Raw genomic sequence first — 288,358 nt, forward strand, 5'->3', positions numbered from 1 at the left:
CAATCAGTCCACCCTAAAAGAGATCAGTCCTGGGTGTTCATTGGAAGGACTGATACTGAAGCTGAAACTCCAATACTTTGGCCACCTCATGCGAAGAGTTGACTCATTAGAAAAGACCCTCATGCTGGGAGGGATTGCGGGCAGGAGAAGGGGACGACAGAGGATGAGATGGCTGGATGGCATCACCAACTCGATGGACATGAGTTTGGATGAACTCCGGGAGTTGGTGACGGACAGGGAGGCCTGGTGTGCTGTGATTCATGGGGTCGCAAAGAGTTGGACACGACTGAGCGACTGAACTGAACTGAAAGAATAGAAATTTCCTAAGGAAAAACCTAAGGAAGGAAGCAAGTTTATACCTTCCATGTGTCTTCCCACTTTAAAAACAACACAGGAGCAGTAAATAGGAGAAATAAAAGAGTAGAAGTGGCTTTTAACAAAAACAAGAATAGCCCATTATTATACTCATGAACACATCAGGTTAAATGTAATAAATTCCAAGAAAAGATAATTTAGAAAAATGTATTTAATTATAAAAAAAATTTTTAAATAAAAAAGCAATGGCACAAATCATCACAAAGGTATTTAAGTGATCATATCCACAGGCTGCTCTTAATTAAAAATTTCTGACTGTTCTCATTAGCAGCATTTTCCCCTCCTAATTAGAGTGACATCAAGAGCTTCTGAGAATGTGCAATGTTTCCTATCCTAAAGTCCTACTGAAAAGTATCATAAACACAGTTTGTGCAACATTCATGTACATCACTTTTATTCACTACACTCTAAACGTATAAAATATGGAACATTTCTCTCTCACTTCATTCCTCTTGTTTACAGTATGGAGGCTCATCTCTTATTATAATGGTTTGTGCATGAAAATTTCTGGGAATGGTCTTTCCACAGCATTTTAGTAAATTTGCTCTGATTAAAATAAGTACACAAACAAAAGCTTGTTCATATGATGGTGTCATACTCAGAAGAATAATTCTTCCTGCGACTCATTTATAAGTAAAAAAAAAAAAAAGAAGATCCCTCTTTCAGCAGAATACATTCTCAATGACTGGATCACACTATTGCACGTATTTGTACTGCTAATATGACAACAGGTAAAGCCAGTTACAGTATTTGTACTGCTAATACGACAATAGGTAAAGCCAGCTATATGACTTTTTAAATTTCATTTAGGAGACTACAGCTTACACGAAGTGATCTTCCACTCTCTCATTATCCATAATCCAGTTATTCCACATGGATATATTTTATTTATTCTGAATACGTAAGTCTTAAACAGTGCAGTAAGAATTGGCAGTTTCTGACAGGTCTGTTTTCTTGATAGTAGATACAGTTCTGAGCACATACGTGAGCTGAACTGAAACAAAATGCAAGTCTCTTCGTGTGATACAGCACTAAGAAGTGGGAGGCCACTGTCTGAACAAATGACTCAAAGAGATGAATATTAATGTACGACAGAGACAGAAATATTGCTGAACTCAGTCTATTTCCAGAGGTACTGTCTTCACATCTTGCCATACCTGATCCTGGTTACCTTTCCAGCTGAAAAACAAACCCATCTGGGGGAAGGCAGGTGTCAGGAGGAGAGAAAGGTGAAAATGCACATTATTACTGTATACATCATTTTAGAACAGAAAAAGAGGGGGAAGAGAGTATATTTTCATATTAAAAAGGGATGTCGCATCTGGACACATTCCACGGAGTGGATGAAAATAGCCTACAAGCTAATTTAGCTCCTTTCTTCTCACTCCAGAGATGTTTTCTAATATGAATAATAATAATTAACATAATCTGGCAGCAGCACAAATCTAGAACTTTTTAAGGCTCAGTGTGTCACTATTCAAGAATAGGGTATATGTGAATAATAAGAGTCCCACCATTTATTTTATTTACACTCTTGACCCAGCAAGTATGATTAAGGGAGTCCTTATGGCTGGCTATCTTCAGCATAAATCTTCTATGATGGCTTTGACTTTATAACCCACTCAGCATTGGGGTTGAGTTGATATAAGTCCTTCATGTAAGTGTTGTCATCGAGGCAGCGTTCCCCTAGGAAAGAGATGTTACATCAGTGTGATACAGTGACTGGGGAGATAGAGAGGCAATTTTAAATTTAAGCTTCGTGGTTTAACTCTGGAGTCTTACACTTTGAAATAGGTATCATTTTTTCCCACCTCCCATAATATTATAAGGCTTGGGCCAATAATGGAAAAATTAATTGAGTAGTCCTTCTCCAAATGCACAGGTTTTCAAATGAAGTTAGGAAGTTGAAAATACTGTCTGTGATGGGCTTTTAAATGGTTCCTTAAAAGTTTATTTGCCTTTATTAAGTAAGAAACCATGCTTAATTCCCAATATCTAATAGCAAAATGCACAATAAAATAAATATACCAATACTTGATTAACAGAGTTAACAATCCAGATTTCTAGTGGAATTGTGACTTACTTAAATTTTTGAAGGAAACTTGATATTCTTAAATTCAGGTTTCAATATTTACTAAAATTTTTAAGTCCTAGAAAAGAATTCTACAAAACTTATCATAAGGTATTTTCAATGACTATTTTGAATTTATTTGTTGACAATTTTACTCTTACCATTTTAAGGATCAAAAAAAGAAGGAAGGTTTACTTTAAATTTTAATAAGAAGATGAGTACAACCCATTGATAGTTATAAGTGGGCAAATAAAATATGAGACATGGTCAAAACTAATCCATTTATCCTATTTCTATTTTATAAGGTACCAATGTATGTATGTATACATATGTGTTTTATGTAGCAGGCAATCAACAATGGCAAAATAACTTCTGCATTCACTAAAAAATACCCAATACTATACCATAATAAAAGTATCAACTCGGTCTTAAATAAGCTCACTCCCTTTATTAAGATGTGCTTTCAGCATATAAAAGGGCTTCCCTCATAGCTCAGTTGGTAAAGAACCTGCCTGCAATGCAGGAGACTTGGGTTCGATTCCTGGGTCAGGAAGATCCCCTGGAGAAGGAAATGGCAACCCACTCCAGTGTTCTTGCCTGGAGAATTCCATGGAGAGAGGAACGTGGCGGGCTACAGTCCATGGGGTCATAAGAGTTGGACATGACTGAGTGACTTTCACTACTACTACCTATCAGCATATAAAAAAGAAAGAGGTTTTGAAAAAATTCATTAACCATTTTAGAAGTTATTTCTATTTTAGGGAACTTGCCTTTGGCTCAAGGTCCACATAGAAGGAGCTCTAAAAGAGCCAGAACAGAAAGGCCAGACCCATTAAAAAAAAAAAAAAAAAAAATCTCATCAACTATAGTACTCATCAACTGTCTACAGAGTGTTATATTTTACTTCAAATTTCCTTTTCTCTCCCAAAGATATAAAAAACCACCACTGGCAATGTCAAATAAGCCTATGGAATAAAAGATTAAAAAAAAAACGTGCTTACCAATATTTCCTCCAATTTCATACAAAAAAACTTCCCCATTCTTGAGAGTCTGGGCAACTCCACTAGCAGGGAGAAAACAAACTGATTAGTTGCATCATCAGACAGCTTGCAAGTAAATCACTTTAATGTGCTTGGGGAATTCTAGCTTGTATGGAAAATTCATAACTTAGACATACTGTAATTATCTACACGTTTGTATTTTCCCATCTGTTAAATGTGTTGAACAGTAATAAAAATGTCACACCTGTAAATTAAAATAAACAAATGGAATCGTACATCCAAAGGTGAAATAATAAATCAGTACCTAAATTTGTAAAGTTAAAAAGAAAAGTAACATTTTAGCTGTCCATAAAATTATTAATATGGTCATCTATTTTGCATAGGGGCCAAAAAGGTCCTCATGAAACTCTAAGAAGAAATGTTTGCACATTGCATTTATTCAATAGTATTTCTCACAGGTTTGCTGTGCTGATCACTCTAATAGTGTACAAGATGAATATAAAGAATATAGCGCAGTTCATAAGCCTCCCTGTGCTAACTGTCCCAATATGGGAGGTAAATGCTCTCAAAATAGAACCAAACACTCATTACGATGACTTTACAAGTAGAATGCATCTACAGGTTTACTCTCTTCGAAGAGTAAAGTCTCCAGAACATTAGGTTTAACAGTGGCAAAATAAAGTGCTTTACAAACATCTCTATTATCTGGAAAACTTGCCAAAAATCTGATTTAATATGCCTAGGTCAAGCCCTAGAATCTGGTTTTTAAGTACTCTCTGGTAGACTCTGATGCACAGAAGGGTTTGCGAACCACTGACAGAGGACCTGAGGACAAACTCCCCGGAACTGACAAGAGAAAACCAAGGCTGACTTTTACCCAAACCAGCAGAAAGATGTGATACAGCAGAAGCTCTCCTAATCAACCATTCAGTGGCCCCTCGAGTTACCCAGCTCCATCTACTCTGCTGTCCACAGCACCCTGACCACTCAGGGCTATGGGAGTTCTCGCGCTTACCATCCTCCCTGTTGAGCCATATCCTGACCAAGAGACAACTCACTTTGCTTCCAAACTGGGGTATGCTTATTTTTGAAATTAAATAATTTAATAATTACATTTTCATTTTTAATACAGCATATAACCTGATAAACTATAATGAGAGCCATTATTTTTACGAAAACCAAATGGAATGTTTTGGGAGACGGAAAAAAATCTAATCAGGTTATTGTTCTCAGATTGCCTCTCCAATATTTATATTCTTATTTTACTTTAAAGAAACCTAAACTAGATTTTCTGGTATACATTACCTTTCACTTAACACTAATCAACAAATCCATAACTAAAGAAAAGGCAACAGCTATTACCAAAGACTGGCGAATGAATGTATAATTTATTGCACATTTATTTTATGTCATTTGTGTGTTCTTGGCTTCAGTAGAGAAAGCAGGGGAGGAAAAGGATGGAGGGAAGTGGGGTTTCCCACTGTCTCTGTACAAGTGGAAGGCAAAGAAGGAGAGCAAAGTCACGGAAGAAAAGATACATATAAGTATTTATTGAAAACATCACTTATTAGATGGCCCAGACAGATAATACTATGTACTTCCTGGTCATTTTCCTATTTAATTATCACACGGCTATAACGTGGGTCCACTTTTACAATGAAGAGCCTGAGACTTACAGAGATGATAAAAACTAGCCTAACATAAAACAGGAAAATCTAGTATTTGGATCCGTATTATCTGGTTCCAGCATCCCCAAGCATAAAAGAAAGGGCTGAGCACTGGGAGGAGAAAAGGCAAATGGACTATGAAGTTTGCTAGACCTCTCTTTGGGTGGAGCAGGAGGGGAGAGAAGGGGTGGTAGAAGAAAGGATTCTGCTTTAGTGGGTAGCACATGTTTGCTTAATAAAAGCACCACAAGCAGTAAATCCAAATAGACAAAGGGCAATTGTCACAAAACTGGTACTTTCTTATAAGAATATGTCTACCATTATCCTACTCTACCCTAACTATAAAAGTCACAGTGGAGTGTATCATACAACTTCAGTCACACCTTATATTACCTACAAGCAGAGGAGCACAACTGCAGATTAAATTGAGCATCTGGGTCCTGCAACTAAACACTGCATAAATTAAACTATGTCTAGCCTGGAAGAGCTGCTTATATCTGAAGTCTGGCCAGATCTTCAGGTACACACTTTGGGAGAGGATGGGAAGCCATTCCCAATGGGAAGAATGGCATCTACTTGGTCAGCTCAGGGAATAGAGAGGAAGTGGATTGATTTCCTCGAGGCAGAGAGACCTTTTAGGGAGCAAAGACATCCAAGAAACTCCAACTGCTCCCAGAACCTAATTCCCCCCGCCCCCCCCCCCCAATTCCAACTGGTCCAGGAATTAATCCCCTCAAAGTCCATCTACTCCCAGACTCTACATCAGTGGTCCCCAGATCCATGATGATCTCTTGGTCCCCGAGTCAATAAAGAGAGGGGTTAAAGGACTTCCTTTGCGGACAAACCCCAGATTTAGAATTCAGCTCCACCACCCAGGTGACAAGTGACCTTGAAAGTCTCAAGTTTCCTTATCAGTAAAATGGAGGTAATGATAGTACTTCCCTCAGAGTGTGGTTGAGAGGGAAGTTTAAGCCCAGAATTACCAATAAGCCTCTCTTTTATTTCATCACCATCTGTTAACTACACAGGCTCATGTCTTCTTCCAATTTACAAACCACAAGGGAAGACACTTTAAGATATTTTTTATACCCTTTTCAACATCTAGCAGAGGGCCATAGACAGAGCAGAGACATATTAAATACATGCAGTTCTGTATTAAAACTGGAGAAATTTTGACAGAAAACTTGAATGAAAGAATGAAGAGATTAAATTCTATCAGAGATGAAATCAGTATAAAGAAGCTAAACAGCTAATGCCTCTGAGGTCTCTGACTTTAAAAAAAAAAGTTAGATTTATTTATTTCAATAAGTGGAAATGAGAAAGGAAAGCATTAAAATATAATTTTAGCTAAAAATAAGAATTTGAACACTGAAATATCCATACCCTGTTTGAACCTCCAAAATTCAAGAAAAGATATCTCAAACATGTCTCAAAAAGTGTGTATTGGGAAGGTGTGAGGGAGGTTCAAGAGGGAGGGGACATATGTATACTTACGGCTGATTCACATTGTTTGTTGTATGGAAGAAACCAATACAACATTGTAAAGCAATTATTCTCCAGCTTAAAAGGGATGCCAATGGCTTTCAAAAGACTCCTCCTGCCTCATCAGCCCCATAACAGAGGGGAAGACGTGGTGGTCTCTACTGAGGAGGGTGTGCTTTGACCTGTGACTTCAGAACTCCTTTGGCCATCTGTTCCCTCTGAATTCTTTATACCTTCTGTCTTAAAATTTAAGCGTTTCTTTGTATTCATTATATTTCATTGAAAAAGTTGTATCTTTTGTTTTAATCCCACTGTATCCTAATTAGTGATTTTCCTAACAGACTACACATAGTAATTAACCTCCAATCACCATATTCTGGAAAGAATACTGAGTAGTGTCATGTGCCAAGTCCACTGCAGACAGAGCGAAGGAATGCTCAGACCGCCTGCCTGCAACAGGCTCAACTTGAACACAAACTACACGCAATGAACTCGACTCATTCCAACAGTATTATTTTTAAGTCTCCTTTTCTCTTCTGCTAACATTTTAAGTCCTTCACACCAGCCATCATTTAGAAAAAAAAGAAAAAAAGCAGGGAGGCAGAGAGAGCAAGTGAGTGATACCATGCAATAATTAAAACAAAACAGGCCTCTACCTTTCTTGGCTGAGAAATCTGGCAAGTACATCACTGGCTTTGAGTTCTTCAGTTAGCTGTATTGCCATGGAAACTTTCGAAAGATGGGGAGCTTGTACTCGAATCACTCCCTGAGGAACGTCAGCCTGCAAAGCAATCATGACACTGGAACAAAGCTGGCAGCAGCTGGAACGTGTAACTCTGTACAATGCATTATACGGTAAGTGTGCTTAACTACTATGCATTTTACTTCACTACATAAAAACCTTAACTACTGTATAATGTAATTTACTAAATTACATCAAACCTCAAATATCCTCTTAATGGTGATAGGGGAACTTTATAATGCCTGTGCAGTAATGCTTAATTATTTTTAAAGATGTAAAGAATGACAGCAATAACCATTACTGCCATATTAAGTGCTGATTTCTGAGTATTATCTACTGGAGGGTGCTTCTTCATGTAGCAATTTATGAAATTGAATCAGAATGAAGTTACTTTGCGGGCTATTGCAATGTATGCATTAAAAAAAAAAAAATCTTCCTGCACATTCACAAAACTTCACAAAAATTTTGTCCCTGAGAGTATTAAAATAAATGAAGCATACTTTTCCAATACATTTGTATTGTGTCAGTACCTCACTCGGTTGATAAGCACACACTGGGACTGCACACTTTGAACCTGAGATGACTCATTCTAAATCCTGTGCCCACAGATGTTAAGAACATTTTATGTATTTGGGAGGCTATCAAAGAAAGATTTTGAGGATTATAATATCAAAACATCAACTATGGCATTCAAAATATTAGACTTAATTAAGTCCTAATGGTTCTGCTAAAATAAATACTAACTTATTATTTATAACCATATGCTCTTGAACAGACCTTAGACCAGACAGCATGCACAAATTATGTTTAAACATAACACTTTAAACACTACAAATAACCTGTTTAATTCAACCAGAATGTACTAAGCATCTACTGAGTACCGCACTGTACTACTGATGTTTAGCAAATTTATTTACTTAGCCAGTAAAGAAATAAGACACAAGTCCTTTGGTGCATAATAATTTTGTGCTCACAGCATCATTTTTTAATGTATATGGTGTTGAATTTTTTTTAATAAAGTATAAATATACCATACATGGAATTAATGTGATGCTTTTCAACATGTAACAAAAATAAGATCATTTTTAGATCAGGTTGCATAAAAAAAATAGGTGTCCTCAAAAGATATAAGATTGCTTCTCAGTGACATCTGAAATGTAGTATGGGAAAAGCAAAGAAAAGTGATACTGCACAGGACTATCAAAGGAGCAAAGGGCTGTGTATGACGACAATGGTATTGTTCCCCCAGACGAATCCCAAACACCTACTTCACCTGTAGAGACAGCCTGCGCCCTCATCTGACTGCTCAGTGAAGCCCTATAGGGGGCATGCCCCTCCAAGCCACACAAAGACAAATCACGTGGGGCTGCCCACTGGCCATCCAGCTGGGGATGGACTGCATTCCTAGCACCCTGGCCTGAGTCCTCTCCCTGGGGATACTGTGCTCAATGCATCCCTGATCCTAGCCTGTGCCCTGACCCCTCAACTCCTGCTCAATTTCTCCCATCCAGCCTGGACCTTTGCCTTGGTCTCTTGACTTCCAGCTTCTGAGGCTTGTAGTTTAGCCTAGTCTCTGACCTCCACCTCACCTCTAACTTACAAGGCTAATTTGCCGTTTTCCTTGATTCTAAGACACATTTTCATCTGTAATATTTTGGAAAATGAGCAGGTTCTTACAATGACTGGGGCATTTCATGTGCTACTGTTGTCATCCTTTTCCAAAGCAGTTATTCAATCAATGAAGCACCTTGTAACTCAAGGATTATGCTATATGCACTTCGCCCTTGGGGTTCATCTCTAGCTTCTATCCTGCTATGGTGATTCTGCCTGCTGGCCTGGCCTCAGCTGTTTCCTCATAGGACGTGACAAACAATAAGCTTGGCCTGATAACTTGAATGTTGGAGTGATAATTGTAATAGCAACAGTACTGAGTCTGTGTTCATAAAATCCAATCTACCTTGTCTACTCAGTGAAAAAAATATTGGTATTTTGGTTTCTGTTAGTCTATTATTACCATACTATAGGAGGGTCCTAAATAGCAGGTTCGGGTTTGCAGATCAACATCCAGTTTACCCTGATTTAAAAGTTAGGAAATTCTGCTAAAGTCATAGTGCCAACTATCCTGACAAAGAGGGTTTCTTTGGTGAAAGTCATAGTCATAGAAATTATTTCCATAATTATATCTTCTACAATCCTAGATTATCAAAAAGGGCAGGAAAACCTATACTGACATTTAAAGTGAAGTAAGATGATATGATTAAGTTTTTAAATATAGAAGGTCCTACAATAAATGAGTTATAAAATCAAAATGACCCAGAAAAATAATAAATCTGCTATAGAGAGTTCAGGCATATAGTAACCTTCCTCTGCTCCCTGCCTCTCCCCACTATTCCTTGTGGCACATTCCATTCTTTGGATAAAAAAAATGACAGTCAAAATTTGCTGAAAATACCCACGTTTTCCTGTATTTATGTACATTTTCCTCCCCTTCTGAAATATTCCCTGGTATCCATCCATTTTTCAAGGCCAAGCTCACGTACCTCAAACCCCGTGGAACACTCCATAGATGGTTTCTGACTTAACAGAATCAAAAGGAAATTCCTCTTTCCATTGAAATTCCCACTCTTTTATAATGGAGATCCTAATTTATGACACTTGCATTCTAGTAACATGCCACATATCTGAGTCACATCTGTAGCCATCTTTCAATGTTTATTGATTAAATGAGTCACTCAAAAATATTTTTCACTAGGGACTTCCCTTGTGGGGCCAGTGCTTAAAACTCTATGCTCTCAATTCAGGGAGCATGGGTTTGATCCCATGTCAGGGAACTAAGATCCTACATGCACATAGTATAGAAAAAGTCTCACTCAAAATCATATGCTAATAAAAGTAAAATTTCTCCAGAATAAAACTATAGCAATGAGCACTTTCCTTAATAGCAAAACATAGTCTTAGGAATATTGTCTAAAATAAAAAAGTTAAGTTGCCTCTATCTACCATATGATATTACTATTCCCCTTGCTACTGAGAAAAGACAGGGAGGGAAAGAGAACAGAGGATGCAGTCACTTTCCCCCCAAGGCATCTCATGAACAGCTGAAGACCCCTAATAATAGGACCATGGCTACACTTCCCAAATGAGTTCGGGGATCATACTGTGGAGAGTATGGCCAAGCTTTCTTGCAAAACACAACAGTGAGATCAGGATGGTGTGAGGAGTTGTACCCGACAGACAGCACCACACCTCTCATGGGCATCCAGACTCTCTTTGATTGTTAGTTTATAAGGAAGAGGCCCAGGTACCAGCATCTGAAGGCACTTGAGAGTTCTCAAGTGTATGTGAAAAGTCAGGTAATTGCTGTATTTTGGCTTTTGCCAGTATATGGGGAGCAGCTTGTGTATAGGTTGCTTACGGCTATGAAATTAAACATTTCCTACACTTTCCCTGTGTGTGTGTGTGTGTGTATGTGTGTGTGTTCATGGGAGGGAGGAAGAGAAAAGAGTATTTATTTCCATGGTAATACATCTCATCCAAATTCTCACTACACTACAATAAAAAGACTGTGAGCCTCACTCAATTTGAATCTATTCTGCTCTTTACTGTTGGAGGAAAAATTAGCTTAACCGATACATGTCATAGTTAAAGATGAAGCATTTGAAAGTTGTTTCTGGAAAGTTTTCCCTGGTATCTTGACAAGGATAGAAAAATGGTATTTACTAAAGATGACAAACAGTAAACGATGTCAAAGTTCTCATTTAAATAGTGTATGACAATTACTATCAAGCTCCAAAATCATGGTGTATCAAATACTAATGATGTTAGTACACTAATTACACTGAGCTGCCAAGCTTTGAATAGACACAACATGCCTGTTGATTGGAGAAGGCAATGGCAACCCACTCCAGTACTCTTGCCTAGAGAATCCCATGGACAGAGGAGCCTGGTAGGCTGCAGTCCACTGGGTCTCGAAGAGTCCGACAAGACTGATCGACTTCACTTTCACTTTTCACTTTCCTGCATTGGAGAAGGAAATGGCAACCCACTCCAGTGTTATTGCCTGAAGAATCCCAGGGACAGGGGAGCTTGGTGGGCTGCTGTCTCTGGGGTCGCACAGAGTTGGACATGACTGAAGCGACTTAGCAGCAGCAGCAGCTGACTCTGTCTCTTACTTCTTAGAATTCTTTTGGTGTGCTTGTGAGCTGAAGTTTTATAATGTACAAAAAGACTGGGAAAGAGCATTATTTGACTAACGTGATTAAAAATTAGTCACAAAGGATTTCACAACTTACAAAATGCTAGTTAATTTCTTACGTATGCAAAGACTGTTAAAATAGAGAAAATAATCTCATATGGTCCTCACATGTTCTACATATTGAAGTCAAGTATATTTTTAAAAACAGGATCTTATTTCTTACTATTTGATAAAATAAACAATGATTTTATCATTTTTTTCAAAAGGTGCAAATACTCTGCTGCTTATATTTTTATACCCTAGAGATTAGAAATTTAATGTCAGACCCTTAGAAGAAACTTTGATTTCCTTTTTAAAATTAAAAGATAACTTAAATGTAAAGCTGACATCTTTTAATACTACCCCCCACCCAAAACAAACAAACAAACAAACAAACAAAAAACCACACCTCTGTCTTCAAAGGGGCAAACTGGAAATACAGCTTTCTCAAAAAAAAAGCCAAATATAATACGTATTTTGGAAAATTTAACAAGGACATTTTAGCAGGGTATCTTCAACTAAAATGGCATGTTCATCACTTTAGTTTGTTTGGAGGTGGAGATACAAAAATCATTCTCTGTTATCTTGAACTGTTTGATTTTAATTGTGCTTTTGTAACCCAAATGCTTAAACTTTTATCCACCTTACAGACACAGAGAATTTTAAAGGTCTGAAATAAGTTTTATCATTAATAAGCACTTAATTGACAATGAAATAAATTCTGATATTTTTTACTTTTAATATGGTATTTTTTAGGCACTATAAAAAATTAGAGAACATCTGAAAGAAATAAGATTTTATGCTTGATATTGTGATTTGATTTTCCATATGTGTCCCCAAGTAGAGTCAGACACTATTTCTAGACCCAAAGCAGATGCTTGAAACAATACCTGTGACAATGCTCTGGGTCTGAGCTGTTACAAGAAACCACAGATGGGATTCTAAACAGAGTTGTGACTAGACACACAACCTCAGCCACAAATGACCCAGAGTCTACACCACACTGCTGCCAACTCCAGGATTCTTCTGAAATGGCAGAAGATGAGAGTACCAGATTTCTTTTTCATGTCCAAAACCCCAAAAATGTCACAAGATCATTTTGGAACTTTTAGCAAGTCATGTAAACTCTCTAAAGCTCAAGTTCCTCAACTGTTAATTAAGGGTGTGACCAGCAGATCATCCTGAGTTAACACTGAAATTCAACCTCAGGGAAGAAAATGTTTGTTTCCTCTATAATGATGGCAGATGGAATGAGCAGCTTGCCTTATTTCACAGAACCTCACAGAGCCCTGCTCTCTGCTCATGCTCTCTCATAAATGCAGTTTCCTTTTACTTTTAGAGGTATACTGGACTGATAGAAGAAAAATCACACAGATCTAAGTCCACAATGGACTTGAAGCCTGTGTGATTCAGCAGTTCATAACCAAATGCTCATCAAAGCTGCCCAAGATCCTTTTTAAACAGAGATGCAAAATGAGGTAATTATAGGTGAAATGATGAAAGCTCTATGATTTCCCTAAAAATACTAAAAGGAAAAATGGTGTGGAAGACAAGATGAAACAAGATATAAAAATGTGTTTGATGGTTGGTAATAGGTTTATGGAAGTTCACATACTATTCTATTTTTGTGTACGTTAGAGAAATTCCATAATAAAATTAAATTTATATGCACACAAACACATGTACACCAAATGGGGGGAAATTACCCTGACAGTTTTTAATACAAGACACATGTGTATGCCCTGTGCTGAGAGATTCTGATTCACAGGGTCCAGGAAGTGGCCTAGTCATTATTTTTTGCTATTTACTTAAAAAAAAAATAATCCTACAGAGGCCCCTACTGCATACTTCTGGCTAAGCACCATTAAGCTGTTCTTACTCTCATTTTATAGAAGAAATTGAGACCCAGAGAGAGAGAGAAAGTGATTTGCCATTAACATCTCATTAATGGCAAAGCTAGGGCTATATCAAGACATATGACCTCTGGTGTTTGATGCAGCGTGTTTATATATATATGTGCGTGTGTGTGTCTCTGTGTGTGTGTGTATGATATCAATCCTAACTCAAGTTGAAGGTAATCAGAAAATGGTTCTTTTCAAGTGGTTGATAATTACGTTATTTTTCACCAAGTGTTTCCTCCTGTTGTAATTAATAGATAAGTCTCATTAGTACTTGGAAATTCACATTTGTATCAAACAATTACTATGCTGCAGCCATTATAAACATTGCTTGTTAAATAGATTGAGTGTGTCCCTTACATTCTGGTTTAAACTATTAATCCACCTAGTCCAGCATGTCTTAATAACAGGAATACCTTGTTATATACAGTTAGCATTCAGAGAGCGTTAAAAAAAAATATTAGCTTGATGAATTCTCATTGGGGAAAAGTCACAACTAACCTTTCAAATGCAAAATCCAGAGGATCTCTTATCCAACTTTACTCAACCTCTCTGTAGCATTTGGTACTAGGACCAAACTCCATTACCCTACTCTTCTCCCCAGGGCAGCTACAACACAATCTTCAACTTTCTGTTCCTTCCTATTACTTCCTGGCCTCTTCTACCAGTTCCTTTTCCACGGCCCACTATTTAAATATTTGCATTTTTGCTTTTTTTTTTTTCTTTTTCATTTCTTACCCCATGTACCCACTTGTGTAAAAAGAATCACTCTATGGCTTCAAGTACAGTCTCTGTGTTGGTCCCAAATGCATGCCTCCAGCTCTGTCCACCCCCCTGAGCTTCAGGCCCATGTAGACAACTTTTACATAGGCATGTCAACCCCAAATGCCAAAAACGGACTACCCCGAAATCTTTTCCTTTTGTCGGATGTTTTATCTTGATGACAAAGTCTCCCAAGGTAAAATCAGCAAGTCATTCTAGATTCCTTCTTCTTCTACATTCCTCACATCCAATCAGTTTTACCATCTCACTGATAAGGGTCTTACAGGCTCACAGTCAACACTCTTTTCATTCCCAAAGCTGGGGCTTAGCTCAGCCCAAGCCTGTTTTTAAAGCTATATATTAAACATATGTAATAATGGCAGTAAAACGTGTTCATTTTATTACTACACCTAAGCCCAGGATTTGGGATACATACATATATACATACATACATATATATATATCCTTCTCAGAATTTTTCTGTGCTCTGTGGGTGAGACAGGCTAACAGTAAAGAGACCTGGATTTAAAGTCCTATAGACTTGGTTTCAAATTCCAGCTCCACAACTTCCTATCTAGATAACCTTAAGTAAATTATTTACGATTGCTAAGCCTCACTTTCCTGATCTGTAAAAAAAAAAAAAAAAAAAAAAACACGAGACTATTTTAAGAGTAAACTCCAACTAAACAGCAGTAGCAAACTGCAAGAAATACTAAACAAAATGTGGGTAACATGTTTAGCAGCATACCTGACCTCTGATAAGCATTCAAAATAAGGATAATTATTATCCCTTACAAATATAGCAATAAACAACTCACTGATTTGTAATTTCTTCCTTCAACATATTACAAATATCTTCCAATGTCATATACACACTTTTCCACTTTCATGGTATTTCATTAGATAGATATGCCATAACATATTTAACTGACCACCTGTCTCCTTTTGGATTATTTCTAATTTTGACCCATACAAAGAAAACGGCAATGAACTTAAGCATAATTATTTGCATGATTTTGAGGATTTTGACACATGCTCTCCAGAGAGATTTGACCAATTTATTTATATATACTCCAATTAACAATGAACTTAGCTGACATCTCCTACCTAACTTTTTCTCACAATATCCTTCACCTGCCAAGCATAACAACTGCTCTAAAATGCAAATACAATCATGTTACCTCCTGGGGGGGTGGTCACAACTTTCAGCAGTTCCCCACCATATACACAATAGAAGCCTGGTTCCCCCTGGAGCCCCATTTCCGCCTTCTTTCTGTCCCTGCCCTCCATGCACCTTACTGGCCAGGATGACTTAATTTTCCCTCCAAACACCTTCAGTCATCCTCACTTAGATATCCAACACGCACCTTCTACTCAACAGACCCTAAATTGAAATTGTGATCTTCCCTAAGTGTCAATCCCATTCTTCAATTTCTTAGGCCAAAAACTTCTGAATCATTCTGGACTTTTTTCTTTCTTTTTTTTTTTTTTTACAACTCATTTCAGCATCAAGAGATCCCAATGGCAGGACTCCCTGGCAGTCAGTGGTTAGGACTCTGCGCTTCTACGGCAAGGCACATAGGTTTGATCTTTGATTAAGGAACTAAGGTCCTGCATGATGTATGGTGTGGCCAAAAAAAGGAAAAAAAAAAATTAAATAAAAATCCCAATGGTCTAACTTCAAAAAATATCCAGAATTTTACCACCCCTCAATCTCCTGGTCTGTCACTCAGATTATGACATGAACCTCTTAGAAGGTCTCCCTATTCTATCTTCACCCTCCTAGAGTCTGTTTTCAAAACAACAGACCAAGGGATCATTTTAAAATATAGATTTTCAAGCCTTTCTTCAAAAGCCTGAAATGATCGTGCTTCACCCAGGGCAAACCCAGATTCCTAACAATGGCCTACAAGGCCCTGCATAATCTGGTCCCACTGTCCCACTGACTTCATTACATACATTGTCCTCCTTGCTGGCTCCACTCCAATCACAATCACTTCTTGCCAGTCCCCAAGTGCCTTAAGGCTTTCGTGCAATCTATTCCCTCCACCTGGAAAGTGCTGCCTAAAATACAGACCCAGCTTAGTTCCCTGCCCTCCTGCACATCATCCCCAGACCACCCAACTTAACACTGCAAGACACTCCCCTCTCCCGATTCCTCTTTTTCTGCCCTACTATTTTTATTATTATTTTAGGTGCATTTAACCACATACTCGGAGAAGGCAATGGCACCCCACTCCAGTACTCTTGCCTGGAAAATCCCATGGACGGAGGAGTCTGGTAGGCTGCAGTCCATGGGGTCGCGAAGAGTCAGACACCACTGAGCGACTTCGATTTCACTTTTCACTTTCATGCATTGGAGAAGGAAATGGCAACCCACTCCAGTGTTCTTGCCTGGAGAATCCCAGGGACGGGGGAGCCTGGTGGGCTGCTGTCTATGGAGTCACACAGAGTTGGACACAACTGAAGTGACTTAGCAGCAGCAGCAACCACATACTAACATACTATATAATGTATTAATTTTATTTTAATTTTAAAATTTAAGCTGTATAAGAGCAGCAAGCTTTATCTGTTTTGTTCATAGAATGTATTTTGAGTGCCTAGAACAGTGTCTGGCACATAACAGGCACGCATCCAAGAACTGTTTAACAAATAAAACATCTCAGGCAGTTTCATTCAAATGATTTGGGTGGAGAGTCAAGAAACACAAACCAACACGAAAAATCTGGAGTGGGCAAGGGGGGATAGTTTATGGAAACATAGATGGCCTGTGTTCCTGGTGTCTCAGATGGTAAAGAATCTGCCTGCAATACATAAGACCCAGGTTAGGTCCCTGGGTTGGGAAGATCCCCTGGAGAAGAGAATGGCTATTCACTCCAGTATTCTTGCCCGGAGAATTCCATGGACAGAGGAGCCTGGCAGGCTCCAGTCCATGGGGTTTTAAAGAGTCGAACATGACTGAGTGACCAACACACACATGTTCCACCCAAGTGAATAGCTGCTACTCAGATCCAGGCAATTGCTACTCTGCCGGAAACAGATTCCCCCTAGGGCAAGGAAACGTGAGGGTACTCCCACTTCCAATATGTCCAGTTAAGATGGATGTCCAGACTTTAGGGTTAAAATGTTTTAAAATGCTGGCAACTGATGGGACTTAGGTAGAAAACTAATTGGTGACTCACCACATAACCACAGTACTTGACATTATCTTGTACTTTGTTGTTCTGTAATTGTTGCCCAATATTTTTTCTCCTTAATAAAATGATAGTAGCTTGAAAAAAAAATTCTGGCAATTGATGAAATTGTTTCAACTAAAATGACAAGCTAAATGACCTCCACTGTGGGCCATGATCACCCATGGATGACCACTCTGCCTCTCTGATGTCCACTTCCTGCTTGTGGCCCAGAGTCCTCTGGTCAGGCTCCATCACACAGTTCTAGCGTCTCTGAGCTCCACCCTCCTGCATCCTTGCTTTCTGTGGGAGAGCACCAGCCACATCTCCCCATGAAGACCTAACAGGGAGTGGGGACTTGGCACCAAGGAAGCATTTACTAGTATTTTGTCAGAAGAACTGCTGAATCTCAAAAGAGAAAATCAAAATCAAAACTCAAAGATTAAGTGACAGCTAATGCATGATTTAACTGAGAGTTAAATCCAGGCTTAATCCCATGCCTTAAACTGACAATATAGCTTTTAACTAGTACAGACACAATTCCCAGACCAGCTCTTATCTATTTAACCCAAAGGTGTTCCCTGGTGGCTCAGCCAGAAAAGAATCCGCCTACAATGCAGGAGACCCAGGTTCGATCCCTGGGTTGGGAAGATCTCCTGGAGAAGGAACGGTTACCCACTCCAGTATTCTTGCCTGGAGAATTCCATGGACAGAGGAGCCTGGCAGGCTATAATCCATGGGATCTCAAAGAGTTGGACATGACTGAGTGACTAACACTTTCACACTTCACACTAAAAGAAATCCAATGCTATTTTTCTATAAATGACCAAATCATTTAAATATTTCATCTCCAAAAAATTAACATTTTAATTTCTGTCTAAAAGACTTATTAAAAAGGTGCAGCACAACAGTTTTCTTAAACTGTTCCTCAGAGTATGACATTGTAACTGTCTCATTAAATATTAGTAAAACAAGAGTATAAAGTCACCTAAATTAATGTGAATAAGCAAGACCACAAAAAAAAAAAAAATTCACGTAGTCATGACGTCCTTAGAAGTAACAAAGCATTCTAAGTTAAATAAGAATGATATCTTAAAAATCCTTTCTAACCTGTATCATTTCTCAAAAAATACCACACTATGTACAACTCCCATTTATTAAATTTTACATTTTTAAGATACTACAAATTTACCCAAAAAAGTTTAATGTCAATAAAATGCTATTTTTTAAGAATGAGAGCTATAAATCAATAAAGGAGAAAAAACATTTTTTTGTGTGATTACTGGATCCCTAAGTAGGCCAAAGCAGGAAAATCAGACAAAGGCTGATAAGTGCATTTCCATATTATTCCACAAGATGTCAGCATGTAACTGAGGAACCTCAATGGTGGGGCTGGTGGTGGAAGGGTGTCTTCACCATAAATAGAACAATAGAAACCCTTGCTTTTCATGTTCTTAAGTTAGAGCTTTCATAACTCACTTCTAAATGTGTTTTCATGTACATTTCATTATTTTAGCCCAGTTCTTAAGATATTCTTACAGAAGTTTATGATTACTAATATTTAGATATCCCTTTTAAAAATATTTTAATTTTATGTGTTCCAACATAACTCTTTCCAAATTCTTATGACCCCATTAAGACCCTTTGAAGACTCACTGAAGTCCAGGGAGGATTTTAGGCACAACACTAATACTTACCTATTTGTTTTTCAGGGTTAGTTATTTTTCCCCATTTTACAGATAAGAAAAGTGAAGAAAAGATCAGTGGTTCACACAAGAGACTCTTTAGCCACTAAACATTACAACTGGTGGACAACTGCTATCTCCATGTCATCTGTGTGTGTACACGTGGGTGAGTGAGGGTGAGTGTGTGATGAGACATTCCTTTCTTGTTATTTTCCTTTGTTCTTTATCAACAAACTCACAGGCTGAGCAACCAAGACCTGTGTAACTATCCCTACTTATTATTAATACTAATGAGCATAGTTACCCTTATTAACGCTTTTAACGTATAAACAGTACCAGAGCTTAGCAAGTGTGTAGAAAGTCATACTATAAAACATTTTAAACTCTTTGATGTATACATGATATTAAAAACAGTACTGCAATCTGCATAAATACATATATCTTCAAATTGTTTCTTACATCATTTGCACTCTTATCTTGCTTTTCATATTTTTCTCGATCATAAGCCATTTTCTTCAGCAATTTCTTCATGGCTTTTTTATCTTTCCTTTGATTTTCAGTGTTTTGCTTCCTCACTTGGTTGACAATAAACTTGGGAATCTATGGAGAAATGAAATCAAGTTTGGGGAGGAAAAAGAAGTAGCAACATTTTCAACTATTGAAATAATTATCTTTATTTCTTATATTTGGAGAGAAGTAAAAGTTTTATCTATTTGATAAGACTATGCAATTCATTAAATCTGTGGGGAAAAAATGGATCATATTACTCACCATGTGTTCAGAGGCTTCAGGTGATACAAGTTACCACCCACTGTGTAAGGTTCAAAGAGAGGCTCGGTGAAGTTCAAGGACATAGTGGCCATTTCCTATGCCAAGACTGGAGACTGCCTGAGGTAACTGACCTCAACAGTTGGCCCCTTTGTGTGGGGGCTTCCCTGCTGGCTCAGATGGTAAAGAATCTACCTGCAATGCAGGAGACCGGGGTTTGGTCCCTGGGTTGGGGAGACCCATGGAGAAGGGAATGCCTGAGGTAACTGGCATTAGGGGTCACCACCTCAATGGCTGGCCCCTTTAGGGTTTCCCTATCTATAACCTTGCCTCTTTAACCTATAGACCTCTTCTAAAAGCTAACCAGCTAGCCTCTCCTGTCAGAAGAGAAAGAAAAACTCCCCAAGAGCTGATAGATGCCTAACAATAATCCAGGAAAAAATAATCCTCAGAAATTCCATTAGCAAAAATAATATATTTTAGAAGTTACCAAATTGAAACAATAAAATCATGTTGGCATTTTAAGAAATGAGATTTAAAATATTAGTTTTTTTTAACTGCATTTGAAATCACCTATATTGGTTACTTTTTTGCAGAGACTATAACAATATAAAAATAATAAAGACTTCAAGATCTAGATATTATCACATTAACAGAGCTTGAAAATATATACTTACTGTCCACAGGAGTTTTTGATACCTAATCAGTAAGTGCATGATATTAGCTATCCCGGCTGCCATTACAAATTCTCGCTGTTCACCAGACTTCAAACCCAATGTGTGATACATGAAGAGATTTGGGGCCATGACCATTGCGACATTCATGACTGTCATCTTATTTTTCTCTTTATTGTCTACGACTCTTTGGAGAAATTCAAGCAGGGCCTGAAACAGAAATGGCTCTTTGAGATCTGTGTCTTACATGAAGATAAGAGATTAAAGCACTGTAGCACATGAGATTTTTATTTACTTAAAAGAAAATAACTAAGTTGAACATAACCACAGCCAGCTGGCCACATCCAGCGGGCCCTGTCCTCAAAGCTGCTCCATTGGTTAACACCCTGAGGTGGAGCTGGGTGTCTGCTAAGGACTATGGCCCTGGGGAATGATGCAAGAGACACACATCTGAGCTGCCAGTGGAGAGAGGAATGGAGAAGCATCAGACTGCATGCCTACCAAGCCATGGAGCACTGAAAAATAGTTAAAATATCAAACAGATATTCACTTTGCAGGAAGTGCTATACTTTAGGAATTAAAATTTTAAAAAAAGAAAAGAAAAACCTTAAAAGGATTCATTCAATCTCAGTTGCATTTGTTTTAAGGGATTCAGTAGCTGGCTGACATGAAATCTACTCTGATGGGGAGGAAGGGGAATAGCTAGAGACAAAAAGAGAATTAAAAAAAAAAAAAATGAAAAGAAGCTTTTCACTAGACCAAGCTAGTTTATGCTCAGTTTGATGCCACCCACTTCCCATCTCTATCGCCAATACTTAAGTCTCCTCTAAGCCCCTCCTACACAACAACCACAGGCAGCTTAGACCACCCTTCTGCCAGGACAGAAAGCTTCCAGTTCTTCTTCTGCACATCAGTTTTGGTCTAAACCATTAACAACAATAACTGCACAGATAGTCAATGATATCTATGAGCAAGGCATTGTTTCAAGAACTTCGTAGACATCATTTCACTTAATCCTGATTGGAAATCGAAGCTGTAACGACTTCCATCATACAGATGAGAAAACAGAATCTAAGAGAATGGATGTAATTTACGCGATGTCATAGAGTGAGCAAATGGGGGCGAAGTAACTTAATTACCTATCTATTGGCTTTGTTTCTGAACTCTTAACTATTAAAAGAAGCATGTTTTCATATTTAGCCTAAAATTCCTACGTAAAAAAGGCCAAATAAACTATGCCAAAATGGAAAAACAACAACAACAACAAAAAAAAAACTGTTCTTCTCTCACAAAATTTTGAGGGAAAAAAAATTCCTATAAGCTCTAAAAGCTTGATCTTGAATCCAGTTTAGCTGTTATATAGACCCTCAAAGTTTGAAACAAACTAAAGTCATAGCCTTACTATCTAACAATGAGATTCATGTATCTAATTTTTGATCCAGTGCTCAGAAAGTTAAACTGTAATCCAAGAATAAGCTTATGTAGAAACAATACCATCTCAAATGAGGACAAAAGATTAATTGGTAAGGTTTGGAAAAAGTATTTAATTTTGTTCCAGAGACCAGAATAATTATTCAGGGAACAGTGTCTTACTTTACAAGCATAAATTACAGAGTTTAGGTAATAAACCACTTAAAGGTAGTGTGCATAATGCAATAAAGTTAATCAAAATACTACTATCAGGATATTAGAATGTTATGTGTATAGACATAAAATTAATAAAATGTTAGCCTAGGCTTTGCTGAAAGAACGTCATCTTCGGATGTATTGTCACTATATCTGATCTATAAGAGCTCCCTTTTCTTAAAAGTATCTATCACCAGGACTTCCCTGGGTCCAGTGTTTAAGACTCCACACTTCCAATGCAGGGGGTATAGGTTCGATCCCTAGTCAGAGAACTAAGATCCCACATGTGGCAGAGTACGGCCGAAAAAAAAAAGTATCTATCACCAGTCTGGTGTTATATAAATGTCACTGGGCCCACTCTCTGAAAACTCAGTTTGAGTCTCATTACAGTTAGTTACTAATCAGCTCTGTGTGATCTTAGGGTAAACCTTTTGACATCCCGTTCCTTAAAGTCTTCTTATTCATAAAATGGGAATACTAATTTCCTAGCCTGCCAAGATTAAGCAACAAAATATATACAATGAATTTGCTGAAACTACAAAAAAGATAAATGCTTGTCAATAATAACATTAACATGGATTCCCCACTGTTAACATTAGTCTTTGTTATTCCTCCAAGTCAAAGGTAGGTTTGATCACTAGTCCAAATGCACATAATCCAAGGTTAAAAAAAAAATCCTGGTCAACAAGTTCCCTAAAGACATCTGTTGTCTTAGATTTAAACTAGGATATAGGGTTTAATATGGTCCCTCCAAACCCTTAGATGTGCTGTACAAATTGGCTATACAAGTCATGTATATGATCCTATCCCTCCAAATGGCAACAGAAAGAGTGGCAAAATTGGAAAAATTGAGGAAGTTTGCATTAAGCTTCCTGAAGTCATCTTGTGATGACGTTTCCCTTCTCTTTTAGAGAACTACATTTAAATGGTTTATTCTCTTGTATGCATGCTATACTTGTTTCAGCATTTCTGGTATTAGACATGTTGGTGAAACCTTTATCAGATCTGGCTAATTAAACTACTAAAGCTTAAGTAAATTAGTAAAACTGTTTGGCAATTTCCAATTTTTTACCCCAAGAAAGTATTTCCAACTTACTTATACAATTGTACTCCAGTAACTTTATGTCCTAAAAGTAAAACTAAAATTGAAAACAAAAAAACAAAAAAAACACTCTTAAACAGATTTTGTCTTAAAAGAATGTGCCTGGGGTTTAAAGGCAAAATCCAAGAATGAGTTCTGGGCCAACCTTGCCCAATAGTAACCATATTGGAATAAGTGTTTCCTCCACTGCTAGTTGAACTCTTTTGAAAGTAGGCATATTTTAAGTACCTCATGTGTCTTTCTATTTCCATTTTATACTGGCCGTTCACAGGGCCATCACACAGATAGGCACCTTTATGTGAATGAGAAAAAAAATGGACTAAATTCCTCTTTCTGGGTAGTTGATGAACTATGACAAGGCATGGCTGACAAGCAGAGCACAGACTGAAAATCAGTCCCCACCTCGTCCTGGACCCGACGTCCCCATTTTAGCCACAGTCTACCCACCCATACACAGCAGCCTTGGTCACATGATGCTTGAATACAACCCTTCCTGGAGCTGGCCTCTGTCTCCAAAACCAAACCAAACCTATTCTCAGCTACTCACAAAGTTAATCAGTGAAGCGAAAGATTATTTTCTGACTTAGTAAAGGGAACAACTCATTGGAAGTTCTCTTGCAGCGATGTAACGTTTTATTCCAGCAATCCTCATCAACTGCTTCAGGCAGAAAAGTTGAGTATTGACATTTATTCCAAGGGCAGGGAATTTGCTCACCTGGTTTCAGTTCAAGGAGTCTTAATGAGGTACAGAAAAACATTTCCAAGGTTTACCAACTGGTGGTTTTGTTTTCTCGACAGGAAATTTTTTGACGTGATTCTTTCTCATTTTAAATATAAGGAACTATAGGGGGTAAATGGGCAAGGGCTGCACCCTTACTTGTATAAAAAAAACTTTTACTTGTATAAAAAAACTGTTACTTTTTAAGGTAACAGTAAAACATAAGGTAGATGTGCTTTCTAAATTATATTAAAAAATTTTTTTCTAAGAGTTTATAATTAAACCTTTTTTTTTTAAATTAAACCTTTTTTAACTACTCTAAAATTTTTTGCCATTAAGGAAAACTAATCAATGTGGAACAATCCACTGATTATTATGAAAGCCTCTGATGATACATAATAAATGGTATTTAATCATATGACTATCAGACCAAATCATTGTGAAATGATGATATAGATCAGAAACTCAGGGTAAGCCCTTAGAGAAATGACTAGAACTTGAGTTGGTGTATCTTTTGACTAATCAAATATTTCAAGTTCATCATTATGACTTATTTCAAACTCTACTGCTTGGAACTACAAACATATGTAACATCTTTAGGCAGCAATGGGCTATATTTGGTGAACTTTAGGAGTTCCTTTTTAAACATTCAATTTTTACCTTACTAGTACATGCTCACTAAATAAAACTGGAAAATACAGGAATAATAGAAAAAAAAATACATTCATGTTTTTATTAACAAATGAACCTCAATCACCTGTAGAAGAAATGTTACAGTTGAAAAAAAGACCAAAAAAATTTTAAAAACCTAATGATACTATTAACATGACTAACCTGGGTAATAAATTAATAAAGAGTTAACGACTTTCATCATCTCTCCTTAAAAATAGGTCTTCACTTTATAGACAACTACTAACATTTCCACAATAACATTATTTTGTTTTGCCACAAATAATGAAAAATGACTCGTAGTTCTGAGGGATATTTAGCGTAAATGAAACCAGCTGACCTTGAGTGTGTCTCTGTTTGCATCAGGCAGGAGGATGACAAGAAGGTTCAAAGCCTGTAGTTGTTGCTTTCTGGTTGGAAGATCTGCAGACAGATTAAATACATCTGAATGCTTGCCTTTACCAAATACTTCTCTTTACTTTCTTTGTCTGTTTTGCAAGAAAAAAGTTATTTGGCATAAACATCACTGTGAAATGTGAGACACAATGAGTGAGCAGTAAGCCTTGTTGAGAGTGTGTGTGGGGGAGATCAGGAGAAGCAGCTGTTAAAGTAGAGCTTTCTCTTTCTCGGAATGCTCACTTCCAACTGTGAGCGTATGACGGCAGCCTTATGTTTGCAGACACACAACAGTGCTTTGGAAATAATTTTAACTTCTGCATGATAATTATTCCCCAATTAAAAAGCAGAGGAGATTGGACCTTTTATAATACAGTGTCAGAGTGCACCTGTAACGGTGAAGCTTCTTTTCATGGTGAGTGAACAAATTATGTGATGTCCATAGTTAAAAGCCTATCAATTCCAACAGGAATATGTAAAACAAAGCCTGGAACACAAAAAGTGCTCGATAAATATTTGTGGAAAGAATAAGAAAACCAATCAGCAATGAGAGAGTTGAAGAGGTACATTATTATTATTGATATTTCCTATTTTCAGTTCCCCCACCCCAATAAGTAATACTCGTGGATATCTGGAATCATTCTTGCTTTTACTTCTTGGGGATAAATTTGGTCCTTCAATCCATATCTAAGGACTATATATGCAAAATAGCACAACTTAACCATTAAAAAAATATTTTAAATGACAATTTCAATACTTCCCTAAAAATTCTGAATAAATGATATGATGATATCATTTATGATATCCCTATCCTTAAATGAGATAAGCCATGGGAAACATCTCAATACGACATGCTTTAAGAATAGCTTGGAACATAATGGAATAATATTCAGTCATAAAAAAAATCTGGCCATTTTCAACAACATGGATGAACCTTGACTGCATTATGCTAAGTGAAATAAGATGGAGAAAGACAAATATCTTATGATCTCACTTATATATAGAATCTAAAACAAAAACAGCTCACATATATACAGAGAACAGGTTAGTGGAACAATGTGAACCACCATAGGTATCGGGGTCAGGAGGGGAAATGGCTAAAGGCAGACAAAAAGTACAAACTTCCAATTACAAAATAAGTCAGTCTCAGGGAAATAATGCAAGCATGGCAGCTACGGCTTTCCAGGTGGCTCAGTGGTAAAAGCATTCACCTGCCGATGCAGGGGCCGCAGGAGACACGGGTTTGTTCCCTGGGTCAGAAAGAGCCCCTGGAGGAGGGCATGGCAATCCACTCCTTGTTGCCTGGAGAATCCCTTGGACAGAGGAGTCTGGTGGACCACAGTCCATAGCGTAGCAAAGAGTAAGACACAACTGAGTGACTATGCATCAGACTATGTGTGGCAACTATAGTTACTACTACTCTATTACATACTTTAAAGTTACTAAGAGTAGATCTTTAAAGTTCTCATTACAAGAAAACATTTTTCTATAATTATGAACGGTTACAGATGTTAAGTAGACATTATGATGATCACTTTGCAATGCATGCAAATAACAAATATTGTACATGTGAAACTACTATAATATTATATGCCAATATACTTCAATTAAAAAAAAGAACAGCCTGGAAAAGTTCTGGTTGACACTGCAGTCAGTGCAGCATAATCATTAACAGTGCTTCTCTTTCACTCTCAAAAGTGTCCCAATTTGGAACTTAAAGTCTGGCTTGGTCACTAGAATGTGGTGACAGCATTTTCCCTTTTTTGATGGTCTCTATGACTAAAAGGGATAATTATGCCAGTACATGAACCTCATCAGATCTCTCTGTTCACTGGAAAGGAATTGAGAACTATTCAAGACGTTAATTTGGAGCCTGCCCAAGACCACAAAATGGAAAGACATAAGAAATCTGTTGCCCCCCGACCAATGAAGCAGTCAAATGATTTGCTCCATGTTTCTGCATGACAATTTCAGAAGCTAATTTTTCAGGAAATAATCACAGACTCTGTCACATCTCCTTGTGCTTTTATGATAACTGTTAATCCACAGCTTCTCCAGTAAGTGTTGCTTTTAACACTTGGCAAGAAAAATGTATCAGAGAGCTTACGTGATTCATTCTATTAAAAAATAAATGTGACGTTTCCAGCTTTTAATATAAAATACATACACTGTATTGCTTAAAGGGCACGTAATTAATCCACACCTGAAGAGATACAGATAGATCTGTTATCTATTTACTCCTAGATGTATATTTATAAAGGAAAAGAAAACGAGTGGCATTTTTTTACTCACTGACATCAATGAGTCAGTGTGTCTACCCAAATATATCTGGTTATATTCTTCACAAAGCAAAATGTCATTAAAGCAATTAATATGGATGGCACTGACTCAACGATTGCTTCAAAGAGGGGTGGCACTTACTCTGGACAGCCTGGAAAGCTTTGAGATATTCTACACTGAGCAGTGGCTGGGGCAGCTCCCGGATAAAGAGCTTCAGCAGGCTGGCGGCATCATGCTGCTTGACACTTTCCCAATTAAAAGTCCCTTCATAGAACTTTGCTTCTAGTTCTTGGCAAAGATTCTGAAAGGCAGAAGAGAGAAAGGGGGAAAAAAAAAAAGCTACCAGTAAGTTGATTTATTTTTCCTTGCTGAGACTGATATACTTCCCACTTCAGAAGAGATACTACCCTTTTGTGGCTTTTTATTATTTGTTTTAATATTTATTTATTAATTTGGTTGCATAGGGTCTTTCGTTGCGGTGTGGAGGCTCTCTAGCTGTGGCTGGCAAGCTTAGCTGCCCACGACATGGGGGATCTTAGTTCCCCAACCTGCGTCCTCTGCACTGCAAGGCTGGTTCTTAACCACCAGGCCACCAGGGAAGTCTCAAGATGTTACTTTTTTGAAAAGACATCTGAAACTACTAAAGGCCAACACTTCTCTATTACTCAGAAAAATATTCCTTCTCCTACCTCAAGCGTAATTCATCAATGAAAATGATAGATAAGGTCTAGAATTCCAAGACTTTACACATTTTCCAGGATAGGCAAAAAACCTTAAGCAGTAGAGGCTGAAATAAAAGAACAGTTAAAACAGACTTTACACTTGGGGGCTTTACTTAGATACTATAATTTTTCACCAACTTTTAAAAAATTATTTAAAGAAAAAGTCTGTGCTTTATTTAGAAGTGTACATTATGTAACAAAATACTTAATCAATCTATGGACCTAAAGCAAAAGGCCACCTCTGATTAGTCACCTCTGGAAAATGGAAAACCAAATTCCAAAGCAAATGAGGTACGAAAAATACCCCATCTTAAACGTGTAGGCTGTCAGTGACCCAGCCATCCTGCTGCCAGCTGCAAAAAACAGCTGGAGTCCTTGTGGAATTAGAAGTACCTAATTCATTTACCTCAAGGACTCCACAAAATCTGCCAGGCAAATTATTAATAATAAATCAGTTTTGTTTCATAATTACTATTTTCTATATGCTTTTTTACTGTGGCATAAATCCGATTATGTTAGAAACCCTTCCAAGTTTCTGTCACTCCCTTCTAATATTTGAAACTGTTCTCCCAAGAAATGTTGTTTTTCCTATAAGGTAAATTTATTACACTTTCTCTTCCCAACACAATTCCATCCTCTACCCTACTTATTTTTTGTAATTGGTGAAATACACAAAGGCAAACCTAGAAATGGGGGGAAAGAAAGGTGAGAGGAGAGAGGGATGAAAGAAAGGAGAGGGGAAGGAGATGGGGAGGAAGGGAGGGAAGGAAAGAAGGCCTGCGGAAGAGGGATAAAGGGTGCGAGAGAACGAAGAAGAGGGAAAAGAGAGGAGGAGGAGAAAGGGATGGAATGGGAGGGAGAGTCCAAGAAATTTGGTGGGGAAGGGATGACAACCCTAAATTTTGCATGTCATCTTTACATTATGTACAAAACAGAGACCAGGTGCCGTATCATTCAGTCTGTGATAAAAGGCTGTGTTGAGCCAGCTGAATCTACTTCATTGACTTCTAAGAAGTTACATATAGTTGAATATACTCCTCTGCCAGCGATCTGGCCAAAATGTGAAATCCACATTACATCCATCTTTGTGAACTAAGGCTTCCCTGGTGGCTCAGAGGTTAAAGCATCTGCCTGCAAGGTGGGAGACCTGGGTTCGATCCCTGGGTCGGGAAGATCCCCTGGAGAAGGAAATGGCAACCCACTCCAGTATTCTTGCCTGGAGAATCCCATGGATGGAGAAGCCTGGTGGGCTACAGTCCACGGGGTAGCAAAGAGTCAGACACGACTGAGCGACTTAACTTTGTGTACTAAAGTAAACATGTTTATGACTCTCCTGAGTTGGCCATCACCTTTTGCTAATGTGGGACATGAACAGTGATGTGGAAACCAGTGTTCTTGCTAAGATGGGTAGAATGGAGTCATGTAACTGGCTTCTGAGGGACCCTTTCTCTGTTAGAGAATGTATTTCTCGACAGGACTCATCTCCCAATCACACACACTGTCCCTGACTGACTGGTGGTGAAACTGCCACTGCTACTGCTGCTACTGCTAAGTCGCTTCAGTCGTGTCCGACTCTGTGCGACCCCATAGACGGCAGCCCACTAGGCTCCCCATCCCTGGGATTCTCCAGGCAAGAACACTGGAGTGGGTTGCCATTTCCTTCTCCGATGCATGAAAGTGAAAAGTGAAAGTGAAGTCTCTCAGTTGTGCCCGACTCTTAGCGACCCCATGGACTGCAGCCTACCAGGCTCCTCCATTCATGGGATTTTCCAGGCAAGAGTACTGGAGTGGGGTGCCATTGCCTTCTCTGGAAACTGCCACAAGTGTTAACAAATGAAGTGAGTCGCTTAATCGTGTCCAACTCTTTGCAGCTCCCTGGACTGCAGCATGCCAGGCCTCCCTGTCCATCACCAACTCCCGGAGTTTATCCAAACTCATCCCCATTGAGTCGGTGATGCTATCCAACCATCTCATCCTATGCCGTCCCCTTCTTCTCCCACCTTCAATCTTTCCCAGCATCAGGGTCTTTTCAAATGGGTCAGCTTTTCGCATCAGGTGGCCACAGTATCGGAATTTTAGCTTCACCATCAGTCCTTCCAATGAACACTCAGGACTGATCTCCTTTAGGATGGACTGGTTGGATCTGCTTGCAGTCCAAGGAACTCTCAAGAGTCTTCTCCAACACCACAGTTCAAAAGCATCAATTCTTCGGCGCTCAGCTTTCTTCAGAGTCCAACTCTCACATCCATATATGACCACAGGAAAAACCATAGCCTTGACTAGACGGACCTATGCTGTCTAGGTTGCCATAAATGGAGTCACACACAGTCGGACATGACTGAAGCGACTTAGCAGCAGCAGCAGCAGCAGGTTGGTCATAACTTTCCTTCCAAGGAGTGTGTCTTTTAATTTCATGGCTGCAGTCACCATCGGCAGTGATTTTGGAGCCCCCAAAAATAAAGTCTGACATTGTTTCCACCGTTTCCCCATCTATTTGCCATGAAGTGATGGGACCAGATGCCATGATCTTAGTTTTCTGAATGTTGAGCTTTAAGCCAATTTTTTCACTCTCCTCTTTCACTTTCATCAAGAGGCTCTTTAGTTCCTCTTCACTTTCTGCCATAAGGGTGGTGTCATCTGAATATCTGAGGTTATTGATATTTCTACTGGTAATCTTGATTCCAGACTGTGCTTCATCCAGCCGAGCGTTTCTCATGATTTATCAGGTTACTCAAATCCGATTAAACTGAGATCACAATGTGGTAAGAGCCATGTAAGCCGAAACTAGTGCTTTAAACTGAAGAAGCTTATCAAAATCAGCAAGTGATGCAAACTGTGGAATCTTTGCACAGACCTGGCATTGCCAAGGCCACAACTGGCTAGGAGAGTGTACACCAACCAAGAGTCATTTCTTCCTGATCTAGCTCTAAAGAGCTCATACAGAATACATCTTTAGGAGATGAACAGGGAATATCTCTTCCCTTTATCCTATTTTTTCTTGGATTTACAAATTCAGGAAGACAAACTATTGGATGTGGCCAGTGACTTGTGTTATCTTTTTAGAGCTAGAGCTGAATTTGGAGGATAAGGGTTAAGGAGGTTTTTAATGACTGATAATCAAAAAATTCCCTAGATAAGTTTTCCAGATAGAACTACAATTCCAAGTATGAAGTCCCCATTAAATGCAAATCCCTGGAGAGGCACATTCCATCTACATCATCTGCAGGGTAATTCTACTTAGACCAAGCATTCATTGGATACTGGATTCCCCAAAGCAGGAGTCAGGAACAGAGAAAGGAGGAGGACACACAGTATCCTAGGAAAGTGGGAAGGAAATATCATCTTGAGAAAAAAGAAAGAAGGGGAGTGAGAAAGGGGGTTCCAACTGGAAAGCCTGGGAATCCCCTTGACTCTTTCACAAGCCAGACTCAGGCTACCCTTGGATCCAGTGAGCCAAGGAACTGGGACAGCCAGGAGCGGTTAAGACAATCTCATTTTGCCAGCTCACTACGACTGATAATGTACGGAGACTAATGTCAAGTCCCCTACTCTGCCCACCTGGTGGAGTTTACCATCCTGCCCTTTAAAAAAGAAAAAGAAATAAATCTCACGCTGTTACTCATGCAGACTGTCAGCAGTCCCTTCTTAGTATTTTGACTCATCATGTTCTCTTTCCATCAGCAGGACAGAACTGCTCTTGTCTTCTGCTTGTTTACTTTTGTTCCTATTTTATATCTGCACAGTTGGAGAGTAAAATCATTTGCCTCTTTACTTATTACAGTATTGTTACTGGTAATAGGGTGATTTTGAAAAAAAAAGTCAAAATTTACAATCATAAGAGACTGTAGAGAAGCTAATATAAACTGAATGTTAAGATGTTTTTGTGTTTTTTCATCTTCTAAAATGGGAAGAAAGAGTGGGGAGGACAACTGAGCTTTGCAGATACAAAAAGTTTAATTAAACAAAGTTATTTACATGAGTAGAACCAAGAAATCACCTTGATTCGAACAGCAACTCCAGGGATTCTTAAGAGACCTTCGGTTTCCAAACCTCCCTCTTCAATGCGAGAAATCAGCTGTGTATAAACAGAAGGACATTCTGATTTTGGCATTTTAATAGGTACAGTCTCAAAGTTAACATCTCCTTCATACATAAATAAATAAAAATTGAATATAGTGACATGTTAACTGGATTTCACTAAGTTTTGAAAGCTGTGGCACAATCACTACTCATCTTTAAGCCAATATATCCCAAAACTTTGGTTGTAATTTGGAAAAAGTTGGGTCCTTTGGAACAAAAGTATATAGCTTCACAGAGCACCTGCAATATCCCGGATAAAGACTGACCCATGTTCACTGTTTAAAAGTAACTAAGATGATCCATTTCTTCTGCTTTTTCACAAACATACATTCTGCAATCAAATACATCTTATGAAATTACAGTATTTGCATATTTACACCTCCTTTTCAGTTTGTTCAAAGAAAAAATTGTTTATGATACGAAGGAAAAAAAAAAAAACTGCTTCCAAATATTCATTTTTAGGCTTTAAGCTTTTGGTGATAAACTTAAATTAAAAAACAGTTTTGGTACGGGGTTTCTAAATCATACCTGATGAATACACACAGATCTCTAAGTTTTTTTGTTTGTTTTAATAAGACAGAAACCCACAAGAATAAGAAAATGGAGAAATTTCAATGACATAACACTGGAAGCTAGGAAGTGGTCAGTTTCTTGGCAGAGACTTTCAATTGGAATATGCATTCCCTGGGCAGTACACAAAGGGTTTTTAGAGGGGTACTTGACTATTTTAGCTTCCCTGTGACTCAGCTGGTAAAGAATCCACCTGCAATGTGGGAGACCTGGGTTCACTCCCTAGGTTGGGAAGATCCCCTGGAGAAGGGAAAGGCTACCCACTCCAGTATTCTGGCCTGGAGAATTCCACGGACTGTATAGTCCATGAGGTCGCAAAGAGTCAGACACAACTGAGCAACTTTCACACTTGATTATTTTAAGGGCTTCCCTGGTGGCTCAGATGGTAAAAAATCCATCTGCATTGTGGGAGACCTGGGTTTGATCCCTGGATTGGGAAGATGCCCTGGAAAAGGGACTGACAACCCACTCCAGTATTCTTGCCTGGAAAATTCCATGGACCGAGGAGCGTGGCGGACTACAGTCCATGGGGTTGCATTACTGAGCGACTTTCACTTTTCACTGACTATTTCAAAAAATCAATTTCCTTGTTCTCAATTTAAATATAAGGAATTGCTAGCATCATATAGGCTTTCCTTACCATCCATTCCCCTCCTTTCACAATAGCCTTCTTCTAAAAGACAAACCTACTTTTCTCTCAGCCCCAAACTTACTATAATACCCTCTGCATACCCTGAGGCACAACATCTTCCAGACTGCCAAAACAGTATAAAATTTTAATTTTTTTTTTTCAGAGAAACCTCCTTAATGATTTACCAAGGCTTTATAAATAACATAAAGCTTACTATTTTCCCCATGCTTATAAAAATGTCTATTAGGAGCAAAGCATTGCATCATGAATGACGTCTTTTGACCTTTATCTAGATGTTCTCAAGTACGATTTATTATAGCACATAGACACTGGAAGAGGGCACAAATATCCTCCATGACCCCACCTCTTATATCCCTGGATTATGGCCAAAGTCTGTACTAATTTTGACTTAGTCAGGTAAGAACAAAGCAAAGAATAGTCTCCCAAGTAGTTATTATTGACTGAAAATAGAAGCACTGAATTTCAAAAATTCAACTGGAATGATTTTTGAGACATTTTTCAAGTTACACTGGATAAAAACTCATGGGGAAAAAAATCTTTAAATGAATTATTTTAGATTAGATGAACATTATTCAATAAAGTATTTAAAATTAAATATATCAAATAATACCATGTAACATTTATTCAACATACAAGCAATTTGTTTTATTTCATCTTATAAAATGTTTAAAATATTCTATTAACAAAAAATAAAATTGCATGCCAGTAGCTGGATCAAATTAATTTTTAGCAGTAAGACGAATTTTGCTTTTATTGAATACACAGGCAATACTGATGATTTCTAAATAACTGAACAAGAATAATTTTTGCATTTTTATGTTTTAATGTTTTTTATTATTCTCTAATGCTGAATACTAGCATTCAACAGAGAATGTATATATACACTGTCATTATTCTCACTATTTCTCACTTTGAGAATAACATATTTTAGCTACATTCTATTGTCATTGTTAAAATACAAATAATACTTTATTATGAAAATATGATTTACTAATTTGCCAGAATTTTGCCATAGATAAAAGTTAAGAATATTTCTATTTCTCCAGTGCTTTTGGGAATATGGTTTCAACAGTGTGTTTCTAAGGTGTGGGGTGGCGGGGGGGTGGAGTGGCATGGGGAACCAGATACAATTTATAGATATTAGATAAGCTTTGTTAAAGTCTCTTTAAGGTATATTTCTCAATAACTGAGAAAATATAATCTGTTAAGACTGATAATAAAAATTTTTGCAAATCAGTGGTTTTCAATTCTTTCATTTCAATAAAATTAAGGGAATACCTAATTGCATTGTCAGCTGATAAAAAAATACTTTTCGGAATAGATCACGGTGGTTTTTTTTGCTTATCATTCAGAGGGGATACAAACAGATGAGTGTTATCTAACAGAAAGCTCTATATATTCTCTTTTATTTAATATATGAACCCCAAATCTTTAAGGCTCTTATCCAAAGATTTCAAACTGGTGGGTAGTCTGAGTCTCTAAAAAGTCTGAAGAGACCAAAAATGTAAACTAACTAAATACGAAAACAATGTCAAGAGAAAATGATAGGGTACTGGATGCAATCCTGAGTCTGACCAGGAGGCAACACTGACTTCTGTTGGGACCAACGCTTGCTCTTAGCTGATGTGATAGTGAATCTGATGTGTCAACTGGGCTGGGCTAGAGTACCCAGCTATTTAGTCAAACACCAGTCTAGATGTTGCTGTGAAGGTGTTTTTTAGATGCGATTAACATGTAACCTGTAGACTTTGAGTAAAGCACTACTTTCCATAATGTGAGTGGGCCTCATCCAGTCAGCTGAAGGCTGTAAGAACCCAGACTGAGGTTCCCCAAAGCAGCACAATTCTGCCTCAAGACTGCAACACAGAAACCCCACAGGAGTTTCCGCCTGCAGAATTTGGACTCGACCCTGAAATGTTAACCCTTGCCTGTGTTTCCAGCTTGCTGTACATAATTCAGACTTGACAGGCCCCACAATTGCAGAAGCTAATTCTTTAACATATAATAAATCTCTCTCTCCCCCTGACCCCGAGAGAGAGACAGATGCTCAATAAATATTATTGAATAAGTGAATGAAGGAAAGCGTGTGTGTGTGTTTGTGTGTGTGTGTGTGTGTGTGTGGCTGCATGTATCTCTTTCTCTCTCCTCCTCCCCAACACACAGTCATTCCTTCATTTACTTAATAATATTTATTGAGCATCTCTCTCCCAAAGAGAGAGAGAAAGAGAAATCTCCTATTGGTGCTGTTTCTCTGAATAGCCCCAATATACTGGGAAAGGGTTCTACTGAGATCCATGCTTTGTCCATCCGCATAAGTAACTCACACCATTTACTGCCATTAAAAGAACTTGAATCTATGGTCTCCATTCATAAGCATCTCTCTGGTTATCACAGACATCACGAACTATCCACACAGACACAGGTTCTGCAGGCAATGACGAGAGGAAGCTGGTGAGTAGAACAAGCTGTCTACAACACAGTCCACCAGGAGAAAGAAACACTGAGACACAGGTTTGGATGTAATGGTGATTATGAGGAATGAAGAAATCAGAGCTTAGTATTAATAGGTAAGATAGTAAATGACTGGCTTAGAATAATGGAAGAATTGGTGCAAAGTAGATTAAGCTTAAGTATTAAATGGCTTTGTTGAGCCAAACAACTGAGAACATTACTACTGCCATTCTTGCTACCCATGAATTTTCAGAAACTGAGATGCCTGAGCTGTTGCAAAATCTGCGTCTTGGGTAGCCCACAACTGATGTGACTAGCCTTCCTCGGGGGTATTCCCTGTCTTTTATCCAATGTAATCTGTGTTTCTGAACAATGATGGCTCAGAGGTTAGACTGAAACTTTTATATTGTCATAGATAATCCCCTTATGAATAATTGAGTGTTGGCTACACAAGTGACTTTATAGTTTAGCAATCATTTTCTAATTCTACTTTATGGTTTCTTTGCCTACTTTGGGAGAAGGCACTAGTAAATTAAATTGGACATCCTCACTGTAAATAGGAAAGCTTGGAAAATACATACAGGCATAAAATATTCATGAGGATTCAATTCCCTAGAAATTTACCAGCAGTCCCCACTCTTATGTATTATAGAATTGAAATCTCAATTATACAAAGCCAGCTAATATAAGACAGGAAAATGATGCCAGGTAATCACAGTTACAAGAAATAACACTGAAAGCATCACCATGAAATAAAAATTATGAGTCCTTGAAACAAATCTGTTTTCTGAATAGAAAAACCAAAGCATAAAATAAAAGAGCATATCAATTGGAAAACTATATTATAATAGTATGAATGCAAAAACAAAAACAAAACACCATTATCTCAAGTATGCTGTCTCCATGCTGACCCATTTGAGCCTACTTACTTTTTGAAATATCAAGGGTATTCGAGTTCCTGGTACTTTCTTCTGATCTTGTTCTAACAATACTGTCAATGGGACACAAAAAAGGCCAGAATCTGCAAAAACAACAACGAAATCTCTTCACTTTCATCAACCTATGAAATATCAATGCAAAAATGTTAAGGCACCAGATTCCCGATATTGTCATTCAATCAGACAACTATATCAAGCATCTAAGTGGGTGACATTGCCTACCAATTAGGTAAACACAACTTAATTGGAAAATTCTGGCTCCACCTTATAGAGCAATCTAGCAAGCAAAGACAACTGAACTAATGATTACAGATCATCACCAAAATAATTAGAAAAGTATAACTGTTACAAAAGAGAAATAGAGTGCTAGGGGAATAGGCAAAATATGCAAATAATTTACTAAATGTAATCAAATTAAAAGTTCTCACTTAAAGCAAATATCACTCATCTCTTTCATATTTAACTGACATGCAACATTCTATAATATAGCAAAGTGTAAATATTTGCTTTTTGGAAAATCAGCCAAGATTATGAGCTTGCTCTACAAATGTTCTTCTTTAGAGAACACAGTAGATACTTGGTCTTTGTGAATTTAAATTTGTTTTTTTATATATTTGGGAACAACTCCAGAAGACATGACAGGTAATAATTTATAATTTTTCTAAATTAAAATTATATGCTTTCAGTCTGATGTAAGTATAGCTTCTATCCAGCACCTCCTACCCCACACCCATCACTGAGTGAACAGTTACAACAAAAAAGTGTAACACACATCATCAGGGAGATATAAATCATCTGTGAACAAGAAAAGGGGGATTATCCCGTGATATGAAAACAGACATTGGAAACTGTGACATTCAGAATAATGTCAGTAACCTAGTAAATAACTTTTAGTTTAGGAATTAAGAAAAGCATAATCTTTAAGCATATCAAATTCTACTTTATAACATAAATATCTTAGATAAGATACAAAAATATAAAAAAGGTGGAAAGAAAATCTATTTTATTAATAGTGTTACTTTTAATGAGAATGGCTTAATATTTCTCTGTCTGGTAGGAGGCAATTCTGAGATAAAATTAAAAAGGCCTCTCTAAGTCACTCTGAAAGTCTTTAACAGTGAGTCACAACTTTTTTTTTTCACAATTATTTAAATTAAAATTTTATTTTTTATCTGGAGAAGACTTTGTGATGAGCTTTTGAAAAAGCATCTGAAGTCTTTATCCATAATGGACCTGTGGAAAACCAGAACTGTTTGACTCAGAAATTCACCATCACAAGCCTTAAGCTAAAATACTCACTCAAAGGAACTAAACACAGAACGGGGTCTTCTGGGGCCCAGCATGGCAGAGAGGACTTGAGGGAAGGTACACTTCAGTCCTACAGAGAAATTGCCTCTAAAACTTACATCAGGTGAATACTTGTCTTTGCTAACGTTACCATAGCAACTCAATAATCCCTATTCTTGGTTTTTCTTTAAGAGATATCTTTAAAGTTAAATGAGATGTCAGAGATTCCTAAATAGTATAGCTTTATCAACAGAAAATTAACTGGATTTTCAGATGAATAAAATCTTGGAAAAAAACAAGAACTGAGGAGGTGTTTGTTTTCTATCATATTATTAAAAAAAAAACAAAACAGCCTATTCATATAATGGGGAAAGCAAGCTGATTACAAAGAAAAAAAAAAACTATGCATACACAAGAGATGCACAATTTAGAGATATTATATGCCAAAATCACGTTATTGTCTTCAAAGAAGGAAGAATATTTTTTGCAAAACAGTTAAAAGTAGATTGTAAATGAACAAAGGGACATACTACTAACTGCCTGTGCATTTGCTATCAAATAAATAAAGCAAAAATAATCGATGAGAATTAACCATATTAATGTCAGTTGTCAAGATCCAGTCTTAGAAATAAGTATATGTACCAAATGTTGTTTTAAATACAGCTTTCAAAGGAGAGAGCATTTAAGAATCCTTGATAAGAATTTCCTTTTTTTTTCCATGGCAATTAAATATTTGATTATGCCTTTATCTTCTATAATATAGGAGACAGATTTATCAAATTACAAAGATTTTAGAATCCTAACTTTAGATGTATTCATGTGCGGATTATAGGCAATTTGTTATGTATGCATTTCCCACACCCCACAAAGGATACTTCTAAAAAGCCAAGCTCATTCTTACTAGCTCAGGAGTAAATCCAACTGGTTTTTGTTTCAAAATTACCTCTTGTTTTGATTTTCACAGCTTTCTGTTGTTTCAGTTCGATACCCAAGACATCATAGAGGGCAGTCAGCTCAATTAGGGCTAAATGGCAAACTTTCTTCATGTCCTGGGGCGCTAGGTCACCAATCCTGGTGGTGCCTGTTTTGTCTTTTGGCACTCTGTAAGTCTAAAATAAACATCATTAATGCAGTAAAGGTTTACAAGACCTAACCCCTTTTTAATGAAAGATGACAAAATTATAACTGTGAAAAGAATTCATTCTCAGAGTGGTGACAATGAAAGCCATGGAAGAATTTCTCCAGCCAGAATGAAGAGCAATCCTGTCTTAATGATGATCCCAAACCTGCAGGGAGTTAATATGTGAAGTATGACAGACAGCAGAACCAGACCATGTACTAGGAGTGTGAACATCAGCGGCCAAGAGGACAAAAGAGACAGTGAAACAAAAGGAGAAAACAAACAAACAAGTTAACTGACCTTTAAGAACCAAGAAAAAGTACAAGTCAAGACAAACTGTGAGGAGGAAGACACAGGAGGTGAGAGAAGAGTAGGAGTAACCACTAGTGCGTGCCAGGAACATTTTATCTACACTATTATTAATTGTCATATATATATATATAGTATGGCATTGTATTGATATAGATAATATTATATATTCAGATATATGATACCCAAATAAGGCAGGTACAAAAGGACTGTGCAGCACTGGAGAGAAGGGGAGAGCAGAGGGGAAACCAAAAGCAGGGACTTTAGAGCCACCATGTATCAGTCATCTAACTGCTAATTCGCTGTGTATGACTTCTGGCAATTCTTTAACCAATGCTTTTTATAAAATGGACATGCAAAAACCATATCCTAAAATAGCAGTTTTCAAAGTGAGGTCCAGGGAGCCATATAGGTACCCAATACTCTTTTCAAGGAATCTAAAGAGGTCAACTTCCACCTCCAGATGTTCAAGCTGGATTTAGAAAAGGCAGAGGAACCAGAGATCAAATTGCCAATATCTGTTGGATCATTGAAAAAGCAAGAGAATACTAGAAAACATCTACTTTTGCTTCATTGATTATGCCAAAGCCTTTGACTGTGTAGATCACAACAAACTGGAAAATTCTTCAAGAGATGGGAATACCAGACCACCTGACCTGCCTCCGGACAAATCTATATGCAGTTCAAGAAACAACAGTTAGAACCAGACATGGAAAAACAGACTGGTTCCAAATCAGGAAAGGAGTAGGTCAGGGCTGTATATTGTCACTCTGCTTATTTAACTTATAAGCAGAGTACATCAGGGGAAATGCAGGGCTGGACGAAGCACAAGCTGGAATCAAGATTGCCGGGAGAAATACCAATAACCTCAGATACGTAGATGACAGTACCCTTATGGCAGAAAGCAAAGGAGAACTAAAGAGCCTCTTGATGAAAGTGAAAGAGGAGAGTGAAAAAGTGGGCTTAAAATTCAACATTCAGAAAACAAAGATCATGGCATCCAGTCCCATCCCTTCATGGCAAGTAGATGGGGAAACAATGGAAAGAGTGAGAGACTTTATTTTCTTGGACTCCAAAATCACTGCAGATGGTGATTGCAGCCATGAAATTAAAAGACGCTTGCTCCTTGGAAGAAAAGCTATGACCAACCTAGACAGCATAGTAAAAAGCAGAGACATTACTTTGCCAACAAAGGTCCATCTAGTCAAAGTTATGGTTTTTCCAGTAGTCATGTATAGATGTGAGAGTTGGACTATAAAGAAAGCTGAGTGCAGAAGAACTGATGCTTTTGAACTCTGGTGTTGGAGAAGACTCTTGAGAGTCCCTTGGACTGCAAGGAAATCAAATTGGTCAGTCCCAAAGGAAATCAGCCCTTAATATTCATTGGAAGGACTGATGCTGAAGCTGAAACTCCAATACTTTGGCCACCCGATGTGAAGAACTGACTCATTGGAAAAGACCCTGATGCTGGGAAAGATTGAAGGCGGGAGGAGAAGGGGATGACAGAGGATGAGATGGTTGGATGGCATCACCGACTCAATGGACATGAGTTTGAGTAAACTCCGGGCATTGGTGATGGACAGCGAGGCCTGGTGTGCTGCAGTCCATGGGGTGGCAAAGAGTTGGACACGACTGAGCAACTGAACTGACTGAAGAGGTCAACACTATTTTAATAACACTAAGACATTATCTGCCTTTTTCACTCTTATTCTCTTATGGTGTACAGTGGAGTTTTTCAGAGTTTTTATAAGAAATGTGGTATTGCCAACAGACTGAACACAGAAGCAAATATGAGAATCCAAATGACATCAACTCAAGCCAGACATCAGAGAGTTGTGAAAACGTAAAACACCAATACAGTATATTAACGCATATATATGGAATTTAGAAAGATGGTAACGATGACCCTATAGGCAAGACAGCAAAAGTGACACAGATATAAAGAACAGACTTTTGGAGTCTGTGGGAGAAGCAAGGGTGAGATGATTTGAGAGAACAACATTGAAACGTGTGTATTACCATATGTGAAACAGATCACCAGTCCAAGTCTGAGGCGTGAAACAGGGCATGCAAAGTCAGTGCACTGGGACAACTCTGAGGGATGGGAAGGGGAGGGAGGTGGGAGGGGGGTTCAGGACGAGGGACACATGTACACCCATGGCTGGTTCATGTTAATGTATGGCAAAAACCACTACAATATTGTAAAGTAATTAGCCTCCAATTAAATTAAATAAATAAATAAAAACAAACAAAAATTTGCTTTGGAAAAATGACTATTTTTAATGAAGATATTATTTATGTTCCCCATAATATTATATTTTAAATGGATTAATGGTTTAAATTTTTTTCAATTTTCATTTATAATATGGGCTTCCTTGGTGGCTCAGATGGTAAAGAATCTGACTGCAATTTGTTTTAGAAAATACAACTTTTTCATAAAAATGTTATTTATGCTTACCATAATAATAAATTTTAAATGGATTAATAGTTTAAATTTTTCTATTTTAATTTATATCATGGTAAATATCCATAGATATAACTGCCATAAAGAAAAGCACCCCATGCTCCTCCCCACTACACAGACAGTACTTTTAATTAATCATCAAGAGAAACTATTCCTTAGACTACTTATTTATATTTCAGAGCTCAAGAGCACAGTCAGTGACCAACTTCCACAGAACTCAATCCAAAGAAATTCTTTACATTCCAAAATCACTTTGTACCAGCCTTCTTCATCTCCTCAGAGTCTTCCAAGGAATCATAGCTTCCGTAGAAATCTGTTTATGCCTTCTTTCTTAGGCCAGCCAGAGCAAACAGAGCTGCAACCTACAGGGAGACAGTGAATGCTCCAACAATACGAATCACAATTCCTGGCCAGAAGGCCATGCATCTGAGCTTTCACCAAAGCACTGCAAGGTGTGGCAGTTATTCTCCTCAACACCAATATCTGTCCTGACTGATTAGACAAAAGCTTTGTGAAGTCCTCAATAATTTTTTCAAGAGTCTGTAGGGGTTACAGGACCAAAATGTTTGAGAGTTACCATCCTAGAACATTTCCTAAAACCTACAACTTTTGGCAATTTAGCAGCTAATTCCTTTCAAGCAAACTCAACTCCAAGAGAGAATCTTCTATAGTTCATTGTAGAACCTTTGACAGAACCTTTAGAATCTGCTATATTCTCAAGAGAGTCCACTATAGGAGAAAAGAGATAATTCTTCTATTTTTGTGATACAGTTTCCCCATAAAAACATTAAAAGAACAACAGTATCCTTTTCATATTATTATGAAAAGATATTATTCATATTCAGCCTTAGTGAATTTTCAGCATAATTTCCAAGGTCAACAGTACAGTGCATAGGAGCTGAGAACATGCAGACAGGTATCAGTTTTTCTTTTAACTATTACTGCAAGGTAAGACAAAAATGGTAATACTCATTCTGATAAATAGTTTTTCGTTTTATCCTGCAAAAGTTCCAATAAGACAAGTATTATTACAGCATATTCTACATGGGGAAACTGAGGCTCATTAAGAGACTAAAGTGAAGTCAAAGTGTTAGTTGCTTAGTTGTTCTGACTCTGTTAAACCCCATAGTCTGCAGCCCTCCAGGCTCCTCTGTCCATGGGATTTCCCAGGCAAGAATACTGGAGTGGGTTGCTATTCTCTTCCCCAGGAGGTCTTCCTAAGCCAGGGATCAAACCCAGGTCTTCAGCACTGCAGGCAGATTCTTTACTGTCTGAGCCAATGTCCACATAGCCAGTGACATAAGGAGTCAAATTCAGATCTTTTAAATCCTAAATTCAGTAGTCATTCTGTTCTGCTCCACTTTCCTCATGCCCCGCAATAGGCAGGGAAGAATCTAGGTTGATCAGTATTGATGTATGATGTAGGACATGAAACCCTCAAGGACAGAAACCATGTCTTAATCACCTCTGTATGCCCACTGCCCCACAGCCCTGACACACTGCAGGTGTTCTGTCTCAGTGTATACAATGAATGAAGACACACACCCAACAGGGAGAAAAGCACAGAATCAAGCTCAGTGAGGGGTGGGGTCACTGGCTTGATGCTCCCCCAATTTCCTGTGATTTGTACTGAGCTTCATTTTCAAATCACACAAAACTATCCTCATTTTCTTCTCGCCTGGTCCAGAGTTCTGCTAATTGCTTTGTTTTCTGAAGGACTGAACCAATACTATTTACCAATCATTTATTTTAAAAAAGAAAAAAAAAAGTCCTACATGCTTCATTAAAATCAGTTGCATCTGGTCTAATAAGCCAAATACATGTAATATAATTATTTAAAGCATTACCCAAGGTAAATGTTTAAAGAAACCTGAAATATTATTCGTTCAAACATTTGATTTACCAAGCAATATGTCATGAGCTTTATTTATTTATTTATTTAACAATGTACTTAATGAAAGGAGTTAGTTCTTTATCCCAATGTTTAATTCATAGCAGGAGTTTTAAATATTTATGAAGTTTCATGTCATTTTTGTTTAGTTAATAGACTGGATGGTTCAGTTCGTTGGCTAAGAGAAGGCAGTGCAATTTCAGCAAAAGGAAAGCTCTTTACCTTTTGAAAAATGTGCTTTTAAAAGGGGAGTGAAATAAAATTTTTCAAAACATATAAGGTCATTGGCTCCCACGTGTCACCATAAATTAATCAGGCAACTCTCCCTGGGTGCACCCTCTTCTGTAAGCTTTGAAATATGAGGGGCCCGTTAGAAACCTTACCAGTAATGACATACTTGACTTTTTCACTCATCAAGTCACTCTAGCCTCAACTCTGAAAGCAAGAGAATCTACTCTTACTTGGTCAATTTCCACAGATGACTTCTTATCACCTGCTAGGAAATTCATTTCTTACCTAAGATTTTTCCATGTGTAAAATGTGATTTTATTAAAGTATTTCACTCACTGTCAACCTAGAGAACCTAGAACGTTTCTAGATAAATTAAATTTTAGGAAACTTTCAAATTTACAGTTTTTAAAAAGAGTTTTTAATGGCAAGGAATAATAATTTAAACTTTTCTTGACAATTCAAGATCATGATCCTACAGCTATCTCACACATTTGTACACAAACGTGTGTCTGTCTTAGGTTCTCATTCTCCTTACTCTATCCCAAACTAACATTTCTTTTACTGTCCTTCTGCTTCCTCCAAAGTTTCATTTTCTAGCAAACTCCCAACTTGGGCCTCCACGCAAGCCTGTGGCCTCCAGTATGCATAAAGCTTGGTTACAAGACAAGCAAAGTTGCCATAAAACATGAATTTACTTGAATTAAACATAATTCAGTAAGAATCCAAAATACACTGAATAAAGACAAGAACTAATACAGGCTTCACCATAGTTATCATTTCAATACTATGATCTTAAAAATTTCTAAATAAACTCTTATTGTTTTTAGTCTGCGAAGATAGGATAAAGGAGTGCTATTTCTCCTTTACTTATTTCTACAGTAGAGATGAACTCAACATACCAGAATCTTATTCATGTAACCTCCCAAGCTATCCTGAAGTTGTCAGTAGCATCAAAACAAGGACACGTCTAAGTTAAATGAACATATACCTTTAGGGCACATGTCATCAGGATCTTCCAGAAAAAATTCCAGCTTCAAAAGATTAGGCAGTGAAGCCAAGACTTACCATGCACCTCCTAATCTCTCTAACTATGAAAGGAGAATCATAATATCTATTTCATAGAGATCACTTGATAAATGAGCAAAGTAATTATACAGCATACTTTCTAAGATATTATGGGTACACAAAACACAATATGTAATAAGCTAAATTTTCATCCTAACACACATTAAAGTTATAAAACCTGATCTCCAAATTTAAGAGGAGAAATTTGAATCTGCTGAGAGATCATAAAGAATTAACAAAGACTGCTCAATGCCGTAAAAAAAAAGAAGCAAATACAAAATGAGGTCAACGAAGAACAACGTATTACATAAAACACACTGCTTATTCACAGAAGCAGAAGACCATGGAGTAGAAATGGAAATTAAGGTTTTATCTGCTTAGACTCTCACCTCAGAGTGAGGAATATAAATATTTACCTCACCAACCATGTTTATGACTTGTAGAAAGCTTACAGTATGCTTTCCAGAAGATATACAAATAAGTAAATGGTTGTATATATAAACTGATGCATATATACATAAATAAATTCATGGGTACACTGACAATAATTATCAAAAGCATGGCATCTTAACAGTTTAAAAAACGATTTTATACATTTTATTACTGTAAGTTTGAAAACAGGATAGCGCTAACAGTAAAGCTAGATATGAGCTAGACCCCAAAGGATGGGTTAAGGATGATAAACAGAGAACAACAGAGGGGTAGAAATGGGAAGGTCACTTTAAGCTTGAGGCAAAACATGAATAAAATCTAGAAAGTAGGTGAGCAAAAATCAGTTTGTTAGGCAGAGAATAAAGTGAGAGAGGAAGTTTTGTCTTTAAGTTTCTGAAGTAGAAATGAATTCCTTTTATATTCCACTGTTTGAATCAACAACTTAAAAGTTAACAGTGTCTTCATCTTGTTTAATTAGACTACTTTCACTTAACCTCCCTTCCATCTGTTGAGATATAGAAGACCATCACTGTCATTTACTTATCTGTCACACAGTGTGGCATGTGGGAACTTAGTTCCCAGATCAGTGATCAAACTCACGCCCCCTGCAATGGAGAAGACTATTACTTGTAAAAGATACTTTTGCTAAGGATGGGCTGGGAGCCTGATTTATCTCTTTAGGCCACATGACGCATACTCCTTTACTTTTCCCACTAGGCATGAAAATAGATCCTTAAAAATTTTTGATAAAGCCTGGAAACAACCTAGAAGCCCATTGTCAGATGACTGGTTGAATAAATTGTGATAGAGCTTCATAACATGGCACAACATATAAATAAAAAAGAATGAAAGATATTTTTCTATGCTACTATGGAGTGAACTCCAGGACATACTGCCAAGTCTAAGTAAATAATCAAGAGTGTATCTATCTAAGAATGGAAGGATAAACCATAAAATTAAAATAAAAAGAAATTGACCTGTAATGTAAATTAACCTGTAAAGGGGAGGGAGAGAAGAGGGTGATGCCTCAAGAATGGAAGTGAGACTTCTAATACACCTTGTTTTTAATTATGACCTTTGGACCACTTAGATAATTCACATGTTTACAAAACACAATTAAGTTTCAACAAAGCAATCCCTAAACATTCAATAGAAAATGAAATTAACCAACTGGGTATGCAGTGAGTGGCATAACCATATGGAGAATAACTATCCTAAACAACCTGAAGCAGACTAATTTGATTATTACAGTCCTTTTGGGATAAAACCCTAAGGATACAGCCAACTGAGGAAAAGAAAACAAGTTTAAACTATTTTTTGGTTATCATATTGTTGATAGCAGTGTTACTATTTCTATTCTGAGAATTCTGTGCAGTAATAAAGGATAAACACACAAGTAATTATGTGATATTCTAATTATATTATCTGCTGTATCCTCAGAACCACTATTCTCAGCATGGAAGAAAGAAGACACAGATGTACTTCTGTCTTTTGTAAAGGCTTTAACAATAATCAACTCAGAGAAGGGAACGTTCCTAGTATCCTGAATACAGTAACAAAAGTATATTTCTACTAAGTAGAATCAGTGTTTCTTGAGGAAATAGATAATTCTAGGTTTGGATCTATGAAGTGACGGGACTAGATGCCATGATCTTAGGTTTTTGAATGTTGAGTTTCAAGCAAGCTTTTTCTCTCTCCTCTTTTCACCCCCGCCCCCTCCCCGCATCAAGAGGCTCATTAGTTCCTCTTCACTTTCTGCCATTAGAGTGGTATCATCTGCATATCTGAGGTTGTTGATCTTCCTCCCAGCAATCTTGATGCTACCTTTTGATTCATCCAGCCTGGCATTTCACATGTTGAACTCTGCATAGATGCTAAATAAGCAGGATGATAATATACAGCCTTGTCATCCTCTTTTCCCAATTTGGAACCAGTCAGTTGTTCCATGTTCAATTCTAATTGTTGCCTCTTGACCCGCATACAGGTTTTTCAGGAGACAGGTAAGGTGTTCTGGTATTCCCATCTCTTAGTCAATGAAACAGAAGTAGACGCTTTTCTAGAATATTCTTGTTTTTTCTATGATTCAACAAATGTTGGCAATTTGATCTCTGATTCCTCTACCTGTTCCTAGCTTGTATATCTAGGAGTTCTCAGTTCACATGCTGCTAAAGCCAAGCTAGAAGGAATTTGAGCATTACTTTTCTAGCATGCGAAATGAGTACAATTGTATGATAGTTAGAACATTCTTTGGCATTGCCCTTCTTTGGGATTGGAATGAAAACTGCCTTTTTCCAGTACTGTTATGACACATTTGTTAACATATTGAGTATAGCACTTTAACAGCATCATCTTTTAAAATTTTAAATAGCTCAGCTGGAATTCTGTCACCTCCACTAATTCTGTCCATAATAATGCTTCCTAAGGCTTACCTGACTTCAACTCCAGGATGTCTGGCTCTAGGTAAGTGATGGCATCATCATGGTTATCAAGGTCATTAAGACATTTCTTATATAGTTCCTCTTCTGCTAGCCCCTTATCATTGCTGTTTTTTATCATGCCCATCCTTGCATGAAATGTTCCCTTTATATCTCCAATTTTCTTGAAGAGATCTCTAGTCTTGTCCATTCTACTGTTTTCTTCTATTTCTTTGCATTGTTCATTAAAGAAGGCCTTTTTATTTCTCCTTGCTATTCTCTGGAACTCTGCATTCAGTTGGGTAGATCTTTCCCTTTATCCTGTGCCTTTCGCTTGTCTTCTTTCCTCAGCTATTTGTTAAGCCCCCTCAGACAACCACATTAAAAACAAAACAAAACTAAGATCATGGCATCCAGCCCCACCACTTCATGGCAAAATAGATGCGGAAAAAGTGGAAGCAATAACAGATTTTCTTTCCTTGGCTCCAAAATCACTGTGGACAGTGACTGCAGCCATGAAATTAAAAGGCACTTGCTCCTTAGAAGGAAAGCTAGGAAAAGCCCTACATAGCACATTAAAAAGCAGAGACAACACTTTGCCAACAAAGATCCATATAGTCAAAGCTATGGGTTTTGTCATGTACGGATGTGAGAGTTGGACTATAAAGAAGGCTGAGCACCGAAGAGTCGGTGCTTTCAAACTGCGGTGCAAGAGAAGATTCCTGAGTCCCTTGGACTGCAAGGAGTTCAAACCAGTCAGTCCTAAAAGAAATCAACCCTGAATATTCATTGGAAGGACTGATAAACTTCAATACTTTAACCACCTCATGTGAAGAGCTGACTCACTGGAAAAGACCCTGACATGCCAGTAAAGATTGAAGATGAAAGAAGGGGAAGCACAGGAGGAGATGGTTAGATGGTATCACCGACTCAGTGCACATGAATTTGAGCTAACAGAGGAGGACAGAGGAGCCTGGTGTGCTACAGTCCACGAGGTCACAAAGAGCTGGACACAATTTTGCAACTGAACAACAAGAACAACAACATGTCTGGAACAAAAAACATGCTAAAACACATGAGAAATTATCTCTAGAGTCATGTCATACATGAGTTAAGGTATTATTTTTACAAGAAAATTAAAACAACACTAGTTGGTCATTAATGAAAGGTACTAGGGAATCTAAGAAAAGAAGAAAAAAAGAAAACTGGTAAATGAAAGTAAGAAGTAACCCTTGAGAAAGTTTTTAAGAGAGATATTCAAATTAATAAATGAATTTATTAGAACATGATTTTATAACCATTAATAAATGGATATAAGTACTGATCAGCAGCTGCTGCTAATTTCACAAACAAGAAAGACAGAATTTTGTATCTCTTGCTACATGATCACAAGAAGTAATCTTGACCAAAAAAAAAAAAAGAGCATGAATCTGATAAATCTAGAGTTAACCAATCTACAAAAAAGAGAAGGACATGGGAACAGAATTAGAAACTTAATAAGCAGGCTTCTTCAACAAACAAATTCTGAGAGAAGGAGAATGGGAGGAAAGAAGTAAAAAAGGATAGGGGAAAAGAACTTAATGAAGAGACAGAGGGAGGCAGAGACAGAGACACACTGCCAGGAGGAGGAAGGAAGGGAGGGATTAAAGCCGCTTGAAAAGCACTTTCAACCAACTCAACCAACTGCAACGCATGAACCTTATCTGGATTCTGATTCAAACAAACTGTAAAAAAAAAAATCATGAAATTTGCAATACAATATGAAATTTAATATTTAGATATTTGAAATTAATAATCATTAGCATTTTAAATAGGTACAATAATAGCAATATGAATTTAAAAATAACCTTTTATCTTGTAGGGAACTGCTTGGGGGTGTGCATAGGACAGAACTAGTCATGGGTTAACGAATGTTGGGGCTTGGTGGGGGGTTCATTATACTATCCCTATTAGCTTTTATGTATGTGAAATCTTACAAAATAAGTAAGTGTATTTTTAAAAAATATAAGACATTTGGTATCAATGAAAACAGTACACAGAGGTTGGTCTCTAAATACAATATGCTTCTGAAAAAACAAGGGTTCCTTGAAGAAATAGATTCTTCCTAATCTGAGGGGAGAAAAGTACAAGGTGAGCCTAGAACATCTTGTACCAGAAAGCAAAGGAGTGAAACAAGGAGTACATGTTCAAATGGCATAGGAACCAGCTTGAAGGGCTGCCTTTTGTCAAACTTGGGTAAACTTAAACGTCAAAGAAAAACAGTAATGATTTATAAAACACTGAATGAAAAATGGAAGCTTCTGCACAGTGACATTCAAAAATAAAAAGAGAAAAGGGAGGAAAAGCAACTATCGCAGAAGATTGCCAGCTAGTCAATATAGAAGGAATAATAAAATTAGAAAAATCACCACTTCTCTAACACTAGTCTATTTTTTCAGGTAAGGATCACAAATGCACGGTAAAGCCGCTGGATGATAGGTTTTACTGGCAGATAGGCTATGCGTTCGGTTTCAAGGATCACAAATTAGCATCAGTTACCAATAGGAAAAGGTATTTTTATAATGAGGACAGAAATAAGAGGGCTATCTGACATCACACACCTCTTCTGATGATGCGATGGGAGGCATAAACAATCTAGGCATCTAGGTTTGCCAAAACTATTCAACTTGAATTCAGTCATCAAAAACAGACAAAATCAGAAATTTGATTTGGAGTCTTTAAAATATACAGAAAAATCAGAGGCTCTAATCTAAATTTAAGAAACCAAAAAGATATGACATAAAACCCAACACATAACCCTTGTTTGAATCCCAGGTAGAGCGAGGGAGAGACCATTAGGACAATATTATGACAACTGGGAAATTTCTAATATGGTCATATATTAAAATATAATTGTTTTAATGTTCAAGTTCTTAAGCATTATACCTGTTTTGTTTAATATGGCCTTGTTAGGCTTTAAAAAAAAAAAGTGAGTGTATACGGCACAACCTATACATAGACAGATACAGAAAGAAAGTAATGAAAAGTGAAAGTGTTAGTTGCTCAGTCATGTCTGACTCTTTGCAACCCCATGGACTGGAGCCTGCCAGGCTCCTCTGTCCATGGAATTCTCCAGGCAAGAATACTGGAGTGGGTTGTCATCCCCTTCTCCAGGGGATCTTCCTGACCCAGGGATCGAACCCAGGTCTCCCGCAATGCAGGCAGATTCTTTACCGTTTGAGCTACCTGGGAAGCCCAAGAAAGAGTAAAAGCTGTATAATGTTACAACTGGTGAATGGGTTCTACAGGGAGGCTCTAGGGATGTATTCTATACTATTCTTTCAACTTTTCTAGGGACTTAAATTTTTCAAAATAAACAGCTGATGAAAAATGTAATCTGATAGTGGCATCTGAATAGTGTACTACGTACCAGTAACGTGGCATCATCACCTCTGCTCCTCTGGATCTTCTCTCTGGAGCTCTCTTTCTGACTGACAGCTTGCTCTGCAAATGATACCTCCAGGTTGATGTCTGTTTCAGAGGCAGGTGCCTCCTCAGGCACCAGTGGGGTCAGCTCCTTTCCACCAACACCTAGGTGAGATGCCTGGTCTGGGAACAAAATAGAAGACTTAATTCCTGGGCTTTGGTTACTTCTTTTAAAAAAAAAAAAAAAACTTCTAACACATCAACTATATAAACCTTTAGGAAAAGTACTACTTACTGTAAGCAATAAAATAATTAACCCTTCTTTTCATAGTAAAACATATACTCAAGGAATCCTAACAATGGCACATGGGGGACAGAGGAGGCAAGGTGGTAACCAGAAAGCCAGAGCTGAATTGTGGAATCTTTCTCTGAGGTCACAGTTCTTAGATTGAATCCAATTCTAAAACATTCCTGGATGATCTCAAGCTCTGAATGAAAAACTCATAACAACTTACTAAAACTTAATTGTTGTTTTATATTATACTGGGAGATTAAAATTTAGTACACTTAATGATTGTTTTACTTTATACTCAGAAATGAGAAGAGAAGGAGGTTGGTTTTACTCTCTTACAACCCTGGTGGCTCAGACGCTAAAGAATCTACCTGACAATGCAGGAGACCTAGATTCAAGTCCTGGGTTGGGAAGATGCCCTGGAGAAGGAGATGGCAACCCACTCCAGTATTCTTGCCTGGAGAATCCCATGGACAGAGGAGCCTGGCAGGGTAGAGTCCACAGGGTCACACAGAGTTGGAGATGACTGAACAAAGGTTTTTAAAACTATGATATACCATTTAATTTCCTCACAGCGGAACAGATTCCTGAATAAGATTTCTTTCATGCCCTGCATGTCCTTTCTGGAATGCTATCTACCAATCAAAGCAAAAATTCCAGCACCAAGAATGTTCACCGTGGGAGTCAGTTCTGGAGGTACCTGGTTCAGGAATCAGATTATTACAGGGATTATAACAGTTCTTACAACTATAAATCTAGTCAAATGAGTTCCAGGTATTTACATCAACAGTTTATAATAAATTTAACATTTTTTTCTTGCTTTATTTGCTGTTAATCCTCTGGGGGAGGGGGGGATTAACATTTGAAAATTTCCTTGCTGAAAAACATCAGGTTTAAGCTTGGAAGAAAATACTTTTAAATTTGGCTATTTGATAAATTTTTGGTTTTAACACAACTCACACTAGAAAAACATCTGGCATCAACGACAGGATTATTGTCATTTTCTCACTGTGACCTTTAATTCATGGTGAGTGGCTCTAGATTACATCAGTAAGCTTATGCGCTACAATCAAATGCATATATACTAACACAACAAGGTGATGGAAGGTAATTTTTTAATTTAATAAATATGTTATATATACACATTTACTATTAAAAGTCTGATGCCTTCAGAAAACATATCTGTATTACCTTCTATATATTTTCTATATTTGTAGTCATTTAAATAAAAAACAAACACAAAAATTATTTTACTCAAAAGAAAATAAGAATAAATCTAAATCTAGCCTTTTTCACTCCCACTCAATAAGCAGGGCAGGCTTCATGGGTGTAGGACTTTCGAAGTGCTTGGTACGGGCCCCACACTGGGCTTAATGCTCTGCTGTTGCCTTCTTGAAATCTGAATGAGAAGCTCTACATTTTCAGTTTGCACTGAGCCTCGCAAATTATATAGCTGGCCCTGGTCACATCTCACAGTTAAGAAAGAAAGAAAGAACTGACCTATGTCAAATCTAAAAATAAGAGTAAATTTGGAGCTCTGATTGTATTTATCTGTTCCTAACTATGCTACATTATGCTTTTTCAACAGCCTCTGACAATTTTGTTTAAAACTAAGGATAACTAGACCTCTGATTAATTTTTAAAGTATTAAATTAAATATCAAAGCACAATTTGAGTTTTATTTTCCCACTGGTTTACACTACTTTATGTTTTACTGTGAATATGTATGTTGGTTTCCTAGGAAACCATTCTGAGAGGAAAAAACTGATTAGCCATTTTCTTAAATTAGAAGCTACCTTTCCCAAACCTGAGTGTTTACGAACAAGCATTTTAAATGGACTCCCTGTTCTTAACAGCCCCACATCAGAGCTACAATAAACACAACCTCCCCCACCACACACAAATAAATGTTCTGTGCTGAACTCAAAACTGAGGAGAAAAATTATAATTAAGTTAGAATACATTTAAAACATATGAATTTCCTCCAAATATTAGGAAAAACAAAAAGCACAATATAGAGAAGGATTAAGGATTAAATGATAACTCCAGTTAAGGCAGATAGCAAGAAAAAGAGTTTCAGGATGATCTAAGAAATGGATGGTTAATTCGCTAATAAAAGTATTTATGAATTAATCATTTACTCTCCCTGGTGGCTCAGAGGGTAAAGCATCTATCTGCAGTGTGGGAGACCTGGGTTTGATCCCTGGGTCGGGAAGATCCCCTGGAGAAGGAAATGGCAACCCACTCCAGTATTCTTGCCTGCAGAATCCCATGGACGGAGGAGCCTGGTAGGCTACAGTCCACGGGGTTGCAAAGAGTCGGACACGACTGAGTGACTTCACTTTCACTTTCTCAAGGAGAAACATTAATAGAGAAAGCTGAGATAAACCTTTTGGCTCTTTAAGCCCTGAAGTGTAAATAATACAGTTTTAATCTATTTTTTCCTTTGGTTTTTAAAGTGGACAATAGCACCAAGTTACAAATATTTTCAAAAACTCAAAGTTTTTCAACTGTCCAAAATAATCCACGTCTTTATTTAAAAAAATAATCTTGCTTCCTCCATGGAACGCAAAAAAAGAAAATATATATTACATGAAAGTTTTAACTTTCATGGGCATTATTAACACTTCTAAATGTATGTATTGAACATTGGTCTTTCAAATACATACTGTACAATTTGGTGAGAAGATTGATACTTAGCAGTAGATTAATGAATTTGAAATGCAACAACCCTGGCAACATTAAAATGTTATAATTTTCATTTAGAATAAGTAACTTTATAGAACATGCATAAAAGCCCAAGTGTAGAGAAAACATTTAAAATAGACTATGTAGCTCAGGCTTTCATATTTCAAGTGGAAAGAGCTCCACTTTTGAACTCCAGACAATATTTTCCGAGCATTTCATTCAGAACCTTTCAACGTTTGCATAACACTGGGGAATTCACTGGCTAGCAAAAGAGCACGGTATTGCCCAGAACAGGTGCAGTAGTAAATCCTCAGTGACTTGGATGGCGTCATACACATTATCTTATTATTCTCACTGGAGGCTCTCTGCCCACTTCATAGTATTCCAGCAAAAGCAGATGTAAATCAGGCAGCAAGCTTGTCACATTCCACTTGGCTGCCGCAAGCTAGGCTGGAAAAAGCTGCTACAATGAGCCTGCCTTCCAGAACTTCTGTTTACATAGGCTATATCAGCATCTCCAGCAAAGGAGGAAAACACCAAGAAAGGACAATGTTTTCCTCAGTATTCATTTAGCAATTGCCAGTTGCTCTTCTCCAAAGCCCAAAACATATTGACACTGGCACAAAAGGTTCATCTGTCTCTCTTGACAACCCAGTTCTCTACCCAGCCAGCAAGGGCTATTCCAATGCCTGCCATTCCAGTGTCAGCAGGCACACAGGCCTGGGGAAACACCCAATCATTTTAATCTGATATACTTATGTAACTGAAGAAATTTCCACAGAATAGTAAAAAGCAGGTGCTTTTATGAATACAAATATAAATATATAGACTCATGTGTCTATACACACACATGCACACACATATATACATATGAACATACATACACACACACACACACACATATTATGTGTATGTATCTATTTGAAGGCAGGGGTACAGGAGAGAAGTTTTGAGATAAAAGCATGGAAGGAAAGATAAAGATATTAGATGCTCCAAGACTCCAAAATGTCCCAAAGTGACAAATTTTCTTTTCTTGGCCTCCAAAGTCACTGCAAATGGTGACTTTGTAGCCATGAAAAATTAAAAGATGCTTGCTCTTTGGAAGGAGAGCTATGACAAACCTAGACAGTGTATTAAAAAGCAGAGACATCACTTTGCCAACAAAGGTCCATCTAGTCAAAGCTATGGTTTTTCCGGTAGTCATGAGCACATGTGAGAGTTGGATCATAGAGAAGGCTGCGTGCCGAAGAACTGATGCTTTCAAACTATGGTGCTGGAGAAGACTCTTGAGAGTCCCTTGGACTGCAAGGAGATCAAACCAGTCAATCCTAAAGAAAATCAACCCTGAATATTCTTTGGAAGGGCTGATGCTGAAGCTCCAATACTCTGGCCACCTGATGTAAAGAGCCAATTTATGGGAAAAGACCCTGATGCTGGCAAAGATTGAAGGCAGGAGGAGAAGGAGGCAACAGAGGACAAGATGATTAGATAGCATCACTGACTCAATGGGTAAAAATCTGAGCTAACTCTGGGAGATAATGAAGGACAGAGGAGCGTGGGGTGCTGCAGTCCATGGGGCCACAAAGAGTTGGACATGACTTAGCAAATGAACAACAACAGTAATTTTGGACAAAACTCTGATTTTTATAGAAAGGTTGGGAACACTTCCCAGGCCTCCGCAGTCTACCTGACACTCTTCCTTCACTACTTCCAATCCAAACATGACACTGATAATGCCATGAACACCCCAGGTGCTGGGTATTAAGAACATAAACAAAAGCAAAGTCCCAACTGGGACGCAGGCAGCCACTGACCATCTTTGTTATATTATCTAAGTAGCAACACATTAAGGATTAACCTATGACCTTAATTTAGAACATTTTTCCTTTTTGTAAATCCATGAAATAGCCTTAAATTCTTTCTTGGTAAGTACTAATAAATCCTTACTATTTGTTTTCATCCATGCTTTGAATTTCTAATTCATTTCTGAAATAACAGATACAGAAAAAGGAATGAAATGGAGAATTAGAATCAACTTCCGCCCCCTACCCCAGATCTTAATTCAAAATGTCTTTTTAAGCTTTCTTAAAAGCAATCCATTTATGAGCTAAGAACTTAAGATTTGAAAACCAAGTTCCAAATTCACTGGCTCCCCTTACTAGCTGTATGGCCTTGGGGAAGTGACTTTATATCTCAAAACCTTACTTCTCTGATCTGTCGAATGGGTTAAGAATAATATTTACTACAGAGCATTCATGAGTATATTAAATTAGGTAAATGTCTCTGCATAGCACCTGGCACATGGTAAGCATTCAAGAAAACTATGTATAGAGATGTTAGAATAGATATAGACAAGTATTTTTAAAAACTCAAAAGCCAACTATATGCTCAGACTTATGTAATTATCTACTTGGATATGAGAGTATTTTAATTGAATTTGCTTACTAGAATTGAAGATGAATGTTTTAAATGGTCTTATCTATTTGTTATACTAATAATGAGAAAATACAAGAGAACAGGTCCAACTTACCATCTTTTCCTCGGTATTTGTTTTCATCTGTTCCGACTGATTGTGATTCTGTGCCATCTGGAGCCTAAAGATAGAAAATGGGCCATTTAGTCATTTCCCACTCACAACCAGAGAAATGGTATTGTAAATAACTCTATTACTAACCTGTAGAGCACAAGAAATGTATTCAGACTTACACCGCGGAAATAAAAGGACTACGGTTATAATTAACAAGCAACCAGCCAACAAATACATGATCACCCACAACATACAAGACATACTACTAAGCTCTGTGGAAATACAGGCCATATCAAGTATCCCTACCATCAGGAACACCATTAAGATAACATCTCAATAAGTTAATATCCATTAACAAATGAGTAGATAAATAAAATGTGAGCCATCCACACAATGGAATGTTATTTGACAATGAAAAGAAACAAAAGTAAAGAAAGTACAGATACATGGGACAACATGGATGAACCTTGTAAACATGATATGAAGTGAAAGTCACAAGGACCACATACTGTGTGATTCCACGTCTACGAAATCTTCAGAACAGGCAAGTCACAGAGACAAAGATTAGTGGCTGCCTAGGGGTAAGGAGGGGAAAACAAGGAATGACTGCTCTGGGTATGGGGTTTCTTTTGGAGATGATGAACACGTGCTAAGATGACTGTGGTGATGGTTGCATATACATGACTACACTAAAAACCTCTGTATTTTAAACTTTAAATGGGTTAACTAGATAGTATGTGAATTCTCTCTCAATGACATGTTTATAAAATAAAATTATATATAGGTAGAAAACCGAATACTTCTTTTTTTAAAAGCTAGTAATAAATGTGAGAGAAATTAAAACTAATTTGCCAAGCAGGTAATAAGAGCTTAGGTAGTCAAAGGAACTCCTCTTTCAAGGGGTTGGGACAGTGACACCCAAAGAAATGAAGCCCTCCAAGGGTTTATGGACACAGTAAAATGCAGCTGGCTCCTCTCACCAGTAAGTGTGTCCAGGCAGTACCCCCTCCTTTCCAAGTAAGGCTCCAGGAGGAATCCGGAAGGGGAGCCTCGGTCAATCATACAGAAAGGTCTACCTGAATGAATTGTTTTTAAAATACTCATTCTAGTGGACTTTCATTTCAATACAAAAGAATGGAGCCTCTGTCCTCCCCTCCCCACACGTCAGGGCTCAAGTGTTAGCAGAGAAGGACTCCCCTCTCCACCTGCAATCTAAGAACAGCGGGGAGAGCAGCAGGGCAGGCACTGGAGGTGCTCTCCTTCGATTATGCAGGGTAGCACACAGTGAGCACCAGTCACAAAGGGGTACTAAGTCCCCCCAGGCAGAGCAATACCACCTTCCTCCCTCCACCCCCAGCCTGCAGAAGGCTGTGCCTCCATGGCACAGCGAGCATAGTAACTCTAATCTTACATATGAACACATATTTGGAGCATGTGGTTGAAACTGTTTTCCTAAGCAATTGAAGATGACAGTGCAGATGGTATTCATTGCTGTATTTTATTTCCTAGTGTCAGCAAGGGCTTCGTGAGGAAGCATTTAACATGGAAGAGCTGAATATGGACAGTCATCGCTCAGTATCTGTGGGAGACTGGTTAAAGGACACCCCCACCCCATGAATACCAACACTGGAGATGCTCCGGTCCCTTATAAAGAATGGCAGAGCACAGTCAGCCCTCCCTATCCACAGGTGCAGAAGCCAGGGATATGGAGGGCATACTGCATTTACTAGAGAATAGAAGAAATGCATGTAAAGATGGCTGGCCCCTGTTTACTTGAGGGTTGGAAGACATATTTCTAACGGGTGGTCATATTTCAATTAAAGGCAGAAAGCGTAAGTTAACACTATTTTAATTTACTTGTGCTGTTTCTCGCTTATTGACTCCATCAGCCGATACAATCCACCAATTACCTTGAATTCAAACCATGTGATTCAGACAGTAGCAAGGATTCGCTGAAAAATGTTGCTTCTAGCACTGAGAAGCAACATCCTCTTCAAGACTGGCAGGAATCCCACAGAATATGGTTTGCTGAGGCTCAGTTCTCTGTCCCCTCCCGCTTTTGGCTTCCTCTTAACTCCCTCAGGGAGGGCTCTTTAATTGGGAAGGAAATGCCAATAATACTGGATTTCCTTATTATTCATTTTCTACTGCTGTAAAAAAGCAGTCTAGTCCTTCCAAATAACGAATGGGTGGCACGCAAGTGTGTAACTGCCTCACAGCAGCAACAGATCTGTCTGGAGCAATCCTGTGACCCCAAAACTCCCATAAAATGGACTGGATTTGATCTACAATTGACCATACAAACAGAGTAGCAATCTGCAACTATGCAGGATTTCTTAGAAGAATGAAATGTTTACAAAAAGCCAAAAAACTTCTGTATGACAGAAAGATACCTTAAATATGTCTTCTTATTCCCAAATTTTTAAAAAAGATTTTTGTTACCCTTTATTATAGTGTAAATACAATCTCATGTATTTACTGGGATTACTTAATATCAGAATTATAGATGCAAACCCAAATGTAGTAGGATGTACAGTGGTTAAAAGCACATATTTAGAGTCTGACAAATTTGGGTTTACTATCTATGGGACCATTGAGCAAGTTACTTAAAGTCTATGAGCCTCGGCAGTAGAACAGAAATGATGAAACCTCACTCATAGGACAAGCTCTAAGGATGAAATGAAATAAGGCATGGAAAGTAGTCAGCACAGTGTTCAGTGGTGGTGGCTACTGCTATAATAATTGCTATCATCGTCATTACAATCCTCATTTAAGATCTGTTCTATTTGCTCTTACTTCATCCACCCAACTGGATCTTCTAGACCAGAGCTATGCTAACTGTCATCTGAGAACAGTTCAATGTGTCAACCAACTTTGACCCTAAGAACATCATTAAGTTCAGCTGACCTTTTTTTCTCTTGGTAGCATGACTGTTTCTTGCTGGGAGCAGATATTAATTTTCATTTTGGGCAAGCTCTTTAGGTCCTCATGGGCACTCCATAAACAACCTGCCAAATGGCTATCCTGAGTAGCACTGTTCTAGGCCATTCAGGTCTCTGACTGGTACCATTCTATCTTAAATAGCCATCAGCCCGAGTCTCCACCAGACTCCAATAGCTTCCACTAATAAATTCATCATCGTGGCAAATATCTATTCCAATCCTCTGCATGCTAGGCACCAGACACAAAGGGGAAGTTATTTCATGTTCAGGGTTCCTGTTTTATAATTCAACTGCAATTAGGTTCCTTGCATTCCACTTCCATTCATCCCCACGTGAGTCTTAAAAAAAAAGCAAATTTTCCTACAAGAGTAAATGTGGAAAAAAGAACCTCCTGCCTCTGACTATAACAACTAGCAGTCACATTGTCCAGGGGGTTGGGGCACTCCCAAAGCTCCAAGGACACTGAGTGCAGGGACTGTCACAGAGAATTTTAGCTTGTTTCATTTTCTGCCCCATCAGCAGGTAACTTCTAGAAGGACAGGGATTGAATCCCTCTTGATCATGGCCAGCATGGAGCTTCAGTGCCTTACATATGAAAAGTGAAAGTCGCTCTGCTGCTGCTGCTAAGTCGCTTCAGTCGTGTCCGACTCTGTGCAACCCCATAGACGGCAGCCCACCAGGCTCCCCTGTCCCTGGGATTCTCCAGGCAAGAACACTGGAGTGGGTTGCCATTTCCTTCTCCAATGCATGAAAGTGAAAAGTGAAAGGGAAGTCGCTCAGTCGAGTCCCATTCTTCGGGACCCCATGGACTGCAGCCCACCAGGCTCCTCCGTCCATGGGATTTTCCAGGCAAGAGTACTGGAGTGGGGTGCCATTGCCTTCTCCACTCAGTCGTGTCCAACTCTGTGTGACCTCCACCAACTATATAGTCCATGGAATTCTCCGGGCCAGAATACTGGAGTGGGTAGCCTTTCCCTTCTCCAGGGGATCTTCCCAACCCAGGGATCAAACCCAGGTCTCCAGCATTGAAGGCAGATTCTTTACCAGCTGAGTCACCAGGGAAGCCCAAGAATACTGGAGTGGGTATCCTATCCTTTCTCCAGAGGACCTTCTCGACCCAGGAATTGAAGCAGGGTCTCCTGCATTGAAGGAGGATTCTTTACCAAGTAGGCTATGGTGGCCTTACATATACATGCCCATTAAGTTTTTAATGATATGAATTTAACTGGACGGGTTCAGCTAAGTCTAAGCCATTATTCCTCTACGTTACTGAAAAAGAAAACCTACCTCCTTTTCTTTTGACCCTGTCTGTTGAGCAAATATGTCTCTGACGTCAGGAACCTGGTACTGTTTGTTTTTTTTCCTCAAGGTCTGGGAGACAGTCTCTACTCGTTTCTGAACAGCTGCCGCCTGCGTCCGGGTCAGTGTTGATAAAAACACCATGCTCTCTTGGGGATCTCCAGCAGTCTCTCCAAAGAGATTAGACAAACCGGCCTCCTTAAGCCACTCTTCTTCCAATTCTCCTTCTGAGACAGTAGAGAAAAAATGGTATTTAAATCACAAAATATGAGAACTTCCACATTTTTAAAAACTGTTTTAAAAACTCTTACTAAAACTCTTGTACCATAACCCAACCACAGTGCTAAGAATCATTATCTGAAACTTGGAGCACTGCCATAAACTCCAGCCATAAAGATATCAAATTTTAGATCCATTTCATATATACTCAATTAAAATTTTTAAATGACTTCACATGTGATTAACCTCTATAACTTCCCTGCAGATTAACTAGGGGAAGATAATACTGTTCCCTTTCCAGAGATGAGCAAGCAATGAAAAGATAACTTACTTCCATCAAGTTACAGAAGGAAGTCAATGCTGGGGATGGCCATTAAAGCCCTGTTTCTTGGCTTACATTCAGCACTATCCCAGAGTCCAACCCTAATTGATGGAAAGGCTTATTTTCTCTGCTCTCTGTAGCTGACAGTGTGGCAAAGAAGTAAAAAGCATCTGGACATCAGGAACTAATCAATTTCAAATTAATTTTTTAACCCCCTAGTCAGCATACCAGAGTCCTGTTTTTCTTTCTTTACAATTTTTTTTTAAAAAGCAAACTGTTTTCAGAAAAAAACCAAGTAGATTATAGGAAACTAATTACACAACTGAATCAACTCAAAACACTGTAAGGGAGTAAATAGTAAAGCAAATATTGTGTTAGATCTGTTGACAATTCAAGACTTTCCCGATAGTCTAGGCTCCTACTGCAGAGGGTGAGGGTTCAGTTCCTGGTCAGGGAACTAAGATCCCACTTGCTGTGAGGCATGGCCAAAAAAAAATTTATTGATGATTGTAGAAAAACTGAATGACAACTAGAACAGATTTACTCCAAGCTCCACATTTATAGTGGACATCAGAAAACCAAGGACTTGGGACACAAAAGATCTGTCCATACTCCATTCCTGCACCTTGATGGCCATGTCACTTTGGTCAAATCACTTAGCCTCAAGCTGACTCTGTTTTCTCATCTGTAAACTAAAGCACAGCTGCCGTGGTTGCCTCATAACCAAATGTGAGCATGTCACATGCAAAGAACTTTGCAGAGCTCCATTATAGCCTGCAGCACAAGACGGAGCACTGACCAGTGTGCTTGTCTATAGCTTCTCTACTATCTAGACTCCATGAGGGCAGAAATAAAGTATCAATAACCTTGACTTCAAGAAACATAAGGCAGTGCAGGGCATTCTGCCTGCCAGGCAACAAAAACTGTTCACTGAAATAAAAACTCACCATGATTATTAAAGATATTAAAGTAGAATTCAGTATAAATGGTCAGAAAAAGCTGATACTGCCATAAGGGAAGTAAACAAGATTACAGTACAGAGCAGCTTGTTCCAGTAAAAAGTAGAGGTAAAATTCAAACTATTTAAAGTCAAAGAAAAGGGATGGGTGTGTAGAAACACTCCCAATTCTTGATAATCACATCATGAGCAACATTTCATGAATCCACTTTAGCCTTGAAGAGTTATGACATAGCTGACACATGGCTATGTACCAGGCTTGAGTGCTTCTTTCCACAGAATGCTTTCTCCTTACTCAGCAGGCCACCAGTATGCTGCTGCCATCTTGAAACATTGATCAGAAAGGTTGAAAGATACTATTATTCCAAATAAGCTCAACTGGATTGGTAAAGTGAGAAAGTATGAGAGTAAAATGAAAGAGAACCCAAATAAAAGGATGAGCTGGCTATCATTTTCTTTTACAAATCAATGTTAAATTAAGGAAAATCTCCAACTTTCCTCTTTCAAGTGTTCAGTTCAGATCAGCCGCTCAGTCGTGTCTGACTCTTTCTGACCCCATGAAGAGCAGCACGCCAGGCCTCCCTGTCCATCACCAACTCCCGGAGTTCACTCAAACTAACATCCATCAAGTCGGTGACGCCATCCAGCCATCTTAACCTCTGTTGCCCCCTTCTCCTCCTGCCCCCAATCCCTCCCAGAATCAGAGTCTTTTCCAATGAGTCAACTCTTCGCATGAGGTGGCCAAAGTACTGGAGTTTCAGCTTTAGCATCATTCCTTCCAATGAACACCCAGGACTGATCTCCTTTAGAATGGACTGGTTGGATCTCCTTGCAGTCCAAGGGACTCTCAAGAGTCTTCTCCAATACCACAGTTCAAAAGTATCAATTCTTTGGCGCTCAGCTTTCTTTACAGTCCAACTCTCACATCCATACATGACTACTGGAAAAACCATAGCCTTGACTAGACGGACCTTTGTTGGCAAAGTAATGTCTCTGCTTTTGAATATGCTATCTAGGTTGGTCATAACTTTCCTTCCAAGGAGTAAGTGTCTTTTAATTTCATGTCTGCAATCACCATCTGCAGTGATTCTGGAGCCCAGAAAAATAAAGTCTGACACTGTTTCCACTGTTTTCCCATCTATTTCCCATGAAGTGATGGGACCAGATGCCATGATCTTCGTTTTCTGAATATTGAGTTTTAAGCCAACTTTTTCACTCTCCACTTTCACTTTCATCAAGAGGCCTTTTAGTTCCTCTTCACTTTCTGCCATAAGGGTGGTGTCATCTCCATATCTGAAGTATTAATGGTTGCTTTTTTTTTTTTTCCAAGCAATGTTATAGCAAAGGAGAAAAACCTATGCAGATTTTAGTACTAAACAACTTGATGCTAAGTCATTTAGCATCATTAAGAAGTCTTCTGTTGAAAAACAGGTCACTGCTAGCTGTGGTACCCAAGGTACTGACCGCGGCTCTTTTTTGGAATCTGTATCAGCCTGTACACCAAAGATATACTTACAAACTTATGGTCAGCACAAGGCATGGAAAGCAAGCTAATATAATAGATACCAGAGTTATACACGAGAAACCTAGTGTCTACTTGAACTTAATGTTGATTGTTTTTTAAAAAGCATGAAATTTAAGAGGAGGGAAAAAAGTAAATTTTTCCATGCTTCTTCCAGAATATCAAGTACAATAATGGGCCAGAATATCAAGTACAATAATGGGGACTGTGGGAAACGCAGATAGAGATGACAGCAATTATGAACCAAATATGAGAAGTAAATAGGGAGGCTAAAAATGCTAATACCATCTTCCACTTTCACTGTCAAAATCTCCACCCTAAGCTTAGCTGGCACTGTTGCCAATCTAAAAGACAACAGTTTGAAAGATAAGATAACCAAGACTAGGATAGGTCTGCAATCCACCACCAAGGACTGATTTATGTGAATCTTTTTCCTTCTAGAAAAAAGTTATTTGTCTAGTAACAAGATAACTATCCTCAATCATTTGAAAAGCTGTCATACAAACAACAGAGCAGATTTGTTCTACTCTTCCAGAAAGTAGACTGACAATAGTGAGTCAAAGGTAGTGTGGAACAGATTGTAAATCAATAAAATAAAGAACATCAAAACAGCTCAAGCTGAACAATGGAAAAACACCAACATCATTAGCATCTCTACTCACTTGAGGCCAAACAACCACGGGGCTAGGATACCACAGATGGAATTTAAAGAGATGTTAGATGATTTCAAAGATCCAGCCCTAAGAGTCTATGATACAGCTTAGCCAATAAGAGTCTAGCCATATCCAAAACTCAGTGAATTTACTTATATCATTTATATTTGGCGGCTGCATCTATAATCTGCCACAATTAAGTCATTTTTAAGTTGAAAGGCAACTACCATTTTTTTTTCTGGTTTTCCTCATTTTAATTTCTTTCTTCCTATGTATTCATTTCCCATCAATACATACAAAATAAACTAAGAAAAAGTTTTATTAATTTCATCATTACCATCAGGCTCTTTGACAACCACCACCTCTTGATCATCTTGTCTGTTTTCATGAGATTTCTTGATATTTTCTAGTTCAGTCCAATAAGCTTCCATAGATAGTTCATCCAAAGAATCCTGGGAACCTGATCGATCAAATGGAGGTCTTTCTGTAACTTTGGTGACTTCCTGGTTCATAGTATACTGGCCATATCTTCTACTGTAAAGTCAAAAGAAAACATGGTTCATTTTAGTACATGAGGAAGTAGTATTATTTCTACAATATCATAATACTAAGCTGGAGAACTTGGAAACTCAAGTTCTCCTTAACAAAACCAAAGAGATGTTTGCTTTGAAACTGTTTGCCTTGAGAGGCTACTGATTATAACATGTTTGTAGAATGAAAAGTTTTATCCTCTACAGAAAACTTTGACAATGAACAAATAGCTATGTGATAAATATTTTTACATTTCCATTTCACTTAAATTATGTTAAAGCTCCTTTAAACCTGAAAATTTGTTCTTAGAAAGCAACTGATTAAAGGTTAATAAAATTGGGATTGAATTTTACACAGTATTTCATATTTATCATTGATAATTATAAATTAAACTCAGTCAACCTTTACATAGCAAATATCTGCAAACAATGAATGAGGTACCACTTGAATTTTCATTTTTTGGAACCAAAACATAAATAGAAGGATAATATATTAAGTTTACTGTTACATCCTATTTTAGAAAGCAACATTTAATCTTTACATTTATAAATGTACCTATTACTTACATATATTTTAAAACGTGGTAAAATGCATTTATTGGCAATTTTGAATACGTTGAGAATTACCTCTTAAACCATTTAGCTTATAATTTATGATAAAAGGATACATGAATAGGGTGGGTTTTTTTAATAACTTCAACTATATTTTTTATTTATAAATCATATCCTACCTACTACGAAAATTGAATTAAAAGGCCTAATAATAAAAACCCATATAGAAGAGAAATACTGAATTGTTTCAAGATTGTTTATATTGAGATAGAAGAGGAAAAGCCTTATTACTTCAAGGAGGAAATTTTTTAGCTATGTTTTTCCCCTTTATATTCAATAATTTTTTAGAATTATAATTTGAGTAGAGATAATAATTGGTGAATGAGTATTTTGTTATTCTAATTTCAAATCGCTTTTTTAATCTCCCAAGAGGACATTAGGAAGTGATACACTCTTGCTAGACTGGTTTACTTACTGCACATAGAGAAAATAAAAAGAAATGCAATAAAACAAAATTCTTTAATTGTCTTTGAACATTTTCACATTGAAACTGGCCTCTCCTATAATTATTTAAAATAGTAGGATTTAATATGGCATAAGGAAGAAGGTCACTAAACTCTGGTGGAATCTACCCCGTAGTTTAATTCCAACTGACTTCTCAGAAAAAGTCAAAGAAGTTAATTACCTATTGCTGCAAATAAACGCAATATAACTGACTTAACTGTAATATGCTAATTGGCCAGTTTTATCCCTGTAAAAATGGTTCTCTCTGTCTTGATTACACATTTTATTAATGCAACAATTCCTATCATCTCGCTCCAGTAGCAGTCCTGGGGTGGTGATGGGGGGTCAGTGTTAGATGAGGGCCAACAGGAGGACGTCTAGACGTGTTTGTGCGAATCTCTTTCCTCTAGTCTCCATTGTGCACTGTTTGCCTCCCCAGCCCTTAATTCAGAGACAGTTTCTCCCTCCCCGCCCCAGCTCCTGTTTACATCCTTATATCCCACTCTGGTCCCTTCTCTAACCCAGTGGCCATGATACCATCAGTGTCCTCCATTTAGGGTTTACACTTCTGATTCTTAAATTAAAATGCAAATGAAAATGCTCTCTTTCTCTTAGAAATGAAAAGTAAACTATACTTTTTATTTCTGTGATCACCAGCTCAACTGATCTTTGGTTCATAATCCTTAATCCTGCTTTATCAGGACTAGCTCAAACTAATTTTATAGAGTATCTGCCAAATTCACTTTTGATTTCATGTCAGATATATGGATACCCTTCCTTGCTTTTGTTTTACCTCTCATTTTAAGGTTGTCTACTATATTGCTATTTTCTACAACCTTAGCCCCACGATGAGAACTGTGGAATGTGTGAAGTATAATGACTAATGCCAAATAATATGTTTTATCTGCTCACAGGAAAGAGGTGCCGTTGAACGAAAAGTACATTAAGCCTTTTGCTCCTGAAAGAATGTGTTTATTCTGGCAAGAATTTTCCAGTAAATTTCCATTAAGATAGCATGTGCAGAAAAATGCAAGGGCATTGAGCAATAGCACTGTTACGTAAATAAACCTTCTATATCAAGGCCTGCTTTTAAAACATGCATAAAGCAAAAATCTAATCATTTAGTGCTGATGAACCAACTCAATATTTTGACTCTATTAAGATTCAAAAGCTGAAAAGGTTTGTTGTAATAACCTGAAGATACTGAGTCATGGAAAGGGAAGATTTTATTTTATTTTATTTTATTTTGGATCACTGGCAAATTTTGCAAGAAAACAATTTCTTTTTTAAATATTAGAGGATGGAGTATAGGAAGAAGGCAACCATCCAGTGTAAGTCCCCTCCTTAATTAGCTGCTGAATATTTTACATTTTTTTCTAAAAATGTGACCGAACATTCTTTATTTACAGTTTACATCAATAAACATGTCATGTCACTGGTTTTCTTCTTAGATTATTCTCACTTTTGTAGTTCAGACAGGCCACAGCTAAAAGCCTGTCCCTTCTTAAAACTGTCCTGGTAACAGGCCAGTTAACTGGTTTCCTCTCTTCTGTTTTTAGGAGTATGCTTTTATGACACCATGTTCATTCTGCAAATTGAACTCAAACACATAAAAGCAACATCTGCTAGACATAATGAAGTATGGAGCAGAGATATTCTGTATTTCCCAAAGATCCCAGCCAACACATGGTGCTCAAATCAGAGAAACACACAGTTTGCCCCACCACAGGCAACTACCAATTACCTCCACCTGACTCACTGCCAATGCTAATTCTCTTTGCATTCTTCCTCACTCCCACCCAGAATCCCAAGTGCTAAATAGCCCATGAACACTCTTCCCCAACTCCCCCACTTCTCACCTTTTTACAACTAGAACTACAGAACTAGCCACTCCTGTAAAAGAAGCTGCTTCTTAGTCTGCTGGACAAGGCATTACATCACAGTATTATCACTTGGGCTCTTTTTCCCTGGGCAATAACATACTAGCAAATACTCAACTTTACAGGCCCCCTCTGTCCCCCGGGCCTTCATGGTGTGTTATCTTCTTGCAGCATGTCCTCATGCTGTGTTGATAAAAATAGGGGATCTGTTTCCTTGTATTTTCCCTAGGTGTATTTTCTCCCATTTTTCTGTAATTTCTTATTTTTTTCTACTCGGTGAGTGAATTTCAAATGTACTGACATCATTCAGGGTATTAGCGATACCTGTTATTTATTTTGTAGTAGAAATCTTAAACTGATTTGACAGAAGTTGTCCTCCAGAAGGAGGCAGACTTTACCATGCACTTCGCTGTGGTCCGCTAGAAGAACACTCATGATTCATCCTGGTACCACTGCAGTCAGTGAACTGACGGGGAAACATACAGGACTGGGAGTCCTAAGCACCAAATGATTCCAGCTTTACTTAACTTTCTTTCATGATCCCTGGAGGAAATCACTCCTCTGATTCTAACTTGCTGCTATCTATAAAATGGAAAGAATGCCAATAGCCTTGACGACTTTGTTGGAAGTCATCCAATAAGAGCTTCCCTGGTGGCTCAGCAGTAAAGAATCCGCCTGCCAATGCAGGCAATGTGGGTTCGCTTCCTGGATGGGAAAGATCCCCTGGAGAAGGAAATGGCAATCCATTCCAGCCTTCTTGCCTGGAAAATCCCATGGACAGAGGAGCCTGGCAGGCTACAGTCCACGGGGTCACAAATGCGTTGGATATGACCTAGCAACTAAACAAAACAACATCAAATAAGAATTTCTACTGAGGAACGACCTTAGAGGTAACCAAGGAGAAGGCACTCAAGTTAGTATCATTGCTAACATTGGTGTAACTGCTAACTACAGATAACTGCCTCTCCCACAGTTTAATAAAGTCACCTTTGCCCCCTTCTAAGGTTCAGAGAAATTGCTTATCCTCTAAGGACGGTCATTCTTTAACCTCTGGTCTCAGGATTCTTTTACACACTTCCTAATTTTCAAGGGCTTCCAAAGAGTTTTTGAGATATATTATATTCATTGATATGTACACTATTAGATCTTAAAACTTAAAAAAACTTTAAATACTAATTTAATAAGAAATAATATTTAAGATGTTATTTAAGAAAACATCATAAATAACATTGGGGGAGAGGTAGGGAGAAGCCCTATATTTTTTCTAAAAAAATAGATAAGTAGCACTGTTTTACATTTTTGAAACTGTTTTAATGTTTAGTTTAATAGAAGACATATGGATTCTCCCATCTCCCTCTGCATCTACTCTTTTGCGATACTCTAAGTCATGTAGTTTCTGGGAAACACCACTGTATTCTCAGGAGAGCATCAGAATGAACAAGGCCAGTTAACAGCTTAGGTTATTATGAAAACAGTTCTGATCTCCTAGACCCTTTGAAGGGTCTCAAGAGCCTCGGGTTCCATGGCCACACTTTGAAAACCGCTGCTCCAGGATTTCTCAAAAACACCTAATGGATCTGAGAAAGCACTTTTCAATTCTGTGGGCAATGTTCCAGAAAGCCTTACTGAAAGAAATAGACATGCTTTCCTAGTGACTCCTGACCTACTTCTTTGTTTATTTTAGTTTAGTTTTACGGCCTTTCATCAAAACTGGGACTTATTCCAATGATATATCCATATTTAATTCATACTACAATGACAAAAAATTAAAGCATATTTAAAAACCCCTGCCTCACCAGTGTCTTCCATCATCCACTTTTATCCATCATGCACAATGGGTAGAAACTCTAAGCTTCCCCTTTTGGCCAGTGTATTTGAAATATGGGTATTTTCTTTAATGCTCCTTCGCCATCTGTACCTCTTCCTATAATCATCTCAAGGCATTTATTTAGAACTAGGACACTTCTTTGCACTCATATTTAACTACATGATCCAATCTCTACTTTGTACACTCCACCCCATCAACAGTCATACTGCTAAACTTCACATCCAGTCTGTCTCTCAATCCTGCTCCTTCTAGAAGTATTTTTATGGCTCAAAGTCTGCTTTCTTGAAGTCCTTTGATGCTATGATTTGGTTTTATATTCTTACAAGATCCTTTCTAAAAGAAGTATACTCTCTTGTATGCTTCTTATTCTACTTTCACTTCCAACAGGAAAAGAAGGGACTGGATTGAGAGATATGAGGATAAGGCTATTTTTGTTTTGTTTTGTTTTTGTTCTGTTTTTAAGGTGCCAAAAAAAAAGTTCTTATTGAGATCACGACTTATCAACCATAACGACCAAGTATATTTTAGATAAAGCCATATTTATTGAAGTGTACCTATCCCATCATTTTCTAGATGAGGTAATGAGTTGCCAGGGCTAAATCTTCTTCAAAATCTCAGCAAAGTGATGGTGGAACCAAAACTGGTGTCCTCATTTCTTCTGCAGTCATTATACCAAATAGACTGGAAAGGGTAGAATTTACTTTTTTTCACATCCAACGTTCCAGTCTTTGTGAGTTTTGCACATAGCAAAACCAAAAGTGATCTTGTTGACACAGCCTATAATTAATGTTTTTGAATGACCACTATACTTATCTAGAGAAAAATACATTTAACAATCAAATCATACCATCATAACATCAAATGCATGAGAAACCTTTTCCAATGCATTTTCTAAAATGTGATTTATGCCATGCTAGGACACGACTTCAAATATATATCTATTTTTTTAAACTTTGTTTCAAAGATGTTTAAAATGTTTTAAACATTCACTCTGGATCTACATTACCTCTAGGCTGGGTCGGGGGGCGGGGGCAGGGAAAGTGCTTCTGATGTGTAGATTTTTCTCTTTCATTTTATCAGTGATTTTAAAGTAATCACTGCCATCTGAGATAGTAAAGCTATTAATACTCCATAATGGCCTTGTCCATCAGACTACATTGAATTTGAGTGACTAGGAAGAACTGCAGCCTATGAATGACCCATGTCATTTCTTTTTCCCTGTGAACTGAATGCCTACTATTGTTTAGTTGAAAGCAGTAATTATTATTAGTGGCTCTGACACCAGGAAGAAAGAACACTGACAATGCCTTAAGGCAGGAAGAAGTTGATTAGGAAGCAATCCCTCTCTGGCCTTTCTTTCCCCACTCCCAGGCAGCCTTCAGAGCGCAGGAGAAAAGTTGCTTACATCTTCTTCCCAACCCAACTGCTACAGTTTTAGAAACACACTAATTTTCACAATCCAAGTAAGCTTACTTTTATCCTTTGCACATTTTAACCCTTTCATTTGGGGGAGTGGGGGGAGGGAAGCAGTAGTAGTTGTGTTAATCCTAGTGTTAATCACTCAGTTGAGTCCAACTCTTTGTGACACCATGGACTGTAGGACCCACTCTGTCCATGGGGTTCTCCGGCAAGAATACTGGAGTGGGTTGCCATTCCCTTCTCCAGGGGATCTTCCTGACCCAGGGATTGAATCCAGGTCTTTTGCATTGCAGGCAGATTTTTAACCATCAGGCAAGCCCATGGGGTGGAGGGGTGGAGATAAAATTTACTCATTATTTCTTTCAGCTTTTTCTTAAAAAATAAAAATCACTTAACATCTGCATAGCACACTGCTATAGTCATCACAGAGCGTCCACCCAACTTTGACACACAGCAAAACAATGCACAAATGAACTGATGACGCACCATTTACCCAACACTGCCCAAGTCAAGCTGGGAAGAGAAGCACATTAGTAAGGTTGCTGTGAGAAAGCTTTGAAAACTTGGCTTTATCACTTTTACAAAAACACTGTGGTAGAACCAACCCATATGTGAATATCACTAACAGAATAAAGGCTATAGGCGGCAGCCACAACCACCAGGTCTAGTAGAAAGAAAGGAGGAAAGGTACAACACAGAAAGGCATGTGGAAGCATCATGAGGCAACCAGAGTAAGCTGGAAAAACTCCCTTCCCTTTTAAGTAGAGGCACAGGTTATGTAAAAGGGAAATCACAGGATAACACCAACCACCAGGCAAAGGACTTTCCTATTTTCGAGGGCTTCTTCTCAGTAGATGTGAGATCCTCTTTGTTCTGAGCTCCCCCAATCTCTCTCAAGAGGCAGTTTTTCCTTCCTCAACTGGAGACACGACTCAAAAAGTAGCCAAATGGGAGCCAAGGATCTTAAAATCAAAGTCATTTTCCAAGACGAGGTTAGAGAGATCTGAAGTGGGACTTTAACGTGAAATGTCAAGATCTTAGAAGACTGGTTCAAAGCACACGGGACTGAGTTTGCATATGCACTCCCCTCAATCTCAATTCTCCATCACCAGGATGTGTCTCTACTGGACACTGGGACGCACCTGACACAGCTTGAATCCAGAACTCTGGCCTTTCCTTGTTCTGGTTAGTTGTGAAACATCTGGAGGTGCAACACCAGCAGCCACTCAGCATTTGGTGGCCCTCCAGTTGGATCTGTTTTCCAGCTGTCATATCTTGGCACCTTTCTCCATGGGGGTTGGAATAAAGAAAGAGCAAAGATTTCCTTGCTCCTTCAGTCTCCCCCCAGCCCTGACCACAACTCAGACTGTGTTACCCACACTTGTATTTCTACCACTACACTGTGTGTTCCTTGGGGCAAGTATCTACAAAGTTCTGTTTTTTTTTTTTTTTTTTTTGCTGCTGTTGTTTTTTCATCTGGGTGTCCCTGGGTTTAGCCATCCATTTACCATAGCAGATGCTTGGGAATTGTTTGATTATTAATTACTGAATTATCGTTGCCTATGAAACAACATCCTCCTTTTAATTTCTAAGGTGTTTCTTATTTAATTGCACAAAACTACAAAGGAATAAAACAGGTACATGAAAAGTAGACAATAAAAAAAATTAGTCATCAGGAAACCCTAAAAGGTAATTAATAGGTGATTGTTCTATGCCTCTATAACTCTTGAGTGCTTAATTTGAAATTAGGCTTCTTTATATGGAACATACAAAACAGCTATTTTCCTATCAGACTGTACTTAATATTAAGTCACAAACAAGCACTGGCATACTGTTTTTTAAGCACACATTCCCTGGTTCCATCCTGTCAACTTAATTGCTAAAACAAATAAAATATTTGTTGAATGCCTGCAATGTGTTGGGCACCTTATCAGAGATGTCTGTTCAACCAGCCTGCTCAAGTCTGCATTGTCAGAGAGATTAGCAATGATACTGATGCTAGGCAAAGGTGGCGTTTTCCAGTTCCTCACCGAACCAGCAGCCCAGACAGCTCTCAGAAAGGACCTCTGGTTCATGACCTCTGCTTCAGCATTGTCCCTAACACGCTCCAGGCCCTGCTGCGGTTCCCCTTTCCTGCCTCAGAATTTCACTTCCTCTCTAACTGCCACTATGCGCTCACCTCCACTTCAACCTCTGCCCAAATAACCATTTCTGCAAATCAGATCAACAATTTAGGGTACCTCCACAGCCCATCCTGGGACCCCTCCCTCTCCCCAGCACCGTTCGCCACAGTCCTCCTAGATTTGCCTGAAGCCCACTCACACAGGACCCTAGGCTCCATAGGCTACTCTTTCCTGAGCCGGAGTCTGGTTTTCTCACAACTGTCTAATGCCTGATTCTTTTCTCACAAAAGTTATGAGGCTTCAAATCAGCACCCAAAACTGTCATCAAGCTTATACCTATTTTTTATTGCTCTTGAAAAATCAAATTTTTGCCTTTTGGGTTTCAAAGCTGTGCTTATTTCTTTCTGAGGAGTCTATCAAGTTCTCAACATGTTTTCAGAGGTAAAAGGCCAAAAGTCTTCCCATCTTCTCTAATATGCTTGAACTCCTCATTCAAAAGTCCCCTGTCATGCCCTCCATTACCTTAGGATCTCAACATTACAGTTAACCACATGCCTTAAAAATACATTAATGCAAATGGATAAATTTTCACCAATGTGCAACTCTCTCACATATAAAACTTAATATACTTCAAGATCTAGGATACAGGATAGATGTTTAACTATTGGCCAGGACACTCATTCTGGGCATTGACTGACTACAGACTGACAAATTACAATTTTCTGATCTCTCTTTCCAATTCATAAAGTAAGCTGCTATTGATTCATAAAGCCTACCATCATACAGTGTTGCCGTTTTACTCACCTAGTTACGTTTGACTCTTTTGTGACCCCATCGACTGTAGCCCGCCAGGCTCTTCTGCCCATGGTATTTTCCAAGAATACCTGAGTGGGTTGCTATTTCCTTCTCCAGGGGGTCTTCCTGACCCTGGGATCAAACCTGCATCTCCTTCACTGGCAGGTGGATTCTTTACCATGAGCCACCTGGGAAGCCCGCACCATCACATAGGTGCTAAAAAAATATTTGTTGATGTAACACGAAACTATGAACACTAATACTTTAGAATACTATTGGACGATGGTTTCACTTACTTCTATGGGCCACTCTCTCGCCTTTCTTTAAGACTTTATATACGTATTAACATCAATTTTCCTATGCCAATGGACATAAGGCAAGATTTGATTAAAAAAAAAAAAAACCCTTTTGATAATAATCAAAGCCAAATGCACAGGCATATACTGTGGAAAAGATGGGGGCACTATTATTAAACTCTTTTCAGTCCTTTGGGATTGTTTGTTACAATACGGTTGGGAAATCATTTATCTCAGTGGGGCCACAGTGGCATAAAACCAAGCTTCCATCAGTCAGCATAAGGACTGCTATAGACAAACACTGAAAAAAATGTTCAAAGTGGAAGGATGTCTGTGTTTATGTTTCACAATAAAAAGGGAGAAGACACATATTTCTACATCATTTCAAAGTAATGCTGGTGAGTAGTAATAGCAGAACAATTTAAAACAGCAGTAACTGTGTGGCAAATACCTGGGTAGGAAAAAGAAAGCTGCTTCACTTAGCCTGCAAAGTGTAATTTTATGGATAGCTCCAAATGACCTTCGAAGACTATAATGTTCCACCGGTAAGTTCTGAAGGCCAGGAAGTATTTTCATAAGCCAGGTACTAAAAGTCAGCTGTACCGAGGAGATGGAAGGGGGTGGTGAAGAAATAATTTCCAGCTCTTAAAATAATTTAGCCAAGCTTAGAAATAATTCATCTGTAACATTTTCCACTATATGTTTTCAGAAGTCAGTTACAAAGTAGACTATTTGAATATTACAGGATTTTTTTTTCCTTTTTCAATGAGATTGTCTGAGACCACTTTTTTCTTAGTATGCTTCAGAATCTGAGCTGAGTCAATATAAGACAGATATGAACGCAAGTAGCCTCAAAAAGACATGAAATATAAAATAAAACATGGAAACTAAAGGCAATTTCTAATAGTAAAATGCTGCCTGGGGGTGGGGGCTTTAAACCTAATTTTTGAAGGAAAAAACAGAACAAACCAAAAATCTCACAAAAACAAATGTTTTTAGTCAACGTCGCTGAGCTCTGTTTAGAGGACAGGAACAAGGTCCAAAAGACAGAGAGACCTAAGCTGACCCTGAGGAATGGGCAAGGGATTTATGGGAAAAATTATGGGAACCAGTCCATTCTGAAGGAGATCAGCCCTGGGATTTCTTTGGAAGGAATGATGCTAAAGCTGAAACTCCAGTACTTTGGCCACCTCATGTGAAGAGCTGACTCATTGGAAAAGACTCTGATGCTGGGAGGGATTGGGGGCAGGAGGAGAAGGGGACGACAGAGGATGAGATGGCTGGATAGCATCACTGACTCGATGGACATGAGTCTGAGTGAACTCCGGGAGTTGGTGATGGACAGGGAGGCCTGGCATGCTGCGATTCATGGGGTCGCAAAGAGTCGGACACGACTGAGCGACTGAATTGAACTGAACTGAAGAAGGGAAAGAAAAACTACAAATAAGAAAGCATAACTAGGACTTCCCTGGTGGTCCACTGGTTAAGAATCCACGTACCAATGCAGAGGACGCGGATTCAACCCCTGATCAGGGAGATTCCACATGGCGCTGGGTAATGAAGCCCGTGTACCACAACCACTGAGCCCATGCCCTAGAGCCTGGGTCTGCAACAAGAGAAACCACAGCATGAGAGGCCCATGCACCACAACCAGAGAGCAGCCCCTGCTCACGGCAACTAGGGAAAACCCACACGCAGCAACAAAGACCCAGCACAGCCAAAAATAAATGAATAAATTAAAAAAAGAAAACGAAAACCTAACTAATGTAATTCCCATATCATCCAGCACAGTTATGGGCACACAGAGCTCTGGTAAAATCAAATTCTGGGAAAACTAAATCAAATCAAATTCTGCCACATCAAATTCTGGGAGGATTAAATCCTCCAAGCTGGATTTAAGTTTATGCACCTGTCCTGGTTGAATTCCTCTCCTGGTCCTCTTAGGAAGTCTGAGTGTCTCCAGCTCATCATCATGCTTATGCAAGCCTACTGTCAACCTGTTACTTACATGGGGCAGCAATATTCCCACTTCATCAAAAGTAATATGGCATCTGGTTCCAAAATGCCATTTCTTGTGGGACTTTGAAACTAGCTAAGAAATTCACAAGAGTTCCCTCCCTAGCTATGGCCAAGGCTGCTGGCATTCTATAAAAAGTGAAAGTGAAGTCGCTCAGTCATGTCCGACTCTTTGTGACCCCATGGACTGTAGCCTACCAGGCTCCTCTATCCATGGGGTTTTCCAGGCAATAGTACTGGAGTGGATTGACATTTCCTTCTCCAGGGGATCTTCCCAACCCAGGGATTGAACCCAGATCTCCCCCATTGTAGACAGACGCTTTACCATCTGAGCCACCAGGGAAGTCCTATTCTATAAAAAGCTGATGATAAATCAAGGTCCAGCTCAAGGACTCCAGTCTCCCACTGCCATTCCTCTTGCTCTCTACTGCTGACCCCACTACTCCATACATGGATTCTCCTTTCTGCCCAGTCCCTACAAAGAAATAATCCAGACTGAGTGATATCTCTTTCCCAAAGGTCATCTGCTGAGTTGCCCTCTCGAATGAATCCCACATTCTGCACAGGCCAAGGCTCCCAGGAATTCACGTCCTAGCCAGATGTGCCACCCATGCCCTTTCTTGCCAGGAAAGAGAGGTGGAAGAAAGAACTGTCATTTCAGGAAGCCAACACTGCTGAAGAGATTAGCAAGAGGGTGACTGACTAGAGAATGAGCCTCTTGAGACAGAACAGAATCTGAATAAGTCCTACAAGGAAAAGATAAAAGGATGTCGTGCCCCTAAGGCAGAAGGTGGTATTTATGCAGGGCACCAAGGTCATGGTAGCCAGGGATCAAAGATAAACTTCCTTTACTATCTTGTCAGAGTAAGTTAGAAAGATCTAGGCCATCAGACACTGCACAGTAAACATCCAAGACTCAGAATTTTTCTAGTTCTTTTTCAACTTAGATGTTTGAGGGCCAACTATTAAGTGTCCTCACCTCATAAAGGACTTAAGTTATTTGCTGAAGATGCTTCTATAAACTAAATACACAGCTCTTACTAGAAATACTTGTGAAACTCTAAGCATATGCCAACCAATCTAATACAGGAGTGTAAATTTCTTAATCCAATAGATTTGTGAATAGAAAATTTCACTGAAGAATGCCTATATTCAATCTTTGGTCTTCATTATGCTATTGCGTGCCTGCTAAGTTACTTTAGCTGGGTCCAATTCCGTGCAACCTCGTGAATTGTAGCCTGCCATGCTCCTCTATCCATGGAATTTTCCAGGCAAGAATACTAGAGTGGGTTGCCATTTCCTCCTTCAGGGAATCTTCCCCACCCAGGGATCGAACCCGAGTCTCTAATGTCTCCTATATTGGCAGGCGGGTTCTTTAACACTGTGCCACCAGAGAAGCCTACTTAATCTACATAATTAACTATATTTTCCATTCAGTAATGAAGTGGACACTGGAAAGAACAGTGGAATTGGAATTAGGTTAACACTTCAATGTTTTGGTGGAATGATGCTATAGCACTTGAGTTCTCACTTGATACCAACAAATAACCAACTTGTGATTATTCACACATTCATTCAACAAACACTGGCTCCTCATTAGCTGCAAGGTACTATACAAGTTGAGGGTTTCCCAGGTGGTGCTAGTGGTAAAGAACCCACCTACCAATGTAGGAGACATAAGAGACATGGGCTCAATCCCTGGGTCAGGAAGATCCCCTGGAGAAGGATATGGCAACCCATTCCAGTATTCTTGCACAGAGAACCCCACAAGAACCCCTCCTCCACAGAGGAGCCTGGGGGGCTATAGTCCATAGGGTCACAAAGAGTTGGACACGACTGAAGCAATTTGGCATGCATATATACAAGTTGAAGTCCAAAGTAGTACAGGACCTCACCTCTGATCCCTAAGAGTTTACATGATATTAGAATAGATAAAACACATAGGAAAATAATAGTCCAGGGAACACTGACTCCATGCAAATGAGCAGTGCAGACAGCAGGTGCTGCAGAGCTCAGTCCAGTTAGAGGCAGACACAGATGCAGGGGAGTATACAAAATGCTTGTATCCCAACAAGAGGCAATAAGAAGGGAGATTCCAGGCTCTTGCTCTACCTCATTCTAATTTTATAAAGCTCTCCCCAGAGCCAACAGTGTCTTCCTGTTATTTGATTCAACTTTACTTCCCTCCAATTTAAGCCCATTTCCTCCAAGCAAATAAAGAATTAATCAGTGTCCTCTTTATATTAACCCCTTTGCTGGGAATAGTTTTAAGACCGTCTTTTACTATACCTTGAATTGTTCAATGCATAACGTTCATTTACCTTTTCCTCCCATATTTTAAAAAGCAATCTCTTAGATATCACATTCTTAGTGGTATCTGAATCATGATACAGATACCAGCATATAACCTTTGTACCTGCATATAACCTTTGGGCCTTTTCCCAACTGATTCTTGATCTGCAAGCGAAACCTCCAAGGTGTTGCTGATTTTAGAAGCAAGTACCAAAAAAGGCCCAGTTGGGTGGTCCTTGGCACAGATACCAAAGTAAGAAATGTAGTCATAAATGTTTCTCCTTCCTAACTGAGGACATAAACACTGCTTTGAATTGCTTTCCATGGATGGTTCTGCTTTCCTTCTTAAAAAGCCCTTGCTAATGATTTGCATTAATATTATGCTAATAAAAGTAAGGAGATGCTAACTAATTCAGTCTCTTCAGTAGTAACTAAAGATCAGAAAAAGATGTAATTTGCATATCTTCATGAATTGGCATTTAAATACTTGTCGCCATTTCTGAAGAAAAATAATAATGTTGGGCCAGCCGGGCAGAAGTAATTCCTCCAGTAGAACCATCTCAAATCCAAGCATTTCAAGAGATGTTTGGCTTGAATCTTAGATGACATGGATGAGCATTCAAACACAGGGCAACCATCTGCATATAAATACATTTCAGTTCCTCTCTGCAGAAGGAACTCATTTACTGTTGAAGGCCATTCACTTCCACTTCTGAGTGCTTATTCCTCAAAAAGCTTCCAAGTGTTGTGGGAACAATGATTAAAAGAGGACCTTTCCATCTGTGCATTAGGCTGCAAGACAGCTCCTGCTGCAGAAATAGCTTTTGCATAATTCATTGTGCCATTTTCAACCCTAATCAGTGAATTGCAAGAAGCTATGGAGTGAGTACAGAGGGAAGAGAGACTGACATTTTACTGACTACCTCCTAAGCAGTCACCCCATCCTCACTTTGGGCTAGTACTCTATAAGTCATGGTATAAATGTCCTCACTTTATCTCCAACAGCTTACTACCCCATCCTCCCATCTCAAGTACTGTCATCATTGTTTGTCCATACTAATGTCCCAGGAAAGAATACTTTTAAGGCTATTAGTACAGGAAAGTGTATGGGGAAAAAAGATTCTACTGGAAGTCAGAAGAAATCAGCCTTTCTCCAGCCCTTACCGTTCACTGTATAAGCAAGCATGACATAAAATTCACCCTACAACAAGAATACCTCAATTCTATCCTTCAATTAACAAGAAATAAATTTAAAAAAAAAAAGAAAAATAAAGAATACCTCAAGTCTTTTCTAAATCTAAAAATTATATAAGTCTAATCTGTTCACATTGATGTTTTCATGTATAAAGTCTGAACCAGTCACTTTGCCTTACAGTTGCTCCCCCCACCCCACAACCCATCTACCCACACTGAGCAATTTGTGAGATCTCAATTCCCTGACCAGGGATTGAACCTAAGTGAAAGCACCAAAGCCTAACCACTAGGTCACCAGGGAACTCCCAGAGTTGCATTTTTTAAGGAAGGAGAAAATAAGGTGATGGAAATGAACCTCTCTGTGTTCCCCACTTATTCCTCCCCCTCAACTACAGAAACTTTGATAAATAAGTTCCCTGGCAATCTATTTAAGAATGTACTGGAAAAGGATCCTATGGCTATAGAAAATTAGAAAAACAAGTGCTTTAGACATCTCAAGGTAAATAGAAAAAAATCTTTTATAGAATCCTTAAGGTTTAAACACTGAATAATGAAGCAGAAGATTTTTATGATGGTAAGGAATGTATGTGATTTTAAACCAGCAAAATAGGTTAAAGATGTGGATTTTAATTTAAAATTTAAAATTTACAGCACAAATTTTATAGTAAACTTTCTAATTTTCTATTTCTTACTACTCCATATATCATGGTAAATAAAGAAATAAACATTCTGAGTTTTTCTTGATAGCTGACGTATAGTAAAGTTACTGAGATTTAGTTTGGTAGTTCATTAAGAATTGAAAAGACACTTTTCAATTCAATTCAAAAAAAATGTGAAAAGACACATCTCAAAAGACACTACAAATGGGAAAACTGAATTCAGTGGTAGTATTTTCATATAAATGATTTAATTTTTTTAAATCAACTCATAATTGAAAACTTAACCCTAAACATTAAATACCTGACAGAATATTAAAAAGCACAATTAGAGGGAGGGAGTGGCAGGAAACCTGAGTTGTTCTGAATGTGACAATAAGTTGTTATTTTATAGTAGTGCTGTCTAATTGAAATAAAAGGCAAGCCACAGTAGTAATTTAAAAAATTTTAGTGGTCACATTAAAAAACAAAAAACAAATAGATAAAATTAATTTTGATGGTGTACTTTAGCCCAATATACCCAAAGTATTACTGCAATGTGTAATTAACATAAACATTGTTAATGAAATCTTTTGCTTTTATTTTCTCATTTTGAATCTTCAAAATCCTGTAACTTATGCCTGTATCCCAGCACAGTTTGGACCAACCACATTTCATGTGCTCAGTCACCACAGATAGCTGGTGGCTATTGTATGGACAGCGCAGCTGCAGAAAGGATGAGGCGGTAGGCAGGTTTTCCTCATACACCTGAATATATACAAGTGAAATAATTTTCTTCTGTTCCTAACATGCAAAATTTCATGTCTGTCTGACTACAGAATATTTGCTTTTTCAATGACTCAGCAAACACTTAGGGAAAACCTACTTTATTCCACACTATGCTAACTGATGGGATGTAGGTGTATTTCAGACAAGGCAAGCCTAGAATTTGGTAGGCAACAAAGACCCATGCAATGAACTCCAAAACAATAGTGCAAGTGGTGACTGCCACGGGAGCAGAGATCAGAAGTCACAAGCTTTAAGGAAGAGACTTGGTCAAGGAGTTCAGAGAAGAGCGATATGAGCTGGAGTGTGCAGCCTGAGCAATATTCTGCTAGGTACAGCGTGATGAGAAAGGCATTCAAGGCAGTGGCCACCATAAAAGCAAAGACACACTGTGAGCTTGGGGAACTGTGACTGGATTGATATAGACAGACTATACTGGCTTCCAGGGAAGTGAAACCAGTTGGGAGGCGAGGGGATGGTGTTAGGCATTGGTGGGGAGAAAGGGCCACAGGCAAACTGTACTGAACCTTGACTATCATACTGAGACACCTGGAATGTGACAGAGGAAGGTCTTTAAACAAGCAAATGTCAGTCCAAATTAATGCTTAAGAAACATACTTTTAAGAAAAATATTGAGACAGCCTGGAGCTGTGATGCTCTGAAATAAGGGGATTTCTGAGAGATAAGGATCTGAACCCAGAGAGCACTGCTAGAAACAAAAGTGAAAGGCCAAATTCAGGAAGCTTCTCTCAGGTAGACTCAGATGACCTTGGTGACCAGTTAGATGAACAGGATGGTGGACACAGAAGAAAGCAAAATGATTCCAGTGTGTTCTTGGCCAGGCAAACAGATAACGTCGTTAACTGGGAGTGAGAATGTAGAACACGGAACAGGTTGGACAGAGAAGGTGATGGGTTCACTTTGGACCTGCTACATTTGAGTTAGAGACCCTTGGGTGACATCATATACCTACAGCTCATACCCATCTTATCCAAGATCCATTTGTCTTTACCTCTGTGCCTTAAATTAATGACCCTTGGGGTATGAAGTGTGTTTCCAGGACTAGCAGCACTAGCATCAAGTTTGTCAGAAAAGCACAATCTCAAACCGTACCCCAGTGTGAACCCCAGTGTGCATTTTACCAAGATTCCCAGGTGACTTTTACAGACATTCAAATTAGAGAAGAATTGCTGCAAGGATTTGAAAATCTAGATTAGGAGCTCCTAAAAGAGGCACTGACTGAAGGCAGGATAATTTTAGAAGTCATCAGCATATAGATGAGAGTTAAAACTACAGGAGTGCAAGAGAGCTTATTCCCTGAAAACAAAGAACTTTAAACAGGATAGACAAGCCCATGTGGTGAGGGGGGCACTGTATGTTTCTAATTAAAGAATCAGCATGAAGGTAGGTACACAGTGGTTCTCTCTTGCTAAGTACATTAAATAAAAACTGAACAAGAAGAAGAGGAAGAAGAGAAAAAGGAAACAAAACCTTTAAAACAGTGAAAGAACCACAAAGGTGAACCTGCATTCAAGCTATAAAAAACTTCTATTTATGATTAAGATACACACACATTAATGTTCCTTAATATTCAGAGATGTTTGTTGAGCAACAAATTGGTTGAAAAACAAATGTGATGTGAGTGGAGGGAGAATTCACTGGAACCTTTGGGGCCATTGCTTGCTGGAGAAGGACCGAGAGCCTGGGGCAGAATCAGAAGGCCTGGATGCTAGGTTGGCTTCACCTCAGGCTGGCATCTGCCCTCTATGCACCACGCGGCTAGGTAATGTGGGGGCTTGAGAACAAGATACTCTCTTCCAAGATTTCCAGCTGCGACTGGCTATGTGGGGAGGTGAGGTTCATTTGTTGCCTCCAAAGACTCCCTGACAACAGTATGAAGAATGTTCTGTTGCCCGCTCTCGGCCCATCCCCGCCACCTCATCCCATCAGCTCATGTAGCAAACAACTCTGCTGAAGTTTCGTTCGGAATCAAACAGCTGTTTAGAGCTGGTTTCAAGTCCACCAAGTGAATCTTCTGTGTACTCTGTTTCCCAGGCAACGCTGACGTCACTGCCCTGCCCACTGTTGCCACAGACAGGATCAGCACACCCAGGCCTGCAACCAGGAGAGAGCCCCGTGCAGACTGCTGCTCCCTGAGGCAGAAGGCCCTCTGAAGGCGTCTTGCTAGATGCCAAGCCATTAAAAATCAGTGTGCATAATTACCATTCCATATAAAAGCCTTACCATATATACTTTTTAAATTTGGTTTTACTGCAGGTCACAGAAGCAAAGCTGGGAATACAAGCTGGGCTTTTATGTGGGAGACTGTGCATCTGAATACAAATATGGCAGAAGATGAAAGTGCAGAAGGTAAGGACTGGATGCTCCTTCAGTAGCCAGTGCAGCCCAGTATGAAGCGCCTGCTTCTTGGCTCCTGGAACAAAAACTCAGTGTGAACCCGCACTCTCCTTTTCAAGTGGAGGCAATTTGTCTATTGTCATCCTCCTGCCTTAATTAGACTCCAGTATGGATCTGGAGAGACATCTTTGTTCTCCCAGTGCAGAGGCCCTTCACAGTAGCCCATGAAAGCTACCGAAATATCATCTTCTGTAATACACTCTTCCCTTCACTGCAAAGTGGCATCAGATGATCTTTGAGATGGATACCAAATCCACATGTGCAAGTGGGCTTTCCATTTCACTGTGTAAGGGGTTCCAGGCACGTCTACCCAGCCACATGTCCAAAAGTTAGCTCTTCTGTTAACATCGGGTCCTACAGCTCACACCCATCTCACAAGAGTCATCCGTCCTTACTTCTGTGCTGTAATCAGTTGGTACGAATCAAACACTGAGAGTTCACACCCACACTGTCCCTCACATCAAGGTTCAAATAACCTTGCCAGTTTTTAATTCCAACACATCTCAGTTCCTACCAAGAAATTTAAAAGCCCTAAATCTGCTGGGAAAGGGGGGAAATTCATATGCTGTGTTTCAAATGTAAATGTTAATAAAATTTTATTTTCATTATCTATGCCACATGGTTGCTACACGACAAAAATAAAAGGAGAAAAAAAAAATAGGAGTATTTAATAATTTGCCAGAAAAATGATCCCAACAGCAAGACTATGAGATAGTTGCCATTATTATCATCCCCATTTTAAGGATGAGGAAACTGAGGATTGAAGAAATAAATCAAAATGAGAAGGAAAGCCAGCATGCAATCTATTCCATGTGGCTCCAGAATCCATGCTCTACACGGCAGAAGCCTTTGCAACCTGTCCTTAGAAATAGTCATTCAAGTTACGATGGAGTCTGGAGCAGAAATGACCCTACAGATCATTAAGCAAATCATTCTCAACCTGCCTCAGCTTCCCAGCTGGCACGTGAGAGGGACCGCAGCAAATCCCCAGCTATTATCAACATGCTTAAAGACATAAGTGATAAACACAAACCATCCAAGTCTTCTCTGCCTCTCTTCTCTCTGACAACACTGGTTTTTTGTCATCATTGTTGGTTTGTTTTAGAGCCAAAGATAAAGAGCTGGGTTTAAGTCCTGCATGAAATCCTCAGAATTCTTTGTTTCCCTAGGCCTTATAAAATCCAGCCCTTGTTTATTCAAACATGAATATAGCAGAGTAGAAAACCAGGTGATTTGCCCAGTGACATAGAGGTACAGTAAATACAGGTACACAGTCCTGCCAAATCGTCAAGAAGATTTCCTGATTCTCAGTCAGTAAACAGCATAACCAAGTACTTTGCATAAGGACAGATGGTATTATGACAGAGAAAACACATTACTCTTCAACTTTATCAGCAGGGTAATAAAGATGGGCAATAAATACTCCTTTTATTGATAATTATTTTCCCTCTGTGAACTTTGACAGCCCAACCCACTGATCCTTGGGCTAAAGAACAAGAAACCACAGTGACACCACTTTGCATATTCTCCTACACAGCCCCACTTACTGAAACTTACTCCTTTGGAAAGAAAAGAGCTATTAACACTAAAACTTTAGCAGTCACAAACTGGAAGCCTGCAGGCAAGATCTGGCTGACAGAAATGTTTCGTTTGGCCAGCAGGGTATTTCAAACAGTTTGATTGGTTTACCACCTTTTTCTCTTGTAACATGTTTCTCTGGGCAGGCAGTTTGCCAGAGTTCCCACCGGCAGCTTGACTGTTATGCTATCTGCTGGTCCCTGTGGGCATGTGGTTTGCAGTCTCTGCTTTACTGCATTAATATTATGGCATTAAAATAACAGGACCCACGATTTCACACCCGTCACCTATGACCGATACCTGAATGCTGCATCAAAATCGGGCTCACTTTATAAAGAAAAAAGTGATTGCAGAAGGGTACAGAGGGCTAGGACTGAACTGGGAGACTGGGTATCCTGATTCTGGTCCTTTCTCCATCAGTAAATAGGAATTACTTTGATCGTTTCACCTATTCTCAATGGATCACAGTCATTTCCTCATTTGTAAAACAGGGAAGCTGGCTGGCTACTTAAGATTTTTTTGCTAACTAAAAAAACCTGTGTGCTGTCTCTTTCCTCAATCATGTACAAATACAGGAATTTTCCCAGATTAGCAAAGGTCTTTAGCAAAGGAGGGATTTTAGAAGTCACATAGACTAGAATTTAAATGTGGTTCCATCAATTTCCATGAAATTTTAGGCCAGTTACATAAAACTCTGAGAGCCTCAGTGTGAGTACTTTCTATGTACTTACACTCTCAGGTACCTTCTAAATCCTGAACATCCACGAGTTAGCAAAACAAAGACCCTGTTCTCATGAAGCCTACATTCTAATGTTGAGGAGAGAGAAAATAAAAATTTGTGTAATCCATCAGGTGATACGAAGGGCTATGGAAATAAATTAAGTGGGTTAGGAGGATGAGGGAGGAGAGGTCAAATGATTACAGATGGGAGGAGAAGATCTGACAAGACTCCCCAAAGAAGTGGGGAATAGGGATGGTTTAGCCATGTAGCCCCCTGGGTATAGGTTGCTCCAGGCAGAATACCCAGGTGTCATAAAAATTAAATGATGTGACAAGCAGGACTCCTGACAGAATCTTTGTGATAAGCTGCTTTCCTCCCTACCCTCTCCCTCACCATGTCCCTCCTAAAAAACTTGTATATGGTCTTCAGGATCTCCTGTCTGCCTTGATATCAGTCCCAAGTATCTCAAAGCAAAGCAGACCAGGGGTGAGAAAAACCTTACCTCTATCCAGCATTCTAACCAATGACAACCCATATCTGTCAAATCCTATTTTTGATACTCAGGTAAGACAGGCAAACCCTTCCTCAACTGTGCTTTGAGGAAAATCTTTTCATAACAAAGTACTCCAAAATATATTGTTGTTTTTGTTCAGTCGCTAAGTAGTGTCCGACTCATTGTGACCCCATGGACTGCAGCACACCAGGCCTCCCCGTCCTTCACTAACTCCCGAAGTTTGCTCCAACTCATCAGGAGTTGGTAATGGACAGTGAAGCCTGGCGTGCTGCGATTCATAGGGTCACAAAGAGTCGGACACGACTGAGAGACTGAACTGAACTGAACTGATGTCCATTGAGTCGGTGATGCCATCCAACCATCTGTACAGGAAGTTAATGGTAATGATCTGCATTCCTCAGAGGGTGGGAGCCAGAGCACAGAAGTTAAGACCACAGTCTCTGTGTAGGAAAGCCTGGATCACACTCCAGCTCTCTGCTTATTGCCCGTGTGATCTTAGTCAAGTTACTTAGCCTCTCTGAATCTCAAGTTTTTCAGCTATAATTGGGGACCAACATAATCTCCATCCTGAGTTGTGTGAGACCCCAATGTCCATAAAACACCTGAAATTCTCTTGGCACAAAGAAAGGTGCCTGATGATATGTGTGTATTTCTATCAGGGCTTCCAATAGCAAATTATACATCAGCTCTGACTACACAGGAGAGAATGTTATTAAACGTCACCCAGTGGGTGGCTCCCGAAGTGTCTGACAGCCGAGTGTAATGCCCCCAGTCGTGCTGCGGAGTGGCCCAGGGACACTGCACAGGAGTGGACCACACAGCTCACAGCACCGAGCCCTGCAGCACTAGGCACTGCCCTACTGTTCAGTGGAGGAGGGCTGTGTCCCCCAGCAAAGCTCAGGCAGTAAAGAGTTTCCCAAACCAGACAGGAGCTCAGATGCCAGCAGCCGAGAGTGACAGGTGTTTTACTACAGCCCCACTATTACTACAGCGGGGTTAGGGGTGCCAAGCCTCCGACCCCTGTGCAACAAAAGGTCAGCATCTAACTTATAGTCAGCCCTCCACATCTGTGGTTCCTCCGTATCCACGGATCTGTTTCCTCAGATTCAACCAACTGCAGACCGGGCAGTATTTACCATTGAATTAAATATATCAGTTCAGTTCAGTTCAGTCACTCAGTCGTGTCCGACTCTTTGCGACCCCATGAATCACAGCACGCCAGGCCTCCCTGTCCATCACCAACTCCCAGAGTTCACTCAGACTCACGTCCATCGAGTCAGTGATGCCATCCAGCCATCTCATCCTCTGTCGTCCCCTTCTCCTCCTGCCCCCAATCCCTCCCAGCATCAGAGTCTTTTCCAATGAGTCAACTCTTTGCATGAGGTGGCCAAAGTACTGGAGTTTCAGCTTTAGCATTATTCCTTCCAAAGAAATCCCAGGGCTGATCTCCTTCAGAATGGACTGGTTGGATCTCCTTGCAGTCCAAGGGACTCTCAAGAGTCTTCTCCAACACCACAGTTCAAAAGCATCAATTCTTCAGCGCTCAGCTTTCTTCACATTCCAACTCTCACATCCTTACATGACTACTGGAAAAACCATAGCCTTGACTAGACGGACCTTTGTTGGCAAAGTAATGTCTCTGCTTTTGAATATGCTATCTAGGTTGATCATAACTTTCCTTCCAAGGAGTAAGCGTCTTTTAATTTCATGGCTGGACCCAATTCAAACCCATGTTGTTCGAGGGTTGCCTGTACAAATATCCTTTGGAGCATCTACCAGTTTGTTCATGCTTCTTCCCTCCTGGAGGCTCCCTGCACTGGGAAATCTTCTCCCCAACTCCAAAGCCTGCTTCCTCCCTTTTCCCGCTAATTCTCTTACAAGGCACCTCATTACAAATTGATTTACACACCCTAACTATACATACTCATATACAAACAGACACAAATCCTTTGGAGCATACACAGGCTACAGATTAAAAACAAGTGTATATATGGTTATAAATAACCCTGCTTGGTTCACTAATCATTTTATGTGTGTATATCTCAACCCACAAATGAGGTTATAATTCCTTCTTGACAGGGAGCACCATCCTTTTCTCTCCTGTTAGAAGCCTGTTTCCTGTTCTATGCCAATGCTTAATACCTCTTCCTTTAAAGCTGGGATGATGCATAGTTTTTATATTGGGGGTCAAATATCTAATTCATCTACAAATATGCCTTTCTTAAGAAAAACAAATACAGACTCTCATATAAAATGGGGACAGTTACCAGTGTCAACAAATTTCACAAAATATTGAAACATGTACAAATTATTTTATATAATCATTTTTACTCATTTTCAGATTAAAAAAGAAACACTATCCTACTTCAAAAATTGGGGAATCCCACACTGCCCCAAATTTACCAAAAAAAAAAAAAAAAAGTAGGTTCCCACCCCCCACCTTTGAATAACATCCCCATCTTAAGGGCACGATTGCTCAATGTTGTCGAAAACCATGGTGACATTTTTAGAACTGCGATATCTCTTAATACTGCTCAGGGATAGACAGACTTGAACTACAACTCCTACACAGGCCATTAATATGTCTTAATTAATATTAAGACAAAAGTCTTAATATGTCTTTAATAAGACATACAGAGTACTATACAGAGTACTTGTAAATTTAAACTAATTATAAACCTACAATTTTGAGTCAGGAATCTACCAAATCTACAGAAAAAGAAATATATATATATATAAAATCTGGAGAAGGAAATGGCAACCCAGTCTGGTATTCTTGCCCAAAGAATCCCATGGACAGATAACCCTCGTGGGCTACAGTCCATGGGGTCACAAAGAGTCAGACGTGACTGAGAGATTTATCAGGCATATAATATATATATTAGATACCTAAAGAGGAAGTTCTCCCATGAAGAGTTATCTTCTCCCAATGAGTAATGAACTCCTTCAGGAAACATTTACTGAGATCCGAAGTGTCTATGCCAAAGGCTATTATCCCCTAGTCAGAAACTGCCAAGCCAGAAGGCAATACTTATGTGAAGGGCAAAGAGAAACTGACAAGAACCTTAGTGGTTCCCAGCAGGCTCCTGGCAAAGCAGGGAGCTGATAATGCTACCTGGGCTTTCGGCCAAGAGGAGGAAGGTTAACAGGCAGTCAGAAAAGTGCATGTGTGGAAGAGTTGGAAACAAGAAGGGAGAGGAGCATGGTCAGACAATGCAACAATGGAAAAGTCAGAGGAGGAAACATTGGAGGTATCTTTTTCATCAAGAAAAAGGAAGGGCATGTACATCTATCAAAAAGAAGTAAAAAACAAAATACGAGAAAAGAGGCTCAAAATAGTGCCCATCTCCCTTCTCCAATGTGTTTCCAACACACCCTGGGTATTCAAGCAAGTCTGCAACTTGCAGATACCACAGATATTTAAAGTTCCCTCGTCACTACCTTCCTTCCTTATGGAATTGTCATCATGTGACAAGGTTATTTGGTCTTGCTTCTATTCATTTTCCCACATTCAAAGTCTTTTCCTAGAAACAGAGAGAATCACGCTTCCCAAGCCAGGACATGATGTCAAGCCCACTGTTTTCAGTGCTCATTTATTTCAGAATCACCTTTTCTGTTGAAGGTTATCACTGCAATGCAGATCATGCGTGCAGTGTAAATGTAGCATCATCTTTAAACACTAGTTCCCAATCATCAGTTTATCCAAATACTCCCCCAATAAATATGCAAAATGTTCTGTGAATCCAGCCAGTTTCATCATCTCCAAATTCTCTGTTACCTCTCTTTGTAAACCATAAAGTCAGTCAGTACCAGAGTGGCCTGGTTCATTAGGTCCCCAGGACCTTCAGTTTGCCATTCAAGACACTTGGAGCTTGGCCCCAGCTACTTTCCCCATCAGGCCTCAAGTCCATTTCCTTCAGGCCCACTTCTGTAATCAAGAACCCAACCTATGCAAACAGTATTGACTTGCCAAGCCCAGCTCTACCCAGGTCCCTTTCCTGCCCCAAGAACCTCTCCTGCATAGTCCTCCCCAACTTTACGCCCTCCCGACCCTCCCCAGTGCCCACCAGCAAATGATGCAATCCTTGCTTCTGATGGGATCCCTGTCCTGAGAGTCCAGAGCTTCCGGAACAAAGGAAGGCTTTGGAGTCTAAACCCTGCCACTCATTGCACATGGAGCCTTAGCCAAACTACCTAATCTCTTTGAACATCCCTTTCCATATCTGTAAAATGAAATAACAACACGTACCTTGCAGGGCTATTACGAGGACTGGAAACAATTTACAGAAAGGGCCAAATACTATTAATCCATAGTAGATATTCAAGAAAGGAGGATTATGAGTCCATCAAGAACAACAAAAACAACACTGTGAATGTCTCAAGTCCAGAGAAAGAAAGCACTCACACACAGGGCTATAGTATCAGCTGTTGGCTCCTGGAGAGCAGGGCCCAGTCCTTCCCTCTCCAGATACTCAATGCTCCATCCACTCATCTTTATGTTTAACCGGCATTTTATAAACAGCAACGGGGAGAAAAAACCAAAGTAATATTTACCCAATGTTAACGTAACTATCTTCAGGCACTGGTTTTATAGGAGATTTATGAGGCTTTTTAATGTGTGCCTTTTGATATTAACTACCTTTTCTAGAGGCAACAGATATTATAAAAGTCTTGCCAAATGTATTCAACATCTCATTAAAATTTTAGGGTCTCAAGCCCCATTATGAACTCCAAATACAACTTGATTTTCACTTGGTTTAACCTCTTTCAAACTTGTCTAATTTTTCTCCTGAAGCAATAATCAAGTGTGGAAGTCACTCAGTCATGTCTGACTCTTTGCGACCCTGTGAACTGCAGCCTGCCAGGCTCCTCTGCCAATGGAATTTTCTAGGCAAGAATACTGGAATGGGTTTCCATTCCCTTCTCCAAGGGATCTTCTTGACCCAGGGATAGAACCTGGTTCTCCTGCATTGGCAGGCAGATTCTTTACCATCTGAGCCACCAGGGAAGCTCAAGCAATAATGTCTCCAATAAAGCACCATTTTCTAGACCAAAACAAAGACAGTTTTTATGACAAGTCCCCTTTGATTTAACTCCAAAATATGCCCTCAGAATTTCACTTGTGATCACAGTGAGCATTAATATTGGAGGTCAAGTTCAAACTTTTTCTGGTCTAAAAACCAACTTAACAACAACAAAATAGGAAGTAAGCCTAAAATTGGAGAAGGAAATGGCAACCCACTCCAGTATTCTTGTCTGGGAAATGCCATGGACAGAGGAGCCTGGCAGGTTACATTCCTTCGGGTCTCAAAGAGTCAGACATGACTTAGCAACTAAACTACCAGCACCACCACATCTAACAAATCTCATATTCTATTTTAAAAGGATGTCTTATTATTTTGACATTCACACTTTTTCATATGGCAGGGGCTGTAATCACTTCAGTTTTCATATTTTCAATATGCTTTAAATATTAGATAAACTAACAAGTAGAAGATAAAACTACTCTCCAATTAGAAACTGAAGGGGCAACAGTGTGCCTATTGGAATAAAAAGAAAGGTCACATATCATGGACCGCTTTTTTCTTGTACTCTGAGAGAGGACTTTCACACAAATGATGGGTGATGGCACTGCGTCATAATTTAAAACCAAAATAAGCTTCCAGAAGAGAGGGACACACTGGTGGGTAGCTAAATCGTTTGAAAAGCCTCTGCTACCACCTACTTTCCATCAAAAAGAGGATCACCCAGATGCAGCTGCAAAAAAACAGTGGTAATCGCCCCTGCCCTCCTCACAGCTGCCCTCCTCTGCGGACTTCATGGACAGCACACCCTCCCGTCTGCCTGCATCCACACTCCCCGGCAAGGACCCATCATGGGCCTTTCCCTCGGAGATTTCAGCTTCTCGGGCTTTCATGCAATTCACAAGAAGTGGCTGATTTCCACCGATTCCCAACCTGATGCTGTCAGTTTTTAACACATCCCACCTCAGAAAACTACCTCTTCAAGTGGAGCTGTTGTATTTTAGAGATGTCAGGAGTGAAAAACCTGGGGAATCATTTAGGGAAGCGGTTCTTGACCTTAACAGACCTGCCCTTAACATAATATTTTATCATCTCCACCACTAATTATCCTGAAGTGAAATTCTGATCATTTATCTCTACACCATTTTAAGATGCGTGTGTCTGCCTATGACCTTTATCATAATATTGAGGAACAAAGGAAAATAATTTTCAAAATTATGCATTTCAATAAGCGGATTAATGCTCAGACACTATAAGACACAAGGAAGTGGTCAACTGCTTACTTCTACTTGTTACTTCTAATAAGTGACTTTAGATTTGGAGAAAAACAAGATCAGAAAACATGCCTCGTAAGAAAACCAGAAAACAAGAGAACAAAGGGACAGGTGGTACATGGAATTAAAAGCTTGAGTTAAGATAAGCAGAGAGGAGACGTTTCTATGACATCCGTCAGGAATGCCCACTGGGTCATTCTAAAGACACGAAGGACACCACATAATTCTTTGTTTGGCAGGACTGTCCTAAAACTGCAGGATGTCTGACACAACTGGAACCTACCTGGCAAACAATGAAATAACATAAAACACTCCCACGAATTTCCAGAACGCCCTCTGGAGAGCAATACTGCCCCCACTGAGAAGTACTGACACAGTTCCACTGTTCGCCTCATTCTGGCTTTGAGAACACAGAGGCCCTGAGAGGTGAAGTGATTACACTCCCAGCAGGTTACTGACAGTGACACAGCTGGTTTCAGAATGAGACTTATAATCCACACACCCCCCGCCCCCATCCCTACTCCTAGATCAGATTTTTCAGTCCCCCCCTCTGCAATCATCATCCCCCTTAAAACTGAAACACCTGTGTCACGCTGACCCCACACCTCCTGTATTCTTCCCTAATCATGTATGCTGACTTGTTCCCATTGCACATCAAGCCCTATTAACAGCCCGAGCCTTAATAACTCACATCACAAGAAACATGCTTTGGGTTCCCCTTCTTGAACCATAACCAACATCCTGACTGTCTTTGGGACCTTCCAGTTCCCAACCAGCCCATTATCCAGTCCCTCCCTCCCCACACCTCATTCTCTCAGCATCCAGAATGCTTCCCACGCTGCTCCCTTGGCACTGCCCATCATACATCTGCTAAATCTTGGTTTACTGCCCCTCTGTCAGCTTTTTACTTAATCCTTGCTGCACAGAAGTGTAGGTGTGTTAAGTTTCATATCTAAGCAGACCTGTGTTATTTCATTATAATTCTATTCAATGTAGTTTCTTCCAGCTACTTAAGAAGTTCTTTCAATGGCTGTTCCAAATCTGCTGAGTCAATCCCTGATTCAATCCACATATTCTGCTTTTATAATGATTGGACAATAAATTATGAGGATGCCCCCTTCCAATGAGATCTCTGTTCATGCTATAGGTCCAAGCAGACTGACCTCATTTTAAAAAAGTAATTTTTATCCTTCCTCCAAAATCTGGCTCCTGTTAAAATCCTCAACAAAGCTTTCAAGTTCCTGGCCCATGTTGATCTCTGAATTCTCAAATCATTAAACAGAAATGAAAGCAATTTTTAGATGACCTAGCCAAATCATTTTACTTTACACATGAAGGAACTGAGATTCAGGGAAGCAAAGAAACAGTCTCTGGGCATATAACTCGTTACAAACAAGGCTACAACTGAGGTCTCCCCCTTGCTGCTCTGTCAGTTCATTTGCTAATATTTACAGGTGTTTCCAAAAAATCTGTTAAAAAAAAAAAAAAACCAGAAAGAAAGAAAAGAAAAAACAAAAAAACCTCCTCTTAAAAAACACACTTTTGTATGCTGCTGCTGCTAAGTCGCTTCAGTCGTGTCCGACTCTGTTCGACCCCAGAGACGGCAGCCCACCAGGCTTCCCCGTCCCTGGAATTCTCCAGGCAAGAACACTGGAGTGGGTTGCCATTTCCCTCTCCAATGTATGAAAGTGAAAAGTGAAGGTGAAGTCGCTCAGTTGTGTCCGACTCTTCGCGACCCCATCGTCTGCAGCCTACCAGGCTCCTCCGTCCATGGGATTTTCCAGGCAAGAGTACTGGAGTGGGGTGCCATTGCCTTCTCCGACACTTTTGTATATTTGTTAGGATAATTCTACTATCCTTCATATTGTCATTCATTCAGTACGTAAAAATGGAAATGTTTTATTTGCAATGTATTTTCACACTAAATGGAAATTTAATAAAAATATTCAGTTCCTATTTTGCTTGTTCATTTCAGGTTTATTTCAGTTAATAACCATCTCCAGTTTGCTTTCTAGGCAACACAATCTTGCCAAAAATTCCTAAATGGGGCCACAAAATAATCATCTCAAATGAAGCTTTTTAACTTTTATAGCCTATTTCCGTTTCAAACCAGGTTTACTTCACAAGTGGTTTTCGTTTTTATTTTATGACTATATAAAAGGACAAAGTAAAATTATAATATTCAGTCTGAAATCATTTCCTAAACTTCTAAAGAGTGCCTTGCATGCCTCAACTATTGTTAATTAGTCAGCAATGATTCACATACTCTTTAAGCTCATGCTGTCTTCTTGCAATTTCTCAGTCCTCAATCATTTAGGTGATGAATCCACTGTGAGGTGACTAACGTGTTAAATCACCAGATTAGATTATTTCTATTCTTTTCATAAGGTTATTTTTACCATCGGCTTCTTTTACATTAATATACCACCAGTTGACTCTTTTTAATGTTATCTCTCTTTTTAATGGTATCTGAAGAGACCAAAGTCAATATCCAAAAGAACCACCTCCTTTCACACCCGCAGGTACACATTACTGTACTGAATGCACTTCACTAGCCTTGAAAATCTGATGTTTCCATCCTCTGAAGAAACTCTCTCCTTTGAAGTTATTTTATGCTCTATTTTAAACACAATCAAAATGTGGAAAAGAAAAGTGGATATTCTCCCAAAGCCACTCAACTGAATGACAAAATTGGGAAAGGTTTCAAAAATACTGGCTCATATTTCATTTTCTTACTCTCTAGTCCCATAGAGTAACTTCACACACACACATACACACACAAAGCTTCCTCTTTGAGAAAGCTGTTAGTCATCAATCTGTTTTTAGCTAGTTCCCAACTCTGCCTCAAGCTTTTAATCTCGCCTTCATCATTAAGGAGATATACCTTAAGTATTTTATAAACTATCTAAAAATTTCAATTAGCTATTTTTATCTCCATGAAAATTGTTCAGTAAAATTCTCATTAATACAACCATCCAACATTGAAGGAAACAAGTGTAAGATGTTAGCTAGGTAGCTGACACACAAGAAGATCTGTAACACATGTCTGTAACTTAAAAGAGAGGGGGCAGAGACTGCCTGCCTGCCTGCATAATTAACTATCTAATCTTGAAGATGGCATTTCTATCTCTGGCCTACTTTCTTCCGTGTGAATCAGGGAGTAAAGAATGCAAACACAGTATCTGTTTAAGTTTTTACTATTTATGATCCTAGGAAATTACAAAAAATATATTGACATCTTTCTATAACATGACTAAATGAAGAAAATATGCTTCCTTAAACATATGTATTTATCCTGTTTATTTAATTTAGAAGCAGAGTACATCATGTGAAATGCCGGGCTGGATGAAGCACAAGCTGGAATCAAGATAGTCCAGAGAAACAGCAACAACCTCAGTTATGCAGATGATACTACCCTAATGGCAGAAAGTGAGAGGAACTAAAGAGCCTCTTGATGAGGGTGAAAGAGGGAAGTGTAAAAGTTGGCTTAAAATTCAACATTCAAAAACAACGATCATGGCATCCGGTCCCATCACATCATGGCAAGTGGAGGGGAAAAAGTGGAAGCAGTGACAGATTTTATTTTCTTGGGCTCCAAAATCACTGCAAGCAGTGACTCAGCCACAAAATTAAAAGACACCTGCTCCTTGGAGGGAAGACTATGATAAACCTAGACAGAGTATTAAAAAGGAAAGACATCACTTTGCCAACAAAGGTCTATATAGCTAAGGCCATGGTTTTTCCAGTGGTCATGTATGGATGTGAGAGTTGGACCATAAAGAAGGCTTAATGCCAAAGAACTGATGCTTTTGAACTGTGGTGCTGGAAAAGGCTCTTGAGAGTCCCTTGGACAGCAAGGAGATCAAACCAGTCAATCCTAAAGGAAATCAACCCTAAATATTCACTGAAAGAACTGATGCTGAAGCTCCAATACTTGACCACTTAATGCAAACAGCTGACTCATTGGAAAAGACCCTGATGCTGGGAGAGATTGAAGGAAAAAAGAGAAGAGGGCAGCAGAGGATGAGATGGTTGGATGGCATCATCAACCCCATGGACAAGAATTTCAGCAAACTCTGGGAGATAGTGAAGGACAGAGGAGCCTGGTGTGCTGCAGTCAGTGGGGTTGCAAAGAGTCAGAAACAACTTAGTGACTGAACAACAACATTATATACATTACCTAAGAGCCAATGGCAACCCACTCCAGTATTCTTGCCTGGAAAATCCCATGGATGGAGGAACCTGGTAGGCTACAGTTCATGGAGTCGCAAAGAGTCAGACAATACTGAGCGACTTCACTAAGAGCCAAACTATGAATTTCTTTTGTTTATAACATCAGCTCACTATCACATATTGTTTGGCCAACTGAATCTATAAATAGTTTTATTTTTATAAGGTGTTGCTTCTACCTTTCATTTTTAAAATGTTGACAAAATGCTAGTAAAAGAGTAAAATAGCCCAGAAAGAATAACAATCACAATGATACCAGTAGCTTGTACTCACTGAGCCATCACCATCAGTCAGGATATCATTTAAATAACACTTGCACAGGTGCTTTTGCATTTACTCCTCATAACAACTTTATCTACTGATTTGTCAGTTGAGAAACAGAGGGACAGAGTGGTTAAGTAACTTGACAAGGTTACATCATAGGTTGGAGAGCTGGATCTGGATGCCGGACAAGCCAGCTTCGGCTTAATCGGGTAGTTTACGCCTTCACTTTATTGCTTCTTGATAAGAGGCTGGGTGACAAGATGAAGGTTAGTTCAGTTCAACATTAACCAGATACATTCGCTGGAACTCACTTTCCATATCTATTAATACTACGAGAATACTATTCATAGTATGAGATTTGGCATACCCATATTGGTGCTAGGGCTTTCCTTGTGGCTCAGCTGGTGAAGAATCTGCCTGCAATGCGGGACACCTGGGTTCGATCCCTGAGTTGGGAAGATCCCCTGGAGAAGGGAGCGGCTACCCACTCCAGTACTCTGGTCTGGAGAATTCCATGGGGTCACAAAGACTGGGACATGACTGAGGGACTTTCACAATCTGGTGCTATAATCTGGAAAATCCATACAAGTATTTACACAGACATCTAAAAAGATTGGTATTTCTCTCTGGAACATCTCTTACAGCATAGCCACCTGCCTTCTGCCCTACTTCTCAGAAAAGAATCGATGACCAAGCAAATAGCCTTGGTTCCCAGCCATAAGAGATATGAGAAGGTATTTCAGAAAAGAAACAGAGGCTTAATTGCTCTTCCCCACCCCTTGCTCCTTGGATGAGGTGTGTCACCAAGTCTCCTCCCTCTGTCCCTCGCCTACCTGTGCTGCCAATCAAACAGCCCTCAATTCCAGACCAACACCCACTCCAACTTCAACCAAGAGCCACCTCACCCCGCCCTACTCCACCCCACTCTGACAACTGAAGGCACAACTGTGTCCTGTGGAAGGACTGACTAATAAGTGGCCAGGGATCATTTTAAATGCCAGCTGTTATTTCTGCAGAAAGTGTAAAGCCGATGCACTGAAAAAACCCTGCTTAGAGTCACTGGGTTTGGGCTCTTGACCTAGCACATCAAGTGCTCAACTCTGATTCTTGTCTGGCTATCTTCTAGAAGACGCTGCAGATGGGCGAGAAAAGTGGGAGAGAATGGGGAGAGCAGATGTGGCCAAGCTTCTTCACATCTGATGCAGTTGGTCAGTGTTCTGGGTTAAAGGGGAAAGCAATAAATCTATGGCAAAGTCAATGTCTTCTTCCAAGAGAAAGTGGTAAGGACTGCTGCTTTTGTGTTCTGACCACTCCTAAAAGGTTAAATGCCCCCAAGGGCTACAGAGGGGGCAACAGGTCAAACACCACCACTAGCATTTTCATCACTCAGTAATCCTTTAAATACAGCTAAAGGTATTAATCACTGAATCTTCACAGCTACCTGAAGCCATCACACTCCAAAACCAACCACTCACTGTCTAAGAAAGGTGTGAGTGCCACGCACACTGCATGGTTTATGAGCTTCCATGTCCTTAGCATCGCTACAGTTAGAACTCAGGCTGAAAACATCCCTTTTCCATCCTTGTTCATGAAGATGGAATGAAAACATTCTACTCAGCCATATATAAATACTGCACTTCGTAGAACTTCAACATTGGATTGTTGCAATAATACTCTTGCAGCAGGCCCTTAACAAAGTTCATCAGGGATCACAGGCTCTGTTCTTCCCACCACCAGCTGGATGTGAGAAACCTTCAACAGCCACTAAACACCCCTCAGTGACTCTGTTCTTGGTTCCATCACCAACTAGCTGTGGGTTTACCTCTCCTGATTTCCATCTCCTCACACTGTAAAAGAAAGAGTTCAGACCAAATGACACTTGGATTTCCTCAACCACAAAAATCTGTGATTACAAGGGGAAAGTATTATCCTTGACAGTGACCTAAGAATCAGTGATTTAATCTGAAAAAAAAAATGAGTTGCTTATACATTTTTCAAAAAAAAAAAGAGGAAAAAAGGATATTTGGGGATAATAACACCACTGAATTTTTATATTATTGAACCTAAGTAAGCAAATCACAAGGCCTGATCTAAAACTGCAAATAAACAGTGCCAGGGACCTAGCGCCAAAGGTCAAATTTAAATAAAAAATTACTTTTGTTGACGTATAGTCTTCACAGATTTTTGTTGTTGTTGTTCATAAAAACCATACTTGCTGATGATTATGAGTAGCTAGTTTTAAGCAGCTTGAGAACTCTTACTTTCACGAAGCATGAAAACTTAGAATTCTGGCTCTGAAAGAAATAAGGCACCATATTCAAGCCAGTTAGATTCTACCTCTTGGTTAGATGAGACTTTGGTGTGCTATCTGTTAAATTCCTGGAGCTGTCCTAAAATTGAACGTTGATGCTTGGGGAATATTCAACGGCAGACATAATAACACTGATTAAAATATTTCTCAGAATTTTGTTACCACTGATTCCCTTATTCTTGCAAAAACCTAGGCTCTCAAATTTTACCACTCTTATCATCAGCCAGAATTTAAACTTCCCCACACAGTAATACTACTACCATCAAAGCTATTAAGTAATCTTAATATGTGAAAGGAAAGAGGGATGCAAGACAGAATAGCTGAAACATCAAAAATATAACTTGTGTAAATGGCACAATTTCATTCTTTCTCACAGCTAATATTCCATTGTATATATTGTACAAAAACTTTTGACACAATTGGGCATACAATCACAATGTTTTTTAATATTCAGCAAGAAATGAACTCCTAGAATCTGCCTGCAATGCATGAGACTCAGGTTCAATCCCTAGGTCAGGAAAATCCCCTGGGGAGAGGAATGGCAACCCACTCCAGTATTTTTGCCTAGAGAATTCCATGGACAGAGGAGACTGGTGGTCTACAGTCCACAGAGTCACAAAGAGTTGGTCACGACTGAGCAACTAACACACACACACATACCAAAAAAATCTAGAAAATGTTATTTTTCATGGTGAAATATTTAAAAGTTTTTTCTGAGAAAAAATTAATAAATAAATGAAACTTATGTATTGAGTGCCATTTTTTCAAACTGTGTCCCACTGAAGCCCAGGGACCCATCCATGTTTGCTTCAGGCTTTCACAAAGTATAATTAAACCCATTGGTACCAAAAAAAAAAAAAAAAAAAAGGTGATTATGTGCCTATATGAGTATGAACTCATCCTGAGGGCAGCCATCAAATTGGGGTTTTTTCAAACTGTGTCCCACTGAAGCTCAGGGACCCAGACAGGTAAACCCCTTTGGGTCTCTGAGCAATGTGTACACAAATCACATAATGAAATTTTACTTTACATCTCTGCACATATTTGAACCTAAATGTATCATTGATTAGGAAGGTGTAGTTCTCCATTAATCTTTTTCTAAATCCAGGGTGACTCTTTTTTGTTCAAGCAAAGCCATACATCAGTCAGTCATATCCAACACACCTGCCCCCACCAAATGCAGGAGCCATGGATTAAGTTCACACAACCTACAAATACTTGTCAATGACCTACTCGGCCCAGACTCTCTTCTAAACACTGGGGATACAGTGAACAGAACAGGCAAAAATCCTTGTCCTTGCAGAGACATTACAACCAAATAAATACATAGTTTAGAAATAAAACAAGATATAAAAGTTAGCCAGGGAAACTCTGTGAAAACCTTAATATGGATCATATACTAGACTATAATTATCTTTGGTGTGATAATAGTATATTACAGTGGTTTTCAAACTTGTCTGCACATTGGAATCACCTGGGAACTTAAAAAAAAAAAAAACATGGATGCCTATGACCCATCCAGGAATTGAGATTTAATTAGTTTGGTATATAGCCTGAGGTTTGGAATTTTAAACTTTTTTAAATTAAAACTTTGAATCCAGATGTAAGATTTATGTGTATCCATTATCCATTTTAAAACAGTCCTAAGAACTTAACTTCTTTTGTATAAAAGCTGAGGAAACAAAATCAGTCATCTAGTTCACTTGATTATCTTAGGATGTTGCCCTAAGTACGAAATTCAACAATTAACAAGCAGAAAACTACTTTCAGATGATGGGCAATGTTTCAGAATTCACCAAGTGAATTTTTAATTTCAGCTTGATATAATTGTTTTACTACAAATTTTTTGTTTCAATGTTTATTTTTCAATATTTTAAAACCATCTTATCATCTTTAAAAGAGCAGTGCCTCACTGACAACGTTTTGAATATTCATTGCTTCTAAAGAATGCTGCAAGCATAGGATACATTAGGGTTTTATCTATACTCATCCTAAAAACATGAAGTACATTTAAAAAATAAATCCTTAATATACACTTGGTTTGTCCCAATTTACCTCTCTTTCCTAAAGATGTAACAAAACGTTTCAATTAATATTATACAGTCTATTCCACTGCCATCTGTCATCTGGACAGTTATTATTCATAAGGGAAACTATAGTTACTATTCATTATTTGTATCTTCCCAACTTGGGGTTTTTTTGTTTGTTTGTTTTTTGGCCTAACAGGAATACACATAGATACACAAACAGAGAGATAATATGAAAGAGAGAAGGCAGGAGGGGCGGGGTGGGGCGGTGGATATAGCTGGAAAAGAAGACTGGAGCCCTAATTAGAAAGATACTCATGCTTAAGCATGTACTCATCTGGAAAATATTTACTAAGAACCTACTATGTGCCAAGCAATGTGGAAACAATTATAAACAAGCCAAACAGAATTCCAAATTGATAGTCACATTGGGATGGAGAAGGCAATGGCACCCCACTCCAGTGTTCTTGCCTGGAAAATCCCATGGACAGAGGAGCCTGGTGGGCTGCAGTCCATGGGGTCGCTAAGAGTCAGACACGACTAAGTGACTTCACTTTCACTTTTCACTTTCATGCATTGGAGAAGGAAATGGCAACCCACTCCAGTGTTTTTGCCTGGAGAATCCCAGGGGCATGGGAACCTGGTGGGCTGCCGTCTATGGGGTCACACAGAGTCAGACACGACTGAAGCAACTTAGCAGCAGCAGTCACATTGGGAACATGGATGAGCAAACTCGACACAATTAGAGCACTGCTTTTGCAGAGTTAATCTGATGCTGAGGATTAAAACCAACTAGACCAGGTTTGCATTCAAATTGTATATTATACCTAAGTAATAAAAGGGGATTCTTTCTAAAAACTAAATCTGATGGTAGATTCCTGACCGTGTTGCTTTCTACTTGTATTTCTTCTCTTTCACGTGGTTGCTAATTACTACATAAAGTGGCATAAAGTAACAGCAATTTACTCTCTCATAATTCTGCAGACTAGGCACTCAAAATCAGGATTGCTGGGGCCAAGGTGTCAAAGGAGACAAACTCCCACCAGAACCTCTGGGGGATCCATTCCCTGCTCTTCCAGCTTGGGACAAGCATCTTTTGCTCATGACCTCATTGACTCCAATCTCTGCCTCCATTTTCAATTGGGTGTGGGGGGGTGTGATCTCCCTCTTTCATAAGGACAATTATGATTGCCTTTGGGGCCCAACTGAATAATCTGGGATAAACTCCCATCCCAAGATCCTTCACTTAACTGTATCTCCAAAGACCCTTTTTCTAAATAGAATTCACATATTAAGATTCAGAGATTCCAGCGATTAAGACTTAAACCTTTCAAAGCCATCACCAAAGTACCACACCTACCAAGAAACCCTAAAAGTAGCGACGCACAATAGGAGAAACTCGACTAAACCAGAGCATTTACAGATCTGCTCCAAACACATCTGTCTGACAAACTGACCTGCTTCTGTACAGATTCCTAAGTGTAAGGTGCTTTACTCCTCGGCTACATTTATGTGTTTATGGTGAGAATTTAATTAAATGAGATTAGAAAGCACCATGCAGATTGAAAATAATATTAGCTTTTTCCCTTTCTCTTCTGCCTCCTCAGCTATAACCTCGAATACCCTTACAAAACAACTCCTGTGATTTTCACTTACCCATTTTGGAACCCTGACTTGACTTCTCAATATACTGAATCTGCAAAGAAAGAGCTCAAAAAAGTTCAGTAAGCCAGGCCAACATGGCACCAGTTCTCAGGAGTCTTCAGGACCAGGGGCAAACCTGGGCAAAGCTAAAGCCTGGTCTGGTGGAACTCTGGAGCTGGAACCTCTCTGATTGCTAGAACAGGAAAAGTGACATGACATTTACTCTGGGGTCACTCTGCGTGCGTGAGTACATGCACACTCAGTCATTCAGTTGTGTTTGACTCTTTGTGACCCCATGGACTATAGCCTGCCAGACTCCTCTGTCCATGGGATTTCCCAGGCAAGAACACTGCAGTGGGTCGCCCTTTCCTTCTCCAGGGGATCTTCCCAATCTGAAAGGCAGATTCTTTACCACTGAGCGACCAGGGAAGCCCTGGGGTCACTCTACTCACTCACTTTTCCCTAATTACAAAAGTAAGTCTTGAATAGAGATGCTAAGAAATCTAAGACCAAAACTGCATGGATAAGAAGGATGGTACAGAGAAACTGAAGATTTCCAGTCAAATCACTGAGGAGCCATTCTGCCTTCTGAGCTTCAGCAATTGCTACTATAACTGAGGCTCAGCCAAGTCACTGCTTTCCTGACCAAGCTATTTGAGTAGAATCAAAATCCTGACTTGTCTCATTCTCTAGTGACCCTGATATGGAGAATGTCTACTTTTCCATAACCACTAAGTAGTGAGCCTTAGCTGAAATTCTTACTCGGAAGTATTTTTTTAATGTATTTTCTGTTTTGTTTTGTTTTGTTTGGGTTGTTTTCTTCAGATGTATTTCTTAATACTGTTAATATGTAGGGGTATCCTCTAAAAATGAAAACATCCTAATGCAGAAAATTTAAATAAACCAACAACTGCTTACATACAAGCTCCATCTACTTTCTTCTCACTCCAGACCTGAAACAAGTGTATAAATACAATTCTTAGCCTCTCAAGGAAGAATGAAAATAGCACCTCATATGCTATGATGCCATTACAAATATATTTCTATTTTATTTGAGCTATTAACATTGTTTGCTTTTATAAACAGAATAAATAAAACAATTCAGGATTTCCCTGGCAGCTCAGTGGTAAAGAATCCCCCTGCCAATGTAGGAGACACAAGTTCAATCCCTGATTTAAGAACATCCCACATGCCACAGAGCAACTAAGCCTGTGCACCACAACTATTGAGCCTGTGCTCTAGAGCCTGGGGCCACAATTGTGGAGCCCATGAGCTGTATTTACTGAAGCCCTCTTCCCCTAGAGCTCATGCTCTGCAACAAGAGAAGCCACCACAGTGAGAAGCCCCACACACTACCACAGAGTGGCCCCCGCTCGACCCAACTTGAGAAAAGCCCACAAACCAACAAAGACCCAGCATAGCCAAATATAAATAAAATTATTTTAAAATATATAATAAATATACATATAGTAAAACAATTCATTTCATTATCACATTGGCTTAAAATACAACATGAAAGCAAATGGCAAATGAATAACAAACTAAAATCTACAGGATATTAGTCAAAAGCTGCCTGATGCAGGGCAAGCACTGTGGCACAATCCAAAGACATGAAACACTGAATTTCACCTTCTTGTTTTCCAAGAGCATGGTAAGCAAGCCCATAGGAAAGGCAATCTATTATCTCCTCTTCCTCATTCAAGGCTTGCCTTTGGTATTAAATATTCCAGACAGCTACATAATACACTTGTTGTTTCTTCTCCACTGTCTTACCATACAATCTCCTTCCACTTTAGTGAAAAACCTGTATTCTCCTGTAGAAATGATTTTAACCAATTCAATGTAAAATCCAACAATTCCACCAACAGAATGCATCATAATTATACAATCATAGAATATTTTAAAGATTCGGTATTTGAAAGCAGATACTGCCTCAGCCCCATCATACTTGCTGAACAAAAGTCCTATCACCCCCTCCCTCAGTTCAGTTCAGTCACTCAGTCGTGTCTGACTCTTTGTGACCCCACGGACTGCAGCACGCAAGGCTTCCCTGTCCATCTCCGGGAGCTTACTCAAACTCTTGTCCACTGAGTCGGTAATGCCATCCAACCATGTCATCCTCTCTCGTCCCCTTTTCCTCCCACCTTCAATCTTTCCCAGCATCAGGATATTTTCCAATGAGTCAGTTCTTTGTATCAGGTGGCCAAAGTATCGAAGTTTTCAGTTTCAAGCATCAGTCCTTCCAATGAATATTCAGGACTGATTTCCTTTAGGATGGACTGGTTGGATCTCCCTGCAGTTCAAGGGACTCTCAGGAGTCTTCTCCAACACCACAGTTCAAAAGCATCAATTCTTCGGTGCTCAGCTTTCTTAATAGTCCACCTCTCACACCCATACATGACCATTGGAAAAACCGTATCTTTGACTAGATGGACTTCTGTTGGCCAAGTAATGCCTCTGCTTTTTAATATGCTGCTTAGGTTAGTCATAACTTTTCTTCCAAGGAGCAAGCATCTTTTAATTTCATGGCTGCAGTCACCATCTGCAGTGATTTTGGAGCCCAAAAAATTAGTCTGTCACTGTTTCCATTGTTTCCCATCTATTTGCCATGACATGATGCAACCGGATACCATGATATTAGTTTTTTGAGTGTTGAGTTTTAAGCCAACTTTTTCACTCTCTTTCAATTTCACCAAGAGGCTCTTTAGTTCTTCTTTGCTTTCTGCCAAAAGGGTGGTGTCATCTGCATATCTGAGATTATTGATACTTCTCCCGGCAATCTTGATTCTAGCTTGTGCTTCATCCAGCCCAGCATTTCACATGATGTACTCTGCATATAAGTTAAATAAGCAGGGTGACAATATACAGCCTTGACGTACTCCGTTCCTGATTTGGAACCAGTCTGTTGTTCCATGTCCAGTTATAACTGTTGATTCTTAACCTGCAAACAGATTTCTCAGGAGGCAGGTCAGGTGGTCTGGTAGTCCCATCTCTTTGAGAATTAGCCACAGTTTATTGTGATCCACACAGTCAAAGCCTTTGGCATAGCCAATAAAGCAGAAGTAGATGTTTTTCTGGAACTCTCTTGCTTTTTTGATGATCCAGCAGATGTCGGCAATTTGATCTCTGGTTCCTCTGCCTTTTCTAAATCTAGCTTGAAAATCTGGAAGTTCATGGTTCATGTACTATTGAAGCCTGGCTTGGAGAATTTTGAGCATTACTTTGCTAGTGTGTGCTGCTGCCACTAAGTCACTTCAGTCGTGTCCGACTCTGTGTGATCCCATAGATGGCAGCCCACCAGGCTCCCCCGTCCCTGGGATTCTCCAGGCAAGAACACTGGAGTGGGTTGCCATTTCCTTCTCCAATGCATGAAACTGAAAAGTGAAGTCGCTCAGTCATGTCTGACTCTTCATGATCCCATGGACTGCAGCCTACCAGGCTCCTCCATCCATGGGATTTTCCAGGCAAGAGTACCGGAGTGGGGTGCCATGTTAGTGTGTGAGATGAGTGCAATTGTGCAGTAGTTTGAACATTCTTTGGCATTGCCTTTCTTTGAAACTGGAACAAAAACTGACCTTTTCCAATCCTGTGGCTCCTGCTGAGTTTTCCAAATTTGCTGGCCTATTGAGTGCAGCACTCGCACAGCATCATCTTTTAGGATTTGAAATAGCTCAGCTGGAATTCCACCACCTCCACTAGCTTTGTTCATAGTGATGCTTTCTAAGGCCCACTTGACTTTACATTCCAGGATGGCTGGCTCTAGATGAGTGATCACACCATCATGGTTATCTGGGTCATAGAGATGTTTTTTGTATAGTTCTTCTGTGTAGTCTTGCCACCTCTTCTTAATATCTTCTGCTTCTGTTAGGTCCATACCATTTCTGTCCTTTCTTGTGCCCATCTTGGTATGAAATGTTCCCTTGGTATCTCTAATTTTCTTGAAGAGACCTCTGGTCTCTCTACAACCCCAATTTTGGCTGAAGCAAGGAAAGGACAAGATTAGTGTCTATGAGTATGAAGTCATACTAGGACACAGAAGAGATAGCTCCACCTTTAGAATATAAGGGCTCCCCTGTGGCTCAGATGGTAAAGAATCTGCCTGCAATGCAGGAGACTGGGTTTGATCCGTAGGTTGGGAACATACCCTGGAGAAGCAAACGGCAACCCAACTCCACTATTCTTGCCTGGGAAATCAAATGGACAGAGGAGCCTGGAGGGCTACAGTCCATGGGCTCACAATGAGTTGAGCGTGACTGAGCGACTAACACACACCTTGGAATATAACACCACCCATGCAAGCTCTCCTTGCCAGGCCAGCATACTGACATGGCCACTGAAGCACATTTCATGTGGTCTCAGGCTGGCTCTTTTTTTAGCTCAGTCCCCAAAGCAAAAGAAGAGGTCTTTAAAGCCAAGTATCAGCACCAGAGGAATCTACTCCGTGCTGTCACCAACATGGGTTGCAAATGAAATATCCTCGTGAACAACTGGATCCCATTTTCTATAGTTTTTGAAATGTGGATTTCTGATACTGCTGTTATAGAGTCAAATTCTTCATTTTGTTGGGTAAAAATAAACTAAAACCCTAGAAATATAAAAAAGACCATCCTGTTCCTAAACACTATCGTTTAATCAGCAATCATTTGTTGACTATGCAGAGCATGCCAGGCACTAACTAGATGTTGAGATTCAAGGATAAAGAAAATAACAGGCTCAGTACTTTCACGTTTATTATTCTACGACGGATACAATACCATAGAATATTATGGTTAATATTCTTTCCATCTGTAGCTAAGAAGAAGGGACTACACAATAAAACAAAAGAAGAAAGTATTTTTTCCCTAAATTAGCACACATTTTTATCAAAGAAAAACATACTCATAATAATGCACTCTTATCAAAGGACACAGCTTGCTAATATTACTATCTCTTACTGGCTGTCCTATTCTTTATCTCTCCTCCTCCTGCTACTTCTCTTTTTCACTGCTACAGCTTTAAGTAGTTATTCCCAGACTTACATATTAGGGGAAAAAAATTCTTTTTAATTTGGGGTGGAGAGTATCAATACAGAGTTGTAACTTTTTATTAGCCAACTAAGAGCAATTTAAAAAAAAATAGAAACTATATCTACTTGTACCAACTTTATCTCATTAAAGACATTTGATCACATAAAACAATATGCGATCCTTTCAGATCCTTTCACATCTGACTGGAAGTGTGAACTCCAAATGCCAAATAGGAGGGAAGAAGAACCCTTGTGGTTAAAAATATATTATGGAGGATACAGGATGGAAATGGCAAAGACTTTGCTTACTTCACAATTTTCAGTAGGGCCAGACCAGTTCACCTTGAACAATGCAGTAAGAAAGGCCTAAGGTGTGTCTTTGCCTGGCATGAAGTGGATGAGGTGATAGAGGATGCATGGAGACTCTGAAACCAATGCAGAGACAACCAGAAGGTCATAGAGAGGTGGTATCGCCATGGGGGGAGTCCTGCTAAGATTAGGATGCTGAGAAAACACTTAAGAGAAAATTACTTTTTAAAGTGTGGATTGAACACAGAAGAAGCTCAAGGCTCAGAAACAGACACTGGATAGCAGGAGATGGCTGATGGTAGGGCAGCAGTTGAAAAAGTACAGATCTGAGAAATGTCAAGGAGAAGAAAAATAACCAAGCTCAGTAACAGACTCCGTGAGGAAGCCTGGGGACAGCGCTGTCAATGATGACTCAGATGTCACGAGTGGAGAGCAGACAGGCCAGCAGTAGCACTGCCAGTGACACCGAGGAAGTAAGAGAGGAAATGATGCATGAGATAGCTAAGAAACACTATAAATAGTTACATAGCTGTGGCTTCTCCAGCAAAAAATGCATGTGCAAAATATCCTGTGTTCCACACCTTGGTTAAATTTTATCTCAGAGAATAACAACACATTAATGACCCACACTATTGCTGTAAGAGAGCATGTCTAGGAATGTGTGTGTAAGGGGGGGAAAAAATAGAAGGAAAGTAGATTTCAATAGTGGCTGGCTCTGGAGTAGTAGTAGATGTGACCTTTATTTCCTTCTTTGCACTCTTAATTTATTTTTTCAAATTTCCTCTAAGGAGAATGCTATTTTGTTGGTAAAATTTGGGGGATTTCATAATTGAGCATGTTAGCATGCTGTGTTAGTTTGCAGGCTTCATTAACCCACAGGCAACACACACAAAACGTCCACCTACTTTAAGAATTACGGAGACTTTAGCACGCCAAGGGAACTCCAAATTAGGGTTCACATACCCATTGAAGTCAACATGCATCGTCCTGGTCTGCCATCTGGGGGCTATTCACATTTAACATGTATCAGAAGCACAAAGATTGGTCTCACTTCAGCTAAAGTTAATCATGAAAGCCAAGAAATATCAGCCCAATATTCAACCCAAAGCCTCCCAATGCCAGGAACTACTATTGCAAGGAATTTTTCACTAAGGTCTGTAAAAAGTACTTCTTAAAAGTATAGAGGATATACATATGAAGATTTTCTAGTATTAAATAAGGTACTTTATTGTCTTAGAGAAGTGGAATGGCTACTTTCAAAGTAAACTGGACAAATCCAATGTGCAAGGAACTAGCTAACAGTCTGCATTCTCTAACTCAGGCTGTGGACAGTGGACACAGGGCGGCCACTAAGGGAACAAACTCTGGACACCCAGCTCTGTTCTAGCGCCTTCCTAGCATGTCATCTGGAGCATGTTTCTGAGCCTCAGTTTCTTCCATCATAAAATAGAAACAAAATTATACCTATCCTCAGTATTGTGAAGTATCAGTTCAGTTCAGTTCAGTTCATTCACTCAGTTGTGTCCGACTCTTTGCGACCCCATGAATTGCAGCACGCCAGGCCTCCCTGTCCATCACCAACTCCCGGAGTTCACTCAGACTCACGTCCATCAAGTCAGTGATGCCGTCCAGCCATCTCATCCTCTGTCGTCCCCTTCTCCTCCTGCCCCCAATCCCTTGTGAAGTATTAGAGGAGTTAAAATTCACATATAGGATATTGTAAAGCAGCAGAACAGCACTAGGCAAATACAGGGTACTATTATTTTTTTATTTATAATAAATACTGTTGAAAAAGCTCAGCTTTCTCAAACACCATACTTAAACACAACCATAAACTGTGCTAATCATGCTGGTGATCATTTGATACCGTTCTGCCATATTAAAAAATACAAAGTTGCTTTTTTCCTTCTCACTTCCTCTTATTCCCTCCTGACCTACATTCAAAGATTAACAGAGCGGATACTAGAGTTCCTCAAAAATAATAACACCCCAAAATTGAGAAGCCTGGATGTTTTCCTTCTGTGTCATGCTCTGCCCTGCTCAATCCCTCTCCTAGGAAACCAAGGAAACATCTTTACTCAATAATCCAGTGTGTTGGCAACAACTTTCAAAATCAAGAAACAAGTTGGCTCACTGTTAAAAAAAGAAGTCTGTGCTAAAGAAAAATTAAGTAAATATATTTTTGCAAAAAGCTCTAATAATTAACTCTCCTGTGGAGCAATGCAGCCTCCGAGAATGCAACTCAGTACTTCTTTAAGTCACCTCTTGAGATAATGAATCTTCCCCAGCAGGACTGTCCATTTGTATACTAAATGCAAGCACAAACTGAAATACCAACTCCCATCAGAGCCAACCCCACTAGTGGTTGGCTCCGTCATTTACACTTGCCCTCTGCAGGCTGGCTTGTCCATGTCCTAGTGAGCTTATCTCTTCTCAGCCATTCACATGAGGCTCCCTGAGCACTCTATGTGTGATTATTAGGGAGCCCTAGAAAGCCCACCCCATCTCCAAATCTGGCCAATGACAGTAGCTTCTCTGCCAATAAGATGCCAGGCCAAAGGTTCCCTGTTAGGTAAGTTGACAAGTGCCAAAGGCTTACCCAGAGTTCCCTTGGCTCCTCACAGGGAGCTAAGTGTCTTCCAAGATGAGTCTCTTTCCTAGGATATTAAGAAAATCAAACACCTGGAAACGGGCTAAGAGTTTCCACAGTCCTCAGAATTGCAACCACAGAAGTATTTATACAGACTTGTGGTTTCTCCAGATTTACATTTCTCTCAGAAGTCAAGGCAGTCACCATGTCAACTTTCACTAAATTGTCTCCCTAAAAAACTATTCTTTATAAGCACAGAGACTCATCACTTCAGGACTATCAGCTGCGGGCACTGGGCAGGTATTCCCTGCTCTTGTCAGAGCCTGGCTTCTACACATTGTGTCTTTGCTGCTGCTGCTGCTAAGGCGCTTCAGTCATGTCCGACTCTGTGCGACCCCAGAGACACCAGCCCACTAGGCTCACCCGTCCCTGGGATTCTCCAGGCAAGGAGTGGGTTGCCATTTCCTTCTCCAATGCATGAAAGTGAAAAGTGAAAGTGAAGTCGCTCAGTCGTGTCTGACTCTTTGCGACCCCAGGGACTGTAGCCCACCAGGCTCCTCCGTCCATGGGATTTTCCAGGCAAGAGTACTGGAGTGGGGTGCCATTGCCTTCTCCGATTGTGTCTTTAGGACTCGCAATTCTGGTTCATGGGTCTCAGAAACAACCACAGTTTCCAACGGTCCAAGTTACTGCAAACGACAGACAACACAAATGTTATTTCTGAAAATACTAGGGGTCTGAAGACCTACTGACAGAGCTTGTTGCTGTTGTTTAGTCACATGACTTAATGCTGTTAAGTCACATCCGACTCTTTGTGACCCCATGGACTGTAGCCCACCAGGTTCCTCTGACCAGGGGATTTCGCAGGCAAGAACACTGGACTGGGTAGCCATTTCCAACTCCAAGAGATCTTTCCGACCCAAGGATCAAACCTGTGTCTCCTGCATTGTAGGTGAATTCTTTACTGCTGAGCCATCGGAGAAGATAATTAGCTGAACCTTATCCCACACAGTGTTTTTTGACTGCCTGGGGCTGATAAGCTGTTACTTCTTTCCTCTCCTCAGGGACCAAGTAGGACTTATGGGGACACTCAAGCTCAGGCTCAAAGCCTACCAAAGTAGCTAGAGCCTGAGCCTGTTTCTTTCCTTCTCTTTTCTGAATATGGGAAAGAGATGGGCAAGAACTTTTGTTCGAGGAAGTCAGACTTCACTATAGAAATAAACCTACAGGTAATTACTCATATTTCACGCAAAAGCCCATACTTTCCTCTTCCCTACACCTTACCTCTGTTGACCATCTCCCCATCTCTTCATCGTACTTTGTCTATCTCTGGACTCATTCACAGGCCTCCCTCGAGGCCCAATGGTAAAGAATCCGCCTGCAATGTGGGAGACCTGGGTTCGATACCTGGGTTGGGAAGATCCCCTGGAGGAGGGCATGGCAACCCACTCCAGTGTTCTTGCCTGGAGAATCCCATGGACAGAGGAGCCCGGCGGGCTACAGTCCATGAGGTCACAAAGAGTCAGAGCTAAGCTCCTAATGGGACAGAAAGGGAAGGAGACTGTCTAAGATGGCATAAGAGGTTCAGTAGCAACCAAACTTTTTTTTTTTTTTTCCAATTATTTGCAGTGCTCCTGTGTGCTTTACGTGGTTTACCACATTTAATCCTCATACCACCACTGAAACACAGAAAGGTTCAGTAACTTGCCTAAGGTCACATAACTAGTAAGCCTTGGGTCCAACATACGAAACCATGCTGTCTCCTAAGCCAGAGCTCCCTCTTCTCCCCACAGCACTATTCCATCACCCCAGTCCCAAATCAGGGGACCCAAGGGTCTATGATGGAGCTGTCAGCTATTCTGAAAAGGGGGCAGATTACATGCAGCTGAAAGAACTCCCAACTCCTCAGTCAAGGCTGACCTTTAAAGCTTGCCACAGAGTGACCTCAACCTCCCCTTCTTGCCTTTCCTTCCGCCTCTCGTCAAGCGGCCTGTCCTTTAACGAAATGAGAATCCTCACAGAATCAACCCCCATCTGAACCTCCCTCTCCTCAAAATATATCTCCCTTCTTCCCCTAAAGCCGAATCCTACCCAATCACTCCAACAAGATGAAACCTTGTTAGGGAAGTTGACAAGTGCCAAAGGCTTACCCAGAGTTCCCTTGGCTCCTTGCAGGGAGTGAGCTGAGTGCTCTCCTCACTAAGCACTTTGACTAAGAAGTGCTCTCCCATCCTTAGTCAAAAAGAAGATGTCCTTCCTCTGCAGACATTCGGAGCAGGGTTATTGGTTCGTTTATTTGTTTTAACCTATGTTAAAGCGATTGTAACTTTCTCTAGTCATTGCAACATGTGACACAGCTCAGTGTCCTCAGCAGAAACTTGAAAACCCCTTACAGGGGTTTATCTCGGAATAGTACAGTTTACCCAGCAGAGGAGAGAACACAGTTTCTGTTCAACAAACTTCATAGCAGAGTTTACATAGTACAGTTTTTTGGTGTTTGTTTTTAAAGATGTCTCAACACTGGCAGCTGCTACACTGGGTAATAAAAACAAATTGAGCTGCTACTAGTGACAATAATTCCATCTTCTGGAGACTCAGCAAACTGATTCTAAGTATGCTCCATCTGAGTACTGGCTAATATAAAAATCTCGATTTTCTTCCTATCTCCTAAGGATCTCAATGTCACAAGGTCAAGAAGAGAAAGATTCTAAGTTAATTCTTCAACATCCAAAAATGTTTTGTTGTTACTCTTCTTTGTCTGGAATTTATTGAACAAACACAACCAAGGGGGCTAATTTTAAATTTCTAGAGGAATTAATAGTGTGTTATCACCAGTGATGGCCCCCCAGCCAGGCCTCTGAGGCTTCATCAGCAGCTTAAGAACAAATTTATCTCTAGCACGAAAGACTGGGAGAAACCTGACAGTGAAAGGCAATAATTCTCCTCTCAGATGTAGATGGGAACTCCCCACCCCATCCCACCTCCGCTGCCCCACTCCCACCCCTCAGGAAGGACAGAGGTGCAGCTATTGTTTTTGCATTTGAAAACGTCACCAGAGTACTTTCCATGAAAGATATAGGAATGATAATCCATTTGCATATTATTTTGCATTAAGATGTCCTTTTGGATTAACTTCAAAAATCATTGCAAGTGTGAATGTACATAAATCTTTTTCTATTTCTCTTTCTCATCGCTTGGAAAAAGCATACATTTTTCCATTTGCTTTTCATGAGGATCTGAGAAAACAGCATTGCTGGAAAAACAAGTATTTCTCTACCTTGCTCACTCCTGTCATCCCAGCCTTCAAATTTTCATTCTGAATTCTGAAACTACACAGGTTTGACCATTTAAGCCAAGTTGCCATTCAATTTTAAAAGGGACCTAGTTAATTTGTTTTTAAAAGAATTACATAAATTTAAATTATTACTCTAATGCTAATAACAAGCAAACATACCAGATTGCTTTGGCTAAAGAGATAAATTAATAACATTTTATTAATCACAAAACCAACACAAATTTCCTGCCCATGTAAACCCATATGTGTATATGGAATTATTTATATGGACATTTTAAGTAAAAATTAATCAAATGGCTAATTCATATAGTACTAATATTACCTTCCTATACATGCAATGTAAAAATGCATAAAATCACAGCTGAACTGAATACATGCTTATCAGATATATTACTATAAATGCTATACTTAAAATGGAAAACTCTTAAATATATGACATGGATTTAGCAAAAGTGGTAGATTTTAACCTCAGCTCAAATCATCTGTCATTACATACAACACATAAAATTGTCTGAGTATAAAAATATTTATGTTCTAAATATAATAAGATGACAATTCAGATAGTAAAGAAATAGTTGTTTATGTTACTCACAAGTATAATTCTGGAATCTATAGATCATCATTTATGCAATACAAACTACTTGAGTGATTAAAAAAAGATGCTAGTGGTACATGAAGACAGTTTAACAGTGCATTATATCTTGGTCATTTATAGATGGGGGCTCAATTTAAGCTGTTCTTTGATGAGCAACATAAGGCATGTTATAGCAGCACACAAAATCCTCGCAATTTAACAGGTTGTTCGATTCTTCATTTAGTTCATTAATAACAATGAGATGGGGGAAGAAGCAGCAGGTCTGTGGGGCAGGGATGAAGGAGTGACTAACCCAGAAATGGTCACTTGCAACACAAATACACCAAAACTTTCCCTCACTCAGCCCTCAATAAAGGATGACACAGTCTTCCACCACACCTTTTCAACACGGGGCCCTTAGAACCCTGAGGACCTCCTTTTAAAGAGCAAGATGTCAAGGATGGGGTGGGGAGAGGGAGGAGAAGACACTGAGTCGGGCAGACCCTTTGTTTGCTTCAGCCATCTCCATGGAAAGATCAATCTAACCTGCAATGAATTTTGTCCACTTGCACATTTTGCTTAGGAAGCTAGTTCTTCCTAATGAAATTCATTCTTTCGAGCATGTCTTCAAAATACTTGGATTATCAGCATTTCAGGTGGAAATCTAAATGCCAATTCTCCCCCAAGCTTTAAAATTCACTGGCAAAGGTTTCACAGAACACAATTTTATTAGAGATATTTTAAAATTTCAGTACTATTAGTTAAAAAATAAAAGGTATGCCTGAAGAGGTGCTTCCCTGGCCACCTCCTCAGGAAGCATAATTGAGGGGATGTGAACTACCCCATCACAACGGTGCAAGGAAATGGTCTCTGGTTCCCAAAAGGCTGCTGAGAGACTGCATACACACCTTCCCACGTCCAGGAGCTCTAGTGATCATGCTCCTCTCCTGGTCACAGGAAGAAGGCCCACAGTGCCTTCTGGGCTCTTGACTCATTGGAAAAGACCCTGGAGCTGGGGGAAAATTGAGGGCAAGAGGAAAAGGGGGTGACAGAGGATGAAATGGTTGGATGGCATCACTGACTCAATAGACATGAGTTTGAGCAAACTCCGGGAGATAGTGAAGGACAGGGAAGCCTGGTGTGCTGCAGTTCATGGGGTCACACAGAGTCAGACCTGACTTAGCAACTGAACAACAATAGGCCACCTTGCTTCCCCAGGCTGCCTCCGTACTGACATTGCCAACACCTCGGTAAGGCGACTGGAGCAACTGTCCAATTGTCCCTTACTTCCATCACTGCTCTCCTCTTCCTCCAGGCCCAGGCCCATTTTTCTGTTCTTGATCCTGAAGCCCAGGGACCACATCGTTCCCTTGACTGAGATCTATGGAAGCACTGGCCTGAGACGACGAAGCCTGGGCCTTCTTTGTTAAACGTTTACATTGTGAAACATTTAATTTTTTGCAAAACATGTCCTCCCATCCTTCCTTCTCCCCAAAGAGGCAGACTGTCCATGGAGCTAAGCCTGCCTGAGCAGGCTCCTTTATCAAGACCATCCCATCACCCGTGGGTAACCCGGCAGCACAGGGTTCATATCTTCCTTCCCCACTCCTTGTCCTTCCTGCACTGGGACTGTAGACTTGGCTGCTTGGGAAGATCGCTCCATGCAAACCACGTGCCTGGGTCCAGAGAAAGGATATCAAGTCAAGTAGCTTAAAAGGGCAGAGAATCTTGGGAGACAAGTAGATTTTTCTGGGTGATGTCTGCACGCCTTCCTGTGTGGCAAAGCAGCACAGGGATGGCATCCTCGGAAAGCAGGACAGCTCTGGGCAGACAGAGAATTCTATTTTGGCCAAGATTAGCAGTTTGTGGCAGCAGGACATTTACAGGAACATGTCACACAGGGACAGCTTGGCCTGCAATTCAACTATTTATAAGACAGGTCTAGGTTTAGGACCAAGAATAAGGTAATCCCCAACGTCTGGCTTTCGGACCAGTTTCAAATTACTTTGCCTAAAAGTGAGGAAGCTCCAGAAAGATCTGTGGTAGAGTTGATCACTTGGTAAGTAGTTATAAGCTAAGAAAATCTATTGATATTTGCTGTGAAAAATCGCTATGGCTAGAAGATAATTCTAAGTATATGCTGTTCAGTCAGCCCATCCTCACTTACCACCTTCTTAAATATTTTCAGTAATTTAATCAAAAGCGCTTTTGACACACCAAATAGGTCATTTTATTTTGAGATTTTCGGGTCTGTGGTAGGCCAAGATTTTCACATCCCTGTGAAGTGTTTGGATGACTTTAATAGGTGACAAGGAGATGCTCAGTAGCAACTGCGACATGCCCACACTTTCACAGCTGAAGAGAACAGTTCATTTGGATTTCAGAGGGAAGTTCTCAGGCAATAGAAAGGGTATTGAGACCAACTAGATGGCTGGGGAAGACAGAGATGATATAGCTTCACAGTTGTCTTACTGTCCTATTTTGCTAGGACTAAGGAAACTGATTATTGAAGCTTTATTGAAAAATACAACCACCTAATGGCAAGGACAGTGGTGATGATGGCAGTATTTTAAATACATATCGTATTAGTGTATCATGCTGGTTAGGGGAGATTTTCAATGCCTTTGAAGACAGTTTCCAGTTTACAAAGACCTACTGATGGAGAAAGAAGAGAGGCCCCTGCCTTGGGCTTTCTCCTCTACTTTACCTACAGGAACCTCACTTCACCACGGCTCCCACAGCCCCCACCACAGCATGGTACGCTCAGACGGCTGCTCTGAAAGACCCAGATCTGGGTCTGCCACAGAAGACATCTTGCCCTTTGAATTGAGTCTCCAGTGTCATTCACACACATGTGCTTGGAAGAGAGAAAAACAATAATGGCCCTTATTCTACATCAGTTAGTAGAATGAAAATGACCAAGGTTCCAATCAGAACTGATCTATATACAAGGTGTACGATCTGAAACCAGTTATTTCATGTATTTATGGGAACTTTCTCTGTCTTTGGATGTGTACGGTTATTCTCAATTTATGAAGATTAAATAAAGTCCATTTTAAAGGGCTCTGAACACAGAGTGTACTCAATAAATATTTGTTTTTCTTTTCCTCTGTGATACAATTTGTCCCAGTTACGTGAAGAGCTGACCACAAGAGGCCAGGAGACACCTCAAGGAAGGCCACACAAAACTACTTGCTTAAATGGTAGAATTTACTAAAGCTATTTACTACTTCATTGCAGTAAATGGTATCACGGGGTTTTGAAAGTAGCTCAGGTTATCTTCCAAAGTGCCTATTTTACTACCAAGTGAATTGCTGAGAATTCAGATTCACATAAGCTTCTCTTAACACCAAAGAGAACAAGAGTTTTTATTATAAACACACATACCACCAGACAACCAAACGTTCTGTTGTAATTAACTTGCTTTGCATATACTTCCAGAAGCCATATTCAGTTTACAAAAGTTAGAAACTAATCATTTCTAGGAACAGCACAGTGAAGACCCTGACAGCAGATTGCCTGGGTTCAAACCCTAGTCCTGCCAAACTTGGCTCTGGGCCCTCAAGTGAGGTTTGCTGCTCCCTGCCTCTATTTCTCCTTGCGTAAATTAGGAGTGATATCACCTGAGTGCTTGGGTTGTTAACCCCTCTAAAGTAGTGGCAGCAATCCTTACCTTAAAAAAAAAAAAAAAAAAACCACTAACATTGTCCTCTTCTTTCAAATAGAGAAAACGTGTAACACATCTACCCCGGACCCTCAACCCACACACAGCAAAACTCCCACACATAACTAACAGACTATCACGTTGAATCTAAAATGCTGTTTACTGAAGACCAAACTATTAGTAAGACTAAGTGCTGTTTCTAGCTGGTGACATGGCATATGACCTCTTGGCTGACAATGAGTGTGGTTTTCCAGATATCCATGTTATACTAAAAATGTAACTTGAGCTATTTCCCCCACATTTGGGTTTAATATGTCATTATTGGGTTTGGAGGCATACATATAAATTTTCCCTAGAAAAACACGAGCTAAAAATATTGTATTAAAAGATGTGCCTGCTATAAAGCTTGGGTATTAAAAAAGCAATAAACATTCTTACTGTGGAAATATGTTCACCAAGAGGAGCTTTAAAAGGGCATACTTTTATTGATAAAACAGTGGCCACAGAAGATAATTTTTAAAAATCCATTATACTACTACCAATACTACCACCACAACAAATAAAGCCCAAAATATGTTCCTAACTCTAAACTATACAATTTTTCAATATGTTTCCACTTATAAAGAAACAATAATATTTGGGGATTTTACTAATTGTGTTCCCTGGAACATTGGTAACAAGCAGCTTTTTTTTTTTTTTTTTGAAGTCTCCTCAGTGCAATAAATTTAGAATGTGATTCTTGCTACCAGTTTTGTTTGTTTTTTAGAAATTCACAATACTACCTAAAATATATGCTATAAGGCATCTTGCATAAACTTGACTTACACCTAAGTATTAGACCACAAAATGCTTGCTTCTTTCTTAACGGAACACCTAGTGATAATATTCAACGCAATTTGGAAAAAAGAAATCTATCACTTTGACTTATTTATTGAAGGAATTTTGTTTTAAGCAAATTAACAAAGTAATGGTTTTTCCTGAAATGTATAAAAAACCTATTAGAATAAGCCTTTCATTTTAAGGACACATAGCCTGGCCTTGGCTTCCAAGATTCAGGCTACCAACTAAGCTCAAAAGGGGTTAGTCTCTTTTCTTTGCCTGCAAAACAGAGATGATATGATTCCAATTGATAGTATGCATGCGTGCTGAGCCACTAAGTCATATCTGATTCTTCGAAACCCCATCGACTGTAGCCTGAGGACTCCTGACTGTAGCCTGAGGACTCCTGACTGTAGCCAGGCTCCTCAGTCTATGGGATTTCCCAGGCAAGATTACTGGAGTGGGTTGGCATTTCCATCTCCAGGTATTGGGACAGGAAAAATGATGTATTTCTCCAATGACCCTAAAATCTTAGGAACTAAGTGAGCTGATAAAACATTACCATCATTGCTATAGACAAATAACTAAAATGTATGCAGCAAGTTCTCACAAAACAGTGGCAGCTCTAAGCTGGGGATACAAAGTATTTTTAAAAAAATGCTTCCTTGGTGGCTCAGACAGTAAAGAATCTGCCTGCAATGCAGGAGACTCAGGTTCAATCCCTGGAGAAGGATCCCACTCCAGTATTCTTGCCTACAGAATTTCATGGACAGAGGAGCCTGGTGGCTATAGTCCACAGGGTTGCAAAGAGTCGGACATGACTGAGCAAATGTTTCAGTTCAGTTTCATACATATTCTAATCTCCAAGGACTGTTTTAAAAAATTTCCCCTATATAAGGAAAAAACACCCTCTGCCCTCCAGATTTCAGAGGGTGTTCTAGCCACTTATTTTCTTCTTTGCTTTGAAGGACACCTTGGAGAAGGAAGTGGCAACCCACTCCAGTATTCTTGCCTGGAGAATCCCATGGACAGAGGAGCCTAGAGGGCTACAGTCTGTGGGATCGCAGAGTCAGACATGACTGAGCGACTAAGACACTGAAGGAAGTGTGGTGAGAGGCACATACGGTGTAATAATTAGTATAGTAAAGCAACATTTCTGAACAAGAAAGAAAGGAAATTCTACAGTGATGCTATTTAGGTATTCTGACAAGCAGTGATAAGAATTACTGGACGACTGCTAAATTTAACTAATGTTCTGGGAGGAGAAAAAGCAAGCAATTCAAATACTGACAATTAATTTTTATACAGCTTCTGGGATGTTTTCCATATGTACTATGTGATCTCAAAAATATTATGTACTCCAAAACACTACATCTGTATCCAATAGTCCCTTAGAGTAAATATCACTGGATATAAACAAACAAGGGCCTTTGGCAACTCTGCTGCTATCAAATAGAGGGAACATGTTCTTCACAAGGAAGATCTCATTTCTTAGGATTATTCTTTCCAAATTCAAATCCACTTGTGCCTAAAATCAAATTTAGAACCTTTTGTGAAAAACGTTTTTGAGAATCTTTTTTTTTTTTTTTTGGTGGAAAGGAGAAAGGTCTCTATATTAAATTTTTTGCAAACATAATACTCAGTCTTTCCAAAATATAAAATATCAGTCAATGCACAAATACAGTTAAATTCCTAGGATATACAGGGTACTGAATCCATCTAGTGCTTAGGATAAAGAAAAATTAGGCCTAAGCTTAAGGCATTTATGCTCTTGATGCGTAGAAAAATTTTTCCAACATAAATTTACCTAATAAAGCAAGGCCAGAATGGTAAGTGTACATAGGATGTGCACGCACTGGTGGAAAATAAAGTCCAGCTCCAGGGAACAGAGGTTTCTGTCTACAAGAGCAGTTGGCCTAAGGCCAGAAAAGGCAGGTAGGAGATGCAGAGAGACTGGAATGATAACTGAGCCGCTTATTGCCAAAGATGACCTTGTTACCCAGCTGAGTAAGCCTCTCCTTCACTGAGAGGAGGTGAAGCCTGTTCCTCCATGCTCTTAAATTCCAGATGGGCTATGATTCATTGGCCCACAGAATATGGGCTAGCGGCATTGAGTAACTTCTGAGGCTAGGCCTAAGAAGCCTGGCAGGTTCTACCTAAGACATGTTAGAATGCTCATTCTGGGGTAAGCCAACAAGAGTGTGGGAAGTCTGACTCCTCTGATTCTGCCATGCAGTGAGGAAGCCCAAGCCAGCCATTCAGAGAAGCTGCAAAAGGAGAAAGAAGACCCAGCAGTGCAGGTCAAAGCTGTGCACAAAGAAGCCTCTGATGACCCCCATGCCTCAGCCCACCTTGCTTGATGGATCCCAAGAAAGAACTTGATTGTGATCCTCCAGAATCAAGAGAGAAAACTGATAAGTCACTAAGTTTTGGATAGTATGTTACAAAGCAACAGACGACTGAAACCACCACCTTGACCGTCAGGATAGGGGTCACATACAGCGGTACCTGGGTCAGATCCAAACTGCAGACTGGATTTTAAGGGGCTTACTCAGCATTTTTAAAATTCTAGCTAACATCTTCTAATTAAACATACATTTTTCTGCCTGCATTTTCCAATCATCTGCTTCACTTATTATATAATCTGCCAGGCACTATTGATTCTTAAGTATATAAACCTTTTTCTAAAAAATGGGGAGCAAAGGATTAATAGGGCTTCCCTGATGGTTCAGACAGTAAAGAATCTGCCTGCAACACAGGAGACCCAGGTTCAATCCCTGGGTCAGGAAGATCCCCTGGATAAGGGAATGGCTGGCTACCCATTCCTGCCTGGAAAATTCCACGGATAGAGGAGCCTGTCAGGCTACAGTCTATGGGGTCGCAGAGAGTCAGACATGACTGAGCAACTAACAATGAAGGATTAATACACTTATACATTTACCTAAATATATCCAGTCTGATGACATTATGTAATTATACTATATTCCAGAATGATTCAAAAATGCTATAATTAAAAACATTTTAGCCTGGAGATATTAAAGCATATATATCCTCACTTTAACAATCAATGCTTTACTTAAAAAAAAAAAAAAAAAAGACATCATACAAACTTACTTCTACTGTGACCTAAATAACTTCTATCAGATGATGGACCATAGCTTTGACAGCATTATTTGGAAAGAAATGAAAAGACACTCACTTAGTAACTCTAGTCTAAACATTAATTATAGAATAAGTTGATCGAGTTACATGTTTCTATACCACCTATAAATAGACAAAGTTCCTTTCAACTTTCAGTTCCCAACTCACCTTTTCCTACTCAAACCAAATCTTAATTACTCAATAACAAATTTTTGTGAAGTTTTATACTTCAAAAAAGAGAACCACACATGGCTTCCTAAATATGATACTGAAAACGTTGTTTCAGAATCTGTCCAAAGTATATTGCAAGCTCCCTCAGAGTAGGAATTCTTATATTCATTTTATTTTAGGCTTATATATACTCAGCAAAGATCTTCACAATTGTTTATTAAAATACATATTAAGATTTTTTGAATAATTAAAATTTTAAGACATTCTACATTTATATATTTTTAATGTCTTTCTGAATTATCCAAATCTTATTCTAGGTAGGATTTCAGTTTTATGCTGCTCATCAACAATAAATAATTCTTACTATTTTTTCAAAATATATAGATGATACCTGAGAGACATTAGCATTCAGAGATAAACCAGATCTCTAGAGCCAAACCACCGAACTTGAAAAATTCTTGCTAGTGTGGATTCCATTAATTTTCTACACAGCTTCACTTTCACAGCAGCATGCTATTAAAGCATTTCCCATTTTAAGTTAATTACATTTTACAGTTGTAATCTGATTCAACTAGAAACACAACATATATCAGTTTCCACATTTCTAAACCTTCCAAATAAATGACAAATTTTGGCTAGTGCCTGCTCCCTAATGTAGGACAGGCACATGTTCAGGACGTGTGGAAAGATCAGGACCTGTGGAAAGATCAGGACCTGTGGAAAGACACATCAGGGTATGCAGCACTCCCATTTGCCTTGAGAAGTGCACTGTACTGCTGCTGCTGCTGCTAAGTCGCTTCAGCCGTGTCTGACTCTGTGCGACCCCATAGACGGTAGCCCACCAGGCTCCCCCGTCCCTGGGATTCTCCAGGCAAGAACACTGGAGTGGGCTGCCATTTCCTTCTCCAGTGCATGAAAGAGAAAAGTGAAAGTGAATTTGCTCAGTTGTGTCCGACTCCTAGCAACCCCATGGACTGCAGCCCACCAGGTTCCTCCGTCCATAGGATTTTCCAGGCAAGAGTATTGGAGTGTACTCGAGAAAGACAAAACTAAAGGCAGCAGAAAAAAACATCTCTTTCACGTCTCAACTAACAGAGGTCCTAAAAGGCAGCAAAGAACATCATCCCCAACTTACTCGAAGATTTTACTTAGGTTTGAAACATGTTATTGGGAACTCAGGACACATTCTCCCATAGCAACAATGCCACAAATATATGGTGCTTAGAGTTTTCCAACTGGCGAAAAGAACTCTATTAAGCCAGAAAATGGCACAACTGGAGCTCTGTGGGATTTGATTACCATCTGTGATGCTACTTTTCTGCCTATGGAAAATGGCTTCTGCATAACTCAGTGGATTACACCTCCCTCCTCTCTCCAGCTCCGTCTCTTTCCTTCCTCCAGGTTCCCCCATCCCACCACTAAAGTCCCTAGTCTCTTAGAGGTGGAGGCAGAACAGCCTACTCGGTAAGCCACTCATAAGCAAGAGCTACCAAGTTAATAGCAACTTGAAAGGCAGGTATGAGAGGGATATGCGGAGAACTGGCTAAGGGGACAGAGTTTCCTAGGCGAGGCCCAGTGCACAGTAAGCATTTAAAGGAATGTATTATGTATGATACAGAGGAAGAGAAAAATCAATAGATAGTCTTTAAGTGTGTGCATTAAATGGGAAACAGGATGCAGCTCAGGGGTAACTGTGTGAGGATCTGGGCTGCGGATATCACACCTTCACTTTAGCTCTGCTCCATGAAATATCACTGCTCGGTTATAAGATCAAGAGTTGTTCAGAAAGTACACAGGTACATTTTAAGGGGGAAAAGTGTAAACATTATCCTGTCTTCAAATATTTTAGCTATGGTGATATATTGGGGCTTGTACCTACAAGTATTCAAATAAGCTAAAGTCAGTTTGGTCTTTGGAGAAGGCAATGGCACCCCACTCCAGTACTCTTGCCTGGCAAATCCCATGGACGGAGGAGCCTGGTGGGCTGCAGTCCATGGGGTCGCTGGGAGTTGGGCAGGACTAAGCGACTTCACTTTCACTTTTCACTTTCATGCATTGGAGAAGGAAATGGCAACCCACTCCAGTGTTCTTGCCTGGAGAATCCCAGGGACGGGGGAGCCTGGTTGGCTGCTGTCTATGGGGTCGCACAGAGTCGGACACGACTGAAGCGACTTAGCAGCAGCAGCAGCAAATAACTGTTCCTTGCTCTACATGAGATGATTTTCCACATTATTAAGAGTAACAAATGATTTAGAAATTTATATCCACCCAAACTACAGAAAGTTGTTTAAAACAGTGGGCCTAACAAGGGTTCAGTACCCATTAAGCCCTTTTTTAAGATAGGTATTCTTAGTATTTCTTAAAATTAATATAATTTGAGATATCTTTATAAATATCTTAAACTTATTCCAAAACACTATTTCTCAAATTAAGAAATTATACTGCATATGTATTAAAGCAAACATTCTTTTCCCAAACCACTTACAACTCAGCTTCAACGATGCTTTCTAGCAGTATTTCCAGATTAATTCACCAACATCTGTGACTGAAAGTAAAAGTGTTAGTCCTTCACTCATGTCTGACTCTTTGCGACCCCAAGGATGTAGCTGCCAGGCTCCTCTGTCCCCTGTATCATCACAGACGGTCACTGTGCTTTAGAACAAACACTCTTAAGAATGTTACATATACTAACTCATTCAAACCTCATAACTCTTGAATTATGTATTAATATGCCCAGTTTGCTGGAGAAGGCGATGGCACCCCACTCCAGTACTCTTGTCTGGAAAATCCCATGGACGGAGGAGCCTGGTAGGCTGCAGTCCATGGGGTTGCGAAGAGTTGCATATGACTGAGAGACTTCACTTTCACGCATTGGAGAAGGAAATGGCAACCCACTCCAGTGTTCTTGCCTGGAGAATCCCAGGGACGGCGGAGCTTGGTGGGCTGCCTGGTGGTCTACGGGGTCACACAGAGTCGGACACGACTGAAGCAACTTAGCAGCAGCAGCATGCCCAGTTTGAAGAAGGAAAAGAAAAAACTGAGGCTCTATGACATTAAATAACTTGCCCAAGATCACACAGCTATTAAATGACAGAACCAGGACTCTGACCGAGACAGTCTAGTCTCAAAGTCTTTGCATGTAATCACTACACCCTACTCCCTCTTATACTCATTCAAATTTTTATTACCTGCCTAGAGTAGGTCAAGCCCTCTGCTAAACCCAAGTAAAGAGACAAAATGAGGCAAGACCTCCATAATCAAGGAACGTACATTTTAATTTAATACACAGCAAAAAAGGAAAGTGCAAATTAAAGCAAAAAGTTCAGTATGACAATTCTGGTTAAATGAACTGTCCTGGGAAAAGTTAGAGTATTGAAAATGATTCAGCAATTATATGCCTGATGTGTACATTTTTTTGAATGCTTTCAAAAGCTACACAGTTGATCTTTATAATTAACCTTGTGAAGCAGAACTTTAACACACTCACTTCATAGACGAGGAATGAAATCAAATTCTAAACAGCTTACGAAAGATGCCAAGTTATCTTTGGAGGGAAGCTGCCCCATTGACAGAATCTGCTTCTCTAAAAAGACCCCAGATGGTCAAATCATGGGCTTCCCCAGACAGCTCAAAAAAATTAACTGGGCAAAACTGATCCCTGTTCAAAAATTTGAAATTAGCTCATATGCTATGAGGTGTAAGATCTTAGAGGGCTACACAAGTGGGGCATCCATTAAGAGACAAGCTCAAGCTCAAAATATGATTATACAGCCAGTGGACAGAAAAGAATAGAGTCCCCAAAAGAGAGCAACTTATCATGTGACCAGTCCTGAGGGAAGAAGACATGGTCTTTTCCTTATGACCCAGATGCCTGCAATAAACCTCATTTTCCCTGGAGACACAAGTGTTCTTTGCAAAAGTGACTACCGAAAGAGCATGTGTCAAAGGGGTGACATGTCACCATTTTTTTTCCCAACACAAAAATTCAGATGTTTGGTGGACTTGAGTAACGACTCCAGATGTAGTAACTGACCATGCAGATCTCCATGGTTTCTGTTTACTTCTTTCAAAAAAGGGGATAAACTTGGCCAGCTCCCAGCAACAAATGCAGAAGTCAAAAGAATGTGTCTTCAGAATTATCCACACATCATCCCGTCTGCTCCCTCTGCCCTAATCCACCCAACACCTTGACTTGTCCCTATCTATGCTTTGTGCTCAGTCGCCTCGGACTCTCTTGTGACCCCATGGACTATAGCCTGCTAGGCTCCTCTACTTATGGGAGTTTTCAAGCAAGAAGACAGTGAGTTGCCATTTCCTCCTCCAGGGATCTTCCCAACCCAGGGATCTAACTATTGTCTTCTGCATCTCCTGCATTGAGGGTGGGTTCTTCACCGAATAGACTGGGAAAGCCCAGTCTCCTCCTGTAAGAAAACTTCTTACTTTCTATCTCCTCTTATCAAAAGTAAAACAAAGACATTAAATATCAGTACTGACTAAAACTTTGACAACAAGCCATTTTATCTTGGAGTATTTGTATGAAATGAAAGGTTTAGGTCAGGAAAGAAATCACCCAGAGGGGAGAGTTCAGGAAGGGACTGGCATCACACCTGGTCTAGGACACCTTCTTCCCCAAACCAAGCTTGGAGGCCACGCTGCTAACCCTTCCCATGCCCACCCTCCACCGCACCACCACTGAAGCCACAGCCTGGAGGCCTCAAGTTTCTGCTGTTGCAAGCTTTCTCACAGGGCCACCACGGGGTAACAAGTAGAGAGGCTTCTCTGGACTTCTGGGTAGCATTCAGACAAGATGTAGGAGAGCAGAGGCTGCCAAAGAGTGTGAGACCTTACAGATCCACAACCATGGGACACTGGGAACTTCTGCTTGGCACAAGTGTAGCCTAGGCCTCTAGGATGCCGGGTCCTTTTTCTAAGCTGTAAATGATACTCAGGTGTACAGATAATGAGGAATTTTAAAACAAGAGAAAAAAGTAATTCATTTTGGTGGGCCAATTATTAAAAACTCTTTAGGTCTAATTGCCAGGCAATCCAGAAGCCATCACGAGCACTGTTAAATGCATCAGTCTTTGTGAGTTTGTTTTGCTACAACACTCTCAAAAACATGACAAATACTAAGAACTTAAAAGAGCAACCATAAACCTTGCAAAGCACTAGCCTCACTCAGAAGAGAGATGAGGGTAAACAGTGAAAAACCTAAGTGTGCCATTGAAGTTGAGGAAAGTTTTCAGCAGGTTCCTTTCGTTTTGCTTTTTTTTTTAAAAAAAAAAAAAAGGTGGGGTTCTTGAGATTTATAAATCCTTATACTTAAAAGACATATACCTAATATAAGTCCCATGAAGATACTTTAAAGAGGCCCACAAAAATCAGAGACCTCACAGATGAGGATGGTTAGAAGGCAAATACCACACAATTCTAAATGAAGGTAAGACTTGTCTAGTTAGAATACTGGCTGTGTCTTTTAACAACTCAAGAGAAAATTACTAGTAGGACTTTTAAATGACACAGTAAAGAAAATCAGTTTTTAGAAAGCACTCTTACACCAGGAAATGAGGACTAGATTGATCTAGAAAACAATTATCCGTATGGGCAGGTTAAAAATGCATTTGGTCACTAACTCCTGCAAAATCAGAAAGACAAATCACCCTTCAACTCCAAGGTCAAGGAAAATGGTCCTCATATTACATAATTTCATTATAAAAACTCTTCACCATTCCTTCTGTCACCAAAAATATATAATTTCAAATAATACATAAATTCAAAAGGAAAGAACTCTATCTGTGGTAGCGTACTTTTTTTCTAATGTTACAAATTCAACTTGAAAGACATAAGAAGGTGGCAGCCCTCTTTAATTTGGCATACCGGAAGCAGTAATTCTTAAAGGAGGAGGACAGAAGCATGGAGGCAGCAATTAGTCCAGCTGCCAAAAGAGGACCCACCCACATTCCAGCCTGCCATAAAAGTCAATGTTTGCAGACCTCAGCATGGCCCATCAATGCCCCAAGGCAGGGCCTGTTATAAGTGGCTGTCACTAGTTCAAATTGTAAATGTTGCTTTGGATCAAAAGGACATCTCTAGGGTCTTTTAAACTTCCAAGGCCTGAACTTTTACATCATTAATTGCTGGTTATGTCATTTTTAGTTAAGCATATGGATCATGGCCATGTTTCTTAACACATGACAAAATATTATTTGTAAAAATACTTCTGAAATGAAAAAGAATATATTGTACACCACAAAGCTCAATAAGTTATTTTTCTGTATCTACTGTGAAAAAAAGCAGAGGCTAGCCATAAACTCTTCCCTGTTCTATGGGCTTTACACAGATCTTCCCACGTAATCCTCCCTGTGAAGTGAGTACTACCATGAAGTTCAATTTACAAGACAGTTAAATAATCCTTCTAAGGCCAAGCTGCTAATGACTGACAGAATTGGGATTTGACCCCATGCAGCCTGGCCCCACACCCAGAGTTTCAGGGTTTATGTCACTGTGACCTCGTGCCTCCTGGTTCTGCCTCTGCCCAAAACCAGTGGCAAATGGCTTCAGCAAAACAAAATCTTTCATGATGAACACCACACATGTACTCATGGAAGACATAAAAATATCTCATATGATAACTAGATAACTAGAGTCAGAGGTTCAGTAAGAAGAAAAATACTACTGACGTTAATATTTATCAAATATCAGCAAAAACTGATAGGAAGCAAATAAAACAAACAGCTCTTCTTAAAATGACAGGAAAGTCAAGGCAGAATAGTAAGGATAGCCAAAATGCAGTATTTTTTGAAAAACTGCTTTGCAAAAGTAAACATTAAAAAACCTACTTGAAAATTAACAAGTAAATAAAGTCTTATAAATATAGCTACTCATAAAAAGTGGTTTCCTCTGGAAACATTTGACTATGTACAACTCAGTCAGAACTAGCATTAGCATATTTCTTCAAATCCTAATGTTTTCAAGAAGAAACATAACAAAAAAACTTGAAAGCAGGATTCTGTAACTATTTGAAAGACTAACCAGGACTGGGCTTCTCAGGTAGCGCAGCGGTAAAGAATCACCTGCCAATGCAGGAGACACAAGAGATGTGGGTTCGATCCCTGAGTCGGGAAGATCCTCTGGAGTAGGAAATGGCAACCCACTCCAGTATTCTTGTCTGGGAAATTCCACGGACAGAGGAGTCTGGCGGACTACAGCCCATGGGGTCGCAAAGAGTCAGACAGGACTGAGCACACACACACAGCAAAAACAAGAGTAGCAAGAATTCCTTAATCAAATAAACAATGACTATGTCCCGATAAAGAGGGATAATGGAATGGAATGGAGGGAATTTTAGACTAACAGACAACTTACAAAATTAGCTCCTTACTATTCCAGCTTTCCCAAAGACTAAAAGAACAATTGGAAAAAAAAAAAAAAAGGATTTGGTAATACAGGTCTAAAACTCACTTTCTATAAATATCCAAAATCATATACATAATCCTCTATACTTATCAAATGGCATATAATGAGTTCATCTAATTGAACTTTTGAATAAGTAGTTCATCAAAGTGCATATTATTTAGTAGAGACAAAGTCTTACAAAAAGCCAAATTAGACTTCTGTGCTGCCTTCAACAAATGTTAAATAGGTGGACACAGAGTCTAACTTCTGTCTCTTTTTCAGAGGTTTTGCTTTATTTTGGTTTGGTTTGATTTTTGAAGTGCTTTTTAAAATAGGCATCTACCTTGCACCTTGGGGCAGCTTGCCAATGCTTAAAGTACAAGCTGAGCACCCCAGCCCCAAAGCCCCGTGTACTGCCTCTCCCTCACCATCACCTTTAAGGGATCACTCCTGATGCCATTCCTTCTTCAAATCCCTCCTCCCTCCACCTACCCCAACTGCAATATCTCAACCCTTCCAAACTAAAGAAGGTGCCTCCCAAAGAAACACTGAGCTTATCTGATAAATTAGTTAATGTGCTTAAGGGTAAAAGCAAAAAAGGACTGTCCCTTTTCTCGCCTTTCCTCCCAGCCCTAAAACAAAGGCTCCCATCTTCTCCAGCAAAGGACTCTGATTCAGTGGTGGGAACTGGCGCCAGTATGGGCAAGCAATATGGCAGCCAGTGGTGGGGAGGGGGGACCTGAAAAACAGATCTGGTGCTGCCACCCCATGGAGAGCAGTCACTCTGAGCAGCTGCCCACCCTGGAGCCTCTTGACTTTGCTCTAACCTAAGCTGAAAATGGGGGGTTCCCTGGTGGCTGAGTGGTAAAGAATCCACCTACCAAAGCAGGAGCTGCAGGTTCCATCCTTGGGTTGGGAAGATCCCCTGGAGAAGGAAATGGCAACCCACTCCAGTATTCTTACCTGGAGAATCCCATGGACAGAGGAGCCTGGCAGGCTACAGTCCATGGTGTCTCAGAATTCGGACACAACTGAGTGACAACTAGGCTGAGAATGACCCATCCTTTCCTCTCTTTTGTCCCACAACCCATTCAAGTATAGGTCACTTGAGTATAGGTCACCCACAACAGGCAGCTAAGCTCCAAACACAGGATAAAGTCTCCGTATCTCAATACGCAAAGCCCTAGAAAAGACCTTGCAAAAAAAGCCTAATTCCTGGGGTTTGAGTCAAGGCAATAAAAGTGAGAGGTCAGGCCTCAATGTCCCTAAGGTTCTTTTCACTCAGGATCCAAAATTCAGCTCACATCCTCAGGCCATTCCAGAGTAAAGTCTCTGGAGAATGTGCTAAGTCTGCACAATTCTGGCAATTTGGACTGTCAAGCGGAGTCGAAGTTATGGACAATAAGGGGTTGGCATTGCTGTCTGCTTACTGCTGAAAGGTAACTATCCCCTTAGTGCACTACAAAAAAAAAAAAAAAAAAAGGTTGAAAACATGTTATGAGCTCTCAGACAAAATACTTAAAAAGACAGAAAATAAAATAACACACCCAAAGTACAAGCAGCAAATCCCTTTTATCTTTGGAAATGAATTAATTCAACATAATACATATGGTGGTTGCTATGTAAGGAAAAATTCTAGTCAGCCTGGGAATCTAAGGCAGAGTATTACAGCCATTCCTTTGATTTTTATTCCCCTCCCCCATATCTGGGGATTTTAAAACAAATGAAAGAAGGCATTATTCCAGCTTAAGGCCTAAGCATAAGTCACAAAAGAACAAAGAAGGTTTTATTATCACATTAAACATCAAGGAGGAAATGTGCTTACTGATAATTAGTGTCCTACCCTATTAGGTTAGCATTTGCTGTTTGCAAGCTTCTGGGCCAATATTTACAATTTATATCTAATACGGAGGTAAAAATGTTCAGCTAGTGAGAAGGTCATTAAGGAAAGCTAAGGGGAAAAAAAAAAAAAACTTGAAAAAACAGCGCAAAGTACACAGAGAGAAAGGTACTCTTTGCGCCTCAGTGGTCTATAGAATATTTGCCCCCTCTACCTATAAAGTGAGTTAACATTAACCACAGATCACTCTGGTAGCAGAGTACTACTTCCTGACATAAACCTTTCTGAAAGCTCCCCCCAATAACAACAACAAATCTACATACACCAAAGAATGAGAAACATACTGCCACAGGCCAGTGTCTTGGGCTTTCTGCCTAAGAAGTTTGCTTTCAGCCAAAAGAGAGGGGGGAAAAAAACATACTGTAACAACAACAGATTGTACAATGAACAGCCCTCCTGCTTGTTGGCACTGTTCCCAAGCAGCAGTTTCAGTGGCTGGGCCTTGGGCCCATTCAAGAATTCCATCTCACAGGAAGTGTTTCAAATATAGTTATTTGATCTTTCAGCATTTGCAAATGCACCTGCTGAGCGAGGAGCCTGACAGCCATCGCCCCAGTTCCTTCCTATCCGTCTTCACCAGTCATCGTAGAGGCGGTTTCCGACTCAAACTAGGTGAGATGTAAAGTACAGAAAGCCCCAAACATTTCTGCTGCTGCACGAGGTTAGGCGCGACCTGCGCGGCTGTAGCTTACTTTCTACCCACACCAACTTCCCTGTCACTTTCTTCCCTGAGGAGCAGGTAAGAGCGTTTTGTTTTGTTCTCTGGCTTTCGAGTGCCCAGGCTTACCTCGAGGCGGCTTCCTCCCCGCCCTTGCCATGGCTCCCCCCCAGGGCCTGGTCCTTGCCGCTGGGGTGGTAGGCAGTGAGCACAACTGCCTGGGAATTGGAGAGCCAGCTCATGGTGAGAGAAGGGGCATAATTTCTGCGATCCTGACACAGAGGAGAGAATGAAGTTCTTGGCTCGCCCGGCAACTCGACTCATTAGCATCCGCCGGCTCCGCCCACCGAGGTCGGCGATTCACACGGGAGGGGCGGGGCCTCTCGGCGCGGGGCCGCGCCTCTCCAATGGAGAGACCAGAGACTCAGAGCCATGGTCCCAGCCCCGAACCAACCCAGTCCGAAAGGCCTAGGTTAAAGGGTGGGGTGTAGGGGTTACTTGTTGCCCCCTCCCCTAAGTTATTCTGATCCGATTAAACTGCCAGGTTGTAGCCGCCTCTCATTTTTGTAAGCACAAGTTTTCTTGGTTAGGAAACAATGAATTGCCGCAGAGCCTTTTTTTTTTTTTTCCTTTCTTAATTCCTGTCTCCATCTGATAATTTCTGCTACTTCATGTAACACGAGTAAGGGCTTTTCTTAACCCCTGAACGTCAGCGTTAAAATTAACCATAGCAAAACCCAATGAACCTGCCCAGCAAACAAGAGAGGCTACCTCTTGTGTCTGGTTAAAAATGTTCGCACCGGAAATGTCACCTTATTTCACATAAAATGCAACGCCAAGCTTACCTTTTGCTTTTAATAAAATACCCTTCAGTACCAAAAAGAGCTGCATCTACCAAAAGTGTTAAATGGCATTGTTGAGAATTAAAAAAAAAAGTACTTATTATTTTTTGAGCACCTAATATATGCAAGGCGCTGTCTGTGACAGGTGTTGTACATGTACTATCTCGTTCAATTCAGTTAAATTCTCTCTCTCCCTCCTCCCCCTCTTTCTCTCACACACATACACATCTTATAACACGGGTATCTGCAGGAAAGTGAGGCTGAAGGGCTGATTAAGTACCTTGGCTCTCCACTAGTTGGCCCCTGCTTCCCTGGTGGCTCAGTGGTAAAGAATCTGCCTGCCAATGCAGGAGACACAAGTAGAATCACTGGGTCAGGAAGATCCCCCAGAGAAAGAAATGGCACCCACCTCAGTATTCTTGCCTGGGAAATTCCATGGACAGAGAGGAGCCTGGGGTCCATGGGGCGGCAAAGAGCTGGACACAACTGAGCAAGTATACAACAACTAAGATAACAATTGTTCCATGCCAGAGCTAGATTTGCACAGAATTCTAGGCTAAAATCCATTCTTTTTAACCACTATCCTATTTTTGTCCTGTAGATAAGGAAACAAATGAAAAAGTTATTAAAAATGTAAGATTTTTCTGTCCTTTCTCCTCTAAAAAAAAATTCTATTCTCTTCTATATATCTAGTAGCCTGAATTGAAGTGGCTTTTGTTGTTCATTTTCATGTCTATTAGTATTTGTATTCAAACTTTCTTATAAATAAGTTGTCAGTTTCATCATTCCATAAAAATACTGTTTATACTTTTTATTATGTAAAATGATCATGAGAAATAAGTACTTTATTCATACTTACACATCTTAAAATACCAAATTTTTTTTTATTATTTTTTAAAGCCTCTTTGGTAACTACTGTGAACTCCCACTTATAAGTCTTCCAAAAAAAGTTTATTATAGGTTTCTCCCTCCCCTCTCTCCATAACTAGTTGGTCAATCTTTGCACAAATGCCTCCAACAGGCTCTACCTATTGTCTTGCTTCCTCCTCAGAATTATCTGGCACATCATTATCACACCCAAGCACAAGCCCTAATGATGTTGCTCCACACTTGAAAACTTCCACTGGTTCCCCACTGGAACCACTGTTTGCCAGAACCAGTTTCAAACTTTTGAGAAGAGTACTGTATGTTCTTGCTCCTTTACTCACACAAGTCTTGCCATGGCTTCTGCCAGACACCACTCTCTCTGGTCCCACTGTCATTCCTTTCTGTCCTTCTATATCTAACTTAATCCTTCCACACAGTGGGTCTTTAGCAGTCACTAAAGACCCACTATGTGGAAGGATTAAGTTAGATATAGAAGGGACAGAAGGAATGACAGTGGGACCAGAGAGACTGGTGTCTAGCAGAAGCCATGGCAAGACTTGTGGAGAAGGCAATGGCACCCCACTCCAGTACTCTTGCTTGGAAAATCCCATGGACGGAGGAGCCTGGTGGGCCACGGTCCATGGGGTCTCGAAGAGTCGGACACGACTGAGCGACTTCACTTTCACTTTTCACTTTCATGCATTGGAGCAGGAAGTAGCAACCCACTCCAATGTTCTTGCCTGGAGAATCCCAGGGACAGGGGAGCTTGGTGGGCTGCTGTCTACGGGGTCACACAGAGTCGGACACGACTGAAGCGACTTAGCAGCAGCAGCAGCAGCAGCACTGACTGCTGACCAGTAAAGAACTGAATGAATTCAGTATGCCCTTAGAAAGTACACTAGTTTTTGTTGTTGTTGTTGTTAAAATTGGTAAATTAGACAAATGATCCTCATAGTGGTATGAACCTATGATGCAATGTTTACTAGTTCAGGCAAGAAAAATACAGGAAGGCAAAAGGGAAATTGATTGTATGAGTTCCTTTTAATTCTTTACGTGGAAAAATGAGTAGTGTTTCCACATTCACCCTTCTTTCTTATGTAGCTGCTCTGAGATGCAAGAAAAATCCAGGAATCCCTACTTTATGCATTATTGGTAGGCCATATATTCTAGAGGGCTTCCTAGATGGTGCTAGTGGTAAAGAACCCTTCTGCCCAATGCAGGAGACATAAGAGATGTGGGTTCAATCCCTGGGTCTAGAAGATCCCCTGGAGGAGGACACGGCAACCCTGGAGAATCCCATGAACAGAGGGGCCCAGTGGACTACAGTCTATAAGGTCTCAAAGAGTTGGACATGACTGAAGAGACTTAGCACACATGCATTCCTATTGTTCAGTCTCTCAGTTATGTTCGACTCTTTGTAACCCCAGCATGGACTGAGGCACACTAGGCTTGCCTGTCCTTCACTATCTCCCAGAGTTTGCTCAAACTCATGTCCGTTGAGTCGGTGATACCAACCAACCATTTCATCTTCTGTTACCTACTTCTCCTCCCGCCTTCAATCTTTCCCAGCATCAGGGTCTTTTCCAATGAGTTGGCTCTTGCCATCAGGTGGCCAGAGTATTGGAACTTCAGCATCAGTCTTTCTAATGAATATTCACAGTTGATTTCCTTTAGGATTGACTGGTTTGATTCCTTGCTGTTCAAGGGTCTCTCAAGAGTCTTCTCCAGTACCACAGTTTGAAAGTTTGCTTCTCTATTTTTCTATTACTCCATCCTTTCTTTCCCATCCTTCCCTGGACTTTTTTTTTTTTAACATATTTTTCTATTTTTCCTTCTTCTTTCACTGTCTCCTCAGTCTGTCAGTGTAACACATGCCCACTGAGAGCCCTGAACACTACCAACTCTCATGAGACCATTTATGATAAAGGGACCTTTTGTCTGGTTTTAACCAAAATGATGATTAAGCTATATCTTTATCTAATTATAGGCTCTCCATTTGTTTAATAACAAGCAAATCACAATATGTAAATCAAAACATAACTACTAGCTCAAAATAAAACTTGGGTTCATAGGGTATGTGTGTGCTCAGTCATCCAGTCCAGACTGACTCTTTGTCACCCCATGGACTATCACCCGCCAGCCTCCTCTATCCATGGGACTTTCCAGGCAAGAAGGCTGGAGTGGGTTGCCATTTCCTCATCCAGGCAATCTTTCCAACTCAGGGATCAAACTCTCATCTCCTGTATCTCCTGCTTGGAGACAGATTCTTTGCCACTGAGCAAGCCAAAATAACATTTGGGTTCACAGTAGCCAAGTTTCTTAACTTTTGTGAGGCATAAAATAAAACGTGGTACAAATTGATTTACATAGTTTGGGTACATAAAATTTGAATCCTCTTAAGTGAACTTTCAGGTACATGAAAATCTTCTGGTCTCCTTTTCTTTTCCTCCTAATAAGTCCTGTTGTTACTGATCTGAGAATGTTTCCTGTAATAGGGAGACAGCTTGTGCCCTGGTGTGTTTAACTTCAAATATAGGCTCAAACAGATGAAGAACAGTTTTCAGAATTTTCTTATGACCATCACAGAAGCAAATCTTACTACCAAGATGCTCTCTTGAAAGGCTTTTTAACACCTAAAAGCCTACCAAGAATTAGCTAGTCTGTCCCTCATACCCTTCCTCATAGAGACACATTTTATGGAAAAAAAAAAAAAAAAGTATTATTTTACTCTCTTCTTTAACCACTTTTAAATAAATGCTAAGAACCTAACATCCTTGAAGATGTTACTATTCCAAGCTATTGATTGCATGCCAAAGTCTTGCCTGTCATGAAATATCTCACAAAGTAATTAACAACATCAAGATGGTTGAAACATTCATTTCATTCATTCCCTTCAAATGGGATGTACTAGATGACTTATGGAGGAAAAAGGAAGCTGTAATTTATGTACCCTAATCAGTTGTGAAAAATAGGGTGGAGATAGTACTGCAGCCTGAGATAATTTGACAGTCATGTTCAAAAATAATGAATAAAATTCTTAGCTTCAATGCTAGTAGTATCAAGGAATTTATTAACAGGTTTTCATATTCTGATTTAGGAGCCTCGTTAATAGTATGGAGTTATATTTGCAAGGTACCAAAACTGCAACAGATCAACATATTTATATAATTTTTCCTTAATTGGTTTCTGTCATTTTAAATGGAATTAACTAAGGAGAATGTTTATATTCAAACAAACACTGTAAGATAATTGGAAGCCTTCTTTATGGTCTAACTCTCAAATCCGTACATGATTATCGGAAAAAACCATACCTTTGGCTATGCGGACCTTTGTTAGCAAAGGGATGTCTCTGCTTTTTAATACACTGTCTAGGTTTGTCACAGCTCTTCTTCCAAGGAGCAAGCGTCTTTTAATTTCATGGCTGCAGTCACCATCTGCAGTGATTTTGAAGCCCCCCAAAATAGAGTTTACTATCAATAAGTAACAATAAATAACACAGGGTGATGTGAAAACTGACCTTTCAATAGGTAAAGCTAAACTCAGTTTCTAATAATATAACAAGAACTTGGATAACTTAATCATCAACTGAAGTTAAAGTTTTACATAGGTGATAAAACCTAGCTAGATTCCTACAACAGAATTAACTAATGAAGAGGAAGTGTTCGAATATCTCCCGCCTTATGTCTTATCAAGCTTTTGTATGAATAATTCTGTGAGTTTGCAAGTGAGCCAGTTCTCACTGACGAGCTGTGATTGAAAATTTTTCCACACACAGAATTGAAACCTACTCCCTTGAAAACTGCCTTTATTATTACTAATTCTGTCATTGGAGTAACAAGGAAAAAGCCTTTTCTCTCTCTCTGGACAGCTCTAAAAAGTTCTCAATATTCTCAAAGGTATTTTCTTAAGGATTCCTCCAGGGAAAAAATACTAGTCATGCCTGGGATGATTTCTAACTGCTTTTGCCAGAGGCTACTTTAGGTTCCCTGATAAACACCTGGAAAAAAATCCTACAGCTAAAAGCTTACTACCAATAAGTGATGCTGTTGTTCAGTCACTAAGTCGTATCTGACTCTGCGACACCATGGACTGCAGCGCGCCTGGCCTTCCCTGTCCTGCACCATCTCCCGGAGTTTGCTCAAATTCATGTCCATTGAGTGGGTGATGCCATCCAGCCATCTCATCCTCTGTCGCCTCCTCCTTGTCCTGCCCTCAGTCTCTCCTAGCATCAGGGTCTTTTCCAGTGAGTCAGCTCTTCGCATCGGGTGGTCAGAGTATTGGAGTTTCAGCATCAGTCCTTCCAATGAATATTCAGGGTTGGTTTCCTGTAGGATTGACTGGCTTGATCTCCTTGCAGTCCAAGGGACTCTTGAGTCTTCTCCAGCACCACAGTTGAAAAGCATCAGTTTTTTGGCGCTCAGCCTTCTTTAAGGTTCAACTCGCACATCCGTACATGACTACTGGAAAAACCATAGCTTTGACTATACAGACCTTTGTTAGCAAAGTGATGTCTCTGCTTTTTAATACGCCGTCTAGGTTTGTCATAGCTTTTCTTCCAAGGAGCAAGCGTCTTTCGATTTCATAGCTGCAGTCACCATCACCAGTGATTTTGGACACCAAGAAGATAAATAGTTTACTACCAATAAATAACAATACCTCATGTTTGAGCACTTGTTTTTTGCTAGACATGGTGTACACATAAGTCTCTCATTTAATTGGCACAAGTCTGAGAAATCAACATTAGAATTCTTCCCACTTTGAGAAGAAGAATGTGAGGTCACTCCATTAGTAGATGGCAGAACCAGGACATGTAAGACTGAGTTTATAGAACCATCGAACCTGAGCTCTTAAACATTATAAAGGTCACAGCTGTTCTGCTGTGACTGACTATTTTGTTTATGAAAAAGTCTATGTGGATAATTAATGAGGTAAAATAATCTATAGCACATCTAAAGTGCTAAACACTGATGTAAAGGAAGTGCTATGGAGAGGAACATTCAGTTAGCCTTAAACACATTAGTTTTGTTTCCTGTTTTGTTTTTTTTTTTCTGGAATTTTTCTTTTATGTCAAATTACTAGGGGAGTGTGGCATAGTGTACATCCTACTGTACAAGGTCATCATTATTATGTCATCATATCTAAAATTGTTTCTGCTCATAGAACTGAAGGGCAAGTCCTCTGGCCATTATGATTATAAACATCCTTTTCTTCTAATTAAAAAAAAGTTTTTTAAAACACCAGGAAAAGACAGATCTAGGTTTATGGACCCTAAGTTCACTTCAGTTGCTCAGTCATGTCCGACTCTTTGCAACCCCATGGAATGCAGCATGCCAGGCCTCCCTGTCGATCACCAACTCCTGGAGCTTACTCAAACTCATGTCCATTGAGTCAGTGATGCTATCCAACCATCTCATCCTTTGCCATCCCCTTCTCCTCCTGCCTTCAATCTTTCCCAGCATCAGGGTCTTTTCAAATGAGTCAGTTCTTCACATCAGGTGGTCAAAGTACTGGAGTTTCAGCTTCGGCATGAGTCCTTCCAATGAATATTTAGGACCAATTTTCTTTAGGATGGACTGGTTGGATCTCCTTGCAGTCCAAGGGACTCTAAAACATATAGAATTTCTTAGATATGGGGCTTTGGAAGGGGCTTAGCAAGAGCAAGACTGGTGGGTTAACTTCACTTAGTTTCATGGTAAATCCACCTCCAGGGCTTCCCAGGTGGCTCAATGGTAAAGAATCCTCCTGCCAAAGTAGGAGATGTGGGTTCAATCCCTGATTTGGGAAGAGTCCCTGAAGAAGGAAATGGCAACCCACTCTAGCATCCTTGCCTGGGAAATTGCATGGACAGAGGAGCCTGGGAGGCTACAGTCCATGGAGTGCAAAGAGTTGGACAGAATTCAGCAACAAAGACACAAACTCCACCTCCTGCCAAAACTAGTCTAAACTGGAAATTACCTGCTATAAGTAAAAGCACTGATTTTAAACTCTCCTCTGGTTTTCTCTTCATTGCTAAATACATTGGAACCTGTGTTGCAAAACACTTGCATTTAAAAGCACCAAGTCAGGGAGACTGAAGTATATTTTGGAGGTAGGTACTTTCTGGAAAAGTAGTATTTTGCTTATGAACAAAGATTCAACTTGAAATATCTAAAAGTATAGCAGTACTTAGGTTTGTCCTAGTACAAAAGCCTCGTTCTGAAGTAGACTGCAAAGAATGTTTATCTCCTTGTCAAGTAAATGCTTATCTCCTTGTCGAGTAAAGGAAGCCATGATGATTGGGAAAGATTTGGAAAGCTGAATATTGAAGGAAAGCACTATAGTTCTATTAAAGCTTAGTTTTTATTTTAAATAAAATAACTAAGTTTTCATTTTATTTATCAAAGTTTTAGAGAGGTCCTAGAGTAGTGATACTATTTTTATTGGCCAAAATACTTGCTAAAACTGTGAAGATACTATCAAAGAAGAATTTCTATTTTATAAGCACTTTGGGAAATCTCTAAGGTTAGAAATGTCTCCAAAGAGAAGGGAACCTCCTGCAGTGTTGGTGGGAAAGTAAACTGGTGCAACCACTATGGAGAACAGTATAGAGGTTCCTTAAAAAACTAAAAACAGAGCTATCATATGACCCTGCAATCCCATTCCTGGGCATGTATCTGGAGAAAAACATGATCCAAAAGGATACAGATACCCCAATGTTCATTGAAGCACTGTGTACAGTAGCCAAGACATGGGAACAACCTAAATGTCTATCAACAGAGGAATGGATAAAGAAGATGCAGTATATTTATACAATGGAATATTATGCAGCCATTCAAAAGAAAGAAATAAAGCCATCGGCAGTAACACAGATGGATCTACAGATTGTCATGCTGAGTGAAGTAAATCAGACAGATAAGGAGAAATATTGTATGGCGTCCCTTTTATGTGGAATCTAAGAAGAAATGACACAAACGAACTTACTTACAAAATAGAAAGAGACTCACAGACTTAGAAACTGAACTAAGTGGGGAAGGGATATTTAGGGAATTGGGGATGGTCATGCACACACTGCTGTATTTAAAATGTATAACAAACAAGGACATATTGCACACCACACGGAACTCTGCTCCATGTTACGTGGCAGCCTGGATGAGAGGAGGGTTTGGGAATAGTGGATATGTATACGTACGGCTGAGTCCCTTCAATGTTCACCTGAAATTATAACATTGTTAACTGGCTATATCACAGTACAAAATAAAAAGTTCAAAAAGAAAGAAAGAAAGAAATGTTTCCAAAATGGTATAAAATAATTTTACTGGGGGAAAATAAGTCTTATTAATCAGCTTATAGAAGGAGCACCTAGAATGTAGGGCAATACCTCTGGTTTTGCTTTCTGGTATGAAGAAATTAGACTCATATGTAATCATGGATCAGGGCTCTCTACACATACAAACACTGGCAGCAAAAACTATTCTAGAACCATGCAAATTGTCAACATCATCAGACCACGGACTCTGACCACTAACTTTTCAAAAAGGCGGTGTCAATAAATATTAGAAAAATATTAGCTTCCCTTTGATACACAGGACTTCACTAGTTTTCTAAAGAATGTCAGCTATGTTTCGACTATTTCATGGAGAAGATTTGTTTTGTGTTCTATTTTTTAAAGAGAAAAGGGAAACCTTCAAGATAATCTCACAGAGGAATTTAATCAGGGAGTTTAGCTCATTGAAAAGTAATTATTTCTGGTCAGTTGAATGAGTAAATCTTTTCAAGTTGTAGAACAAGCAGAGTTGCTTTGGCCCAGCAGCCATCATGTTCACAGAGGTCAGAAACTGAAATACTAGACAAATTTCTGAATGCCATAATTGATTGCTAATATAGAGAAAGACAACTACCTCTCAATTTCCCAGCAAGCAAACATCTCAGGAGAACTCTTTTTCAAGTTTGCTTCTACTCAGATGAATGAGAGTAACAGCTCTTAACTTCCTAACAGGACTTCAACTGAAGGTCTCCTAGGATTCTCGATGGGTCAATCTTGCCATAAGCCTGTGCAGCAGAGCAAGTCATATGAATTTAAATTTTCTACACTTCTACTACATGGTTTTGAGAACTAGTGTTTTCAGGAATTGTTATCAAAATAAAAATCAAAGGAATTATATATAAAAAAATATATGCATTACTTGGTAGAAAAGCAGTCTTTGTATTAAAATTTATTTGGGGAAGAATTTGCTTTGTATTTTGTTTGACCAGTTGGGATTTTGTTTTTGCTTTTAGGGAATAATGTTTTTTTCAAATAAGTGAGCCATAGTTTTTTATTTAAAAAACATTTATACCATATTCCCTCAATTTTAAGAAACAGATTTTAACATTTTTAAAGCTACCTTAAAATAAGTTTTTTATGGTGACAATACTTTTATTTAAAAAAATAAACTACTAACTTGATTTGTTTTACATTTACTATAATGTATAATCATTGAAATATTCTGTCTTTGCAAAATTATGGTATAATATACAAGCTTTATTGGACATTATGACTTTTCTTCATTGGTTATAATTTACTTATTTCATTGGAAATTTATTTCACTGTGAAAGAATACATGTCCAATGAAATAAAAAATTATTTTAAAAAATTTTAGCATAATTGTTTATAATAATTTTGTTTTGAACCAGCACCCATATGCTATTAGAATTCTCAATAAGCTTCCAAAAAGGATGAAGAACCATTGCTCTACACATTAATATAAAGGATTTCCACCCAAATGTTAATTGAGAAAGTTTTCCTCACATAATATCCTAGCCCTAAAATTGTCTGTGCTCCTGAAATATTGCTCTGAAGATATCTTAAAAAGCTATTTGCCTTCATTCTATTTAATAATTTGGCTAGCTGGCTTGTTACAAAGGCTCAAAGAACATAGCTATAATCATGAGGATTTTGGCTTTCTGAAATTTTAAAGCAGACTCAAAATGAGTCTGTTTTGAGGTTGGCCAGAGGTTAACTATGGAGAAGGCAATGGCAACCCACTCCAGTACTTTTGCCTGGAAAATCCCATGATGGAGGAGCCTGATAGGCTGCAGTCCATGGGGTGGCTAAGAGTCGGGCACAACTGAGCGACTTCACTTTCACTTTTCACTTTCAGGCATTGGAGAAGGAAATGGCAACCCTCTCCAGTGTTCTTGCCTGGAGAATCCCAGGGATGGGGGAGCCTGGTGGGCTGCCGTCTATGGGGTCACACAGAGTTGGACATGACTGAAGCGACTTAGCAGCAGCAGCAGCAGAGGTTAACTATACCTACTCCAAACTACTTCCGTTACAGAAGCAGCTACTAAGGAATAAAAGGTTAGACAAAAGCTGGCAGGCAGATGGTTACAGAGTCAGGACTCGTAACAGTTGAGGAAAACACCATATCCTGCCTCCAGAATATGTACTTCCTTACAGTGTAAGCTGCTCAGGTTCAAGGATTGCCTCAACACACAGTTCCTGGATCAAAATGTCGATTATAAGAACAGATATCTGGTTCTTGTGAATCACTCCTAAACAATGTCTTTAAAATTTCTATTCCCCCTCCATACCCTCCCCAAAATCCATAAGGTTCTCTACAATTCAAAGGGTCAAAGAATTTGAATTACACTACATAAAGGAAAAAATACATTATTTTCCATTATCAACCTATCTTCCTGCTAACTCTATTTCAGTTTTGCATTTTTCTTTAGTCTGTAAGATATATATTTTTTCTTTCCCAATAATGAAATTATGTGTTTAATATTAGATATGTCACATTCCTGCAGGTAAAGATTAATAAGTAACAATAAATATAATAAAATTTATTCCAGTCATCATCCTTCCAAGCATGTCACAATACATTTTACATATACATCCAATATCCACAAACACTGTAAACTAGATATATTCATAAAGAACAGCTTTTATCACAAAGTGGCATGACAAAAGAAAAGCAGGAATGACAGAAGAAAAGCAGAGAGTATGACAACAGTAGATTATTCTTTCAGTTTCCAAACACACTTTATATCACATTGCCTCGTCCTCTTAATTTTTAATTTTTTTTTTCCAGAAAGTGAATATAACCTTCAAAGTCTTGAATTTAAATCACACTCTGTGATGTTCTGGGAAATTTATACTACTGTAGTTATCAGGTATTCAAATCAAGGCAGCAGAGCCACATTTTTTATAACATTCTTTATTTTTTATAACAAAACTGAGACATGTATCAGAATTCTCCTTCCTGCCAGTCTGCCCCTCTCAAAAGTAATACTTGCAACGATCATCAAAATAAAGCTGTGATGAACAAGTAAATACATCACTTAGAGAAAACAAAGTGAAATGGGCAGAACCCTCTAGGGCTTTTCTTTCGAGAGAGACAGCCACACAGTCTATTATAAGCATTCAGATATTAGAAGGTAGTCAAAAGAAACCAGAGGCATCATCAAACAGGTTAAAAGACTTTTTCAAAGGTGTCAGTCCAGAGCAGATATGAACTAGAGGCACAAAACAAGCCCAACAGAGACTCCTCAAATGTCCCAAGAACAGTTCCTAGACACTAGCAATGGCCTGCTGGAGCATTTTGAGGAAGACTACCGGGACTGCCTCTAAAAGAAATATAGTTCTCCAACAGCCCATGGTTTCACCACTGAAGTCACATGCAGCGTTATACTGCATAGCCACTGGCCCCCTTCAGATAGATAAGCTAAAGGAGTCAGACCCAACCCAGTTCCACTTCTCTTTTAGGTAGGGTGGACAAATGTGTATGCATTTACAATTTCAAGCATTGTACAGTAAATAAAAAAATAAACAAAAGTATACCCAAATGCTAAATCCATTAAGGTTGGGAGGAAGAAGGCACCATTACTGTGCACGTGTACTTTCCCCAAGCTTTCTGCCTTAAACATTGATTATTTTACAATCAAAGAAAATGCTATTAACATACATCAAGTCATAACAGCCTATAAGGGCTCCAATTAGGGTGGGCAAAGCATGGCTTTTTACAAGGAAAGAGAACAAAAGAAGCAAAGGCAAAGGTTCTGGATAACTGCTTATACAAAGTCAAGGTGTGTTCACAGCCAAATCACTGTAAAGGATCACTGGAAAGGGAGACAGGAGAGGAAGATTAAACATAAAAGTATATAAATGCCTACCAGATGTTTAGGGACTTCCAGTACCTTGCAAACAGTCCACATTCCATAGGCAATGGGGGATAATCAAAGGTTATTGAAAGAATAACATAATCACCTCTACTAGAATGAAGGACGTTATGATAGCTGTAAATAGCATGATGAGAGGAAAAAGATGGAAAGAGATCCAGTGGGTCATTACAGTAGAGCTTATCAGTTAGGAGAGTGCAGTAGTAGGACAACAGGGGCAGACCTGTCTGTCCTTCACGTTCGTTCTCAATCCATGCCACCTACATCAGTGGCAATGCACAGACGGCAGCAGTAGACTCTTTTAGGAACCGGTAAATATTTGGAAATGGGAACAGAAAAGAAAGGGGTTCTAACCTAGACGAATGGAGATCAGATTTTAGACACAAATGGTTAAACACAAAGTTGTTTTAGAGGACAGCTGACATTTCCCCACAGCAGGAAGGCCTCATGCAACACACGGTTATGAAACACCCAGGGACAACTAGTAGGTGAGGAAAAGCTTTGGGTCTCAACCCAGCTCTCCCACAAGAGAACTGGTCACCCAAAGGGTTTATTCTTGTGCCTACCTCATTGGTGAGGAGGAGCATTTACCCATTTCTTAAAGATGCTTCATTTTTACCCTGGAAGTCCACTTAGATCTGTTAAACTTCAAAACTATTTCAGACAATGAGAGTTTTTCATTTTTATCTATTTATTTTAGGGTGCAACGGGTCTTCGTTGCTGCATGTGGGCTTTCTCATTGTGGTGGCTTCTCCTGTTGTAGAGTATGGGGCTCTAGGTGCGTGGACTTCAGTAGTGGTGGTGCACAGGGTTTGCCCCACGGCATGTGGAATCTTCCTGAAACAGGGATCAAACCAGTGTTCCCTGCATAGGCAGGCAGATTCTTATCCACTGGGCCACCAGAGAGGTCCCCAGACAATGAAAGTTTTCAATCAAGAGTGACGGATTAAAACGGAAGAATAGGACTTCCCTGGTGGTCCACGGGTTAAGACTCCCAGCTTCCAATACAGGAGACTCAGGTTTGATCAGGGAACTAAGATCCCACATGCTCTGCAGTGCAGCAAAAAAATAAAATGAATTTTTTAAAAAAAGAGTCTTGCTTGCATTGCAGCCTAACTTAAAAGATGAAGAAGAAGAAAGATGGGAAAGGTGAATTTTCTGAGCAACTATCAAGTTTCAGGTACTTGCTAGGCCCTTTCAAATATTTTTTCTCTTAATCTGCCATCTATAGGGGCACTAAAGCTTTAACATGCATCAGTGCTTCGTCCCTAATCACAGAGCTAGCCCTTGCTGAAGTGGGTTAGGCTCACTCAGAAACCTGATTGCCATTCCAAATGAAAAGCACATCATTTTCATTTAATTTTGGTAAAGTTTTATTATTAAACCAAGTCAATTTCCTTGTTATTTGATTCATTTGCAGCTTTAATTTAAAAAATGTGATTACCAAATAGAAAAAAATGCTGAGGCTAAATTAAAAAAAAAAAAAAACCTCATAATTGAAAATTTTCAGGCCAAACTGAAAAAACATAAAAGCAATTTCCACAGCATCTACCAGTGATTCCACCCTGGATCTTTAAGGCCTGAAGGTCTAATATCCATTGGCTATTAGTCTATTGGTCTATCACAGTAGAATCCTGATAAGTTGTTTTGGGTTTTGCACTAAGCCCCAAGGTCCTAGTGCTGATCTTTAATTTTAGTCTCACCTCATGGGTTTGCTCTATGCAAATAAAAGAATAGTGTGAATTGATTTATGAATCACAGTATTTTTGAACATGTGGTTTATACCATCTTGAACCAATTTTCTGGTGAACAATGAGATGAGGAAAACATCTGGCTCAGAAATTGCTAGGCCAGGTGATACAATATCCTTTTCCTTCTTCCCTTTCCTCCTCTTTAAATAGAGGCCCATCCTTGTTTACAGGATGAGGGCAAGAGCTAAAATCCTTTCCAGAAAGGATATAGTGTGTGATATTGTTATTAAGGTATTGTGTAAAATTGTTACACAGGCTGCCTAAGGAAACTTATCCACAAAAAACTAGCTAAGCTCTCACCAAAGTCGACAGATACCTGTGAGAAGTCGAATGGAGCACTGGGGGATGGGAAAATCAACACTCCAGGGAGGTCTCTCTCTTAACTCACCTGTGCTGCTAAGCCTGTCTCTCTGAACCAGTAAAATGGAAGTTACATGTTCCTACCTGACAGGGCTGGTCTAAAGCACACATAAGCTGGTGAAGGAGGCTGAGAGAAAAGAGGAGGAATTTGCTGAATTTGCTAATTAAATTATTTATTATTAATAAATTTTAAAATGAGCAAAATAAATTATTTTATTATTAATAAATTTAAATTTATAAATAAAATAATAATTTATTTTGCTAATTAAATTATCTATTTAGCACAGATCCCTAATATGAATGCTTTATTCCCATCACATAGATAAGAGCACTGTGGCTCAAAGACTAATGACAGGGCAAGCTCTTTGCTCAGAGTTTCAAAAAAAGGCAGAACCAGGATTCACAATAAAATCCTTTTGATATAAAATCCATGCTCTTTCCATCATTCTATCCTATACCCATGGCAACACATGCATTATCAAGGTGAGCTTATATATTATTTTTATAGCTTACCCAATCTAAGAAACATATCCCGTTTTAGACTTGCCATTCATTATTTGCAAACCATTAGTAAAGAAAAATACTGCTGATATTACAGAAAGCACCAACTGTAAGCTGCATCAGAGTTTCAGTGATATTCAAATGTGAATGAAACAAATACGCATCTTAGAGAAAATACAGAAATAGGATGACCAAGTAGAACCAATTTTTTAATTTCACCAAAAAGTCAGAAATTTGATTCCTGTTAAGATTTGCCAAGTATTTCAAAACTTCAATACATGATTGCTGTTTAATCACTAAGTCGTGTCCGACTCCATTTGTGACCCCCATGGACTATATAGCCCTTCAGGCTCCTCTGTCCATGGGATTTCCCAGGCAGGAATACTGGAGTAGGCTGCCATTTCCTTCTCCAGGGGATCTTCCTGATTCGAGGATGGAACCCTTGTCTCCTGCAGTGGTAGGTGGATTCTTTACCACTGAGCCACCAGGGTAGCCCTCAATACATGATACTGATACATTTATTCAGTCAATAAATTACACATTCATTTAATTACTGTGTATTTAGCACTGCCTCAACCCTCAAGACCATGTTATCAAAAAACAAGAATCAAGCTGCCAAACATGTTACTAGAAAACAACAATGTTAACAACAACAATATCAATCAAGTGCGTGCTCTGGGCATGAGGGAAGACTGCAGAGAGGGCACAAAGCACTGCTAGTCAGTTCTTCTCATAATTACCTGTCTCTCTTAGAAATGACTGGCTTCAAATGCAAAGCTCCCATCTGTAAGATGAAAGTCCCTATTCTAGATTTCTTCATTTGGTTATCTGTTTATCCTTCTTCACCTTTAAAAAGAAGGCTGTGGCCTTTCAGAGTAGCACGGAAGTCCTTACAAGCGGGCACAGTTTAACTGGAACCTGCCCCTGCCCGGCCTAGAGTTGTCCAGACTTTGCATGTCACCTCCTGGTGACATGTCACCCATCACATTCTTGGCTTGGTTTCTGGGCTCCTGGAATCATCTCTTGGTTGACCCGCACACCCCAGCATTGTCATGAGCCAGTCCTGTTGGAATGAGATTCCATGTTCTCTAGGAGTACACATGACTATACACTTCCTACCAAGTCCTAGAAACCACCTGATGTGCCCTGGCTAACTTGGCAAAGACACAGGCTTACTCATTTTTTTTTTGGCCACATCATGCAGCTTGCAAATCTTAGTTCCCAGACCAGAGATTGAACCTGGGCCACCAAAGTAAAAGCACGGAGTCCTAACCACTGGACCGCCTGGGAACTGGACATGGCGTACTTCCTTTCAGATTTCTGTTCTTTGCACCAATCAGTGAACAATAAAAGATTTCAGGTAGAAATACAGTCATTCCTTTCTTAACATCAAAGCAAATTACCTGTTCTATTAATTGATAAAGCAAGCTTTAAATTAATTAATACAAGAAAATTCCTAGCTCCCTTTAACTGAAGTAGAGCTGACTTACAACATTAGTTTCAGGTATATAACACAGTGATCCAACATTTTGATAAATTACACAAAGTTATGATAAAATATTGGCTATTTTTCCTATCTTGTGATGCACTTATTTTATAACTAGTAGTTTTCTCCTCTTAATCCCCTTCACCTATTTTACCCTTCTCTCCATCCCCACTCTCCTCTGGCCCCACTATTTTGTTCTCTGTATCTGTAGCCTATTTCTGTTTCACTGTATTTAGCTTTTTTTAGATTTCACATATAAATGATAACACACAGTATTTTTTTCTGTCTGATTTATTTCACTAAGTATAACACTTTCCAGGTCCATCCATGCTGTTGCAAATGGCAAGATTTGTTTTCTTTTTAATCTAACTAAATACCTTTTGATAGTTGTGGAATTCTTAACTATTCATTTCCTGAATTAATGTGAAGGTCACCAGATTTGACCTGAAAATATCATTCATGGCATAATTATTGTGAGTTCGTTGGTTTATTTTTCTATGAGAATAAATTCCTTGGCCATTCATCAATTTCTTCATTTGGCAAATACTTTTGCCTTGCACTTACTAGTGCCAGGCACTATAGTAGCTGATGGTAATAAATTGATATATAAGAATGAAATAAAGAACTTACTAAAAGCTATTGGGCCCAAATTCTTAGGTTTCCCCCATTAAAAATAAGTGAATTTAGTAGATGCCAATTACATGTTACTCTGTGCTATTTTACTTCTTCTCAATCAATCCTCATTTCTTTGTCTCTTTCTGACAAATGAGGGAACTGAAAGATTAGTTAGAAAGAGTAAGCAATTTACAAGAAAGAGGACCGCCAGGGCTCACATTTGAACTCACATCTCCTGACTTTAAATCAATCATACAGTCTTTTTACTAAGGCATATTGCGTATGCCATTTGCCAAAAGGAATACTATGGTGCAGTTTGAAGTTCCAATCTCAAGCAGATTTGTGTTCAGTTTGAGCTCTGTTGTGTCCTTAATGGAAACTTGGAGCAAAAATTACTAGCAGCTGAGCACAGTACCAGAGCTCTAGTCCTCTGAACACTATTATGTTTTATGATTAAACATACAATTTCACATTTATTTTCATTTGACAGAGAAACACCATGTTCCTATAAATTAACCATACAAATGCTCTGCCCACTTCTGTAGTGAGCATGTCTTATTCTTTCAAGGGAAAAGGTAAGCTACTAATATTTCTCAGCCCTTGTATGTGTTCAAGTTATAACTTGAACTCACTGGAATCTCATTATAACAAATTCTAGGTTCATAAAGGATTGTTCCAAAGGTGACTTAATCTTCCACCAAGATAATACTTGGTGCCAACAAGTAAATCCCCGCTGACCACAGTCAGCTGTGTAGCAAAGCATATGCCATACTTGCTCACCTTCTTTCTCTCTCTGTATCCTGCCCCATGATAAGAGGGATGTGAGGCTGTTTCCCTCCCCACCCTCCAGGCATTTTAGCTAAAAGCACACTGCTAAGACATGTACTTTGCCTAGCACTTTAAAGAGTGAGAGCCTTTATGTCTCACAATGATATTCTAAGCATTAACTTAGATCTCCCTTGGACATTCATTCTAAAGAAAGGCTGAATTACTGAAGTATGAACACGCCAACGTGTGATCACTCCACCAACAACATGTTCCCATAGTATATGAAAAAGTAGAAAATGAAAGTGTTAGTTGCTCAGTTGTATCCGACTCTTTGCAACCCCATGGACTATAGCCCACCAGGCTCCTCTGTCCATGGGGATTCTCCAGACAAGCATACTGGATTGGGTTGCCATGGCCTCCTCCACATCATCTTCCCAACCCAGGTCTATCGCACTGTAGGCGTATTCTTTACCATCTGAGCCATCAGGAAAGCCCAGGCCTGGTCCTCTATTCTACGTCTCAACTTGTTATACTGAAGTTATTTCTGATAATTCATCCCCCAACTCCCAACACACACACACACACACACACACACACACACACACACACACACACGAGGACTTTGTAGGATTATATGGTCCTTAAGGTCTCTATACTCTGAATATAATGTCTGGACATAGTCACTCTTCAGTATTTATTGACTGAATATGCTGAAGTATCCATGTTAAAGCCACTGGGTCTGGCCAAGGACACAAGCGAAAGCTTCAAGAGTCCTTCCCTACAGGTGAGGGTGGGTAGTCAGTAAACACACTAAGAACAGCATAATCAAAAAATGCAGTAGATTCGAATCTCTGCTAGACTAGTTTCTTGGCTGATAAGATAAACATTGTGGTAAGAATAAGCTACTCCACTGAATCAGTCATTGTTAATACAGCCCTATATCACCTGAGAAGCAATGTCAACTATGCATTCTGAAATAGGAAGGAAAAATATCATTTTCACTCTATTCTTTTACCTCCCCTTTCCTAAAGAAACCAGAATCACTATCACACTAGAATTGACCAATTTTTCAACCTGCCTTTATTTTATGGAGCATCAAGATATGCATGAGAAAAATGCACCAAGAGAAGAGCACAAAGTCTGTAATTCTCCCCACAGCACAGCATTAAACTACCACTGGCATCACTAATCAACAACTATAATTAAGCCTAATTATAAATTACAAGTATCTAATTTTAGAAGACCTTTGCTTTATAAATCCTAGACATTAGAGATGTTATTAACTTAGCTACTTCAAATCATTCCAGAGCCAGAAACATCCTTTATTCATTGGTGCCTCATGAATCTGGCCTGAAAACATTCCAATGGTCAGGATCCTTTCCTCAGGTCTATACGGACCAGGGCCAGCAGTCCACTTGCTATTGTAAGTTGAGCATCTCTGAGAAGCCAGCTGCATGCTACCCACTCAGATCTTTCTTCTACTTACACCTGTAACATCCCTGCAGGTTTCTGATTTTCTTTTACTTGCTCCCCTGTGGTCCTGTTGTGAGTTTTGATGTGAATCGTCTCAGGACAATTTAACAAAGACTTGAATGAGGGAGAGCCCTGAAATGGGAAAAAGTGTCTGAAAAGGAAGAAATAAGTCCAGCATAGGATACATAAAGATCCAGGTGGTGCTAGTGGTAAAGAACCTGCCTGACAATGCAGGAGACATAAGAGAATGTAGGTTCAATCCCTGGGTTGGGAAGATCCCCTGGAGGAGGAAATGGCAACCTGTTCCAGTATCCTTTTTTTGTTTTTTCTTTTGTATTGGGTATAGCCAATTTGGGGGCTTCCCTGGTAGCTCAGATGGTAAAGCGTCTGATTACAATGCGGGAGACCTGGGTTTGATACCTGGGTCGGGAAGATCCCCTGGAGAAGGGAATGGCAACCCACTCCAGTATTCATGCCTGGAAAATCTCATGGACCAAGGAGCCTGGTGGGCTACAGTCCATGGGGTTGCAAAGAGTCGGACACGACTGAGTCACTTCACTTCACTTCATAGCCAATTTACAACATTGTGATAGTTTCAGGTCAACAGTGAAGGGATTCAGCCATACATATACATGTACCCACTTCAGTATTTTGCCTGGAGAATTCCATGGACTGGGGAGCCTGGCGGGCTACAGTCCATAGGGTCACAAAGAGCTGGATGCGACTGAGTAACTTAACACTTTCACTTTTCATAGAATACATACTAGCTCATGGCAAAGTACTTAAACCCCTTGCATCCAGCCTTAAAGCACCATAATTTAAGTTTTGGTTGGGCTTTGAACATTTCCAAGTAGAATTAAGATGACCAAAGTATTATCTTTGCCAGGTATAAGGACTGGCACAAAAGAAAGCCATTGTAGTCATGAGGGATGCCAGGCCCAGTGAAGTTCTGCTGGGTTTTCTGATTTATAAAATGATGGGCCGCACAGCACATGGGAACTTGAGCTCCCTCTGGCTGCTATGGCAGCCAGAGCTCCCTCTGGCTGTCTATGGCACATCACGCTGTGAACGTCCCTGACGGTGTGATGGACCACATTTGCCACAGTGGCAGGTTATATGGATATGATGGGAACAGCTCCCACCTGATTCAAGGCCCAGTGTCCCCAAATCCCTGACCTCTACAGATACTAGAGGGCTAAGAGTGGCAAGCAGCAAGCCAAATAAGGGTGGGGGATGTTTGCCCCTCTGTCTAGCACTTCAAAGGCCTTTCATAGGAAACTGAAGACCCTTAAGGGGAGCCACAGATCAGCAGCTTTAGCCATGAGGGTTGCGAATTCTTTCTCTTGGAACACAGCTGGTGGTGGTGACACTGAGCCATTCCTGACAATCCCAGGATGCTGAACATGGATCAAGGACAATGGCCAGTAGGTCTGGTCTTCCTGTTGAGAGAAAGGGGACACAGCAGGAACTTGCTTTGGAAAAGGAAGCTGGTAGTAGAGGTTTATCTTACTGTTTAGACTTTATCTCAAAGGATATCAGAGGCATGCATCACATGACAGTGCTTTGATCTCGAACCTGCCTCTTAAAGACAGGTCTGCCACACCCACTACCCTGCTGACAGTCCTGAGAAAAAAATAGCTGTCCCTTAGCATGGACAGCCGTGCTCCACAGCATCCATGTCCAGGTGGAGTGAGCTAAAGACTCACCCCAGTATTGGTGTCAGAAAAGAACCATGGCTTCAGGAGATCTGGTTTCCAGAACAGATGTTGACACTTAATTAACTGTGCCTTTGTGCACAGTACCTTTTCTATAGCTCGGTTTCCTCACCGTATACAGAAATGCAGGAGACCCGGGTTCAATCCCTGGGTCTGGAAGATCCCTTAGAGAAGGAAATGACAACCCACTTCAGTATTCTTTCCTGAAAAATTCCATGGACAGAGAAGCCTGGCAGATTGCAGTCCACGGGGTCACAAAGAATCTGGCACAACTGAGTGACTAAACCACAACCACCAGCAAAGGAAAGGTTAGTTAGATCACAGGGCCCTCAGATCTCTTACTTTTAGTGATTCTGTGACAATGATACAAATCATCTACATAATTTTTTTTTTGGCCATGTGGCTTGCAGGATCTTAGTTCCCTGACTAAGAATCAAACCAGGACCCCTAAGTCCTAACCACCGAAGTGCCAAGGAATGCCTGATAGTAGGGTGCATGGCATAATAAATGGTACTAAGTGTTTTTCCTACATCCTCTACTTTAATTCTTCCAACAGTATGTGATGACAATTTTACTCACGCTTTATAGGTAAAACAAAACAAACTAAGGTGCAAAGATATGATTTACCAACGGTTCTATCCTGCTTATACCTTTTTATGTCTTTTTAGTCGAAAGTTGTGCTTTGTTTAAAAATATATATATCACACAAATTCGCAATGGGCAAATCCTCCAAAATTCACATAAAACCAGATTAAAAATAAAATGAAATAGAATTTTTGCAGCTGTTCTATTTTATAATTGATGACTTCGCTTTATACTCTGTTTTTTAAACTGCCAAATCAAGTGAATAGATTATTTTCAACACAATATTGCATAAATCAGAATGATTTCTCTGACAAGTCTCTGGGAAGATGGATGACCATCGTCCTTTGGTACTCAAATCAAAAGCAGCCTTAAGAAAACGGTTCTTCTAGGTCTGGGGCCTCGTGTTAAAAATGCCTTCACTAGGAGTCACTCCAGAGCCAAATGTTTTCCATCCACAAGTCACTTCCATCAAGCATTAATTCAGAGAGGCAATATTCTTACCAGTTATCAAAATGAGGTGAACTTTTAGCTTTAATTTGGTTGCCACCTGCTGGCTAAAAAGACAAAAATCCTCTCTCTGCAGCAAAGGCAGCCTGGGAACCCAGGACAAATGGAAACAAATGAATTCTCTATTATGAGTAAAGCAAGTTTGGGTGACATCAGATTATCTTCGAAACCAGAAGAGAGTGAGTATTTAATGTCTCTATTGTTTTCCAGGTACTGTGTTAGGTCTTCAGATACACTATTACATGTAATCAGCTCCAAATGATTGATTGGCCTAAGTATGAATAACACCATTTTAAGTGGCTTCAGGCTCCACAACCAAAAAGCCACCATGAATTCAAAACCAGTGCTCACCCAGAGATCAGCTTTTCTTCATCAATGTACATTCTTTTAATTAACCATGATTCTTCTCAACCGTGTCTGAATAATCTTTATTTGTGCTAAGTTGCTTCAGTAGTGTCCGACTTGTTAAAATAAGAAAATAGGTATCTTAATTTAACAGTTCTCCTGTTTTGTTTCATCTTCCTGTTGCTGTTCAGTTGCTCTCAGTCGTATCCAACTCTTTGCGACCCCATGGACTGTAGCCTGCCAAGCTCCATATGGGATTCTTCAGACAAGAATACTGGAGTGGGTTGCCATTTCCTTCTCTAGGGAATCTTCCCGACACAGGAATCGAGCTCCCTCTCTTATGTCTCCTGCATTGGCAGGTGGGTTCTTTACCATTAACACCATCTGGGAAGCTCTCAATCTTTATTTATTTATTTATTTTTGGTTATTCTGGGTCTCCACTGCTGCACACGGCTTTCTCTAATTGCGGCAAGTAGGGGCTACTCTTCATCGTGGTGCCCAGGCTTCTCATTGTGGTGGCTTCTTTCATTGCAGAGCACAAGCTCAGTAGTTGTGGTGCACAGGCTTAGTTGCTCTGCAGCATGTAGAATCTTCCCTGACCAGGGATTACCCATGTCCCCTGCATTCACAGGTAGAGTCTTATCGACTGTTCTACCAGGGAAGTCCTTTCCAAGTAATCTTACCCTGCAGAGAAGAGGCTTAAGAACAGAGCTACAACTCACCACGGGGAGTCACAAAGCTTTCGTGACAGTTCACAAGTTAAGCAGAGACAAGACACATAAATACATAAATTTGGCAGGAAGGGCACCAATGATTAACAAGAATGAGAATACTGTAAGAGTCATCAATAAAAGCAATTTCAGGTGATCAGAAAAAATAATGCATTTACAGTAAAATTTCAGGGCTTCTCTGGTGGCTCAGTGGCAAAGAATCCACCTGCCAATGTAGGAGACATGGGTTCAATCCCTGATAGTGGAAGATCCCACATGCCACAGAACAACTAAGCCTGTACGCCACAACCACTGAGCCTGTGCTCTAGAGCCGCAGCTAGTGAAGCCCATGCTCCCTGGGGTCCATGCTCTGCAACCAGAGAAGCCAACATGAGAGGCCTGTGCACCACAACAAAGAGTAGCCCCTGCTTCAGCAACTAGAGAAAGCCCACTCGCAACAACAAAGATCCAGCACGACCGAATTTCAGTCCTTTAGGAAACACTCACCAGCGCACCATCTCTTCATGGTGTACTGCATGCCCATGTGGCACAGACCAGCCAGATCCTGGTATCAAGAAGCTCACAATATAGTTGGCCAGACACCAACATAAAAGCAAGCCTCAATACTCAGAGCCCCTTTCTCTGGTCTCTAAGAGGGACCACCATTGAAAAGAACAATGGCTGGTGTTTGAGTGATAACCTTGTACCAGACACTGTTCTAAGTTCGTTAATATATGTAAAGTGCTTAATCTTCATATAATGGTATGAGATAACTAGGATCACTAAATCTGCCTGTTATACATACACAAGGGTAAACAATTTGCCTAAAATCACACTGATCTCTTAAGTGACTGAACTGGTGGTGTTCAAATCCACGTGCTTGGCTCCACAGCTCAGATGCATAAAGACCAGGCTATACAAGGAACAGAAAGGTCAGGTAACTTATCAGATGTTGCACAGTCAAGTAGCCACAAGTGGAACCTGTTCTCTAACCATTAGTACAGTTCTCAACTACTACCATCATGTTGCTTCTGAAAATAACAAAAAATGATACAACAAGCATGAAAAATACTCATCTATATCACTTAAGGAAGTTGAAGTTCAGGTTATTGGGAACAGAACCTTTAGCAGAGATGACTACAGAGCAGGCTTATTCCAAGTGAGGCTGCTTGGAGGCTCTGAGTTACTTTCAGACACATCCACCTGTGAACTAACTCCTCTTTTACGCTGGATGCTCAGCTTCCAAAAGAGGCCTGGCACAAAACACCAATTCCGCAGGTGAGGAGAGTGACTAACTCGACATCTCAGCCCCTATACCCTGAGGAGGCTCGTGAACTTCCATCTATAGGATGCACACGGTTCATCAAGTTAGAATGATCATCAGTTTCTGAGGGAAATTCAAAGGGCACTTTTACATTCTGTAGCCAATTGGAAAGAAATGAGAATTAGAATCCACTCTGTACACCCTGTGGAATTAACACTGACACAAAATCATTATCCTCAGATGAAGTTTTACCTAGAAGTTTTAGGAGGAATCACCATTATTATTTAATAACCACATCTCACATTCATCTCAAACAGCTATAATTGGAAGATACAACTACTATTTACCACAAATCAAATAAAATATTGACACTAAGTTATGTGTGAATAATGAGATAAACAGACCTGGAAATCAGCCCGTCCAGAATGAGAAAGACACAAAATCATGGCTAATAGTCACCCATGAGTAGATCTAAAAATTTGACAGAATTTTTCTTTGATTCTTTTTATTTCATTTATCAGGACATTAATGCCTATATAGCACAATGCTTTTTTCTTTCTTTCTTTCTTTTTTTTTTTTTTTTTTTACACCATAGAATGATGTGCCTGTTTTCCTTTATGAGGGCTCTGAAAAGAAAAAGAAAAATGTAAGTGGAGAAAGGAAGAGCATACACTGTGAAATGTAGGTGAATCCACAGAGAATTTTACAAGTGAGTTATAATTTTCATTGTCCTAAAATACTTTATAATCATTGCTAGTAGCTTAAAGATAGATACATCATGCTGTGTCCCTGAGCTAAATAAACTATTTGTTTTAAGCTCTAATATCACATTTCAAGAAAAATGTGCATCTAGAGAGATTCAGGATGGTATGAAACTCCAAAATATATATCATATGAGAAAAAAATAGAAGGAAATAGGGATGCTTGTCCTCAGAAGGACAAAAACATTCGGAAATAATAATAGCAGTCATTATGCTGTAACCTTAAGTTTACACAATGCTATATGTCAATTTCATCCCAATAAAACTAAAAAATGATAATGGCATGTACTGGATCTGTATTATACACCAGGCATTGTGCTAAATAATTTATGTGCATTATCTCATTTAATCTTTACCTACCACCATATGAGGTAAGTAATACCTTTTATAGACAAAGATTGGAAATACTCCCCGAGGATCATTAGTTGACAAATGGGGTAGGTAAAACCATTCTGAAGGTCTGTCTTACATCCAAAGCCTAACATCTTACTCAATCTGCTACAATGGCTTCCACTTAAGAGACAGCAAGCAGCCCAGCCTCTACTGTATAGGCTAGGGTTCTGACACCAACTGCTGCCACCACCTGGGAATATGACTTTAGGTAAAATGTCATCTCAGTGCATCATTCTTCGGTCACGTACAAAAAGAGTTGGGAGGACCACTAAATATGCTTATAGCTCAAATTACATAATTTCAAATATTTGAAAGTTTATTTAACAGAGAATGAATTTTGCATTGCTCTAGATGACAGAACTCAGAGAAGGCAATGGCACCCCACTCCAGTATTCTTGCCTGGCAAATCCCACGGATGGAGGAGCCTGGTAGGCTACAGTCCATGGGGTTGCTAAGAGTTGGACATGGCTGAGCGACTTCACTTTCACTTTTCACTTTCATGCACTGGAGAAGGAAATGGCAACCCACTCCAATGTTCTTGCCTGGAGAATCCCAGGGATGGGGGAGCCTGGTGGGCTGCTGTCTATGGGGTCACAAAGAGTCGGACACGACTGAAGTGACTTAGCAGCAGCAGATGACAGAACTAGAATGAATGTGATTACTCAGAGACTGACTGTCTATAATGCATGGATTATTTTGGCACTGCTCAAGAATAAGATGGAGATTTGAAGAAAAAGAGAATATGTGAATGAAAATATATATCTCAAAATTATGGTCTGTAATACATGAATTTTTCTGGCATTGTTCAAGACTAAAATGGAGATTTGCAGAGGAAAAGAATATATGAATGAAAATACAGATCTCAAACTCACTCATTCAGTGTTGAATACATATACATTTTAGCAGTATTTTGATATAATCCTAATGGTGGAATAGGGCCAAAAGTAGACTCAGAATTTAACTTTTATAATAAAATTCTAAAATTATACTTTGTGTACCTTTGATTATTTTCCCACCTATATTCAGGGCAGTGTCTTTCAAAAGAAAACTAGTCAAATTCTGAGTCCTCTAAACACTAAAATAATTTTAGTGATGTGAAATGGTTTAGACTATAATTTAACAGTGCTAATGAACAGTGGTCATGTATGGATGTGAGAATTGGACTGTGAAGAAAGCTGGGCACTGAAGAATTGATGCTTTTGAATTGTGATGTGGTGTTGGAGAAGACTCTTGAGAGTCCCCTGGACTGCAAGGAGATCCAACCAGTCCATTCTAAAGGAGTCAATCCTGGGTGTTCTTTGGAAGGACTGATGCTGAAGCTGAAACTCCAATACTGTGGCCACCTCATGCAAAGAGTTGACTCATTGGAAAAGACCCTGATGCTGGGAGGGATTGGGAGCAGAAGGAGAAGGGGATGACAGAGGATGAGATGGCTGGAGGGCATCACCGACTCGATGGATGTGAGTTTGAGTGAACTCTGGGAGTTGGTGATGGACAGGGAGGCCTGGCGTGCTGCAATTCATGGGATCGAAAAGAGTCAGACACGACTGAGCGACTGAAGTGAACTGAATGAACAGTGTTTTGAAACATCTGCAGCCAACAAACATTTTCATGGTAACATTGTCATAAGAAGTTTTAGATGGCAATTTTAATTATTTTTCTACAAAACTAAGATTGTGATTTTACAAAGTTATAGACATTGATAGAAAACCCATGTTGCAGCCATTCTACTCTAAAAACTAAATCATCACTCTAAAAACTAAATCATCACATCTATAGAGATGATGTGCAGTCTTGATTTCTAGTCTCAGTTTCTCTCCATTTTTAATATGCCAGCCTTGCATTTCTGGCTACCTGTTGGATATCTATCTTTATTGGGCATTCCTTCAACATCTTAACTCCATGTGCCCATGCTGTTAGTCTGTGGAGATTACAGAAAAGTGCCTCAAAGGACTTCTAAAAATGACAGCAACAAGCAGTCTTCAGTCTGCCGATCCACAGGAACCGAAAGGACAGATCAGCTCTCAAGACAGCGGGACCCTGCCAGTGGGACAAGTTTATAACCCTATTAACATATCTAAAGAATCAAAGGAGGGAGGGAAGAGAGGCTGGAGCAGAGCAGGTGGAGCAGATAGATGCATAGGAAATGGCAATTTCTATCCAAATGATATTCAGGAGGCCAAGAGTCTTACCATGTGGGGTCATGGAGGTTGGCTAGTCCTTTTCCATGCAAGAGACATACCAAACCTAATGCATCTTCCAGCACCCCTTGTTTTTGTTGACAAGCCTTTTGGCCTAGCTTGTCATGTTGGCCTGCCCAGGAGATATTGTGTTAATCAGACAAACTTTTAAGAACTTCCTATTTCTGTGTCACTGGTCCCTAAAAATGTGCCAGTAAAACAGTTTCAGTTGACTTTACAGAGTATGAATTGATCATATCTACTAAATACTCCAGTTCCTGTAACAAGTCAAATACAACACACACAAAGAAAAATATACAAAACAAAATCCATACCTCTACGATTTAGGGCTTCCTGGGGTCCTGGGTAACTCAGCTGGTAAAGAATCCGCCTGCAGTGCATGAGACCCCAGTTTGATCCCTGGGTTGGGAAGATCCCTTGGAGGAGGGCATGGCAACCCACTCCAGTATTCTTGCCTGGAGAATCCCCATCGACAGAAGAGCCTGGTGGGCTACAATCCATAGGGTCGCAAATAGTCAGACATGACTGAGTGACTAAGCATGGCACAGGTGGCGCTAGTGATAAGAAACCCACCTGCCGATGCAAGAGACATAAGGGACTCAGGTTTGATCCCTGGGTCAGGAAGATCCCCTGGAGAAGGAAATGGCAACCCACTCCAGTACTCTTGCCTGAGGAATCCCACGGACAGAGAAGCCTGGCAGTCTACAGTTCATGCGGTCACAAAGAATCAAACATGACTGAAGTTACTTAGCATGCACATGATTTATCACAGTGCAAACATTCAAGTAAGCAGTTAAGAAACAGGACGCTGCTAGCCCTCAGAAATCTTGCACCCTTTCCTTCTCAATCACAATCCCTACTTCCTGAATCTATATAATGATAATTCATTGCTTTTTTGGGTAGAATGACCACCTAAATACACATTCTTAAAACTGTGGCTCAGCTTTACCTTATTTCTGAATTTTATGTGAATATAAATTCACATAATACATACTCTCTACTGCCTAGCATTCTTTCCTTATAATTTATGCTCACAAGTTTCATCCACATTGTTCAGATAAGTGTAATTTATTCATTTTCATTGATAGGTAGTGTTTCATTTTATGGAGAAACATAATTTATCCACTCTACTATAAATAAAAGTTAGGGCTGTTTTCAATTTTTATCCATACAAATAAGGCCTACAAATATTCTTGTATGTCTCCTGTTTCACTTGTGAACACATTTCAATTGAGTTTATACTCAACAGTGGAAGGCTGGCTGGGACTTAAACTTTGTGCCCTTGTACTTCTTTGTCAGTCTGGTAAAATCTCTGGACATTGTATTAGGATAACATTTTAAAATATACATAAAATAAACAGGATAACAAAGGAAATCAACTTCTTCAAAATATAGTTATCAAAATGTTACAAACAATTGTGATGTTTTAACAATTGTTTCTTTACCAGTACATTCAATAGCAGTATCTAATGATGGTTCCTACAACCTCCATAATTTAAAAGCAATGTTTAGCACAAAGAGCTTTCCCAAGTATTTTCAACAATGGTTATATGATATGAAAATATCTTCCATATCTATTGGTGACAAAGTAACAGGTTCTTCTAACACTACTGTAATTTATTGCCTACATTCTTAATTAAAAGAATCATTCAATTTCAGTGAGATATTAATGAAAATAAGTTAGTCACTTTTTTCTGCCCACGTTCAAAGACACACTAAACTCCACCCATTAAAGTATTCATGTTTCCGGACCATATACTAAGAACCTCTGCTTCAGACTGTCAAATCAGAGATCCACCTGCATTTCAGAAAGTGCTAGGATGCTGTTCTCACTTCCAGCTTACTATCTCCTGTTTACTTCTCATGTTTTCTTCTCCCCTTGTTACTTTTGCTCTTTCTCATTCTGTTGTTACTGTTTAGTCACTAAGTTGTGTCCAAATCTTTGTGACCCCATGGACTGTAGCCCACCAGGCTCCTGTGTCCATAGGATTTTGCAGGCAAGAACACTGGAGTGGGTTGCCATTTTCTCCTCCATGGAGTCTTCCAACCCAGGAATTCAACCTATACTTCTTGCATTGGCAGGCAGATTCTTTACCATTGAGCCATGAAGGAAGCCCCTTTCTCACTCTATTTCATAACAAATTAATAATCATCTTGCTATTCCCCAAGAGCATTTTCACTGAACTTTACTGTCTTAGTAAATGATATAACCATTTTGTTAAGAAATATGACTCTTTCCTTCTCTAAATCCTTAATGGAATATGTTTCTCTTATCATATTCATCATGCCTTTTACATTATGGGTGTTTGGTATACTAGCCGTATCTACATTACTATACATAAATTTGTATAAAGCTTTCATGCAGTATGAAAATAATTTCTCAAAAAATATTTGTTGAGACTATATAATTCACTTTGTATCTGAAAAACTTTATCCTCTAAAATTATATTTGTCCTTGAGAAATCAGCAGAGTGAATGAGAAAAGTTTTGCCTCTGATATTTCCTTTTTATTACCTTACTCTGTCTTGAATAATCTAAACCTAGCTGAGACCCTTCATTTTATTTATATCAGCCAAAACCTGGAAACCATCAAATGCCCATTTACAGAAAAATGGACAAAGTGTGGTATTTCCATAATCAACAGTTAAGAAAAAAAGAAAAATTAGCTTTTGATACATGAGCCAATACAGGTGAATCTCAAAAAAAAACACATTATGAAAAAAATCACATACAAAAAATCAGCCAGACACAAAAGCACACATGTATTTCATTTTAAACAGACAAAAATAATGTATGGTAATAGAAGTCAGAATATTGGGACTATGGGAGCAGGATCTAAAAAGAGCACGGAAGAACTTTCTGGGATGATGGGTATATAGTTTATCTTAATCCAGATTGATGGGTACACAGGTGTATACATGAGTATACATTCAAACAGTGAACTTAACAAGTTTACATTTTGCCATAGGTCAATTATGCCTCAAAAAGTTAAAGGAAAAAAACCAGCATTTTAGTTAAACAGTCTACTGCCATGTACTGAAGATAAAGCAGTAAATGAAACACTGAGATAAAGAGCAAAGTGAATAACATGTTGCAATTGCAATCTTCTTTTGGCTAGAGTAAACTATATGGCTAATTGACATAATTTGAATGGCAACCTTACAGAAACACTGCTGCTGCTGCTAAGTCACTTCAGTCGTGTCCAACTCTGTGTGACCACCAGGCTCCCCTGTCCCTGGGATTCTCCAGGCAAGAACACTGGAGTGGGTTGCCATTTCCTTCTCCAATGCATGAAAGTGAAAAGTGAAAGGGAAGTCGCTCAGTTGTGTCCGACTCTTTGTGACCCCATGGACTGTAGCCTACCAGGCTCCTCCATGGGATTTGCCAGGCAAGAGTACTGGAGTGGGTGCCATTGCCTTCTCCAACAGAAACACTACTTGTTGACTTTCAGTTTTTATTACCCAGTCTCATGTCTAGTGGTGCTAGTGGTAAAGAACCTGCTTGCCAGTGCAGGAGACTAAGAGACACAGGTTTGATCCCTGAGACAGGAAGATCCACTGGAGTAGGAAATGGGAACCCACCCCAGTATTCTTGCCTGGGAAATCTCATGGACAGAAGAACCTGGTGAGTTCCATCGAACACGACAGAAGTGACTTAGCAGATGTCTTTATTAATACACATGCAGTAAGTGTCCATTGTAGAAGACAGAAACTCCAATAAGCACAAAAAATAATTATCTATAATCCAACCACAGAGAATATTTTCTTTTTATATTGGCCAAATAAATTATTTGTTCTATTATTGAGCTGTGTCCAAGTTTTAACAAGGAGTTTCTAAACATAAATTCCAGGATCCCTTTAACATTGAAAATATTCCATTCTAATCAATTCATCTTTCATTTGAAAAACAAAATGAACAACAAGAAACTCAACTGAGATATGTTTTATTGATGGTTCAAGAAATAAAAGGAATATGGATCTATGCAATAATTATAAACTACATTTCAATCACATTTAAAAACATAAGTAAGTCTTATGGGGCTCTTTAGCCTTGAGGATCCCTTATTTTCTTACTCATTCAGTCTTGTCCGACTCTTTCTGACCCCATGAACTGCAGCACACCAGGCTTCTCTGTCCTTTACTATCTCCCAGAGTTTGCTCAAACTTACATCCACTGAGTCAGTGATGCCATCCAACCATTTCATCCTCTGTTGCAACCTTCTTCTCCTGCCCTCAATCTTTCCCAGCATCAGGGTTTTTCCAATGAGTCAGCTCTTCATATCAGATGGCCAAAGTATTGAAGCTTCAGCTTCAGCACCAGTCCCTGATTTTAGTCTGGTTTTAGAAATGGTCACACATAAAGGATCCATAGACTTACAGAGAAAGTGAGGTGGAAACAGATTCAGTTTAAATAACAAAGTATTCTAATGGGTTGCTACAGATTATAGCAACATTTCCCACTGAAGGGTGGGGGAGAAGTCAGTTGTTCTATCAGTATATGTAGGAAACTACAAAAAAAGCTAGTGGAGGTGGTGGAATTCCAGTTGAGCTATTTCAAATCCTGAAAGATGATGCTGTGAAAGTGCTGCACTCAGTAGGCCAGCAAATTTGGAAAACTCAGCAGTGGCCACAGGACTGGAAAAGGGCAGTTTTCATTCCAATCCCAAAGAAAGGCAATGCCAAAGAATGCTCAAACTACTGCACAATTGCACTCATCTCACACGCTAGGAAAGTAATGTTCACAATTCTCTAATTCTCCAAAATTCTCCAGGCTTCAGCAATATGTGAACCATGAACTTCCTGATGTTCAAGCTGGTTTTAGAAAAGGCTGAGGAACCAGAGATCAAACTGCCAACATCCGCTGGATCATGGTAAAAACAAGAGAGTTCCAGAAAACCATCTATTTCTGCTTTATTGACTGTGCCAAAGCCTTCGACTGTGTGGATCACAATAAACTGAGGAAAATTCTGAAAGAGATGGGAATACCTGACTACTTGACCTGCCTCTTGAGAAAGCTATATGCAGGTCAGGAAGCAACAGTTTGAACTGGACATGGAACAACAGACTGGTTCCAAATAGGAAAAGGAGTATGTCAAGGCTGTGTATTGTCACTCTGTTTATTTAACTTCTATGCAGAGTACATCATGAGAAACGCTGGGCTGGATGAAGCACAAGCTGGAATCAAGGTGGCCGGGAGAAATATCAGTAACCTCAGATATGCAGATGACACCACCCTTATGGCAGAAAGTGAAGAACTAAAGAGCCTCTTGATGAAAGTGAAAGAGGAGAGTGAAAAAGTTGGCTTAAAGCTCAACATTCAGAAAACTAAGATCATGGCATCTAGTCCCATCACTTCATGGGAAATAGATGGGGAAACAGTAGAAACAATGGCTGACTTTAATTTTTTGGACTCCAAAATCACTGCAGATGATGATCGTAGCCATGAAATTAAAAGACGCTTACTCCTTGGAAGGAAAGTTATGACCAACCTAGATAGCATATTAAAAAGCAGAGACATTACTTTGCCAACAAAGGTCCATCTAGTCAAGGTTATGGTTTTTCCAGTGGTCATGTATGGATGTGAGAGTTGGACTATAAAGGAAGCTGAGTGCCAAAAAATTGATGCTTTTGAACTGTGGTGTTGGAGAAGACTCTTGAGAGTCCCTTGGACTGCAAGGAGATCCAACCAGTCCATCCTAAAGGAGATCAGTCTGGATGTTCATTGGTGGAACTGATGTTGAAGCTGAAACTCCAATACTTTGACCACCTGATGAGAAGAGCTGACTCATTTGAGAAGACCCTGATGCTGGGAAAGATTGAGGGCAGGAGGAGAAGGGGACGACAGAGGATAAGGTGGTTGGATGGCATCACCAACTCAATGCAGGAAACATGCCATGCCATTTCTCACCCTAGGAAAATAAGACTTTGCACAGTAAAGTAACTCTCTCAGAAGTCTTACCACAGAAAACACAAAACCTTGTTTTTCATTTCCCTTTCCTCCCACTCTCTGCTCAAGGAACAACTAAGAAAAACTGAATATAAGACCAGTCTTTGGAAACACCAGAAGATAGCTGATCAGGGCCCTTCAGGAGGGTCTCCATCAACACTATAACCCCACCTCTACGTTCTTCCACAGACACACCTGTCTGCCACCACAGCAAGGGCACCGCCATCCTCACAGACACCTGGTGGCTCACACGCTCCACATCTTGGAACATGCCATCTCCTCAGCATAAATACCCCACTGTCCTTTGGCCTCCCTAGTTATCCTTTACGTAGTCAGTGCCTACCTATCCTTTATGTTGAGTAAAACATGCTCTGCTGGAGAAACTTGGGGACACCTGCCTCCAGGGCTTCCATTTACATTCCAATCTTCTTCATTCTAGACATTCCCTCAGTATATTATAATTGTCTTCTTCTGTGGCTCCCTACATACAGGTCTAAGTGAGATCTCTAGAGGGTTTTTCTTTTGGGTCTTTTATGAAGGTAGACTGGTGGAAGGGAGAGTCTTAACAAATAATGATGAAATGAATGAATAAGGTGGCTCAATAGTAAAGAAACTGCCTGCAACGCGGGAGGCCTAGGTTCAATCCCTTGGTGGGCAAAATCCCTTGGAGAAGGGAATGGCACCCCTATCCAGTATTCTTACCTGAGAAATCCCATGGACAGAGGAGCCTGTTGGGCTACAGTTCACAGGATCACAAAGAGTGGGATGCTACTGAGCGACTCAACAACAACAGGAAGATGAACCAAAACAGAAAAGCCATTAAATTAAGATACCCATTTTCTTATTTTATCCACAAATTTGTGGTGTTAGAATTATTAATAAAAGTGTATTTCTGAATGACTCCAGATTTCTCCATTTGTTACCAGGTGAAAAAACAAACAGATTTAAAGTCCCTGAATTGTAAACTTAAAAATGACTAAAATGATAAATTTTACAGTCCATGGGGTCTCAAAGAGTTGGACATGACTAAGCGATTGAACTGAATTGATACATATTTTGCCACAATTTTAAAAAGCAAATGGAAACAAATATTTAGAAGGTTTTTTCTTTCTTTTCTGGGGTTGGGGGGCATAGTAGAATAATATAATACTATAATCTTTTTTAACCAATTTCCTTGAATAAACCAGCAATTTTAAAATGTGCTGAGCTGAAACTGAAAACTGACAGTAAAAAAAAAAGTAAACAAGTGAAAAAAATTATAAAAGACACGTTTTTATTATGAAATTAAAACACAAAGAGCCCCTTAATTAGAGAAAATAGAGAAGCATTGATGCAAATGACACCCCCATTATTACCACTTAAATTGCAAGGGACAGCTTACAGTTCACAAGTGACTATAAAGTTAGTTAACTGGTTTTACAATAAAACATTCAAATACCACATAAGAACTGTCTGTGAGAAAGATTTTTATGTGGCTCATAAGCCTATTCCAAAAGATACCCCAGTAGAGGGGTTCCTGGAGGACTTTGATCCATGAGAGATGCTTGTAATAACAGATCCCTAAGGCATTTACTCCCCATAAATTTTCTTCAAAGGGGACAATATCTCTGGTTTGTTTTAGAATAATCTGTAGTTGTAACTTTATAGGCAAGCTGCTTCTTTTTTTCTAGATCCTCAATCAAAAGCTCTAGTATTTATAAGATATGCAGAAAAATCAACTACATTTAAACTTGATCCATCATTCACATGACTTAAAAATACACAGATCAGTACATTCTGGTACTTTTATTTTGTTACCCTTTTTTTAAAAAAGCATTTTTTAAATGGACTTAACTAAGGTTTTCCAGGTTTCCTTTATAAATAAAGTGACATGTAACTAGGATGAAAAATAATTAATGAAGAAGATATTGACATCTAAAACAGAAAAGGGCTTCCCTGGTGGCTCAAACAGTAAAGAATCTGCCTGCAATGTGGGAGATCCCGGTTTGATCCCTGGGTATGGACGATCCCCTGGAGAAGGGAATGGCAACCCACTCCAGTATTCTTTCCTGGAGAATTCTATGGACAGAGGAGCCTGGCAGGCTACAGTCCACAGGGTTGCAAAGAGTTGGACATGATTGAACAACTAACACTTTCATTTAAAATAGAAAAGACACATTTCTAGAAACAGTTACAGCATAGCAGGTAAACAGCATTAATAACTTTCTAAAACAAACACAAAACATCATCCTATATTTTTTTCTTTGTTCATATCTAATAGCTGCTCTTTTTGTTAATAAAATGTGAAAATATAAAGAAAAAAGTATTATCCATTTACTGGCAAGAGTCAATAAATTTAGTACTTTCTATCACTTTGCTTTTATTGAAACTAAGGCCTGGAATTTTTGTACTTTTAATCTTTACACCACAATCTGTTATAGGCTGCAGCAAGTCAATGGATCTTTTTTTTTTTTTTTTTCCTGTACTTTTTGTAGATGGTTAATCCAGGATCATAAATTACAAGAAACCAGTTCATCTAGAGTGAGTGAGTAGAGCCAAGCAGCCATCAGCTGCTGCTTCTTCACCCCACTGAGCAATTACTAAACAGCTGAGCCGCACAGACATTAACTGAACATCAATACACCTCTCACTTCCGTTTCTTGCTTCCTACTCCTCTAAAGATTTGAACCAAATAGATAAATTTTGCTGGTAACTAAATGACTAAGGACAGGAGTACAAAGTAAAATCTATTTAAACAATTCTGCATGACTTGCCATGCCCTGTTGTTGATTATGAAGGCATAATTTCCCCCAAATGAATTAAGCACAAAATGTCATTCTTTCACTGCAACCTGGTCTACTACTAAGGTTGAGTGTTTAAATTCTGACACATGGACTCATTAAAATGATCTTCCAGCCTTCTCACTAGGCAGTTTTCTCTGCTTGGGCCCATGACTACCTTCTACAGGATACTAAACTCGAATTTCTGACTCACTGCTCTGTTGATTTCTTGGAGTTGACAATGTCCCAGCTTCTTCCCAGCCCAATTCCTCCAAACTTGACTTCTGACATGCCAGATTTAGATACCAACCAGTCTACCTTCTAGCTGACCTAAATTTGGACATCGACACCCCAAGCCTGCCACTCTGATTGTAATTTCTAGACTGGATAATCTACAAAATAAGAAGTTACTCTACAGTAATGCTTCAAGGTAATTTGGCAGGTAGGAGAAGAGATCCATTTGCCACATCCAAAGACACAGACTAGATCATACAGACTCTGATTCAGAAAGTGACATACACCAAAGTAAAGATTGGATCTTGTTAGCAAATTATGAAGCACGCAAGAGATTAAACAGAGCTATAATATATGATCCACTGAATAAAGTTTATCATCAAAACATAAGTGAGGAGAAATTGCTTCCTGATATCAGATTATTATGTTATTTAAAGAACATTGTATATTATTTAAAGTATGCCAAGTAAGTGTGTTTGGTTGTTCTCAACCAACCTTGCTCATATAATCACAAATTTAAAACAATCTCTGGATAATATCACAGGGGTGAGGGTGATGGAGGGAGACACAACAGCAATGTATGGTCTCTATGCTGCTGCTGCTAAGTCGCTTCAGTCGTGTCCGACTCTGTGCGACCCCACAGACGGCAGCCTGCCAGGCTCCGCCATCCCTGGGATTCTCCAGGCAAGAACACTGGAGTGGGTTGCCATTTTCTTCTCCAATGCATGAAAGTGAAAAGTGAAAGTGAAGTCGCTCAGTCGTGTCCAACTCTTTGCGACCCCATGGACTGCAGCCTACCAGGCTCCTCCATCCATGGGATTTTCCAAGCAAGAGCACTGGAGTGGGGTGCCATTCAGCAAAAATCAAACTTGCTGGGAGAATAGTTCTCCCAGCCCTGCATATAATCCACTGGTAAAAACTGAGTGTTTGAAACCTGTAGGCTTCTGTCTGGGCTACGGGAGCTCTTCTCTCACCATTTGAATTATATATGTTTACTAAGAATTAGGAAGCTATTCAGTCTAATTGGTCCTATTATCTTCATTAAGTAATTTAATTACGTACCATTCAAACTAATAAAATACGAGTTCAAAAAGAATTGTGTCTATGAAAATTAAATGGAATGCCTTGGGAATATTTTATAAATGCAACCTTCCAAGAAAAATGCTGTTGAACTGGGTGCAAATAGGAAATGTATAAAAATCTAGCATTTTATGCTTATCTCCACAGAGGTTTCTAGCTCTAGGATTACAAGATTTTTATCTTTTATAAAAGAATACACCTCAAAATACTTTATGCCCATATGTTTTTATATATAAGCACAAAGACAGACATGGAAAGGTGCACAGGTTATAAATATGAGTTTCCTGTTTTCATGTCATTTTGTTTCGAAAGCAGTTATGGCCTGGGGCAGAGGTGAGGGAAGAAATGACTGTACCTGAGAAAAAAAGTTACACAGCAAATAACATCATGGATAAAGAGAATCATGAAAGGATGCTCATTGAAAAAACGGTGGTGGTTATTTTGAAGCAATTTTAGTTTTCATATGTTTCTTTTATATTTGAGTATTTTACAGTGAGCAGGATTTTACATAACTATAAAAATTCAACTTTTTTTTTTCATTTTGGATTTTTTTTTTTTTTTTTTTTACTATTAAAAAGAGACCATGGGACTAATTTTAAGGAAAAATCAATGACTACACATAGTAGGAAAATTACTTCTGATCCTTGGTGATCTGGTCTTAACCAGAGAGGAGAGACTGCAATGAACCACCCATGTCCCACCCAATTTCTATAATCAAAAGTTCCATTCTTCAAGGAGCCAAATGATCTGCTGATTTCAAACCTCTTAAACTCTCAGCTGGCAATACTTGACCTTCACTCTACATTTTCTTCTCCATATTTGTTTGCATTATTTTAATAGAAAGTTAGAATTACTTTTTATATATCAGCACCCCATAGGTCTACTTATAATTCCAAGTCAGTCTGCCTACTGGAGGACTTTCAATACTTATCTCTGGGCCAGTGCTTCATTCAAGCAGTGTTTGTCACAGGGTATAGTTTATTTGTATGTGCAATGAATTAGCCTTTGGCTTCGCAATAGATAGGGAGCATCAGATCAGATGTTAATTGCAAGGGTTAGGAGACTTTAAATTCCAATGATATAGTCTCAACCGTACAAGGGAAAAAATCCTAAGGAAATCTTGATTTTTTTTTTTTTTTTTTTTGAAGACTGCTTAACAGGAAGAACTTCATGGGGAACAAATTCTTTAAAAAGAAATAATTACTCTGCTATATTGCAAACTAATACTTCAACAAGATCTGGAACCTGAGACTTCCCTGATGGCTCAGTAGGCAAGGAATCTGCCTGCAATGCAGGAGACACAGGAAACTCAGGTTCGATCCCTGAGTCAGGATGATCCCCTGGAGGAGGAAATGGCAATCCACTCCAGTATTCTTGCCTGGAGAATCCTATGAACAGAGGAGCCTGGCAGGTTGCAGCCCAAGGGGTCACAAATAGTCAGACACAACTGAGTGACTAAGCTTGAAACCAGAGATCAAACTGCCAACATACACTGGATCACAAAAAAACCAAGAGAATACCAGAGAAACGTCTACTTCTGCTTTGTCAACTATGCAAAAGCCTTTGACTGTGTGGAAAATTCTTCAAGAGGATGGAATAACAGATCACCTTACCTGCCTCCTGAGAAACCTGTATGCAGGTCAAGGAGCAACAGTTAAAACCAGACATGAAAAAACAGACTGGTTTCAAATTGGGAAAGGAGTATGTTAAGGCTTTATATTGTCAGTTCAGTTCAGTTGCTCAGTCGTGTTCGATACTTTGCGACCCCATGGACTTCAGCACACCAGGCTTCCCTGTCAACTCCCGGAGTTTACTCAAACTCATGCCCATCGAGTTGGTGATGCCACCCAACCATCTTATCCTCTGAGTCCCCTTCTCCTCCTACCTTCAATCTTTCCCAGCATCAGAGTCTTTTCAAATGAGTCAGTTCTTTGCATCAGGTGGCCAAAGTACTGGAGTTTCAGCTTCAGCATCAGTCCTTCCAATGAATATTCAGCACTGATTTCCTTTAGGATGGACTGGTTGGATCTCCCTGCAGTCCAAGGGACTCTCAAAAGTCTTCTCCAACACCACAGTTCAAAGGCATCAATTCTTCAGTGCTCAACTTTCTTTTTAGTCCAACTATCACATCGCTACATGACTACTGGAAAAACCATAGCTTTGACAAGATGGACTTCTGTTGGCCAAGTAATGTGTCTGCTTTTTAATATGCTGTCTAGGTTTCTCATAACTTTTCTTCCAAGGAGCAAGTGTCTTTTAATTTCATGGCTGTAGTCACCATCTGCAGGGATTTTGGAGCCCCAAAAAATAAAGTCCAAAATCCCCCCAAAATAAAGTCTGTCACTGTTGCCACTGTTTCCCCATCTATTTGCCATGAAGTGATGGGACCAGATGCCATGATCTTAGTTTTCTGATTGTTGAGCTTTAAGCCAACTCTTTCACTCTCCTCTTTGACTTTCATCAAGAGGCTCTTTAGTTCTTCTTCATATTCTGCCATAAGTGTGGTGTCTTCTGCATATATGAGGTTATTGATATTTCTCCCAGCCATCTTGATTCCAGCTTGTGCTTCATCCAGCTCAGTATTTCACATGATGTATTCTACATATAAGTTAAATAAGCAGAGTGACAATATACAGCCTTGACGTACTCCTTCCCCGATATGGAACCAGTCTGTTGTCCCATGTCCAGTTCTAACTGTTGCTTCTTGACCCACATACAGATTTCTCAGGAGACAGGTCAGGTGATCTAGTATTCCCATCTCTTTAAGAATTTCCACAGTTTGCTGTGATGCACACAAAGGTTTTGTCATAGTCAATAAAGCAGAAATAGATGTTTTTCTGGAACTCTCATGCTTTTTTGATGATTCAATGGATGTTGGCAATTTGATCTCTGGTTCCTCTGCCTTTTCTAAATCCACCCTGAACATCTGGAATTTCATGGTTCATGTACTGTTGAAGCCTGGCCTGGAGAATTTGGGGCATTACTTTGCTAGCGTGGAAGGTGAGTGCAAGTGTGCTGTACTTTGAACATTCTTCGGCATTGCCTTTCTTTGGGATTGGAATGAAAACTGACTTTTTCCAGTCCTGCGGCTCCTGCTGAGTTTTCCAAATTTGCTGGCATATTGAGTGCAGCACTTTCACAGCATCATCTTTCAGGATTTGAAATAGCTCAACTGGAATTCCATCACCTCCACTAGCTTTGTTCATAGTGATGCTTCGTAAGGCCCACTTGACTTTGCATTCCAGGATATCTGGCTCTGGGTGAGTGTTCACACAATTGTGATTATCTGGGTTGTTAAGATCTTTTTTGTATAGTTTTCTGTGTATTTTTGCTACCTCTTCTTAATATCTTCTGCTTCTGTTAGGTCCATACCATTTCCGTCCTTTATTGAGCCTATCTTTGTATGAAATGTTCCCTTGGTATCTCTAATTCTCTTGAAGAGATATCTAGTTTTCCCATTCTAATGTTTTCCTCTATTTCTTTGGATTGATCACTGAGGAAAGCTTTCTTATCTACTTGCTATTCTTTGGAACTCTGCATTCAAATGGGTATATCTTTCCTTTTCTCCTTTGCCTTTCACTTCTTTTCACAGCTATTTGTAAGGTTTCCTCAGACAACCATTTTGCTTTTTTGCATTTCTTTTTCTTGGGGATGGTCTTGATCCCTGACTCCTGTACAATGTCACAAACCTCCATCCATAGTTCTTCGGGCACTCGGTCTATCAGATTTAATTCCTTGAATCTATTTCTCACTTCCACTGTATAATCATGAGGAATTTGATTTAGGTCATACCTGAATGGTCTAGTGGTTTTTCTTACTTTCTTCAATTTAAGGCTGAATTTGGCAATAAGGAGTTCATGGTCTGTGCCAGGAAGCTTCTGGTCTTGTTTTTGCTGACTGTATAGAGCTTCTCCATCTTTGGCTGCAAAGAACATAATCAACCTGATTTTGGTATTGACTATCTGGTGATGTCCAAGTGTAGAGTCTTCTCTTGTGTTGTTGGAAGAGGGTGTTCGCTATGACAAGTGTGTTTACTTGGCAAAATTCTGTTAGCTTTTGCCCTGCTTCATTCTGTACACCAAGGCCAAATTTGCCTGTTACTCCAGGTGTTTCTTGACTTCCAATTTTGCATTACAGTCCCCTATGATGAAAAGGACATCTTTTTTTGGTGTTAGTTCTAGGTAGGTCTTCATAGAACTATTCAACTTCAGCTTTTTCAGCATTACTGGTCAGAGCATACACTTGGATTACTGTGATATTGAATGGCTTGCCTTGGAAACAACAGATCATTCTGTCACTTTTGGGATTGCATCCAAGTACTGCATTTCAGACTTTTTTGTTGACTCTGAGGGCTACTACATTTCTTCTAAGGGATTCTTGCCCACAGTGGTAGATATAATGGTCATCTGAGTTAAATTTTCCCATTCCAGTCCATTTTAGTTCGCTGATTCCTAAAATGTCGACGTTCACTCTTGCCATCTCCTGTTTGACCACTTTCAATTTGCCTTGATTCATGGACCTAACATTCCAGGTTCCTATGCAATATTGCTCTTTACAGCATCAGACTTTACTTCCATCACCAGTCACATCCACAACTGAGTGTTGTTGTTGCTTTAGCTCCATCTCTTCATTCTTTCTGGAGTTATTTCTCCACTGATCTCCAGTAGCATATTGGGTGCATACTGACCTAAGGAGTTCATGTTTCAGTGTCCTATCTTTTGGCCTTTTCATACTGTTCATGGGGTTCTCAAGGCAAGAATACTGAAGTGGTTTGCCATATCCTTCTCCAGTGTATATTGTCACCTGCTTATTTAACTTCTATGTAGAGTACATCATGCAAAATGCTGGGCTGGATTGAAGCAGAAGCTGGAATCAAGACTGTTGGGAGAAATTCCAATAACCTCAGATATGCAGATGACACCACCCTTACGGCAGAAAGTGAAGAGCCTCTTGATGAAGGTGAAGATGAGAGTGAAAAAAACTGGCTTAAAACTCAACATTCAAAAAATGAAGATCATGGCATCTGATCCAATCACTTCATGGCAAATAGATGGGGAAACAATGGAAACAGTGACAGACTTTATTTTCTTCGGCTCCAAAATCACTGCAGATGGTGATTACAGCCATGAAATTAAAAGATACTTGCTCCTTGGAAGAAAAGCTATGCCAAACCTAGACAGCATATTAAAAAGCAGAGATGTTACTTTGCATCTAGTCAAAGCTATGGTTATTCTAGTAGTCATGTATGGCTGTGAGAGTTGGACCATAATGAAAGCTGAGCGCTGAAGAGTTGATGCTTTTGAACTGTGGTGTTGGAGAAGACTCTTGAGAGTCCCTTGGACTGCAAGGAGATCCAACCAGTCCATCCTAAAGGAAATCAACCCTGAATATTCATTGGAAGGGCTGGTGTTGAGCTCCAATAATTTGGACACCTGATGCAAAGAGCTGACCCATGGGAAATGGCCCTGATGTTGGGAAAGATTGAAGGCAGGAGGAGGAGGGGATGACAGAGGATGAGATGGTTGGATGGCATCACCGACTCAGTGTACTTGAGCAAGCTCTGGGAGATGGTGAAGGACAGAGAAGCCTGGTGTGCTGCAGTCTATGGGGTCACAAAGAGTCGGACAAGACTGAATGACTGAAGAACAAGTGAAGAACCCAGCTCTTCTTACTATGTTCCAGCAAATTCTCTGAAGATCTTGAGAAGTGAACAGTCACATATTCTTGAAAACTTTTTTCTAGCATTTTCCCTTTTCCAATAAATCTGATTCCTTAGATTTCAGTACTGCTAAAAAAAAGAAAAAAGGCCACCCTCTACACAGTCTATTCTTTCTTCTCTACTAATTCAATTATTTATTAGATGGGTTTACATTTATGGTGTACCTCAAGTACTTTACCTAATATCTAACTCGTGTGTGTGTGTGTGTGTGTTAATTGCTCAGTCATGTCTGACTCTTTGTCACCCCATGGACTGTAGCCCACCAGGCTCTTCTGTCCATGAAATTCTCCAGGCAAGAATATTGGAGTGGGTTGCAAGTTCCTGCTCCAAGGGAGGAGCAATTCAGGCCTAAAGGAGTTACTGAACTTGTCTGTGTTTCTATATGGAGAATAAGTGGTAAAACTGGAATTCAGACACATCTAAAGCCCCCTGGATTCCAGGTGAAAGCAGGTACAACATGTCCAAGACAACGACATGAACTTTCCAACCCTCCATTTTTGCTAATAGCTCAGTTAATTAAAATGTACCTTTAGAGTGGATTCCATAAAATTTTGTGTACCTTGCAGTGGTTCCGTCACCTTGGTTGGGATCTAGAACAGTCTATCTATTAATGTCCCCAGGATGATTTGAGAAATAAAAACAGAGCATTCTTAACACTATTGCAGACTGACACCAACTTACAAGTCCACTGCAAAAACTCATTCCATCTACTCAAGAATGGTGACCAAGAAGATACCTTCCTCATGAAGTCCTATAGTTCATACCAGACTATAATGAAGCCACTTTCCATTTTATCAAAAGTCACCTGGAGTTAGAAATCGGGAGTGCCTCTCAGCGCTGGTGCCCCTGGCTTATGCAAGAGTCCTGACACTGATCCAGCCTGTCTCACTTCATGGCTGTCCTCATGCTGTCTTAATTATTCACTTGGTTTCACTTTCACTTATACACAAACACACATACACCACACAAATACATCACTAGAAGTTATTACTATATTTAATATTAATGTTAAGATCAAGTATTCTAAATCTAACCAAAAACACAATTCTTTTTCATGAGGAAGAAAATATGGTTAATTCCATACATCTTTTCTCTTAAAAGCAATAATTATTCAGGTGCTATACACACTGTGATGCACAAAACCAGATCTTTAAATCTCATGGTTTGGAAAGCAGTAATGAAACATGATATCACCTAGTTTGCAAATGATCTGCTTTCCAATTTTCTTCTCTATATCTAGTTACTGCAAAGACAGACACCATGGCGTGGAAGTGGACCTATCAACTTGTGTGTCAGGAATCCCAGGCTGTTGTTCTGGCTCTACCACGAACCTGTCATGTGACCATAAACAAATGCCTAACTTCTCTGGTCTTAGTCTCCTTATACATAAAAAGAAATAAGAATGAACAAATAACTTCTAAGACCTCTTCCAGTCTAACTATCCCCTCTCATTCTAGTTTCCACTTTGGACCCACTCACCCAGTCTATGACGATGCTTCTCTAAACTTTTACTGGCACTAAGAAGTTGGTCATTATCCAACACCATTCCATTAGAAAGAGAAGATCACATTGTTATAAGACTGAGCAAACATTTGCGCTAATTCTTCCCCAATTTTATTGAGATGGAACTGACATGTGTTGTATTAGAGGAATACAACAATTATTTGATATATATATACACATACACACACACACAGTAAATGATCACCACAATTAGTTAAGAATAGCATCCACTGCCTCACATTATTATAGTTTTTTAAATTTTTTCTTAAGATGAGAACCTTTAAGACCTACTGTGTTGGCAACTTTAAGATATACAATACAGTATTAAGTATCAGGCTGCACACTACAGCTCTAGGACTTTTTAAACTTATACCCGGAAATGTGTACCTTTTGAGCCCCCCTCACCCATTTCCCTTGCCTCTAGCAACCACCAATATGGTCTGTTTCTATGAGTTCCATCTTTTTTAGATTCCACATAAAAGTGAGATCATACAGACGCAATAAATAAAGAACTGAGGAAGTAGGAGAGATGGAGTACTACCAAATTCTCTGTGAAATGAAATTTGTGGTTATTTGACACTGTTGACAAAGGATGTTATTAGACTGTTCAGAATTACAAATGAGGTTAGAAGGACTGTTAGATATTAAGCAGATTCTATTTCACAATAATTAACAAGGATAGAAGACTACGAAAGCTAAATCACATCAGAAATTTCCTTCGGCTCTTTTCAGCATGCCAGGAAGAATTTGAGTCACTTTTATTGCTTATCCTATTCCTGTGCCCCTGAAGGGCGAAGAAGAGCATTAGTCATCTGCAATTAATTACTCATTGAATTGGTTAAGCCATGATCGTCTTTCCTTTTGAGCTTTCATCTAAGGATCTCTAAGAACTTTTGAATATTAATTATAACAACACTGTCCTGAAATAATTTTTGGCTTTGATTAAAATTGCATGCCCTACTTTTGATTACTCTCTTCAGGTGTGGAGCCTAAAAAAAAAAAAATCCTAGACAGTTAAAGCTTAGCAAAATATTAAGCACATCAAACCCCCCACCTCACCTCTTATAGATGAGGTTCTGAGACTACAGAGGTTAAGAGACTTGCTCGATTTCACCTAGCTCATCACAAAGCAGATTTAGCATACAATGAACCACATCCTGTTCTCCGAGGCTCTTTTGAGCTTGTGCCAAAATTACATATTTCATTATAATTTTCTACTCATTCAGCCCCTAAATTACTGAAAAACTTTAATTTCATGGATAACTTTCTTAGACACAAGTCTAGCATGTTGGTGGGCATGCCCCTGCTGCCATACCATGGGTGATCTGGGAGCCTAAGCAAAATATATTTTCCTTCCTGAGATTTTTTATATTTCTGTCATCCTCTCAAAATTAATCAAGATTAAGTTAATCGCCAATACATGAGAGTTGTATACAACTGTGGAGCTGAATAAAATGAACTGTGTTTAAATCTAAGAAAGCAGCCACTAAATATAAAAAAAAAAAAAAATTGTTTTTCACACTATCTGGCTTAGTAACAGTAGAATCTGAATTCAAGCATCATGTTACCTATAAGGGATCACAACCACTGGTGAAACAGCTTTTTTTTTTTTTTTTTTTTTAAAGTAACCTATGGCTTCCCTAGTGGCTCAGATGGTAAAGAATCTGCCTGCAATGCTGGAGACCTGGATTCAATTCCTGAGTCAGGAATATTCCCTGGAGAGGGGACTAGCAACATACTCCACTGTTCTTGCCTGGAAAATTCCATGGACAGAGGAGCCTGGAAGGCTACAGTCCATGGGATGGCAAAGAGTCAGACACCACTGAGTGACTTACACTTTCACGTCACTTTCATGGTAACTTACCAGATGGCGTGAGTGGTAAAGACTCTGCTGGCCAACGCAGGAGACATAAGAGACACAGGTTCAATCCCTAGGTCAGAAAGATTCACTGGATGAGGGCATGGCAACCCACTCCAGTATTCTTGCTGGGAGAATCCCATGGACAGAGGAACCTGGTGGGCTGCAGCCCATAGGGTTGCAAAGAGCTGAACACGACTGAAGCAACTTAGCACACACACAGGCAGACATGCTACTTCAATCTCTCTGAGGAAGAGATGGGAGGTGAGGAAGAGCGGCAAGCAGGTGAGGACCCTGGAGTATGACTGAGAAAGAAGAGAACACTGAGAAGATATCTAAAGAATATTTCAATGAATTCACCATATGGCATAGGTCTGGCTTTCATGCCACACTTTTCTCAAGGGAAGACCATACTAACACGGTTCAAAGAATTAGACCAGGCTCCTCCCATCAGTAGTCACAGGACCCTAAGCTTATTACTTTACTCCCTTAAGTCTCAGTTTTTTCATCCATAAAATAAGGGTAATAAATGAACCCTTTCCCTGACAAAACTGTTGGGAAAATTAAAAGAGATAACACAAACAAGTGAATGTTGAGCACACCGTAAGCACACAATAAACTAACTCTTTGACTTGTTTCAAAACAAGTGACCTGTCTTTACATCAACTGGCTAGCTTCGAATAGTTTATATAGTTGTGAAGAGCAAAACACTCATGAGGCATTTCCTTAAGAATGCTATTTTTCTTCTCTCCTGAAAAGCTGTTTTTAAACATTAACATAGGCTAGCGTGGCCTGTTTACTTTTGGTTTTAATTTGAAAGTACAGGGCTTAAACTAATCTACCCACCATTATTTATTATTTTTCAGAAACCTTCAGAAAATGATATTAACTTACATTGCCCTGGGTTGCATTAGAGCTTCTCATCTGAATACTTCATCCTTTATCTCCACTCTTGTAATTTCTTTCCTTTGTTTTCTACCTTTTGCTTTACTCTGTCTCACTAGGCTCTGTAATTCCTCAAAGCACAGATGATCAAAAAAGAAATGAAAAAAAAAAAAAAAATTGAATAGTTGAAGATACAAACAAACAGAGTTAATAGAGCCCCAAACTACGGAAGTTTCATGACCTAAAGACAAATACTTCTAAAAAATAAATGTGCACCCTTTTTGGCTATTTTTTTTTTGTGCATTGAATAATGTCACAAACACACATTACTGATAACACATATTGCAATGTCCAAGAAAGCATAGAAATTAATTTTATATAGCTCCTAGGAATATTCCATGGCTATATCATCTCTTTCAGATATTCAGTTTAATTTTTCTGTGGTAGGGCCAGAATTACTTTATAGAAATGATGCCAGGACATCTGTTTGGTTAATGTTCTGCTGAAAATAAAGAATTGGCTTTGCGCTTAGATTTATCCTGGTTCTACTCCAAATTGGAGACAAGGTAGAGTTTTATATCAGCAGGATATCAAGTCCAGTGTTCCTTAGGTTAGGTATCAGTTGCCTGAAATCAATGATTCACTTCAGAAAATAAATTCTATTCTAATTCAAAGTAAGGGTTTCATGCATCCTATAAATGGCTTCCAACTCTTTTGTTCTCATGCGCCATCTAGTGTTACTTCAAGGAATATTTAGCTAAATTCGTATCCTGGCTGGAAAGATGAAAGGCTTATTCTGGAAAGAGATCATCCAGTCCAAAGGCCTGGCCTCACTTTTCATATGAAGCAGAATCACTACTTTCGGCAGGTGAAGCACAGATAATTAATGTATTTCCTTATATATGGGATTATCTATTATTCTGGAATAGTGGGGGGGATGTTCTCCATAACACCCTGCTGACATTATTTACTGTTCATGTGTGAAAGTTGCTCAGTTGTGTCCGACTCTTTGTGACCCCACGGACTATACAGCTCATGAAATTCTCCAGGCCAGTATACTGGAGTGGGTGGCCTTTCCCTTCTCCAGGGGATCTTCCCAACCCAGGGATCGAACCCAGGTCTCCCACACTGCAGGTGAATACTTTACCAGCTGAGCCACAAGGGAAGCCCCTTACTGCTCATAATCATCATCATTTACTAACAGTATTAAGGACATAGAACTAAGGTATCCCCAATATTCATTACAGAAACTTAAGTATACAGTGGCTTTAAAGTCAGACAAATAGCTGTGATTTGGAGAAAGTTACGTATTTCACTCGGGGCTACCCTGGTGGCTCAGATCTGCCCACATCTGCCCACATCTCCCAGATCTGCCCACATCTGTCCACAATGCGGGAGACCTGGGTTCGATTCCTGAGTCAGGAAGACCCCCTTGAGAAGGAAATGGTAATCCACTCCAGTACTTTTGCCTGGAAAATTCCATGGACGGAGGAGCGTGGTGGGCTACAGTCCATGGGGTCGCCAAGAGTTGGACGTGACTTCACTTTTCTTTCTTTCTTTCTGCATACTTCACTCAGACTCTGTTCCATCACCTATAAAACGGGCATCATAATATGTATCATCATCACTGTATCTCAGATGGATGTTATTTTTTTTTTTTAGGAAAATAAATATGTAAGGTCCCCATTATTATTGTTTATGATCCATGTAAGCAGTCAATTGATGGCAGCCAGTTTTAATACTGTGTTAAACATTCTTATACAATGGAATTCTCAGGAGCCAATACTTGGTTGACTGCAAGGAGATCCAACCAGTCCATCCTAAAGGCAATCAGTCCTGAATATTCACTGGAAGGACTGATGCTGAAACTGCAGCTCCAATACTTTGGCCACCTGATGCGAAGAGCTGACTCATTGGAAAAGACCCTGATGCTAGATTTACCCTAGATTTACGAACAAGATTCATGAAGTGAAAATATTTGTTTTAAGTTCTAGAGTTTTCAGTATTTTAGACCACCTGATCTGAACACTCTCAGTTTTTAAAACTTATTATTTTGTATTGGAGCTCAAAATTCTCCAAGCCAGGCTTCAGCAATATGTGAACCATGAACTTTCTGATGTTCAAGCTGGTTTTAGAAAAGGCAGAGGAACCAGAGATCAAATTGCCAACATCTGCTGGATCATAGAAAAAGCAAGAGAGTTCCAGAAAAACATTGATTTCTGCTTTATTGACTATGCCAAAGCCTTTGACTGTGTGGATCACAATAAAATGTGGAAAATTCTGAAAGAGATGGGAATACCAGACCACCTGATCTGCCTCTTGAGAAATCTGTATGCAGGTCAGGAAGCAACAGTTCAAACTGGACATGGAACAACAGACTGGTTCCAAATAGGAAAAGGAGTTCGTCAAGGCTGTATATTGTCACCCTGCTTATTTAACTTATATGCAGAGTACATCATGAGAAACACTGGACTGGAAGAAACACAAGCTGGAATCAAGATTGCCGGGAGAAATATCAATCACCTCAGATACGCAGATGACACCACCCTTATGGCAGAAAGTGAAGAGGAACTAAAAAGCCTCTTGATGAAAGTGAAAGAGGAGAGTGAAAAAGTTGGCTTAAAGCTCAACATTCAGAAAACAAAGATCATGGCATCCGGTCCCACCACTTCATGGGAAATAGATGGGGAAACAGTGGAAACAATGTCAGACTTTATTTTTCTGGGCTCCAAAATCACTGCAGATGGTGACTGCAGCCATGAAATTAAAAGACACTTACTCCTTGGAAGGAAAGTTATGACCAACCTAGATAGCATATTCAAAAGCAGAGACATTACTTCACCAACAAAGGTCTGTCTAGTCAAGACTATGGTTTTTCCTGTGGTCATGTATGGATGTGAGAGTTGGACTGTGAAGGCGGCTGAGTGCCGAAGAATTGATGCTTTGAACTGTGGTGTTGGAGAAGACTCTTGAGAGTCCCTTGGACTGCAAGGAGATCCAACCAGTACATTCTGAAGGAGATCAGCCCTGGGATTTCTTTGGAAGGAATGATGCTGAAGCTGAAACTCCAGTACTTTGGCCACCTCATGCGAAGAGTTGACTCACTGGAAAAGACTCTGATGCTGGGAAAGATTGAAGGCAGGAGGAGAAGGGGATGACAGAGGATGAGATGGCTGGATGGCATCACTGACTTGATGGACATGAGTCTGAGTGAACTCCAGGAGTTGGTGATGGACAGGGAGGCCTGGCATGCTGCAATTCATGGGGTCTCAAAGAGTCGGACACAACCGAGCGACTGAACTGAACTGAACTGATAGCCAGTCAACAATGTTATGATAGTTTCAGGTGGACAAAAAAGAACTCAGACATACACATCATTGGAAAAGATCCTGATGCTGGGAAAGATGAAGGCAGGAGGAGAAAGGGGAAACAGAGGATGAGATGGTTCGATGGCATCACCGACTCAATGCATGTGAATTTGAGCAAACTCCAGGAGATGGTGTAGGACAGGGAAGCCTGGAATGCTGCAGTCCATGGGATCACATAGAGTCAGACACAACTTAGCTACTGAACAACAATTCTTGGTTGGATCAGCACCTATTTGTGCCAAACAAATACAGATTTGTACAGTAACTGGAGTCTCTTGCTTTCTACTTACTAGCAACTCTCCTGTGATGCGTGTACCATGTGAAGGGTAAGAGTAGTGACTCCAGTCCCAGTAGGTAGGGCTCAAACCCTAGCTTCTCCACACAGAGCCCAGGGACCTCAGACTTCCCACTTGACTTCTCTGTGAAGTTTCAATGTCTGTCATATAGGGATCATGATAATATCTATCTCACTGGGGTTTTTCTTTTGTGGGGATTAAATGTGTTGATATATGTACTTGGCAAATAGCAAGTACTATATAATTTATCTGTTTAAATATTAGCTGTAGTTTAAAGCAAAATAAAGGTCATCTATTTGATCTAAGTACTAATAACATTTATAGAACTACTAATTGATATTTAAATAAATTAAATAAACCTAAATTTTCAAAAAAGATATAACAGTTGATTTTCTTAATCAGAAAGAACTAGGAAAGCATCTGTATTTTAAGTGTTTCTAATACATATTGCCTAAAAATGCCAACTTTTGGGAAAATCCTTTTTCATAGAAGTATTTGTTTTAGTTTAGACAATAAAAACAATTCCGCCTGATTTCTTTCCCTATGCTCCATACGTTATAAAACTCACTTGTTTAATTCTACACATTCTTCTCTTAGCTTATTATAATGAAATATTTAACATTAAAAATGTCATCACTTTTACCATTTACTCATTAGCCAGTCTTGATTTCTGTATTTCAGTAAATATAAAATAAGGGGGAAATCTGCCAAAAGTCAACCTAAGAATTAGCAGACAAAAAACATCACCTGCTTAGTATTTTGTTTTTATCTTGCTCAAGCCAGCCGGACGTATTTATTAGGAAAACGAAGACAATAATGTTAGTTTAACCTCTCAGTGTTAGCATTCAATTAACACATCCAACAACTGGAAAGGAGCTACTTGCTATTATAGTACGGACATAATAGCACTAAAGTCATTCTAAATGCTCCAAAATCATTCTCTACAACTGAACTGTTCAATGGCCTGGCCAAGAAGGCAAATTCCACCTTGGTTCCTAAGGCTAAGGGAACCGAGTTCTTGACAAGTTAACACATTAGCGTAGCAACTACATTTGGTATGGAAGGAAGAGAAGTTGACATCCCTGCTCACCCACTGTGGGGTCCATAACCATTCACACACACTATCACATTCTCTTCACAGCACTCATAACTCTGACATGTTTAGCAAAGGTCTCTCTCACTCCATCAGAAGTCAGGTTCCAGGACATCAAGGATTAACCCTTTTTGTCACCTCTGCAGCCTAGTGCCTGACATAGTATCTGACACATAATAGATGCTGAGAAAATATATTTACTAAGTAATAAGATCAATGCAAAGAAATAGAGGAAAGCAATAGAATGGGAGAGACTGGAAATCTCTTCAAGAAAATTAGAAGTACCAAGGGAACATTTCATGCAAAGATGGGCTCAATAAAGGACAGAAATGGTAGGGACCTGACAGAAGCAGAAGATATTAAGAAGAGGTGGCAAGAATACACAGAAGAATTGTACAAAAAAGAGCTTCATGACCAAGATAATCACGATGGTGTGATCACTCACCTAGAATGTGAGTCAAGTGATCTTTAGGAAGAATCAGTACAAACAAAGCTAGTGGAGGTGATGGAACCCCAGTTGAGCTATTTCACATCCTAAAAGATGATGCCGTGAAAGTGCTGCACTCAACAGGCCAGCAAATTTGGAAAACTCAGCAATGGCCACAGGACTGGAAAAGGTCAGTTTTCATTCCAATCCCAAAGAAAGGCAATGCCAAAGAAAGCTCAAACTGCCAGACAATTGCACTCATCTCACACGCTAGGAAAGTAATGCCCAAAATTCTCCAAGCCAGGCTTCAGCAATATGTGAACCATGAACTTCCTGATGTTTAAGCTGGTTTTAGAAAAGGCAGAGGAACCAGAGATCAAATTGCCAACATCTGCTGGATCATGGAAAAAGCAAGAGAGTTCCAGAAAAACATCTATTTCTGCTTTATTGACTAAGCCAAAGCCTTTGACTGTGTGGATCACAATGAACTGTGGCAAATTCTAAAATAAATAGGAAAACCAGACCACCTGACCTGCCTCTTGAGAAACCTATATGCAGGTCAGGAAGCAACAGTTAGAACTGGACATGGAACAACAGACTGGTTCCAAATAGGAAAAGGAGTACGTCAAGGCTGTATATTGTCACCCTGCTTATTTAACTTATATGCAGAGTACATCATGAGAAATGCTGGACTGGATGAAGCACAAGTGGGAATCAAGATTGCCAGGAGAAATATCAATAACCTCAGATATGCAGATGACACCACCCTTATGACAGAAAGTGAAGAGGAACTCAAAAGCCTCTTGATGAAAGTGAAAGAGGAGAGTGAAGAAGTTGGCTTAAAGCTCAACATTCAGAAAGCGAAGATCATGGCATCTGGTCCCATCACTTCATGGCAAATAGATGGGGAAACAGTGGAAACAGTGTCAGACTTTATTTTTTTGGGCTCCAAATCACTGCAGATGGTGACTGCAGCCATGAAATTAAAAGACACTTACTCCTTGGAAGGAAAGTTATGACCAACCTAGACAGCGACCTCAGTTTCACTTTTCACTTTCATGCATTGGAGAAAGAAATGGCAACCCACTCCAGTGTTCTTGCCTGGAGACTCCCAGGGATGTGGGAGCCTGGTGGGCTGCCATCTATGGGGTCGCACAGAGTCGGGCACAAGTGAAGTGACTTAGCAGCAGCAGCAGACAGCATATTAAAAAGCTGAGACATTACTTTGTCAACAAAGGTCTGTCTAGTCAAGGTTATGGTTTTTCCAGTGGTCATGTATGGATTTGAAAGTTGGACTATAAAGAAAACTGAACACTGAAGAATTGATGCTTTTGAACTGTGGTGTTGTAGAAGACTCTTGAGAGTCCCTTGGACTGCAAGCAGATCCAACCAGTCCATCCTAAAGGAGATCAGTCCTGGGTGTTCATTGGAAGGACTGATGCCGAAGCTGAAACTCCAATACTTTGGTCACCTGATGCGAAGAGCTGACTCATTTGAAAAGACCCTGATGCTGGGAAAGATTAAGGGCAGGAGGAGAAGGGGATGACAGAGGATGAGATGGTTGAATAGCATACCAACTCAATGGACATGAGTTTGGGTAGGCTCCAGGAGTTGGTGATGGCCAGGGAGGCCTGGCATGCTGCAGTTCATGGGGCTGCAAAAAGTCATACACAACTTAGTGACTGAACTGAACTGAATAAAAGTAATAAAAGTAAATCATGCAGGTAGTTGAAAAATTACTTTCTATTTCTGGATAATTTTTATCCCTGTTAGTTGTCTTATTTACCTCTCTGCCCACTACTTAGAAGTACATCTCACCTTTCCAGCAGGCTGTAGCAGGCTGGTGCTTTATGCTACAGCATGGTTTGTAATGCCAACCTTCACCTCATGCTTTGGGAGCATAAACCTCATAGATTCTCATACTCCTTCCAATGAGTGTATAAGTGATGGGACAAATGATAGCCCCATAGCTATCACACAGGATCATCTTGGGCTTGGGAGTGTTGTGCTAATTCTTAGCCTGGTTATACCCCACTGTCCTCCAAATTATACTTGATGTCCTTGAAACAGGTCTTTTTCTTGACAGTCTTGACAAGCCAGAAACTCACATCCACAGTTAAATTCAGACCTACAGGCCTTGCCTTGCAGAGCTCCCTGAGATAAGATCGCAGTCCTTGCCATGTATGAGAGGACCTGAGGAGTTTTTTAAAGGCATAGATTCCTGGCCTTTATTCTCAGGGAATTTTGATCCAGGAAGATGAAGAGAATCTGTGTTCATTAAAAGTTTAAAGAATTGTATTCACTGCCACTTTTACCCACCACTCAACCATCCACCTCACCATATCTGTAGTAGATTCACTTTGGGAACCCATTCATCTAAACCATATTCCTATCAGCAATGCAGGAAGCAACAAAACTATTTTGTTTTGTTCTCGGAATAAAGGAGGCACTCATTCATTCAATGCTGAAAATTTGCAGGGAAACAAAAGATGAATAAGATCCCATTCCTGTTGCCAGGACTGACTGTGTTAGTTATGGGATCCAGTGCAAAATAAAAACACGGGGCCCCTTGTTCAGAAAATATTTATTAAGCGCTTCAAGACAGTAACGGCAGAGCATTAAACCAGCACAAGGCCCATCTGAGCGTGGGCAAAGCATGTTCATTTTGGAAACCCACTGACCTACACAACATTCCTATGAGCAAGACAAAAATGCTCACAACACTGGCCCTGCTTATGTATAAAAGAGAAATCTAGAACATTCCCACTTGAAAAATGAAATTCAAAAAGTGAAGAAAGAGTCTCTACTTCAATCAATTTTTCTAGTTGAATAACTAGCCCTGACTCTTCCAATGATCATGCTCAAATAAGAACAACACAGAGTAATGGATTAACATCTTTTATTACTTTGGGGTTTTCCTGGGTGCTACTGCCTTCTAGAAGCTGTAACTATGAGTCCTTACAAATAAAAGCCCCCTTTGTAGAGCTGACTTAGGCGTAAGCAAGTGACTTCCATGGCTTCATGAAAAGGAAAGTATAAAAGTTCTTCATTTCTATGCAACTCACAATAGCTCCTAAGTACTTCCTCATCCATCTCCTGCTGCTAAGTCACTTCAGTCGTGTCTGACTCTGTGCGACCCCACAGACAACAGCCCACCAGGCTCCCCTGTCCCTGGGATTCTCCAGGCAAGAACACTGGAGTGTGTTGCCACTGCCTTCTCCAGTGCGTGAAAGTGAAAAGTGAAAGTGAAGTTGCTCAGTCATGTCTGACTTAGCGACCCCGTGGACTGCAGCCTACCAGGCTCCTCCATCCATGGGGTTTTCCAGGCAAGAGTACTGGAGTGGGGTGCCATTGCCTTCTCCGAATCCATCTCCTAATGAAATGCAAAAAAAAAAAAAAAGTGAGAATTTTCACTCAAGACAGCTGACTTCAAATTCAAATTCCTTTAACAAATTAGTTCTTCTATACGTTAGTACATGATTTTTATAAAGCTATCTGTCAAACTCATATTCTGACACTTCATGTTAGTAATCATCATGATTCCATATGCAAAATTATGTAGTTGAAGTTGATGGCTATTTTGTTGTATGAATTTGGGGATCCATAAACTCAAATCTTTGTATTTATTCCTACCCTTTTAAGGTCAAAGAAAAAATTTTTTTAAACTGCAGACCAAAAACATGACTGTAATGCTCACCCTTCCTAAACACAGGGCTTAGGAGTTCTTTGTGTGGCTCCTGATTGTTGAGGCAACTACATTAGCAGCCAAAGTGCCAAATAATTGTTTCTTAGACATTTACTATTTCATGGTTGTTTTGCCTTATTTGTATTCTGACATAATACTCAGCTTCCGAACATTACAAATAGCAATCAACGAAATTAAAATGAATACAGCGATATAGTATGCAGAAATGGCAGTAGAGGGGAAACAAAATCTCTAAACAAAAGCATGTACAGAGCAACAGGATTTTATTTTGTTTAAAAATATACCTACCCAGATGGTAAGGGATGTTTTCTCTCTGAAAAGAGAGGAGGAAAAGCCAGAAAGAAGACCTCTTGGGCTATTTCCAGCCATTTTTAGAAAGCACTTGAACATTTAAACCTGCTACAGTGAAACCATGGAAGGATGGCAGAATGTGAGCTGTTCATGACTCTCCAACCCAGTATTGAAGTATAGCTAATTTACAATGTTGTGTTACTTTCAGGTGTACAGCAAAGTGATTCAGATAGACAGACAGGTAGTAGCTATACAGATAAACTCTTTCAGACTCTTTTCCCTTATCAGATCAGATCACTCGCTCAGTCGTGTCCGACTCTTCGCGACCCCATGAATCGCAGCATGCCAGGCCTCTCTGTCCATCACCAACTCCCAGAGTTCACTCAGATTCACGTCCATGGAGTTGGTGATACCATCCAGCCATCTCATCCTCTGTCGTCCCCTTCTCTTCCTGCCCCCAATCCCTCCCAGAATCAGAGTCTTTTCCAATGAGTCAACTCTTCACATGAGGTGGCCAAAGTACTGGAGTCTCAGCTTTAGCATCATTTCTTCCAAAGAAATCCCAGGGCTGATCTCCTTCAGAATGGACTGGTTGGATCTCCTTGCAGTCCAAGGGACTCTCAAGAGTCTTCTCCAACACCACAGTTCAAAAGCATCAATTCTTCAGCGCTCAGCCTTCTTCACAGTCCAACTCTCACATCCATACATGACCACTGGAAAAACCATAGCCTTGACTAGACGAAACTTTGTTGGCAAAGTAATGTCTCTGCTTTTGAATATGCTATCTAGGTTGGTCATAACTTTCCTTCTAAGGAGTAAGCGGCTTTTAATTTCATGGCTGCAGTCACCATCTGCAGTGATTTTGGAGCCCAGAAAAATAAAGTCTGACACTGTTTTCACTGTTTCCCCATCTATTTGCCATGAAGTGGTGGGACTGGATGCCATGATCTTCGTTTTCTGAATGTTGAGCTTTAAGCCAACTTTTCCACTCTCCTCTTTCACTGTCATCAAAAGGCTTTTTAGTTCCTCTTCACTTTCTGCCATAAGGGTGGTGTCATCTGCATATCTGAGGTGATTGATATTTCTCCCGGCAATCTTGATTCCAGCTTGTGTTTCTTCCAGTCCACCGTTTCTCATGATGTACTCTGCATATAAGTTAAATAAACAGGGTGACAATATAGAGCCTTGACGTACTCCTTTTCCTATTTGGAACCAGTCTGTTGTTCCATGTCCAGTTCTAACTGTTGCTTCCTGACCTGCATACAAATTTCTCAAGAGGCAGATCAGGTGGTCTGGTATTCCCATCTCTTTCAGAATTTTCCACATTTTATTGTGATCCACACAGTCAAAGGCTTTGGCATAGTCGATAAAGCAGAAATAGATGTTTTTCTGGAACTCTCTTGCTTTTTCCATGATCCAGCGGATGTTGGCAATTTGATCTCTGGTTCCTCTGCCTTTTCTAAAACCAGCTTGAACATCAGGAAGTTCATGGTTCACATATTGTTGAAGCCTGGCTTGGAGAATTTTGGGCATTATTTTACTAGCGTGTGAGATGAGTGCAATTGTGTGGTAGTTTGAGCATTCTTTGGCATTGCCTTTCTTTGGGATTGTAGTGAAAACTGACCTTTTCCAGTTCTGTGGCCACTGCTGAGTTTTCCAAATTTGCTGGCATATGAGTGCAGCACTTTTACAGCATCATCTTTCAGGATTTGGAATAGCTCAACTGGAATTCCATCACCTCCACTAGCTTTGTTCATAGTGATGCTTTCTAAGGCCCACTTGACTTCACATTCCAGGATGTCTGGCTCTAGGTCAGTGATCACACCATCGTGATTATCTGGGTCGTGGAGATCTTTTTTGTACAGTTCTTCTGTGTATTCTTGCCATCTCTTCTTAATATCTTCTGCTTCTGTTAGGTCCACACCATTTCTGTCCTTTATCGAGCTCATCTTTGCATGAAATGTTCCTTTGGTATCTCTGATTTTCTTTGGTATCTCTGATTTTCCCTTCTAGGTTATTACAAAATATTGAGAACAGTTCCCTGTGCTACATAGTGGGTCCTTGTTGGTTACCCTCACTCATTTTAAGGGAAATTATCAAGTATAGAATTGCAACTAATTTTACACAGTGAAAAAACAAAATTTACAAATACTTCCCAAAGTTAGTAAGAAAAAAGGAACTCTGCTGAATTGAGTGCACTTTTTAGACTATAATTTTTCTGCAGTCCACTGACAAATGTAATATACATACAGTATTCCAGTTTAGTTTTACTTAAAACTAAGAAAGGAATGATATCTGGATGTAATTTTTTAGAATTTACTGTAAACAAAGTTTGTTGTCATCAAAACAGCTCATGTACATCTTAGCCAGCAAAGCCCATATGACAGTTCTAAAAGCAAGATGATTATTCTTCAGAATTACTCTTTTTAAAATACAGACAAACTCTGGGGATTGATTTGTAAGTTTGGGGTGAGGCCAAGTATGTTTTATTTAAAAAAAAAAAAAAATTTAAACTCCCTAGATGGTTCTGAGATGCAACTGAGGCTCAGAATCACAGCTCTGAACTAATGGGTCTGAAAGTGTAGTCCCCAGATCAACAGCATCAGCAGCATCCAGGAACCTGTCTCAATGCAGCTTCTGGAGCATCACCCAAGGCTACTGAATTAGGAGTTCACTCAGGGGAGGGAAAACACTCTGCGTTCGAACAAGCCCTCCAGGTGATTCTGATTCATGTTAAAGTTTTAAAATCAGCTTGGGTCAAAAGCGTCTGTCTTGTGATTAGTAAAACAAAGCTACCAGATCTTTCACCAGATCTGTTTTTATGGTTTCTACCTGCAACACTAATCAAAATAAATCTCAGAAACATATTATTCCATATACGTATCTAACATGGTCCCATCACGTCGTGGCAAATAGGTGGAGAAACAGTGGAAATAGTGGCAGACTTTATTTTTGGGGGCTCCACAATCACTGCAGATGGTGATTGCAGCCATGAAATTAAAAGATGCTTACTCCTTGGGAGAAAAGTTATGACCACCCTAGACAATATATTAAAAAGCAGAGATGTTACTTTGCCAACAAAGGTCCCTCTAGTCAAGGCTATGGTTTTTCCAGTAGTCATGTATGGATGTGAGAGTTGGACCATAAAGAAAGCTGAGCAGCGAAGAATTGATGCTTTTGAACTGTGGTGTTGGAGAAGACTCTTGAGAATCCCTTGGACTGCAAGCAGATCCAACCAGTCCTGAATATTCATTGGAAGGACTGATGTTGAAGCTGAAACTCCAATACTTTGGTCACCTGATGTGAAGAACTGACTCATTTTAAAAGACCCCGATGCTGGGAAAGATTGAGGGCAGGAGGAGAATGGGATGACAGAGGATGAGATGGTTGGATGGCATCACCGACTCAATGGACACGAATCTGAGTAAACTCTGGGAGTTGGTGATGGACAGAGAGGCCTGGCATGCTGCAGTCCCTGGGGTTGCAAAGAATCAGACATGACTGAGCTACTGAACTGAACTGAACTGAAGGATCTAACAGCTGATACTTTGGAAAAGTCCCCTCAAGCAATCACTTCTGCCACCCTGATCTCAGACTCTAGCTTCTTCCCCACTTAGAGCAGGGGTCAGAAATCTTTTGCTGTAAAGGCTAAGTAAATATTTAGCACAAGTGATCATATGGTCTCTCTCTCAATCACTCAAGTCTTCCAGTCACATTACACAAATGAATGGGCATGGTTGTGTACCATTAAAACTTTATTTATGAAAATGAGTATCAGGGCAGATTTAGCTCAAGAGCTGTACTTTACTGACCATTGTGTTTAAGAAGTGATGGCAGGCTAATAGAGAAAAACCAAAATAAAATGCACACTCTCCCACAAGCACAAACTTATCCAGTCTGGAAGCTGCTTCCAGGTGAAGGACAGACTACAAGAAAAAGAAAAATTACATGTCTCATATATTCACCTATGACTTATTCACACAACAACCATTAATTATGTGCATACTATAAATGTGCCTGGAACCAAACAAAGCCTTGACCCCCTAAAGACCCAAGTCCAACAGAAGAAAAAAACAAAAATAATTAGAAAGAATGCACTGTGGTATAGCCACAGACAATGGAATATTATTCATCACTAAAAAGAATGAGCTAGAAGGTCATGAAAAGACAATGGGAAAATAAATGCATGTTACTAAATGAAGCCAATCTGAATAGACTACATACTGCGTTATTCCAACTCGATTACATTCTGCAAAAGGCAAAACTCTGCAAACAATAAAAACATCAGTGGTTCCCAGGGGTTGGGGGTAGGGAAGGGAAGAAAGGGATGAATAAGCAGAGCACAGAGTGCTTTTAGGGCAGTGAAAATACTCGTATGATATCGATGACAGATACATGTCATCATGTGCTGTGCGTGCTCAGCCGCTAAGTCACGTCCAACTCTGTGACCCCACGGATTGTGGCCCACCAGGCTCCTCTGTCCACAGAATTCTCCAGGCAAGAATACCTCAGTGGGTTGCCATTTCCTTCTCCAGGGGAGCTTCTAGACTCAGGAATCAAACCATGTCTCCTGAATTGACAGCAGATTCTTTACCACCGAGCCATCTGGGAAGCCTGTGTGTTATTATACGTTTATCCAAACCCATAGAAAGTATAACACCAAGAGTGAACTTTGTTGTAAAGTATGAACTCTGGGTGATTATGAGGTATCACTGTAGGTTCATCAGTTGTAACAAATGTTATCATTCTGGTGGAAGATGTTGATAATGGGGAAGGCTAGGTATGTGATAAATGGTTGTATCATCATCTCAATTTTGCTATGAACCCAACAGTACTCTAAAAGGAAGTCTATCTAAAACAAATAAAATAAAAACAATATATGCAGGGAATGAGAAAAGAGATCTGTTAGGACTATTGGTTGAGCAACCTTAAAAAGTAAAAAATGCCAGTTAGACATCTGATACTATATTTTTGTTCCAATAATGATGGTTCTATTCCAATAAGTCACACTCTCTGGCCCTTTAATTCACAGACCTAGGCCTACGGTTTCAGGATTATGTAGACTAGTTGCCTAAGTGGACCCACAGGGCTGAAGAAAGAAGCCTAGTCTAAAGAAGGACCAAATTCTGTAATAACAATAGTAAATAATGACCCCAAACAGCATCCTGCTTTGGCCCTGTGGAGTCTCTCACTTTGGAGGTGTCTTGCCACTAGACATTCATGGAGAGAGCAAGTCCGCGTATTTTCATTCCTGTATCTTCAGGAACTAAATGCAGTATCTGGCAAGCAAAAGGCACACAATCAATATTAAGTATTAACATGAAGTGAATAAACTACCGATGATTTTAGTGACTACAGAAAAAAAGAAAAATTGAAAATGTTAGTCACTTAGTCGTATCTGACTCTTTGCAACCCCATGGACTATAGCCCACCAGGGAAGCAACTGCTTTAATATTAATCAGGTTGTTTCAGGAGAAGCTAAGAAACAGACAAATTCGGTCTGGATCTCCAGGAATGAATAAAATACACTATTTGGAGAAGATGGAGAAAGATATCACAGTAGAAGACACAGGAGATACAGGCGCAAGATTAATATATTAAAGAAACAAAAGATCAACACAGGTAGATCATGGGGTAAAACAGCGAGAAAAGGAAGGAGAGAAATTTAGAAAATGAAGGCGAATTGAGATGTACCTTGTACGTCTGAGAAATTCACAGATGATCTGGATGTGTGGCACTGTATCATGTCATCTGGAAACCACCGTGGTCAGGCACCTAAATTTTTTGAGAGCCCAAACAGATCACTCTGGCTGTAGCACAAACAGAAGACCAAGGAGTGGAGTACTACAGAATGCTCAACAGAGCCAGTGAAAAATGGAAGGAACTGACTGAACCAAAATAGTAACCAGCAGAATGGATGGGAGGGAAAGATCTGAGAGGCTTTTCCAAACTTGTATAGACATTACTTTCTATCAGATGGAAAAGAAAGAACACAAAGAGATTCTCCCCTTCCTACCAAACAGACAGTGTCAGGAGTGACAGCTAGACCAGCAAGCTTGGAACACAAAGATAAAGCTCAGTCTCGTGGGTCTATGCTGAATTTCAGGCATTTGGGGAAAGATAGGGAAGTGTAGGCATCAAATGTTTATTTAATACAGTAACCTACATGACAATATACAGACTTTTCCTATTTGGAACCAGTCTGTTGTTCCATGTCCAGTTCCAACTGTTGCCTCCTGACCTGCATATAGGTTTCTCAAGAGGCAGGTCAGGTGGTCTGGTGTTCCCATCTCTTTCAGAATTTTCCACAGTTCATCGTGATCCACATAGTCAAAGGCTTTGGCATAGTCAATAAAGCAGAAATAGATGTTTTTCTGGAACTCTCTTGCTTTTTCGATGATCCAGAGGATGTTGGCAATTTGATCTCTGGTTCCTCTGCCTTTTCTAAAACCAGCTTGAACATCTGGAAGTTCACGGTTCACGTATTGCTGAAGCCTGGCTTGGAGAATTTTGAGCATTACTTTCCTAGCATGTGAGATGAGTGCAATTGTGTGGTAGTTTGAGCATTCTTTGGCATTGCCTTTCTTTGGGACTGGAATGAAAACTGACCTTTTCCAGTCCTGTGGCCACTGCTGAGTTTTCCAAATTTGCTGGCATGTTGGTTCCAAATAGGAAAAGGAGTACGTTAAGGCTCTATATTGTCACCCTGCTTATTTAACTTATATGCAGAGTACATCATGAGAAACGGTGGACTGGAAGAAGCACAAGTTGGAATCAAGACGGCCAGGAGAAATATCAATAACCTCAGATATTCAGATGACACCACCCTTATGGCAGAAAGTGAAGAGGAACTCAAAAGCCTCTTGATGAAGGTGAAAGAGGAGAGTGAAAAAGTTGGCTTAAAGCTCAACATTCAGAAAACGAAGATCATGGCATCTGGTCCCACCACTTCATGGCAAATAGATGGGGAAACAGTGGAAACAGTGTCAGACTTTATTTTTGGGGGCTCCAAAATCACTGCAGATGGTGACTGCAGCCATGAAATTAAAAGCCGCTTACTCCTTAGAAGGAAAGTTATGACCAACCTAGATAGCATATTCAAAAGCAGAGACATTACTTTGCCAACAAAGGTCCGGCTAGTCAAGGCTATGGTTTTTCCAGTGGTCACGTATGGATGTGAGAGTTGGACTGTGAAGAAGGCTGAGCGCGGAAGAATTGATGCTTTTGAACTGTGGTGTTGGAGAAGACTTGAGAGTCCCTTGGACTGCAAGGAGATCCAACCAGTCCATTCTGAAGGAGATCAGTCCTGGGTGTTCTTTGGAAGGACTAATGCTGAAGCTGAAACTCCAGTACTTTGGCCACCTCATGCAAAGAGTTGACTCATTGGAAAAGACTCTGATGCTGGGAGGGATTGGGGCAGGAGGAAAAGGGGATGACAGAGGATGAGATGGCTGGATGGCATCACCGGCTCAATGGATGTGAGTCTCAGTGAACTCTGGGAGTTGGTGATGGACAAGGAGGCCTGGCATGCTGGGATTTATGGGGTCTCAAAGAGTCAGACACGACTGAGTGACTGAACTGAACTGAACCTACATGAAAACACTTGGTGTGAAAATACAATGCAAACAAGTACTAATATTTTTAATAAGTTTATAATGAGCCTGAGGAAGTGATTAAGACTGTGCATTTTCTTCTCAGCATGCCCTGCCATCATCACTGCCCATTTGTGTGATAAATGGTAGTAGAAGCAGAGAATGGGCATTTAGTTTGGACTCTTTTTTTGAATGCTTTTACCAGGTGACTTTTTAGAATTGAAGGTTTCTAAGAGATTCATCAGGTTAACTCTGCAATGGCTTACAACTCTTTTAAAATTGATATAAGCAAGATATTCAAACATAATGATATACGCAACTTTAAAAATGTAGAAGGAAGTGGGTTTCCCTGGTGGTCCAATGGTTGAGAATCTGCTTTGCAATGCAAGGGACACCAGTTCAGTCCCTGGTCCGGGAAGATTCCACATGCAGAGCAACTAAACTTCACACCACAACTACTGAAGCCCACATGCCCTAAAGCCGCAGCAAGAGAAGCCACTGCAATAAGAAGACCATGCACCACAACTGGACAAAGTCTGCACACAAGAAAGACCCAGCACAGCCAAAAACAAGTACATTTTTAAAATAGTTTAAAAAAAAAAGATGGAGGAGGAGGGAATGAAAAATTGATGATCTGTTCCAAGAAACACAGATATTCAGATGCCAACTAGGCTTGAACCTTCCAAAAGACATCAGCATGACCTCCACTTCCCCATTCCCTACTCCCCACCTCCCCCACCCATGTTGCTGAACTATTCCACAGAGAAGAATGTCACAGAGAAACAATACTATCCTAAAGCCTTAGGATGTATCTATATTCCCAGGTTGAATTTCTAGAAATGACAAGGTGAAAATTGCTGGCTGGGCTAAAAACTAACTATGCCCTTGAAGATGACAGACTCCCTGGGTTTTTTGGACACGAGTATATCAACCCTAGAACTAGTTTGATATTGCTGGCTTCTTGCCCAGACTGCAGTTAATGTTTGAGTATTTCTAGTTCTGTATAGGTACAATGTTCCTTGCCTTAAGTTGTTAAAACCAAAGCTAAGAGTCAGCCTAATTAAAGGAAAATTCATTTATTAAATCAAAAGCAACCAGGGACAAGGATGAACATCTTTCAGGCTGTACAAGATAGTTGATTAGCTCTTTTCAGACTGCTACAAAAAAAATCTGATGAGGGATAGATGAAAATGTTCCATATAATATTATTAAAATACATGCAGTCCCTCTATAAAAAAAATACTTGGGGGTATATACTGATCTGGAGAAGGCAATGGCAACCCACTCTAGTACTCTTGCCTGGCAAATCCCATGGATGGAGGAGCCTGGTGGCCTGCAGTCCATGGGGTCCCTAGGAGTCGGACATGACTGAGTGACTTCACTTTCACTTTTCACTTTAATGCATTGGAGAAGGAAATGGCAACCCACTCCAGTGTTCTCACCTGGAGAATCCCAGGGACGGGGGAACCTGGTGGGCTGGCATCTCTGGGGTCACACAGAGTTGGACATGACTGAAGCGACTTAGCAGTAGCAGCATATACTGATCTAGGTTTTAAGAATGAACAAAACAATAGCTGTGTGCATGCTCAGTCGTGTCCGACTCTGAGACTCCACCTACTGTAGCCTGCCAGAGTGCTCTGTCCAAGGGACTTCCTCAGGCAAGAATACTGGAGGGGGTTATCATTTCCTCCTCCAGTGCATCTTCCTGACCCAGGGATCAAACTCCCATCTCCTGTGGCTCCTGCATTGGCAGCATTCTTCACTACTGAGCCACTTGGGAAACAGTAACCACAGCTGAGCCTTGTTCGAATCCTAAACAGTAGTTGCTGCTGCTATTTAGTCATGGAGTTGTGTCTGACATTTTGCGACCCTATGGACTGTAGCCCACCAGGCTCTTCTGTCCATTGGATTTCCCAGGCAAGAATACTGGAGTGGGGCCATTTCCTTCTCCGGGGGATCTTCCCGATGCAGGAATTGAACCCAAGTGTCCTGCTTAGCAGGCAGATTCTTTACCACTGAGCTACCTGGGAAAGCCCCAAACACTAAGTTGCTGCTGCTAAGTCACTTCAGTTGTGTCTGACTCTGTGTGACCCCATAGACGGCAGCCCACCAGGCTGAATCTACCTCAAAATTCAAGGTAGAAATAAAGGGGCAGATAAAAGTTCTTCCTCAATAAAGGAAAAGACAAGGAAAACGTACACACTGGGACTGAAGTTCTAGTACTATTCAATGTTAAAAGGGCAAATGAAATTTATATTTCAAGCATTGTCTTCAACCACTGTAAGGCAGTCCAAAAATTACATTTTATTTTTTCGATCTCACGTGGAAGAGACACCAGCAAGGCTGGGACAGGACAGCAACAGAGGCTGCAGCACCGTCTTCACTTTGCACCTGATTGGACAAGAGGAGAAAGCAGCAGAGAAAGAAACAGAACTGTCTGTCTCTCAAAACCCAAATGATGGAATGACTTTGTTTTCTTCTTCAGATTAATCAATTGTTACGGTATCATTCAGGCAACTGCTGATTGGAGTTCTTAGCATTAGAACAAACTTAATACCTAACTAGAACCAGAATGATCATTGCTGATAATGGGGGGTTGGGGGAACCTCCCAGAAACTATTCCAGTGATAGAGACCAAGAACAGAGGCAGGCCTTAGAGACAGTTTTTCCTCAGTAAAACCATAGGTCCTTGGGAGCTATAAACATGATGCTTAAGTTAATTCCACTGAGGGTCTCCTGGGCTGGGGATCTGCGAACTCAGCTGACATGAATAGCTAAAGATAAGAGATCAGAGTATTACCGTTAGTGTTCCCAGGTAGCTTTTGTCTTGGAACAGGTCAGCTGAGAGCTCACAACTTGGGGTGCTAAAAATGTATGGAGCTGGGATCTTTACATCAAAACAGGAGGAAGGAATGGATTTCTCTCAGCTCCCAGACTAATAATGAGACTTTAAAGAACTCTGTTCCTTCTGTAGAACCAAGTCTTTTGAGTGAATGGAGCTGGCTTCCAATCCCTCCAGAATAAGATAGAAATAAACATTTAGGGCTTCCCAGGTGGAGTTTGGGGAATGAATCCACTTTCAAAGCAGGAGACGTAAGAGATGAGGGTTTGATCCCTGGCTCAGGAATACCTGGAGTAGGAAGTGGCAACCCACTCCAGCATGCTTGCTTGGAAAATTCCATGGTCAAAGGAGTCTGGTGGGAGTCCATGGGGGCAGCAAAGAGTTAGACATGACTGAACACAACAACATTTTAGCTCTGCACAAGCTTGAATCCTCACTCTTTCTTCCTAGAGTCTGTTTACTTGTTCATAGTTCAATGGGTCCACAAGAGAACGCATCACAAACACTGAACTGTATTAAAAAAGACTTTATAAGCAACAATCTATCCAGAGACTCTTTTTTTCAGTCAAGCACTTACTACTCAATATTAAGCATTTACTTGTCTTTTCCTCTTTATTACTGCAAGATTTGTAATTTGAGGGTTTTAGTTTTGATAAGAAAAAGACATCAAAGGATATCTCAGAGAAATAGCACATAGTTACCATTTTAAATGAACCATTATCAATAAGGCTTATTTAAAAAGATACGATTAGGCAGGAAACAAAGAAACCTAATATTAGACTATAAAGAAGACATTTTTCTATCCCATTTGATTATAATTGCTAAGTGTTAAGCAATACTTGTAGACCTAGCTGCTGCTGCTAAGTTGCTTCAGTCGTGTCTGACTGTGAGACCCCATAGACGGCAGCCCACCAGGCTCCCCCGTCCCTGGGATTCTCCAGGCAAGAACAGTGGAGTGGGTTGCCATTTCCTTCTCCAATGCATGAGAGTAAAAAGTGAAAATAAAGTTGTTCAGTCATGCCCGACTCTTCGCGACCCCAAGGACTGCAGCCTACCAGGCTCCTCTGCCCATGGGATTTTCCAGGCAAGAGTACTGGAGTGGGTTGCCATTGCCTTCTCCTACTCACTTACTAATTTGGGATTTAGTAGGAAAAGTGCTTTCTCGCAAAACCTCCAACCAAATTAATAGTAACTGAAACTGTAGTTAATATTACATGTTGGTTTTTGTTTGGTAGCAGTCAAATACAGTTATTTGAATGCTCTTGGTTTATATTTGAAAACCTCCTCTATTTTTTTCTTTATATGAAGAGTCAGCTAGAGATGTTGACTCCACAGTTTTCATCAACAATGTTAATTTGCAACCACAAAACTACACTTTGACAGTGTTTCTTTAGTTTTGAACTGACAATGCTGTGGAGACGCTCTCTCGATCAACACCCAAAGGACAGAAGGAGTGCTAATTTTTTTTCTTTAAATCTGTGGGCTCCTATTTCTCAAGAGTAACCCCCACCACTTGTTTTGTTTTCACAAATAACCAGGTAACTGCATACAGTATGCACATGTCCTCTAGGCAACTTAAGTTCAATGCTGCTCAAAACTGATGTTCAACTTTAATATTATTAATTATCCTCTCTTAGCTGTAATTGAAATCATAACCATCCTGAAAAGACTACCAATTAAAATATCCGTTTGTCTATATGGAAAGTAGCTCCCCTAGAATATCCCAGAAATCTTTAAAAAGGAAAAAAAAAAACAGTACCTTAACCTCATCTTGCAAACAGAAGCTGAAATTTTACCAAGCAGGTCAGGGACGGGGTCAAGAAAAACAGAGATCAAGAAAGAAACACTAAAGCTTACTTTTAACCTCAACCCGAAAGGATTTTTAAAATCACACAAAAACTCTTTTTTCTCAGTCTTCGTTAAAAAACAAACTTTAGCAGGTAAAAGACCTTTCCCAGTGTGGGTTTCGGAGTTACCACATGCACAGAGCAGAGAAAAGCACGCAAAGCCGCTCTCCTTACCTGAGATGAAGGCAGTGCACCAGTTTTGTTACTATTATAACCATCTTTCCCAGGTCAAGAGCGCGGAACGCCCGAGTGACAGGAAGTGAAGAGACAGCGACGAGCTTGAGCCGCCTCGGCGAGAACCTTCTCAGGCCGCTGCTTCCCCGACACACCTCCTGTCTCTGGCTCGGAAGAGCAGCGGCTCGCACTCTCCTGTCACCGGGAACCGCGGCTTGTCATTTCCGCTGGATCACCCGGCAGCTGCTACGAGCCTCGGGCTGAAGCGCGGGCGCGAGGACAAGGAGCACGAGACTGCGCTGCGGGGCTCGCAGAGCGGCTGCAGCTGAGGCTCCGGCAGCCGCACGTTACTGGGCAGGAAAGGTCAGCTTTCCAGGAACCAGGATCAGCTGCCGCAGGAGCCCTTCTCCTCTCCGAGCTCCGTGTGAGCCAAAGCCGGCTGCGAGGGCGGAGCGGCCCCATCTATGGAGCGTGCTCGCCTCCGACGAGGGTCTTGCACGCGGTGACTTTTTGCCTGATCTGAGAACCAAGAGGTGGGCCAAGAGTGAGATTTAGTGGAGGTAATTTCTCGAATAGGGAGATGAACTCCTCCCATCCTCCTTTGAAAGAAAGAAAGAAAGACGGGAGGAAGGGAGGGAGGCCTCCTAAAATGTTCTTTGCCAAGATAAGCCAAATTGAGGGTGGGAGGGAGGGAGTGGAGGGTCTCCTAAGATGTTCTTTGCCAAAATGAGCCAAATCCAGGGGGGGGGGGCGTTGGGGGGAAGGGAGGTAGGTTGGGGGTATGGGAGGTAGGAGGGAGGGGGTTGGGGTGGGCAGATGAACACACTGCACTGCACTTAGCACATACTTTTGATTGGTAGGTTGATGGAGATGTTTGGATGCTATCAGTGATGTTTAGTCTTTCACGCTCTTCCAGCACGTTAGGTTGCCTCTGGGGTCAAGTACGTGGTCTAGGAAGTGAAGGGGTTTTAATCCTAGCAAATCACTGATTATCTCAAGGATTAGGTGTGGAATTGCCTATGTTTGAAAATCTAGACAGCTGTGCTATGAATTAATCTCTACACAAGTGAAATCTGCCTACAGATAATTACTTTAAAAACAAGCGTTTTATAAATGTGCAGTTTTTAAATTTAAATGTTAACACGTATTATAACATTTTGAAATTTCAGTCTTTCAGATGGCAAGCTCAGTGAAAGCAGGGAATGTTGCTTATTCCTGAATCCTTTTACCTGGGCTTGGTGATTGGCAAATGCTCATTAATGCATGTGTGTGACAATGAACTGCGGGTTTGGTAGTTCTGTAAATGGCACTTTCAGGAAGGCTGAAGTTCTTGAATTTGGTGTGACTTTTATTCCAACTCGACCTCAGCTTTGCGTTTTTAGCCCAATGACATTAATTTTTGTCATAAGTGTCCAAATGCATAAGCAAATTGGCCTTTAACTAGGATTTTCCTTTTGTGTGGCTGGGTGTTCTATTTTCCTCTCTTTCAGGCCAAGAGGAGTCAAATCCAGAGCATGTTCTCTCTGATACTATTGATATCAAGGACATTGACTCTCCATGTTTGCAGATCACACCATTATTTAATTTTGAAAAATTACTAGCCAATCAGTTCTGGCTAGTAGACTAGCCAGTGGAGGGTGGAGAGTGACTCCAAGAGGATTTCATGGCTGAAGTGGAGCTAAAACCTGAAAGCTGGGCCTGTGGGAGTCTGGACAGGGAATAGGGCTGAGCTGGGATTCAGATGTTTCTTGAATCCTTGGTGCAGACTTGACCTATTGATGCAGTCCTTTAGGTCAGGAAAATTCTACCCCCTCCCCCTACACCCCACCCCTCCTGCCATATCTGTCTCTCTTCTCCATCTCTCTCTCTCCTTCTCTTCCTCTGTTTTCCTAGTCCTCCATTCTCTGACTACTTTCCACACTGCCTTTAAGACTCAGGTGCTGTTGGACTCTAGAGTCCTAACCCCTCACCCCTTCAACCCCCTCACCCCAAACCTCCAACTCCTTCACCCCTCCAACCCCCTGACCCCCCACTCAGCCCCCTCATGCCCCACCCTCTACTTCCCCCACTCCCACCTCTCCAAAGCATATTTTTATCTCACACTTTCTGGATTGTCTTTAACTAAATCAGGCCCTACCTACCGTCAGCTGTGAAGTCCTTAAGATTAAGGACAGCACTGGCTGTTTCTATCTATACAATTGTAAACATCTCCACAATTACTGGTCTTCACTTGTTTTCAGTTTAGATTACGGCACAGGTGGGAGTCGTAATTGTGGTGACCAATTAGAAAATTGGTAGAGTTAATTTAGGGACATTTTCTAGAAGTGATTCTAGTTCAGTTCAGTCGCTCAGTCGTGTCCGACGTCTTTGTGACCCCATGAATCGCAGCACGCCAGACCTCCCTGGCTATCACCAACTCCCAGAGTTCACTCAGATTCACGTCCATCGAGTCAGTGATGCCATCCAGCCATCTCATCCTCTGTCGTCCCCTTCTCCTCCTGCCCCCAATCCCTCCCAGCATCAGAGTCTTTTCCAATGAGCCAACTCTTCGCATCAGGTGGCCAAAGTTCTGGAGTTTCAGCTTCAGCATCATTCCTTCCAAAGAAATCCCAGGGCTGATCTCCTTCAGAATGGACTGGTTGGATCTCCTTGCAGTCCAAGGGACTCTCAAGAGTCTTCTCCAACACCACAGTTCAAAAGCATCAATTCTTCAGTGCTCAGCCTTCTTCACAGTCCAACTCTCACAGGAAAAACCATAGCCTTGACTAGCCGGACCTTTGTTGGCAAAGTAATGTCTCTGCTTTTGAATATGCTATCTAGGTTGGTCATAACTTTCCTTCCGAGGAGTAAGTGGCTTTTAATTTCATGGCTGCAGTCACCATCTGCAGTGATTTTGGAGCCCCCCAAAATAAAGTCTGACACTGTTTCCACTGTTTCCCCATCTATTTGCCATGAAGTGATGGGACCAGATGCCATGATCTTCGTTTTCTGAATGTTGAGCTTTAAGCCAACTTTTTCACTCTCCACTTTCACTTTCATCAAGAGGCTTTTTAGTTCCTCTTCACTTTCTGCCATAAGGGTGGTGTCATCTGCTTATCTGAGGTTATTGATATTTCTCCCAGCAATCTTGATTCCAGCTTGTGCTTCTTCCAGTCCAGCATTTCTCATGATGTACTCTGCATATAAGTTAAATAAGCAGGGTGACAATATAGAGCCTTGACGTACTCCTTTTCCTCTTTGGAACCAGTCTGTTGTTCCATGTCCAGTTCAAACTGTTGCTTCCTGACCTGCATACAGGTTTCTCAAGAGGCAGATCAGGTGGTCTGGTATTCCCATCTCTTTCAGAATTTTCTACAGTTTATTGTGATCCACACAGTCAAAGGCTTTGGCATAGTCAATAAAGCAGAAATAGATGTTTTTCTGGAACTCTCTTGCTTTGTCCATGATCCACCAGATGTTGGCAATTTGATTTCTGGTTCCTCTGCCTTTTCTAAAACCCCTTGAACATCAGGAAGTTCACGGTTCCTGTATTGCTGAAGCCTGGCTTGGAGAATTTTGAGCATTACTTTACTAGCATGTGAGATGAGTGCAGTTGTGCGGTAGTTTGAGCATTCTTTGGCATTGCCTTTCTTTGGGATTGGAATGAAAACTGACCTTTTCCAGTCCTGTGGCCACTGCTGAGTTTTCCAAATTTGCTGGCATATTGAGTGCAGCACTTTCACAGCATCATCTTTCAGGATTTGAAAGAGCTCTTAAAATTTCAGGGTAACCAAATCAAATATTTCATAACTGGGAGGGAAGACACAGAACTTTTTGTGCAGACCTGATAGACACAAATAATCAGGGTAGTGTTGTATATTTAATCCCTGCTTTGGCCACCTGATGCAAAGAATCAACTCACTGGAAAATACCCTGATGCTGGGAAAGATTGAGGGCAGGTGGAGAAGGCGGCAACAGAGGATGAGATGGTTGGATGGCATCATTGACTCAGTGGACATGAGTTTGAGCAAACTCCAGGAGATAATGAAGGACAGGGGAGCCTGGTGTGCTGCAGTCCAAGGGGTTGCAAAGAATTGGACACGACTGAGAGACTGAACAACAACAAATCCCTGCTTCTTGATCCCAAATAGAAACAGAAGAGGAAGCAATTATTCTCTTACCATGGGCCCTCTGGACCCACTCATTTTATTTCATAGCAAAGAGTCCTTATACCATCATCCATATTAATCTCCTACAAATTTTTGCTATTCATTAATTTCAGTAAAGCTGGTTCTCAAAGGTTACCCGGGGTATCCAAAACACCTGAGCCAAGAATTTGTTTTGGTGACAAAATCATAGCCATCGTTTCTTTGGCACTTTATGCTCTTCCGGGCACAGCTAAATTCTTGACAAAGATCGCATTGCGTTGTCACATGAAGCATCTTTTAATAGTACTTACCACAATTTTATATTTTGAACTTACATTGTATAATAATATGTTTGCTGAGGAACAAAAGAAAACAGGCACAAACATTAATTGATCATGGATATGGATAGAATATTATCATCTCTGATGATGAAACCAAGGCTTTGAGAGCTCAAGAAATGGAACTATACGTGGAACCAGGTTTGAAGTCCATGTTGTCAGGTGTCAGAGTTCATCAGATCTTCACCAGTGGAGACTGCAACCACTCTTTCAGAACCCTGAGCCTTGCTAAGATAGAGGAGCCTAAAAGGAAGCAGAAAGATTCCACCTGGAGAAGCTCAGAGTTGTAAAGAAGGCAACACTGTACAAAGTGAAGAGTGGAGATGGAAAACGTGGGTCTTTAGTGAGGATCATTGAACTGACCTATTTACCCAATGCCTACCTTTACCTCACCTATTGGAATGTGAGCTAGTGAAATATGTTTAAATTCACTGTATTGTTTTTAATTATTTAAAAAAATTATTTTTAGTTTTTTTCTACAGTATTTTTTTTTGCCACACGTGGCATGTGAGATCTTAGCTCCCCGACCAGGAATCGAATCCTTCCTCCTGCAGTGGAAGTACCATGTCTTAACTGCTGGACACCAGAGAAGTCCCTAAAGTCACTTTAAATTGGGTTTCCTTGTGGTCAAAAGCCTCCTGAAATAAGCTTGTTTCAATTTCTTATTCAAAATGTTAAAATGATTAAGAATTAACTCAGTGTCTTAGCATAGCCTGTGAGTACTTTCTGTCACACTCAGCCATGCATTTTATATTCTGGCTGAGCTGGACTGCTTGCTCTGACCATATCCTTTGCTGTCCCGCAGTCCACTCTGCCTTCCTCCTGCACTTTCTCCTTAGTTCTATTTGCCATATACTTGTGCTGTGGTTAGTCGCTCGGTTGTGTCTGACTCTTTGCTACCCCATGGGATTCTCCAGGGAAGAATACTGGAGTGGGTTGCTATGCCCTCCTCCAGGGGATCTTCCCAACCTAGGGATCGAACCCAGGTCTCCTGCATTGCAGGTGGATCCTTTACTGTCTGAGCCACCAGGGATGCCCATGTCATATACAAAAGTCTCTTCCTTACTGAATGATAACCTCCTTAAAGGCAGGAATTGGTTCATCTTTGTGTTTCACTGTATGTTTCTTGTTATAGAGTCCATGTGGAGATTTGTCATGTTACTGAGCTGAATTCTACAATGTGTGACCTCAAACTTTTGTGTTAGTAACTCCTTACCCAGGTAGCTCAGGCTTCCCCAGTGTCTTAATGGTAAAGAATCCACCTGCCAATGCAGGAGATGCAGGTTTGATCCCTGGGTTGGGGTCGGGAAGATCCCTTGGATATGGAAATGGCAAGCCAATCCAGTATTCTTTCCGGGGAAATCCCATGGACAGAGGAGCCTGACGGGCTACAGTCCATGTGGTCACAAAAGAGACACAACTTATCGACTAAACAATAAACTCCTTATAAAATAAGAAGGATAATGCCCTCCTCAATTCCATGAGAACTTGCTCTTGGAAATATGCTATTCCGTGATTCATATTTTTTAAATTTTTAATAATTTTAAAAAGAATTAACTTAGTCTCACTCCTGTGGGCCTGTGCACTTCCACACAGAAGTTCTATTCTATAACTTCAGAGTCCAGTGTTGAGCATTGGCTGTTTAACACTCCATTTTCCTCAAACTTAAGCCCCACAAATAGTGGATTATCAAACTTTTGAGTTAAATTTATAATGTACTTCAATTCTTGACTGGGAAAATAATTTTCTCTTGCTTGATACATGATTTCCTCAACATTCATTTTTAGGTAAGATGAGTTGACCTAAAACAAATAGACTGCCAGATATTTCTCCAGGAAAGATGGAATTTATTCAGTATCAACAACAATTGTTATGTATCATTGTTAATTTAGAGTCAATAATTATGGGTAAGATATAATACAGTGTTTATAAGTTAGAGCCCGGCAAGGAGATGGAAACCCCAGAGTAATTTGTAAAGGGAAAGCTTAATATGAAGAACTATTCACTGTTGTCAGAGAAAACTAGTGAAAAGGGATCACAAGAGTTCTAAAGAATACCCCAAGGCTGAAGAAGTATCCAAGGAAGGAGACTCTTCCCAAGACTGTGACTCATTTCTCTGTGAGGTAATGGCTGCCCAGTGGGTAATGGAGAGGTTTCCTGAGTGCCCAGGCCAGCACTGGTCTATCCTCAGCAAGCTGAGGTCATGAACAGTGGGGGCTGGGACTCCCGAGCTAGAAGGCTTCTGCAGTGATGCTAGTAGGCTGAGGCTAGCTGGTAGGACACTGCCTGCTGGGGTACCTGCTGGGAGGCTACCTGGGGAAGCTGCTGTTGAACTGGCTGCGCAGCTAGTTGGACACTGGCTGGACTTACCAGAAAATTGCCAGGAAGTCATCAGCAAGAGGTATTGAACTCTCTGGGCACCCACAGAACCCAGCTAAATCCAGCCGTGAGGATGTAAAATGAACTTGCAGATGTGTAGGTAGCTGGAGAGACTATAGAACACTCCAGAAGCTGCTGCCTGGAGATGATGAGATGCCAGTAAACTCAGCTAGGATGACTCCAGAACTCACCTACAAACTGCGTTGGGAGGTACTGCTGCCATTACTGCTGGAAATTCTATTGGGGCTGAAAAGACTTTACAGGAGTGCTGCTGAAAGTCACTGAAGGTGAACTCCACTGGATGTCCTGCGTGTTAGCCCAACACTGCAGGAGAAAGAAGGCACACAGGAACCGGGAAGAGGCAGCCCCACCTCCTGCAGTGTCCCTCCAGCGCCCTCTGTTGACCAATATCATGCCATCTGGAAAGAAATATTTCAGTATCACAAACAGGCAAAGAACGATGGATTTGGAGTTGAGAATCAATACATTAATAACTGACTGGCACTGTGTTTTTGTCAAAATCACTACTTTATATTAAAATTATCTCTTGACTCATTTGTCTCTTCCACTAGCAGATGATATGCAAGGGTTTCAAAGGTAAGGAAACTCTTTATATTTATGCATGGCATAGACTTTGGCACATGTTATGTATTTAGTAAACATTTATCAAAATGTGGTACTACATTACATAAATATTGCATCCTGCACTGAAAGGCTCACTTGGTCTGACAAGCCCTAGGTATGCCAAGTTTATTTGGCATGAAGGGAGTTATTTCTGTTATTGTCATCATTTACACAAAGAAGGAAAATTACCTTAGTGGCAGTAGACACACTGGATATCTGTAGAGTCACTATTTTCTAAAAATGAACTTATTTTAGTTCCTTGAAAGTTTGCTTGAGGTTGACTGACAAAATCCTCCATGAATCACTAGGATTAAAAAAAAAAAAAAATCCCCCTTCTTTTGAGAGGAAGAATATTCTACTCAGAAATATATTGAGGGAAAAAAGCAAATAGACTAGTAAGCTGAAAGATGCCCATTTCACAGATTTTAGTAAAATAGAAAAAATAAGAACAACTTATATATACAGAAGTTGTGTGCTTCAGTATGCGTCAACAAGATCCACTTCTGTGACATTCTGACTTAAAAACTGAATTTCATCTCCTGTCGAAGATATCTGCACTGAATGAGTTTGGGAGTTGAATAAAGAGATGAATTTATTTAGTCAATATCAAGTATCAAGTCAATGCTTTGTGTAGGATAGAAATCAAAGTATAGTTAAAATATAGACTTAGCTACTACAACAATGAGACCCCCAAAAAGAAATCAATTTCTTTCTCATGCTACACCTGTGAGATGGGCTCTGCTTCATAAAGTCTTTTGAAAAGGAGCTCAGGTTTCTGCTTTCTTGTCCCTTGGCCATTACTTGGGATGTCATCTTGCCCCACAGTAGAAGACCGCTCACTGGCAAAAATTTAGCCCAAATTCTCCTCTAGCATTGGTTAGGGACAAGAGGAAGAAACTGCAGTTTTGGTCATGAGTTTGTCCAAAGGTGTGAATCATCTGTCCAAAGTGACTGCTTTTTATCAAATCCAGTGGCAAAGCAAGGACATCTTTATTTTCCTGGAGCAGCCATGTTTTAAAATTTTGGTAAAGATGCTCTGTGCCAATTTTGCCTTGGGCAGCACCTCCCAGTTCCAGCCCACAGAGAAGAGAGTGAAAGCAGAGGGTGATTCCCTCTGAAGGAAATGGCGTTGAGGTTGTGCTTGCAGTGAGACCCATTGACTGGAACATGGTCATGTAGTCACAGCTTTCTGCAAGGTAAAGTGGGACATGTAGCCGCGAACTAGCCAGGATTTTTAACTATCAAAAACAAGGAAGAATAGATACTGAAAGTTAGCGGTCTCTGCTACACTAAGATACTCTATTCTGAGATAATTAAAATGTTTACTCAGTTTTAAATACCTTTTATTTAGGAATATGTTGAATGTTCTGTAATAATAACATTGATTAATATTAGCTATAAAATAGTGTTAACTAATCTGAATATGTTAAGTGCTTAGATAGAGGATCAATGTCAGCCCTCACAGTTTCAGTTACCTTGTTTTATTAAATTGATATATAGGCTGCTAAAAAGATGATCATTCACCTTTAATAAACACATTGGTAGCTAATGTGCCAAGAAACAAGAAAATACATGAAAAAAATGGGGAGAGAAAAATGAAGTAAAGGAAATTTCTAAAGAAATATATGGGGTAGGAGCACAGGTACAAAACTTAATTGAAAAGGCAAAAATTATTAAACAACAGCAAACAGAATACCAATAGCCTTGGAGGAAGGACAGTAATATCATTAAAGTTTGAAAATGTCATCTGGGATAAACCAGAGATATGAAGAGCAGGAGCAGAGATGCAAGTTGAAATCACAGTGTGACACACTCACTGAAGAGTAATGACAGGAATAACCACAATTGAAAAGAAAGCATAAGATATTATATGACAATATTTTACAATACAGTACATATCACGGGTTTGATCCCTGGATCAGGAAAATTTCCTGGAGGAGGAAGTGGCAACCCACTCCAGTATTGTTGCCTGGAAAATTCTGTGGATATAGGAGCCTGGTGGGCTACAAGTCCGTAGTGTTGCAAAGAGCCGGACACAACTGAGCACGCATGCCTGTATGTTTTACGGTACTATGCAAACAAATTTGAAAAACTGAGTAAAATAGATGATTTTACAGAAATTTAAAAATGATTGACCCCAGAAGAGATATAAAACCTAAACAGATGAGCAACCTCATAAGAAACACAGGAAGCAATCAGAGAAACCTCAAATAAAAAGTTGTTTTGTGGATGACTTTTTTCAAATTTTCCTAGTACCGAGAATGTCAATGTAATTTAAATTGTTTCAGAGATAAAGAACGAAGGCATCTGTATCCATAGAAACAGAACCAACAGGATGTGTACATTAGTCAGCTCAAGCTGCCATACCAAAATATCATAGACAGAACGGCCTAACCAACAGGAGGCTGGGAGCAGAGACCAGGCTGTCAACGGGATCAGGTCTTGGTGAGGGCTCTCATCCTAGTTTGCAGATAGCCCCCTTCTCACTGTATTCTCACATCATAAAGGGAGCAAGTTCTCTGGTGTCTCTTCTTATAAAGGGCACTAATCTCATCATGAGGGCTCCACCCTCATGACCTCATCTAAACCTAATTACTTCCAAAGGCCTCGTCTTCAAATACCATCATAGGAGAGCTGATGCTTACACATATGAATTTTGAGGGTGCAATTTCAATCCATAGCAATTTGTGTGTGCGTAATGAGAGAGAAAATATTAAAAGAAAATATTAACATGCTGAATTTAACAGAGGTCAATATTAGGAAATATGTTTAATTCCAAGAGTAGATTGAAGGACAAAAAAATAAACGTGATTGTCATGGTAGAGCCTGGTAGAACCATCTTTTCTGGTGAAAGGAACTGAGAGAAGAGGACCTTAACCTGAGAAAATGGGAGAAATCCTGAACTGAGGGATCTGGAGAAGAGGACTCCTAAATTATGTGTGACCTGATGCAAATCAAGCTTACACCTGACCTGTGCATGTACAGAACAGACTAAAAGAAGCACAGCAGAAGTTTTGGGAACTGAATTATGATATAAAACAGTACCCAGTTCCCAGACTGGCACACAAAGGGTGCATGTGCAGGGCAGACACACACAGCTTAGCAGAGCTTTGAAAACTGAGCTGACGATGGAACCACAGCCCACAGATTGCAAGATAGAACTTTCAGTCTGAATGGTGACTGATTGCTAACATCAGTCAACATTCTCCACGGGATTTTAACAGGATCCAGAGTCTCACAACATAATATTCAAAATGCCCATGGTACATTTGAATTTACAAAAAATTACCAGAAAAATATGACCACAACTTAAAAGCTAATCAACAGATGCCAAGCCTGAATCAACCAGATGTTGGAATTATCAAAACTACTACTTAGGAATCAAAGACTGGAATAGTAATGTGTGCAACAATGTGGATGAATCTGTTTTGTATGTTACATATAAAATAGGGTACCTTCTCTGTGATTCCATTTATATGGCAGTCTGGAAGGGGCTAAACTACAGAGATGGTGAACAGAGCGGAGGTTGCCCGTGGTTAGGAGTATGGGAAAGGATGGACTATAAAGGAGGGGCAGGGTGGAAAATGCCACCTTGATGGCAGTTTGACTCCATGTGTTTGTCAGTAAGTAGAATGAACTTCTTGTGTGAATTTAAAGTAAATATTAAAAGTACTCTAAAAACTTATTCTTTCCTCCTTCTGAAGAATGATCTAACTACAACAATCCACCTATCTTACATGCTAATATTACCCAGTATTTTCATATCACCTTGGTTTTATAGCTATGAATTGGCCATCATATTTCTTATTCTTTTTTATATTCAACTTTTTTAAGATTTACCAATATGTAAAATGGTTTTTTTTCCTTCTTGCCTCTCCTTCCTTTCTGCAATTACTCTTCTCCCTGAAATAGCGATACTTCCCTTAATAGTTCATTCAGCAACATTTAACTAAATTTACTCATTGTTATCCAAATAACCCTTTAAGTTGGTCTCGTATTTGAATGATAGCTTATCTGGATATAATATCTAGACTCTCAGTTATTTTCTTATGAATATTATAACTACATTATTTCATTGTCTTCTCGCAGCTATTGATGCTATTTATGGTGAGAGTTGGACCATAAAGAAGGCTGAGCACTGAAGAATTGATGCTTTTGAACTGTGGTGATGGAGAAGACTCTTGAAAGTCCCTTGGACAGCAAGGAGATCTAACCAGTCAATCCTAAAGGAAATCAACCCTGAATATTCATTGGAAGCTCCAATACTTTGGCCACCTGATGTGAAGAGCCGACGCACTGGAAAAGACCCCACTGCTAGGAGAGACTGAGGGCAGGAGGAGAAGGGGGTGACAGAGGATGAAATGCTTGCATGGTATCACCAACTCAATGGACGTGAATTTGCGCAAACTCCCAGAGATGGTAAAGTATGGGGAAACCTGGAGTGCTGCAGTCCATGGGGTCTCGAAGAGTCGGACATAACAGCGACTGAACAGCAGCAACAAATGCCACTTATCAGTCTGTATTGTTTTGTGCCTCATTGCTTAATATCTCCTTCTTATTTCTGAGATTCAGTAGTTTAAGCATGTAGCTTTGAATCTTAGATTCCTAACTTTATTAAATTCTGAAGAGTTCTATGCTTATGATGCATGCTCAGTTGCTTCAGTCATGTCCAACTCTTTGTGACCCCATGGACTGTAGCACACCGGGATCTTCATGGTATTCTCCAGCCAAGAATACTGAAGTTTCCATTTCCTTCTCCAGGGATCTTCCTGATCTCGGGATCGAACCCACGTCTTATGTGGCTCTTGCATTGGAAGGCAGTTCTTTACCACTAGTGCCACCTGGGACGCCCTCTTCTATGTTCATATCATTTACAAAATTTGCCTCTCTTCTATTCTCCTAATGTCTTCTCATGGTGTACCAGTTACACTTATGTTGAACCTTTTCATTCTATCCTTCATGTCGGTTCATTTCTTTTTCACATTATTTATTGCCCATAGTTTTCTCAGTAAAATCTACCAATTCATTAACACTCTTTCAATATTCATATAATCTTAAGTTTAACATATTCAATAATTGTTAAATTCTAGTGACTATATTTCTTTTGGAGAAGGAAATGGCAATCTACTCCAGTACTCTTGCCTGGAGAATCCCCATGGATAGAAGAGCCTAGCAGGCTACAGTCCATGGGGTCACAAAGAGTCAGACACAACTTAGCAACTAAATCACCAACCACCATATTCAGTAACTTAAATTCTAGTGGATGTATTTCTTTTCTACAAATTTCTTTTTTCTTTTTAAAATTTGCTTGGCAATTTTCATAGTAACATATGTTTCTTATGTTCTTGTTTGTTTAGTTTATATACTTTAATTATTTAACATGTTTATTTTATTGTTGTGTCTGATCATCTTGTTCTTGGAGGTAGGGTCCAACCATACCTTTTTTTCTCTGCTGATCTTTTTCATGGTACATTTTTTTCCATGTATGCCTTAGAACTTTAGAATGTGAGCTTATCTTCCCAGGATTTATGTGTGATAATCCTATGTAATTTGATTTAAGGTATCCTAGGATTTTTCACTTTCACGCATTGGAGAAGGAAATGGCAACCCACTCCAGTATTCTTGCCTAGAGAATCCTAGGGATAGAAGAACCTGGTGGGCTGCCGTCCATGGGGTCGCACAGAGTCGGACACGACTGAAGCGACTTAGCAACAGCAGCAGGTCCATATTTATGTTAATTTACTGGTATGGAGTTCGCAGACTTACAATGATGATGTCAATTCAAACCTCAAAATTGTGTGATCAGGTCTATGATCATAAATTTACAACAATTATTAACTTTTTTCAACAAAAGCCTTGGTTGAGACCAAAAGTTTTCCTTGTCACCTTCCTATGTTAGGGACAGGTAACTTTTAGTTTACCTTTTCTATATGTGTAAATAATTTCTAACTGCCTATCTTTTTGTAGGCTCAATTCCCTACATGCTATTTCAGCATGGATTTACGCTCAGTTAATTTCCAGGCCTCTGGTTCATTAGGATTCACAAACCCCTCTTTGAAAGACATTCTTTTTTCATTCAGTTTCCTTTCTTTCCTTTTGTCCTCTGGAGACTTCCCCCACTTTCTTGTGAGTGTAGCTGTGTATATCAAAATGATGTTTGCTGTCTTTCATTTATAATTTCTGTAATTTTGCATTGAAAAGCTTTTCATTTACTGTCCTATTTTCAGAAAACCTTTTCTTTTTTAAGATGATATTAAACCACATTAATTTGTCCACAGCTTTACAAACTCTTTTAAAATATTTTGGTATTAATTTTGAAGGTATTTTAATAGCTTCAAATCAGGACAAAATTATACGACATGGCCAAAAAATGGTTCATGTGAAAAGACTAAAACCCTAGGTTAATAAACAATGTAGCAATCTAGGATTTTTGCAACTGGTTTCTTTTAAAGAAAACTGAATACAGAAATGGTCAGAGTAATATGATTGTGTAAATAACTTGAATTCTTCTCAGGCAAAATCCTTCATTACAAGATCTTAATTCTAACAAGATAACTGGCATAGAAATTTGAAGGTCTAGTATGAAAATTAATGGTTCTGGATGTTTGCTGTTCATCAGTTCTTAAAGACATAAAAATGATTTACCTCAGTGTTGGCAGGGCTGCAAGGAAAAGGGTAAATGCTTTTATGGCTGATGGTAATATAAATGGGTGCCATTTTCCTAACCATCAAGACGGTAATATGTAACAAGATCTTAAAAATACATTTATATCACCTGACAAAAGAATGCTACTCCTGACTATACGTCTTTCTCCTATTTTCTTAGAAGTGTTCAGCGGTGTCTATGTGTAAAAATCAGAAATTTATATGCATTAAAAACATAAAATTCAGTAGAACCTAATTATTTTTATTAATAAAATTGATGTAATTTTTAAATGAGTACAATTTATTATATCAATTTTATTAATAAAAATAATTAGGTTCTACTGAATTTTGTTTTTAATGCATTTATTATACATTGCTGATTTTTACACACGGATACCACTGAACACTTCTATGAACATAAAAGAAAGATATATAATTCAGGTGTAGGATTCTTTGGTCAGATGATATAAATGTATTTTTAAGATCTTGTTATATATTACCTTCTTGATGGTTAGAAAAATGGCACCCATTTGTATTGCCATCAGTCATAAAGGCATTTATTAATAAAATTGGTGTAACTTTTAAATGAGTAGAACTTAAAAACATGACAACAACTGAAGCTAAAGTAAAAAAGGGAGATAGTTTACCGGCCCTTATTATCATGACCTGGCCTTTTCCCTTTCTTAAAAAAATATGTAATCTGATTTCTTTTCTATGATTTTTGTTTGGCTGAAATGATATGTATTATAACTGATATATTGAACACTTACAAGATTAGCACATATCTCTATTCATTAACAGATGTTTAAATACACTTCTCTAAAGTAGGTGAAATGAGATAACTATTAAGCATCATGTGCTAAACAGTAAACAGGCATTAGATAGTCATGATAAAGTAATAGAGTATAACAGCAACTGATACTTTATTGTTATGATTCCAAAGACAAATTATCCTCAAACTGAGGTGACCTGTGGTCCTATGTCCAGAATTGCCCTGCACCCACAGCTGAGAGTTTTCTGGTACCCCAGAGTGTCCTTCAAGTTACCATTTCTTCCCATCTAAATTCATGTGTAACAACAGGGAAGGAGAATGGATTTCACGAAGATATTTGGAGCACATTTCCTTCAGGCCCTTGAGAACTATGACCTAGCATATGACTTGCAAATAAAGCACAGAAACACTGACTTGAGATGGCTCTGAGTTTCTAGTAGGAATTAAGAGAATTCCCATCCAAAAGAAGACACAGTTGTAGCACTTTGTTTTCCCATACACATTTTATCGATGCTACCTTTTTAGGTGTGAATCCTTGTATGGAGCAGTAGGGTACATATTATGATTACTATTAACACAACTGAACACACGCACTCAAATGATTACTATCACTATTGCTACTACTATGTGCTGTGCGAAGTTGCTTCAGTCCTGTCCAACTCTGTGCGATCCCATGAACTGTAGACCTCCAGGTGCCTCTGTCCATGGGATTCTCCAGGCATGAATACTAGAGTGGGTTGCCATGCCCTTCTCCAGGGGATCGTCCCGACCCTGGGATCCAATCCGTGTCTCTTACCTCTTCTGCATTGGCAGGCAAGTTCTTTATCACTAGTGCTGCCTAGAAAGCCCTACTGTACTACTACTACTACTGCCATTGTTATAGTTATTGAGGTGTGCACTGAAATCCACACTAACTAGCCTTTCCCTGTCTGGGGTTTGAATCTGCAGTGGAGCTGTAACATATAGGAAAGGAAGCCCCATGAGTCATTTCAGATACAGATGTCCCTGAGTTCTCACTAAAATGCATTATTAGTATCTGTTTCCAGGAGCACATATCTTCCTTCATAAATACTTTCCAGATGTGTTCCTCTTGTTTGTAATAGAAAAATACACATTTCAAAAAAAAACTATGAATAGTGTAACATTTTAACTAAAAATGATCTAGTACTATAATTTATTAAAAACTCAAAATGTAAAACCAGCTATAGACACAATCTGTAACTATCACACACCCATCCAAATTAGATGTATGACCCTTTTTGCAGCAGAATGCAAATACTTAACTAACCCATTCTGCATCTTGAGTTTCAACACATTCTGTCTCCCCATCTAACAAACTTGCCATGCATCCTGTAATTTTGTCCCTGTGTTTCTCAATCAGTTTCATCTCTCCGGACTCAGAACTTTGGCACACCTTTATATTTTTGTGTCATAACCTTGTATTGATTTATTATGTTCTCCTTAGGGTTACTCCTCCAAGTTCAGGCTAGCCCTCTATTATACTTTCCTTAACCACAATTGGCATTTGTTCATTCAGTAAACTGAAGGACTAGTCTAACATCTGTGTAAGAAGTCATCAAATGCACTGCTACGTTCCACATAGCTGGGCAACTGTTTCTTCCCCACACAGGAAAAGACAGCAGGCTTGTTCCCATACCCAGGCATGGAAATCTGGAAGAAGGTGTGACCTCTGAAAAATGGGCCAATTAGAAGACGTAAGCGGACTGGGTACTGAAGCTTGCAGATTTTATTCTCCATTCCTAGGATTCTGAAAGCCATTTTTCAAAACCAATGAAGATCATTTAGTATAAAACCTAGGAACTTTCCTTAAAAGGTAGGGCTTGCAATCACTTGAATAGGACCGAATAAGAACAGGTGCCCCCCACCCCCATCCTCATCTTTCATGGCACAAGCAAAACTGGATGGAGCCTTAGTCTCCCAACCTCCAGATCAGCACTCTCGTAAGCCACCAGCCCCATCTTGGGTTCACCCAGAGTGGTCATCTGGATCAGGGATTCTGACCCACCCCAGCCTTAAATGGATCACCTTCAGGCCCATGCAGAATTTAGCAGTGGTCCAGTCCCAGCTCTGGCTCGACTTCTTTTCTCGATTTCCTTTCTTCCTAAGGCAGGAAAGTGGAATGGTTTTCTTTAGGAAATTTCTGAGGCCCAGGGAAAGTCCTAGAAATACCAACATCAGAGGTTCCACAATTAACTGGCCCAGTTAGATCACCTGGTGATGAATCTCACCGTTAACATACCTTACTCATGGACCCAGAGCTTCCAATCACCCCTCCCTCTACAGTATGCACAGACAAGTAGATATTAACAGGCATTTCAGAAGGCCCTCTAATATGAAAGATATAGACAAAAAAAAAAAAAAAGAAAAATAGCAAGAAGCCACTTAGGAGAGAAATATATTAAATAGGAAGAAAGAAAAAAAGTCTATCATTAATATCTTCAACTGTGAATAGTTTTATATAGTTTTAATAAGGTATAACATTGAATGCCAATCCAACATATCAAGCCAAAATTATGATACCACTCTATTGGGAAAAGGATGGTTGACACACACACACACACATAGAGAGAGAGAAGGAAAGGGAGTTAAGTCCTCACCCTTCCTAGTGGAAGGTCAATAGAAAATGCTTAAAATTGAGAAAATATAATAATACAGCTTATTATTTATTAGCTAAATACCTGGGCTTCCCTGGTGGCTCAGTGGTAAAGAATCTGCCTGCCAATGCAGGTGATGCAGGTTCAAACCCTGGGTCAGGAAGACCCCCTGGAGGAGGAAATGGCAACTCACTCTAGTACTGAAGAATCCCATGGACAGAAAGCCTCACAGGCTACAGTCCGTGGGGTTCCAAAGAGTCAGACACAACCTAGCATCTCAGCACAAGCACCTAAATTATCAGCTAAAATTGCTGATGATTGCTCCCTCTAGGGAAATGAAGGAAGGATGAGTAGGAGACCGGTGTTGTTTTTCTTAACAAATTTTGTGAAATCTTTTGCTACTTTATATACATGTATAACCTCAACATTTTTTTTAATTTAAAAAGAAGAGATAAAAAGGAGGCAACAATGGCATATCATTTAGAAAACTTTTTTGAAGTCTATGCAAAAATGATGATGTCTTGAATTAGGATCATGGTAGAGGAAATTAAAAGAACTAGACAGATGGAAATATTTAATTGATTTCTGGCATTGTGATCAGAAAAGATGCTTTGATATGATTTCAACAGATAAACTATGAAGTCACAGGATCTGAAAATAACTTAGATGTAGATGTCCAGTTGGAGAGCATGAGGCATCCAGAATGATCACTAGGTATTTAGCTCAAGCTAGTGGATAGATGGTGGTGCCATTTGCTGAAGGAGAGAATCAAGGGGGTGGAGCAAGTTTTAGGGGAGAAAATACTGAGTTCACTTTATTTATTGGTCATGCTTCATGGCATGTGCGGAGAAGGCAATGGCACCCCACTCCAGTACTCTTGCCTGGAAAATCCCATGGACAGAGGAGCCTGGTAGGCTGCAGTCCATGGGGTTGCTAGGAGTCGGACACGACTGAGCGACTTCACTTTCACTTTTCACTTTCATGCACTGGAGAAGGAAATGGCAACCCACTCTGTTGGGGGCCGGCGTGAGGCACTCCGCCCATGACAAAGGTCATGAGGAAGGAGGCTCGACATACGCAAAGGCGGGATCAAGCCTCAGGAGTACCCCTGGAAATTCTCGAGCATCTACCCTCATAACCAGAGCCTGCCTACTTTACTACTTTGTGCTCTCCCCTACACCTCTGACTTTACGGGGGGCTGTCTCCCACCACCTCTTTCGGAGAAGGAGTTAACTTAGAGCTCCAGTTAATAATAATTCCTGGGCGTGATAGGAGTGTTTCAACCTACAAACTCCTCTGAAGGTTCTCTAGCCTGCCTGACAGGCTTGTCCAGCCACATGTGATTGCTCACAGCCTCCCAACCGTGAGAGGCACGAGATGCTTTAAACCTTCTAAAAACAGGTTCCTTAGAAAAGTTAGAAAACTATTAGTATAAGTATAATGGGCTGATTAGAAATTGTATTGGTGAAGGGTTTTTCATTTGTTGAGCCAACGTTTGTTGCTAAGTCTCCACATCCCCTGCCCTTATACACATTAATGAATATATAGAAGAAATAAGTATTAACCTTTGATATAAATCACGTTAGACCTTAGGCTAAGTAAATTCTTTCCTTAACTAAAACCCCCTACACCCTCACCCTATAGGAATGTAACTTTATTTGGGTGGCTGTTTTAAGAATAATCACCCTTGGAGAAAAAATTGTTCTGGTTGACTGACCACTGTCACAAGGAGAGGGTCATAAATTGTCAGCAGGCCCCACCTGGCCAGAAGATGATGTAACACCCTTAAGACCTCTGTATACCTTCGTATGAAGCACCTGACTTTAATAAAAGTCAGGACTGCTGTCCCCGCGTGACTTTTGTATAACATCTCAGTGTATAAAAACAGACTCTGGAAAATAAAGAATTGGGATCAGTTCCTCGAAAGACTGGTCTCCCCATGTCGCTCTCTCTCTCACTCTGGCTGAGTCTCCATCTGGAGCGCGGAACCCGCCATGCTTACTAATTATGCTTGGGCTTCTAAGATCCAACCGGGGAGGCCTCAGTGTCTCCTCTCCTTCGGGAGAACGGAAGGACGGCTGCGGCCTACGTAAGTGGTGCAAGCTTCTTGTCTTGAAGTTTTATTGGTCTCCTGCGTAAACCAAGCTATTCAGCCTCTTTTCTCCAATGAATTTTCCTACTGAGCTATCCTCATTCTATTACTCTTTATATCTTTGATGAATATTTAAATAGTCGCCGAAGCCCTCTCCCCTTCGAATACCCTGGATCAGCCGGGGCTGGACCCCGGCACCACTCCAGTGTTCTTGCCTGGAGAATCCCAGGGACGGGGGAGCCTGGTGGGCTGCCGTCTATGGGGTCACACAGAGTTGGACATGACTGAAGCAACTTAACAGCATAGCATGTGGGATCTTAGTTTCCCAACCGGGTGTCCAACCCATGCCCCCTATATTGGAAGCATGAAGTCTTAACCGCTGGACTGCCAAGGGAGTCCTGAGTTCATTTTTAGAATTGTCTCATTTAATTTGCTTATGTACATGCTTAGTCACTCAGTCATGTCTAACTCTTTATGACCCTTTGGACTGTAGCTCACCAGGCTCCTCTGTCCATGGGATCCTCCAGGCAAGAATACTGGAGTGGGTTACTATTCCCTTCTCCAGGGGATCTTCCCAACCCAGGGATCAAACCTGGGTCTCCTGCACTGCAGGTGGATTCTTTATTGTCTAAGCCACCAGGGAAGCCCCTATACATTTCCCCAAAAGAGGTAGGGCTGAAAAGTTATTTATATGATCTTCTAGAGCTCAAGACCCATAGTTAAGTTAGAAATAGACAAAAAATTGACAAAAAGTGATAAAGAAGGCCATGGATATGTATTGTGTTTTCTTGCCCAATAACTCTTTCCCCTCCTCAGAGTTCTTGTGAGGATACGCATGTGTGTTGGTTGGCACTCACTCTGCCCTACTCCTACTGCAAGGTCAGGACCCAGACTGGCCCTCTAAGTAGCCTTTCACTATGGCCACAGCGCTTTGGTTCAGGAAGAGCATGTAAACTGAGGTGAGTTTATCAGAACCCTTTTAGAAAAAGTGGAAATGGATATAAATGAATATTAATTTCTTTCCTTCTAGACTTCTGAGCCAGGAAAGTCTGGAGCTGCCTGTGGCTCTCTTGTCTATTCAGGGAGTCTGGCTGTGGATGAAGACAACATTGTGTAAATCAGGACAGATTCTTACTATGATTAGTCACCTTCTTGGACAGAGCCAAGTTTCATTCTCTGAATTCCCCACTTATGTGAGCCAGTAGTTTCCCTTCCTAAGATGGTCTGGGTTGCCCTGACAGTGTCCTGTCTTGTGAATGGACATGGATAAGGTTGTCATGGGAGAGTGTGAGAGTGTGAGGGGTCAATAGAGAAAGCCTTACAAGCCTATGAGTAGATGAGGAGCTGGCAGGAGAGACAAAGAAGAAACTGTTGAGTAGATAGAGGGGGGGAAAAAAAAGGAAAGGAAAAGCCATGGCAGTCATAAGACAGTGTTTCCAGAAGCAAAAAGGAGTCAGCAATATAAACGTTGCCCAAGGTCAATCAACACCTTGAAAAACTGGCTGACCTTGAAAATGTTGGTGAGAGCAGTTTTGGGGAAGTGAAACTTTGTGGAAATGGCTTAGGGGAATGTGTGGGAGTTGGAGAAATTGAATTAATAAATGGTGACAACTCATTCAAAAGTAGAATTTGTTGAAGGAGAGAGATCACATAGAAATTACCAGGGGATGGGTTTAGGGAACATTTCTTTTTCCCTTTTCAGGTTTTTGTTCTAAGAAAAGAGAGGCATGAGTATAATTAAATACTGATGAAAAGGACCTAGTGAAAAGAGAGAAACTGAAGTAGCAAAGTCTAATAATTTATCATGGGGAATCTACAAGACATTGGGGGAAATGTAGTCAGGAGCAGAGTAGGATAATAAACTTAGGAAGAGAGAAGGTGGTGATGTTGATGGGTAAGGTGGAATTGACTTTATAGGCTGGTTGAGAGAATTCCTATCATATGAATTTATTTTCACTGTGAAATAAGAAGCACAGTTATCTGCTAAGAATGAGGAGATGTGAAAGATTTGACTGAGGCAGGTAAGACCTGAAATAGTCACTGGGCCAACACGTGAGATAATACTGGATTGTTGGGTAGAGTTGAGGGCCTAGATCAGGTTGTGTCCAGGAATTTAAACCTACAGAACTGAAGGAGTTTGTCAAGCAGCGAGGGGGCAGTGTGGGTGCAAGCAGGGAGGGAAAGCTGGGTTTCTCTAGGATTTACATAGAATGGCAGTTCAGTCACTGTTTCCTACAGAGTTTGGGAGAAACAGTGATTTTGGGGGGCATAAAATTTCTTTCTTTAGAGAACAACCCATCTGTTTTTCTTACCCGAGGGTGTTTCAGGGAGAGCTGATGGAGCCTATTAATTGAACAGTGGGGTGGAGAGTGGAGGGATACATTTTATATCAGGAATAAGAAAAATAGGTATTTATCAGGCAGGCTCAGCAGTAAAGAACCCGCCTGCCAGTGCAGGAAACACAGGAGATGTGGGTTCAATCCCTGGGTTGGGAAGATCTCCAGAGTAGGAAATGGAAACCCACTCCAGTATTCTTGCCTGGGAAATCCCATGGACAGAGGAGCCTGGTAGGCTACAGTCCATGGGGCCACAAACCACTTAGAACAACAGCAAAAAAATCAGGCAACAAGCAATTGATTATTCATCAACTAATCTAATCTTCATAAAACTCTAGGATGTAGTTTTACTGAACCCATGTTATAGCTGAAGAAACCAAGACCTGGAGGATTATTAACTTGTCTGAGGTCTCTCAGCAGGAAATGGCAGACAGACTGCTATTGTAATAGAAAAAGCAAGGTTTCTGGTTTGTCTGCTGCTGCTACTGCTAAGTCGCTTCAGTCGTGTTCGACTCTGTGCGACCCCATAGACGGCAGCCCACCAGGCTCTGCCGTCCCTGGGATTCTCCAGGCAAGAACACTGGAGTGGGTTTCCATTTCACACAAAAACCCAGTCAAGCTCTTCTCACTATGGAAGAGCTACCCATGTCATCATCTCTGGTCCTAAACACTCTGTGTGATGAGTGGCGTATTTCTGGGGACAGCAGTCCTTGGGATAGTGATGGCAGGGTCCCGACATCCCCCAGGACTTGGGCCAGAAAGGCCCCTGTCCTGGCCCTGGCACTTCAGAGGGCCACAAGTATCACAGACTTCTGTGAACGAGCGTGTAGGTCTCCAGTGTTCTATCAACTTGCCATCTGTATGGCGCTTGGTGCTGATATGGCAGAACCCACAATCCTAAACATCTGCTCTCGGAAGTAACACTTCATCCTCGGAGAAACACTGCACATTTCTCTCCCTGTCTCCTCTAGACAAATGCTGGCCGCCACTGAATGCTGTCAGGGTTTGGGGGTTGTGTCGCTGACACTGCTTCTGAGTGCAGGGAGGATTCTCCGTGTGGAAGCAAGTAGAAAACAGAAAAAGCAAATTAACCTATTGTCAAATCCTTCCTCTCATATAAGATGATTGCATTAGACTCTGGCAGAATGAAATTGTCTTCCCAGTGGTATCAAGCATCCATGTTCCCACTCTCCTCTTCTTCTACATTCACTATTGTATGTGGCACCCAGGGAGCATTTTGTAGTATTAAACAGTCAGTATCACCCTCACATATTTTTGCTTACATATCTATATCTCCATATACATAAATCTAGACAGAATATGAGTAAAGAATAATTAAATTTTGTAATGACTAGATGAACATTAAAATCTGCAATTGCAAATAGTTTGGTTTTTGTGAAAGTATTTAATGAGATTTTATTAACTTGCCCCCAAGTAAATAATTTCAGGCTAGTTTAAATAATTTTATGTTAAAATTTTAATCAATCATTATAATTTTTTATTGTATTTTACTTTATATACCATTTTGAATATTTTAGAACATAACATTTTTGAAAATATGTAGATAAAATTTTCATTTCCACTTTTAATGAAAAAGGTCAAACTGAGTTTAATTTGAATATAATGACATTTTATTTCTTAGTCCTTTAGGTTAGTGAGAATGAATTCATATTTCTAGTATGCTGGAAATAGAAAATACTAAAGTAGAGCTTAGGGAGAAAAAGGTGAAAAGCATCAAGAAATAGGAAAGGTTCAAAGAGGCAACTTGCTTAAGTTTTTTAAAACTCAAAATAATAAAAGTGAGATTTTATTGGCCATAACCCACATAAAATTTACAAACAGGATATTATAAATATTTTATTAAATAAGGATTTAATTACTGACCAAAACACTGAAAATGAAATGAAATTATTTTATTAGATTCACTTTAAACAAATCAAATCCCAGCAATAAATGAAGATTTAATGAAAATATTACTATAAGAGATGATGAATATTATTGCATAAGTAACATGATGAAAATAAAATATTTCATAAAATTTTCTTTGCTGCTGCTAAGTCGCTTCTGTCGTGTCCGACTCTGTGTGAACCCACAGACGACAGCCCACCAGGCTCCCCTGTCCCTGGGATTCTCCAGGCAAGAACACTGGAGTGGGTTGTCATTTCCTTCTCCAATGCACGAAAGTGAAAAGTGAAAGTGAAGTCACTCAGTCGTGTCTGACTCTTCACGACTCCATGGACTGCAGCCTACCAGCCTCCTCCATCCATGGGATTTTCCAGGCAAGAGTACTGGAGTGGGGTGCCATCGCCTTCTCCGAAAATTTTCTTTAATAATGTTTAAATTTTGTAATTTTTGTTTCATTCCCAAGTATGTGTATTGCAAATTTTATAAACTGTTTTGCTATTTTTCAGCTGGGTAGTTTCTCCAAATTTACACTAATTAAAAGTAGTTTAGGACCTACAGTGACTCAGTTTGACATTATTGTTAATAGAACACAAATTATAAGAAAATCCTGATTTTAACAACCTAATTGGCATTTTGCTTCCTGAAATAAAGCCATGAGAAATAACTTGTATGGAATAATTATACAATGATGTATAATTATGGACTGTCTCCATTGTATTACTTACTCAAACATCACCACCTCAATCAACAAATCACCCGAACTTGTACAACAATAATAAAATCACATTTTCTTGAAATCTTGTTCTCTTCAGGTACATAAAACCTTGTTTTACACAGTGTGTACAAATTTTATTGTTATTAAGATATCTTTGTCAAGATGGGGGTAAACATTTTATATAACAGTTTGATAGATTTTACTGTTTAAGTGTTGGCTTATGTGGTATGTGGGTCTCCGTTTGTATTCTTCCCACAGACCATTGAGTAATTAACCATGGACTTGAGACTGGTCAAAACTTGTTAAATCAGAACCCATTAACTTAACCACCTGTAGACTTAATTTTGGAGAAGGCAATGGCACCTCACTCCAGTACTCTTGCCTGGAAAATCCCACAGATGGAGGAGCCTGGGAGGTCGCAGTCCGTGGGGTTGCTGAGGGTCAGACATGACTGAGCGACTTCACTTTCACTTTTCACTTTCATGCATTGGAGAAGGAAATGGTAAGCCACTCCAGTGTTCTTGCCTGGAGAATCCCAGGGACGGGGGAGCCTGGTGGGTTGCCGTCTATGGGATCACACAGAGTCAGACACGACTGAAGCGACAGCAGCAGCAGCAGACTTAATTTAACCAAGGGATTCCAGAGAACTACCTGACAACCACCCTGAAAACCCCACTGGGATGGTTTGGAAAGCAACAAAGCAACCAAATTAACCTAAGAGACTCAGCTGTGGTAGAAGAAATCAGAAAGGAAGGGCACATGTAAGTAAAATGATCTCTAAGTCACTGGCTCACACTGAAACCTTCATAAAACATCGTATAGAACTGGCAGAGATAGTTAAAAATTTCACCTGGAAAAGGTTTCAGCAAATTATTTTTGATTATATGAAAATCTAGAGTGATGATGAGTTGCTTATTTGTTATTATTTTCCCTAAAAAATGATAATGGTGCTAGTGTATGGAGGCAATTGAATAAAGGATGCTCTATGTGACTTACCTGCATCATCTTCTCATTGAAAAATACCTCAGTCTCATTCTATCTGTAATGGAAATAGACTATTTCTTTAGTGCATATAATGGAAAAAAATTACAGTTGTCAGAAATGATAGCCTAGATTACTCTTATAAAGCATTTCCTTAAAGCTGTAAATCACTGGTGTTAGTACAATCTTAAATTTGCTTCTCATTCTTTTTCTGTTCTTCCTGTTTACATTTCTCCCCTCATTTATTTTTTTATATTATCCTCCTTATAAGTGTTTATCCAAGCTATCATTTTGAGTAATGCTTCTCATTAAAAATTTTCACTTATTTTTCACATTTTGAACATATTAAGCCTCAAAAATCTGGGTCTTTGTGATACAGTGACTTCTGTTTAGATGTCCAACATGTTAGAGAAAAGGATACTTTAAGTTTTGACATTTGAGAAAGTTTTTACTTGTATTAAAACATATATGATAATACTTCATAGGATTTTTATTTTAACATGAACAAATATAAGCAAGAAAGCGAAAATGGCGACAACGGTTGAGAGCACTGGTTTAAGTCGCATACTGAGAATAAAATTATCTATGTACTGTGCATATAACTGTGTGAAGTACATGGGCAAGTTTGTCAACATTATTACTGATTCCACTGTTATTCTCATTTATTGTTATTAACTGCTTCTGACTTTCTTTTATTGGAGAAGGAAACAGCAACTCACTCCAGTACTCTTGCCTGGAGAATCCCATAGACAGGGAGGCTGGTGGACTACAGTCTATGGGGTCCCAAAGAATCAGACACGACTGAGCACACAGAGGGCCTTCTTTTATAAAATAAAGCAGGACATACCCACTTTAGAAAATTTAGATGGTGGAGAAGCATAAATTGAAGAGCCTTCTTTTCTTGTGTCTGTTATTCCCTACCCCCGACCTCTATTAATGGTTTTTCTTGTGTTCTGCCCCCAAATTAGGTTGGGAGCCAGCATACATACGGTCCTTTCTGAAACTACACAGGCATATCAGACTTTGCACCCCATTTTGCTCTTTCATCATTTAATTTATCTTGTGTGTCTTTCTCTATGCACACCTATCTATCACCCTCAGTCTTTATAATAACTGTGTCATGTCTTATCATATAAATGTACTATGAGTCATAAAACTGATCTTCTTTTGCAGTTTTTTATCCTACTATTATGTCTGTAATAGTAAGTAGAATAACAGTAGAATTTCTCAGTTGAAGCATGCAGGTGTTTTCCACTTTGATACATTTTGCCAAAATTACCCTCCCAAAAGTTTACACTAATTTACTTTAGTGGTATGGATGTATTTGGATATGGTCCTGAAAAAAAAAAATATATATATATATATATATAAGTTATTTGATATATAGATTTTTTTAATTAAATTAACTAGAGATGTGACTTATGTTATAGCAGGGCCTATGACTTTCTTTGATCATTTTTGAAAGATGAAGACTTTCATAACAATTTACAATCCAGAAGACGCATGTGTGCATACCCGTTTAGAGGAAGTCCACCTATGATAGACTGGACAAGGCCCTCCCCCCAGAGATGTCCAGTGAGACTCGTCTCAGACTTCTCACCTCCAGAACCAAGATACTGAATTTGTGTTGTTTTAAACAACTAAGTATGTGGTAATTTGTTACAGCAGTAAGAGAAAACTAATACATCAACCATATATCCCAAATGAGGATTCAGCTGTTTGGGCAGATACGCTGTATTGGAATATATGAGAGCACAGCTTTAGAAAGCCAAAAATCCTTTGGTACACAAAGCAGTAAAAAGTGGAGCTAGCCAGGACCCACCCTGTCCTCCCACTGTCAGTCCTGAAAGCATCTTTGTGGAACCATCAGCGTTCCAAGAAGTAAACTGAAAACTACTCCTTTAGAAAGCTAAATAAGCTTTCCTCTGTGATTTGAGAATGTGTTCATAAATTGGATCTTGCCAGTCCAGGTTCGATGCACGATACTGGATGCTTGGGGCTAGTGCACTGGGACAACCCAGAGGGATGGTATGGGGAGGGAGGAGGGAAGAGGGTTCAGGATGGGGAACACATGTATACCTGTGGCGGATTCATTTTGATATTTGGCAAAACTAATACAATTATGTAAAGTTTAAAAATAAAATAAAATTTTTTAAAAATGTATTTTTCAAATAGTAAGTGATTATTGGTATCTATTTAAGGTCGCTACTGTACTAGACTCCAGGACACAGCAATAAACTAGGCAGACTTATTCCTACCCTCCACAGGCTACAGGATAGTAAGGAAAATAGCCAATTCCAATAGAATGTGACAAATGCTTTGATGGGAAAAGACTAGGGAGCTGTGTGGATGCACAGAAGGGATATTGTCAGTGGTCTGATAAAGGCATAATAGAAATCTTCCTGAGGGAACATCCAAGCTGAGATTAAGCAGAGTAAGAATGAGCCTGCGCAGCTGCCTAAGAAGGAGTGGGGTAAAGATAAGAGGTGTGGCATGTTGACAGTCACTCTGGTAGAAAGAACGTGATTTCTAAAGACCTAGTAGAGATAGATGAGGGTATATTTGGGAAACTAGCATGGATAAAGCACAAAATACAATGAAAAAATGGAAGGAAATGAGGTTGAAGTTCTTAAGGGGTCTTGGTATTCCTGCAAGGCATTTCCTCTTTATTCTCCTGTCCAGCCAGAGACACCCCAGTAGGTCTGGAATGGAGCCCCACTCACATTTAGAACAATTGCTCTGTACAGAAAGTGGAGGACTAATGAGAAGTTACACTGGAGGCTATTGCAGAAATCAATCAAAAATTCCATGGGAATTTTTTCAGGCAAGAATACTGGAGTTGGTTGCCATTTCTTATTACAGGAGATCTTCCCAACCCAGGAATTGAACCTGTATGTCCTGCATCTCCTGCTAGGTAGGCGGATTCTTTATTGGTGAGCCACCTGGAAGCCCATGGAGAGGTCTAAAAAATAGGTGCATAAATAGTTATGGAGCCCCAGAAAGTGATCTGGAATAGAGATAGAGATTTATGATCTATTAGTTTATCAGTCAGTTCAGTCACACACTCGTATCCAACTCTTTGTGACCCCATGGACTGCAGCACACCAGGCTTCCCTGTCCATCACCAGCTCCCAGAGCTTGTTCAAACTTATGTCCATCAAATCAGTGATGCCATCCAGCCGTCTTATCCTCTGTCATCCCCTTCTCCTCCTGCCCTCAATCTTTCTCAGCATCAGGGTCTTTTCCAATGAGTCAGTTCTTCGCATGAGGTGGCCAAAGTATTGGAGTTTCAGCTTTAGCATCAGTCCTTCCAATGAATATTCAAGACTGATTGCTTTTAGGATTGACTAGTTTGATCTCCTTGCAGTCCAACGGACTCTTAGTCTTCTCCAACACCACAGTTCAAAAGCATCAATTCTTCAGTGCTCAGCTTTCTTTACAGTCCAACTCTTACATCCATACATGACTACTGGAAAAACCATAGCTTTGACTATATGGACCTTTGTTGGCAAAGTAATGTCTCTGCTTTTTAATATGCTGTCTAGGTTGGACATAGCTTTTCTTCCAAGGAGCAAGCATCTTTTAATTTCATGGCTGCAGTCACCATCTGCAGTGATTTTTGAGCCCAAGAAAATAAAGTCTCTCACTGTTTCCATTGTTTCCCCATCTATTTTCCATTAAGTGATGGGACCAGATGCCATGATCTTCATTTTCTGAATGTTGAGCTTTAAGCCAACTTCTTCACTCTCTTCTTTCACTTTCATCAAGAGGTTCTTTAGTTCTTCTTCGCTTTCTGCCATAAGGGTGGTGTCATCTGCGTATCTGAGGTTATTGATATTTCTCCTGGCCATCTTGATTCCAGCTTGTGCTTCATCCAGCCCAGCATTTCATATGATGTACTCTGAATATAAGTTAAATAAGCAGGGTGACAATACATAGCCTTGATGTACTCCTTTCCCAATTTGGAAACAGTCTGTTGTTCCATGTCCGATTCTAACTATTGCTTCTTGACCTACATACAGATTTCTCAGGAGGCAGGTAAGGTGGTCTGGTAGTCCCATCTCTTCCAGAATTTTCCACAGTTTGTTGTGATCCACACAGTCAAAGGCTTTGGCATAGTCAATAAAGCAGAAATAGATGTTTTTCTGGAACTCTCTTGCTTTTTCGATGATCCAGCGGATGTTGGCAATTTGATCTCTGGTTCCTCTGCCTTTTCTAAAATCAGCTTGAACATCTGGAAGTTCACAGTTCATGTACTGTTGAAGCCTGGCTAGGAGAATTTTGAGCATTATTACTTTGTTAGCATGGGAGGTGAGTGCATTTGTGCTGTACTTTGAACATTCTTTGGCATTGTCTTTCTTTGGGATTGGAATGAAAACTGACCTTTTCCAGTCCTGTGGCCACTGCTGAGTTTTCCAAATTGGCTGGCATATTGAGTGCAGCAGTTGCACAGCATCATCTTTTAGGATTTGAAACGGCTCAACTGGAATTCCATCACTTCCATGAACTTTGTACATAGTGATTGCTTCCTAAGGCCCACTTGACTTCGCATTCTAGGATGTCTGGCTCTAGGTGGGTGATCACACAATTGTGGTTATTAGCTTATATTTAGGTATAAAGCAGTGAGGTGTGTGAACAAAATCCCCCAGGCAGAGAATATAGAGTGGGATAAGCGTTTAGGACAGGACCACAAGGAAGTCAGTACTTATTCAAGGAATAACAGAAGAGGTGCCCACCATGACACTGATGAAGAACTGTTGGGGAAGGAACAGGCAAGGCTGCCAAGTATAAGGGAGTGGTTGGTAGGGCCCCTGCCAGGCCATGCCCCGTGGAGGGCTGAAATAAAATCATTGCTAAAAATGTCTCTTGAGTATTCCACTGAAGGAGGGCTCAAGTTTCTCTAGGATAGTTTCAAGAGTGTGATGGGGGCAGAAGTGTGACCTGAATAGGGTGAAAAGTAACTGGGAACTGATTCCCAGGGAGAAGGAGTAAAATCCAGAGCATAAGTGGAAGAATGAACTGCAGAGGTGGGAAAGAAAACTTGCTCCATTGCAATAGAAGGAAAGGAGAATGGATGGGTGCACTTAAGTTTTCATCAAGAAAATTTAGTCTCATCTTCAGCTATTAGAGAATGATTTGCTGATATCTAAATTATAAGAAAGAGCAATTAGAAATCTCAAGTTGTCTCAAATGTCAGAAACAGGACCAATGAGGAAACTAGAGAAAGATCAAGTTTGGCTTGACTTCAGGAAGAACTTGTTAATGATGACAGTTTCCCAGGATAGAATGCTCTTGTTAGTAAATTGTGAGTTCCCTGTCGTGGGTTTGATTGAAATGAACACAGTCACTATTGCAAGGAAAAGTAAAAGAAAGTAATGGAGAGGGGCTGGAGCAGAAAAGGATTGACTACATGTTTTTGAAAATCCCCTACTGTTTCTCACACTCAATTCTGTAAACCACAGCAAGCCTGTTATGTATTGAGTACTGTCTCTCAATTCCTTTTTCTTGGACTCTGCCTGATTACTGGTGGTAAAAATTTCATCCTCTAGACACTCAGCTTCCAGATTCAGAGACAGTTACAAGTATAGTATATCAGACCCAGAAACTGGGTCACCTCCAGAATGGGGACTGGAATTAGTCTTTTGACCTATGTCTGGTTTCCAGGATGTCTGAGTTGAGATCCACAGGTCCTTAAAGGCCCATGGTGCTAATCACCACAACTGTTCATTATAACTGAACATCTTGTTTATTGCTCAACACTTACTATGTTCCAGGCACTAGTCTAGGTGATAAATAGGTGAGGTTGAAAGTACATTTAATAAGGATGCAGATATTTGTCTGAAAACAGTTCACTGATGTATTATTCCTACACCTAAAGCAATGCCTGGCACAGTACAGGTCTCAATAAATTTTTGTCCAGTGAATGACACAAACTTTGCCTGTAAGTTGCTTGAATCTAGTGTTCATGACAAGCATCTTCATTGCCTCCTGTGATACAATGTGACAAGTACAGTTATAAGAAATTATACAGAAAGCACAGAAGGGAGACACCTTCCCCAGCCTAGGGTTCTTGATTTGTATTCCAGTTCCCAAATAGCATGGGGACCTAGGCTGAACTGCTTGCCAACCTGTCGGTCTTTGCTATTCCTCCAGACCTAAAAATGAACCATGTCATTCTACCCCAAACCATTTTCTGGGACTCCTCTTTAATCAAGCCACAGACACCATGATGACCATGAGTGGCTATTGCTCTTGATCAGAGGTGGGAACTTATATCTAGCAGATCAGAGTTCTTAGAGAAAAGCCTGACAGTCCTAACTGCTCCTTGTAAGTCACTCAGTCATGTCTGACTCTTTGCAATTCCATGGACTGTAGTCTACCATGCTCCTCTGTTCACAGAATTCTCCAGGCAAGAATACAGGAGTGGGTAGCTACTCCTTTCTCCAGGAGATCTTCTGGACCCAGGGATTGAACCCTGGTCTCCTACACTGTAGGCAGATTCTTTACCATCTAAGCCACCACAGAAGCCCATTGTTCTTAATAGACATCATACCTTGGACAGCTATACAAGTTCTTAGAGGCCAAGGCATGCTGCCAAGACAGTGTCTCTCGTGCAGGCCACTCTACTGGCTCCTGTGCTGCTTACCTTAGAATCCCAGTATGACTCATACAAGTGTTCAAGCAAATTCTCTAGGAATCATTGCCTCTGCTAACATACTGCTGCTGCTGCTGCTAAGTCGCTTCAGTCGTGTCTAACTCTGTGTGACCCCATAGACGGCAGCCCACCAGGCTCCCCCGTCCCTGGGATTCTCCAGGCAAGAACACTGGAGTGGGTTGCCATTTCCTTCTCCAATGCATGAAAGTGAAAAGTGAAAGTGAAGCCACTCAGTCCTGTCCAACTCAGCGAATGCAAAATGCAGTCACAGGGACAGGGAGGTGTGGTGAAAACAGCAGGAGTTTGAGCCCTAGACAGCTTCTTGGCCTCTTTCATATGACTTTGGAAAAGTCGCTTAAATCCTCTGATTCTCCATCTCTCTCTCTATTTTTAAATAACTTTTCTCTATTTTGACATATCAGACTTATAGAAAAATGGCTGGTTGTGGGTCTCTATGGCTCCAGAACTGGTGCCCACGCACTGTTGGGTGAAGCTGGGTCCTAGGCCCAGTGTCAGCCTACAGGTGAGGGGATCTGAGTCCTGGGGTCTCTGGCTGTAAGCTCTGGAATTCCAGGAGCTGGCTTCAGCCTGATTGTGGCTAGGGTTGGATCCCAAACACTGGCAGCAGGATCCCAGGGCTAATGCCAGCCCACAAGTAGGTGGGACTGAGTCCTGGGCCCTATGGTGGGGGGGGGGGGCGCCATGTCCTGGGATGGTTGTGGGCTCAGGAAATAATAGGCAGCTGGTCTGCTGATAGGTGGGCTGTGTCCCTGTCCAGCTGGCTGCTTGGCCTGGCACATTCCCAAACTGCTGCTGACTGGCTGGTGGGCAGAGCCAGAACCTGGTGCTAATAAGCTAGAAGGAGGATTCCAAAATTACGCTTACCAGCATCAGTGTTCTTGTAGCAGAACAAGCTCCCCCAAAATGGCTGCCACCATTGTTTCTGTCCCCAGGGTGAGCTCCAGTTGCCTCTGGCCTCTCCAAGTAGGTCTCCAATATCAGCAAGTGGGTCTAACCCAGCCTCCCCCTAAATTATCACATCTGCCCTAGGTCTTAGAAAGCATGAGATGATTGTGTGAGTCCTTTAAAAGTGGAGTCTCCATTTCTTACACCTCTCTGGTTCTCCTGAAAGTAAGCCCCTCTGGCCTTCAAAGCCAAATGCTCTGGGGGGTTCACCTTTCCAGTGCAGGACTCCCAGGGTGGGGAACTTGATGTGAGGCTAAGACTCCTTGTTCCTTGGGGAGAAACTCTGCGATTGTAATTATCCTTCCATTTTGGGTCAGCCATCTGGGGATATGGGTCTTGACTTGGTATACGTCTCTGCCCCTCATACCCATGTCATTGAAGTTCCTTCTTTATATCTTTAGCTGTAGAAGATGTTCTCTGCTAGTCTTCAGGTTGTTCTCATCAATAGTCACTCTGTAAATCGTTGCAGTTTTGGTGTGCCTGAGAGGAGGAGGTGAGCTCAGGGTCTCCCTACTTGGTCATCATGGCCAAGCCTTTATCTTCTTTGCTGCTAATACAGATGGGGTTTTCTATACCATTGTGTTCTCTGTTATCATTTTGTAAGTAACTGCCATCAATTCCTATGTTAGTTTTATGGCCTGCTACAATAATAACTTCTCTGATTGAGTTATTGTTGATTCTCTAGGGTTTTCCAGGTATAAGATCATAACATCTGCACCTAGAGATAATTCTATTTATTCTTTTCCTCTGATTATGCCTCTAGTTTCTTCTGTTTAATTGCTTGGTTGACATTGCCAGTACAGTGTTGATGGTAATGGAAATGATGGTTGACTTTGCTTTAGTGCCTTGCCATTAAGTAAGATATTGGCTTTAGAACTAAGGAACATAATATTGTCTTGTTAAGAAAGTACCAGTTATTATAATCATAAGTGTTTTTATTAGGAAGGGATGCTGATCTTTTTCAAGGACATTTTCCAGCATTTATGGAGATAATCATGTATACAATTTTTCTCCTTACAGTTTCTAACATGACATAATATAGTAATGAGGGCTTCCCAGGCAGCACAGTGGTAACGAATCTGCCTGCCAATGCAGGAGATGAAAGAGACATGGGTTTGATCCCTGGGTCAGGAAGATCCCCCAGAGTAGGAAATGGCAACCCACTCCAGTATTCTTGCCTGGGATATCCTATAAGCAGAGGAGCCTGGTGGGCTACAGTCGATGGGGTGGCAAAGGAGCTGAATTTTTCTATTTTTGAAATAACCTTGCATTCTGGAAATAAATCTTATTTGGTCATACTGTATTTTATAAAAAGTGGAATAGATTGCTTTTGCTAATATTTACAACTTTGAATCAGTACTCATAAGTGACATTGGGTTGCAATTTTCTCTTTTTGTACTGTCTTTATCAAGACTATTGTTATGCTTGCTTCATAAACTATTACAATATTTTCCTTCATTTTCAGTGCTCTGTAACATGTTAACAGTGGAGCATTGGGGACGTGTGATATCTGGAGCTTAGATAGTGATTTTCAGCTCTCTAGCATAAAATGAAATAGTTATAATATGTCCTTCCCAGGAAGTTGTGCAATCAATTGAGTTTATGGATTTGAAAATGCTTTACAAATGGCACATCCCTAGTTATATGCTAATTATTACAATTTAGATAAGAACAAGGGCTTCCCTGGTAGCTCAGCTGGTAAAGAATCCTCTTGCAATGCAGGAGACCCTGGTTTGTTTCCTGGGTCAGGAAGATCCCCTGGAGAAGGGATAGACTACCCACTCCAGTATTCATGGGCTTCCCTGGTGGCTCTGACAGTAAAGAATCCACCTGCAATGGGGGAGACCTGGGTTCAGTCCCTGGGTTGGGAAGATCCCCTAGAGGAGGGCATGGCAACCCACTCCAGTAGTCTTGCCTGGAGAAACCCCATGGACAGAGGAGCCTTGTGGGCTTCAGATCATGGGATCACAAAGACTTGGACAGGACTGAGTGACTAAGCACAGCACACAGGTAAAAACAAAATGTGGGGCAGATTGGGTAAATAAATCAGCCTGTATTGGGAAAAGGATAGATACATAAGATTTCATAAAAATTATCCTTTAGTTTCAAATAAGGAATAGGATTTTACTGAAAATGTGCTGAAGTAAATATTCCAGATAAAGCAAAGAGCATAAGTTAAGATTTAAAGCTTACAATTTTAAATTTTACTAATTTTGTGATATACATTCATGACACACAGTTGACATGTTTACTTGTTAATCTTATTTTTTTGGCGAATATAGATGGGTGTTATGTGCATCTTAAGGTCAGGGAGGGCAGTGACTTCATAAGAAGTGAGACAGCCCAGCATAGGACCTGGAACAGTTGCTAAATAGTTGGGGAATTTTCCGATGATACAAAGCCACAATAAATTTTTGTTTCTTTTGTACTTTCTCTGTTCCTCTATTATTTTTGTGTATTATATAATTAAACAATTATTACCAATGTATAGTGTTGTTTTGTATACCATATTGTCCATTCACTATTTCATTTATGTTTTCTTTATCTGTACAAATGGTGGCTCCTTTTAATAGGTAGAGTACACATTTGCAGTCTTGACTTCTTACTGACAGAATTTCATTCTTGTGTTCTGCTTCCTTCAGGTAGCTTGTGAGTTTCAAGAGAAGCTGACACTCTCTTCCCACCCTCCTACCCTCTAGACAGGAAGTGCTCAGATTGCCTTTAGCCAATCAGTGCTTCCCATTGCCCTGGCCACAGTGACTGGCTCAGGACCCAGAGTGAGCTAATAAGACTGGAGGCTTCTGGGAAAGAAACATCCTTGTTCTTTCCCACTGGATCTAACAAGGAATATGAACAATCAAACAAGAAACACCTAAGGGGAGACCTGCCAAGAATGAACCTAAACAAGGAGACAGATTGGAAAATAGAAAGAAACAAACAAAATCTTGAGCTGTCATTTCATATCTCACTTGAAGTCACATTATCTTGGATTTTTCAAACACATAAATCAATAAATGTCTTTATTCTTAAGATCAGTTTCTGTCATTTTCAATCAAAAGTTCTCACTGATATAATTTGTATAGTGCTTTATGTATCTGACGTGCTTCATTTGGTAGTAAAGAAGTAGGCAAAAAATCATTAACTGAACTTTTGTGAAAACTATAATCATAGTGTATCTATTCATTTATTCATTCAGTACTCACTGAGCATCTACAACGCCACTGATACTCAGTTATTCATACAGAAATATTATAGAATTGAATTACCATTAATACGGTCTTGGATTTATTTTTCTAGTAGTTTTATACAAGTGACCGTTCATTCACTCAATTCAAAAAATTGTTTTTGAGCATCCATTATGTGTTAGTTCAGTATTTCTCAGAGACCATTTCCCTTGTGACTAGCAGGACTCATTTGTAGGAAACACATCAGTTAGTAAAGGTAAAACTATGGCTGATTCATGTTGATGGTTGGTGGAAAACAACACAATACTGTAAAGCAATTATCCTTCAATTGAAAATAAATAACTTTTTAAAAATAACTATGAAATGAATTTACATTACCAGTCCAAATGACAAAATCAAAACTTTGCACCACTTTCTCAGTAAAAAGAAAAATGACATAGTGAGTTCAACTTCCATATAATTACCAAATCAGATTGTTTGGATTTTATAAGTAGTATGAAAAACAGCTGAGTTTAAAAATTATTACAACTCCTTATTATACAAAAATGTCCTATAAAATTGGAAGTGTGTTTGAGACTGACTTCATAGAAAAAAGTACATCAGTCAACAGCTCATTAATCTTCACAGCAATAAAGAATTGTGTGATGATGATTACATTTCAGAAAATAAATCTCAGCTATGTTTAAAATATATATAATTTATCGTATTTATATTATGATGTTTTCTACATTTGGAACTGAAAAACCTAAGAATTATAATCTTCAATGACTTGATAACTTCTTTAAGTTCTCACATTATGATAGACATCTGCAAATTGTCTTTTTATTATGATAGTTTGATCAGTCATTAACTTTAGCTTCACAAACATGTTAGCCGATTTCCAAAGGGATATTTCCACTTGAAGATCCTGCCTTTGGCTCAAAATCAACATGCTGAACACTTAAACTGATCTTTCTCTTTGTATTCCACTTCTAGACACTATAACCATATGTCCAGGCAATTGGTATCAAGAATTTGATATGAATCACAGCACCATTCCTGCCATATATATATGCACCCATACATAATATGCAGCAATATTTGTGTGCACGTTAAAAATCTACACAAGAGAATCAACATGTACTTTTATTATTTTCACAAACATTTTTGAGATCTATCACGTTCACTTATTAAATTCCTATTAGTTTCTTTAAAGTGCTACATAGTATTTTACCTAATAATAATTTTTAAAAAATCAATGCTCATTGATGGACATTTATGTTTCTCCAATTTAACTTATTATAAACAATGCTGCAGTTCACATTTTGTCCTCCTGCAGGAGTTTCTCTAGGGTACCCATGTGGAAGTTGACATGTGGGGCTCCTGTATCTTCCACAGGCATACGTCATAGATACTTCCAAAGAGGCTGTACCTGCTGAATTCCTATCAGCAGTGTTTGAACAATCTCTTTTCTCTTCATCCTTAACAACATTTAGTATTGTCATATGCACTTTCAATTGGAAATTTTCTAATCTCAAAGCACCTTTGACAAGTCCCCAAAATGTAGTATCTGCAATATAATCTGTCATGCCACTAGTTGCCTCGGTGTTTGCCAATTAGCTTATTTGTTATTTGTTAGTCGCTCAGTTGTGTCAGACTCTTTGTGATACCACCGTCTGTAGCACACCAGTCTCCTCTGTCCATGGGATTCTCCAGGCAAGAATACTGGAGTGGGCTGCATTCCCTTCTCCAGATACCAACACATTGTACAAGTGAAAGTGAGAGTCGCTCAGTTGTGTCCGACTCTTTGTGACCCCATGGATTATACAGTCCATGGAATTCTCCAGGCCAAAATACTGGAGTAGGTAGCCTTTCCCTTCTCCAGGAGATCTTCCCAACCCAGAGATGAAACCCAGGTCTCCCGCATTGCAGGTGGATTCTTTACCAGCTGAGCCACAAAGAAAACCCAAAAATACTGTAGTGGGCAGCCTGTCCCTTCTCCAGGGCATCTTCCTGACCCAGGAATTGAACTGGGGTCTCCTGCATTGCAGGTGGATTCCTTACCAACTGAGATATCAGGGAAGCCCTTAAATTAATTCCATGGACTGTACAATCCATGGAATTCTCCAGGCCAGAATACTGGAATGGGTAGCCTTTCCCTTCTCCAATGGATCTTCCCAACCTAGGAATTGAGCCCAGGTCTCTCACATTGCAGGTGGATCTTTACCAGCTGAGCCACAAGGGAAGCCCCACCTTGTACATTACTAGACAATGTACACACGGTCTTTATGCATCATAGCTGGCATAAAAATCTCTGGGTTTTCTATGCACTTTTCCCTTTCCTTAAAGATGGATCTTTTTTGCCCTAAGTAACTCAGCCTCAAACTCAGCCTAATGGGTTGAGTTAAAACACCTGCAGGTGAAACCATTTTTTCCTTCATAAATGAGGAGATACTCCCATCTTGTCTAATACAGTAGCCACTGGTTTTAAATTTAAACTAATTAAAATTAAATTAAAATTCAGTTCCTCAGTCATGGTATCTACCCTTCAAGAGTACAGTAGGCACAGGTAGCTAGTGGCTACTGAACAGGACAGTACCGATAAATGGAACACTTCCACCCTGCAGAAAGTTCTGTTGGATAGAGATACTCCGGAACACACAAAAAAAGAATTTCCATTTCAGTAGCAAAATTTGGTGCTGAGAAGAGACTAGATTTCTTTTGGTGAGGTAAATATTTTGGAAAGTCATTGGGATAGGTTAAGGTGATACCCTGAAGTGACATAATTGGGAAACAAAGAATGGTATTCCTTCAGGCAATGATAACTATATTTTAATAGTTTTTTTAAAATATGGACCATTTTTAAAGATTGTATTGAATTTGCTACAATACTGGTTCTATTTTATGTTTTGCTTTTTTGGCCCTGAGGCATGTGGGATCTCAGCTCCCTGACCAGGGATCGAACCTGCACCCCCCTCCATTGGAAGGCAAAATCTTAACCACTGGATCATCAGGGAAGTCCCAATGATAAGAACTTTGTTTATATTACTAGTATATATTAGCTGCAGTCAGAATCTGATTTGCTGGGAACATACAGTGTTTTTAGAGGTTGTATAGAGACAAAGTGTGGAGAAGGCAATGGCACCCCCCACTCCAGTACTCTTGCCTGGAGAATCCCATGGACGGAGGAGCCTGGTAGGCTACAGTCCATGGGGTCGCTCAGAGTCGGACACGACTGAGAGACTTCACTTTCATTTCTCACTTTCATGCGTTAGAGAAGGAAATGTCAACCCACTCCAGTGTTCTTGCCTTGAGAATCCCAGGGACGGGGGAGCCTGGTGGGCTGCCGTCTATGGGGTTGCACAGAGTCGGACACGACTGAAGTGACTTAGCAGCAGCAGCAGCAGTAGCCAACAGCTCTGAAGCAAGAAAAAAATGTATTTGCTTTTCCTCCCCATTTAATTGTGCCTCTGATATGCATGACACAACCCAGACACTGTTCTAGGAGCTGGTTATATAGCATTGAACAAAACCATATCCCTGCCTTCAAATAGCTTAAAGTTCTCCTTTAATGCCCTACCATCTACCCAACAAAGCTGTTTAAAGATTAACAACTACCAGGTATGATGCTTTACCTACGTGATACTTGCACATCCCTAGTGCCTAGGAGTTGATATGCATTGTAAAATTATCATTTTATTAGATGCATGTTAATAGTGTAAAAATGACAGTTCTTAATGTGAGAGGGGTATGGTAAAATTGGTACTCATACTTTTGTTGGGTGAACACATTGGTTCAAACATTGTAAATAGCAATTTAGAAATATTTTTCAATAATTAAAAGATATTCATGCCATATGGTCTAATAATTTCACTTCTGGTGATCCATTTTATCTGAGAATTCGAGGAGCTGTCTAATGTCTATCTACTTCACATGAGAATAAATTATACAAAATGTAAGCATCAGTTAAAAGGAAATGGCTAAATAAGTTGTATTGTATTTATATTATAGAGATATATACAGCCATTAAGAACACAGTTAAATATATTATTGTGATGATCAAATATGATACCAGCTTCATGAATATGGGCTAGATTAATAAGCTGATATTTTGTGCAGCTGTCATTTAAGTTATTGGATAATATTTTCAGTTCCTTCCTGTTTGAAGTATTGAGCATATGTGGCAGGGTGAATATTCTTCACCAAGAAGAAAGTCAGATGGTAATTAATTCTGTTTTTAAAAATGATTTGCTTAGAGACCATTTTACTAAACCATCGGGAAAATTTAGAAAGAATAAAGGCAAATTGAAAAGGAGGAGCTAAGGTAAGTGAGGCATCATACTTTATTGTCCTCTATTCAAAACGTGGAATACTCTCAAATTTTTTACATATTTTATGAGACCTTTTCTGCAGTAGAAATCTATAGAACATATTATCTTCATGTGAACCAAGTTGCATTTTCTCCTTTTCCTGACAATTTTTACTAAAAGGATCTATGTATGCTTTTGTTATATATTATTTTACCTGGCGATTGAGGTATACAAAGTTTATAAAGCAAAAACTTTAGGAAGTGCATTTATTTTTTCCTTAAGATTTGCTATAAAATCCTCTGTCACAAAGTATACATCTTCTCACTTCTATAGGATGATCTCTGCAGCTTTAGAGGGATACCAAACAACTTTCGAATTTATCAATTCAGCTAGTAAGGTAAATCAGTTGAGCAAAACCCATAACATTTTAGATAGAAAGTTTAATCTTTAGACTACAATGTGAAAATAGTCCTCATATATATTTTAGGATCACAATCAACACAAGTAAAGATACGTTCATTCACTTAAGAAATAATTGTTTTAAGTAAAATGTTATTTTAAAATGTGAAAATTAATTTATAATAAAACACTGTGGGGTATAACTTCAAAGTATATTTAGGAAATGGTTATACATAATACAAAAATATTATCATTCTTTGAACTATGAACATAGTATCAATCTTGCCTGAAAAGTATGCATCAAAATATAGGATAGGATTCTACCAACTTATGATTCTATATGGAATACCAGAAAAGTAAATTAAATGGGCATGACTCTTGACCTTTGAGAAAAAAAATATATAAAATTAAATTATATATATATATATAGCAATAAAAACCAAAGTGAATATATAGTTGATATGTCAGATGTATAATATTTTTAAACTAAAATATGCATCCCAATTGTATTTAAAATTTTTGTGTATTTGGTAGTGTCATCTAATAGACAATAATAATTATTTTACTGAGTAAAAGAAGAAAACCCAAAAAAGAAGAAACTTGTGATCAGGATAAAAAAAAAGAGAAAGATTAACATAATGGTAATTACCTGAGCAGATGGGTTCCTAATCCTAGAAATAAACATGCTAATTAAGCTATACTACAGAATGACAAGATTTTAAGGTCCTCTGAGTCTAGAGAGATTCTTATTCTAATTTACTAGTGTAACAATTCTCATTATATTAAAAAGTACTTAATCAACCAAATCTTTTTTAATTATCAAATTTACTTAGGCAGCTTTAATGTTTCTGTAAATTTCTTCCAAGTGTGAGTTAATATAGGGGCAGTCTTTTTCATCAGTGTATTTATGGTTTGTTCGATATTTGCATTTTTCACAGAGCAAGATTCAGTTTTATGTATCACTGACAATACAGTTTTCTCTGTGCTGTCAGCGGGGTTTTAACCAAGGAATCAAAGATCATAACGCTTACCCTTTCCTAGCTACTGTATCCTACCTTACTTTAAGGATGAAATTTACAGCCCCTTGACTGATTTAAATGAGTCACAGATTTTGATACTTCTATAACCAAACATTTTGAAGGAAATTAATAGGAAGAATGGGAATAATGGATGGAAAACGAAAATTTGTGTGAGTCAGTAAATGTGAGACAGAAGAAAGGGATACTATCATTATTTTCATACTTACATGTGCACAAGAAGCTTAAATTATTTAACAAATGACTGGTCAACACAAAGCAGTTTTTGGAACGTTATCTGGAATATATACAATTAGCATGACATTTCTTAGAGGTTGAATGCGTGTCTTTAAGGAAGAAATAGACTTTTAGGATAAAAAGATCCATCGGAAAAAATTCTAGAGATAGCTTCTAATTGTTTCCCAAGATGTCTTTGTGGGAGTGTGTGTGTTGGGGGTGGGGGTTGGGGGACAACGAGAGTTGTCACTTTCCTATCATTTTCCCTATGCTGACATTTTAATTGTAACCATGCTTACATTTTAACTGTAACCATGCTGTGCATTTCTTTTGTATATGGACATCTTTAGTTGTACTAAAAAGTGGGAAATATTTGACATATAAATGTCTTAAACATATACATTTTAGATATATAAATTTAACTCAGCTCAGTTTTAATACAATTCAACAAGCATTTATTGAATAACCATGATATAAAAACCATAGGATGACAGTACAGAGCTAGACAACCTTAAAAAATACATCGTTCAAACCGCTGAGACCTTACTTCTTAAAGTGGGGTCCGTGGACCGGCAGCACAGGCATTTCCCAGTAATTGTTAGGAATACAGAATTTCATGCTCCACTCCAGCCCTTCTAAACCAAAATCTCCAGGTGATTCAAATACACATTACATTTTGAGAAGTATTATGTTAAAACACCATAATCTAAAGAAAGATGTAGGCACTAACATTTTTTAAAAGGCAATATTCTCATAAGAAATACTCTAACAGATACTGTGGGACAATAATAAAAATCTAATTCTGGTTACAGGGATTTGCAGTAATTTCAAATCTGCCTTTTTCTGTGTTATAGTTTCCACATGACATATCAGCATTTTCTCAACTGTGTCTCTGGTCGAATATGTTTGAGAAACAGCACATGAGGTTATCAACTACTACTTAGTGATACTGTGTTCACAATAGCATGTTAAAGAGTCTAAGAGGCCCAAAATAAATAAATCTGCTTTACTAAAATACTTAAACATGCAACTTTTCTTTACAAGGCATCATTAACATTGTTTGGAACTAGGGTTCTATGGAATATACTTTAGGAAACACTGTATTTATGACTTTGCATATTTTGCTCATGAATTCTTTACTAGGATTCTTTTGCTCTCCATTAATTTCTCTTGTTTCTTTTTACAGTTAAGAAGCATCTAGTCTTTTTACAGTTAAAAAGTATCTAGAATAAATTCAACCTTGAATATAGGTATGAAGAAAAAATACAATCTAGCCTGGATACCATGTATGTAATAACAAAGAATTGGCTGTTCTGTTAGAAATCATCCAGATCTGGATAGATAAAATTATCTTTGAACAAACAGTATGCTAAAGTCTGGCCTCCACATATCATTGAAATTAAGCCGAATCCTGCAAGTAATGAAAGGAAGTTTTGGTTAACTACTAATAATGAATAATTCATTGGTGAGATTATGAATAAGAACAATCATCATGACTAAAATAATGTTCCTGAAACTGACACAGCATTTGCAATAGAGGAGTTTATAGATTCAGCTAAAAGAGAGTAGGTATGTATTCTGCGCTGGTAAATTATTGAAATTCAAAACTTCCTTCAGGGAATAGGTGCGTGGTTCTGTCAAATTAATGGTAAGGAGCTCTTAAAACTCAGAAATTCAAAGACAACAGAGTCAAAGCACATGCCAAGGAATTTACAGTTCTCAATTCTTTTAGTTCATGTGACCTGCAATTTGTTTGTGTTGTTGCTATTTTAAAATATTCTTTATAAGGTATTTCCCCCCTCTAATTGTAAAAGAAAAATGTGCTTACTAATGTGGAAACTATTTTTGAGTATAGAAAAGATTTTGAACACAAGAATTCCACTTACCTGAGCTATTTGGTTTTATGAAAATGCCTTTAGCTCTGATTTCATTGGCCTGATGATTCTTGTTTGTTTTAAAATATGAATCTAGCCTTACAGGGCTTCCATAAATCTGTTGTTCCTTGCAAGGCAGTAACTCCATAACTCCCATGAAAAGTAAAAGTCCCTGAGGTAAGAGCCCTTTGTGAATCAGAGGCCTGGCAGCACCACACAACTTCCCCACACAAAGACACACATCCAGTGTGAGACCACAGGATAGAATTGCCAAGATGTTTAGCCACTATTCTCTTACTTTTAAATTGTTAATGCAAAGAAAAACCAAAGAAGGCTACCTTGGACATCATTGGGCAACTGTCCTCTGAGGAATCCAAACTTGATTATTGAAACTGAAATCATTACCCAATTATTTTAGCAAATTCTATTAGTTCTTTCATTATGCCAAAGTTGACTTTCCTTGTCATCAGGGTTGCATTTGATATGTGACTAAGTTGGCTAGGCCTCAATGAATTTTATAGTATTGTGAATAAAATCCCCAGAGAGAAGTTCTTATTTTCCATAGAGACAAGATGATTTCCACTTGGGCTCATTAAAGTATTTCTTTCGGTATCATATTTTCTGATTTATTAAAAATTGACATCTTGGGAAGGTTTATGCAAAATAAAACATCTACTTTCTACAAGTGTTTTCTGTATGCACTAAACAATATTGGAGAATTATGGATATGCAAGGTAAGCAGAGAATTAAACTTGAGGGAAGAGGGTTAGTAAATAATATAAATAATACTGGTACTAAAAGTAGATAACTTTAGGAGAAAGAATGTGGTAAAGTGCTGCATTTCCATTTCTCATTGATAAACATGACAATAATTAGATAACAACTATTGCCAAGCTTACTGAAAAGAGAAAATCTAAAAATATTTTGAGGCCAGTGTCTGGCTTAAAGAAAAAGCTTTAGAGAAGTCTACTTTTACTTGGCTAATTTTCTTACTACATATGTGACTGATGAATTCAGTTGTTCAATTGGTGGATAAAAAAATTAATGAGATAAAATAGTTTTCCTTCTTCTGTACTACTATAAAGACTATATTATCATTCATGGAGAAAGATAACTAAAAGAATATGTCACAAATATATATCCAATGTTTTATCCTCTATAATTTTAGAATGATAAAACCATTGAGTAATCTTCTGGTCCAATTATCTGACCCCCATAAAAATATTTTTATGCCACTAGTTTATTTATAAATATATATTTATATTAAATAAGTATCATATATATGTATAATATATATGTATATAATATATATCTATATCTAATCTCTCTCTCTATATATATACCTAAAGCAGCCCACCAATGTGATGTCAAGGGGAATTCCAGCATAACTGCAATAGAAAAGAAAAAGGCCTTGTTCATTTTTGAAATACAATCATGAAGAAATACTTGTTTGGTCAAATCATATCTTCATAACAAAGAGAAATCTTGTCTATATTCATGAAATCAAGTAGCACCAAAGTGGTACTTAAGTCATTGTCTAAAAAGGTCATTTGTTAAGTCAAGTATTTGAAACTCCTCTCCTAGGAATGATGTCATGATCTGTCAGATTCTCAGGTCAAATTCATACAGTCGACTTGAAGTAATATGCAGCAGAAATGATCCTAAAACTGTTTTGAATCCTCAGTGCCTGGCTCTCTGGAGTTCTGGGTGACTTTCCGCTGAAAGATCTATTGAGCAATATTTTTAAAGTGTTTTCTATGTGCCATGTGTTGGATGATTAACTTGTAACTTTTCTGGATCCAGAAAACCTATTGTCTGAAGGCTGAGACCCTGAAGACTGAGCCACCGTATGCTCCAAAATCTTTATTGCAAATATCCTATGACTGTCTTCCAGGAATACTTAAGCCCCAAAATAAAATAGAGAATTTGAGATGGGCTTCACGGGTCCTCCAAGTTACTAAAAGAGTTTGTATCTGAGGAAACTGATGCTAGGAGATTGATGTACTGGCATTTTCTAATAGCACTGAGGCTGAGACATAGCAATTCATTTTGAAATTGTGCGTTCGTAAGTCGGAGACTGATTATACCCATCGATAGATCAGAGCACTGAAAATATGAGTGATATTTAAGCAGTTACATAGTAGTTAAACAGAATTTCCTGCAGCAAGAGGACAGCCCATGGTTTCCAGAGAAAACAAGAGTTAACTCCTAAGTCCTCTTGGGACCTGTGGGAATTTCAGTGCTCTCTTCCTTCAATATGAAGACCAGTTAAATCAGGAGCATGGAGTCAAGCATCCTTCAGTGCATCTTTTCTTCTGGATTTAGGCAAGAGTTTGAGGGATTTCAGTGAGGATAACTTCACATCAAAACTGGTTATTCTCATGTAATTAGAGTTGAGAATCATTTATGTAGCTCAGTGGTAAATAATCCACCTTCAATGAAGGATGCGTGGGTTTGATCCCTGGGCCAGGAAGATAACTTGGAGAAGGAAATGGCAACCCACTCCAGTATTCTTGCCTGGGAAATTCCATGGACAGAAGAGCCTGGTGGACTACAGTTGATGGGACCACAAAGAGTCAGTCATGACTGAGCAACTAAACATAAGTAGTTAATAAATAATAATAACATTGAATTATAACTTGTGGTTGATTACCACTCATGCTTTTACTAATGTGTTTCTCTTTAATAATGGAAGGCAGTAAGAAATAAAAAGTTATAAGGGAAGAGTAAACCTTGAATAAATGGATGAAGGAATGGATAAAATTACCTTTACTCAGTAATTATAGGCCAAACACCATGTCAGACAACTTCTCTCACACAAGCTTCACAAGATACCACCCTATTTGTAGATGAGGCAATTATGTCTAACAATATAAATGATGTTATATCTTGCCTCAGACAAACATCTGACAGAAAGTTAGGACTGGAATTTGAATCTGTTTTATTCAAACTCCAAAGCTCACAGGTAGAAATAAAAACCCTTTAGTCTTAGAACCTGATGGTGGTAGTGGTTTCGTCGATAAGTTGTGTTTGACTCTTGAGACCCCGTGGGCTGTAGCCCACCAGGCTCCTATGCCCTTGGGATTTCCTAGGCAAGAATATTGGAGCAGGTTGCCATTTCCTCCTCCAGGAGATCTTCCCTACCTAGGGACTGAACCTGTGTCTCCTGCATTGGCAAGCAGATTCTTTATCCTTGAGCCACAAGGGAAGTCATATTTTTGTTAAAATAATCATTAGGAAGTTTGCAAGCCTGCAAGTACAGATTTCCTCAGGCCCTAGCTCCCAGTCTTTGGCCAATATCTGCTTCAAGAAAGGATTTGGAGAGAAAGAATTCTAACAGCGGCAAACCCTTTACAACTGATAACAAGTTGAATGGGAGCAACTGATAAAAAGTTGAATGGGAGATAATAGGAAACTGCTACATTTCAATACCCTCTTCCAACAACACAAGAGAAGACTCTACACATGGGCATCACCAGATGGTCAACACTGAAATCAGATTGATTATATTCTTTGCAGCCAAAGATGGAGAAGCTCTATACAGTCAGCAAAAACAAGACTGGGAGCTGACTGTGGCTCAGATCATGAACTCCTTATTGCCAAATTCAAACTTAAAGTGCAGAAAGTAGGGAAAACCACTAGACCATTCAGATATGACCTAAATCAAATCCCTTATGATTATACAGTGGAAGTGAGAAGTAGATTTAAGGGACTAGATCTGATAGATAGAGTGTCTGATGAACTATGGATGGAGGTTCATGACATTGCACAGGAGACAGGGATAAAGACCATCCCCATGAAAAAGAAATGCAAAAAAGCCAAATGGCTGTCTGAGGAGGCCTTACAAATAGCTGTGAAAAGAAGAGAAGTGAAAAGCAAACGAGAAAAGTAAAGATACACCCATTTGAATGCAGAGTTCTAAAGAATAGCAAGGAGAGATAAGAAAGCCTTCCCCAGTGATCAATGCAAAGAAATAGAGGAAAACAACAGAATGGGAAAGACTAGAGATCACTTCAAGAAAATTAGAGATACCACAGGAACATTTCATGCAAAGATGGGCTCGATAAAGGACAGAAACGGTGCAAACCTAACAGAAGCAGAAGATATTAAGAAGAGGTGGCAAAAATACACAGGAGAACTGTACAAAAAAGATTTTCACAACCCAGATAATCACGATGGTGTGATCCCTCACCTAGAGCCAGACATCCTGGAATGTGAAGTCAAGTGGGCCTTAGAAAGCATCACTACAAACAAAGCTGGTGGAGGTGATGGAATTCCAGTTGAACTATTTCAAATCCTAAAAGATGATGCTGTGAAAGTGCTGCACTCAATATGCCAGCAAATTTGGAAAACTCAGCAGTGGCCACAGGACTGGAAAAGGGGAGTTTTCATTCCAATCCCAAAGAAAGGCAATGCCAAAGAGTGCTCAAACTACTGCACAATTGCACTCATCTCACACGCTAGTAAGGTAATGCTCAAAATTCTCCTAGCTAGGCTTCAGCAATACGTGAACCGTGAATTTCCAGATGTTCAAGCTGGTTTTAGAAAAGGCAGAGGAACCAGAGATCAAATTGCCAACATTCACTGGATCATGGAAAAAGCGAGAGAGTTCCAGAAAAACATCTATTTCTGCTTTATTGACTAAGCCAAAGCCTTTGACTGTGTGGATCACAAAAAACTGTGGAAAGTTCTGAAAGAGATGGGAATACCAGACCACCTGACCTGCCTCTTGAGAAACCTGTATGCAGGTCAGGAAGCAACAGTTAGAACTGGACATGGAACAACAGACTGGTTCCAAATAGGAAAAGGAGTTCGTCAAGGCTGTATATTGTCACCCCGCTTATTTAATTTATATGCAGAGTACATCATGAGAAATACTGGGCTGGAAGAAGCACAAGCTGGAATCAAGATTGCCAGGAGAAATATCAATAACCTCAGATATGCAGATGACACCACCCTTATGGCAGAAAGTGAAGAGGAACTAAAAAGCCTCTTGATGAAAGTGAAAGAGGAGAGTGGAAAAGTTGGCTTAAAGCTCAACATTCAAAAAACTAAGATCATGGCATCTGGTCCCATCACTTCATGGCAGATAGATGGGGAAATAGTGGAAACAGTGTCAGACTTTATTTTGGGGGGCTCCAAAATCACTGCAGGTGGTGATTGCAGCCATAAAATTAAAAGACACTTACTGCCTGGAAGGAAAGTTATGACCAACCTGCTGCTGCTGCTAAGTCGCTTCAGTCGTGTCCGACTCTGTGTGACCCCATAGACTGCAGCCCACCAGGCTCCCCCATCCCTGGGATTCTCCAGGCAAGAACACTGGAGTGGCTTGCCATTTCCTTCTCCAATGCATGAAAGTGAAAAGTGAAAGTGATGTCGCTCAGTCGTGTCCGACTCCCAGAGACCCCATGGACTGCAGCCTACCAGCCTCCTCTGTCAGTGGGATTTTCCAGGCAAGAGTACTGGAGTGGGGTGCCATTGCCTTCTCCAATGACCAACCTAGATAGCATATTAAAAAGCAGAGATATTACTTTGCCAACAAAGGTCCATCTAGTCAAGGCTATGGTTGTTCCACTGGTCATGTATGGATGTGAGAGCTGGACTGTGAAGAAATCTGAGTGCCGAAGAATTGATGCTTTTGAACTGTGGTGTTGGAGAAGACTCTTGAGAGTTCCCTGGACTGCAAGGAAGTCCAACCAGTCCATCCTAAAGGAGATCAGTCCTGGGTGTTCATTGGAAGGACTGATGCTGAAGCTAAAACTCCAGTACTTTGGCCACCTCATGCGAAGAGTTGACTCATTGGAAAAGACTCTGATGCTGGGAAAGATTGAAGGCAGGAGAAGAAGGGGACGACAGAGGATGAGATGGCTGGATGGCATCACCGACTCGATGGATATGAGTTTGAGTGAACTCCGGGAGCTGGTGATGGACAGGGAGGCCTAGTGTGCTGCGATTCATGGGGTCGCAGAGAGTCGGTGCCAGCAACTGAGCAACTGAACTGAACTGAACATTTCAATACAGTTTTGAATTGGACAATGTATCTAATCAAAACCTCTCTGAGGAAATGGTAGAGGAACTTGATGGGGGAGAAGGAGTGAGGGAGGTGATGAAGAACTTTTATCATCAGTTTTTATTATTTCTCCATCAGAGGACACTATGCATACAACAAAGTTTTACTCTTATGTATCGATTTAGGTACAATATCCAGATTGAATACATTTTGTTTCCTTTATTTTAGTTTGCTTACCAGTTGAAGTGATGGCAACATGAAGGATAGTTACTGAAATACCATAATCCCAAACCCACTCTTCCACTACCAGAACGAAAAGTAATCCACAAACAAAGTAGGTGACTTCTGTTGAGACTAAAAGAACTGCAAATAAAAGGAAGAATAGAATTATTGGGAATTAGAGCAATTAATAATTCTAAAACACAATGAGTAACAGGACCACCACAACTTATTCTGCAAAAAAAATTTTTGTAAGAAACTTTTAACATTCCATCTCTTAACATTCCTCAAATTTGAATAAGAACTTTAAAAATATTCCATCTCTTAATAATTGTTGGACTTATAGAGAAATAACAGTACATAATTTCTGTTTTATATTCTTTATATTTAGCATTTTAGAAGGTAAAATACAATAAAGAAAAGTTACAATGTAACAAATCTGTAACTAGATTTCAAATCTCATTTGAAGATATATTAAAAACTAATGAAAAATTCAGCTCTGGATTTTCAGAAAAAAAAAATGTTAATAGTTTATTGAACAATAATGTTTCTTTAGTACCAGTTATTGCCTAACTTGGAAATGAGTTCCTTTGTGTCTTTGTAATAAAAGGGTATGTTCAGATAGTCATCTGGGAAACATAATGGATAACCATGGATGAAAGAATGTCTCATAAATGACTTGTGTGGATGGAGGTACTTTTCTAACTCCAGAATGCCTTTTCAGAGTGCTTTCCCTGAACATACATAAACAGCTAGTTATTCCTAGGTCAGTACCATAAATCTCTAAAAGCCTTGAATATGTGAAGAGTCAACCTTTGCCTTTTTCCTTGATATAGATCTTAAATTGTGGTGGTTCCAAAGATGAGATTCATCAAACTTTAAAATGAAAATACATGTGACATACCACCAAGGTTCCTTTGTAATGATATCAATTTCCATAAAAGTTACCTTTCTTTTAAAACACAGAAAATGATAGGTATGCTCATATAAATAATTAACGAATTGATCAGTCCAGTCAGGCTATTTTACTTTTTTTTTACTTTCAAAGCTAAAATTACAATAGTCACATGATCTGTTATTGTGCAGAAGTAATTTATTAACAGACATGCCAGCCCTTGCCTAGTGGGTCAGCAAGACATGAAATAAGTAAGCAAGTCTCAGGTGCTAGCCTTTCAAAAGACCTCACACTTATTCCTCTTCAATTCTACTTCATTCAACTCAACAGATTTCTGAAATTGAATGGAGAACTCCTACTAGCTCCTTTTCTATTGTATGGAATTACAATTATAGCAAGTCCTGATCTCCAGGATTCAAGGCTGTAGAAGGAGCTATACAGTGGTATCGTATTGCCATTAGATTTCCCATCACATCTCCATTTCTGCCTTCACTAGTGGCTCACGGAGCCTCCATGTTACTATAAGGAAAAAGAAATGCTTCTTTTATCAGTATTTACAGATTTTACAAGTTAACTTGCAGCTGCTTAGAGACAGTGATTTCAGTCTTGAACAAACTGTATTTACATATATTGATAGAGGAGGATTGTGCTTTGTCTATGATATGAGACAGCATGATTTAAAGGAAGTCATACAAAATTTGAAGTCAGGATACCAGTGTTCTAGTCTCACCTTATAGCTTAAGAGTGCTATGACCTTGAGTAGGATTATAACGTCTAGGTCAGTCTAATTATTCCTTGATAAATTGGGAAATGGATTACTATCATATCTATCTCAAAAACTGTTCAGAGGATTTTATTTTAAAACGAAAACAGTTTATAATCCAATCTCTATGATGCAAGGGAAAGATGTTAGTAGTCAAATGTCTCAATTGAGCTCACACTTTTCAGTGTCCTTGCTAAGCCTGATCTCCTAGGTAACAAAACTGTTGAAACAGACAAGAGCCTGACCCTCAATACATGCTCAAGGCTCTGAGATTACTCTTACATTTTATCTCTGAGATTAAACAAGTCTGGATTCTCAAAGCAATAACTTTCAAGAGTTATGACACATATCTCTCCAAGCCCCAAACTAAAGATCTAATAGGCTAAGGGTTTATTGATATCTTTGTACAAATGTTAGTTGTTTTTTGAGAGAACAATGTTGACTGTGCGTGGCATTCTGAGGATTTTCACTAATCTCTGCTATGTCAAAACACAGCTTTCTCCAATAAGCCTGTGTCATTGTCCTATCTATCACTAACCATCTCAAACGCAAGAATTAAATAACAGTTGGATTTTAAATCTCTTTCTCTACCCCAAACACACAACCCATATATAACTCTTGCTTGTGACTATTTCTTTATCATTTGTGGGTCAGCTTGGAAGAAAAAGTTAATTCAATCTTCAACAGGGAAATGTGTGAAGTGGAAGTTAAGATAGAATGTTAGAACTTGTATCTCATTTGAATGAAAGTTTCTTGTCCTAAGATATCTTTGTCTATCCCAAATTGAATCAATAATGGCACGAAAAAAGGTTACCCATTTGAAGAGGCTGTTCTGAATCTTTTAGTTTAAATTCAGTAGTTCTAGCTGACCAAGTTTCCTATACAAGTCACATTTGGCTTCAGGCAATTTTTGTATATTTGCATATTCGTTCCAAAAAAAGATGTCCAGTGGTTTTCTAAAGAACTGGATTGTTTGAAGAATCCACAATTCATTTTTTTTAATGTGGGAAGAAATTTAACAGAATGTTAAGAATAATTATTTCAACAAAAATAGTAAGTTTAAAAGAGATAAAAAAATTTGCCTACTATATTCTTTCTTATCATTTTTCCTTTGCAACAAGTTATACACTATTTTTGGGAAGGAAAAAAATCAAACTAAGCAGAAATGTACAAAGCAGAAAATGAAAGTCCTCTGTCATTCCAGCTGGGAGATAACAGTTTGTTGCATAATTTTCCAGATTTCTTACCACTGACATGATGTATTTTACTCTATTCTACAAAAATGAATAATTATACTATAAAAACTCTTTTGTAGTCTTTATTTTCCATTTCATATGTCACAAATATCTTTCTACATCATTCCATTAAGCCATTTTTCTGCCTTTTCTTTGAAAAATATTTAATGCACAAAATTTTATCCATAATATCACTAAAATAAAAATTCATTTAGGAAAACTATCCTCTTATTTCATCCTATTCCATCTTTTAGCAATAGTCATTTTAAAAAAAATTGATGGCACTTTTCCACATTTTGGGAGTCAGATATAGGATACAGATGGCTGAGAAGAAGGCTTGATATTTTTAAAATTTTTTTAAAACAAAAACTATTTTGATTTTTGGAGGCATTTAGTTCACTAATTAACAAAGATTGGAAACTAAAGCCAGTTACCTTTATAATTTGTGTTGAGCCATGAAGGATTTGTTTTGAAATCAAATGGTGCCAGGACATCCAACTCATACACCCTGAGGATGTTACAAATGAAAATAGTTTACTCTGGAGGAGGTAGTTCATAAGGTTGCACATTAACATTTTGCACCTCAAGTGTTCCCATACAAGGACAAGTCAGCTTTAATCACTTTGTGGCACATTTGAAAACTGGCTGACTTGAATGGAAGCCAAATATATTCTTTATCCACACTGTCTTCTTTGTCCAATGAAGTCTGTTCTCCAAGTGGACTTCATTGTATTTGAGGTCTCAGCTGTAGTCTTGGAGGTCCCTTCCATCAAATGTGGGTGCAAAACCTCATACTGTGATGAGGGCATATGCTGGGAAGCAACGGAGCCCAGCTCTAATTCTGATGATGCTGTTAACTGTGAACTTGGGCAGTTGCTTAACCTCTCTGAGCTTTCATTTCTTACCTGTACATTGAAGCAATTAATCTCTGAGGTCCCTTCCTGTTCTAAAATCTGAGTCTACATTCACATTAGACATAAGATGAGTCTACATTTTCATAGTAGACATAGAAGACAAAGTTACAGTTACTAAAGGGGAAAGGGTTGGAGAGGGATAAATTAGGAGCTTGGGATTAACAGATACATGCTACTACATATAAAATAAACAACAAGGACCTACTGTATAGCACAGGGAACTATATTTAATATCTTGTAATTATCTATATGGGAAAAAAAATCTGAATCACTTTGTTATACACCAGAAACTAACACAACATTGTAAACCAACTGTATATTAATACAAAAGTAAAATGATTTAAAATGAAAAAAAAAAAAAGAAAATTAAATCTGACTATAAACTCTGCATCTCCTACCATGCCCAAGTTTGTAGTTGTGTGCAACTGGTCAATCAATTACCTGCCTCCTGGGGCTTTAAGTTACTTCAAATTCCTCACCTTTGATTCACATTACAAACCCTTGGAATCCCATGCTCACAGAACTCTGACTATTCTAAGACCTTCAGTGCTCTAGGCACTGCCTCACCACCTCAAGTTCCAGGCAATAGCTGAAACCGTGTGTGAACGTACCAGACTCCTCCTCAGGGGGCTTGCCTGCAAGCAAGCTTTATAGCATCATTCCCACTGCAAAAGTCAATATAATCAATTCTGGGCATTGATTTGCACACTGAAATTGAAAAGTCCCAATTCCCTGCTTACACAATAAAATTCAATTGTATAAACAATCAATTTCTAGGAAATTCTTTGTAGCTATACATAATGTATTTCAAGGAAATCAATGTATTGGCAAGCAAATCTGTAAAGATAAAATCCAACTGTAACAAGACAAAGAAAAATTACCTAAAAAAAAAAAAAGCCTCACACTTAAAAATATCTTTAAAAATACATGTATTACTTGGTTCTCATGATAACTCTCTTTTGGATTATTACCTTCACTTGACAAATGAAGATAACTGAGGGAAAAGAAGCTCTCTGGCTTAGTCAGGATGATTCAGGAAGTTAGTGAGAACCTGGGCTGGAATGCAGATCTCCTGACTCTCAGTCTAAAGCTATTTCCAGTATGTAACAGAAAATATTTAAATTGGATGTAGATTATATCTAAATTCCCTTCTAGTTCAAAAGCCCTCTGATCTCTGATGCAACACCAGCCCAGGGAGTAATAACTTCACTTTCTTTCTATGATCATCCTCATAAGAGGAACAATCCTGCCTGGTTCTATTCATTTCATGATTGCTACTTGTATCATTTTCAAAGGTGACACGTTTGCTTACTTTCACTTTAAAAAAAAGACGAAGAAAATATACCATGGGAAAAAATCTGCACCCTTTATTCTATAAAGACACGTTGAGTGTTCTATGTGAACTTCTTTCGTGTTGTATCCGAACTTTTGAATTGTTTGAAGGTGACGTTATACTTACCCGAGCATCACACAGCACATGCCCAGAACCACGTAGTACACAGTGTAGAAAAGGATGGCACATATGAGAAGGTTCTGCCAAACAACCTGCAGAGAACACAGGGGTGAGCTCCAAGAGCCTGGGCTTTTCACATGGTTGTTGTTAAGGAGTCTGACAAGCAAAAGACGATGAATGACTGCTAGATCACATTGGCTAGCCTTGTTTCGCCTGGAGACCTATGGGGTGGAAGGACTTCAAACTACGCAATAGAAGTGTTGCCGACTAGAGAAGCTGGCGTAGTACATATCTGCCCCAAGGATTAATGCAGTACATAAACCCACACTACCTATCCATCATCTACCACAACAATATTTATGTTTTTACGTAATTACATAAATTTTACAAAATTTATGTTTTACAATAATGTGTCAATATTTATGTTTTTACCTGATGAAATGATTCTAAATCTCAGCTGCCATGATAGGAAAATACAAGAAAGGCTAAGAAATTTTTAAAAGTATAAACAAAAAAATTATACAACAATAGTTAAATTCCTGTGCTAGAATTTACAGAGCAATTGGCTAAAACACAATAGATGGTCCTGAGAAGGATTTTACCACCTGTGAGAGTTAAGAAGGAAGCACTGCAGATGAATGAGGAACAGATGGATTATTCAACAAATAGTGTTGTGAAAATTGTCTAACTTCTAGATTAAAAAAAAAAATCTCATTAGATTGCAGTCTTGTATAAAACACCAAAATAAACTTCAGATGGATTTAAGGTTTAAATGTCAAGAAGTATAACAGGAGAAAACATTTGCAACATATATCACAGGCAAAGGATTGATATCTGCAATATTTAAACACATTTGAATATAAAAGAGACAGACAAACCAATGAAAAAGGGACAAGGTATATAAATTGGCAGCTTATATGAATAAACATTTGAAAAGCCAATGAGCAATTGAAAATGTTTAGAGGACCTCATTATTGATCTTTTAAAATATATTCTTGTGAATACAGTAAAAATGTTAGCATTTCATATGGGATTTTTTTGGTGTGTTCTTTTCCTTTGGAATCTTTTAAGAAGTCATCTTGTTTACTCAACACTTTAACACTTTAGGATGGCTCTTTTCTCTGAATAACCGATCCACCAACTTGACCGAGTCTTTTAATTGGCTGGGTACAGAAGGAGCCCTCCTGTAGAGGCAAGAAGAGACAGTAGCACAGAGCCCATCACAACCAACTGGCTGAATTGATTATAGATTTACTAACAACTCACTTCTTTCAACTACTAAAACTAGGTGACCTCTTGGGCCTAAGAGGGCCATATGAAACCCAGGGTTCATATGAGACTCCAGGGTTTTGAGACCTTCAGAACCCTACCTCTCTCTCTCCCCACCCCATGTCATTCTTGGCCTCTCCTACCCTTTGCCTGTAGACTTTCCTTTGCTCATCAAATCCCTTCTCTTTCTGCCCACTTTTCTCAATCTCCCTTTGCTCTTCAATATTTCCCATTCTTTGTCTCCTGTTCTTTCTTCCTTCATGACCCTTCTTTTGTGTGTATTCATTCACTAAGTCATGTGTGACACTTTGTGACTCCATGGACTTCAGCAGGCTTCCCTGTCCTTCACTTTCTCCTTGAGTTTGCTCAAACTTATGTCCATTGAGTCAGTGATGCCATCCAACCATTTCATCCTCTCTTGCCCTCTTCTCTTCCTGCCCTCAATCTTTCCCAGCATCAGGGTCTTTTCTAATGAGTGAGCTTTTTGCATCAGGTGGCTAAAGTATTGGAGCTTCAGGATCAGTCCTTCCAGTGAATATTCAGGACTGATTTCCTTTAGGATTGACCGGTTTGATCTTCTTGCAGACTAAGGAACTCTCAAGAGTATTCTTCAGCACCACTGTTCAAAAGCATCAGTTCTTTGGTGCTCAGCCTTCTTTATGGTCTAGCTCTCACATTGGCACATGATTAATGGAAAAACCATATCTCTGACTATATGGACCCTTGTTGGCAAAGTGATGGATGTCTCTACTTTGTCTCATTTCTAGAGAAGATGACTTAGAGGTCAAGAGAAAATATGAAAGCTTCACCTGAGTTGAAGGTCCAGATACTGTTCCCACATTTAAGTTGGATCAATTCCTGCCCAGTTGTTGGGATGAGGATCTGCTGATGGAATATGAGTATTATGATAGGGAGCAACTTTGGGGCTTCTGCAGTCTTACAATTTTCTGAAAGGTCATATATCTTTGGATTTGCTTTACTCTTTATTCTATACATTAATTTATACATATAAATTTGCTTTTCTTTTAATTTGAGCATTAATAACCTCTAGTTGAAATATTTCTAGATGATTGTTTACTCAATTTCCATCCAAAAAAGAAATAATATGTAATCTCTATACTAATACATAGTCAAACATGAAACTTTTCTTATTTCTATGTTAATACTGAAATTTAAGTAACATTTTAATTTTTAAATATACTTATTTGCTATAGAATTTTGCTTTCATAATCCAAACAGAGGCTTGTGCTTCACACTTTGAAAACCCACAAATGCTAAAAATGTGTAAGATATCTGGAACTACTTCTTAATGAAATCATAATTTGTGAGAGAACACATTTATTGACAAATTTATAACGTATAGGTATACCTACTTTCCCCAACAAATTTATAAAACACTGCTTATCAATAGAATGGTATAATACACATTTTAAAACTGTTTTGTATGGAATATATTGAAAAACAAGGCACTCTTTTTGTAAATAACTATTTTTCCTGCCTGCATAATAAATCTAGATTTTTCAAATCATAATTTTCCTATAAACAAATTCTGTTGCCTCTAGTAATTTCTGCCCATAATCTTTTCTCTATACAGCCTACAAAAGTAACTTTCTAAAAGGCAATCAGACCATGACATTCCTATACTGGCTATCCTTCAATGGCCCCACACTGTCATCAGGATTCATTCATCCATTTTTTTCATTTGACAAATAGTCACTGGGCTGGGTGGCATTGCAAGATGAATTGAATGTGGTCCCAGGCATAAATACCCAGTGTAGCAGTGTTCATCAAATGTATGAATATCAGAACTCACATTGAGGCCCTGTTAAAACAGATTTCTGGGCCCCACCCCCAGACTTTTTTATTCAGTAGTTTTAGGGTGGGCTCCAGGAATTTGCATTTCTAACAAGTTTCCAGGGGATGCTAGCACTGCTGCTTCTAAGACCAAGCTTTGAAGACTACTCATCTAGAGGCAAGACTGGGGGATGGCTATAATACAGACAGAAAAGCTGGCACTGAGGAGTGTACACAGCGCTATGGGGTTTCCCTTGTGGCTCAGCAGTAAAGAAACCACCTGAATGCCGGAAATCTGAGTTCAACCCCTGGGTCAGGAGGATCCCCTGGAGGAGGGCATCCAACTCATTCCAGAATTCTTGCCTAGAGAATCCCATGGACAGAGGCGGCTAACAGGCTACAGTCTAAAGTGTTGCAAAGAGTCTGACACAACTGAAGCAACTTAGCACGCATACACACACAGAGTGCTATGGAAATCCGAGGGAGACACAGGGGTTTGTGGAGGGTGGGGTGACAAGGAACATTTTTCCAGGGGTAAACATTCAACACTAACATTCACTGTAGGTTAACTGTGTATTTCCCTCATAGCTCAGTTGGTAAAAAATCCGCCTTAATGTAGGAAACCCTGGTTCGATTCCTGGGTCTGGAAGACCCCCTGGAGAAGGGATAGGCCTCCCACTCCAGTATTCTCAGGCTTACCTTGTGACTCAGCTGGTAAAGAATCCGCCTGCAATGCGGGAGACCTGGGTTCGATCCCTGGTTCGAGAAGATCCCTTGGAGAAGGGAAAGGCTACCCACTCCAGTATTCTGGTCTGGAGAATTCCATGGACTACACAGTCCACAGGGTCTCAAAGAGTCGGACACGACTAAGGGACTTAAAAAAAACAAAAAACAAAAAAACTGTGTACTTGGCACCGTCTATGCATTATCTCAAGCTTTCCAGGTGGCGCTAGTGGTAAAGAACCCACCTGCCAATGCAGGAGACGCAAGAGACATGGGGTTTGATTCCTGGGTTGGGAAGATTCCCTGGAGGAGGGAATGGCAACCCACTCCAGTATTCTTGCCTGGAGAATCCCACGGACAGAGGTGGGCTACAGTCCATTAGGTTGCAAAGAGCTGGACAAGCAACTGACTGAAGCAACTGAGCAGCACACATGGATTATCTCATGCCTGCATTATCTCATTTAATCCTCATACAAATTCAGAAAGATAAGTCTATTCATTTAGTCCAAGTCTATTATTATTAGAGAGAAGAACAATGAGGCTCAAAGAAGTCTAGTTAGTTTTCCAAAGCTTGTCAGTAAATTGCAGAGCTGTGATTCAAATTTTGCTAACTCTTAACCATTACGCTGGGGTGGAGGTCAGGGTTCTGCTCAAGGCAAAAGAAGTACTTGCAAAGATGTGCGGGGTGGTGGGGGGCAGAGGTGGTCAGAGAGTTTAAAGAGGATGTGGAATACATGTACACCCATGGCTGATTCATGTCAATGTATGGCAAAAACCACTACAATATTGTAAAGTAATTAGCCTCCAATTAAAATAAATAAATTAAAAAAAAAATCATGAAGGGAATTTTATGCTTTGATAAAATTTCCAATGTCTCTGAAGGGAAGACTGTGAAAGATTTAAGAATAGTAGACTGGAAATGGCAACCCACTCCAGTATTCTTGCTTGGGAAATCCCATGGACAGAGGTGCCTGGTGGGCTACACAGTCCATGGGGTCACAAAGAGTCAGACATGACTTAGCAACTGAGCACAGTGTGGACTGGAGAGCAGCTAATAAGTAAGGAAAGCATTGAAAGAAATACTAACTTTGTGACATGATAGAGGTGTTAGCTAATGTGCTGGTGGTAATCATACTGCAGTATATAAACATATCAAATCAACTTTCTGTGCACCTTAAACTAACACAATGTTATATGCCAATTATATCTTGATTACAAATGCAAAGAATAAAATAAAGGGGTTTTTAATACTCTTGACCAGCAGTGGAGATGGAGAAGACAAATGTGAGGGCCAGTGAAGAAATAGAATCAACAAGTTCTGGGGGCTTAAGGGAGAGGGTCATTTGATCTAACCTAATTCTGTCCAATAAATTTCTATAAATAAGTAATATATAATCTATAAAGAGATATTTATATTGCAAGCCACATGTATGTCATCTAAATTTCTCTATGAACCACTTTCATAAAAGTAAAGAAAGAAAAACTAATTTTGATAATATTTTATTTAACCCAATATATCCAACATAAAATTTCAACATATAGTAAGTATTAGAAGTTATTATTGTGGTATTTCTTGCTTGTTCACAGTACATCTTAAAATCCCAGGGTGAATTTTACTAATAACACATCTCAATTTGGCCTACTCACATTTCAAGTGCTTATAGCCTTGTGTAGCCAGTAGGTACTATATTAGACAATACCACTCTAACCACTCCCTTTCCTTCCAGCCTCATCCTCTTAACCCTGCCCCAAACTCTTGAGAGTCTAACTACACTTACTATTTCTTGTAGGGTTACTCTGTGCCAAGCACTGTACCCCTATATTCTCATTTTATCCACCTTCCCCATACCACTCCATCATTAGTCTGGGTAACTATCAACTGTACTTCACAGATTTAGAAACTGAGGCAGAGAGAGGTTAAACTTATCCCAGCTCACATGGCCTGTATGTGGCAGGGCTCCAGTCCAGATCTGCTGGATGTCTGAACTCTCCTCCCCCTGGGCTGTCCTGCCTTCAACCTGGCAGGCTTGGAAGAAAAGCATGCTGAATAATCAATCCTAGTTCAACAGTTTCTTTTTAAAATTATAGAAACTGAGATTTGGATAGGTTGAGTGAATGGCCCAAGGTCAAACCTTTATTTAGTGGCAGAGGTGAGTTAGAAAAAAAAAAAAAAAGGTATTGAATTACCAAAGAAAAGACACTTAAAAATGCTGCCCAAATGACTGAACACAAAATTTCATTCTGATACAAATATTATTACTGTACTTTTGAAAAATTCAATATATAAGAGTCAGAATTTGTAGCAGTCTCAGTACATAGCTAGCACCAAAATGTTAATTTATTCTTTTAGAATATATATTTGGATCCTGAATCAAACTGTGAAATATATTTATGAGAGTTTTGGCTATTTAAACTTGACTGGATATTTGATAATGCTAGAGGGCTGGCATTCTGCAATTCATGGGGTCGCAAAGAGTCAGACACGACTAAGTGACTGAACTGAACCAAACTGAAAGAATTAGTGTTAATATTTTAAGGTATTATGGTGGTATGATGACTATTTTTTGAGTCCTTATTTTTAAAGATAGATATGGAAATACTTGCAGATGAAATAATAAGATTTCTGAGTTAGTCTCAGAGTGAAAACTTGGGACAATAGCTGGCTATGTAGATGTAATGAGATTGAACTGAGTTGATAACTGCAAAGTTAGATCATGGATAAATGAAATTCATTCTATTTTTCTATTTGCATTACCATATGCTTATTTTTCCATAATAATTTTGTAAAAAGTTCTCAATAAGTTTATGTAACTGGTGAACATCTTAACAAACTGTAAAAATATAATTTTTTTATAAAAAGTTCTCAATAAGTTTATGTAACTGGTGAACATCTTAACAAACTGTAAAAATATAATTTTTTAATAAAAATTTGAGGAACATCCCTGTTTTGTAGGGCTGGGGTAGGGGGGGTCACCTTGTTTAATACTTACACATACCAGGGCTGAGCTAGCAACTTTGCAAACACCTCATTTTCTTTACTCCTCACAACAACACTGCCCAATATGATGTCTTATCCATATTTTCAGTTCAGTACAGTCACTCAGTCGTGTCCAACTCCTTGTGATCCCATGAACCACAGCTTGCCAGGCTTCCCTGTCGTACACCAACTGCCAGAGTCTATCCAAACCCATGTCCATTCAGTCGGTGACACCATCCAACCATCTCATCCTTTGTTGTCCCCTTCTCCTCCTGCCCTCAATCTTTCCCAGCATCAGGGTCCTTTCAAATGAGTCAGCTCTTCACATCAGGTGGCCAAAGTATTGGAGTTTCAGGTTCAACATCAGTCCTTCCAATGAACACCCAGGACTGATCTCCTTTAAGATGGACAGGTTGGATCTCCTTGCAGTCCAAGGGACTCTCAAGAGTCTTCTCCAACACCACAGTTCAAAAGCATCAATTCCTCGGCGCTCAGGTTTTTATAGTCCAATTCTCACATCCATACATGACTACTGGAAAAACCATAGCCTTGGCTAGATAGACCTTTGTTGGCAAAGTAATGTCTCTGCTTTTTAATATGCTGTCTAGGTTGGTCATAACTTTCCTTCCAAGGAGCAAGAGTCTTTTAATTTCATGGCTGCAGTCACCATCTGCAGTGATCTTGGAGCCCAAGAAAATAAAGCCTGTCACTGTTTCCACTGTTTCCCCATCAATTTGCCATGAAGGGATGGGACAAGATGCCATGATCTTAGTTTTCTGAATGTTGAGTTTTAGGCCAACTTCTTCACTCTCCTCTTTCACTTTCATCAAGAGGCTTTTTAGCTCCTCTTCCCTTTCTGCCGTAAGGGTGGAATCATCTGCATATCTGAGGTTATTGATATTTCTTCTGTTAATCTTGATTCCAGCTTGTGCTTCTTCCAGCCCAGTGTTTCTCATGACGTACCCTGCATATAAGTTAAATAAGAAGGGTGACAATATACAGCCTTGACGGACTCCTTTTCCTATTTGGAGCCAGTCTGTTGTTCCATGTCCAGTTCTAACTGTTGCTTCCTGACCTACATACAGGTTTCTCAAAAGGCAGGTCAGGTGGTCTGGTATTCCCATCTCTTGAAGAATTTTCCACAGTTTCTTGTGATCCACACAGTCAAAGGCTTTGGCATAGTCAATAAAGCATAAATAGATGTTTTTCTGGAACTCTCTTGCTTTTTACATGATCCAGCGGATGTTGGCAATTTGATCTCTGGTTCCTCTGCATTTTCTAAAACCAGCTTGAACATCTGGAAGTTCACGGTTCACGTATTGCTGAAGCCTGGCTAGGAGAATTTTGAGCATTACTTTACCAGCATGTGAGATGAGTGCAATTGTGCAGTAGTTTGAGCATTCTTTGGCATTGCCTTTCTTTGGGATTGGAATGAAAACTGACCTTTTCCAGTCCTGTGGCCACTGATGAGTTTTCCAAATTTGCTGGCATTTTGACTGCAGCATTTTCACAGCATCATCTTTCAGGATTTGAAATAGCTCAACTGGAATTCCATCACCTCCACTAGCTTTGTTCGTAGTGATGCTTCCTAAGGCCCACTTGACTTCATATTCCAGGATGTCTGGCTCTAAATTAGTGTGAGTGATCACACCATCATGATTATCTGGGTCATGAAGATCTTTTTTGTACAGTTCTTCTGTGTATTCTTGCCATCTCTTCTTAATATCTTCTGCTTCTGTTAGGTCCATATCATTTCTGTCCTTTATTGAACCCATCTTTGCATGAAATGTTCTCTTGGTATCTCTAATTTTCTTCAAGAGATCTCTAGTCTTTCCCATTCTGTTGTTTTCCTCTATTTCTTTGCATTGATCGCTGAGGAAGGCTTTCTTATCTCTCCTTGCTATTCTTTGGAACTCTGCATTCAGATGGGTGTATCTTTCCTTTTCTCCATTGCTTTTCACTTCTCTTCTTTTCACAGCTATTTTTAAGGCCTCCTCAGACAGCCATTTTGCTTTTTTGTATTTCTTTTCCATGGGGATGGTCTTGATTCCTGTCTCCTGTATAATGTCATGAACCTCCATCCATAGTTCATCAGGCACTCTATCAGATCTAGTCCCTTAAATCTGTTTCTCACTTCCACTGTATAGTCATAAGGGATTTGAATTAGGTCATATCTGAATGGTCTAGTGGTTTTCCCCACTTTCTTCAATTTCAGTCTGAATTTGGCAATAAGGAGTTCATGATCTGAGCCACAGTCAGCTCCCCGTCTTATTTTTGCTGACTGTATAGAGCTTCTCCCTCTTTGGCTGCAAAGAATATAATCAATCTGATTTCAGTGTTGACCATCTGGTGATGTCCATGTGTAGAGTCTTCTCTTGTGTTGTTGGAAGAGGGTGTTTGCTATGACCAGTACATTCTCTTGGCAGAACTCTAAATATTAGCCTTTGCCCTGCTTCATTCTGTGCTCCAAGGCCAAATTTGCCTGTTACTCCAGGTGTTTCTTGATTTCCTACTTTTGCATTCCAGTCCCCTATAATGAAAAAGACATCTTTTGGGGGTTTTAGTTCTAGAAGGTCTTGTAGGTCTTCATAGAACTGCTCAACTTCAGGTTATTCAGTATTACTGATCGGGGCATAGACTTGGATTACCGTGATATTGAATGGTTTGCCTTGGAAATGAACAGAGATCATTCTGTCATTTTTAAGATTGCATACAAGTACTGCATTTCGGACTCTTTTGTTGACTGTGATGGCTACTCCACTTCTTCTAATGGATTCTTGCCCACAGTAGTAGATATAATGGTCATCTGAGTTAAATTCCCCCATCCCAGTCCATCTTAGTTCGCTGATTCCTAAAATGTCAATGTTCAGTCTTGCCATCTCCTGTTTGACCACGTCCAATTTGCCTTGATTCGTGGACCTAATATTCCAGGTTCCTAGGCAATATTGCTCTTTACAGCATCAAACCTTCCTTCTATCACCAGTCCCATCCACAACTGGGTGTTGTTTTCACCTTGGCTCCATCCCTTCGTTCTTTATGGAGTTATTTCTCCACTGATCTCCAGTAACATATTGGGCACCTACTGACCTGGGGAGTTCCTCTTTCAGTATCCTATCACTTTGCCTTTTCATACTGTTCATGGGGTTCTCAAGGCAAGAATACTGAAGTGGTCTGCCATTCCCTTCTCCAGTGGACCACATTCTGTGAGACCTCTCCACCATGACCCGTCCGTCTTGGGTGGCCCCACACAGCATGGCTTATAAGAAAACAAATGCTGCCACCTTGCCTTTTGTGTCCCTCTGGGATCAAGGACACCACGTTTTCAGGGAGGTTATAAACATGTAATATGGACTATTGAGATGGAGGACGAGGGTCACTGGGTAGTTCCATAGACTCAGCAAAGCCCCAGGGACTGGCGGGTATATTGTCCTGCTGGACTCTCCAAGGCAATGAGGAGGCATTTAGCTAAAAACATTGTATGTTCCTTTGGGGTGCATTCCTGGAACAGCAAGCCTAATTCTTCGGTTTTCTCTCTCTCTCTCACACACACACACATACATGTTTCTCAATATTACCTTGAACCTATGCGAAGGTCACCTTTTTAGATTCTGGTATTTCCTGCTGTTTACCTCCTCTTTGGCTCTCTAGCCATCCTTCAGTTCAGTTCAGTTCAGTTCAGTCACTCAGTCATGTCCGATTCTTTGCGACCCCATGAATCACAGCACACCAGGCCTCCCTGTCCATCACCAACTCCCGGAGTTCACTCAAACCCATGTCTATTGAGTCGGTAAAGCTATCCAGCCATCTCATCCTCTGTCGTCCCCTTCTCCTCCTGCCCCCAATCCCTCCCAGCATCAGGGTCTTTTCCAATGAGTCAACTCTTAGCATGAGGTGGCCAAAGTATTGCAGTTTCAGCTTTAACATCAGTCCTTCCAATGAACACCCAGGAGTTATCTCCTTTAGAATGGACTGGTTGGATCTCCTTGCAGTCCAAGGGATTCTCAAGAGTCTTCTCCAACACCACAGTTCAAAAGCATCAATTCTTCGGTGCTCAGCTTTCTTCACAATCCAGCTCTCACATCCATACACCTTAAGTACTGTCTATTCCTAGGAACATTCAATGATGTCCCCTAATATAAAATTAACTCCTTCTCTCTTTGGAAAGCTAACTCTCACTCATTTTGTCAGGTCTCATCTGAGACCTCACTTCCTCTAAGAAGTTTTCCCTGGCTTATTATCCTTTGTTGGGTACTCTCTAACACTCTCCTTTGTCCCTAACATAACCCTCATTAGTGTGAATGTGGGTAGTAATTGATTTGTAACTGGAGATTTATCATGTTCACATACAGATTAAGAATGCAATTTCTTCATTAAAAAACATCTCCCCTTTTGTGTTTGTGAAAAACTGCAAAATTATTTTGAGAGAATATAAGTTCACAAGTCTTTAAAGTGTGCAAATGTAGGATATGATAAATATGTTTTTTTTTTTAACTGTCTGCTACAGCTAGTCTTTATCATCTTTTATGATTAAGATATTTGGATGCCAGACTTCCTTCCTCTGTCCTAAACAATAAAACATTTTTTTTTAATGAGATGAAATTAAGGAAGAACTGTGCTCACTATAAAAGAATAGAGGAAAGTTCTATTCATTTGAGGTTTCAGAATCTGGTCAAACCAGGACCATTTCCTTCGTGAAGACTAGAATGGGACTAAGACAGAGTATGAGTTTGTGCAGGTGGCTCCCTGAGGACTCAGCTTCAGTGGAGCCTGAGAACTTCAAATGCATAACTCACTCTACTGTCTTGCCAGATCATATCCTGGTTTGACTGGGCATAATTCAAAAAAGAATAGCTCCTACTAATTCCCTCCTACTGGAATTGATAGCTACATTTCACTCTTTTTGTGTGTTGAATTTCTCTTATTGTCTGATAACAGTCTGATGGGATGTCTTCCACATGTATGGAATTTCTTCAAGGAACTGCTAAAAGATACAATGTGTAATTCCTCTATGATACCCATTTCACCTAGAAGGGACTGGGAGGGAAGGGATTTGTCCATTGTGCTCACTAATGTATTTTAGTGTCTGCTGTGGTTCCTGGCACATAGTAGGTACTCAGTGAAATGAACTGAATGACTCATTACAGTCTTAGGGTTAATAGAAGCATGGCTGACTTTCAGTCTGCACAGGCATTGTTAAAGGAGTATCCATTATGATTAGTCAGAACCCAGACCACAATGAACACCACCTCATATTAAAGCAGTCTTTGATGTACCTCAAGGTGGTAATCAATCAGTAGATAATTATCAAGTGTTGATACTGTGCCCAAAGCTGTTTCAGACTTCCTGGCATTACAAAGGAAGTGAAGCAGCCAAAATTACCATACGATAAACAATTAGAACAAGAAAATATATCCAGCATTTATATGACCATTTACAGTATACTTGTGTAGATTAGCTCACCCTTCAAAATAAACACATGAGCTAGGATTATAATCACCTCTTTATAGATAAAGAGAAGTTCATAGAAATTAAGGATATTTACAAAGCTGGTCACTGGTAGATCTGTAATTTTATACCAAGTTTATTAACCCTGAAGCAGAAATTAAACTTTATAAAGGCAAAATTACCTCACAGAAGAGAGATAACCTGGGTTTAATAAAGAAAGAGACTTTTAGTAAGAAGTATAATGGTACACACACTTTATATTTAATAGCCTACTAGTCCTTTAAGTAGTCCTCAAATTTTATTATTCTTAAGAAATATGAAGTGTTTGCATGTTAAAAGTACAAATTTCTCACATCCCATACCTAGATATTTGGATTCTGTAGACATTGGGTAGGACCCAGGTCCTCACATTTTAACAAACCTCTCAGATGATTGCAAAGCAAAGACTACTGAGAATGCAAGAACAAATCCAGGAGATAAAAAGAAGCCTTGCTTTCTCCTATAGTTTTCTCCTGAGGTAGGATTTCTTAACAAGATTGCATGGACAGCTAAGAAAACTGGGTTCTTGATGTAAATGGACAAGACAGACAAGAGACATATTTCCAACAAATAAAAAAATAAATAAAATCTTTTACTTCACTAATAATAAACACACACTACAACGAGACACTATCGAACTCTTACCAAGTTAGCCAAAATATTTTCTTTTTTAAAAAAAGAATAACTTGTTCTGGTGATAAAATATTCACTATTCTAGATTGCTGATGTGAGTGGAATTTAGTGCAAGTCTATTAGAAAGCAATATATCAATATGTATTTTCAAAGGTGTTATTCTGAACCCAAACGTATACTGCTGGTAAGAAATAGAAAATTCTTAATGGTGTTTGTTCTTACATGTTAAAAGCATTTCTTCTTTTTCTTTTTTACTGTATTTTATAAATTTTTAATGAAAGAATGAAAGAAACCTAGTCTCTAGTAGTTACAGATTGCTAGATTGTGGGTAAATTACTCTGAGTGATATTTTTATCTGTAAAATTAGGCAGTGAGGTTTTTAAGCCTTTTGTACTTAACTGTCCTGTGGAATAGCTAATGTAAACTATCAACTATGTGGAAAAATAGATATGCTCAAGGATACACACAACAAAACATGTGTGCAAATTCAGTATTGTCCAGAATCTCAGAAGCCCACTGTGGATCCCAGATCAAGAATTCCTAATCTTGAAGGATAATTCCAACTCTACCAGTCAATCCTAAAGGAAATCAACCCTGAATATTCACTGGAAGGTCTGAGGCTCCAGTACTTTGGCGACCTGGTGCAAAGAGCTGATTTACTGGAAAAGACTGATGCTGGGAAAGACTGAGGGCAGGAGGAGAAGGGGGAGAGACAGAGGATGAGATGGTTGGATGGCATCACAGACTCAACGGACATGAATTTGAGCAAGCTCCGGGAGTGGCGATGAACAGGGAGGCCCAGCATGCTGCAGTCCATGGGGTCGAAAAGAGTCAACAAGACTTAGAGACTGAACGACAACAATTATACTGGTGCCATTTAAGAGCATTTAAAATTCTGTAGATAAGTGATTATCTCCATCCCCACTAGAAGAGCTAAAAAAAGCATCGACCTACTCATCTTGTCAACGACTATGGCAGATACTACAAGCTGTATAAATATTATTTGTGGGACGAGTATTTTAAATTATATTTCAAATTTCAATATGTTCATTAGGCTCTTTTTCTAGCTGTAGGGAACAGAACTATCATGGTGATAACTGAAAAAATTTCAGAATCAAGAAAAATCACTGTATTAGTTGCTCGACTATACTTTGTCACCATTTAGGACCAGCAGCAACTCAGAAGATAAGCAATCAATGACACTGCAAACCCACTATATCTTTAGGACTAAACTCTTCTGGTCTCTGTTTATCTCTGTCCTTTCTTTTAACTCTTCTCTCAACTAATTAACTCCCTCTCATGCAAAAAAAAAAAAAAAAAAAGAGAGAGAGAGAGACGGAGTGAAAGTGAGAATCTGATTAGAGAAGCCAATCACTATCTGGTATATGGCGGCACTCTGGTTGGATAGTGTTATCTAAAGGTGCTGATGAACAGCTGGCTGGGCTGTGAATGGCTGTCTTTGCAGAAAATGAACTTCTCCAAATCAAATAGGGGTGTCCACTTATAGAGTTCACCTTATACAAAGCATGGCAACCTATGTAAAAGGTATCGCATGAATAGGGACCAGTTATTTAGTTCATGGCCCACACAAAAGCAAATGGCAGGCCAGAGTTTGCTGACCCCTGTGCTAGACTAGGGGTTTCCTAGGTGGCTAGTGGTAAAGAATCCAGCTGCCAACGCAGAAGCCGCAGGAGACACGGGCTCAATTCCTGGGTTGGGAAGATCCCCTAAAGCAGGAAATGGCAACCATCTCCAGTATTCTTGCCTGGAGAATCCCATGGACAGAGGAGCAGGAGTGCGGGGGGAGGTTGGGGGGGTGGGGGGCTACGATCCATGGGGTTGCAAAGAGTTAAGATATGACTGAGCCACTGAGCACGCATGTACTTACTAGACTTAGTCTTGATAAAAGTTGGCTGACAGATGTTTTAGAGACTTAAATAATGGCAATACTACAAACATAAACTGGATTTTAATTCTACTGCTAGTGTAAAGGTCTAGTCACGCATCCATGACTTTTTTGAGACATCACCACTACTGCTTTTGGATTAAAGCACTCCAGTACTCTTGCCTGGAAAATCCCATGGACAGAGGAGCCTGGTAGGCTGCAGTTCATGGGGTCGCTAAGAGTCAGACATGACTGAGCGACTTCACTTTCACTTTTCACTTTCATGCATTGGAGAAGGAAATGGCAACCCACTCCAGTGTTCTTGCCTGGAGAATCCCAGGGACAGGGGAGCCTGGTGGGCTGCCATCCATGGGGTCACACAGAGTCGGACACGACTGAAGTGACTTAGCAGCAGCAGCGTTTTCTTGGCAAAACTCTATTAGCCTTTGCCCTGCTTTATTCTGTACTCCAAGGCCAAATTTGCCTGTTACTCCAGGTGTTTCTTGACTTCCTACTTCTGCATTCCAGACCCCTATAATGAAAAGGACATCTTTTTTGGGTATTAGTTCCAAACCGTCTTGTAGGTCTTCATAGAACCATTCAACTTCAGCTTCTTCAGCATTACTGGTCGGGCATAGACTTGGATTACCGTGATATTGAATGGTTTGCCTTGGAAATGAACAGAGATCATTCTGTTGTTTTTGAGATTGCATCCAAGTACTGCATTTCAGACTCTTGTTCTTCTAAGGGATTCTTGCCCACAGTAGTAGATATAATGGTCATCTGAGTTAAATTCACCCATACCAGTCCATTTTAGTTCGCTGATTCCTAAAATGTCATTGTTCACTCTTGCCATCTCCTGTTTGACCACTTCCAATTTGCCTTGATTCATGGACCTAACATTCTAGGTTCCTGTGCAACATTGCTCTTTACAGCATTGGACCTTGCTTCTGTCACCAGTCACACCCATAACTGGATGTTCTTTTTGCTTTGGCTCTGTCTCTTCATTCTTTCTGTAATTATTTCTCCCCTGATCTCCAGTAAAACGTGAACCATGAGCTTCCAGATGTTCAAGCTGGGTTTAGAAAAGGCAGAGGAACCAGAGACCAAATTGCCAACATCTGTTGGATCATTGAAAAAGCAAGAGAGTTCCAGGAAAACATCTACTTCTGCTTTATTGACTATGCCAAAGCCTTTGACTGTGTGCATCACAAAAAACTGTGGAAAATTCTGAAAGAGATGGGAATACCAGACCACCTGACCTGCCTCTTGAGAAATCTGTATGCAGGTCAGGAAGCAACAGTTAGAACTGGACATGGAACAAAAGGCTGGTTCCAAACTGGGAAAGGAGTATGTAAAGGCTGTATTTTACTTATATGTAGAGTACATATGCACCCTGCTTATTTAACTTATATGCAGAGTACATCACGTGAAATGCTGGGCTGGATGAAGCACAAGCTGGAATCAAGATTACCAGGAGAAACATCAATAACCTCAGATACGCAGATGCCACCACTGTTATGGCAGAAAGCAAAGAAGAACTAAAGAGCCTCTTGATGAAAGTGAAAGAGGAAAGTGAAAAAGTTGGCTTAATACTCAACATTCAGAAAACTAAGATCATGGCATCTGGTCCCATTACTTCATGGCAAATAGATGGGGAAACAGTGGAAACAGTGACTTTAACTTTTTGGGTTCCAAAATCACTGCAGATGGTGACTGCAGCCATGAAATTAAAAGACACTTACTCCTTGGAAGGAAAGTTATTTCCAAAGTCCTTTCCAAAGAGACATTACTTTGCCAACAAAGGCCCATCTAGTCAAGGCTGTGGTTTTTCCAGTAGTCATGTATGGATGTGAGAGTTGGACTATAAAGAAAGCTGAGCCTGAAGAATTGATGCTTTTGAACTGTGGTGTTGGAGAAGACTCTTGAGAGTCTCTTGGACTACAAGGAGATCCAACCAGTCCATCCTAAAGGAGATCAGTCCTGAGTGTTCATTGGGAGGAAGGATGTTGAAGCTGAAACTCCAATACTCTGGCCACCTGAAGGAGAGATGACTCATTGGAAAAGCCCTTGATGCTGGGAAAGATTGAAGGCAGGAGGAGAAGGGGATGACAGTGGATGTGATGGTTGGATGGCATCACCCGCTCAATGGAGATGAATTTGAGTAAGCTCCAGGAGTTGGTGATGGACAAGAAGGCCTGGCATGCTGCAGTCCGTGGGTCGTGAAGAGTCGGACATGGCTGAGCGACTGAACTGAACTGAACTGAATAGGGACAGTACCTAGGATACTTCCCAGAAAGTGGCAGAGTAACCAGCAGGTCTGTGTATTTGTAGTTAACAGCAAATACAGATTTGTATTTGTATTTAACAGCAAATAACAGACATGTATTTAATAGCAGGTCTGCTGTTAAACTATTAGTAAGACAGACACCTGGAAAACAGGGCTGCATATAGACTTTTAAAAGACTATATGATAGTGTTGGTTATTAGATTGAGGTAGTTCCAGGGGATAGGGGAAGACAAAATAAATTCTCTTGTTTTCTTGTACTGGTTAGTAGTTTTCAGTCAATTCAGGTCTTCTTAATTTCTTTCCTAGCTTCTAAAGTTCAAAAAGTTCTAATGTGCTAAAGAGGCCCCAGTTGCCTCTTTGATTTTCTAAATTTTAGAGATTTAAATAATATATATTCATTAATTCAGTCCCCAAAGTACTTACTTAGTACAAAAGATAAAAGTATAAACAAATCTGAGTGTCAACCTAATAGTCATTTTGGAAACCTTGTAAAACAAAAACATGAAGCAAAAAAATGAAAATCACCCATAATTCATGAATCAAACAAACCTAAGTTAAACTCCTACTCAACAACAATTTAATTGCTATTAATTCCTTTAGTCAACATCTGTAGCTTCCAGAGATTGGAAGTCAGTGGGGGCTTTAGGTCTACACCATATCCTCAATTCAGTACCTACAAATTATAAATCTGATTGAAAACATGAATGTCTTAATGGTGTTTGTCTATAGATGTGAAAATCGTGGGTATTCTGTTTTCCTTTTCTGTATTTCATAAATTTCTAATGAAGGAAAAAGGCCAGATTTCTGTATGTTACAATAATAGCAAGTCCTACTCAATAATAATAGCAAGTTCTACTATGCCAAATATACTGACATTTATTAGCAAACAAAAAAAAAAATTTATATAACCTGTTTTGAAAACTTGGGGAAGTTCCACTGTCTCTTAGCACTTTAAACAAACACTTTGAGTTTGTCATGTTGACTCTGAGGCAGTCACAGTGACACCCTGAAGCCAGATGACCCCCCCACCCCAGCGAGATCAATTGACAAATTCCTCCAGGAAGTGGGCGTACAACACAAGAACATGGAGTTCTAGATCTTGGGTGTTTCTCTGATGGTATTAAGTTACTGAGCTTCCTGGATTCTGATAAGGCAAGGATTTCGAGGCCTGCTCAATCTTGCATATTTTGACAACACTCATCAGTAGAAAAAATATCTTGTACTTATATTCATTAACAAAATCTTTGGTATTGGTTTCAATAGCAATTTTTGAGCTGCATGACAACGTCTTCAAGTGAGGATTCCTCAGAGGGATATATCACATGCTAAACAACATCGACTGGGCTGTAGAGTAACATTGATTTAAAACTGTATTATACCAAAGTATTTTGTGTTTCACACAAAACATATTTCTAAAATAAATCTTTTTTGCATTAATAGTCACATTTTCCCCCTTTAAATGGCTTAAAACTTAACTATAAAAAACTTTGCAAAAAAGATGACTAGGTTTAATATGCAAGGGTAAATGAAATCCTAATGTTTATTTCTCAATGGAAGAAAGTGGAAATAACATTTTCAAAGAATTTAAGTGTTTTTTCCCCAAACTCTCACAAGAGCAAGGATACTTTCTAATAATATATAAACACAAAACTATTATCATACACAAGAAATTTTACACAGATATAAAGTGTTATTCATATAGACTCCACACTGAAACTTCTCCAATTGTCCTTATAATCTAAAGAAACTAGAATCAGTTAAATTTATACACTACATTTGGTTGTCATATCTCTGTAGCGTCATATTCTAAATTTGCCTGATAGTTTCCTCATGATTAGAGTTTTGGGGAAGAATTCTACCCAGGTGACATTGTGCATTTCCCCGAGTATCTCATGAGGAGATACATAATATCATCTTGTTTCATTATTAGTGGTGGTCAATTTGATCATTGATGAAGGTAATGTCTACCAGATCTCCTTATTTTAACTGCACTGTTTATCTTTTGTAGTTGGTAAGTAATCTGTGAGGTGGTACTTAATTAAGATTATGTGAATGTCCTGTTTCCTCAAAACTTTTTACCCACTAGCTTTTCACAACCACTGATATGCCTCGTCTGAATCCATTATTGACACTGGTGTTACAAAATGGTGATTTTTCTCGTCTTAATTTTTCTTCTACATATTAGTATATGCTCACCTATAAAGAGGTTTCCCTTCTTACCACTGAACTTCTACATATATTATTTATTTGTCCATTGTTGATAACATGCTCTTTTTTATATTCAATATGCCAAAATACATTAATACCATGACTTTTTCTTGATGCTAAAATTGTCCCAAATATGAGCACCTACAAGATATCTCCTATGTTCATCTTATGTATCCCCATCTTTTTCTTTGTACTCCTTTGCTTTCCCTCACAATCTGACATTCCAATGAGATATTATCTTTTTCATTACTATATTTCCATATGATTTTTTATCTACTTGTGAGCTTTCTATTCTTTCCCACTACTTTCTCTGTCTTTCTGTATATTCAAGAATCAATATCACACTGTTTTAATTACAGAAGTCTTGTAATATGTTTCAAAAGTCCTCCTTCATTGTTCATTTTTTAGAAGTCTCATGGCTATTTTTATGTTTCTTTTTCCATATAAACTTCAAAAATTTACTTGAACAGCTCCATAAAGTAAATTTTTGTTATTCTTATGCAGTTCAGTTCAGTTCAGTCACTTAGTCATGTCCAACTCTGCGACCCCATGAATCGCAGCACGCCAGGCCTCCCTGTCCACCACCAGCTCCTGGCGTTCACTCAAACTCATGTCCATCGAGTCAGTGATGCCATCCAAACATCTCATCCTCTGTTGTCCCCTTCTCCTCCTGCCCCCAATCCCTCCCAGCATCAGGGTCTTTTCCAAAGAGTCAACTCTTCGCATGAGGTAGCCAAAGTATTGGAGTTTCAGCTTCACCATCAGTCCTTCCAATGAACACTCAGGACTGATCTCCTTTAGGATGGACTGGTTGGACCTCCTTGCAGTCCAAGGGACTCTCAAGAGTCTTCTCCAACACCACAGTTCAAAAGTATAAATTCTTCAGCGCTCAGCTTTCTTCACAGTCCAACTCTCACATCCATACATGACCACTGGAAAAACCACAGCCTTGACTAGAAGGACCTTTGTTGGCAAAGTAATATCTCTGCTTTTCACTATGCTATCTAGGTTGATCATAACTTTCCTTCCAAGGAGTAAGCATCTTTTAATTTCATGGCTGCAATCACCACCTGCAGTGATTTTGGAGCCCAAAAAGTTAAAGTCACTCTTTCCACTGTTTCCCCATCTATCTGCCATGAAGTGATGGGACCAGATGCCATGATCTTAGTTTTCTGAATGTTGAGCTTTAAGCCAACTTTTCCACTCTCCTCTTTCACTTTCATCAAGAGGCTTTTTAGCTCCTCTTCCCTTTCTGCCGTAAGGGTGGCGTCATCTGCATATCTGAGCTTATTGATATTTCTTCTGTTAATCTTGATTCCAGCTTGTGCTTCTTCCAGCCCAGCATTTCTCATGATGTACTCTGCATGTAAGTTAAATAAGCAGGGTGACAATATACAGCCTTGACGTACTCCTTTTCCTATTTGGAAACAGTCTGTTGTTCCATGTCCAGTTCTAACTGTTGCTTCCTGACCTGCATACAGGTTTCTCAAGAGGCAGGTCAGGTGGTCTGGTATTCCCATCTCTTGAAGAATTTTCCACAGTTTTTTGTGATGCACACAGTCAAAGGCTTTGGCATAGTCAATAAAGCAGAAATAGATGTTTTTCTGGAACTCTCTTGCTTTTTCGATGATCCAGCGGATGTTGGCAATTTGATCTGTGGTTCCTCTGCCTTTTCTAAATCCAGCTTGAACATCTGGAAGTTATTCTTATTATGATCATGCTAAATTCATTAATAAGATGGGAATAAATGATAGTTTTATAATGTTCACTCATACTATTTAAAAACAAGAAAAATCTCCAAATTAATTCAGATTTTCCTTTCAAAAATCTTTAATTTTTCTTCACATAGATTTTACACGTTTTCTGTTTAGGTATTCTTAAATGAATTCTTTTTTTGCTATTAATGTAACTGAAGTTTTATCTTCTGTTACATCATGTCATCAGCTATTGTTTGTGTATAAAAAGGCTTATGATTTGATTTCAGTTAAATATTCTATTACTTTACTGAATTTTAAAAATGATACTAATGTTTTCATTAGCTCTCTTGGATTTTTCCAAATATACTGCAATACCACCTGTAAACAGAGATAGTTTCACTTCTATTCCAATTCTTGGAGCTCTGTTGTTTATTCTGCATTGACTAGTGTCTCCACTATATTTTTATTTATTATTATTTATTTACTGATAGAAAATTTTAATGAGTACAAAAAATAGTGATTATACTGGAGTGGATGTGTTAATTGCTCAGTTGTGCCAGACTCTTTGCAACCTCATGGACTGCAGCCCACAAGGCTCCTCTGTCCATGGGATTTTCCAGGTAAGGATACTGGAGTGGGTTACCATTTCCTTTTTCAGGGAATCATCCCAATCCAGGGATCAAACCTGAGTTTCCTGCATTGCACTCAGATTCTTACCATCTGAGCCACCAGGAAATACTGGGGTTTCCCAGGTGGTGCTAATGGTAAAGAACACACCTGTCAATGCAGGAGATGTAAAAGAAGGGGCGGGGGGGTTGATTCCTGAGTCCGGAAGATCCCCTGGAGTAGGAAATGGCAATCCACTCTGGTATTCTTGCCTGGAGAATCCTGTGGACAGAGGAGCCTGGTGGGCTACAGACCATAGGGTTGCAAGGAGTGGACAGGACTGAAGCGACTTAGCACGCAGGTATGAAAAATAGCCAGCTAGTGGAAAGCTACAGTATAGCACAGGGAACCCAGCTCAGTGCTCCGTGATGACCTAGAGGGGTGAAATGGGGGAATGGGAGAGAGACTCATGAGGGAGGGGATGTATGCATACATATGGTTGATTCATGTTGTTGTACAGTAAAAACACAGCATTGTAAAGCAACTATATTTCAATTATTAATACAAAACATAACTTCCCTAGTTCATTGCCACATCCAAGCATGTTAGTTCTTGCTCGTGGAAACCCTTCCTTACCTCACCCTACTGGGTTCCAGAAATTACAAGTGCTCCAAACAATACCTGGTCTGGATGATGGACGATGCTGCAAGAATGACTCACCTCTGGACACCCCGAACTCTAGGGCAGAGAGAGCAAGATGATAAAAGCCCTAGGGCGACCCAGCCCTGAGGCTAATTGGACTGCAGTCCCAGTGGCTGGCTGCCTGAAGCCCACCCACTCACTGGTGTCCCCCTCCCTATAGCCCGCTGACCCTGTGAACTGGGCGGGACCAGGGCGGGGCCTTTAAACTTTTTGGACTCCCCCTTCTTTCAGGCGTGACCTCAGCTGACCTGCACGCCAAGACTCAGTTTCCTGCCTGTAAGAAATGCCCAGGGCACCACCTCCAGGCACCCGGAGGAAGGAGGGTTGATGCGGACCAGAAAGAGCCGGGAGTCAAGCCGGGTCGCGGCTTGCTTAAAGGCGCAGAGGTAGGTCCTATTTTCTTCTCCCTGCTTCCTTGCCTGAACCCTAATAGACGCCTGGAAAGCAGTCCTGGCCCAGGGCTCGGGTCTCTAGCAACGCAGTGCACTGACCCCACCCAGCCCTCGCCTCCCCCTGCCCCGCATTCCCCCTCCTCAGACACCTTTAATATATTTTAAAATAATACTGAAGTTAGTGGGTATCCTTGTCTTGTTCTTGACCTTAATATGAATGCCTCTAGGCAATGGCACCCCACTCCAGTACTCTTGCCTGGAAAATCCCATGGATGGAGGAGCCTGGTAGGCTGCAGTCCATTGGGTCGCTAAGAGTTGGGCAGGACTGAGCGACTTCACTTTCACTTTTCACTTTCATGCATTGGAGGAGGAAATGGCAACCCACTCCAGTGTTCTTGCCTGGAGAATCCCAGGGACGGGGGAGCCTGGTGGGCTGCCGTCTATGGGGTCGCACAGAGTCGGACACGATTGAAGCGACTTAGCAGCAGCAGCAGCAGCAGCAGCAGCAGCAGTATTATTCTCCTAACTTACTGGGTCTGCATTTTGCATGTGTGTATGTCTAGTTATAATCATATATTAACATCAAAGAAGAATTAGTTCAGTTCGTATTTTATTCAGTGTTTTGATTATTAGAAATGGTTGTTAATTTTTGTCAAAGGCCACTTTAGCATCTGTGAAGATGATCTATGATTTTCCTCTTAGATTTTGGGAATAAGTATCACTTGGTCATGCTGTTTAACTTTTATGATGAGTTCTTGGATTCTGTTTGCTCGTATGTTATTTTGATTTTTACTTCCGTATTTATAAGTGAGATTGATCTATAGTTTATTTTTTTGCTATCTTTATAAGGTTTGGGCTTCCCAGGTGGCTCAGATGGTAAAGTGTCTGCCTGCAGTGCGTGAGACCCGGTTCCAGTGCTCGAGACCGGGTTCAATCCCTGGGTCAGGAAGATCCCCTGGAGAAGGAAATGGCAACCCACTGGAAAATTCCACAGACGGAGGAGCCTTGTAGGACTGTCCATGGGGTCGCAAAGAGTTGGACAGGACTGAGCGACTTCACTTTCACTTTCTTTATAAGGTTTAGATGACAATATAATTCTTGTTTCATAAAAATATCTTGTGGTTTTTCATCTTTTTCTATACTCAGAAATAACTTAAGTAAATTGAGAGTATATTATCTCTGCAGATTTAGGAGGGTTCCTTTGTGAAAACTGGGCCTAGTCCTTTTATAATAACTTTCTCCATTTATTCTATGGAAACTGGAAGACATATGATTCTACAAAGTGGAATATTCCAAGCAACTAACAGCTTTTCATAGCGAGTATCTATATGTTCTTCCAGTCTCGCTCACATATTATATTCACACGCGACCCTCCACTCAAGGACAGAATCGATCCCTCCTTATTTCTTTACATCCACAGCATTAAGCATATGTCTTACAGATTTGATCACATGTGTTGTAGCATACTTATTTATGGAGATGATGGTTTTCTCTAGATTCTCAAAGACAGAGACACTAACCACATTTGATTCTTCAGCCACAAAATATTGCTTATCCCTTGGTAAGTGTTCAAGAAATATATTTTGAATAATAATGAATGAAGAGAAGGGAAAAAAAAAACACCAGTGAATGCCCACTTCAGTGGGAAGCGTCTGTTTATTAAAAATGTGGACTCTAGGATCAAATATGCCAGGGTTCTTTTCTGGTTTCTCACTGGCAAGTACGTAACCTTGGCCAGCTGCTCTCTGTGTTTTGTTCTGCTCGTATGTAAAAGATAGGTGAAATCTCATGGGGGTTTGTATTCAGAGCACAAGTAAGATTCCTAGCATTAGGTACTCTATGTGCTCACAAGGTAACATGTTGTTCCCATGGGAAAGCCTGGTGTTTGGTTCTTTGGAAAAGTCCTAGAGAAGTCATGAAATTTCTCTCTTGCCTGTGGTATTATAACAAAGGAACCAGACCCTTCTGATGGTAGTTCCCTCTGAAAATGTCTGTAGGGATGAAATTCTCCAATTGAGGTCAACAGCCATAAGGAAATGCAGGCATGTGTTGTGCCTCTGAGATTTTTACATGCGGTATTTGTTTTAGACTGGTAATTTTACATTAGTTGAATATAGTTTTGAAATGAGTCTTCCACTGGAGTTCTGAAAAACAATGCACTGTATCCTGAACAACTTAGCAGTTCTCATACCTGGGCTTTCTTCCCAGTTCCTGTGCTGTTTCCCCAGACAGCAAATTAATTAAATGGCCTTTGGCCATAACTCTTTCCCTTGAGTCAGCTTTTCTCTCATTTAAAGTGTAGAGATAGGGGGGATTTAATTAGCCCAATGCCTGGCACATTACATGCACTCCATAAATGTCTGTTGAGTTTTGGAATTCTCTTTAGACAAAGGTCACTTTTGCTATTACTATTAATTTATGAGCATATCAGTAATTCCTGTGCTGATAATATTGACAATGAGCAAGGACTTAAGAAAAGTTAACTCATAATTTATAGGAATGTATCATGAGAATTCAGATTTTCAACAACTCTCCCTTGAACATATTCACTACTGGTTTAATTTCTAAGACGGTATTCTACATATAAAGCTCTGGGATTATATAAAGCTCCTCCTCCTGGCAGGAGTTACCTAGATATTTCCACTGGAAAGAGTATATATGTGTGTGTGTGTGTGTGTGTGTGTGTGTGTGTGTGTGTAAAGACCAGACTAAATATAGAGTCTTCATTCTTTAAGCTACTTAAGGGAAGGATATTGTCTTCTAATTTTCGTTTCTCAAGCGAATTTATAACTGCCAGTTCAAACCCAAAACTATACACAAATTATGAACAGTTTAAAATCTTCTTAAAAATGTTTCTAAAAAATATTTCGCCTAAAATACTGTTTTTACTGACCTAGAAAATGTTTCTTAGTTGCCGTGCTTAACATTTCTTACTGATGATCTATGTTGTGATGATGGCAGTAAGCAGAAAAAACTTAAGGAAGAACATACAGCACTGATATTTTACTAAAATGAATGTAGCACTAATTCATAATCATACTTTAAATTTTAAATAAAAATCAGACTTTCCAGAGTGTCATTCCCTTAAGGCTGAATGTTTATAGCCCTGAAGCCTACGTGAATTTACACAGCTGTTTTGAGGCTTTGCATATTTCCTTGTTTTAGGTACTTTGATTTTTTAAAAAGGGATATTTTTATACTGAAATAAAACACAGCTATTAACACCAGCCTCAAGGGGAAAAGAAACTAACAAACCTACAGCTTAAAAATGTTTCAGTACTTTGCCTTTAAAATCTTGTACATCCTTTAGAAGTTGGAAAAATAAAAACCACCCCCGGCCAAAAAAAGACTGAGGACAAACTGTCATGATTTCAGAAGATGATAGCAGAAGTGCAGGTGTTAATACTAGAAAGTCTGCCTGTGAGTGAAATGATACCTCTGAAACAACCACTATTTAGAGGTTTTTTTTTAAATCTTTTCCTGGGCCCGGGTGCCTCTATATTGCCACCATTAGCACACAATGCGAGGAGTACTGCAGAATGTTTTCTGCATGGTACCCAGCCAAAAGTGAAACAAGTTGCCTACAGACAGAGAGGCCATTTATAGAACATATTTGCTTATCCCCGGGCTAGGCAGTAACTCAGAGGCAATGCAAAGAAGTCATTTCTCTTTACCTTGCTGGGTGCCACTCTGACCTGGAGAGCCATGTACACATCCTATGGCAAAGCAGTGGTGAAAGCCACCCTCCTTACATCCTCGACATCTGGAAGAAGAGACAATTGTCACGGCGAGCTTTGCAAATTACTCCTTAAGACTGTGAGACGCAGTAGTGCAGGATGATTGGATTACACAGAACGAGACAGAAGCCATCTGTGAGCCATACATAAGCTGCTGAGTGCCAAAATGAACATCCTTATTAGGCGACCGAGTTCTCATACCATTTGTAGTTTGGTCAAGTTTGGAAGATGAGCCGATTGTTTTTAGACAGGGCTACAAATAGGCAGGGACTTAACATTCTCCCTGGCTGGAAGAGTAATTACTGTCTCCTACTTAAATTAGAGACTTGGCTTTTCAGTTAGGAAGTCCTGAGGTTGTCTCTAAAGGAGGCTGCTGCCATTCATGTTAAAGCATGACCTCCTCTCTGTTTCATTTGCAGAGATCAGAGACAAATGGAGAAAGAAATCATTAGTCCTTTTCCCATCATAACAAAGCAGTGTAAAAATTATGACTTTCTGTTTGGAGTGGAAGGAGTCTCATGTCCTAAAATAATGGCTTTTATACAGTCAACGAAATGTTTTCAAAGACTGCCAAGATGCCGTCAGGATGGGAACTCTGTGTCTTTCTAGAACCAATGCTGCATTTATCACATTTCTTCCCCCCCATCTTTTGATTGGTGCTCACTTGTAGATGGGAATTCAATTGTGTTCTGTAATTCTTTTCCCATTACATCTTCTCGACCTCTATATAGCTCACATTATGCAATACGTATCCCTGGGACTTCCCTAGTAGTTCAGTGGCTAAGACTTCAAGCTCCCAAAAGACGGGGCCCAAGTTCAATCCCTCATCAGGGAATTAGATCCTAAACACTGCAGCTAAAGATCCTGCAACTAAGATATATATATATCCCCATACATTAAAGTATGTCTCTAGTAAAGGTGAAAAGAGTGTCTTTAGCAATCCCAGCATTTGATATTTTTCTTCTCAAAATGTTTTAAGCTTGATTTTCATAATGGGTTTTAATGACACTGTCAATGCTCTTTTATTAATATGCCTTAGATAATTCCTTTAATATGTGGTTGCCCTCCATCTGTAATTATATTGTGAGTTCTTCTGAAAAAGGCTCTTTTGCTGGCTGGTAATTTTGCAACAGCTCCCAGTGTTTGCTTCGGATTTTGACACATGGTGGACCTTCAGTAAATGTTGATTCACTGAATCCTGAGCTTTGCCTTGTTTGTAATAGCAACTGGCCAGCCTTTCTCCCTAAAGAGGGCAGGAAGTCATAGCCCAGTGAAGAGCGAAGTGCTCACTTGCTGTAGTCCCAACACATTCAGTGTTTTGTGTACAACTCAGACTCCATTGGAATTATTTAATTCAATAGTATCTACCCCAAATCCTTAGGAAGTTGGTACTACACATTGGGAGCCAATATTAATTTTATTACAACCATTCCACTGGATAAAACATTGAAAAGTACTAACTTTGTATAATTATACTAGAAAAATTAAGTGATCTGTAGAGTACATTGAATGGAGTGTGGGGATGTGTGTGTGTGGTTGATTGCATTTGCAGCAATAAGTATCTTTTATTTGAACTACTAATATTATCTATTGTAAGAATTTAACATTATATACACATTCAATAGCTTTAATTCTGCTTTTCAAGTTTGCCATTAGATTGATAAAATATATGCATGTGCACCTACTATATGTGTGTGTGTGTGTGTGTGTATTGTCATTGTTGTTTAGTTGCTAAGTCACGTCTGATTCTTTTGCGACCTTATGGACTAGCCAGCTAGACTTCTCTGTCCATGGGATTTCCCAGTCAAGAGTACTAGAGTGGGTTGCCATATCCTTCTCCAGGGACTCTTCCCAAATCAGGGATCAATCCCACATCTCCTGCATTGCAGGCAGAATTTTTAGCACTGAGCCACCTGGGAAGCCCCGTGTATATATGTACATGTACACATATATTTATTATTTTTTTTTATTCAGCACCCACATATGAAAGTTAAGACATAAAATATGAAAAACCTCACACTCTTGGATTTTAAAATTATGCCCCTTGACATGCAATCATATTTTAAAATTTTATTTAGTTTTAATTGGAGGATAATTGCTTTACAGAATTTTGTTTTCTGCCAAATATCAACATGAATCAGCCATAGGTATACATATGTCTCCTCCCTCTTGAACTTTTCTTGCAATCATATTTTAAAATGTTCTTAGTCCTTTTGTATAACTTGAGTCCAAAGTCCTTTGTTAAAACCTAATTTATCTACTTCCTTCATAGTGGAGACATTAAAAAACTAAGGTATTAAAGAGATATTCTCAAGATAATAGTAAATAATTTCCAACCTCTTCCTGAGAAAACCAGAAGAGAAAATCAGAAGAGAAAATGAGTTCAGGTCCACAGTCACCAATCCTAAATCTCTGGAGCCAGATTGTTTCCAAATTTAGAAAATTTGAATTTTAGACAGATAATAGGATCCATATAATATATTACATCACACTCCCAAGAGGACTGGAACTTCATTCTGTATTCAAATGCGTTGTTTGAGCAGCAAACAATGCAGTTTATGAATATTCACTGCAAGGAAGATACATAAAAATGGTAAATAATTTTATGTCAATTCAGGTAAGGTTTTGTCACCAAAATAATTTAGGTCAGGTGGCTCAGGCAGTAAAGAATCTGCCTGCAATTCAGGAGATCTGGGCCCAAACACTGATTTGGGAAGATCCCCTGGAGAAGGAAATGACAATCCACTCCAGTAATTTTGCCTAGAGAATTCCATGGACAGAGGAGCTTGGCGGGCTACAGTCCATGGGGTCACAAAGAGTTGGACTGAGTGACCAACACACACATAAGAGTTAGAAAAATAATTAACCTTCAGAACATTTTAGATTTGGGGATTCATAGCCAACAAATTGTGGACATGTACAAATGTAATCATAATAATCTGAAGATTGGTATTGATGATAGAACTCAGAATAAAATTTAAAATGATGTGATGAAGATATTGGAGAAGGAAATGGCAACCCACTCCAGCGTTCTTGCCTGGAGAATCCCAGGGACAGGGGAGACTGGTGGGCTGCGGTCTATGGGGTCGCACAGAGTCGGACATGACTAAAGTGACTTAGCAGTAGCAGCAGATGAAGATAACAGAGAAAGCAATGGCACCCCACTCCAGTACTCTTGCCTGGAAAATCCCATGAACAGTCCACGGGGTCACTGAGGGTCGGACATGACTGAGCGACTTCCCTTTCATTTTCACTTTTCACTTTCAT

At 39.6% G+C, this 288,358-nt stretch overlaps 1 protein-coding gene across 3 annotated transcripts; it reads right to left on the reverse strand.

Annotated features, from left to right (window-relative positions):
• Positions 1-508: 508 nt before the first annotated feature.
• ARHGAP18 (Rho GTPase activating protein 18) lies at positions 509-203,189 on the reverse strand. 3 transcript variants are annotated; one of them, XM_027551504.1, is made up of 15 exons: positions 203,056-203,189; positions 65,114-65,310; positions 61,091-61,329; positions 56,865-56,928; positions 51,359-51,537; positions 38,967-39,132; positions 36,728-36,819; positions 32,043-32,120; positions 27,465-27,624; positions 24,988-25,070; positions 20,536-20,742; positions 19,550-19,690; positions 7,253-7,377; positions 3,448-3,509; positions 509-2,061 (listed from the first exon to the last, which is right to left on the reverse strand). In XM_027551504.1, the coding sequence occupies exons 1-15, from the start codon at positions 203,097-203,099 to the stop codon at positions 1,970-1,972; spliced, it is 1,929 nt and encodes a 642-aa protein (XP_027407305.1). In that variant the 5' UTR covers positions 203,100-203,189; the 3' UTR covers positions 509-1,969. The 3 variants fall into 3 exon arrangements, with proteins under 3 accessions (XP_027407305.1, XP_027407304.1, XP_027407307.1); XM_027551503.1 differs by lacking the exon at positions 203,056-203,189 and adding an exon at positions 133,282-133,482; XM_027551506.1 differs by lacking the exons at positions 32,043-32,120; positions 203,056-203,189 and adding an exon at positions 133,282-133,482.
• Positions 203,190-288,358: the final 85,169 nt, after the last annotated feature.

This window comes from Bos indicus x Bos taurus, chromosome 9, assembly GCF_003369695.1.
Source record: "Bos indicus x Bos taurus breed Angus x Brahman F1 hybrid chromosome 9, Bos_hybrid_MaternalHap_v2.0, whole genome shotgun sequence".
Taxonomy (NCBI): Eukaryota; Metazoa; Chordata; class Mammalia; order Artiodactyla; family Bovidae; genus Bos; species Bos indicus x Bos taurus.

Bases quoted from the DNA above. Each gene is read 5' to 3' on its own strand.
- ARHGAP18 (XM_027551503.1), bottom strand. From the start codon at position 133,394: ATGAGCTGGCTCTCCAATTCCCAGGCAGTTGTGCTCACTGCCTACCAC. The intron at 25,071-27,464 runs GTAAGTGCCACC...ATCTGTCTGCAG, and splicing joins AGCTTTCCAGGCTGTCCAGA to ATCTTCCAACCAGAAAGCAA. The intron at 7,378-19,549 runs GTAAGAAACAAT...ATTGCTTTGCAG, and splicing joins AAGATAAGAGTGCAAATGAT to GCTGACGTTCCTCAGGGAGT.